At 47.7% G+C, this 287,385-nt stretch overlaps 4 protein-coding genes and 2 long non-coding RNA genes across 27 annotated transcripts in view; 5 read left to right on the forward strand and 1 right to left on the reverse strand.

Moving 5' to 3' along the window:
- Window positions 1–5,978: 5,978 nt before the first annotated feature.
- Window positions 5,979–35,791, forward strand: TCP10L2 (t-complex 10 like 2). 5 transcript variants are annotated; one of them, XM_024356987.3, is made up of 9 exons: window positions 5,979–6,106; window positions 7,426–7,570; window positions 9,010–9,225; window positions 12,252–12,389; window positions 13,638–13,796; window positions 14,346–14,457; window positions 15,997–16,101; window positions 30,611–30,728; window positions 31,737–35,791. In XM_024356987.3, exons 2-9 carry the CDS (start codon window positions 7,427–7,429, stop codon window positions 31,996–31,998), a joined length of 1,254 nt encoding a protein of 417 aa, XP_024212755.2. In that variant the 5' UTR covers window positions 5,979–6,106; window position 7,426; the 3' UTR covers window positions 31,999–35,791.
- Window positions 35,792–64,046: 28,255 nt separating this feature from the next.
- LOC107975397 (uncharacterized) lies at window positions 64,047–83,422 on the forward strand. Of its 2 annotated transcripts, XR_008548736.2 has the most exons (5): window positions 64,047–64,171; window positions 67,614–67,711; window positions 68,234–68,315; window positions 69,440–69,660; window positions 70,093–70,243. It is a non-coding gene; the product is annotated as an uncharacterized LOC107975397 (long non-coding RNA). The 2 variants fall into 2 exon arrangements; XR_010158255.1 differs by lacking the exons at window positions 69,440–69,660; window positions 70,093–70,243 and adding an exon at window positions 80,509–83,422.
- A 22,635-nt stretch (window positions 83,423–106,057) lies between these two features.
- UNC93A (unc-93 homolog A) lies at window positions 106,058–130,828 on the forward strand. Of its 6 annotated transcripts, none has more exons than XM_009452384.5 (9): window positions 106,058–106,320; window positions 109,368–109,445; window positions 109,780–109,852; window positions 110,634–110,863; window positions 112,543–112,668; window positions 118,506–118,720; window positions 120,520–120,655; window positions 122,588–122,719; window positions 130,008–130,828. In XM_009452384.5, the coding sequence occupies exons 1-9, from the start codon at window positions 106,209–106,211 to the stop codon at window positions 130,271–130,273; spliced, it is 1,368 nt and encodes a 455-aa protein (XP_009450659.3). In that variant the 5' UTR covers window positions 106,058–106,208; the 3' UTR covers window positions 130,274–130,828. The 6 variants fall into 6 exon arrangements, with proteins under 6 accessions (XP_009450659.3, XP_009450658.4, XP_009450661.3 ...); XM_009452383.4 differs by lacking the exon at window positions 109,780–109,852 and having other exon boundaries at window positions 106,071–106,141; window positions 106,230–106,320; window positions 109,264–109,445; XM_009452386.4 differs by lacking the exon at window positions 109,780–109,852 and having other exon boundaries at window positions 106,071–106,141; window positions 106,230–106,320.
- A 9,094-nt stretch (window positions 130,829–139,922) lies between these two features.
- TTLL2 (tubulin tyrosine ligase like 2) lies at window positions 139,923–172,991 on the forward strand. 3 transcript variants are annotated; one of them, XM_054686497.2, is made up of 7 exons: window positions 139,923–140,090; window positions 149,997–150,151; window positions 151,450–153,323; window positions 160,268–160,384; window positions 169,506–169,766; window positions 170,790–170,901; window positions 172,772–172,991. In XM_054686497.2, exon 3 carries the CDS (start codon window positions 151,465–151,467, stop codon window positions 153,022–153,024), a length of 1,560 nt encoding a protein of 519 aa, XP_054542472.1. In that variant the 5' UTR covers window positions 139,923–140,090; window positions 149,997–150,151; window positions 151,450–151,464; the 3' UTR covers window positions 153,025–153,323; window positions 160,268–160,384; window positions 169,506–169,766; window positions 170,790–170,901; window positions 172,772–172,991. The 3 variants fall into 3 exon arrangements, with proteins under 3 accessions (XP_054542472.1, XP_063669751.1, XP_016812117.1); XM_063813681.1 differs by having other exon boundaries at window positions 160,337–160,384; XM_016956628.4 differs by lacking the exon at window positions 170,790–170,901.
- LOC463170 (putative T-complex protein 10A homolog) lies at window positions 168,121–195,668 on the reverse strand. Of its 9 annotated transcripts, XM_054686500.2 has the most exons (11): window positions 195,527–195,654; window positions 194,065–194,209; window positions 192,439–192,654; window positions 187,868–188,026; window positions 187,204–187,315; window positions 185,555–185,659; window positions 182,285–182,421; window positions 179,015–179,099; window positions 170,762–170,879; window positions 170,021–170,052; window positions 168,121–169,747 (listed from the first exon to the last, which is right to left on the reverse strand). In XM_054686500.2, the coding sequence occupies exons 2-11, from the start codon at window positions 194,206–194,208 to the stop codon at window positions 169,554–169,556; spliced, it is 1,302 nt and encodes a 433-aa protein (XP_054542475.1). In that variant the 5' UTR covers window position 194,209; window positions 195,527–195,654; the 3' UTR covers window positions 168,121–169,553. The 9 variants fall into 9 exon arrangements, with proteins under 9 accessions (XP_054542475.1, XP_054542474.1, XP_054542480.1 ...); XM_054686499.2 differs by lacking the exon at window positions 170,021–170,052 and having other exon boundaries at window positions 195,527–195,668; XM_054686505.2 differs by lacking the exon at window positions 192,439–192,654.
- Window positions 195,669–286,076: 90,408 nt separating this feature from the next.
- LOC129144443 (uncharacterized) overlaps window positions 286,077–287,385 on the forward strand; it is a 7,725-nt gene continuing 6,416 nt past the window's right edge. For both annotated transcript variants that reach the window (XR_008548879.2, XR_008548880.1), the window contains exons 1-2: window positions 286,077–286,150; window positions 286,358–287,385. The exon at window positions 286,358–287,385 is cut by the window's right edge and continues 208 nt beyond it. This is a non-coding gene — a long non-coding RNA (uncharacterized LOC129144443). The remainder of the gene's footprint in view (window positions 286,151–286,357) is intronic.

Genomic DNA, 287,385 nt, shown 5'->3' on the forward strand with positions numbered 1-287,385 from the left:
CATATCAAGCAGATCCAGGAAAAATGATGAATAATCAGATAGCATGATATGAACACAAGGTCATGAGCAATAAAGGGTTCCGATAGAGCTATTAGGAAGAGCATGATGCTCACAAGTGGTAGGAATGGCCTTGTAACTATGGTTTAGAAGTGGTAGGAATCCACAGAGATATACCTACAGAAAGATTTAAAAGAAATAAAACTCCCATCCTCAGTGTGGTATCATCCCACCCTCAGTATCACTATCTCAATCATGGCCTTCATACACATATCAAGAAACTTTCCACTTCTTGAAATACAAGAACTTTCAGATATTAAAAATGTTTTCAAGATTCTCTCTCCTCTGTGGCCTCTTCAGCATTGGTATTGGGAGTCATGGGTTGATGTTATCTGGCTGAGGGGCTTATCTAGAAATGTCTCCTGACCCCAGGTCCCTTTAGGTCTAAGTTAGCTTCTTCCCCTGTCCGTACTCAGTCTCAGCTGGTCACTGACTATGTGATATCCTTTCTAATCACTTGGTCCTACTGCAAAAACAAAATAACACAACATAGAGTAAATACATTATCGGGATGGCTAGCAATCATTGGGCGTTTTTCTCCGTTCATTATCTTGAAGAGCATAATGTACTCCCCCAATTCATTTTAAACAAAAACTTTAGAATGTAATTAATGGAAGCACTCACTATTGTGGATTGAGTAGTTTTTATATGTTGCCTTACCACCTTGCTTAAAGGGGCAATGTCTTTCCTTATTCTCAATTTTTACAAAATATTGTACGGAGAAAATGCTTGAAAAGTGTGTAATCCCAGCACTTAAGAGGCTGAGGCAGGTGGATCGCTTGAGTCCAGAAGTTTGAGACCAGCTAGTGCAACATAGCGAGACCTGTCTCTACAAAAAATTCAAAAATTAGCTGGGTGTGGTGGTGTGAACCTGTAGTTCTAGCTATTAGGGAGGCTGAGATGGGAGGATTGCTTGAGCCTAAGAGGTCAAGGTTGCAGTGAGCCGAGATAGCACCACTGCACTCCAGCCTGGGCAACAGAGCAAAACCCTGTCTCGCAAGAAAAAGAAAAGGAGTGTGTCACTTATAACATTCAGACTCAGCTCATAAAATCCAAAAGAAACACGGAGTTTGGGGAGTGCTAAAATGCACCACTGAGGGAACAACTAGAAAATGAGTAGAAAACCCTTCTCTTTTTGTTCTATCATTGTGCGCTGCAGCTACTGGTGATAGTATTAAGGCATATTTTACAATTCATATTTGGATTCGATCACAGGGCTCATCCTCTCTTATCTCCACCTCTCACAAGTTTTACCATAAGAGTTTTGTGGTAGTTTGAGGAACTCAACACAGCTGCAAGTGTTCCGCTGGAATCTCCTATGATCTGTGTCACTTGAGGCACAGGGTGAGCGCATGTCATTCCTTGGATGACACGCACCCCTCTCCTAACTTAGTATTCCGACATTTAGTCATCCACGAATTCGCTCAGCTGCCTCCAGTGGGGTGGGTTCCAGTCTCAATGGCATCTCACTAGTTCCCCGTCACATTGCTCATTTGCAGCGATGACATTTACAAAAGGTGATTTCTTTTGTCAGGGGTCTGTACCACTATAGAAGTAGTCCTTTGAACCAGAAATTTAAACAGCTAAGCTACTTTAAAAAGTATATCTGCTGCTACTCCAAGCAGCCGACTCTGGAACTGGCTTCTGACTTTAAAAGATGAGTGAAAGATGTGTTGTGCTTTCCTCTGCAGAATGTTCAAACCAGAAGGCCCCTGGAAGACTGTGCCTGAAACGCGGCTAAGGCACCACCAGGCTGAACAGAAAACGGGGGCCTTATCAGAGAGCAGGGAAGGGCCCCATAGTCCAAACGCCCAGGAGGCTCCGACCTGACCCGCGGCCACGAGTGTTTGCTGCAGGACGAGAATCTGGGGAAGACGCAGCGAAGAAAATGGCCTGGCCAGGCCGGGAAGAGCAGCCCACAGAGACCCGCAGCACAGAGAGGGATGTGGGGAGCCTGCCCTGGGAGCCACCCCGGCTGAGGCTCAGGAGGGGAGCTGCGAAGCCTGAAACCCATCGATGATGGCTAGTGATGGAAACATGTGGGTGGACCTGCTTTGATGGCGAGATGGACAGGTCTGAGCTCACGCATCCTCGGGACAACAAATAAAACTCTGTGGAAATGGACATGAGACACTGGGCCCTCATTCCCCAACTTGTAGAGATGACTGAGAAAAGCTTCCAGAAACTCGAGGACATCACAACTTCCAGCTGGGTCAAACTCAGGGTGCTGTGAGGCCTGGGCAGAGAGACCCCCAGGGTTTCCCAGGGATGGCGGAGTCTCTGGAGGAAGGAGACACCATGAAGATGGGGATGGAAGCTGCCTGCCCCATGGAGAGGGGAGGGGGCCGGCCACTCTCACCCCTCGAACAAAAACCGGGCGGAACCTGAGAGGAGCACAGAAACGAACACAACCCTCACACACCTCAGGACACACACAACCCTCACACACCTCAGGACACACACACAACCCTCACACACCTCAGGACACACACACAACCCTCACACACCTCAGGACACACACACAACACCTCACACACCTCAGGACACACACACAACCCTCACACACCTCAGGACACACACACAACCCTCACACACCTCAGGAAATACACACAACCCTCACACACCTCAGGACACACACACAACCCTCACACACCTCAGGACACACACACAACACCTCACACACCTCAGGACACACACACAACCCTCACACACCTCAGGACACACACACAACTCTCACACACCTCAGGACACACACATAACCCCTCACCCACCTCAGGACACACAAAACCCTCACCCACCTCAGGACACACACACAACCCTCACACACCTCAGGACACACACACAACCCTCACACACCTCAGGACACACACACAACCCTCACACACCTCAGGACACACACACAACCCTCACACACCTCAGGACACACACACAACACCTCACACACCTCAGGACACACACACAACCCTCACACACCTCAGGACACACACACAACCCTCACACACCTCAGGACACACACACAACACCTCACACACCTCAGGACACACACACAACCCTCACACACCTCAGGACACACACACAACCCTCACACACCTCAGGACACACACACAACACCTCACACACCTCAGGACACACACACAACCCTCACACACCTCAGGACACACACACAACCCTCACACACCTCAGGACACACACACAACACCTCACACACTTCAGGACACACACACAACTTTCACACACCTCAGGACACACACACAACACCTCACACACCTCAGGACACACACACAACCCTCACACACCTCAGGACACACACACAACCCTCACACACCTCAGGACACACACACAACACCTCACACACCTCAGGACACACACACAACCCTCACACACCTCAGGACACACACACAACTCTCACACACCTCAGGACACACACATAACCCCTCACACACCTCAGGACACACACAACCCTCACACACCTCAGGACACACACACAACCCTCACACACCTCAGGACACACACACAACCCTCACACACCTCAGGACACACACACAACCCTCACACACCTCAGGACACACACACAACCCTCACACACCTCAGGACACACACACAACACCTCACACACCTCAGGACACACACACAACCCTCACACACCTCAGGACACACACACAACCCTCACACACCTCAGGACACACACACAACACCTCACACACTTCAGGACACACACACAACCCTCACACACCTCAGGACACACACACAACCCTCACACACCTCAGGACACACACACAACACCTCACACACCTCAGGACACACACACAACCCTCACACACCTCAGGACACACACACAACCCTCACACACCTCAGGACACACACACAACACCTCACACACCTCAGGACACACACACAACTTTCACACACCTCAGGACACACACACACCTCACACACCTCAGGACACACACACAACTCTCACACACCTCAGGACACACACATAACCCTCACACACCTCAGGACACACACACAACCCTCACACACCTCAGGACACACACACAACACCTCACACACCTCAGGACACACACACAACTCTCACACACCTCAGGACACACACACAACACCTCACACACCTCAGGACACACACACAACACCTCACACACCTCAGGACACACACACAACCCTCACACACCTCAGGACAGACACAACTTTCACACACCTCAGGACACACACAACCTCTCACACACCTCAGGACACACACACATCTCACCTCAGGACACACACAACCCTCACACACCTCAGGACACACACACAACACCTCACACACCTCAGGACACACACATAACCCCTCACACACCTCAGGACACACACAACCCTCACACACCTCAGGACATACAGAACTCTCACATACCTCAAGAAACACACAACCCTCACACACCTCAGGACACACACACAACCCTCACACACCTCAGGACACACACAACTTAACACCTCACACACCTCAGGACACACACACAACCCTCACACACCTCAGGACACACACAACTTTCACACACCTCAGGACACACACAACCTCTCACACACTTCAGGACACACACACAACATCTCACACACCTCAGGACACACACACACCTCACACACCTCAGGACACACACACAACCTCTCACACACCTCAAGAACATACACAATACCTCTCACACACCTCAGGACACACACACAACACCCCACACACCTCAGGATACACACAACCCTCACCTCGGGACACACGCACAACACCTCACACACCTCAGGACACACACAACCCCTCACGCAGCTCAGAACACACACAACCCTTACACACCTCAGGACACACACACACAACCCCTCACACACCTCAGGACACAACACCTCACACACTTCAGGACACACACAACACCTCACACACCTCAGGACACACACACATAACACCTCACACACCTCAGGACACACAAAACACCTCACACACCACAGGACACACACACAACCCCTCACACACCTCAGGACACACACACAACCCTCACGCACCTCAGAACACACACACACAATCCCTCACACACCTCAGGACACAACACCTTACACACTTCAGGACACACACACAACACCTCACACACCTCAGGACACACACACAACCCTCATGCACCTCAGAACACACACACACACAACCTCTCACACACCTCAGGACACACACAACCCTCACACACCTCAGGACACATATACAGCCTCTCACACATCTCAGGACACACACACAACCCCTCACACACCTCAGGACCCACATTCCCACGGTTAGAATGACATGCAGGGACAAAAGTGCCTCGTTTCCTCTTTGTGGTAGTTTCTTCATTCATTCACGACTTCGGTGTTTACTGCCTATTGCATGCGAATTGCTTGTGGAACTATCCGAGTGACGCACAGCACAAGCAGCCTCAGGGGAGCCCCAGGTGTGCTCTCCACAGGCAGCACCGTGGATGAGAAGGACGGCCAGGGCTTAACAGGAACATGGACTCTCGCTTGCTCCTCATTCTCTTCTCTATCACAAAAATCACACGACAATTCAGATGGAGATGCATTTTGTGAAATGATGAAACTTTGAATCCTGTCTCCTATTTAAACTCACATATATTATTTTCCCTTCATAAAAATGTTTTTTCTAGTAAATAATTTGACATCCAAAGAGAGTTTATATTTCTTCAAGAATGTATGCTCAGAGAAATGAGCTCTTACTACACGTTGGGTATTGAAGACTTGATATTAAACACACGGTTTTTGTCAATGGGGAGGAGCAGTTTGACTCTCTCCAGTGTCCTTTGTGGATGGACGGACTCCACTGACAATGAGCTCCTATGTTAGAATTGCAGGTTTGGGATGTTTAATTATTATCTGAGCTGGTCCAGTGGTGACGCTGAGTGGGACGCTCATGCCCCTTTAAGACAGAAAGTCCGTTGGAACCGTCTGCTGCACCCTGGTCTCTGGAGATGAGGCAGGAGGGCTTGGGGACAGCTGGGGACACGGCCCAGATGATCCGGTCCCGGCAGAAGTGACTGGCGGGGACCAGGTGAGGTGATGAGGTCTGGTAGTGGGGCTGAGGGAAGGGGTCTTCCCCAGACTGAGGGGGTCACAAGTTTGGGGCCGAGGACACTGGGGTATCCCCTCGGAGGAACAGGAAAGAAGGAGCTTTCTCAGGGCTGTGAGGACCGCGGACCCTTGCCCACTTCCACAGAAACTGTCCCAATTCCCGCGGGGAAGGAACAGCCAGGGATCCGGTTACTGGTAGGTCTTGCTCTTGACCTTCGATTTGCCTTCATCGGGAGACTCTCTTTTAAACAGCATTTCTCCAATCACTGTGGTTAAACTGTTCATTCTCAGGTTTGTGTACAGTGAGAAGTTCATGAATAAACAGTCGGGGTTTCGTTGGGGGCCACTCGCTTCCTAAAACCGAGAGGGTGAGGCAGGGTTGGGAGCGGCTTTCAGAGAGGACCCTGCAGGCTTGCAGGAAGCTTTGCGTTTTCTCTTTTGTTTTAGTTTTCTGATTGCTGTGAGCTTCCTAAAACTGGCATAAATGCTGTACCTATAAAAAGGTGTTTCCTTTCCACGTCTTCACCATGAATTCACAAATGTCATCCCGATGGTTCAAGACTCAGACTCAACACAGTGTGGGGTCTGCCTGTGCACCTCCGAGTGGGTGTTGATCCAGTGCTGCTGATTAAAGGGCTAAGAGTTCCCTCAGGGCTGCACACGACCATCTACATACATCCCACTCACACCCCGAGACCATCCTGCTCACATCTGCTCACACCCATTCACATTCCCCTCACACCCGCTCACACCCCACTCACATCCCACTCACACCGGCTCACACCCTGCTCACACCCTTCTTTGGATGACCAGAGTGCATTCGGTGTCAGGCTGATCTTCTAGGATCTAAAGCATTTTCCACGGAGGATGATGGACAGCCAGGTGTGGACCGCTCAGTCCTTCCGTCTGTGGATGGTGACAGTGTGTTAGGTGTCAGGCTGATCTTCTTCTAGAAACTGAAGTGTTTTCCACGGAGGATGGTGGAGAGCCAGGTGTGGACTGCTCAGTACCTCCGTCTGTGGATGGTGACAGTGTGTAAGGTGTCAGGCTGATCTTCTAGGAGCTGAAGTGTTTTCCATGGAGGATGGTGGAGAGCCAGGTGTGGACCTCTCAGTCCCTCCCTCTGTGGTGTCCTTTCACCTGGTCAGCTTCAGGCTTGGGAATGTGTACAGGACCCCGGGGGAGAAGAGAGGCTGTGGTTCCTGCTCGCCCTTAGGTTGAGGCTGGGGCCTTCAGCCCAAACTAACGGGTTAGGGGGCTGCATTCAGGCATTGCCATAGCTCTTCCCTTCCCAACCAGGATGCTGGAGGGTCAGCTCGAGGCCGGGGAGCCCAAGGAGGGCACCCACCCAGAGGACCCGTGCCCGGGAGCTGGGGCTGCCATGGAGAAGACACCTGCAGCAGCCGAGGTCCCCAGGGAGGACGGCAATGCCGGGGAGATGCCGGTGAGCTGACCTCTGTGGGGACAGAGTTAGTCCCACCAGGCGGGACCCTGATTCCTGTCCCTGAGGCCTGTCATTGGACTTTCCCTCGCCAGACCCCTGTAGGAATGTGCCACCCTGGGACGCTGACGCTGAACTTCCTCTCAGAGGGGCACGTGGCTCTTTTCCCCTCTGCAATCTTCTCTCTTTGTTGATGGGAGGCAGGACACGGAGTTAAAGAAAATATTAACATTCCAGCTTTTCTCCTCTAATCCAGGAGAAGGCACCAGACTTTAAAAACTTCATTAAAGAAAATCAGGTTGACATGCCTCACATCATCCCAGCAACCACCTTCCTCACTGGACCCTGTTGGACACTGCTTGCTCTCATGAAAGTGCCATGGGTCTCTGTGGCCAGGGCCACACAGTGCAGGGCTGTACCTTTATCACGATCCCGCTTATTCTCAGAGCAAGGCTGGAGGCTCTATGGTCCAATGAAGGATGCCACGGGAAGGCTAACATGTCAGGTTGAAAATGCAGTGGCTTCCATAATTTTTAAACGGTTGACCATACATCCATGCCAGCACAGTGTTTGAGACCAGCCTGGCCAACATGGCAAAACCCCGTCTCTACTAAAAATAGAAAAATTAGCCAGGTGTGGTGGCGTGCACCTGTAATCACAGCTACTCAGGAGGCTGAGGCACCAGAATTGCTTGAACCTGGGAAGTGGAGGTTGCAGTGAGCCGAGATTGTGCCACTGCACTCCAATCTGAGCAACAGAGCAGGACCCTGCCTCCAAAAAACAAAAACAAAAACAAAAACAAAAAAAAAGAAAAAGAAAAAAAGGAAGGGAAAAAGAATGCCAGCCTCTTATTTTTGTGGTGTTTTAACAAAGAATCATAATTCACTAACCATCTTTATCTGGTTATATTATATGGACTAACTCATAATAAACACTACTTAATAAAAATAAAGCTGTGGCCAGGCATGGTAGCTTATACCTGTAATCCCAGCAGTTTGGGAGGCCGAGGCAGCTGAATCACTTGAGCCCAGGAGTTTGAGACCAGTCTGGGCAACATGGTGAAACCCCATCTCTACTAAAAATGCAAAAATTAGCCAAGCGTGGTGGTGCACGCCTGTAGTCCCAGCTACATCAGAGGCTGAGGCAGGAGGATCACCTGAGCTCATGAAGTTGAAGCTTCAGTGAAGTGAGATCATGCCACTTCACTCCAGCCTGGGTGATAGAGTGAGACTCTGCCAAAAAATAAATAAATAAATAAATAAATAAAAGTTAAAAAAGAAAGAAAGAAAGAAAAAGGCTGCGGTTGTCCTGTTTATCTCATCGGGTGTCCTTTTGTCCAGAAAGAGTGTTGGTCTCGCATCAGAGGGGGCTTGAGTATTTTGCAGATGAATGTGCCGGTTGGGCGTCTGAGAGGTTTTCTGGTGTTCTCTTCCCAATGACAGTCATTACAGCAGCAGATCACCAGACTCCACCAAGAGCTCGGGAGACAGCAGTCGCTGTGGGCTGATGTTCACAGAAAACTCCAGAGTCATATGGATGCCTTGAGGAAGCAGAACCGGGAGCTCCGAGAAGAGCTGAGAGGTCTGCAGCGGCAGCAGTGGGAAGCCAGGAAGAAACCTGCAGCATCCCCACACGCGGGGCGAGAATCACACACTCTGGTACCAAAGGCGCATTTGTGTTTTTGTATCATTTGCATCGTGTAAAAATAGCGTCCCCGTAAAGATGTGGGCTTTGTTGCTGGGTGACATGGTATCTCTCATGTTCCAGGTGGTGGGAGGGCTTGCTATCTTTCCATCAACTCCATTTCCCACAAGTAAAGATTAAAGAACTGGATACATCAGGCCTCTCACCTGGTGCTCCAGCAGACAGAAGCACAGCCGCCTCCAGGCTGCGCGTCTCACGTCTAGAATTCTAAGACATCCCATGATGTCTCAGGACAACAGCAGCAAACCCTTACTGTGGACTTTACATGGGCTAGGTAGGGAGCTTTACTGTCTTACTCTCTACGACGACCCTATGAAATGGATCCTATAACTAACTCCATCATGGCCACGGGTTGGAGAATGCGGAGCTGGGATTTGAACCCAGGGTGACTCCAGAGTCAGCTCAGTGGCCCGGTGTCCTTCTGTTCATCTTCTAGGACAGCTGTGTAGAATGCGATAGAGACCTGTTGAAACGGGAAAAGTTCCCTTGTCCCCCTCCCAGGGTGTGCGAAGGGAGTGTGGCTCACTTCCTCCTTGTCCCACAGCTGAAACCTCTAGGGGAGCGTAGAGACGGGCAGCTGTGCAGCTCCAACCCCACGGCAGTGTCTAGGGGTGAATGTTTACAGCTGAAGCCCCAGTGGGCGTGTGTTACAGGGCGTTCTTTCAGTTTAGCTCTCTGTAGGCAGCTGGTGTTTAGCAGCTCAGTTAGACCCTCTGCACATCACTAGGACAGAGGGCTTTCTGTATCCTGGGTTCCTGCCTCGGTGTACCTGAAAAATCAGATCACACGTGGGCTTGGAGGATGGGTGCAAGGTTTTTTCATGGGTGATGGTAGCTCTCAGCAGACAGGGGAGCCAGAACTGAGATGGAGTGGGAAGGTGGTTTTCACCCGGAGTTGGGCAGCCCAGCGGCCGGGCTCTCCTCTGACCGCCCTGATCAATCTCCCTGTCATTCCGCCAGTCAATGGCTTGCTGGTGTCTGCCAGTGTGTTCCTCTCGATGCCAGACACTTGTGTCTCTGCCCACTAGGGTCTCGGGGTCTTCACAGACACAAGATGAGAGTGTGGCGGGCCAGGGTGGTCTTGGAAATGCTACATTTGGGCACGAGAGCAGAAATGCCTAGGTCCCTGGGCACAGGCCTGGGGGTGGAGCCCTAGCCAGGGACCTGCCCTTCTCTACTCAGGACTTTCCTGCGCCCGTCCCATATCACCGCCCTGCTCTATCCCAAAGGAAGAACCAGCATTCTCATGCTGAAGTAGTCGGTGCCTCCCAGCACCCACCTGCCTTCATAGAACACTGAGCTTTCGAGTTTGATCACACGGCTCAAAGACCGAGCCTAAGAGTGTGAATGTGGCCAGTGTCATCACTGCCTTGTCTGGGTTCTGTTTCCCACACATGGGTCTGAACAACTTGAATCATTAAAATTATATGCACAGCTCAGGACACACGGAACCGCGTGAACACCCTCCAAATGGAAGTGGGGATATTTCTCAGTGGGTTAAGAAAAGTACCAACATTTCCTATCTGCACTTATTGCGTGAACTTTTAAATCGGTAGTTCCAGGACTTAAAATGTTTCCGATATGACACAGTGATTACAACACACACGTGTGCACACACACATGCACACACACACACAGACACCCACAGAATACATTCCAGAGGAGCCTGCTCTGTGGTCGGTTCTCCCAGCATGGCAAGAACAGCCACAAATTCCTCTACAGGAAATTACGGGAAATCTTGGAAGTTATTCCCAGTCTTCAGGAGCTCTGCGAGAGCTTTGTTTCCGTGGAGATGGCTTCTGCTGCCTCAGAAAGAAAGCGGGTTTATCCTCTCAGCACAGCAAAGCGCCCAGTCCTTCTGCAGAAGGAAGAGTGGAAGCCGGGCAGGCTGTTCCTCCGTCAGAGGTAGAGAGGGAGAAATTGCCACAAATACTGGCCGGGATTGTCCACCTTCTGTGAGGAGAACCCATAAGACCCACAGGGATTTTTCCCTGCATATACTGTATGCCAGTTCCTAAAAAATAGTGTCTACTGCTCCATTTGGGTCATTGTATGTTGGTCGAAATGTTACCATAACAATAACCCCAAGAGCCAATGAAGTCTCGTGCAGTCTTCACACTCCCTACAGCTTCCATCGTTCTCTTATTTCGAGGTTAGAGCTTGGGGAATTTCCAAATTTTTTTTTGATTCTGTGCATTCTACGGGTCACCGTGGGGCTATTTATAGGAAGAGGATCTGTGGTCACAGGAGCAGACCTGATTTGAAGAAAGGACGGGATATGTGAATTCCACACTTCAAATTCGCGCAGGTGTATCTGTGTGTAGTCGCAGTTTTAGGGACTGAGCATCTAAAAGGCTGAGGCATGAGCACCCTCGGAACGCGGGCACGGCTGTGTGGGCGAGCCACTCTGGATCTGGTATTAAGCGTTCGTTCATAGCAACCCCCTCCCCTTCTCACTCCCTCCTCCTCCTCAGAGGGGAGAGCGGGGAATAATTAAACATTCCAGACCTAACACACCTCCTCCCACCTGAAGGATCACACTGTTCCAGGTCAGTCTGCTGATAACAGGGGGAAGTTGGGAATCTGCATTTCGAATCTTAGACAAGTTGTAGAGACAACACTGGAAGGAGCATCACATTTTCCTCCTCCGTTACCACATTCCCCGTTGAAGTCACATGAGCCTGAAGGAAGATATGTTGGGTATTGATCATTCTGTGGCCTTCGGGATCCTGTGATCGTTTTCAAACAAGGAACCACAACAAGAAACACAAAGCAAACACGGGCTCCACAAAGCTTCCTCCACAAACACTGGGTGAGGGTTTCTGTTCTTATCAACGTGTTAGGGGAAAAACCCAGGCCAAGTCCCCCCACCTCGTACCCTAATTTTTTCTAGGACATTCCAATTATTTTGGATTGTATTAAAATTTGAATTTATCTTACCTTTGAAAATGTGAAGATTTTCCCCGCATTTTGTCTTTTAGGCATTGGAATCTGCTTTTGGAAAAATTTCACCTCTGTCAGCTGATGAAGAGACAACGCCCAAATACGCTGGCCGCAAGAGTCAGAGTGCCACTCTCCTGGGACAAAGATCGTCATCTAACCACTTAGCTCCTCCAAAGGTGACCCTTCGTGCTTATCGTCTGTAAAGAGCAGCAGAGCTTCTGTATGCAAACACACACATCCCATCAGCTCCTCACCACACAGTTTCACCTCCCTGGGTGAGCGTGGTGCTCCCTGGAGTCCTGCGTTTTTCCAAGGACATGGGTGCATGCCTTTCAAACAAGATCCTAAACCACAGCACTTCCTGCTGTAGGGCAGATTCCAAGTCCTCCCAGCTGCTTCCCTCTGAGTGCACTCACGGCAGCAAGTGTCTGGCTGGGGCCGAGTGGACTCGGGGGCTTTGTTTCCGTGGGTGCCACCCACGGAGGTGATATGCGTGGCGCTCTCGCCACGCGCCATGGCCCGTGCGTCTGGGGGCTCGCAGCCTCCCACAATCCCTGCTTCTGCACTGCGGTCTTGCACCTGCTGCTTGTCAGCGTGGACTCCTCTGAACAGGGGCTGTGCTGCTTGCTTGGGGGCCACGGTGCAGGATGTTATTTTGTCTCCATCACATTTTTCCTTGTTAAAATTAGCTCCTCTTTAGAACATTCTGCTGGCCAGTGTGTCTCTTCCCGTCCCAGCTTTGTGTCACCCTCACACTCGGGAGGCAAATCTCATGAGTCCTGAGCGAGCAACTGATACTGGGTCGATGTGGATGGAGAAGACTGCCCCCCAACTCCTGAAGATGATTTATCCCCTCACTTCTTTCCCAAAGCAACTGCTGAGCAGATAACACTTTATTCCCTGAAGGAAGATCAGAAATCTACTCCAAGCGTTTGTCACAAGTAGGAAAATAGTCCTTTCAGATCCTATGAGTACAAAACATCGAAAGTCCCAGGACAGACTGCATAGGTCCAGCCTCCTGTGAGACGCGGACTTCTCTCACGCTTCTGCATTGACCTGAGTTAATCACACGCGTGCCGGGCAATGTACGAGTAAATAGATAACTGAATGGGTGGCTTATCCACGCCTCCAAACCCTGAATTTTTAAACAGCAGAAAAGTAGAACATTATTTTCATTATGCATTTTTGAATTGAGTTTCAAGTACTTTATTTCACTGTTGACTATTCTACAATGTCAGCCATACCGTCCCTGAATTCCTCAAGAGCGTGGCTGTAAAATGGGGAATGAGAGCATGGATGCCTCGTGTGTCCTTCTGTAGGAAGCGGGGGTAGAATCCTCTAGATTCTGTGGTAGCTGGTGTGATGTGTTGCTTAACATTTTAAAATAATATGATGGTTACTAATGCAACCACATTTATTTTCAGCCAATGAGTTTAAAGACAGAAAGAATTAACTCGGGGAAAACATCACCACAGGAAGACAGAGAGAAAAGTCCTCCCGGGAGACGTCAAGACAGAAGTCCAGCACCCACTGGAAGGCCGACTCCCGGTGCAGAAAGACGGGGGGTGTCTGAAGACGGAAAGGTGACCTGGGAAACCTGGGTCACGCTACACTGGCTGAGTGGAAACTTCAGATTCAGATGCAGTTCCACTTAGGTCTAATAAGAGAACTCAATTTGTTATTCAAAATAGACCTAGTGTTAACTAATTATGTTATTTATTTATTTATAAATGAAAACTTTATTTATTAATTTATTAATAAATTTTACTAATTAATTAATTTTTAATAAATAAATAATTAGCATAATTGTTTATTAACCTAATCATGTTTCTATAGATAAAACCTTAAATTTCTTCAGACACGTGTTTAATGCTAAAAAAGCAAACAACTTGAATTGGGTTTTAAAAATCAATTACTTTCCTGAGCTCCGTAATTGGCATATTTCTGCAGAGTCTTTACAAGAATTGATCTACCTTGTAGTGCTGAGCTCAGGGCTGTTGGGTGAGCCCTGGGGTCTTGCTGGAAATTGTGGATGGCTGAAGATGGCTTCGTGCTCCCAGCCTTTGGGCTCGAGGCATTGCCGGCTGCAGGGACCTTGTGACAAGGGGGGCCTCTGACTGTCTTTGCCCCAGGTTATGCATCCATCTTCCCGAAGTCCGCAAAACTCCAGTGGCAGAAAATCACCAGTGCAGGCTTCCCAGGCCCCCACGCTGCAGAAGCAGACGGCAGCAGCCGGAGGAGCTGGTGAGCAGGGTCGGGGGCTCCTAAATGTTTCCATGCTTCCTGTAAAGTGCGGGGCTTTCTTGTGGATACGCGTGAGCAGAACATCTTACTACGGCAAGGACATGTCCTTCATGGAGCTGCCTAATTTCTGACCACTTTTGTCCGATTCCGTGGTTGGGTCCTCACCTGGGAGTCTTGCCGACACCCCTAGCCCTCCACCCCACACACAGCCCACATGCCGGTCTCCAGGGGCCGTGGCTGGAGATTCCGAATCCTACCGGCCGCCTCCCCTGAGCACACTCCCAGCTGAAGGCGTCTGGCTGGGCCTGGGCGGACTCGGGGGCTGTGTTCCCTTTTCTCCGTTTGCCCGCCCATGGCGTTGCTGCCACGCTGATGGAGCACCCTCTCATCGGGCACCTGCCCGGCCTCTTTCCTGAGCCCAGCTCTGTCCATGCAGATGTGGGTGCTTTCTCCATTGGGGGTCCCACCGGGAGGAGCCAAGAGTGCCCCTGGGTGAGTCAGGAAAGAACTCCTTCCTCACGTTGCTGCCAGAAAATGACCATAGCAGCTTCACAACCCCCCAGGAACCTATCTCGGTAAAGAAACAGGGGCCAAGTGGTGTCCGAGGCTCAGGTGTGGCCAAGCCTCAGGTGTGGTCCTTATGCACAGCACAGCCCAAGCCTGTGGGCACCACTCGCCCTGGGCTGCCTGGCACCTGGACTCTTTCCCATCCTCAGCCCAGGCCTGTGTGGCCCTGTAGGGCCAAACCCAACACTGTCTTCCTCCTGGGTCCGCTCCCCGGGCCTCCTGCACCCCAGACTGCTTCATGGCCTCTGCAGGGAGCTTCACAGAGGTGAGACTGGTGCCATCTGTCTGCTTCAGACCACCCCAGGCCCTGCGTGCCCTCACAGTCCCCTCTGCGCCCCTCTGTGGGGTGGGGAAGCCCTTCCCATCAGGTCAGCACCAGCCTGGCCACCTTGTTCCTGCTGCCCCCTCCCCTTCAGGCCCCCAGACCAGACTTTAGTTACTTGCTGCTGCCGGGCAGAACTGGAGGCCTTGTCTTCCACACACCTGCTAGCACCTCCGCAACCTCCAGGCATGATCTCAGCTGAAGTGACGCCATCCTGGGGAAGCCCCCCCGATCCCGGGCTCTCCTGGAAGCCTGTGATGCTCCTTCACCACAGCCCCTGTCCCTTTGTAGGTCCCATAAGCCAGTGGTGCAGGGATCGGGCCTTTCTCTCCCGTGTCTGCCTCCTGCAGAACCATGAGCAGCTTCAGGGCCGAGGCGGTGCCTTTCCATCCGTGAATCTCCTTATCCATCAGAATACTCGAGAGAGAGTGACACCCAAGAAATACTGACTGAGTGTATTCATGAAAGAATTAATGTTCTTACAGGATCATTTGTTGTTGAACTGACCTGACATGTGTATAGTGATCTCATGAACAAGAGGGAAGCTGTGCATCCATTCACTTCAATTGGATTTAGCAATCGCAGTAGGATAATGATATTTCCACAATGTATATGCTCTGTCCCTTTAAATTTAACTTTTTGCTTTTTAGACAGAAGCTCATCAGTCTTAGGGAGTTCTGAAGGCGGATTTCTCAGCCGCGTTCAAGCTGACGAGTTCGCCAGTTCTTCCCCAGACAGTGCAGAGCGGCAGGTAGGTGGCTGAGTGGCTTCTGTGAGGGCGGCCCACCCGGTTCCCCTCAGGGAGACCTGAGAAGGTGACCTTTTCGTCCTGGGGAAGTGAGATTCAGAGCGGGCGTCACGAGATGGTTGCATCTTCCCATCTTCTCAACAAGAACAGAAAATTAAGATGATTCCAAATGTCTCTTTATTTCCTGAAGCTCAGCCTTTCAAACAGAGACTTTTTTTTAATAGATTTAAGTTGGTTGCATTTAGCACATAGTCAAACAAGATTAATGTTTTTTATGACTTAAGAGTTCCCCTAGTCAGAGTTTCATTTTTATCATTTTGATTTACAGTTCTCAGTTGACATTAATAGACTCGAAGGCAAGAATAGCAAACATACTTCTAAGCCCTAGCTAGGGCCCACTTGTAACATGCTATATTTTACAAAAAAAAAAAAAGGTCAATAAAATGAAATTATTTTCTCTACGCCAGGAAATTCGGGCTGTGAACTTACGTATGATGTAAAACTAGGCACCTGGCATGGAAGTCTCAGAACACAGGTCCCGCTTGTTTTCTGTTCTCCTGCGAAAAGCCCACATTCTGTTCTGCCCTCTCCGACATCTTCAGTGGGGGGTTGAGTGGGAATATTTTTCTTGGGATTTTATTTTGTTTGAGGATCCAGCTAATGAGTTCACCTGGAAGCCTCCGGGCTAATGATCTACATTGAGAAGCAGTGCAGCAGCCATGGCAGGTGGTGTCTCTGTGTAGTGTTTGTATCAGGTGTTAAATGTGGCAGTTGTCATTGTGGCCACCCTGACTCCAGACCAAACATACAAGTGGGAGATAAGCACTGTAATAAAACACAAAACATGGTCCAAAGTCCTGGTGCTGACTGTCCGGGGCTCAGCCGCGCCCACCGACTTAGAGGCAGAGGCTGCAAAATGCCAGGGCAAGGTGCATTTCTCCCGCCTCATACTGCAGTGTTCATGGAGACCACGGGAGATTAGGATTATGCTCTTTCTGCAGAATCTTCCTGTAAACCCACCATCTTCCCTGGAAATAGCACAGGCCATGGACACTAAGATGAAAAAGGAGGAAGTACAGGAAGAAAAACGACATCCAAACGGCAAGGCAGATGACTGCCAGCGGTCCAGTTTCCCGAGTAAATTTCCAGGAGCTCTGCACGCCGCTCCCTCCAGACAGGCCATGAGGCCCCGACCTGGAGGCCAGGCGTTTCTAGCATTGTTGACTGCCAGTTTATTCCCAGTAAATAAAGCAATAGGCTTTTCAGGAGGAAGATTTGTTTTAAATACTTAAAAAAACCCCAAAACTATAGCCTCAAGTATCTTCCAGCCACCACATTTTAGCCCTTGAGGAGAGCTCAGTTCCGGAAGGATGCATCAAGGTGGCGGTGGTCGGCATTGACTCAGGAAGGGGTCGGAAGAGGCACCGGCTGCGGCTGCAGCTACAGTGTTTTGTGAGCTCCGAGGAGACCCAGTCCTGCCTGGGGCAGCACATCATCGCTTCTTCTTCAGCTCAACAGTTCGTTCATCTCGCGCCTCTTGCTGGCCTGTTAGAAACTGGGAGTCGGCCTCAGGCTAGCTTTGCTGAGGGAACTCTGCCTCAGTAAAGGTGAATTTATGTCTTGCAAGCGGATAAAGCATTTGGATAAATGAACAACAGGGAACGCTACTTGCAGTAACAGTTTGAATTCACTGAAATGCTTTTGTCTTTAGCGCAGTGGTTGTAGTGGTTTGTCAGGGGAGAAGGAAACCCACATCATTTGAGCACCTGACCTTGCCATCCCCATAGACAGGTCCATGAGACATAAGTGATGCTCCTCCTTGGCTAAGTGCATGGAGGAACCAATCGCTCAAGCTCATGAAACCACGAAGATGAGGACACAAGAACTAGGTAATGCGCTGTGCCCTCTGCTAGCGCGATCCTTCCTTTCTCCCCACAACCAGCGGTCACCCACCTCTGCCTGCCCCCACGTCCCTGGCTCCCCCACCCTCCCTCCCAGGTCTTCAGCACTTTCCTCTTCTCGTGACTCATCTTGCATCTACTTCTTGTGTATCTTGCATTGGATATGCCAAAGTTCTTTCCTTTTTTGTGTTTTCTTTCTTTTAATAATATAAACTCCAAAATAGATTGTTTGATTCTTTTCATGTGGAACATTTAAAATATTATTTGTGCTTTATTACTTCTGAGAGTAATTGACTCTTTAAACGTTGCCGGAGTTGTTAGTGTTGGTTAAAAGTTCATCTTCAGATATGGAACTGAACACAGCCCTGCTTCATTCACCGAGTTGGTTTGGGAGCAGGTGGAGTCATCTTAGTTCAAACCCCATCAAACAGGAGGCTGTTGTCCCGGCCAGCAGGTGGCGCACACCGTCAAGGTTTGTTTGGTGGATGGTTGAAGACAGTTTAAGAAGCCCAGCATTCGCTTTTATTCCCTTTGTATTTTCTCAGCTGAATTAACACCTATATTTCTGAGCTATGGTTAAGAGGGACAGTGTGACATAAATAACAAAAACACATTTTGCCATTTGGAATTTTCACATGCACTTATCTTAACTCCCCAGATCTTGAGATTATTTCTCTCAGATATTTTCTTTTGCTAATCTTTACATGAGTAATATTTTCAATGTGAAGACAAAGATATTCTTTCTACATTCCTTGTGCAGCATTATGCACATGAGGTTATATAATATTTGCTGATAGTTAATTAAAATCAACACATCTTCGGGATGGGCCGTAGGAGCGTAGAGGTAAGGAGATTGGGATGAAAAGGAAAGAAAAAGCTTCCAAGAGTAATTTTTACATAGTAATTACCACAATTCCCATGGCCCAGGACTCTAAACTCACCAAGTCAGCGGCCGTGGAAGATCTAGACTGATGGCCACTGTGCGACACAAGCTTATGAAAGACGGATGTTGGTGGGACAGATCATAGCACTTATTCATTACTGATAACCACATTCGGGGATGGGAATTTGGACCTGATCTACTCAGTCAGTACAATTTTGGGGGAAATATCACAGCCAGTGTCGAGAATGCCATGTAGGCGATAATGATATGATAATTCTGAATTGGAGAAAAAATAATGAAACCACAATAATCAGGCTTTACATCATTTTTCATCTTGGAGCTTTTGTGTTTCCATAAAGGTAGAACAGGCACTGAGCGAAGGTTGTGCCATCACCACCTTCCCCGAGGCCAGCCAGAAGGAGCCGAGCATGGATAAGAAGGCGACCATCATCCGGTTTTCTTTTATTTATTTATTTATTTATTATAATTTAAGTTCTAGGGTACATGTGCACAATGTGCAGGTTTGTTGCATATGTATACATGTGCCATGTTTGTGTGCTGCTCCTATTAACTCGTCATTTACATTAGGTATATCTTCTAATGCTGTCCTTCCCCCCTCCCCCCTCCCCACGACAGGCCCGGGTGTCTGATGTTCCCCTTCCTGTGTCCAAGTGTTCTCATTGTTCAATTCCCACCTCTGAGTGAGAACACATCATCCGGTTTTCTAATGGTGACGTGAAGAAGATCAAACCCGATCAGAGAGTGGTGTGTACAATGGATGTTTTTTTTTTTAAAAAAAGATCTGTCTTTTTAAAAAAGAAATCAAAACTCACTCAGTTATTAGGAACGATTTTGCACATCTGTACCCCCTTTCCTCTGGGTGTTCAGGATGGGTGGGGGGGACGGGCAGAGCACAGGCTGTGGAGGCGGGCGAGGCTCTCTATGAGCCAGGCTGTTCTGCTTCCTCGGTGCGCTCAGGCAAGTGAGACCCTGTTGTCAAGACCCTCCGATCTGCGCGGTGACACAAGAGTGCACCAGCACCCCTCCTGGCTCTGAGTTCAGTCATTGTTTTCAGCTTTTCTAGGCCTCTGCAAAATGTGGCTGATAATTAGGACCTAAGTCAAAAGATGGTTATGAAAGTTAAGTAACATAGTCCATTAAATAATGTCTCTTCTGCAGAACTCTCTAGAAACACAATGGTAAACACTTAGTACATGTGCATTGATTGTAGAACTAGCATTAGTATTGCAACAAAGTTAGGCAGAGTCAGGAGCTAATCCCTGGTACAAGCTGGAGGTGAGATCCTGGGAGACAGTTTTTACAGCTGGGAGGAGGCACTGTGCCCAGCAGCCACCTTGCAGGTGGAGCAGAAAGCACGGGCTTGGGGTTCACGGGCTCGGCTGACTGGCAGCTCTGCCAGACCAGCTGTGCCAACACCAGCCAATTAATTCATCTCATCAAGCCTCAATTTCTGCATTAAAAAAATCAGGAAATATTCCCAGGTCTGGTTCTCAACTGGGGGCAATTATTCCCCCTGCCTTGAGGACATTTGCAATGCCTGGAGACATATTTGGTTGTCACAACTGGGGGTGGTGGGGGTGCTGCTGGCATCTAGATAGTGGGGCCCGGGGATGCTGCTAAACATCCCAATGCCCAGGACACCCCCCCAACCCCACAGAATTATCCTGCCCAAATTGTCAGTAGTTCTGAGGCTGGGAAAGCCCCCTGTAGGTTATTATAAGGACCAAAGTTATGCCATGCATATATTGCTTGGCACACATCAAGTACTCGGCAGCTGACAGCTGCTGTTACCATGACGATCATCACTGGTAAAAGCCGATGATGTGTTTGTGGAAGAAAGCCACGGATCACAGTAGCTGGGGGCCCACTTGATGCTGAGGAGCTGTGAGGATGCTGTCGCCCCCTGGTTCAAACTACATGTCTCTGTGTGTCTAGGGATCATGTATGGAAAACACAGATGCTGAGCAATCTGGAGGTCCTCTAGGCAAGGTCTCCAGGGTGGCAATATTTTTGCCCAGATAATTCAGGGTATATAACTTGATTCTAACTTAAGAAAATTTGGGTAATTTCCAAAACCGATTGTAAATAAGGTGAGATAAGGGAGGTCAGGGCAGGGTTTGTAGTGCATTGAGAATAGTCTCTTAGTACCCACACATTACCAAATTGTATTCTAAACATTTCCTTCTTTAGAATGATCAGTTTCCCTGTTGTTAGCCAAGCTTTGGGTACAAATGTAGAGGCACAGGGTCCAGGAGTTCTGAAAGACTGCAGAGCGCGCCTCTGTTTTTTGTGTTACTTGCTTTAATGAGAGGCGCCTACTTGTGGCTCTGTGATTTTATCCCAGCGAAGCCTCTTGACCCTTCCTGAGGGTGGATGTTAGAAGCCCCGAGTGTGGACACAGGCGTGGTGTGCCCACCACGTGCTCTTCCACCGACCTGAACTAACTTGCACGCTCCCTTTTTTGCAAGGAAATGCAAACAAAGAGCTTGGATGACCCCCTTCAGACGGTGGCCTGTGTTATGCCACTGCCCAGTGGAGGAATCTGTGATACTGATCTCATAGCCTGCCCCAGCCTTTCATTGTGAGGTCTAGATTTCCGTCACTTTGGAGTAGGAAATAGCTGTTTCTTAGCCAGATGTGGGGGTGTAGGGAGGCAGAGTGTGACAATGTAAGAATTGATGCGGTGAGGATGAATCAGCGGGAGAGAACAGGGCCTGGCACAGGCCTTGGAAGGACATCCTCCTGTTCTGGCCTTCTGCATGGTCAGAGGGAATGGCCACTGCAGGCCAGCGAGTGTGCACCTCCCCAGGTCTCCTGAGAGCACCTCTGTTCCCCTCAGACCTCTCTGGTCTCCAAAGGGAGCCCTGACCCCAGCGAGGAGCCTGAGCTTGGACTTGATGATTATTGGGATGATGCAGAATTGAGAATTTGGGGCTTTCTTCTGACATTTGGACAAATTTCCCCCATGTGAGAAAAATGCCTTTAAAATCATGGCATGGAAATAGTCCCTTCGACTTCAGTGTCATGGTTTTTCTAAATAAGTCACCTCTCCTATTCTCTCCTGCCTTCTCTCAGCCTTTCTTTGACGGGCAGCGATGCTGTTGCTATGATAGATGGCAGACATGCAGTGACACACCGGGGTCCCAGAGCTCAGGAGAGAGTGGATGCCTGTCCTCTGTGGTCCCACTTCAAAACAAACATGTACATCCCACGGTTTTCTAGTTCTGGACCCTTAATTTTTTAATAATTCCCCCTTCCCTACTTATAGTCAAGGCTCGCTTGACCATAAGGAATGTCCCCTCCCCTCCCGGATGACTGTCCTCTTCCAAAGCAGCTCCTTCCCCTCTTCTTTTCCCCACTTTATTGGAAACCAGAGGGGGTCACAACGATGGGAAACTTCACAGTAATGTCACAATTCAAGAGGCACAACCCGGGGAGTGTTTCTGTTGTTTGGAGCTGCTGGGAGACCCTTGGTCTCTGAGCTGTGGGGTTTGGATCTTGGGGCTCCTCACTCATATTCACTATGCTGGACCTGGACCTCCTGCAGGCCCCCAAGGCTGCCAGGCCCAGCAAACTCTAGCTCAGAGCCCACCAGGTGAAGGACCGGGAACTCCACCTTGGTCCAGTCCTCTCTCCCATGAGCCTAGAGCCACAGTGTCTTGACTTTTGGGCTTGGGTGACTAGCCCTCCCCCCATGCCCCCTTGCTGTGGAGGGTGCCCATGGGCAAGGTCAGCCCACTCCCACCTGCTGGGATGGTGCTTTTACCCACCTGCAGGAAGGACTTTACTAGATTAAATCCAGGTTCAAAATGATAACATAGACTGCCTCCCAACGTAGGTGTTTCTGGTGCTTACAGATTTACTATCACGCAAATGCTCAGACAATGCGCACGACCTACCCTGACGGTTTGGAAGTTGTGCAGTTTCCTAACAAGCAGACAGGTGAGTGACGTCACCAGGAACCCGCGTGGGTAGGTGCCTTTGCATGTGAGTGTGTAGAGGTGTGGAGACTTGCAGGTTAGCAGATACCTGAGCCCTGTAGGCAAGTTCCCCATAGCAGCAGCTGTCCAGATAATTTGGAGCTTACCCTGCTTAATGCATGTTTTCCTGGTTCTTATCCAAGAGCTGTGAGCTTGCAGCTTCCGTGCGGGTGTGTAAGTGCACCCAGGTCTGGACGCCTCTGTAAACGCTGTCAGACCTTAGTCAGGGGCTTGTGTTTCAGCTTTTCTGGGTGAGCCTGGCTACATGGCTCGAGCAACAACCGAGATAAATGGGTGTTACTTACTCGCACAGCCCGGTCAGCTCATTGTCCTAAAAGCCACCACATTCTTTCCCGAAGTCTCGCCTGGACTCTAAAATGCCATCCTCTGGATAACCCCTGGGTCTCTTGGGAACTGGGCTGCACAGCAGGAGGTGAGCGGAGGACAAGCCAGGGAAACTTTATCTGTATTTACAGCCACTCCCCATGGATGCATTATACCTGAGCTCTGCCGCCTTCAGATCAGTGGCAGCATTTGATCCTCACAGGAGCACAAACCCTACTGTGAACTGCGCACGCAAGGGATCTAGGATGCGTGCTCCTCGTGAGAATCTAATGCCTGAGGATCTGTCACTGTCTCCCTTCACCTCCAGATGGGACCCTCTAGTTGCAGGGAAAAAAGCTCAGGGCGGCCGGCACAGTGGCTTACACCTGTAATCCCAGCACTTTGGGAGGCCAAGGCAGGCCGATCACAGGGTGAGGAGTTTGAGACCAGCCTGGCCAACATAGTGAAACCCCATCTCTTCTAAAACTAAAATACAAAAAATTAGCCGGGCGTAGTGGCAGGTGCCTGTAATCTTAGCTACTTGGGATGCTGAGGCAGGAGAATCACTTGAACCTGGGAGGTGGAGGTTGCAGTGAGCCGAGGTCACGCCATTGCTCAGGCCTCCTACTTGTTCTACGTTGTGGTGAGTTGTATAGTTATTTCATTACAATGTAATAATAATAGAAATAAAGTACACAGTAAATTTAGTGCACTTGAATCATCCAGCCTTCCCACAACCCACACCCATGCCAGTCTATGGAAAAATTGTCTTCCACAAAACTGGTCCCTAGTGCCAAAAAGGTTGGGGACCACTGCATTAGATAATGAGAGAACTGTTTTAAAAATATCCCAATTTTGGCTGGGCACGGTGGCTTACGCCTGTAATCCCAGCACTTTCGTGGGCCAAGGTGGGTGGATCACCTGAGGTCAGGAGTTCGAGATCAGCCTGGCCAACATGGTGAAACTCTGTCTCTACTAAAAATACAAAAATTAGCCGGATGTGGTGGCGTGCACCTGTAATCCCAGCTACTCAGGAGGCTGAGGTTGGACAATCACTTGAACCTGGGAGGCAGAGGTTGCAGTGATCCCATATCATGCCACTGCACTCAGGCCTGGATGCAGAGTGAGACTCCATCTCAAAAAAAAAAAAAATTCCTACTTTGGTTATGAATTTGCTAATATTTATTTGTAGTTTTTCTCTTTCTTTTGAATTGGTTTCTTTTTAAAAATCCTTAACCAGTAATACATATTTTTATACCTTTAATGCTTTCTGCTTTAAGTCTATTAAATCTAATAGGTACAGCAGCTTTCTTTCAGTTAGTTAATATATGCCTGGTATATCTGTTTCTATTCTTTCTTTTGCTATTTCTAAATCTTTACCTTTAAATGTGATCTTATAAGAAACAGACATTAAGAAAAATATATAATCTGAAAATAACTTTCCTTTTAACCTGAGGTTTTATTGCATAAACTGAAAATGTATCAGTGTCCTTACTGTCCTCTACAACCAAATCAAGAGTCTTTTGGTTCGAATTCTCCTCCCCGATCTTTCATGCCATTGTGTTGGCTTCTGCCAGGATTTTTACTCTAACTTGATTTTCACCCTCAGTATTAGTTATGATTATTACCGTGGTGTTTATGTAACCAGTGTTTACTTTAAACTTTCTAAATTTATGCAGAATTTGGGATTCTTCTTTCTTGTATTTTGGGCCTTTCTTCTTGGCACAATTTCCTTCTACTTGACGAGCATGAAGAGATGGGGGCAATCAGCCCTTTTGGCTCATCTGAAAATGTCCTTTGTTTTGCCTTGTTCATGAGTGGTCGTTCATCCTGATGCACCTTCTGACCCCTCATCCCATAGCTATTACATGGCCACCCTGTGGCAGGCATTGTTTTAGGGCTAGGGATCCAGCAGTGAGCAAATTTGTGAAAAGTTCTTATTTCATGACATTTTATTGGAGGGAAGCATAAAGTAATCAGGTAAAAATAAAAATCAATATAAAATATCAGTCTCTATGAAAAGCTACAGAGAAAAACAAGAGGGTAGGAAGCAGGGAGGGAGAGTGCTGGGCTGCTGCCCTAGGGGGCCATCTGTAGGCCGTTGAGGAGGGCCTCACTGAGGGGGGATATTTTAGGGAGCCATGAGTGACGTGAGAGAGGGAGCTGTGTGCGTGTCAGGAAGAACATTCTAGAGTGAGAAAGAGCCGGGAAAAGTGTGTGGTATGTCTGAGGAAGAGCAAGGAGGCCGGTGTGGCAGGGGTAAAGGAGATGAGGTCAAAGTGCCAGGACCAGGCAGTGTAGACCTTTGTGGAGAAGCCATTGGAGAGTCTTGAGCAATGGAATGACAGTGATTTTTCTGAGCGTGTTGAGGACTTTATTCCACTCCCACACGGTGTCTGCTGGAGGATCTGATGGTGGACTAATTTCTTCCTTCGAACGTGATTTTTTTTTTACTTGCTGCTTTTAAGGACTCTTCTGTCTCCAGTTACATTATAGTATGTCTAGTTATGGATTTAATTTTGTTCATTGTATTGGGGATTTGTTTTGCTTTTTTTTTTTTTTTTTTTTGAGACGGAGTCCTGCTCTATCCTGGAGTGCAGTGGCATGATCTCGGCTCACTGCAACTTCCTCCTCCCTGGTTCAAGTGATTCTCCTGCCTCAGCCTCCCAAGTAGCTGGGATTACAGGTGTGTGCCACCATGCCTGGCTAATTTTTTGTATTTTCAGTAGAGACGGAGTTTCACCATATTAGCCAGGATGGCTCAGGTGATCTGTCTACCTTGGCCTCCCAAAGTGCTGGGATTACAGGTGTGAGCCACCGCGGCCAGCCTGTTGTGCATCTTAAATATAATCACTGTGTCTTTCAGAAGCTATGGTTGCCAGATTTAGCAAATAAAAATGCAGGATGCCCAGTTGAATTTGAATTTCAGGTGAATAATAAATGATGTTTTTTTGTTATGAGTATGTACCATGCAGTATGTGGGACATACTTACACTAAAAAGTCATTTGTAGTTTATGTGAAAATTCAGATTTAACTGGGTGTCCTATATTTTATCTGGGAACACTATCAAGTTCAGGGAAATTCAGAACTATTACCTTTACCAATCTTACCTTTCCTCCATTCTTTCTCTTCCTGTACTTCCAATTATAGCTGCATTACACCACCTCATTCTAGCGTCTTTCCCTCTTCACATATTATATTTTCTTGTTATCATCTGGGTAAATTATTTTTCTAGTTTCTCAGTTTTCTCTTCAGCTGAATATTATGTGCTATTTAATATATCATTTAGCTTTAATTTTGAAGATTATATTGATTTCATTTGTTCTTTTTCAAATCCACCAAGAATTTTTTCTCTCTTTCATTTTTAATTTCCTACTTTAATTTTTAAAATATTCTACAAACATTTGCCTTGTCATCAGTTTCTGGTAGCACCATGCTTGCCGTCTCGGAGCTCCGCGTGACACTGGCTGCTGCTAGCTTGTGTCTGCTTCCAATTCTTCTGGCATTTCCTCATGGTGTTGCGCTTCCTCACCTATTTTATATTTGTGCTGGCAGCCTGTGTTGGTGGCGATCCTATGGGGCCCAGTCTGGGAGATAGTATCCAGAAAGCTTTGTGTTTGCTTCTGCCAGGTGTCCCAGGGCACGACCAGCCTGGGATCACTTCACGTTAGCTTCTTAGTTTAAGGTGTCCCAGGTACAGGTAGCAGAACTGCAATTGCTAAGGGTAAATGAGGGTCACCCTGTAGTAACACATTCTTTGGAAAGAGCTCAGAGAGAGACAGCAACACTCCTTGGTGCTCTCCATCTGCCGGCAGGGAGGTATTTTCTAGTTCCCTCTTTCTTTGGGCCTCTAACCCTCAGAGAGTGTCCTCTTTAAGTTCCCAGACAAAGCCCTTCATCCTATCCCAGCAGAGCGACTAAGGACCAAACCTCCTGGAGACTGCAGAGGTCACCAAGGCAGCCGCAGGTCAGGTTCGATTCTGCGTTCCAGCACCCTCTGGGATTTGTAGCCCCTTCCATGAACTTGGGTGCTCATTTCCCAGGGATTTTGTGATTTGCTTGAGCATTCCTCGATATTTGTAGTGGATGTGTGGCTGGGATGTCTGATCTGCCCCATTGCCAGGGCAGAATCAAGGCCGCTGTGGGGCATCTGCTCCTCGTGACACAACGGACCTCCAGATGGGCCCTTGAAGCTGCTGAGACTCACGTTGTCCTATGAGTTCCTGGCCCCCAACCCTTTTTCTTTTTGTCCTAATGTTTCAGCCAGTGCAGCTGTATGTCTTGTTAGAATTTTTGCCTTCACAAGCTGTCATTTAGGCTCTGACTGGGCACATAGCAGCAAAGTGGGCACTACAGCATTTGTTTTCTTGAGTGACCTCCAGCAAACATTTGACAAAGAAAAATTACACTTGCTAGTTTGCAAAGGCCATGCTGAGCAATTAATATTAACGCCAGTCTTCTGAAAAAGAAAAGTATTTATAGGTCTGTATTTTATTTTTGTTTAAAAGACCTAAAACTTTGACTCTCAGCTGGTCCATGTAGAAGGTCTCTGATCAGTTAATTTTCCAGCAGGAATTCTAAGTTCTGTTACTGTTCTTGGATACATTTATCATACGTTCAACAGTTCTGCCTACGGCTGATATTTCAAGAACAGAGTGAAACAGAAGTCCCATTGTTTCCCACTCCTTCCATTTTACAGGTGCAATTGTGTGTCTCATGCATGGTTCTTATACATTCATACAAATCAGCCAAGAGTCAGGCATTGATATGTACCAGGCAGGGAGTGAATTCAGTTGCTCTCAGCTGTTGACCCAAAGAAGAGCCCCCAGTTTCTGCAGGGTGTTCCATTAATATACAACCAGAAAACAATCTTTTACCATTTTGTGCTAAAAATTATTTTAAGGGGTAGAATTTTTCCTCAGTTGTCAGATTCTTCACTGTATTCATTTTGCTTAAATACAGTTTGTGGGCTGGGCATGGTGTTCACACTAGTTATCCTGGTGCTTTGGGAGGCCACAGTGGGAGGGTCTCTTGAGGCCAGGAGTTAGAGACCACCTGGGAAACATACCAAGACCCTATTCCTACAAAAAAATAAAATATTAGCTGGGCATCGTGGCATGCTCTTATAGTCCTAGCTACTTGGGAGGCTGAGGCAGGAGAATCACTTGAGCTCTGAGTCTGAGGCTGCAGTGAGCCATGATCACACCATTGCACTCCAGCCTGGGTGACAGAGTGAGGCCTTGTCTCTAAATACACACACACACACACACACACACACACACACACACACAGAAGCAAATGGATGTTAAAAGAACAAATGGAGGCCGTGCGTGGTGGCTCATGCTTGTAATCCCAGCACTTTGGGAGGCTGAGGCAGGCAAATCACTTGAGGTCAGGAGTTCGAGACCAGCTTGGCCAACATGGTGAAACCCTGTCTCTACTAAAAATACAAAAATTAGCCAGGTGTGGTGGTTGCGTGCCTGTAATCCCAGCTATCCGGAAGCTGAGGCAGGAAAATCGCTTGAAACTGGGAGGTGGAGGTTGCAGTGAGCTGAGATCACACCACTGCACTCCGGCCTGGGTGACACAGGGAGACTCCGTCTCAATGAAAAAAAGAACAAATGGAAACTCATCAATTAAGTTTAATTTGGCAGCTTTTCTTTTTTTCACAAACTCATCAAGCAGCTGTGAATGCACCCCACATGCAGGCACTGTGATCACCTTCCTGTTCCTGTAATGAAATAGAAGCAGTGCAGCAGCAGCTCCACAGCGAGTTCCTCAGCGTCCAAGGGTTCTGTCTCCAGTACAAGGTGAAAATCACTGTTATTCATCCCTGGAGGATACCATAGAGGGTGAATTATGGCTCTTTCCTACAATTTATTATCCAGCTGAAAACTGCAAATCAATATGAAAATGTCAAGTTGAATGTTTACCATAGCAAGAGTCAAAAGCATTCAGAAGCAGAGGGCACCGACTGTGGGGTTCATAATGGAGATTTGACCTCAAGCATAGGGACTCAGGGAGTCAGACAGCGTATGGGTAGGAAAGGAAACTTTCAGCCAGGGAGATCACTTGAGCAAAGTTGGGAGAATCTAAATTTTATGCTTTAATGAGACCGAGATCATTCTGCCCAGAGCAAGATATTCAAGTGTAAATAAAAAAATGATAAGAGCAAGTACAAAAATGCATGTTGAATACCAGTTCTTTATGGAGTGTGCCTTATCCTGTTCAGGCTGCCATAGCAAAGTGCCATAGACTGGCTGGCTTGTCAACAACGGTGTTGGGGCTAGAAGTCCATAACGAAGGTGCCGGCAGCTTCACTGTCTGGTGAGGGCTGCTGCCTGGTTCACAGACGGCATCTTCTCATTGCAGCCTCACATGGTGGAAGGGGCGAGACAGCTCTCTGGGGTCCCTTTAGTAAGGGTGCTAATCCCATTCATGGGGCCCCACCCTCATGACCACATCACAGCCCAAAGGCCTCATCTCCCAACACCATTGCTTTGGGGATTAGGTTTCAACATAGGAATTTGGGGAGGACACAGCATTCAGCCCATAGTAGAGCAGTCACCACAAAATAGATTTAAGCAGCTAAGTGACACAAGTGTCCTGGTTTGGAAATATAAATTTACTGAATTTGCAATGATAGGTGTGTATGTTGTTTACAACCTGGTTGAAACAGTGAAACACAGCAAATGTGCTCTCAGATGTTCACACAGTTTTTCTTCTTGAGTATTTTCATACAGTATTGAAGTCCTTAAACTTTTATTATAAGTAGGATTGCCAGATTTAACAAATAAAGATTCAAGTCCCTCACTGAATTTGAAATATCAGATAAACAACAGTAATCTTTGGTATAAAAGTATGTTCCATGCAATATTTGAAATATACTTATGTTAAAAATTATTCATCATTTGGCTTGGTGCAGTGGCTCATGCCTGTAATCCCAGCCTCTGGGAGGCTGAGGCAGGTGGATCACCTGAGGTCAGGAGTTTGAGAGCAGCCTGGCCAACATGGTGAAACCCTGTCTCTACTAAAAATGCAAAAATTAGCCATGCCTGGTGACGCATGCCTATAATCCCAGCTACTCAGGAGGCTGAGGCAGGAGAATTGCTTGAACTTGGGGGGCAGAGGTTGCAGTGAGCCGAGATCATGCCACTGCACTCCAGCCTGGGCAACAGAGTGAGACTCTGTCTCAAACAATAATATAAATAAATAAATTATTCATCATTTATCTAAAATTCAAACTTCACTGGCCATTTTGTATTATACCTGGCAATCCTAGTTATAAAGCCAGATGATTAGAAAATACTCTCTATAAATCTCATGAATATTTTATAGATTATTTGCATAGAACATGTTTCTAAACAGATTCAATGTAACATACACTGAAAAACTGCATTCTGCAGAAAAATTCTACCCCAATGGCTCCAAAGAAATCGTGTTTCCCAATGGGACAGTGAAACATCTCAAGGATGGACAGGAAGAGACCTTATTTCCTGATGGGACAATCGTAAGGGTGGAAAGGTCAGTAAAGTCAGACAATGCGAATTTGAAACATCCCCAGTTTTTGTTTATTTAATAATTTCTTTATATTAATTTAAGTTTTTGCAAACATTTAAGTGCTTGTATTTAAAAAAAAGAAAATAATGTCATTGACTCTAGAAGTTTTGTCTTATGGCCTTGATTTGAATCCCTTTCTACAGACTGTGGGTTTCAAATGGGCTTTTAGGTATTTACTTCACCAACATTAGCTTCGTTTGAATTATAACCGTAAAAATCACTCCAGTCTTCAGTGCTCACCTCAGACCACGTAGTCTAGAAGCCCGAGTCTATTGCAGAACATGTGCAAGCAAATGTTTAAGGCACACCAAGGAAGAGCTCGTCAGAGCTGCTATTTCAATGCTAGTTTGTGCAGAAAGTAAAGATCCACTCAGCTGCCCGAGGGAGAGTGTGGGAAGTTGTTTTACACCTTCCCTGTCTTTCCTGATATCAAAGTGAACACAGAGAGCTGTGGGCTGTGTCTCCTCGCTGCCCCGCCTCCGCCCTTTCTCTGAGATCTGAGGTCTCCCGCTCTCACCATTTCTCCCCTGGGCAATTACAATAGACTCCCCCAGCTTCCTCACAGCTGTCAGAACCTTCCCTGTCACCTCCGGGGCCACTTTTCTGAAATGATTCAATGTGTGTCTCTGTCACTCCCTGTGTCAACCCTGCCGTCCCTCTCACCACCAGAGCCAGCTGTCAGCACAGGCTTCAGCCTGCAGGTGAGCAGATGCGGCTGACCTCCGGCCCTGCCTCCTGGCCCTCCCCACCTGCCCTCTCTCACCCACACCGTTTCTGCCGATTCCCTGAGCCCCCCGTGCACCTTTCCTGCCCCTGCCCGTGGCCTTCTGCACCCTCATCTAACGAGATTTGGAAGGAGGGCTCCAGACCCGGGTGGGGGCATTATTCTGTGCTCCCCCACCCCGCACTGGCCTCCACCCTGGCGGCATTGGCCCTGGCGCAGGCCGCCTTACCATGTGTTTCTCCTCTCAGGAATGGCGACAAAACCACTGTGCTCAGCAAAGGGCAGAAAGAAATCCACACAGCCCAGTTCAAGAGGAGGGAGTACCCGGATGGCACCGTCAAGACTGTGTATTGCAGCGGCTGTCAGGAAACCAAGTATGCCTCCGGGAGGGTTAAGATCAAAGATGAAGCTGGAAATGTCGTCCTGGACGAGAAGCAGATGAGCCCTCAACACGCAGCATCACATGGGAAATGCCAATTGCAGATTTTTCCTAAAACAGACAAAAACTAATAACATATTAGCTGCCCTAAATGATCTTGGAGAGCCACCAAAACTTTAGGACTACCCAAGTCATCTAGAAATTGCAAAGGAAAAGACATTCTCTCCCCTATTTAGGAAACTTGGTTAGAGCAGCACACGTCAGAGAACAGGAGGCTCACAAAAGAACGATTTCTTGTCTTCTGCTAGCTTTTGAATATTTTGCTCTTGCTTCTCCAGTTCTTTTAATTGTGATGTCAGGGTGTCAATTTTAGATCCTTCCTGCTTTCTGATGTGGGCATTTAGTATTATAAATTTTTCTCATAACACTGCTTTAGCTGTGTCCCATATATTCTGGTACATTTTCTCTTTGTTCTCATTTGTTTCAAAGAACTTTGTTATTTCTGCCTTAATTTCATTATTTACCCAGTAGTCATTTAGGACCACGTTGTTCAATTTCCATGTAGTTGTGAGGTTTTGAGTGAGTTTCTTAATCCTGAGTTCTAATTTGATTGCACTGTGGTTTGAGAGGTTGTTTGCTATGATTTCAGTTCTTTTGCATTTGCTAAAGAGTGTTTTACTTCCAATTATGTAGTCGATTTTAGAATAAATGCTATGTGGTGCTGAGAGGAATGTATATTCTGTTGATTTGGGGTCCAGAGTTCTGTAGATGTCTATTAAGTCTGCTTCATCCAGAGCTGAGTTCAAGTCCTGAATATCCTTGTTAATTTTCTGTCTCATTGATCTGCCTGATATTGACAATGAGGTGTTGAAATTTCCCACTATTTTTGTTTGGCAGTCTATGTCTCTTTGTATTTCTCTAAGAATTTGCTTTATAAATCTGGGTGCCCCTGTATTGGGTGCATATATATTTACGATAGTTAGCTCTTCTTGTTGCATTGATCCCTTTACCTTGTTGCATTGATCCCTTTACCATTATGTAATGCCCTCCTTTGTCTTTTTTGATCTTTGTTTAAAGTCTGTTTTATCAGAGACTAGGATTGCAACCCTGCTTTTTTTGCTTTCCATTGGCTTGGTAAATATTCCTCCATCCCTTTATTATCTCACACGTCTTTGCATGTGAGATGCATCTCCTGAATACAGCACACTGATGGGTCTTGACTCTTTATCCAATTTTCCAGTCTGTGTCTTTTAATTAGAGCATTTAGCCCATTTACATTTAAGGTTAATATTGTTATGTGTGAATTTCATCCTGTCATCATGATGCTAGCTGATTATTTTGCACATTAGTTGTTGCAATTTGTTCATGGTGTTGTTGGTCTTTATATTTTGGTGTGTTTTTTGCAGTGGCTGCTAATGGTTTTTTCCTTCCATATTTGGTGCTTCCTTCAGGAGCTCTTGTAAGGCAGGCCTGGCGGTAACAAAATCCCTCAGCATTAGCTTGTCTGTAAAGGATTTTATTCATTATGAAACTTAGTTCGGCTGGATATGAAATTATCGGTTGAAAATTCTTTTCTTTAAGAATGTTGAATATTGGCCCCCCACTCTTTTCTGGCTTGTATGGTTTCTGCAGAGATATCCAGTCTGATGGGCTTCCCTTTGTAGGTAACCTGACTTTTCTCTCTGGCTGCCCTTAACATTTTTTCCTTTGTTTCAAATTTGGAGAATCTGACAATTATGTGTTTTGTTGTTGCTCTTCTCGAGGAGTATCTTAGTGGTGTTTTTTGTATTTTCTGAATATGAATGTTTGCCTGTCTTGCTAGGTTCGGGAAGTTCTCCTGGATCATATCTTTAAGTGTGTTTTCCAACTTGGTTCCATTCTCCCCATCACTTTCAGGGACCCCAATTAATTGCAGGTTTGATTGTTTCACGTAGTCCCATATTTCTTGGAGGCTTTGTTTGTTCCTTTTCATTCTTTTCTCTAATCTTGTCTTCTGGCCTTATTTTATTAAGTTGATCTTCGATCTCTGATATCCTTTCTTCTGCTTGATCAATTCAGCTATTGATACTTGTGTATGCTTCATGAAGTTCTCATGCTGTGTTTTTCAGCTCCATCAGGTCATTTATGTTCCTCTCTAAACTGGTTATTTTAATTAGCAGTTCGTGTAACCTTTTGTGAAGTTTCTTAGTTTCCTGGCATTGGGATAGAACATGAACCTTTAGCTCAGAGGAGTTTGTTATTATCCACCTACTGAAGCCTACTTCTGTCAGTTAGTCAAACTCATTCTCCATCCAGTTTTGTGCCCTTGCTGAAGAGGAAGTGTGATCATTGGGAGAAGAAGAGAGGCATTCTGGTTTTTGGAATTTTCAGCATTTTTGTTCTGTTTTTTCGTCATCTTCGTGGATTTGTCTACCTTTGATCTTTAAGGCCGATGACTTTTGGATGGAGTTTTTGTGTTGATGTTGTTGTTGTCGCTTTCTGTTTGTTAGTTTTTCTTCTAACAGTCAGGCTCCTCTTCTGCAGGTCTGCTGCAGTTTGCTGGAGGTCCACTCCAGTCCCTCTTTGCCTAGGTATCACCAGCAGAGGCTGCAGAACAGCAAAGATTGCTGCCTGCTCCTTCCTCTGGAAGCTTCATCCCAGAGGGGCACCAGCCTGATGCCAGCCAGAGCTCTCCTGTATGAGGTGTCTGTCAACCACTGTCGGGAGGTCTCTCCCAGTCAGGAGGCATGAGGGTCAGGAACCCACTTGAGGAGGCAGTCTGTCCCTTAGTGGAGCTCAAGCACTTTGCTTGGAGAACCTCCTTGTCAGGATCTGCTGCCTTCTTCAGAGCCAGCAGGCAGGAACGTTTAAGTCCGCTGAAGCCACGCCCACAGCCACCCCTTCTTCCAGTTGCTCTGTCCCAGGGAGATGGGAGTTTTATCTATAAACCCCTGACTGAGACTGCTGCCTTTCTCTCAGAGATGCCCTACCCAGTGAAGAGCAACCTAGAGAGGCAGTCTGGCCACAGCCACCTTGCTGCACTATGTTGAGTTCCACTCAGTCGTTACCACTGTGAGGGGAAAAACCACCTCCTGAAGCCTCAGTAATGGCAGATGCCCTTCCCCAAACCAAGCTCCAGTGTCTTAGGTCAACTTCAGACTGCTGTGCTGCCAGCGAGAATTTGAAGCCAGTGGTGCTTAGCTTGCTGGGCTCTGTGGGAGTGGGACCCACTGAGTGAGACCACTTGGCTCCCTGGCTTCAGCCCCCTTTGCAGGGGAGTGAACAGTTCTGTTTTGCTGAGGTTCCAATTGCCACTGGGAACGAATAAAAAAAAAAACCTCCAAAAGCTAGCTCAGTGTCTGCCTGAACAGCTGCCCATTTTTGTGCTTGGAACCCAGGGCTCTGGTGGTGTAGACACACGAGGGAGTCTCCTGGCCTGCAGATTACAAAAGCCATGGGAGAAGCGTAGTATCTGGACGAGTAACACAGTCCCGCATGGCTTCCCTTGGCTGGGATAGGGAGGCCCCCCACTCCTTGCACCTTCTGGGTGAGGTGACACCCCACCGTGTTTCTGCTCACCCTCTGTGGGCTACACCCACTGCCTAACCAGCCCCAATGAGATGAACAGGGTACCTAAGTTGGAAATGCAAGAATCACCCACCTTCTGCGTTGGTCTCACTGGGAGCTGCAGACCAGAGCTGTTCCTATCTGGCCATCTTGCCAGATCTATCCTGCCTAGTTTTTAAACTAAACTTTGTCATAGGCGTCCATGCCTGAGAAATGTCATAGTGCATACAGGGCTTGGTACTCTCTGTGGTTTCAGGCATCTACTGGGGGTCTTGGACTGTGTCCCTGACGGATAAGGGGGGGTGTAATTGTGCATTTTCTGTATCTGTGTTATAATTCAATAACAAGTTTCAAAACTGAAGTGCACACATTGCAGGTGAAGAAGAGCATTTGGAGTTATTACTGTTAACTAGCGTCTTAGTAGAAAAGCATCTGGGCCAGCAGTTATGAAAGCAGATTCTAGTCCTATGTCTTCCACTAGCCAGCTGTGTGGCTTGAACAAGCCACTAACCTGCATGATTATTCTAGTGTTCCTCGTAAATATCATGTGAGTAATTTGAACTACAGTTATTGTAACACCCAGTCCTTCCCAATCCCCAAATCTCTCCCTGGGTCAGGACCCTTGACCTCCACATTGCACTCCAGCTGCTGCTTCCTTTCTGGGAAACCCTCCAGGAGGGGCTGGGCACCCTCACCAGCCACACTTTTTATCTGGTCTCTTTAGGCCACTTGATTCAGGTCTTCATCCCCAAAACTCCATTGAGCTGCTCTGGCCGTGGACACCAGTGACATGATCCCTGCTAGACCCATGACTCACCCTCAGTTCGTGTCTAAGCAGACATTCCAGCAGCAACCGATGCTGTCACCAAGTCAGTCTTTCTGGGATCACGTCTCGCTGGGCCCCGGGCTAGCACGAACTCTTGGGTCTTCGTTTATCTCACTGGTTGTGTTTCTGGCTCCTCCCCGTCTTCTGGACCTCTAAAGCCGGGAAGGCCCAAGGATTCCGATGACCACGCTTTGCTCTCCTCCATCCTCTCTCCACACAGCCGGTCTCTTGACTTCCAATTTCCTGTCTCTCCAGATGGAATCTCCAGTAGATGCCAGTCCTATGGATCTAACTGCCCCTCAACAAAAACACCTGAATGTCTGCTCACATGCAGAAATTAACTTACCCAGAACCAAACCTTGATTTTTTTACCCCACAAACCTGCTACTCTCTGAGGCTTCCTCAGTCTGAGTAAACGACCACTTCATTCTTCCAGGTCTTTGTTAGGCCAAAGGCCTGGAGCTTTCCATGGCTGTCTTTCTCTACACTGGCATCTCCCTAGACTCTACCTTTAAAGAACATCCAAAATCTGACCACTTCTCAGCACCTCTCCTGCCACCATGACCACCCTGGTACAAGCTGCTGTTGTTTCTTGCTGGGGCGATTTGAGAGCTTCTTAACTTAGCCTTTTTGTCTTACTCCTGGGCTGATGGTGTCTTCTCCATCTTGTAGCCAGAATGATCTTTTTATAAAGAAGTCACTTCATGCCACTCCTCTGATCAAGGCTTTCTAGTGGCTTCTGTACTGGGATCAACAGTGTCCCCCAAAATTCATGTCTTCCCAGAACCTCAGAGTGTGACCTTTGGAAATGGGGCTGTTGCAGATGTGGTCAATCCAATATGACTAGTGTCCTTCTGTGGACACCAGTGGCATGAAGTTCCCCTTCTTAGAGGAACTAGACACAGAGACACAGAGGAGAAGGCTGAGCAAAGATACAGACACATGGGGAAGAGGCCGCATGGAGATGGCAGCAGAGATTGGAGTGGTCCATCTACGGGCCAAGGAACACTGGGGATGGCCCGCAGCTCCGGAAGCTGAAGAGCCAGGAAGTACCCTCCCTTAGGGTTTTCAGAAGGGCCTGGCCCTACTGCCATCTTGATAGAATTGTGGCCTCTAAGCTGTGAGAAATGAATGAATTCCTGCTGTTTTTGCCACCCAAATTTGTGGTGCTTTATTACGACAGACCAGGAAATGAATATGGGTTCCAATGTGGCTCAGAATAAAACTTAAGGGCCTTACCTCGGTGCTGGGCCCTGCGCGATCTGGGCCCCCTCCGTGGGCCTCCTGTCAGACCCCAGCCCCCCTTTACCTCCCTGGCTTTCCCGCTGGGTGCTGCAGCCTCTCCCACCACCTTGTCAGAGGAAGCGGTGTTTCCACCCTGCACACAGCTGTGCCATGTCTGTCCTCATGCCCTCACCCTATTCCATTGCTCTTCCTGCCTCTGGCCACCCACAAACCGATTTTACATTTTTTTCTGTAGAATAGAAACTTATTGAGAACAAAACATTGCTGTTTAATGCCTGCTTGATTCACTATATCTAAGTCAATGTGTGGCACTTAGCAAATGCTTCACATTAAGTACATATTTGTTGGATGAATGAATAAATATCCTAATTTGCTTATTAGATAATTTTCTTGCATGATGAGAATGAGACCTGCTTGGAATTTGTTGGGGTTAAGGATGGAAGTGGAACAGATAGCTGAGGTCTCAGGAAAGGTTGCTTCGAAAACAGAAATCACAGTTGCCTTCTGCAGGACTGGGCAGGTGAGGGAGGAGTGAGGGGACGGCCCTGGAAGGGGGCTGGCCTGGCGGGAAGGCCTGGGAAGGAGGGACAGGGGTGGTGGGTGGGGCTTTCTCCTGTACTTGGAGGCCGAGTGAGATCCACGGTTCAGTATTGAATGGGAGGTTCCCGAATCTGCTTCTCTTCAAGGCCACTGTGCTCTCCTCGGAGCTGAGTGTGTGGACTGTGCAGCTCATCGGATGTGCACACACACACACAGGTGCCCATGGGCACACTTCCAAGTTGAACAGGTAAACCCTCTGGGTTTCAGGGCCATATTTTCAAAGGCCCACCCTGTCATTGGTGCTCTTTTAGGCCATGGCTGGAGATGAAGCAAAGCCTGCACTGCCAGCAATGGGCAGGAAAGAACTATTCCCTAAGGAAGGAGGCTTCCTATTGCCCACACGCATCAGGACAGGCAGACGGAGGCGTCATGGGAGATAAATAACTTGCTTTGCGTTCCCGGTGTGAGACTTTACCTTCCAAAGCAGTCTGGTCAAACGCCTCTGTAGATTTTTGTTTTGTCTTATTTTTGGAAACAGAATGACTAAGGAAAGGGAGGGAGTCAGGGACTCAGGGAGGGCGCGTCGCGTTGGGAGTCAGACAGATGCTCTCCAGACAGGGAAAGTGAGTCAGGCACAGGAGGGAGCAGAGAGTGGGACATTTGCAACGTGGGTAGGATGGAGGCTTTATAGTCACCAGGGGAAACCCATGGCGGCATCTGTCTTTCACCATAGGAGACTGTTCTCTGCCCATGCACGTTCCTTGAGGCCACGGTGACAGCCCCTGTCCACCAGGGCACCACGTCTCCGGCCGCTGCTCCTTTGTGTGCCGGTCTGGCCGAGCAGGGGCCTGGGCAGGCGGTCTCGGGGGAAGGAGCGTGGCTGGCCCCGTGGCACCCGCAGCTCTCTCAAGAATGATTCCCACCACACACGTGCTTCCTTCTGGATTTCCTACCCCTTCCAGGGTGCTGACCCCATGGGAAGAAAGGGGGAAGGAGGAAGGAAGACAAGTTTCCTGATTCCTTCCCCAGACTCAGATCTTCTTTCAGCTGGCGTGATCTGTCCTCGGGACGCTAGGAGAAGGTGGGCCAGGAACTTCTGAGAGAAAGAACATTCCAGAGGGACTGGAGTGGGGCCCTGGGGACTCAGGCAGCTTTGACTTGGGCCTGGAAATGAACTTGGGAAAAAGAAGTAATGTCTGTTTGTTATTTGGCTGTGAAGCTGGAACAGACTCAAGTACCTTGACAAAGGCCAGACACCTCAGTGCTTTGGAGCTCTCCTGCGGGTTAGCTATCTCGGCATCACGGCTTTCACTGGGGTAAGGTAGCGATGAGTCACTGACTAAACAGACCCAGGCTAGGCGGGTGCTACAGAGGCCCCAAGCCCAGGCGTGGACGGCCCTCATCTCAGGAGGGTGCACACTCCCGGTCTCATTAGCAGACCTTGCTCACACACGTTCAGAGAATCACGTTCCAATGAGATCATTGCAGTTAGCAAAGATCACAGTCACCAAACAGCCGTAACAACCCATCAGGGAAGAGTGTCCACTACACTCGCTCCATGTTTTTTGGCCGGGGACCCACATGAAAATCCCCTTACATTTTGGGACCTAGAAAACGAATCTCTTTCTCGATGCTGGCAGGCCTCTTTTTATCAAAACTGACTATTTTATAATTTGCATTTATTTTTCTGCCGTGGCTGCCAGCAAGCTCAGGGCTAATCTTAGAATGTGGTAGTAACTGCAGACGGGCAACAGATCTGGGTCAGCGGCACCCTCCCAGTCTCTTCATTATATGCTCTTAACTTTTTAATTTCTATATTTAAGGGCTTTCTTATAGATAGATCTTTAGATTTTAGAAAATTTTTTGTAATATATTTTGCCATACATTATATTTTTTAACAATCTTGCCTTCATTAAATCTCTGATCAAGTAAAAACAGGGCACATTTGCCTCTGAGTCCTGGGAGTTGGGCCATGGAAACTTAAGACTGATGAATGAAATGTTATGAAAGCTTAGAAGAGTGCACTGCAGTTCAGGGATTGACAGAAAAGCACTGCATTTTAAGCTTGGTCTAGGGGATGGCTGTTCTTATTGTTCCGTTCTATAGCTCTTGATAGCATTTTATGATACACACTCTTAATTTTTCTTTGTGAAGTAGGAATATTCCCAGTTTACACACTGAATACTAAAAAAGAGTGAGGTTAACTAATTTGCTTTGACACAATGGAAAGTGAGGCTCCTATTAAGAGTTTCATAAATTGGACCCTTAACCTGGAAACTGGTTAGAAAGGTTTTGTGATCAAAGTGACCTGGACGCACCAGCAGTCATGTGAAAACCAGAGAGAGAAACTATTTTTTCTGTAGTGTGTAGATGATCTGATCGAAATATCTGGAGACCCGAAAAACCAAAAATTTGCTTTGAAGTCCCGTTACTGTTCAACTTTCCCACTAAGCACGTGCTGGGCTGGCATTACCGATACGACCCAGGGACCCAGCCACACACCCTCCCCCCGGGACCAGGAAGAGATTAGAATCTGGTTTGCTCTTTCTCTAGGCTCTCACCAGGGCACTTGGGCGCAGCCACAAATGCTTCAGTTCCAAAATGCAAAGGATGAAGAAATCAGAAAAGTCCCCAATGCCACCGGCCACCTTCAGGGAGAGCCTGGCTGTCCAGACAAGCCGCTGGTTGGGTGCATAGCAGTGGGGTAGTGCTGTGTGTTGAGGGCGTCTTCATAGGTCCAGCTGGCCGCTCCACATGGACACCCAACAACCAGACCTTCCGTCAAGCTCAACTGAACCCCTCCAGTGACTCGATGGAGGCTCGGGCTCCTGTCACACAGACCCTCCGTTGAACTCAATTGAACCCCTCCAGTGACTCGGAGGAGGCTCGGGCTCCTGTCACTCAGACCCTCTGTTGAGCTCGATTGAACCCCTCCAGTGACTCGGAGGAGGCTCGGGCTCCTGTCACACAGACCCTCCATCGAACTCGATGGAACTCCTCCAGTGACTCGGAGGAGGCTCGGGCTCCTGTCACTCAGACCCTCCATCGAACTCGATGGAACCCCTCCAGTGACTCGGTGGAGGCTCGGGCTCCTGTCACTCAGACCCTCCGTTGAGCTCGATTGAACCCCTCCAGTGACTCAGAGGAGGCTTGGGCTCCTGTCACTCAGACCCTCCGTTGAGCTCGATTGAACCCCTCCAGTGACTCAGAGGAGGCTTGGGCTCCTGTCACTCAGACCCTCCATCGAACTCGATGGAACCCCTCCAGTGACTCGGAGGAGGCTCGGGCTCCTGTCACACAGACCCTCCGTTGAGCTCGATTGAACCCCTCCAGTGACTCAGAGGAGGCTTGGGCTCCTGTCACTCAGGCCCTCCATCGAACTCGATGGAACCCCTCCAGTGACTCGAAGGAGGCTCGGGCTCCTGTCACACAGACCCTCCGTTGAACTCAATTGAACCCCTCCAGTGACTCGGAGGAGGCTCAGGCTCCTGTCACACAGAGTCTGGCACTTTCCTGTAAGCATCAACATCAGCAGAACACGATCATGGCTCAGTCTCTGAGCAGAATTCTGATGATCCTGCAACCCCAACTGGACTCTTCTAAACTAGCAAGCTCTCTGTCCCAGGAGCACTTGGAGAGGCTGCCCTGCTCCACCTCACTTCTGAACGGCCGGCTGGAGCCACGCAGATGCACACTGGTTTGGACAAATGCACACGCACTCCCCAACTCCTCTCAGCTCTGGGTCCTCCCCTCCAGCCTTAGGCCCAGGGCTCACTCCTTAGTGCCCCCCACACCTCATGAGCAGGCCTAGTTCATTGTCTCCAAGACATTCTGCAAAGGCCTCACTACCCCCGAAGGTCTAAGGAGTTCCTACTGACTTAGGGTCTACAGGGTTCAAAATGCTCTGAGCAGACTGAGAAACCAAAGACCAGTTCCAAATAAGACTTATCCTGAGGAGCACCAGGAGTGCCCATCATCAATTCACAAAATCCTAAACCTCCAAATGGAGGGGACATGACATGTTACCTCACCCTCGATGAACGCCCTCTACACAAATACCCTAGCCAGTCTTGACTCCTTTTGACATGACCCTATTGTGGGAGCTGCAAAGACCATCATGGATCCCACAAACAGGCATGGCGCTGGGCAAGACGGCCATGGATCCCACAGACAGGGATGGCACCAGGCAGCCGGTGGTGCATGGTGGGAAAGGGGAGGGAAAAGCAGGGCAGGGATTAGAGAGTGCAGAGGCCCAGCTTTAGGAAGATGGTTGAAGCCTGCAAAGAGTTAACGGCATTCCACTGGGTCTGGGAGGGTCAACGTGGTTTGGATAGAGACACAGGGACAGCATGAGCGAAGGGCCCACAAGGGAAGGACCTCGGTATTTAACAGAAGCATTGGACAGAGAAGTCTGGTGAAATGGACGGAAGGCTAGAGAGGCAGCTGGGATTAACTCACAGAGGCCTGGACTGTCCCATCCAGTGGGTAAGACTGTGCTCTTTAGATGGGCGCTGGAGGGTGAAGTGTCCTGTACTTTAGCAAAATCCCCCTCTCAATAGCCCGGGTGGAGGAGAGGACGAGCCCTGCATGGAGGACAGTCAACCAGGAAGCAACTGAGAGGGAATGGAACGGAGGCGGAGGATCCAAAGACAGGAGGAGGGATGGCAGGGCCTGCTCCCTGATCAGTCAGGCTGGGGAGAGGGCAGCACGCCCCACATGAAAGGCACGTGAGCCTGGGTGACAAGAAGAAGGCTGCTGGTTGGTCAGAGACACTGGGCTATCGGGGGAATTCTAACAGGTGGGAGAAAATGCACAGCTCGGCATGGGGCAGCTTGAGAGGTAACATTCGAGAGGCCAGGAGGCATTAGCTCATGGCAGCTGCACTTTTCTCTGCCTTTGATCATCGCCTGTCTGGGCACCTGGCTGTCACTGACTGGAAGGAGAAAAGGCCAGGGCCGGGTGGCATTTGCTCCCCCTCCCATGGTCAGAGGTGGCCAGTGGCCTAATGAATGAGGGTGAGTGAAGGAAGCATTTGGAATTTCACAGAGAGGCCCGTTTCCTTCTGCACATATGAAGCACCTGCTAGTGCTGTGTACTAGACACTGGAAAGCTGAAGTTCCAGGAGGAGGAGATGCTCGTAGAAACAATAAATGAACAACATGCAGGTGGGAGAGCCACAGACAAGACCTAGAAGTTCTAGAGGAAGCCTCAGTGTGAACCAAAGAGGAAGGGTAGGAAGAGGAGGGGAAGGGGAAGGGGAAGGGGAAGGAAGCAGCTTGAGATTAAAGGAACAAAAGAGAAACAAAGCTCCAGGCACACATGCTGGGGAGGGCCGGGGAGGCCAAGGAGAGGCAAGGGAGAGGCCAGGGAGGGCTGCAGAGTTGGGGGAGGGTAGGAGAGGGGCAGGGAGGTGGCTGAGGGTGCCAGGGGGAGGGCCCGGGAGGGAGGTGTGGATGGAGGACTGAAGGGGGCCAGTGAGGAGGGGTGCTGGAAAGGGTGCTGGGGAGGGAGGGGTGCTGGAAAGGGTGCTGGGGAGGGAGGGCTCTGGGAAGGGCTGGGGAGGGTCAGAGGACCCGAGCATATTGGACAAGGAAGAAGCCTTGGAGATCAGCGGCCAGCAGCGCTGCTAGGAAGAACAAGGGAGAGAGGAGTCCAGGTGCCAAGGGACAAGACGATGACTGTGAGATGGGCAAATATCACTCAACCCATGCCTGGCACCATTTTCCATGTTAACAGACACGTGTAGCATCTTCATCTGAAACGCTCTCGAAGGTCTGCGAAGGCCACAGCACACTAAAGCACTGATGTGATGAAGCGTGTGTGTGTGTCCATGTGAGTACTTAGCAAAACAGTACTTGGGCAGGAGGTGAGTCCGTTAAATAACCGTCTTTATTTAGAAACGCAGACCCCACATGCTTCAGGAATTCTGAGCCCCAGTCTGGCTTTGTCACCCCCTGACTCTGTGAGGTTGAGTCAGCTGACTTGTCAGGACCCCTTTGTAAAATGTATGAGGTTTTAATCCAAGTAGAGTTAGAAGTTTAAAAGTTCTCCCATTTGTAAAATTATGGGGCTCAACTACATTTTTTAAGCAGTCTTCCAATTCTTAAAAACAACTACAGCAATAAAACTAGGGTGAGTCTATGATTTCAGGCAAATTCTAATTGGCTGATTGTACGTTAGACCTTTTTCTTTTGTATCTAAAATTAAATTAACAGATACCTTCATGTATACACTTGATCTCTGTTAATAAGATGGTGGACTAAGTCTGTTAGAATAGGAAAAATACATAAAGAGTGAAATAATATGATCTCTTCACAATGGCCAAATTGTGCTGAGGTGGTGATGAGGAGCCGCTCTATGTCCTGAGGCATCTTCTAAGAAAACTCTCTGGCTGGTGCTTTCTGAGTTCATCCTCCTCGGACCTCACTGCTCTCACATTTTCGTATTTCTTCATCCTCTGCCTGGTTCGCCTGTCCTGGAGCGTGGGGTCTGATCGGGTTCTTGGACTCCACGCACTCCACAAGCCCATACGCCACCATGGTCAGGCTCAGGACCCCCAGCAGAATGTAGAGCTTGACGTGCACGCACAAAAATGTGCTGTACCCGAAGGCAATGACGAAGCCCAGGGCCTCCCACAGGCGGTAATTGGCGAAGGCAGCTTCCTTGCTCTTCTCAAACAGAACGCCGTAGAGAGCTGCGGAGGAGAGAGCGGCGTGAGAGCTCTGCCACGGGCCCCACAGTGACCCTGTTCGTGAAAAGAGCACAGCTTTCCCACTGCCCCATTTTCTCAACAAAATCAGAAACAAACAAACGAACAGGGATTTCACATTGTGGATGCGGCTTGTCAGTGGCGAGTCAGCGGCATGCCCAGCAGGGGGCAGTCATCATCCGCGGGTGAAGCAGAGCCCAGGAGACCCCGGCCCTGGGAGGAGTCTCAGCCCCTCCCCTCACTCTGCAGACAAGGGGCACACTGCCCCGAGATGAAGCTCGCCTGAGGTGAGTTGTGGCTGCCTCCGAGCCTCCAAAAGCAATAGCAGACGCAGGTAACAATCACATGGGTAAAGACACTCATCCTTTCCCTTAGGGAATGTCGTCAGATATGTGTACAGAACCTTAGCAGAGAAGAGATCTTCACCTCCAAATTTTCAGATCACTGCAGCAGAGTCAGCAAAATCACTGCTGGGTGGGGCTTTCATTCCCATGTGGAGACTTGAAGAGCAAAGTCTGTTCCCTAAGCACAGCTTCCACGTCAAGGGATTCCTACCTGTGCCTCCAAGAAAGGTCTAAAGTCTATTAAGTGAGCCCTGGGGGGATGTTAAAGACCCCTCAGGTGGTTGCCTTAAGGTTTGGGGAGAAATGACCTAAGTCTGTGCCACGGGCTGAATCCTGTCTCCCCAAATTCACAGAGTTAAATCCTAGCCCCCAGTTCCTCAGGATGTGGCAGTGTTTGGAGACGGGGGCTTTACAGAGGGGGTTATGTTGAATGAAGCCTTCGGGGGGGCCCTGTCTGGTCTGCCAGGCTTGAGAGTTCCAGCCTCCAGCCTGCGGGACAGGTCTGTGGTGTAAGCCGTCCCATCTGTGGTACTTGTTTTGGCAGCCCAGACTGACTCACACGGTCTGATCAATACTTGTAAGTGAAGGCAAGTTAATGTTTCTGTCCTATTTGCTGTGTAGTCATATTTTGAGATACCTGGATGAGAACAGCTAGAAATGGCCGGGCAGTGACCACACCTGGACCGACAAGGGACCCTCCAGAGCATCCAGTACATCCTCAGCCCTCCTCCACACAGGACCCCCTTCACCTCCTGGGCATGGCAGACTCCTCCCCACGTGCCTGCCTTCCTCCCACCATGCCCAGGAAGGCCCCTGCATGGTGGGAGGTGGTCCCATGGTGATCCCCTGGTCCCCTCCAGGGCTTTACACTGTCCCCTCAAGCCCCTGTCATGTAGCGCTCCCCTAGCCCAGAAGCAGGCCAGGTGACTGCCATTCTTTTCTTTCCTCCTCCCTTCCCCGTCTCTGACATTTCAAAACATAGGAGAGAGGATGTGGGGGAGGAATGGCCCCACCAGTACTGAAGAGCCGGGTCCTTCCAGCCCCTTCTGCCCACACAAGCCAGGCTACAGCACACAGAGGAGCAGCGTCCGAGGCAGCACCAGGGCCTGGAAGGCTAGGGGCGAGGCCCTGTGCACCCCCCATGCGGGAAGATGAGCGTCCACTCTGGGCAACCTGAGCTTGTTGCAATCTCCACCCCACAGCTTGGCGCCTTCACCCTTTAGACACCCAGTGGGAAGGGCTTCACCCTCGGCAGTAACTCAGAACCTGGCACCGGCACACATGGGGGGTCCCTGCAGTCCACTCAAGGCCTAGTGGCCCCCATAGGCAGGCACAGCCCCCCAGCGAGGGACCGCAGGAGAAGCAGCCTCTTGCTTGTGATTTAAATGCAGTGGCCCATTTTGGGACTCCCCCCAGGCGGCCGGCCACACAGACTCAGGAAAACCCTCCACAGGCTGAGGCCAAGTGGGCAGAGGGAGCAGGGACAGGAACAGGGTCAGGAGCCGACCAAGTTCTGGTGGGCCAGGGTGTGTGGTGACTGCACTCAGGGGCTGAAACCAGGGGCAGAAGCATGCGGTTCCCAAGAGGATTCCAGACTGCGAGCCCTGGGGTCCTTGAGGCAGGGAGGATTTCGTTTAATTTTGTAAACTCTATGGCACCTGGCTCAGCGCAAACCATCTTCCCAAAGACAAGCTCTGCCCACCCCTCCTTAGTCCTAGAGATGATGCCGTATGCAGGGAGGCACAGCATTGCCTGTGCTTGGCGAGGGCACCTGTCCGGCTGTGGCTACAGGGAGGGCAATGACAAGGGCTGTGAAACACTGCCTGGGAAGCCACGTCCCCAGCTAGCAGGGCCCTGGCCCTGGGAGGGCCTGGGGGGATGAAGTCCGGTCTCTCCCAGACAAACAGATGATGTCAGTGAGAGAGGGATTCCCTCCAAGAAGGAAAGTGTCAGATAAACACCCTGGAACACAGGCGCTTGCCTTCCTGGGGGCGGGCCTTCTCCTTTCAACAGCACGGTTACAGACATCCTGTGAACAAGGCCCCAGGGATGTTCTATTCCCATCCAGAGAGGTGCTTTTTTTTTTTTTTTTTAAAAAAAAAAAAAAGGCCTTTCTCTGGATATAAAGAAAGTTATGAGAAGCAGCTGGTCCCAGGCTTTGTTAATTGGTTTTATACAAAACAACTCACATTATGAATATTCCTCTACTGCTAAGGACCAACACAGATATGTGCTTTCAGCCAGGGAGTCCCCGCTTAGAGCCCTAAGATTCACATTGCAAACAGCTTATGAACATTCAAGAAACAAGAGGCTCTTTGGAACCCTCAGGAGAAGGCACCCTTCTTGTCCCACAGTGCACAGTGTCCACCTTAATAAAAGCAACAACCCAAGGAGAATCAAGTAACCAAATTTAGATTTAGTTGTGGCTTCTAAGACTATTCTAAACACCTCTTGTCTTCTTTTTGAGGGTGACTCTTGGCACTGGATCCCAAACCAAGGTTGAGGGAAGAAAATGCAAGTTGAGACACCGTGGCTACAGGTGGTAGACCACGCTACGTTCTATGGCTAAAAGTGCCTGGCTGCACTCCAGGCAGGTCGGAGAACCAGAGCCAATGGATCCAGGTTATAAATATTCTAGTAATACAGGCAACTCTAATTTTAGGCTAACTTTTTGGGAATATGGGTTGGTATCTTTCCAAGATTTCAAGATGAAATTTAGATTGTGCTGCCATGATTAGAAATTGCTGTCCTCCAAGAAAGGGACTCATCTCCCTTCATCAAGTTCTGGTTGGTTCAAGGCCAGCTCAGCTTCCTCCTAAGCAGACATGTGCTGCTCAGCCCTCTGAGGTTTTTCATGAACTTAAACTTCCTGGGCCCTCAATGCTTCATATGTGTCACATGAAGAACTTCCCATTGTAGGAGTCTGGTTCCAAAATCTGGCCCTAAAGGGGAGATCCACAGCAAAGAGAGAAAGAGCTAGACTGTCTGCTAGCTCACATACTTGTGTTCAAAATTGCCTGGATGTGTTTGGGAGACAGTAGGGTCCCCAGCATGGAGGACTTGGGACCCAGAAGGTGGCTGGAAAGCGGGCTGCCCCCTGGTCACACCACAGAACTGAGGAGGCCGAATAAGATGGGTGTGGCCCCAGACAGAGGTGACACCCTCACTCCTGCCTGTCTCCTAACACGGCTCTACCCACAGAAGCAGGGTCCACGCCCACAGAGGGAGATGCCTAGGACCCAGACGATGCTGCTGGAACTGCCTTCAAGAAAACAAGGAGGAGGAATGGGGGGAACCATTCGCCCACTCGGGAAAGGGGAAGCCACATGTGTGAATGACAGCAGCCCAGGCTAGGGGAGGAGAGGCAAATGCCAGTCATAACTAAAGTCAGGCTTTTCAGGGAATTACTCAAGATTTGGCTCCTATGTTAATCCAAACATAAAGAGAGCAATGCATTTATTGTTTCTAATTGCAAGGAAATACCCACAGCTAATGACATAGTGGGGAAAGACATTTTTTAAAAAGAAAAGTAGACTGAAAACGGTATTTCAACAATTCTGAAATGACTGTACACGTGTACAAGATTGAACACATAAGGAAGCGGTCATACCTAGTGGGAACCAGGCTTCTGGCTGCTGGAGAAAGGAGTGACAGCTACGCAGTGGGGGCTAGAATAAGCCCTGTGGTGCTGGATGGGGCCAGGCATCCGTATGAACTTGCGTGCATTGCAATGCGAAAGCAGCTGGAGACAGACATCAACACAGATGTGTGTACACAGGCAGAACACAGGCAGGTGTCTCCTCTGTCCAACCCTGAGGGCCTGGAGACAACGGCACCTCAGCAGCCATGAGCACAGCCTGCACTCAAATCTTGGCTTCTAATATAATTTTCCAACAAAACAAATGTGGGTTCCTCTGAGAAATGCTGATTCTTGCCCTAGAGAAGGGAAAAATACAAAAGATAAGTGTGGAATACATTCTAGTTCTAGAAAGTAAGAATGCACTGAAAAGAAAATCCATATACACGTGTCTATATCTTTTTATGGCCCATCAGAAGGACACAAGAGCCAATGGGAAAGAGCTCAAAGCAGCCACAGAAGAAATAATGTGGCGATGGATGGTGACCCAAAGTGTAGAGTAAATATACGAGCCCATGCTGATGCAGATCAATGATTGAGTAATAAATACATCGGGGAGAAGGGACAGGTGTTTTTTATGGAAGAATTACAGAGTACACATAGACATTCCTCAGGGTGGAGATTAGCTGCTGTCTTCTTGACTGCTGGCTCCCTGGGCACTCGCTCCCGCAGAACCGTGTGTGGAAAGGGAAGGCAGTGGGTTTGCAGTGGAGAGATGTGGCCGGCACCACGGAGCCCACGGGATCAAGGTTAACATCGCTGGTGAGGAGTCCTGTCCCTCTCCTGTATCCCTCATATGACGGGACAAGAAAGCGCCTCACCAGGGTGCTGTCCTCCGCAAACCCACAGCCCCAGCCTAATCATGAGAAAACAGCAAATAAACCAAAATTAAGGAACAGTCTACAAACTACAGTGCTCTTCAAAAGGGTCCAGGTCATGAAAAACAAGGAAAATGAAAAGCTGTCACAGAGCAGCCAGAAGATACGATGACTGAGTCCAACAGGGAATCCAGGACAGGATCCTGGCCCAGAAAAAACCCTCATGGGAAGCCTGGAGGAACCCAAATAAAGGCTGTCCCCCAACTAACTGTCACATGGCAGCGTTACTTCCTAGCTGTACGAATGTGCCATGGCTCTGTGAGATGCTCAGCATTTGGGGAAGCTGGCACAGGGCCTACGGGGTAAATGCGTTGGATCTATAGGTTGGTACCTTTCAAGGGGACTCTCTGTACTACATTTGCAACTTTTCTGTAAATCTAAAACTATTTCAAAATAAAAGCTGTATTTAGAAAGACAAAGCATTGCTCTCAGCCTGGCCTGTCTGCCTCCTCTTCCCAGGTGGCCCAGGGTTAAAGAGACCAGGATGCTGCTCCTGTCCTCAAACACTGGGATGTGGATGAGAAGCCCAACGATGTTGTTTGGGCAAAGAAGACAGTTAAGTGAATGGGGCATTGAAGAGAAGTCAGGGCAAAAGAGTATTTTTAGACTGGACATTCTGTATCTTCACGGCAGCGCATTGGCGGGGAAGGGTTGCCATGGCAACTGCACCCATCTTTCATTAGCTGTCCGAGGGAATAAGCAGAGAGGAGTGCCTGGCACAGATCTCCCCTTGCAGAGGCCGGGGGATGGCTGGAGCCCAGTGGGACAGTGACCCGGGCTTCCTCAATTCTGCCCCAGGCAGGAGGGGCTTGAATGGTGAAGTCCTCTGACCTGCTTCTATGTGGGAGACTGTAATGATCAGTCTTTAAATTGAGCAGTGATGACTGAAAGGTGAGGACAAAGTGCACTGGGTTTTATTCAGTGTCGTTCATTAGGAAAGTACGTGTCCCACATATTTTCTTTTTCTTTTTCTTTTTTTTGAGATGGAGTTTCACTCTTGTTGCCCAGGCTGGAGTGCAATGGCACGATCTCAGCTCACTGCAACCTCTGCTTCTGGGGTTCAAGTGATTCTCCTGCCTCAGCCTCCTGAGTAGCTGGGATTACACGCATGCACCACCACATATGGCTAATTTTGTATTTTTAGTAGAGACGGAGTTTCTCCATGTTGGTCAGGCTGGTCTTAAACTCCTGACCTCAGGTGATATGCCTGCCTCGGCCTCCCAAAGTGCTGGGATTACAGGCATGAGCCACCGTGCCTGGCCTACACTTTTTCTTTTTCTTTTCTTTTTTTTTTTTTTGTGAGACAAAGTCTTGCTCTCTCGCCCAGGCTGGAGTGTAGTGGCACGATCTTGGCTCATTGCAACCTCTGCCTCCGGGTTCAAGCAATTCTTGTTCCTCGGCTTCTGGAGTAGCTCAGATTACAGGTGCCTGCCACCACACTTGGCTAATTTTTTGTATTTTTAGTAGAGATGGAGTTTCGCCATGTTGGCCAGGCTGGTCTTGAACTCCTGACCTCAGGAGATCCACCCGCCTAGGCCTCTCAAAGTGCTAGGATTACATCCCACATATTTTCTTAAAAGAAAGCACACATTTGGGGAGAATAAAATTAGAAATCTAACTTGCTATTTAGAAAAACAAAAATGAAGAGAGCTGTTCTTGAGATGTAGCCAAAGCTACATAAAATTTCCAGCTTTTTCAAAAAATAGAGAACAGAGACCTTATGTGTGTGCTGTGCTGCATGGAGAGCCAGCCCGCCAGGAGTGCAGGAACACGGTACTAAAATGCCACTCACGCATGACGATTGCGAGTACAAAGTCCACAGGAGCTTCTCAAGTATGTGAAAATATTTTCCCCAACATTTTTTTTTTGAGACAGTCTTGCTCTGTCACCCAGGCTGCAGTGCAATGACGTGATCTCAGCACACTGCAACCTCTGCCTCCCGGGTTCAAGTGATCCTCTAGCCTCAGCCTCTTGAGTAGTGGGACTACAGCATGTGCCACCACGCCTGGTTACTTTTTATATTTTTAGGAGAGATGGGGTTTCACCATGTTTGCCTGGCTGGCCTCAAGCTCCTGAGCTCAAGTGATCTGCCCACCTTGGCCCCCCAAAGTGGTGGGATTACAGTCGTGAGCCATCATGCCAAGCTAATTTGGTTTATTTTTGAAAAAAATTACTTTTTCCTGTAGAGAAAGACAGAAACAGTTTCAATTTAAATTAGCATCCCTTATTAAAGGGAGTCTTTATTCCAGTCATTCACCAGACTTGGACGTTGATACTCTTTGTTTGACCTTAGGTAACTTTGCTTGCACAATTCAACAAGGCTTTCCCTGAGAGTATCATGTGTCCATATAAGGAAAAGGAGAGTTAAGTCCACTATTCACATAGCTCAGGAAGAACAAAAACCAAATATGAATGATCACATTCATTGGGAGCATTTAGGGAGTTATCGTATGGAATATTGTGGGGATATTTGTCCCAGTGTTCTCCTTTTCATTTAATGTGTAAATACATTTTAAAATTCATGTAAGTTCAGATAAGTCACTCTGCACTTCTGGTAATGGGATGTGCATTTGGGGAGCTCAGTGAAACACCGGCTCTGCCACACATCCAGGGGACAGTTTAAACAAATGCTGTTTGATGCTTATTGGTAACGTAGCTAAGAGTCCTGCAGCGACGTGACATGCCACTAGCTTATAATTCTGCACTGCCAAGAACACCAAAGTGAGTTGCTGTTTGTCTCCCCTCCATTAAATCAGTATTTGTTCTGTTAAGCAATGCCCCGGCCTGGCCTCGGGTCCAGTCTACCCCTTCCAGCCTCCAGGCCTTGATCCCAACAAGCCAGAGTGTGGCGCTGGGCCAAGTACACACGCATTTTGGTGAAGAGCTTCACTAGGTCCACCTGCATTACTGGGGCAGCAGAAAGGACTGTGAAACACGGCTCCTTAAATCCAACAGTGTGGGTTTGTTCAAAGGTGATTTTCAGCTGTCCTGTGGATAAGCAACCCACCAGGAAGACAAGAAAGGACGTGGCTGGAGTGTTCTGTCCGCGATCTGAGGTCACATGTGCTCTTTATCCTCAGTGCAGGGACAGCAGCCAGGTCTGTCATCTCAGAAACATTGGCCTGTAGTTCGTTTGTGGGTTTGCTTTTTCCATTTTCTAAGCCCCGAGTGTTTGCCAGATAAAGGCAGAATGGTGAAGTCTCTCCTGAAGGGAAGAGGGTCTCATGTGAGCCGTGCTCACCTCCGAGGACCCTTCATCTCACCTCATCAGCATCTCTTAGACACGCAGTCTTGCCTCTTTGGGCCTCTGACACCCCTCGGGGCCTTAGATGGGGTTTTTGGGAAATTCAGGGTTCCTACCCTAAGTCCTCATCTGTGTCATTTTCAGCACCACCCAGTACGCACACCCTCCGGCAAGCGGCCACACACACTGCCCCAGCTTCCTTCTCTCCCTAATGACCTTCCTCCAAAACCCTTTCATGCATCTCCTTGTGGAAAACATGGCCAGCCAGCACAAAGCACCGCAGAGCTCAGCAGAGCCTGGCACGAGCACCTGATATATAGCAAAAATATTAACTTCAAGATACATATATGGTTCAACTTCACCAATAAATGTTATCATCAATAAATGTTAATTGACTAAGATGATATTTTGACTTTCAGAGACAATACAAATTGGAATAATACATAAAGAAATTAGCATAATGTGGACTTCTTCATACTAACCATGTTATTGATCAATCAACTTGGACCTTATTTTTATTTTTTGGCAACACTTTAGTTTACTTCAGTTCTGGCCTCTCATTAATTCCCACGGATGACCTGTATTTTGATATTAGAAGACCTTCCTGATGTTTTATTGCACTGTCTGCTGGTCTTTCTCCCTTGGTTGCTTCAACTCACCAGCCCCATCCTCTAGGACTCTCTGGCTCTGGGGGCTGTTTCCAGAGGCTGCTCTTCCCCTCCCCTTCACCAGCCTGTGTCTCCTAAGGAGCTTCCCTTTGTGCACAAATAAACCTGGTCTGTTTCCATCCTTCCCAGCCACACCCTCCCTGTCCCTCCAGCACTTCTACTGGGATTGAATTTCTGAAACCATGGCTTCAGTTACATCTGCTTTTTCTCCCCCTTCCTCCCAGTTCCTCCTTTTAATCTATGTTCAAAGGGATTTTTTAAAAATGACCAGTATATTTCACTCTCTGCCTTTTCTCTGTAGCAGAATAAAATGCTTCTCTTAGAGGAGATAGTTCCCAGCACCCCTCAGTGTTCCTGTGACCAGGGCAGGTCTTAGACATGGTCCCCCAGTGGTCTCGTCATAAACAAAGGGACGCTCTTATCTTACCCGACCCCTGAGGCTGCCTTCCCGCAGCCTACACATTCCTGCAGACATGGAGTTGCCTGAGGGAAGAGAGTGCAACCTCTAGAAACCCAGAGCTGGCTTGGCTCTCAGAGCTGGTTTTGGCGTTATGAGCTCTGTGTGTGCACTGGAGCCATGGCCTGGCCCAGGGCTGACCTCCCAAAGGCCAAAGATGGGTACGTGTAAAGGATTTAAAAGGTGTCAATAGCCACTTCAGTCCTTAAAATTGACATCTGGGCTCTATCAGCTTGAGAAAAGAGGTGGTTCTGAAGATCTGCTCGAATCTGCAGGTCACTCATTGGACGTTAAAATGACAGATGCCCTGGGTGATACAAAGCTCAGAGCACGTGTGTTCCGGAAAACCGAGACTTCATCAGCCACTAGATGGCACTGTTTTGCTACGGCTGAGTTCACCACAGGCGCCATGCGTTCTTCATGCTGTAGAATCACGTTTTAAATCAGCAAACTTCCGGCTAAAAAGTCAAAGATTAATATAAGGGAAGTCTACTCAATGGTTTGCTTTTTTAAGGAATGTACTCATGTAAGCAAATTAATATCAATTTTCTTGACATTTACATCTGAAATCTTTGTTAATAAAAGCAACACCAAATAAATTCGAATGTATCTTATACCATTTTATCTGCATAAAGATAAAGAAGGTATCTACAGGGAATAGAACGAGTTCTTGGCTACTTTAGGGAATTTCACACTTTGGAAATAAATGTACTCATGCTGTGTGTGTGTGTGTGTGTTTAAGGAAGAACAATTTGTGTAAATACAACCATGGATTGAGAGAGTATTTTCTCTTAGCAAATGTTCCAAAGCATCTTAAATCTTGGCAGGGGCTGACCACTCCGCCTTCCCCTGGCTAGACAGGCCACCTCCTGAGCTGAGCGGGCATTTGGGGCTCTGGCTTCTTCCTCGGCCAAGGAGAACCCAGAGAGCCAATCAGAGAAAAAGCTTTGGGGCCAGTTGGCTGTGTCAGGCCCTCAGCCAAGACCCTTAGCTAATTTCCATTACTTATCAGGGAGGGCAGACCCATTGAGGGGTCTGGAAAGCAAGGCTGGCTGGAAATACTCCCATCCTCACACCATTTGTGAATCCTCCCAGCCTCCATGGCGTGGTTAAAGCTGCTGGTGATGTCCTGGGATTCTGGGTCTTTCTCTCAGCCCACGTCTCCACCTGGGACATGTGAGTGGCCTGACTACCCATCCAAGACCGTCGAGGGTCTGCAGGGCCCCTGAACAACAGCATCTGATTGGGCTAAGGCACCCTCATTTTGCACCAGAGTGAAGGAGAGCAGCAGCTCTGTGATTGATCACTGTCTTCCACTCTTTCTATCAGGGCGACAACACTAGGCGAGCCCGAGTGCAGAGAATCTGGCCTGTTCCACTCTCATAGTCAGGGGGATCGTGTAGGTCCTGGTTCAGAACACACTCGTGTGCACCGTGCACACACACACTCACACATGCACACACACTTCCTTTTTATTTTCCAAGTTCGTAGGTCCTTTTCCTTTCCCATGAGCCCTCTGCAGCCTGGGATACAGCACCCACTTCTACAGTCGTCCACACTATTTATTGAGCGTCTACCCTGGACCAGGTATGCTTCCCAAGGTACTGGGGTACCACACTGATAAAAGAGCGGGGGTCTCCATTCTCACAGAAGCCTAGTTCTAGTGGAGGAAACAGACAGTGAACAACTAAGCAAAACAAATTCCCATGGAGAGAAGTGCGATCCCAAAATTAGAGCAGTGGATGGAATGATAGGGAGTATGGGGCAGGTACACACTCTATCCACACCGCATCTACACACGGGTGACAGAGCAGCACCCGGATTTGGAGAGAGCAGCTCGGCTGGACCCAGGCATCACCAGGTCTGCAGCTCAGCAGCCGTTTCTGCCAGCCCCGCAAACTGGAGCAAGTGGCTCTTTGGGTGGAAAAGATCCAGCTGCGTGCAGCGATTAGCCGAGGAAGCCGTGCTGTGATTGGACAGGTGACAGCCAAGTACGACTGTGACTTGACAGCCAAGGAAGCCGGCCTGTGATTGGACAGCTGAGGGCCAAGTACCTCTTTGTCTCCTGTGCCTTGATGAGGGGCAGAAAGTGCTGATACTGCTGGAATTTCCTGGGCATTTTTTCTATCAATTATTTTTATCTATGCAGACAAAGACACAGTGATAGTAAATTATGTCCAAAAATCTCCAAAGATTTCGTGCCTTTGCTCTCACAACCACAAACATCCATACAATTTGAACTCTGTCCTCAAGCGAGATAATGCCATCCTGGGTGACGTGACCTATTTGCAGTCCCTTCGCTCCAGCCGCTATTGCAGCGCGTGGCTTCTAAAATCTCAGCGAGTGTCAGCAGGTGAGACTGAGGCATTTTCCCCGTTTGTTTCCAGCTACGGTGCAATGACCGTCTCTTTTCAGTGGTCCCTTGAGAAGCCACTGTGCCGCTTCTTCCCGCTCAGCGGGCGGTAAGGCCTGTATATGCAGTGTGGGTCTCTCAGCAGCTGCTCCTGCTGGAAACTTCTCTACTGTCTTTGGAAAGGGTTTGCTGGAAAGCTACAGACAGACAGACTGGAAAGGTACTCGATATGATGAAGGGAGAACATCTTATAAAGACAAGCATTGAAGGTTATTGCTTAAGTTTTGACTAAAAATAACATGTATGAAAAATCGTATACATATGCATATGTATAAATGAATATAAATAGATACATGTATATATGGACATGCATATATATAAAATATAGGCTCATTGTGTGTGTGTGTGTAAATACATATCTAGGGAGAGAGAGAGACATCAAACTCTTCTCTAGATAATTAAATTTCTGACAGGAAAGGGGCATGTATCCTTTTTTTACTGGATGCACCTATATACTATTCTGTATTTTGTTTTGTTTTGTCTTGTTTTTGAGATGGAGTCTCCCACTGTCTCCCAGGCTGGAGTGCAGTGGTGAGATCTCAGCTCACTGCAACCTCTGCCTCCAAGCTTCAAGAGATTCTCCTACCTCAGCCTCCCGAGTAGCTTGGACTACAGGTGCCCGCCACCATGCTCAGCTAATCTTCCTGTATTTTTAGTAGAGTCAGGGTTTCACTATGTTGGCCAGGCTGGTCTTGAGCTCCTGACCTCATGATCCGCCCGCCTAGGCGTCCCAAAGTGCTAGGATTACAGGCCTGAGCCACCAGGCCTGGCCTATTTCTGTATTTTTAAGAAGAACATCTAATTTAAGAAGAACAAAATTTTTAAGGAAAACTATACTTCTATAAAGGAATTTTCTAGAAAGAACTCTATCAGGTAAGCTAAGCCCCCACCTGCCCTCTGGGCTGCCTGTTCTTGTGGTTGAGCTGCTTCCCCAGGCGGCCCTCCAGAACTCCCACCGCGGTGGTTGTAAAGAAACTGTGAACCGGAGCGCTCAGGCACCAGACACTGCCACCTGAGACAACGGCAGTGGCAGGGAAGCCGTTTCCACCACCCTGGCTAACTCTCATCCCCTCTGGCCCCGCAAGCCTAATCAGGCTGCAATCCAGTGTGAGTCCCGGCTTGCCACCAGTCATTTAGGCCCCGGCTCACGTCCCCCCCGTGGCTGGCAACTCCTTTTCTCCTGACCGGTTTATGATGAGCTGTAAAGAAGCACACAGTGGGATTGGGCCCTGGGATGAACCCTGGCAGACAGCTGGCTACCTGGCAATCCTGCCTTCAAAAAGTATTTCCTGAATTCTGCACATTAGACACGGGAAGACGTGTGACAAATGCCAGCCAGGGCCCTTTCCCTTGGCCTAAACGCCATGACTCAGGGCCAGCCTGCATAGCAGGGAGTGTGCCTGGGCATGGTGTCCCAGATGGTCAGCCACCCTCCCTTGGGCAGGTAACTACACACCTACGTGTCCCACTCAGTGCTGCCCCTCTGCAGTGGTGCCACCTGGCAGGGCCCGAAGGCCCAGACGGTGTGGGAAGAAACAGGTTGGCTTACGCTGGCACAGCCGAGGAGAAAATCAAGCTGATGATGTGTTTTGAGAACTGGAGAGGATTATGGAGAGGACTACAAGGTGAGTAAGAGTTCTGTGCTTACAGTGTGATACCACCAGGGGTCAGGGGTTGGTGGGCTGTGTGCGCTGTGTCCGGCATTCCCAAGGTAAGGACCCACGGACCTCTGTAGCAAGATCTCCCAATGTTCTCAAGCAGCCATGATTTGGCAATGCACCCACCTGTGGCAACCGCCCTCAGAGTCCCAGACTGTGGGTCTGCACTCCAGACACGGGACCAGGGCCCTTCTCAGGAAAATGGGCTGTGTGTGGGCACTAAAGGCAAGACTCTGTTTTTCCAAGGAATCCCCAATATCCTGTGTTTTTCTTACCCAGTGTGTTCAGTTAATGAATGATATTGAGCTGTGTATTTCCAGTGGCCCAAAAGCCATGATCAGTATCTACTCAAGTGGGCAACATGAGCTCTGTGTGGACAAACCTAATGAAAAGGGCTTAGCGGAGAGGATGGGCATGCCTGGCCTTCGCTTTCTAGTCCTCCTCTCCTCTGTCCCCCATCCCTCCCCAGCCTGGATGTTCAGAATTTGTTTCTAAACCACTTTTCCCCACTGCCTTCACACTGTGTCTCTTATTTTGTAGGAACTGAGTATCTTGACTTATCTGCTCATCAGCTATTAGTTAACACCAACTGCATGTCATGCACTGGGCCAGACAGTCTCTAGAAGCTCACGCAACTGTTATCCTTGTGATCTATGAAGAAAAATATCACATAAAGTTAAAAAAAAATAAATACGTAGAAGAAAGATTCCATGCTGCAGTAGAGGGTCTGTAAGTGCTCCCGTGCCCATGGGGTTCTGGTAAAATCTGCCCCATCCCTAGTGTTTTGAAGATGGAACAAGGCTTGTTCTGCGGGACTGCCCCAGGCCCAGAAGTCAGCAGAAGCCAGAGAGCATTTTGCCCTGGGTTTTGCACTTCGTTTGCATTCAGCAAATATTTGTTGGATTTTAGTAGAATGTACAGAGTCTGCCAAAATAAGAGAAGTATGAAACTTCCGAGAGGAGATTTAACATGCCGTGAGCCCCTGACTCTAGAAAGTGTTTACTGAAATGCCCTCATGTCAGGAAGACTCAATTTATCTTTCATATGTCTACAGATTTCTTTCCTTTTACCATCTGTGAGCCCTGAAAATCTGAGACAGGTCTCAGTTAACTTAGAAAGCTTATTTTGCCCAGGTTGAGGAATCACCCGTGACACAGCCTCAGGAGGTACTGACGACATGTGCCCAAGGTGGCCGGGGCACAGCTTAGTTTTCTACATTTTAGGGAGATGTGAGACATCAATCAATATATGCAAGAAGTACATTGGTTCAGTCTGGAAAGGGGGGACAACTTGAAGCTTCTCAGGAGAGAGATAAGTTTGTACCCCTTTTTGTTACCGACACAGTAAGTTCAAGTTAAGGGCTTGTTGATGGGCATTTCCAGTATCAACCTTGATCCAATCAGGTACCTGATTCAATATTGCTGTATTTCCTTAACAATGAAGCATGCGTTTTTTCCCCTAATTTCATTCATAAGGAAAAAGTGCCTCAATTCTCTGACAGTTCCAAAGCACAATTCCTAGTAAAAGAGGCAGATCGTGATCTGTTTGAGTTGTATATCCCCCCAGGCTAATTCACCTGGCGTAGGAGGTGCTCAGAGGCCACCAACATTGCCACAAGGTCCATCTTTGTGGATGGGGTAGGAACAGTGTGCAGAACAAGGGGGCATTGTCTTGGACCCACCGCAAGGACACCCTCTGCAAATGGACTTGGTGAAAATTCCACCCTGGGCCCTGTGGCTATTCTCCTTTCTGTGTGAGGCCAGCAGGGATCAGCTTCCTTCTGTGAAAGGAAAATAAAATCTCGGGAACCCATTCACTATGCCAAAAGGAAAAGTTAAGGCTGGAAGCTGAGTCATGCAAGAAACTGCCTTTCCTTTTGTTCCTAAGCAGATAGCCTCACATAGAAGGCCAGGTGTCTCCACAGGCAGCTGCTCTGTGGTCACCTTATCTTAGATAAGTGCCAACTTACTGAGCATGACATGAATACATAACTGAGTGTTCCCCCTTCCCCTCTTTTTCACACACAACACGTGGATTCAGTAAGTCTAATCAAAGACTCACAAGAATGTGACCCTATGCTCCCTCTTTCCCTTCCTGCTCACTTTTCCTCTTTAAATATTGAAGGCCCAAAATGCTCTTAGAAAAAGCACAGATCTGGGAAATGCGGTGACTCATGCCTGTAATCCCAGCACTTTGGAAGGCCGAGGCGGGCGGATCACCTGAGATCGGGAGTTCGAGACCAGTCTCACCAACATGGAGAAACTCTGTCTCTACTAAAATACAAAATTAGCTGGGCGTGGTGGCGCATGCCTGTAATCCCAGCTACTCGGGAGGCTGAGGCAGGAGAATTACTTGAATCCGGGAGGAGGAGGACGCGGTGAGCTGAGATTGTGCCATTGCACTCCAGCCTGGGCAAAAAGAGCAAAACTCCATCTCGAAAAAGAAAAAGAGAAAAAGAAAAAGCACAGATCACAGATGTTCCTGTGGTTTTGTGTTCCCTTTTCCCAGGCACATCCTCAAACTTGACAGAATAAACCTCTACATTGATTGGGACCAGCCTCAGACACTTTTTGGTTTAGACTTCCTAAGAAATGGTACTGTTGGATCTCTGTGGAGTCATAGTTTGTTACACCAGTTCTTTCTTTCTTTGTTATTCACATACAGTGAGAGAGATGACTGAGTCCAGTTTGTTTGATATTTTTGAACTCTGAAATCATAATGTCAACTTCCTTACAGTATAACTTTGACAAAGAGCAAATGTACATTATAAAAAAAGTTTTTCTTGTAATTGTGAGTTCTCAATCATGGGCCCATACTCAATATTCCCATCAAATACAACCCGCTCACACAGCCTGTTATCCTAGGCGTTAACTTTCATCTGAAGCCTCATTTTTGTCTCTTATCTGAAGCCAACTGCATTCCCATTGTCCTGGGGTCCTGTTGGCAGCCACTTCTCCTCCCATAACAATAAGATGCTGTGCAAATTGTGTCCTTTTGCTTTGCTCCCCTCATCACTGGTGGACTTGAGATTGTCAGCTGAAATTAAGACTGTTGAGGCAGAAATAATTTTATCAAAGTTTACTGAAAGCCAAATGTGAGGTTGGACTTGGGAAGACATACCCACGGAGTTGAGAGCATTCTGGAGTCTGTCACAAGGCCAAAGGTTTTTGTAGGAGAGTTTAAATGAGTAGTCTTCTTTCTTTTGGAGGATGCAACTCAGAGGTCACAATCATTACTACAGATTACGACCTGCAGGCTAACAATGTCCACATGAAAACAAATCAGTAAAACTTCATGCTTCAGCTCATCTTAAAATCACAGTGCCCTCTCCAGCGTCAGCAGGTGATACATTGGTCTATACTATACAACAATCATTTGAGGAACTTATGATAAGACAGGGTGCTGTCCCCCGCGAGCTCTGGCCAGGTTTCAGCCAGCAAAGGGACCCACAAAGGGAGCCACTCCAGCTGACCTAGACTGAGCGGCCTCGGGGCTCTTTGACTCTCTAAGGACTGAGATATTCATAATTCTTTTTAAATTATCCATGGAAACAGCAGGACAAAAAATGCACAGGGCCTCCTAGTGCCTGGGTGAATGTGCTCAGCCCTCTTTGAAGAGAAACCTCAAGGATACGAAATTGAAGGCTTTGAAAGACAGGGTTCTATTGAGATGAAGGGTGCCTATTCCTTAACAGCAAGTAATTCATATGCTATTGAAATGAATTTAGCATTTTCCCTTGAAAGCACACAGCATTTTCCCTCTCGTTAACAAATGTGCACCTCTTTCCCCTCCCCCAGCCTCTACAAAGGATTTGAAGGCACCACCTGAGATCAGGGGGCACCTGCAGGGCGTAGGAGCCGCTCTCAAGGCGGGTGGCCAGCTTTGCTGATCCTGAGACCTCATCCTCGGCTTTTGAGTATCTAATGTACAGTTACATCTGTACCTTGAAACATGAGATTGGGTTTTGAAGTCTCAAACTAATACACATCAATCAAAGGCCAGTGACGGGAACTGAAGAGGAAGTAAGGGCACTGGAATTCTCTCAAAGCAAATACCTTCCTGCGCTCATGGACTTCCTTAAGAACATCGCTTATTACACAATCTCACAGTGAATTGTGGATTGCCTGGTAATGTTTTCTAGGTATTTCATGCAGTCTTGTTTTCCCAGCTGGACTCCACTGAAATTCAGACTAAATTCAACTAACCATCATATGTCAGGCAGTCCTAATCTCTTTCACACATGCCTACTTTTTTTATTCTCCAAGGATAAGGATCTGGCATCTTTGTTGATTTTTCTGTTGCACTGCTCTGCTTGATTTCAAATATACACATAATTTTCGGTGGAAAATTCCATGAGTATTGCACCCTTCGTTTACGGTCATACTCAACTGAATCAAAGAAAGAATATATTTTCTTATTCCTAGTAGCCCATTCTCACTCACATAGAACAAAATATAAGCAATGGGTTAAAAATCTAAACAGAGAGACTGATTTAAGTAATAATAAAACTCTCTTCTCCCGCACAGCTGGCTCTGTGTAAATTACTTTTTCTCTATTGCAATTCCCCTGTCTTGATAAATCAGCTCTGTCTAGGCAGTGGGCAAGGTGAACCCCTTGGGCAGTTACAAATGTGTGGGCTCATCCGAGATTGCCCTTGTGGCTGCCTGCCCATGGTTCAGTAGCCCCCTCTCCAGCGATGGATCCAGAGGCCAGATCAAGCGGCCACGTAGTTCTCTCGGACTAGGGGCTAATTGTGGTATTCTCTCTGCTGGTGGGGCGCTGCTGACGCAATATGCATGGATTTAATTGCAATAGAATTATAGTCCTGGGGAGACATCTCTTAACTGTAACTCTATCACAGGGTGTCTGTCTGTAGCCCCATGGTGGGGTATATGTCTGTAACCCCATTGCAGGATGTCTGGGTTGGTGAGTATCCTAGGCATTGCCAATGCCTCCTTCCTTCTGCTGACTGGTTCTGTACCCTCTGGTGGGGTGTCTGTAGCCCCACTGAGGGATGTTGGCTTGTAGCTCCACCATGGGGTGTCTGTGTCTGTAACTCAATTCGGGGTGTCTGTCTCAGTTTGGCTCCTGGGGGTCTCCGCTGGCTCTTTCTTTTATATTTATTTTTTGAGACAGAGTCTCCCTCTGTCACCCAGGCTGGAGTGCAGTGGCACCATCTTGGCTCACTGCAACCTCTGCCTCCTGAGTTGGGATCAAGTGATTCTGCTGCCTCAGCCTCCTGAGTAGCTGGCACTACAGGTGGGCACCAGCATGCCCAGCTAATTTTTGCATTTTTTGTAGAGATGGGATTTTACCACACTGGCCAGGCTGGTCTCGAACTTCTGTCCTCAAGTGATCCTCCTGCCTTGGCCTCTTAAAGTGCTGGGATTACAGGCGCGAGCCACTGCGCCCAGCCTCAGTTGGCTCTTTCTAACTAGTAGAAAGAGTCTTGGTTTGGGAGACTTCTCCTCAATCAGGAAGATTTCGAGGAGATTTCTCAGATGGAGAATAGAAGGACAGTTTGGAAGGGACACTCTTGGAGTTCTTGGTTAGGGATCTGATTTGGAAGACGCTGTGTTCATCTTGTCTTTATGTGTGTTTGTATATGTGGAGGGGATCTCAGAGGGAATTGCTGATGGACGTTCAGCAGGCCTAACTCAGAGAACCCTCCTTATTTGTCTGGTCACATTCGGTGAGCCCTGAAAAATGCTCAGCAGGCCTGTCTCGGGGTGACTATGTGCTCTTCGCCTTGCCCAGAGACCCCATTGTGAATTACCCTTTGGAGGTCATCCCGCCCCACCTGGGGTGGATCAAAGACAACAGAGACCAACGGGAGAAAGTTTGGGCTTTGCCAGGCTGATAGTGGGTGCTGAATGAGGTGATTCATGTCTGTTTTGTTATGTGTATTTCGCTGGGATGGAAAATGTTAATTGGGTTCCCCAGGCAGCCTGTTGGGCAGCATCTTGCAAATTAAGAATCTTGTCTGTGGTTCCATAACACAGAAAGGGGTGATTTTCTCTTGTAAAGTGATTTGAACCCCACAGCCATGGCACTAGCGAGCAGGGTCATCAGAGCTGCTCCATTCTTCTGGAAGCTGCAGAGAAAGGGAGCCCAGAAACCTGGTATGCTGGCAAAAAGGGTAAGAAATTCTTACCAGCCAAGTTTCTGGTCTCTCTCTCTTCCTCTGTCTGTGTAAATGGTAATCATCACTATTTGTCCTTCTGCAAGGGTTTGATTAATAGACAAGGGATTTGTGAGACTACTCAGGTTATAGCAAATCTGGTGTACTTTGTGCTGAGAATTTGTCTTTCTGTGTTCTGTAATGGACAGAGGGATAGCACAGGCTAGAATGTGGGTTTAGGACCCCATAACCTGCATTACAAGCCAGCCCAGCAGACTGGTCAGTTACAAATTTTGCTGTGGGTTCCTGAAACCAATACCAGATGAAATATCTCTGTCTTGTTTTGTGTCCTTAAGAGCTTAACCTTGTGACCATGTGTAGACACTTTCTCTTGGATTCCGCCATCTAGAGGATAGGAATTTTAGAGTTCATGTCATAGCCCTAAAAATTTTCTTGACCAGTTAAAAGCCTTGGCAAGCTTGAAATTGGCTTCTCTAGGACCCTTCTGGGAAAAGCAATAAAAACTGCTCAATGCCATAACACAGTAGCTAAGGCTTTGCCTTTTGATGATGGTGGCCTGGGTTCAATTCTTGGTTTCTGGAATTATTCCTTTCTGATTTGTTAGTTGTGTAACTTTGCCATTTATTGAGTTGTTTCCCGCCCCCCCCGACCCAGGGAGTTTCTGATTTCTTCTCTTGGATTTTCCTTTCTCTGAACTACCTTGGGAAGATTCTAAATCTTGTAAAAAAGAAACTGCTTACCATGTCTTTGAAGCACCTGGGAGGTCACCTTTGGTAAAGTTCAAAAGCCAGAAATATTGGCCGCCTGGCTAAAGTTAGGTAATAAGAAATTTAAAAGGACTTTTTTTAAGAGTGCTCTGATTAAAAGTCAGCTTGATTAAAAGTGGATAAACAAGCTATAGGTATATTTAAAAGGCATTTATGTTGTTCCCTTCTTGGATCTTGTTTTTCTGGAAAAAAGGTTTTTTTCTTCTCGTCGACTTAATTATTTTTCTCAATTTTTTTGTCTTGCTAATCTTAATGCATACGTGAGAGGTCCTCTTCTGGTAGCCTGGTACTCCTTGAAAAAAACAGGAGGCACCATAGACCCTGTTTTGGAAAAAAGCTCTGTTTTCCTCATGAAACCCTAGGAACTAAAAGCGGATAGATCCCTCTCAAAATCAAAAGCTCTGCTCTGTTTTGCATTGTGTTATCTGACAGTTTTGAGTTCTTGGGGTTTTAAGAAATTACTTCACATTACGAGAGAGCTTGGGTGTGTAATAACAAGGTAGGAAATACTTTAGGGGATGGCTAGCAGTAGTTACGGAGGGATACTTGACTGCACACTTGGATCAGAGAAGCAAATGCTCGTGGACACCTGGAAGACATGGAAACGTCCCCACCCTCAGCTGAGAGATGAAGCTCCCGTGGGGGATGGGCTGATTGGCTTTGGGTGGCCTTGCCATGAAATGCGCGTAGAAGCATTGCACTGTCTCTTCTCCTGTAGGATTTTCCTCCTTTTGAGGATTCAGGATCCAGTATAAAATGGCACCCTTAACTTTGGGGATCTGTCTTTGCCTTCACCTGTTCCTGCTTATTTGGCCCAAGAATTGCACGCTTTCCTGACTCTGTTCCTTCAAGGGCTCCACCCTGAAGTCAGTAATCCAATTAAGAAAACTGGCAAATGAAAAATGTTACAAGTGCTAAATCTTCTGTATTTCTGTCTGCGTATTTATATGTGTTGGGTGTGTGATGTTTGTATATAAAAGAGCTCTGATAATTGGCTTAGAAAAATAAGCATGTAAATGAAATATTTTGACAGAAAAAATCTTTAATGCCTTTTTGTTCAAATGGCTTTAGTAATCTTTTGGAAATAAAGACAGTTTTAAAGATTACTGGTAAAATAACATGTCTTGAAAATGTAGGTATTTGGTCTAAATTAAGGTCAGATATCAGATTTGCTAAATGCTTTAAGGTCAAACTGTTTCCTTTGGAAAAATTGTTCAGTTTACCTGCTTTGGAGGATTAGATGACAGAGGAGGCCTGGGGAGCTGTGGAGAGCCATGCCCCTGGCCATGCTGAAAAGACTCAGACCTCATTTTCTCTTCTGTCTGATGTCCTGGGCTCCACCCAGTACGTAATTAAAATCACTTACTCATCAGGGTTTTCACTAAAAACAAAAGCTGCTAAGAATTAACAATGTAACATTGAGACCACTGGAGAAACAGCTTTACATACATGGTGTGTAGGGAATGTGTTTTTGATAAAAGATTATAAGAAGGCATGGGAATATGGCTTCTGTTAAAGGGAATGTAATTTTGTCTAGTTCAGAGGGTTTTAAAGATTGTGTTAACCTAAAAGAGTAATGGGATAAAACCGAAGGCTTACTCAAAGTGAAAAGGGTTTGTAAAGGGTTGATTTGTAAAAAAAAAAAAAAAAAAAAAATTCTGTGGGTATAAACAAATTGGCTAAGATTTGAAAGAAATTATTTAGCTTTTCTCCATAAGTTAAAACACTAAAACCATACTGATACAGGGCCAGCGTCTGGGCCCATGTGTCCGAATAATAGGGTTTGCTTAGAAAATTGATCTGCTGTTTGATGGAAAATTGCAAAGGGTTCTAAAAAGTTCATGAAAATCTTACCTTATGGTCAAACTAATTAAAACTGGACAGATATATAAAATTTTATTTAAAAACTAGCTTTAGCATTAAAGATGCACTAATGCAAACATGAAATTTGGTTTTCTCTTTTGAAGACGATTTTTATGTAATATTAAAGGATAATGAAAGGGTTTTCTTTCCTCTTTTAGGTAAGTGGCAGGGAAAAGGGAGGAGAGAGAAAAGACAGACTCAGTTGGCCTCATGCTATCTTTACTGGGTCTTGTTGGAAAGCTAAGTCTCCTCTATCAGAGTAAAGATTTTTCCTTTTTAAAATTTTTGGAGCTATCATTTTGGCCAAATGGATGACTTATGGTGACCTGGGATGCTATTTTGTGATATCCAGTGTTTTAAACCTTTGATATTTGACAAACGTTCCAAAATCAAATTATAAATTATGTCTCTTTTTAACCTTTTAGATATTAGGTTCTTTAAAGTCCAAAAATGACATTTGGCTTATTTGGTATAAAAATCATACAGAAAGCATTGTCAAATATGACATGGTGTTTGGCTTTCTTTGGGCTATATTTGTGCAAATATGTTATTGACACATATTTCAAAATTATGTAAAACACCTATAATCTAATATGACTTAGTATATGTTATCAGTAATAATTATAATTATTATGTTAAATGACTGTGTGCCACAGAGGTAACGAATTTCCTTGCCAATTGTGTCTTTACTGTGGCTGCCCTAAAATGTTTTGTCATCCACAGGCAATTGTTGTCTCATTTTGGTCCTCCTTTTTTCTTTTTTTTTTTTTTTGGAGATGGAGTTTCACTCTTATACTCTTGTCGCCCAGGCTGGAGTGCAATGACACGATCTTGGCTGACTGCAACCTCTGCCTCCCGGGTTCAAGCGATTCTCCTGCCTCAGCCTCCTGAGCAGCTGGGATTACAGGTGGGTGCCACCACGCTTGGCTAATTTTTGTATTATTAGTAGAGACGGGGGTTTCACCATGGTGGCTAGGCTGGTCTCGAACTCCTCACCTCAGGTGATCCACTCACCTCGGTCCCCCAAAGTGCTGGGATTACAGGTGTGAGCCACTGTGCCCGGCCAGTCCTCTTTAAAGGATGGTTTTGTAATCAGCTATAAAATGTAACAGGGGCTCTTCAATGCAGATTTCTGATTAATAACCTGGAGATTGTGACATTAGAATAGAGAAAAAAACTTTCAAATAGAAGAGTGAATAGTGTTTGGTTGTCTTTGGACTGTATCTGTATAGATATGTTATTAGTATGTGTTTCAAAATTATGGGAAAGTTCTATAATTCTGATATAATTTAGTGTGTTAATAATTATAATTTTTATACAAAATTGTTGTATGCCACAGAAGTAAACAAAATTCCTAGTCAATTGTAGCTTTAGTAGTGGCTATCTTAAGACTTCTATCATACACAGACATTTCGTCTTGCTTTGGCAGTTTATAATCAGATGTAAGTCTCTTGGGGAATCTGACCTCATACCTCATCTATGCAGTTCCTGTACAAGGTTCCTGACCTGTGGTAAGTAATGAATGTCACTTAGATAACCCCAAGTTACCTTTGGGCCTCAAGAGGAGAGGAATTTACCCAACTCATAGTTATTTGAGGGTACAAACCGATAGCTGGGCTCGGCTTTTAAAAAGTCATATGTGGGATTCCTCATGGAACAGAATTCCATCAAAGCCCATTAAAAAGAGCCTAAGTGAAAAATAATTATTCTTGCTGCAAATGATCAGGCCAAGTACAAGAAGACTAAAGTTGATTTTGTAAACGAATCCGTTCTATCATGATTTGCTTTTAATAAAAATGGGGACTGAAGAGAGAAAAATTATATTTCAAAAGAAAGCTATAGTACACCTGTTGTTAGCTGTTATTGAGTTTTTTTCTGCAGTTTGGATTAAATCCTAAATTCTTTGTGGGTTAGAAGTCCCCAAACTCATGCTTTCTAATCATTGCTTTTAAAACTGGGAATTGTACTGCTCATCCTAGGACTCATTATTTACCTTATGGTACACTGTTCAGTTAAATACTGTACTGAAAGTATAGATGAGGGTACTAATGCTTTTGCCATGCAAGGTTTGGAAGCCCAGCCAGACCTGCATGCGTCGCCCAGACAGCAGCAAATTGGTTCACTCCTCTCACCTTGGGGTTCACTCCTCTCACCTTGGGGTTCACTCCTCTCACCTTGGGGTTCACTCCCATTCCCACTACGCCCTCTGTCAGCAGGAAGACGCCAGAGCGATCCGCAGCCTTTTCCCATCTTCATAGGCTAACCTCAAGATTAAGGTGTTATAAAACACAAAGGGAGGGATTGAAACTACCTTTGCAAAATTATGACTGAGACAGTGAAAGAAATCTAACTTGATCGACTCCATCTTGCTTCTAACCTGCAAGCTGTCCTTGTCCATTCTTGGACTGAGGCTGAATTAACTTTGGGAGGAACTTAGTTTATAGTTTAAATCAAAGATGGTAACAGCCTTTTCCCAAAGCAGACCTCCTTCTTGCCTGAAGACTAAATTGCCTTTGTAGGGCTAACAATAACCACGAGATAAGAAATCATGGTTGAGGAGTCATGTAGCTGGAGGGTACAAGATTCTGACCCTCCCTAAACTGCTCCTAAGCTTAGTGCTTGAGCTATTTTGCAGACCCTGCGCTTGATAGATCAGCTGACACCACCCAGATGGATAAACTGGCTCATCTGACTTGTGGCCCCCACCCAGGATCTGCCTCGGTGAAAGAAGACAGCTTTGACTCCCTGTGATTTCATCCCTGACCAATCAGCGCTCCCAGCTCACTGGCTTCCCCCGCACCCACCAAGTTTCCCTTAAAAATTCTGCTCACCAAATGCTCAGGAACATTGATTTGGGTAATAATACAATTCCGGTCGCTTGCAAAATTGAAAAAAAATCTAAACAGTACAGCATGTTCTTTATATATTATCTGAAAGATAATTTTCAGAAAAAGGTAAAACAATGACTTGCACCAAGATATTAAAATACACAACTCTTAAAGATTTTATTTTACACATATGATAGACGGGAACTAGGCAGATGTTAGAAATAGTTTAAAGGAAAAGTGAAAACAATACAAATTTATATGGAGTAAAGGAATTTTGAAATGAATTGCAAATGGAAAGAAAACTTTTTTATTTATTTATTTTCAAATTTTTTACAGGAGAAAGAAGCCAGTAAAAATCACTACTAGACAGGGCAGAAGATAAATATAGATAGATAGATAGATAGATAGATAGATAGATAGATAGATCGATCGATCTATGTCTATATATTGTTATGCCTAGACCGTTTGTTCTCCAGAGAAGACCACCAGAGTCCAGAGTCAAAGCCAAGCGGCAAGAATCTTTACTACAAGTTCGAACCTGGTCCTTCCATTCCACCGCATACAAAAGGGCCCCGAACAATGCGAGTGTTTGCTTTTTTATAGCCTGAAAGTTACAGGGGAACAAAGGAATTCTTTTGGTTCCCACTCTTTCAGTAAAACTTTGAACGGCTGTCCTCTCATCTGTCCTCTTATCAGAGACTTTCCTGGTGGTGTTTGTACTGGGCTTGTTTGTTTTGAGCCCGGGGGAAGTTTAAGAGATATATGGTGATATGTGGTGGGATGGGAGGATGGGATGTGTTTGTACTGGGCTTGTTTGTTTTGAGCCCGGGGCTGAGGAATGTGCCTGGCTCTTTTCATTCCCCCCCTTTCTTTTCAGGTATTTTTTAGAGCCAATCTTGGGTCTTATAAGTCTGATTCTGTTTCAGCGTTTACAGGTTGGTATTGGGCTCTGAGGACTGTGAGTTGTACATGTTAAACTTTTTTTTAACGAACTGCAAAATTCTGGTAACAACACAAGGTCCTACGGTAAGCAGAAATAGTAGACTCAGCAGGGGTCCAAGGAAGGGGGCTAACAGAGAAAACATAGATGAGTTCCACCATTGGTCTGCAGCTGAAGCAAACTGCCGTGTTCTTACTTCTGTGCTTAACTTGCGTAACTGTTGGACTCGGTCTTCTACGAGTCCTGATTCATTTATGTAGAAACAACAGTCTTCCTTTAGAAACATACACGTTCCCCCTTTTTCAGCAGTGAGTAGGTCTAAGGCCCTCCGGTTCTGCAAGGTTACCTGTGCTAGGGACGTGAGCTGCCGCTGGAGGGAGGCAAGGGACTCAGCTGACTTCTCCATAGCAACGGCAAATTGTTGGTACAGCTTGTTACTTTTTATAAGGGTGTGACCTAGGGCTCCCCCAGCCAGTCCGGCCGCCATGAAGGATGCGGTGAGGGAGATTCCTGCAATGAGGGGGAGAAATATGTCTCGTGCAGGTCTTGGTCTAGGGTCTGGGTGAATAACAGCACTAGTCCAGTTACCGGTATACCTTAGGAACTCGCCGGCAGTAAGTAGAGTTAACTGGGGAACTAATGTGACAGGAAGACACAGTAGGTTGGTAACAGAGGGGCTTGATAGGTTTTTAGATAATGTTCCATTACACCAGAAGAATATGCCTGACGGAGCCCTTAAGGTGATGTTAGGGGGCGTTGCAGTGATGTTGCAGAGGCTGGAATTAGTTCCTGAGAAACAGTAGGGAAACTTCTCTTGACTGGGGTTTAGGTATAGTGGCACATTAGGGATGGGGCATATGAGAGGTTTTGGTGGTTGTTAGCTTGGGCAGAGGTGGATGATCCTTATGGCAGGGGGACAGCGGTTAGCGGTGGACGCCTTAGAGTGGCACATAGAAAGCAGCCAGACAGGCTGTGAAGTCCTGTAAGGTTGGCAAGTTCTAATCCTTCTTGCAATAATTTTAACCAGGAAAAAGGATGTAAATCTTGTGTCAGGCGGTTTTCTTGTCGCTGGATATTTCTATGGACCAGGGGCCGTACCTGCACTAGACCTCGCCACAGATAGAGGTGACTGCTAGGCCATGTGGAGGCGGAGGAGTAGTATACAGCCCTGTGTTGAGGCGTGGTCCAGCGGGAGTTCCAGGGGTCTCTAACTATCCATGTATATGAAAGGTCTCTATCTCGTCTGCGATGGAAGGGCCATCTGGGATCTATCTGTTCTTCTCCACCTCACCATTGGTATTTATGGATGTTACAATAGTTATAAGGGCAGCCGGCACTTTGGTGCCACCAATAGTGCTTACAATTGTATTCAGTCTGATCATACTTGAAGCATATTATTGGTGCCACTGGTTTGGCTACTGGGAAATCGGTAAAATTTAGTAAAATTGGGCTATTGCACCCTGAGGAGGGGCAATCTGCACTGGCCACTAATTTCCTGGGCTTATGAGGTTGCCTAGGGTGGGTTTGGTTTTTATAAAGCCAGAATCTCCAGACAAAGGGATTAGGAGCTGGCTTTATGTTTTCCCCAGCGGCCACTAGGGCGACTAATGTTAGAGTTAGACTACTTAACTGCATGTTTGCAGTGAGTTATGCTGCCGGAGCAGGGTGAGTTTTAAGAGGTTGTTCTTAGCTCTGTCCACAGTCCACGTGTCCGGTGCTTCAGCCGCCGCCGCCGTGATTGGCCTCAGAAGGTCGGAGGTTGGGTCCACTGGCTTGACGTGGGTGTAGTGGATCTACGACGCAATGCCTTCTACTTTCAGGGCAGTGGGTGTGGTCAGGAGTACTTGGAGTGGTCCTTTCTACCTGGGCTCTAGGGTCTCTTGTCGGTGTCGCTTAACCAGGACCCAGTCTCCTGGCTGGTACGGATGGGGTGTCGGTGGGGGACTGGTCTCATATAGCTCTCTTAGCTTGGGCTAGATTTCTTGGTGAATTTTCTGTAAGGCTTGTAAGGAAAATAAGAATTCAGAGACATTTTCTGTTTCAGACTTAAGCAGGTCATCTTTTAAGCTAGGAACCAGGGGTGGAGGTCTGCCATACATGATTTCGTAAGGGGTGAGGCCTAGTTTGTAAGGGGTATTACGGGCCTGGAACAGAGCATAGGGGAGAAGGACTACCTAATTAGCGCCAGTCTTTATAGTCAATTTAGTTAAGGTCTCTTTTAAGGTCTGATTCATCTTTTCTACCTGTCCTGAACTCTGGGGCCTGTAAGCGCAATGTAGTTTCCAATTTGCCCTAAGGATGGAAGCCAAGTCCTGACTTACTTTAGCGACGAAAGCGGGCCTATTATCTGACGTTATCTGGATGGGGAAGCCATACTTGGGAAGGATATCTTCCAGAATTTTCTTTGCTACGACCTGAGCAGTTTCTCTTTTGGTTGGGAATGCTTCAGTCCACCCTGAAAAAGTATCTACAAAGACAAGTAAGTACCGGTACCCGTACTTTCCTGGCTTTATTTCAGTAAAATCTACTTCCCAGTAGATACCGGGCCTGGTTCCCCTGAGCCTTGTTCCTGCTGCAGCTTGAGATTGGGGGTATGCGTTGTTAAGCTGGCAGACTTTGCAACTTGTCACGATACTGCTGGCCGTCTTAGCTATATGTCTGATTTTGAGCTTGGAGCGTCTGATCAGGTCTATCATCCGCCGGGCCCCCAGGTGGGTGGTTCGGTGGATGTGTTCTAACACCTGTTGTCCTAATTTTTCTGGTAGGATGGTTTGGTCATTAGTATCAGTCCACCACCCATTCTGGATTTGTTTCAGGGGAAGTTTGTCAATCCACTGGAGATCTTGTTCTGAATATTCAGGGAAATATGGCAAGTCCCGGGGGCCTGGGTCAGGGAGCTGGAGTACAAGGAGTTGGCTGGGAGCCTTCGCCACATTCCTTGCAGTTTGGTCTGCCAGAAAGTTGCCTTGAGCAGTTGGAGTAGTTAGTTTCTGATGCCCTGGGCAATGTACAATGGCTAATTTTTCTGGCCTCCATAGGGCTGTTAGCAGGGCTAGGATCTCTTGCTTGTTTTTTATCTCTTTTCCTTCAGCCGTCAGTAACCCTCGCTCCCTGTAAATGGCCCCATGTATATGCGCCGTTGCAAAAGCATATCGGCTGTCTGTATATACTGTCAGCTTTTTCCCTGCCCCTAAGGTAAGAGCTTTGGTGAGCGCTATCAGTTTGGCCTTCTGGGCCGATGTCCCCGGGGGCAGGGGTTCCGCCCAGATTACCTCAGTCTCTGAAGTTACTGCCGCTCCAGCGTACCTCTGGCCTTGATGCATGAAGCTGCTCCCATCAGTGAACAGACGAGGTCGGCGTCAGGAAGTGGGCGGTCCTGCAGGTCTTCTCGAACTCTGTGCACCTGAGCTAGTATCTCGGTGCAGTCATGGAGTGGGGCGTCCAGGTCCGGGTTGGGCAGCAGCGAGGCAGGGTTTAAGGTCGTTGGGGGCAGGAAAATTATCCTGAGAGGATTTAGTAGTAGTCCTTGGTAGTGTGTGAGCCGGGCGTTACTCATCCATCGATTAGGTGGCTGTTTGAGTACACCTTCGATGGCATGTGGAGTAACGACCCGCAATTCTTGCCCTATGACAAGTTTATCAGCATCTTGCACCATCAGAGCCGTGACCGCAATCATTCGGAGACAAGGGGGCCACCCGGCAGCCACTGGGTCTAACTTCTTTGACAGGAACTAAGACCGAGTGCTGTGCTCCCGTATCGACCAAGAACTGGACTGGGGACCCCTCCACTTGCAAAGTTACCCTAGGTTCAGGGAGGGGGTCTGAACCCTGTCTTCCCTAGTATTCATCTTGAGTGACTAGTACGGGTGTAGACCTAGGGGGTCCCTGTCCTCGTTGTTTCTTTTTGGGGCAGTCTCTTACCCAGTGGCCAGCCCCCTTACAGTAGGCACATTGGACTTTGCTCAGATTATCATGCCAGGGTGGGGGCCGCCTAGGTTGGGTGTACTCTGGCTGTAGATGCTCTTTCTGTACCACTGCTGCCAGGACCTTGGTCATTTTTTCAGTGGCCTTAAATTGTTTTTCCTCTGGAGTATCTCTGTTATTGTAAACCCGCTGGGCTATCTGAAGGAGGTCCTGAATCCGCTTTCCCTCCAAGTCTTCTAATTTCTGGAGTTTTCTCTTAATATCTGGGGCTGCCTGATTTACGAAAGACATTACAACAGCTGCCTGACTTCCTGGAGCCTCTGGATCTATGGGGGTGTACTGTCTAAAAGCTTCCATTAATCTTTCTAAGTAGGTAGCTGGGCTCTCTGTCTTTCCCTGCAGAATAGAATATACTTTAGCCAAATTAGTGGGCTTGCGAGCAGCTGCCCGGAGACCTGCCATTAGAGTCTGGCGATAAAGGTGTAGCCGTCCCCTACCTTCTGCCGTGTTGTAGTCCCACGCCGGCCTGGTCAGAGGAAAGGTTGCGTTTATGAGGTCGGGGTTGGCAGTCGGTTGACCGTCGTCCCCCGGGACCAGCTTTCTAGCTTCTATCTGTATTCTCTCTCGCTCTTCCGTGGTGAACAAGGTTCGGAGGAGCTGCTGACAATCATCCCAAGTGGGCTGGTGGGTGAACATGACACTATCCAGTAAAGCCAGTAAATCTTTGGGGTTGTCTGAAAACCGAGCACTCTGAGTTTTCCAGTTACACAGATCACTGGTGGAGAATGGCCAGTACTGGAGCCTGGGGATTCCTGTGTCATCTGGGGGTCCTATTTCCCAAAGGGGTAAAGCCACCATGGAGTCAGGCGGCTGAGGGGGGCTAGTCCGCGAAGTGCGCCCTCACGTCCGCCCCACCGGCCCTTCAAAGTTACTTTCCCTTTCAGCGGGCCCGTGAGTGCCGGCCGCCTCCCGTCCGCCTGCTCCCTCCCGCAGCTCAGCCAGGGGGGCTGGGGCCTGGGGCCCGGAGGGGTACGGAGGGGGTTCTGTGAACAGTGGGTCCCCGCTGTCAGGTAGAACAGGATGGGGGGGGCAGTTGGTTGCTTGGATTTTAGTGGTCGAGCAACCAGTGCCTTACAGGGTTCAGAGGCTAATTGGAAAGGGGACAGCCAAGGAGGCGGGTTCTCAACAAGGTCCTGCCATATGAGGATATATGGGATTTGATCTAAGTGGCCCGCACGCCCAGGTAGGAAAATCTTGGACTTTACCCTAGTGATGACAGCAAGTCGGAAGGTCCCTTCGGGCGGCCACCCCACATCAAAGGAAGGCCATTCGGAGCGACACAGAGTAATTAGCTTTCCTTTCCTGATTTCTATACCAAGATCATGGCCCCTTGCTCTAACTTCTTTGAAATTACTCGTAAGGAGAGATAGAGGAGTGCTCTGGGTATTACCCATCCTGTAATAATTTGTAGTCTCTTCCTGTAAAGGAATGTGGGTTTGAATCCCTGTAAAGGAAATCTGATCTGACTTATTAATGATATCTAATCGCAGGCGCACTTTGGCAGCCCTGGTCAGAGTTAGCTGCCTGGATCGCGGTCGCGCTGGGGCAGCCCAGATCAGAGACAGCTGCTGCCCGCCAAACCGGGGCAGTTCAGATCGCAAGCGTGCACTGGAAGCCCGGGTCAGAGTTAGCTGCCTGGATCACAGTCGCGCTGGGGCAGCCCAGATCAGAGACAGCTGCTGCCCGCCAAACCAGGGCAGTTCAGATCGCAAGTGTGCACCAGAAGCCCGGGTCAGAGTTAGCTGCCTGGATCGCGGTCGCGCTGGGGCAGCCCAGATCAGGGACAGCTGCTGCCCGCCAAACCGGGGCAGTTCAGATCGCAAGCGCGCACCGGAAGCCTGGGTCAGAGTTAGCTGCCTGGATCACGATCGCGCTGGGGCAGCCCAGATCAGAGACGGCTGCTGCCCGCCAAACCGGGGCAGCTCAGATCAGAGACAGCTGCTGCCCGCCCAACCGGGGCAGCTCAGATCAGAGACAGCTGCTGCCCGCCAAACCGGGGCAGCTCAGATTGCAATATAGGTCAGATGAGAGCCAGGGGACGTCTCCCACCGGTCTCTGCTGGCCGTCCTATAGCACGTCCGCCAGGACTGTGCCAGCTCCAGTTTCAGACCTCGCGAGTCACAGATTCGGATTCAGAACAGACACAGACAGACAAACAGAGATGAGCCAGCTCACCTATCAGTAGATCGATCCTAGCAGATCTGTTGACCAGGGGTCTGGTGGGCTTGGGGAATCCCAGACGGGCCCCCAGATGTTATGCCCAGACCATTTGTTCCCCAAAGAAGACCACCAGAGTCCAGAGTCAAAGCCAAGCGGCAAGGATCTTTACTACAAGTTCGAACCTGGTCCCTCCATTCCACAGCATACAAGAGGGCCTTGAACAATGCGAGTGTTTGCTTTTTATAGCCTGAAAGTTACAGGGGAACAAAGGAATTCTTTTGGTTCCCGCTCTTTCAGTAAAACTTTGAACGGCTGTCCCCTTATCGGAGACTTTCCTGGTGGTGTTTGTACTGGGCTCAGGAAGTTTGAGAGATATATGGCGATATGTGGTGGGATGGGAGGATGGGATGTGTTTGTACTGGGCTTGTTTGTTTTGAGCCCGGGGCTGAGGAATGTGCCCGGCTCCTTTCAGGGGGGGTTGTAGAAGCCAAGGTTCTTGCTATGTAGATGAAGTCTCACAAGGGGCAGCTCTCAGAGCACTACACCACAGTCAGGTTGGAATCTGGCATCTTATTACCACTAAGAGTGGGTTTTGTCAGTCTAATGGTCTCTATTTTCATGTTAATATTGGTCAGTTGTTTCTAAACTTCAAAAGTGGCGGGGGAGGCATAACAAGGTGTGTCTGACTCCCCTTCCCATCATGGCCAGGAATTCAGTGTTTCAGATTTCTGTGGGGTCCCTTTGGCACAGATGGGGCTCCACTCAGACAGTTTAGAGGCTTAGATTTTACTTTTTGTTTCTAGCATCTTATTTTCCTGCCCTGGGCTGGGAGATCTCCCTTTGTCTGCCTTCTGCTTGCTGCTGGTTGACAGACACAGCACAGGTCTCTGATGGCATGGACACTGTTTTCTAAGATGGGGTCATCTAGTCTTTACACAAGGGATTACATTTAGCTACACTTCAAGTATCTTCCTTCCTCCCTCCCTTCCACCCTCATTTCCTGCCTTTATTAGATGAGGCTGTCAGGCTGCATTCTGAATACTTGTCAAGATCTTTTCTGTTATATTGCTAATGATGAGCAACTTTACAAATGCCTTTCAATGTAAATCCATCCCAGCTAATGAGGAAGATCTCACCCATCTGTTCTCCGGGCACATTTTCAGCCTCAGAAGGGAGGCCAAAAATACCACTCTAAAAACTGCAACGAGACCCAGAAGCCTGTTGGAATCAGGTTTCTTTGGAAGCAGTGAGCTTCAGGCATATGTACTATGCAGGCAGGGTACCCAAGGCTCAGCTCACAGGGAGGGCAAACCAGCACCCCTCCTCCGTCAACAGCCTCACACAAAGCAGGATGGTGCAGTACCCAAGGCTCAGCTCACAGGGAGGGCAAACCAGCACCCCTCCTCCGTCAACAGCCTCACACAAAGCAGGATGGTGCAGTACCCAAAGCTCAGCTCACAGAGAAGGCAGACCAGCACCCCTCCTCCGTCAGCAGCCCTGCACGCAAAGGATGGCATGGTACCCAAAGCTCAGCTCACAGAAAAGGGAGACCAGCACCGCTCCTCCGTCAACAGCCTCACACAAAGCAGGATGGTGCAGTACCCAAAGCTCAGCTCACAGAGAAGGCAGACCAGCACCCCTCCTCTGTCAGCGGTCCCACACAAAGCAGGATGGCGTTTTCTCCATTCCTCTGTGTTGTACAATTTTTTTTTGGTGTCCGCACAAACTGCCTTTACACTGGATTTCAGGAGACGTGGGAATTAAAATAATTAGCATATTGAAAAGCTTTCATTCAAATTTCAACTCAGTTGACTTTCACATTTACCTTTTAAATATGACTATTCCCTGATCAGATCATTGCAGGGGGTCACATTTTAGGCCTCTATGTTTTTCCTTGGTAGGTTGGCAAATGCACTGAGTTACATTTTATTTTTTTGTAGGAAGACATACAAGAGGACTTCAAAAAATTCATGGAAAATACATATTATAAAAAAATAGTGCATGGAAGGCTGGGCGCGGTGGCTCACGCCTGTAATCCCAGCACTTTGGGAGGCTGAGGCGGGCAGATCACGAGGTCAGGAAATCGAGGCCATCCTGGCTAACACGGTGAAACCCCTGTCTACTAAAAATACAAAAAAATTAGCCAGGCGTGGTGGCGGGTACCTGTAGTCCCAGCTACTCAGGAGGCTGAGGCAGGAGAATGGCGTGAACCCGGGAGGTGGAGCTTGCAGTGAGCTGAGATCGCACCACTGCACTCCAGCCTGGGCGACAGAGCGAGACTGTCTCCAAAAAAAAAAAAAAGTGCATGGATATCAACTTTTTTGCAGAAAAATAAATTCATACTAACTTGTTATAACACGTCTGAATAGGATCTAATTTGAAGTACTAAGAAGGATAAGACATCAGTTTGAAAAAAGCCTCTATCAGAGCAACACGAACTCTGCTAAAATGAAAGCAAGAAAAAGCATTAGATTTATGGTGAAGCTTGGGTGGAATAATGGTGACATCATTAATGCTTTATAAAAAGTTGATGGGGACAATTCCCCACAGAATTTAGTGGGTTACAAACGGACAACTCATTTTAAGAAGGTGTGGATTATGGAGGCAACACACTTCTCATTTGGGTTTGTCACTCTGGGCCAGGGCCCTGCCATCTTCTGCAGATAACTGCTCTCCTTTTGAGAGACAGCTCTTGGCCTGTTACTGGGCTTTGGTGGAAACTGAACATTGGACTATGGGTCAGCAAGTCACCATGCGACCTGAACTGCCCATCATGAACTGGGTGCTTTCTGACCCATCGCCATAAAGTGGGTCGTGCACAGCAGTGTTCCAGCATCAAATGGAAGTGGTATATACGTAATCGGGCTTAAGCAGGTCCTGAAGGCACAAGTAAGTTACACGAGGAAGTGGCTAAAATGCTTATGGTCTCCACTCCTGCCACCCTGCCTTCTCTCCCCCAGCCTGCACTGTTGGCCTCATGGGGAGTTCCCTGTGATCAGTTGACAGAGGAAGAGAAGGCTAGGGCCTGGTTCACAGATGGTTCTGCATGATATGCAGGCACCACCCAAAAGTGGACAGCTGCAGCACTACGGCCCCTCTCTAGGACATCCCTGAAAGATAGCAGTGAAATGAAATCTTCCCAGTGGGCAGAAAATTTCCGGGGTTCTTCTGATCCTACCCCACAGATGGCTCCTGGGAAAGGCTGATTAATCAGCTGGGTCTAGACTTCTTAAGTCTGAAATACGATGATTTTAAGTCAAGCATGGGATTAGAACAGTGGTTATCAGCCATGGAGGTAATTGCGCCCATCTCAGGTTCTTGGGAAGGGAAGGGAATCATTCATCCCTGACGGCTTCCTGGGCTGCCCCTGGGCAGAGGCTGAAAGAGCTTGCGTTCTCTGGGCCACATTGCTAAGATTAATAACATGTGTGGACACAGTGCAGGGCCTGAGGGATTTTTCACTTACTCCCCACCACTGACAGCCTCAGTTCTGTGTCTGAAGACCGTGTGCCACCCTCCCTGACTCTGAAGAGCCTTGCACCAGGTTCACAGGCTCCTGGAGACACTGAAGTCTGACCTGGTCGCCAAGCCACTCCCTGAAGGAGCAGAGTGAGCTCCAGCCCCATTGCCCATTAGCAAATCGAAGTGGGAAACAAAGACAGCTGCTGGGGACTTGGGCAAATGCCCTGTTTCTGTCCAGCGTAGCCTGGGTGATCACGCACAGTGGCGACTTTCTTTGCCTTAATCAGTCAGTGGAGCCATCGCTGACGTTCTTACCTTTTCTTTCTTGCAGGACGTTGACAAAGGAACGCACGCTGACACTCCCATATGAACAGCTGGCTGCTTCCCAGCATCCTACGGGAGAGCTACCGGCTTCTAGGCAACGCTGCGTGTGATCTGTGGGGGAGCCTGGCCACTCCTGGAGGTTCCAAGATCAAAGAAACGCATTCCGGATGCGACGGATTTGATCTTGGAAAGCTGCTTTGAAGATACGATAGCTATTCCCTATTGTTCACTTTAAGGCAAACAATGTATACATTTTTCTGTGTCAGGCTCCTCTGTGAAGTTAGTGAAACGGTAGCTTAGTTTGCTTCCATCTCCTGTTCCGCCCTGCTGGTTTTCGATTGTGCGTCACTGAATTGCCATCAGAAGTCCAGTCCCGACTGCGTGTGCGAGGCCAGGGAGGGAGGTGAGAGGCGGCCTCTCGGACACACTCTGCCATGGGCCGGAAGCAGGAGGCACCCTCTTCGTGATGATCTCTGAGAGCTAAGGAGACACTCCAGCACCACCCTTTCTCCTGGTGCCCTGTCCATAACTAAGTGTCCAGAAGTCTCCTCCACAGGCATTTCTCTGCTCATTATCCTAGCAATCCTGTGAAGGAGACGTGTTCTCCATTCTATAGGAGAGGACTCTGAGGTTCAGAAAACTCAAGTCAGAGAAAGCATGAGGTTGGACTTCGCTGCTTGGCCCGTGTCAGACTGTAGGCTGCTGCTGGAGCTGTGCGGCTTTGGGTGGGTGGCCTGGGCGCTATGTGTTCACCAAACGCACTTCCCTTCCATCCTGGGTGCAAGGCGACCTCCAATCCCAGCCTTTCCTGTTGGGCTAAGCAATGGAAACAAGCAGTGGGGCCGTGCGATCCATGCAGAATGGATCTAGAACCTTCTGAGGACTGGAAGCCCTCAGAGGTGGACAGGGTGGGGAGACACAGAGACGGCCCAGGAATGACCTTGTGGGAAGTCGCTTATCCACCAGGAACTCTGGTGCTGAACTTTTTCTAAGCGAAAGTTAACTTCTGTTGGATTAAGACCCTGAAGATTGGGCTTTAGCACCTGTTGTGTTAGCTGCACTCAGACAAACCAGGGCTCCTTACTCAGCCCTCGGGAGCCTTGGCATTCTCACCTCTAAAGCAGGAGGAGTCGTGATACCTGCCTTGAGGAATTTGAGCAAAGTTAAATGACCTGAGCTATTTGGGCGTTTCTTGACCAATGTCCGACCTTGGGAGGTGCTGGATGAATTTTTATTTCTCTACTTTAAGTCAGCCTTTCTACCTTGTTGCTCTTCTCAGCTGCCTTTCTCTGAGCCTCCTTCATCACTTTGTTCATTTCTGTGAGACAAAGATCATTACAACTGCCTTAATATTTCGGTGCAAGACGCGCCGTGACCTGACATTGCTCTACCCCGCCTCCTGCCACGATCATTCTTTTGTAGCAATATTCCGCCAGCTTCATTTCGTGCAGTGAGTGGAACAAGAGTCAGAACACCAGGGCGGCTGAGCCTGTCGATCAAGCCTCCACGTAATGACAGATGTACTTGAGTCCCACAGTCATAAGGAAGATGAAGTCTCTCTCTGGCTGGACCTGGACTGCAGTCACACTGTAAGAGCTCCTCCTTCTACACCTCTGCCAGTGGGCGTTCGGTCAGAGACAAGCTATGGCACCGGCTCCCGGACGCACGGGAGGACTCCTACCAGGGACAGAGTCCGCACAGGTGACCTGAGTGGCCGTGCACGGCCTTTGCTTCCGAGACGTGCCGGGAGCAGGTATCTCCGCAGGCCCAGGCGCCTCTGGCAGCCTTCAGAGCAGGGCCCTCTTCAACAAGGTGATAGCAGAAGGGAAGAAACGCAGAGGTCTGTCTCAGAGCTTAGAGTAACCCAGAAACTGGGTGCCCCCTTTCAAGGGAGATCCGCGGGGTTTCGCATCAGGAACCTGTTGAGGAACTTCCCGTCAGGCCCAGCAACACACCCAGGACCAAACCCCATCAGTGATGACTAAAAAATGTGTGTGGGGGCTGGGCACAGTGGTTCCTGCCTGTCAATCCGGCACTTTGGGAGGCCAAGGAGTGAGGCTCTCTTTAGCTCAGGAGTTGGAGACTGGCCTAGGCAGCATAGTGAGGACCTATTTCTACAAAATAGTAATAATAATAATAAAGCCAGATATAGTGTTGCAAGCCTGTAGTCCAAGCTACTTGGGAGGCTGAGGTCAGAGGATCTCTTGAGCCCAGGAGGTTGAGGCTGCAGTGAGCCATGATTGCACCACTGCATTCCAGCCTGTCTGACACAGGGAGACCCTGTGAAGGAAAGAAGAGAATGAGAGAGAGAAGAGAGAGCAAGAGAGAGAGAGAGAGAGAGAGAGAGAGAAAGACAGAGAGAGAGAGAGGAGAGAGAAAGAAAGCAGTTTTTCCTAAATTAAAATAAGTGTATGTGTACATATATGGATCTCACACACACACACACCCCCTTTTATTAATCGCTCGCTGTGCACCAGGCACTTGCTGTCTGGTTTACGTCACCCTCTTGGTACACACAACCATAAGCGTGTTTGAGGTGAAAACCTTAATCAGCCTCAGTGTCCGGTCCCAGGTCCCATAGCCAGTAGCCAGGGAAGCCACAGGCTGAAGCTGGGCCTGACCGCTAGGCCAATGGTAACCACCATGCCACCTGGCCCCCAAAGGGTCGTGTCCAGCTCTGGATAAACTTGTCCGGTTAGTTCAGGTTTCACGGCGCGGCATAGAGGACCCCGACGGTTCATCACTCATTGCTGTCTCCCCAGTTGGCTGTGGCCTGAAACTGCCTGAATTCAGTCAACACTGTTGCCCTCTTGCATCAGCCATTCAGGGGGTGGGTACCCATGGGAGGGCCTCAGCCAGGACAAAGGTCCACTTCTGTCTAATCGTGTAACTTTAAAATAAAGCTTTTGTGCAGGGACAGAGTAAACAAACTTTAAATGTGAATTTGCATGAATTGAACATTTACAAGTGTGACACTTTTACCTGGTGGCCCACTGGGACCAGGACGAAGCAGCTGGAGGGGCCCCAATGTGTGAATGAGAGAGGAATGTGTGGGCAGCCGTAGCGAGGCTGAGAGGTGAGCAGTCTGGGAAAACCCAGCGAGATGAGCGTGGCTGGAGACCGGCGGAACAGGCAGGCTGTGCACGGCTTACGTGGGCAAGTGAGGCGCCCGTGCTGGCCAGAACATCATGGCTCTGTGCTGAGGGAACCACGGTGAGCGACGCCCAGAGACCCAGTCTTGGATCAGGAGCTGTAGTGGATACAGTTGAGGGAGTTTTGTGTAGCGCCTCACTGTTCTGATAAGAAGAAAACATGTACAAGCTACGAACTGCAAATTGAGAAATTTTGGTGATTTTGCAAATGAGATAAATGGTCCTATATTTGCATTTGAAATTGGCATTGCACAAAATAAGTTGACTAATAATTTTTAATTTTCCTTCTTAGAATGACAATGTGGCAAATAAAGGAACCCAATGAAAAGTAGGGAAAGAGACTGCAGAGGGAAGGAAAAAGCTTTATATTTTACTACCATAATGGCACTTTTTAAAAATTTTTATTTATTTATTTATTTTTTGAGACAGAGTCTTGCTCTGTCGCCCAGGCTAGAGTGCAGTGGCACAATCTCGGCTCACTGCCAGCTCCGCCTCCTGGGTTCACGCCATTCTCCTGCCTCAGCCTTCCCAGTAGCTGGGACTACAGGCGCCCGCCACCATGCCTGGCTCTTTTTTTTTTTTTTTTTTTTTGTATTTTTAGTAGAGACAGGGTTTCACCGTGTTGGCCAGGATGGTCTCTATCTCCTGACCTCGTGATCCACCTGCCTCGGTCTCCCAAAGTGCTGGGATTACAGGCGTGAGCCACCGGGCCCGGCCAATAATGGCACTTTTTCCTGTTTTTTGTACAGCGGGTCCTGCATTTGTGTTTTGTCCTGGGCCCCTAAATTCTGCAGCTGGCCCTGGTAGAAAGCTGAGAAGTCAGAACAAAGGACTGCCCAGAGGCTGCACGGGGCGGGGGGGCGGTGGCGTTCACATGGTCCGGAGCCCCCACCCCACTGCGTTTATATCTGGCACAGTCTGGAGGACCCATCCGTCTGTGTTCATGTCTGGCTGTGGCATCTATTGACCATGGGCTCCCAAAGTCACCTAATCATTTTGCATCTCTCTTTTTTCACATCTAAGACAGGGATAATGATGGCACATACCTGTTATGGCTGTTGTGAAGCTCTGTGTTAAGTTCTTAAGACAGACCTTGTCACAAGTCAGCCAGGCGTCATTATCACCGATGCCATCTCTTAACAAACTGGCCGTAACTATGAGCAGAGGGTGCAATGCCGAGGGCTGTGGGGTGCCCAGAGGTGAACAAGATGAGTGCTGTTGTCAGGGAGCTTTCAGTGGGATGAGGGAGCAGGGCCCCATCACGAAGGACATGGGGGTTTAGGGGAAAGGGGAGCCTTCCGGTGTGGGGGACATGGACAGACCTTCGGAGGAGAAAGGGTTGTGGGTTGAGTTGCGTCCCCCGGAAACGTATGTTGAAGCCCTAACCTGGTGCCTGTGAACGAGCCCTCACTTGCAGAACTGATCAAGTTGAGCTGGGGTCAACTAGAGCAGGATGAGCCTCGAGTTCCATGTGACCAATGTCCTCATGGGAGGAGAGGGGAGCACGGGGAGAAGGTGACCACTTGAGGACGAAGGCAGAGGTTGGGGTGACGCGTCTACAAACGAGGGTTTCCCCGAACACCAGAGCTAAGAGCAAGGCATGGGCGCCCTCCCGCTGCGGAGTCTGCAGAGGGAGCCTGGCCCGGCTGACACCGTGGGTGCAGACTCCCGGCCTCCAGGCTGGGGGACAAGAAGTTCCTGTTGTGGTGACCTCAAGAAACTAACACAAAGGGGCATTTGAATTCAGTTGTCCAGGAAGATACAGGTGTTGCAGGGATGGGCTGCCACGTGGGCGGAGGCCTGGATGGGAAAGATTGTGCCAGGCATGGGTTCCCACAGTGTGTTCCCCTGGCTGGCAGCGTCGCGGCACCTGGGAGTCATTAGGCAGCAAGGGAGGGAATTGCGATTCTGGGCGGGGCTCAGCTGTGCAGATTTTAGCAAGGTCTCCAGGTGCTTCTGCTGAGGGCCAGAGTTAAGACAGAGCTTAAGACAGAGAACCTCAACAGGAGGCCTGAAGGAAAGCACCTGGGAGTCATTAGGCAGCAAGGGAGGGAATTGCAATTCTGGGCGGGACTCAGCTGTGCAGATTTTAGCAAGGTCTCCAGGTGCTTCTGCTGAGGGCCAGAGTTAAGAAAGAGCGAGAACCTCATCAGGAGGCCTGAAGGAAAGCACCTGGGAGTCATTAGGCAGCAAGGGAGGGAATTGCAATTCTGGGCGGGACTCAGCTGTGCAGATTTTAGCAAGGTCTCCAGGTGCTTCTGCTGAGGGCCAGAGTTAAGAAAGAGCGAGAACCTCATCAGGAGGACTGAAGGAAAGCACCTGGGAGTCATTAGGCAGCAAGGGAGGGAATTGCAATTCTGGGCGGGACTCAGCTGTGCAGATTTTAGCAAGGTCTCCAGGTGCTTCTGCTGAGGGCCAGAGTTAAGAAAGAGCGAGAACCTCATCAGGAGGACTGAAGGAAAGCACCTGGGAGTCATTAGGCAGCAAGGGAGGGAATTGCAATTCTGGGCGGGACTCAGCTGTGCAGATTTTAGCAAGGTCTTCAGGTGCTTCTGCTGAGGGCCAGAGTTAAGAAAGAGCGAGAACCTCATCAGGAGGACTGAAAGAAAGGAGCCAGGCTGCAGCCCTCTGCCTGCCCTTCCGTGCCATCATCTCCAGGATAAATGAAAGGGCCATTCAGGAAACAGCACGGGTGAGACGTGGGATGGGCTCCGTGGCTGCCTCTGTTTCCTGCCTTCTGTCTGTAAACTTCTGATTCAAGGAGGTGGCGTGGCCTCTCAGGGCAGTTGTATTTTTGGTTTACAGGCTCGTCAGCCCCCCACTTATCTATCATAAGTGGGACACACATATGGGAGGAAAAGTTTCCTTTTCCTTCTACCCATCCTAGGTTCTCTGGCTGAGGTCCTATAAATTAGAATGGCAAAAGACAGGTTGACAAAATAGAAACAAACAAGGTTATTAACATGCTCATCATGCACACACATGGGAGCACTCAGCCATGAGTCACTCCAAGGGTTTATTAGAACTTGGGCTGATAGAGCTTCTAAACAAAATAATGACAAATTTTAGAGGAGTGACAAGACAAAGGAAAAGACCTTTGGGCTTCTAGGGCAGCAAACTGCAGCCAGCTAAACACATGGGAAATGAATGGAGGATAAGGGCTAGTTCCTAGTAGTCAAGTTTGCTGAGTAGATTCCTCCAGTGCTGTCTCCAGGCTGATAAGGCCTAGACTTGCCCCAGTGATTGGCTTCTGTCCTTCCTGGTAGAGACAGGAGTGGGGACACCTTCACTAAATTATGTCCTGCTTTTAGGCAAAGAGGGGCAGAAGAGAGAGCTTCACTTATATCTACATCTTAAAAATTGTCTTCAGCTCAAAATGATCCTTATGCCAAAGTGGTGTCTTTGGGGGTGGCTGACTCTGCTGCTCTTTACTTACCTTGAACTCCCACCATCATGGCTGCCTCAGAATCCCACAGGGCATCGAGAATGTTCTATGCAAATGGAGAGGCCAGGAGCAGTGGCAGACGTGCAGGTGGCACAAATCTCTGCTCTCAGGCCTGCTCCCGGTCCCAGTGACGTTTAGAGCACACGTCCAAAGATATGATGAAGAATTTCCAGGTGGTGACAGCTGAGCATTAGGCCTAGCAAGGGGCCTGTTGAAGAAGAGCCAAACTCTGTAAAATATTTGAAGAGATTTATTCTGAGCTGAGTATGAGTGACCATGGCCTGTGACACAACCCTCAGGAGGTCCTGAGAACATGTGCCCAAGGTCGTGGGGAGCAGCTTGGATTTATACATCTTAGGGAGACATGAGACTTCAATCAAATACATTTAAGAAGTACATTGGTTTGGTCCAGTAAGGTGGGACAACTTGAAGTGCTGGTGGGAGGTTTGGGGTACCTATTGCTATTAATAGCTTATAGGTAGATTTGAAAACGTTCTGGTTGACAATCAGTTGAGTTTATCTAAAGACTTGGAGCAAATAGAAAGAAATTAAGATAAGTTAAGATAACAGGTTGTGGAGACCAAAGTTCTTATTTACAGAGGAAGCCTTCAGGTAGCAGGCTTCAGAGGGAACAGATCACAAATGTTTCTTATCAGAGATAAGGTCTGTGTTGATGTTAGTGCTGTAGGATATAATGAGGTCCGTCCGGCCCCCACTTCCCGTCGTGGCCTGAACCAGACTCTCAGGTTAAAATTTAAGAGTGCCCTGGCAGAGGAGGAGGTTCATTCAGATGGTTGGGGGCCATAGAATTGTATTTTTGGTTTACAGGCTCGCCTGCCTGTGGGCCCCTTTGTGACTGCCCAGGCAAGCCGCTAACGTGAACGTGCTCCTCTTACTGCCGCCTTCTAACCCAGGTGACATCAATCACTTACTCTCTTTCTGCTCTTTGCTCTGGTCCCAGGGAAGCAGGTCCTTTTACTCCTTTCCTTCCCGGGCTTGTGCACGCTGGGTCAGGCCCCGTCTCACCGTGACTGCTCATCTTTTTGGGCACCAGAGCAATGAGGAAGCAGGACTCAGGCCCCCAACTCCTAACTCCAGGTGAAGCCCACCCTGAGCTCAGGAACAGAGCTGCCTCCATCGGGTGTGGAGAGACAGAGCCTCCTCCCCAGCCGTGCCTCCTCATCGGCCCATGGGAGCTGCTGTGACTCTGACCCTGTACCTGGCTCTGTCAACTGGAATAGTCAGTGGGCAGCCAGCACACCTTTGGGTGCCATATGTGGTGAGATCCTATCCTGACTTGACATTTTAAAAAGTTGTCTATAAAAAGAGCCAAACTCTGTAAAATATTGGAGAGATTTATTCCGAGCCAAACGTGAGTGACCATGGCCCATGACACAGGCCTCAGGAGACCCAGAGAACATGTGGCCCAGGTGGTCAGGGCACAGCTAGGTTTTATACATTCTATGGGGCATAAGGCATCAATCAATACATTTAAGCTGTACATCAGTTCAGACGGGAAAGGTGGCACACCAGGAAGCAGGGGCTTCCAGATCACAGGCAGATTCACAGATTGGCAGTTGGTTGAAAGAGTTTATCTAAAGACCTGGAACCAATAGAAAGGAAATGTCTGGGTAGGATAAGGGGTTGTGGAGACCAAGGTCCTTACTATGCTGATGCAGCCTCCAGGTAGCAGGCTTAGAGAGAATCGATGGTAAATGTTTATCAGACTTAAAAGGTGCCAGAAACTTAGTGGAGTATTTCCTGGATGAGGAAAAAGGCCTGGAAAGGGAACAGGATTTTCTACAGAATATAGACTTTCCCCACAAGAGACAGCTTTGCAGGGACATTTCAAGATATGGCCAAGAAACATATTTAGGGTTAAAATATTTGGATTTTCTTCCTTATCTGTCATGTGAAGTTACTCCAGAGTAAGGTTGGAAAGAGCCGAGTTACACAGGGTTAATAAGACCCCTCCAAAGAGGCTTTGTGGTTTGTAGGGTGACCTCTCCAGGCCCCTTAGGTAGGAATTTGGGCAGGAGAAGAAAAAGGTCAGAGTTTAGTCCTCAAGGCACAGACTTATGTTCTTGACCCTCCTTCCATCTGGTGGTACATTCAGGCTAATGGAAAAATCCTACGTATTCCACGTTTGGTCCGTCCTCCCTCCTCCTGCCTAAAGGGTTCTAGATGTGTGTAGTGATACAGCTGGGATGGTTATTTCTTCAGGAAGCGTCATCCTGTTCTTCTTCTTCCTGTTTATCCTCCTCTTCCTGCCCAAATTTCTGCTTCTCACACTGGAGTCCTTTTGTGTTTCATTCATACATTAACTCAAGGCCTGGATCCAGAAAGCTGATTCCTGTTAGTGCCTGCAGTTGGTGTTTTCTCTATGACACTCTTAGCTGACTGGCGGCTGTCTAGATGAGGGTTCAAATCCAGACTCCATCACTCACCTGCTACGTGACATGGGCACCTTCTTTAGTCTTGTTGAGCTTTGTTTTCTCATCCGTAAAAACCAACGACAACAACAAAACTACCATGCAGAGCTTCCATGCCCTGCACAGAGACTAGCAAGTAATGAAGTAATAATACAGAGTCAGCCCCCATTCCCTATGCAATCGACTTCTGCAAGGTCCAAGCTCACAGTGCAAATTGCTCCTGCAAAGCTACTTTGATTAGGCTCATTCCTTGACCTTCTTCCAGACAAATATGTCTCAGACAGGGAGAAAAAATAAGTCCTTCATACATCAACTGGTGTTACCAGACGTGGCACTGAGTCCCAGAGTGTGGTTCTAAGATGGACTGAGTTCTGCTTTTCCAATGGCAGCAACACCACGTGGAAGTGTTGAGGGGGCCTCCTTCCATAGGAGCTGACCGTGGCATCTGTGTTTTCAGGTGTCTGGGCAGTTGCATGCAGGAGACTTGGGCTGGTGTGTCACTCTTCTCACTTCACACTGAGCTGCCTGGTTGCCTGTGAAACTCTGTAGGGTCTTTGGGTTCCTGTCGGACCGGTTAAGCCTGTCATTCTGCCACCTCCTCCTCTGGCAGGATGGCCGCTGGCCCACAGAGCACCAGTCCCAACAGTGAGGCAGGTGGCTTCCTCAGTGGCGTTTGGCAACGTGGCTTTCTATCTGTTGGAATACAGGTCAGTCCTCTTCACACCCTTCCGTTTCCCTAGTGATTCCCAAGGTTGTCCTGAGAATGCAAATCAGTTTCCAGGAGCTGGTACTCTCCATATTTGGGCTTTCATGATACCTGGTGGTCAGCTCACCCACCCCCAAGGGCAGTCAGCAGGGGGATCTTCCAGGAACTCTTGGTCATGAGAGTGGTAACTTCCTGATGTGCCTGCACAGACACAGTGTGTGTGTTCATTGGCAGCATCCTCACACCTGTGCAGCATCAGGCAGGCCTGGCTCTGCGTGAGGCGCATGTCCCAGCAGGTTGGCTGGACCAGCAGGTTCTGCCCAGTCAGACTTCCTCACCACACCAAGCACAGACAGGATGCTGGGTCCACACCCTGCTTTCATCTGTGTCCAGCTCAGATGCAACCTTGTGCTCCTCAGGGGTTGTATGCTCGAGTATCCAAGAAGTGAGTCTTTTGATTGGACCTGAGCTAATCTCTCTCAGATTGGTGAAAGTGCAATGAGAATGGATGCTGTGTATTGCTGTTAACTCTGGTTATCCTGCAGTGGCACAGAACACTGGGCTCCTTCCTCCCGCCTAGCTGTGATTTTGTGTCCATCACACATCTCTCCCTACCCCTCCCCTCTCCCTACCATTTCCAGCCTCTAGTATCCTCCAATCTACTTTTTAACTCTATGAGATCATTTTTTTCTTTTCTTTTCTTTTTTTTTTTAGCTCACACATATGAGTGAGAACGTGTGGTGTTGAACTTTCTGTTCCTGACTTACATCACTTAATATCTTGTCCCCAGTTCCATTCATGTGGCCACAATGACAGGGTTTTATTCCTTTTTATGGCTGAATAGTATTCCGTTGTGTATATATACTGCATTCTTCATCCATTCATCTGGTGGTGGACACCTCTGTTGGTGCCATATCTTGGCTATTGTGACAGTATTGGGATGAATGTGGGGATGCAGATGTCTCTTTGATATACTGACTTCCTTCCCTCTGGATGAACACCCAGGAGTGGGTTAGCTGGCTCGTATCGTGATTCTATTTGTGGTTTTCTTGAGGAATCTCCATACTATTTTTTATAGTAGCTGTAGCAGTTTACATTCCTACCAATAGTTTTATGAATTTCTAAACCTTGTACAATAGTATTATTCTTCCCACTTTAGGGGCAAGGGATGTGAGACCCAGGCAGTTTAGGTGACCTGCTCGAGGACACACGCTGTGCACAGTGGCTGAGCCTACTCCTGCCACATCCAGGAGACTTCAGAGTCCCGGGATCCCAGCTGTGCTGTGCTCCTCCTTCAGCTGTGGGATCCAAGGCATGGTTTATTCCAGGACTCCTCCATGTTTGGGAAATGTTCACAGGACACTACTGCTGGTGTTTGTCCTCCCGTTCTCAAGTCTAAGCAAAACAAATGTATTTATGGGTAGCATTCTTTAGAATTTAGGAAACCCCAGGAGTCGTGGCCATCCCTGTCATCACACCTGGTTTCTGCTTTGACCTTTGGTACCGATAAACATGAGCAGCTGCCGTCCTGTGCCCAGTCCCCGGGGTGTACCTGCAGCCCACGCTGGCTGTCTTTGCTGTTCTGTGCCCAGGTGAGATGCACTGCAGGCAGCAGGGAGCCACAGAGACAACGCCCACCCTCCTGGGATTTGGCAAGCCCAAGGCCATGCACAGGCCACCACAGAATCCCCTGATGTGGGCTCATCAGGGGAGCCAGTGGGCCGGGGGCACGTTACGGCCAGTCAGGTGCATTTGTCTCCAGTAGGATCACCCTCTGTGAAGGTAGCAGCTTGCACCTTGTTGACTGGTCACCACTGACATGGAGTCTGGCCAAGGAGCCATCTTCACCCTGAGAACTGCGCCTGTGCCCCCAGTGCTCCTGCCTGGCTTCTGCTCTGTGCCTACAAAGCTGGGCTTTGTGCTGGCCCCTCTGCCTTCTGGCCTGTGACCTGCCTTGGCGACCTACCCTTAGCCGGTGGAGCCTTCCAGCTGGTCTCTGACCATGGGGCTCTCCAGGCCCTGAGTCACTGCTGGCCTGACCAATTCAGGTGTCCTGGCTTTTGCTGCAGGGCTTCTGTCCTGGGTCTCCTGATTGTCCAGTTCTGGGCTCCCCCTCCACAAAAGAATGGCCCCTCCTGCAAAAGCTCTGGTCAGGGCAAATCCAAGGGCAGAAGAGGCAGATTGCAGGTCAGGCAGAGAGTGGATGGGCAGCTGCTGGGCCACTGTCTCCACCGTTCTCTGGCTATCTCTGTCTCTCTCTCTCTGACTTTCTCTCTCTCTGTCTCCCTCTGTCTCTCTATCTCTCTGTCTCTTTCTCTTTCTGTCTCTCTCTGTCTCTGTGTCTCTGGCTATCTGTCTCTGTCTCTATAACTCTCTCTGTCTCTCTGGCTATCTCTGTCTCTCTGCCTCTTTGTATCTTTCTGTCTCTCTCTGTCTCTGTGTCTCTGTCTCCCTATCTCTATGTCTCTGTTCTTCTCCCTCTGTCTCTGTCCCTCTCTGTCTCTGTCTCCTTCTGTCTGTCTCTTGGTCCCAGCTGGCAGCTGACTTTCCTGTCCTCCCAGGCCCTGGCAGAGCCACCAGGCGGGCTCCTGTCCTGTGCTGTCCTGGACCCCTCACCCTTGTTGCTGCTCTGGGTCAGAGCACTTTCTTCTTGAAGCATCCTCTACCCACCCCAGGGACTTGAAAACCGGATTTGAAATGCCAAATAGTTTTAAAATTAGAGCTACAGAATGTCTTCCTCAGAGCCCAGACTTCCCGGGGGTTCCTGTCAGGCACAGACAGGGCTACCACAAAGGAAAAAGGGACACATTACATTACATGAACCTCAGTCACTTGTTTTCACTGACATATACCTGAGTGAGGGTGGGAAGCAAGCCCAGGGTTGGGGAAGGTTTGTCTAGAATTTATGCCAATTGCAGTCAGTAGCCGAAGAGGACAATGCCACAGAGAAGCAGCCAAAGGCCAACTTGGGTGTCCCCAGGGCCCGTGAGGCCAGCGCACGTGAGACTGGTTCATCAGTAACCGTCAGAGCTGCACGGTGGGTGCATGAGGCTGCAGCACCACACCCCCATGGCCAAAATGCCGCTGCTGGGATCATGAGGACCCACGGCCCGCCCTCACCTGACAATCAGGAAGAATTTAGACTTTGTCAGTCTCAAAGAAGAAAATGCTTATAAAATCCATACAGTGTTCCAGGGTTATCTGACAAGCAAGAACACCAGTAACTTAGTTCATTAGATGCCTTCCAGCAATAGCATGCTACTTAGACAAGTTCCCCTGAAACTCAGGGCTGCAAGTCTCTAGATTGATTATCTGCAAATGCAGCCATCTGCTTCCTGCTGTGACACTTCATTCCTCTGCCCTGGCTGCACTGCAGACAGACGCTGGGGAGACCTCGCCTTCTCAGGGTGGCACTGTGTGGAAGCCAGGGCTCACCCGGCTCTGTTCCCACAGGGTGGGAGTTTTTCATTTTAACAGAGTTACAGAATCATCTACACGGATGTCACCCTGAGAGTTGTAATCCCCAGGAAAAGTTGTCATCCATGTGATTAGCACAGCTTGCCGTGTGTTCTGTTTTAATTTGGGTTTTGATTTTTAATTAACTTTGGTGAAAATCTTTTAATAAAAATCTTTGCTTCGAATTTTGAAAAGGTACACAGCAACCTGCAACACACAAGCAGATGATCAATTAAAGGAAGTTAAAAATAGTCCTTTTCCTGCAGAGTGGTACAAATTCACTAGTTAAGACATACTTATTAGATATGTTAAAAAGAGTGTGTTTCAGTGGAAATCTATAGCACATACTTTTAGGCTGTTCATTGTCTTTGAACTATTTTACAATTCTTTGCGAATTGCAGGTAACTGACGGAGATATATATATAGAGAGATAGATAGAGAGAAAGAGAGAGGGACATTCTGTCCTGTCTAGTAGTGATTTTTACTGGCTTCTTCACCCTGTAAAAAAACAGCTTTCTCTCCATTTGCAATTCATTTCAAAATTCCTTTACACCATATACATGTTTTCACTTTTCCTTTGAACAGGTTCTAACATCTGCCTAGTTCCCTCCTATCGTATGTGTAAAATAAAATCTTTAACACTTCTGCATTTTAATATCTTGGTGCAAGTCATGATTTTACCTTTTTCTGAAAATTGTCTTTCAGATAGTGTATAGATATAAAGTAAAGAACATACTGTACTGTTTAGATTTTTAACCCATTGCTTATATTTTGTTCCATGTGAGTGAGAATGGGCTTCCGGGAATCAGAAAACATATTCTTTCCTTGTTTCAGTCGAGTATAACCATAGATGAAGTGTGTAATACTCATGGAATTTTCCACAGAAAAATGTGTCTATATTTTGCATCAAACAGAGCACAGCAACAGAAAAATCAAAGGACAAAGCTTTTAGTTTGCACATAGTAGAGGATAAAAAAGATGCCAGACCCTTATCCTTGGAGAATAAAAGAAGTTGGCATGCATAAAAGAGAGTAGGACTGCCTGACATATGACACTCAGTTGAATTTAGTTTGAATTTCAGTGGAGTCCTGCTGGGAAAATAAGACTACATGAATTACCTAGAAAACATTACCAGGCAATCCACAATTCACTGTGAGATTGTGTAATAAGCGATGTTCTTAAGGAAGTCCATGAGCACAAGAAGATGCTTGCTTTGGAACAATTCCGTGCCTTTACTTCCTCTTTAGTTCCTATCACTGGCCTTTTATTGATAAGTATTAGTTTGAGATTTCAAAAGCCAATCTCATGTTTCAAGGTACAGATGTAACTGTACATTAGATACTCAAAAGCCGAGGATGAGGTCTCAGGATCAGCAAAGCTGGCCACCCGCCTTGAGAGCGGCTCCTACGCCCTGCAGGTGCCCCCTGATCTCAGGTGGTGCCTTCAAATCCTTTGTAGAGGCTGGGGGAGGGGAAGGAGGAGCACATTTGTTAACGAGAGGGAAAATGCTAAATTCATTACAATAGCATATGAATTACTTGCTGTTAAGGAATAGGCACCCTTCATCTCAATAGAACCCTGTCTTTCAAAGCCTTCACTTCCGTATCCTTGAGGTTTCTCTTCAAAGAGGGCTGAGCACATTCACCCAGGCACTAGGAGGCCCTGTGCATTTTTTGTCCTGCTGTTTCCATGGATAATTTAAAAAGAATTATGAATATCTCAGTCCTTAGAGAGTCAGACAGAGAGCCCCGAGGCCACTCAGTCTAGGTCACCTGGAGTGGCTCCCTTTGTGGGTCCCTTTGCTGGCTGGAACCTGGCCAGAGCTTGCAGGGGACAGCACTCTGTCTTATCATAAGTTCCTCAAATGATTGTTGTATAGACCAATGCATAACCTGCTGACACTGGAATGAAACTAGGGAAAAAATTGTATGCTTCACTGTTAAGGAAATACAGCAGTATTGAGTTAGGTAACCGGTTGGATCAAGGTTGATACTGAAAACGCCCATCAGCAGGCAGGCCCTTAACTTGAACTTACTGTGTCAGTAAGAAAAAGGAGTACAAATTTATCTCTATCACAGCATTTAGAATCGTCTTCAACAGGAAACCCAAGCCATACTTCTTTCCCTTAGCAAAACAAACAAGCAAATCAACCTATTTTTCAGAGGTTCCTTCTGAAGTTGAAATTATCATGATTGCCCAGAAGGATGTCCCACCAAGAGGAGCCTAAGGCGGTAACCCCACCAAAAGGAGCCCCAGGAGGTCATCCCACTGACAGGAGTCCCAGGAGGCCATCCCACTGAGAGGAGCCTCGGTAGGTCATCCCACGGAGAGGAGCCCCAGGAGGAGGATGCCCACCAAGGGGAGACTCAGGCCAATCATTAGCCATTCCTCTTACTCCCAAGCTGCCTGTTTATTCTGAGACCAGAAGGTCATACATGCCCTCCCTGGCCAGGAGCGAGAATGGATTGGAGTTGAGGACGAGATGAGTTGAGCTGAATACTTCTTGTAGCTAAAAGGCAGCCAGGAGGCCTAGCAACAGAGCAGGATTCTAACACTCACTCCATGGCCTGCAGGGCCCCTTGGAAAAGTGAGTTTTACATGCACGTGGGGAGGAGAGTGTGTGTGCAGGAGCCAGCAGCTCCACAAAACTCCCATAAAATGTGTATCTTTTTACAACGTAGCCTGTGTGTGGTGAGGGGAGATTCAGGCTCCATGACTAAGCTCTGGGTGGATCAGGGGCTGTCAAAAAGGTGAGAGGGGCTTTTGGCCTCATGGAGTGGGGACTTTTCATTTGCTAGGTGCTGATGTCCACAAGTCAAGCCAAGCAGTGGGCTGTTCAGAAGCTGGCCCAGCCCGGCCAGCCAGCAGCAGTGCCCACATCTGCAGGTGGAGCTTGGCCTGTGTGGCTGACTCTCAGGCTCACCCCTTGACTTTCCTTTCAGAGGAGATAAGGATTCTGGTTTCTCAGTTAAAGAAAGGGAATAAACAACTCCAAGTCATGGTGACATGTAGATGACGACCTCTACTTATTTCCTGGGAAAGTGGACTGAGACTTCATGGTCTTTCCTTAAGATTCATATGGAAATACATGTGTGTTGTGAGAGATAAAAACCAAACAGACCAGCAGACTAATTTTTATTGTACCAGGGAGAGCCGCTATGCTAGAATCAGTCTTTGCAGGGTGGCTTATCGTAGACTTTCCTGGGACGGTAGACAAGTTTCAGACAGGGTGATGTAGAGCTGGGGGATGCCTCAGTCCATCAGCTGACCAGGAAACATTTTCAACGTGTCTGTATCATTCCAGGGGGTCTAGAGGTTCTACTCTCAGCTAGTCAACCATGAGAGAGAGTGGAGGCCTGCAGGGTGTGGGTCTGGCCTTATCACAGGTAAACAAGAGGTCATCACACACCTGATGGGGTCAAGAGAAAGTGTGCATAGGGGGCCCCACCAAGGTCTGTGGGGGAGGGGGATTTTTTGTGCTGATTCTTTCCTGGAACAGAAAAAGGTGGGGGGAGATTTGGGAAAATAAGAAATTGGAGGGATTTTATGACTATTATTGTTTTCTTGGAGCATGGGTTCAGGTTCACTTGAAAATGTTGACAAGTTCATTGTCAGTAAAAAACAACAGATTTTGTAGCAAATGCTCAAGAAATGGTGGGTTGATTATAGACTTTCTTGTGTCCCAAATATCAGGTGAAATATGGATTCTATATGTTGATGAAAAAACCTACATTTTGTAAAGTATTAGAAGAGATTTATTTTGAGCCAAATGTGAAGACCATGATCCAGGACACAGATCCTGAGAACATGTGCCCAAGGTGGTTGGGCTACTGCTTGGTTTCATATGTTTTAGGGAGACAGAAGACATCAGTCAATGCATGTAATGTGTGCATTGGTTCAGTCCTGAAAGGCGAGACGACTTGAAGCAGGGGCTTCCGGGTCAGAGGTGAATTCAAAGATTTTCTGATTGGTAATCGGTTGAAAAAGTTATTATCTAAAGATCTGGAATCTGTAGAAAGGAGTGTCTAGGTTCAGATAAGGGGTTGTGAAGACCAAGGTTTTATTATGTTGATGAAGTCTCATAGGTGGTACCCTTAGAGACAACAGATGGCAAATGTTTCCCGTTCAGACATTTAAAAAATGCTAGACTCTGAGCTAATCACTTTGGGGTCCACAAAAGACCTGGAAAAAGAAGAGGATTCTTTAGAAAATGTAAATTTTCCCTGCAAGACACAGCTTTGCAGGGCCATTTCAAAATGTGTCAAAGAAAGTTATATTTGGGTAAAATATTTCGATTTCTTTCAAAGCCTGCTATCTGTCATGTGATGCTATAATAGAGTTAGGTTGGAATGTGGTGTCTTATTTCTACAAAGAGTCTGTTTTGTCATGCTTAAGATCTCTGTTTTCATGTGAAGTCTGGCCAGTTGTTCCTGAATTCCAAAGCGAGGAGGGTATAATGAGGCACATCGGACCTTGCCTTCCCATCGTGGCCTGAACTAGATTGTTAGGATTCTATGGAATCCCCTTGGCTGAAAAGAGGGGTCCATTCAGTCCGTTGGGGGTCTTACGATTTCATTTTGGTCTACAGTTATCTGAAAGTGGGAAGGGTAAGGTGGCAGGGAAAGAGGTGGGTGCAGGTACATCTGCAAAACTGATTTCTGCGCTTGTCCTACCTCTAAAACATGCTCACTCCCTCACTCCCCCGCGTTGCCTGCCAGCTAGAATGAGTTGTGGAACATGCCAAGTTTGAGATACACACACACACCTTAATTTTCATTCTTTCACAGTTGGTCTGATGAATAAGAGGTAACAGAGACCCTTCATCATGTTCGGAGAGAAATTATAACTACTCAATGGTTAAAAGAGTATAGTCACAAGAAAGAACATCCAAAAACCAGCATCAATAACAACTTACGATGTTAAAAAGACAGTAATTTGTAGATATTTCAAAGATAAATTGAGTCTTCGTGGTATGAGGGCATTTCAGCAAACGCTTTCATAGCGTCAGGATCTCACAGCACATTAAATCCCATCTGGGAAGGTTCACACTCAGGGTCAGGCTTTCCCTCATTTTGGCAGAGCCTGTACGTTCTACTAAAACTCTACTAAAATCCAACAAATACTTGCTGAATGCAAACAAGTGCGAAACCCAGGGCAAAATGCTCTCTGGCTTCTGCTCACTTCTGGGCCTGGGGCAGCCCCACAGAACAAGCCTTGTTCCATCTTCAAAACACTAGGGATGGGGCAGATTTTACCAGAACTCCATGGGCACGGGAGCACTTACAGACCCTCTACTGCAGCATGGAATCTTTCTTCTTGTTTTTTAAACTTTATGTGACATTTTTCTTCATAGACCACAATGATAACAGTTGCGTGAGCTTCTAGAGACTGTCTGGCCCAGTGCATGACATGCAGTTGGTGTTAACTAATAGCTGATGAGGAGATAAATCAAGATACTCAGTTCCTAAAAAATAAGAGACACAGTGTGAAGGCAGTGGGGAAAAGTGGTTTAGAAACAACTTCCGAACATCCGGGCTGGGGAGGGATGGGGGACAGAGGAGAGGAGGACTAGAAAGCGAAGGCCAGGCATGCCCATCCTCTCCGCTAAGCCCTTTTCATTAGGTTTATCCACACAGAGCTCATGTTGCCCACTTGAGTAGATACTGATCATGGCTTTTGGGCCACTGGAAATACACAGCTCAATATCATTCATTAACTGAACACACTGGGTAAGAAAAACACAGGATATTGGGGATTCCTTGGAAAAACAGAGTCTTGCCTTTAGTGCCCACACACAGCCCATTTTCCTGAGAAGGGCCCTGGTCCTGTGTCCGGAGTGCAGACCCACAGTCTGGGACTCTGAGGGCTGTTGCCACAGGTGGGTGTGTTGACAAATCATGGCTGCTTGAGAACATTGGGAGATATTGCTACAGAGGTCCGTGGGTCCTTACCTTGGGAATGCCGGACACAGTGCACACAGCCCACCAACCCCTGACCCCTGGTGGTATCACACTGTAAGCACAGAACTCTCACCTTGTAGTCCTCTCCATAATCCTCTCCAGTTCTCAAAACACATCAGTTTGATTTTCTCCTCGGCTGAGCCAGCGTGAGCCACCCATTTCTTCCCACACTGTCTGGGCCTTTGGGCCCTGCCAGGTGGCACCACTGCAGAGGGGCAGGACTGAGTGGGACACATAGGTGTGTGGTTACCTGCCCGAGAGAGGGTGGCTGACCATCTGGGACACCATGCCCAGTCACACTCCCTGCCGTGCAGGCTGGCCCTGAGCCATGGCATTTAGGCCAAGGGGAGGGGCCCTGGCTGGCATTTGTCACACGTCTTCCTGTGTCTAAAGTGCAGAATTCGGGAAATACTTCTGAGGGCAGGATTGCCATGTAGCCAGCTGTCTGCCAGGGTTCATCCCAGGGCCCAATCCCACTGTGTGCTTCTTTACAGCTCATCATAAACTGGTCAGGACAAAAGGAGTTGCCAGCCAGGAGGGGAAGTGAGCCGGGGCCTAGATGATTGGTGATGAGCCGGGACTCACACTGCAGTGCCCACATGTGCCTCGATGGTGGCCTGACTCGCCCGTGGGGCTGGCGGGGATGAGAGTTGGCCTCCGTCGCAAGCACAGGGCTGGAGTGGTGGAAGCGGCTTCCCTGCAGCTGCTGCTGTCTCGGGTGACGGCATCTGGTACCTGAGCTGGCGTTCAGTTTCTTTATAACCCACTAGGGTGGGGCTTCTGGAGGGCGGCCCTGGGCAGCAGCTCAACCAGGAGAATGGGCAGCCTGGAGGGTAGGTGGGGGGCTTAGCTTACCTTATAGAGTTGTTTCTACAACAATTCCTTTATAAAAGTGTAGTTTTCTTTAAAAATTGTATTCTTCTTAAATTAGATATTCTTCTTTAAAGTATAGAAGTAGTATATAGGTGCATGAAATAAAAAGAGTAAACATGCCCCTTTCCTCCCACCAATTCTATGTCCAGTGAAGAGTTAGATTTCTTTCTCTCTCTTTCTCTCTCTCTCTCTATACACACACACACACACACACACACAAAATGAGCCTATAATACATTTTGTATATATGCATGTCTATATATACATGTCTCTATTTATATTCACATATGGCTATATGAATATATATACGTATCTTATATTCACATATGTATATATGGACATGCATATATACAAAATGTGTATATGCATTTTTAGTCAAAACTTAAGCTTGTTTTGACTAACCTTCAATGCTTGTCTTTACAAGATGTTCTTCCTTCATCATATCGAGTACCTTTCCAGTCTGTCTGTCTACAGCTTTCCAGCAAACCCTTTCCAAAGACACTGGAGAAGTTTCCAGCAGGAGCAGCTGCTGAGAGACCCACACTGCATATACAGGCCTTACCGCCCGCTGAGCGGGAAGAAGCGGCACAGTGGCTTCTCAAAGGACCACTGAAAAGAGGCGGTCATTGCACCGTAGCTGGAAACAAACAGGGAAAATGCCTCAGTCTCACCTGCTGACACTCGCTGAGATTTTAGAAGCCACGCACTGCAATAGCGGCTGGAGCGAAGGGACTGCAAATAGGTCACGTCACCCAGGATGGCATTATCTCGCTTGGGGACAAAGTTCAAATTGTATGGATGTTTGTGGTTGTGAGAGCAAAGGCACGAAATTATCTTTGGAGATGTTTGGGCGTAATTTCCCATCACTGTATCTTTGTCTGTATAGACAAAAATAATTGATAGAAAAAAATACCTAGAAAATTCAAGCATCAGCCGGGTGCTGTGGCTCAAGTCTTTAATCCCAGCACTTTGGGAGGCCGAGGCGGGCGGATTGCCTGAGCTCAAGAGTTCGTGACCAGCCTGGGCAACACGGTGAAACCCCGTCTCTACTGAAATACAAAAAATTAGCTGGGTGTGGTGGCGGGTGCCTGTAATCCCAGCTATTTGGGAGGCTGAGGCAGGAGAATTGCTTGAACCCGGGAGGCGGATGTTGCAGTGAGCCAAGATCGCGCCACTGCACTCCAGCCTGGGCGACAGAGCAAGACTCTGTCTCAAAAACAAAAACAAAAAAAAAAAACAAAAAAAAAAAAAAAAAAAAAAAAAAAATTCCAGCATCATCAGCACTTTCTGCCCCTCATCCAGGCTTAGAAGACATGTAAGTGGTTGGCTCTCAGCTGTACAATCACAGCCCGGCTTCCTCGGCTATCCAATCACAGCCGTATTTGGCTCTCAGCTGTCCAATCACAGCCTGGCTTCCTCCACTGCTCACAGCACTCAGCTGGATCTTTTCCACCCAAAGTGCCACTTGCTCCAGTTTGCAGGGCTCATAGAAACAGCTGCTGAGCTGCAGACCTGGTGATGCTTGGGTCCAGCCGAGCTGCTCTCTCCAAAGCCGGACACTGCTCTGCCGCCCGTGTGGAGATGGGGTGTGGATAGCGTGTGTACCTCCCCACACTCCCTATCGTCCCACCTGCTCTAGTTTTGGGATCGCACTTCTTCTCTCCATGAGAATTTCAGTTCTCTATTTTGCTTAGTTGTTCACTGTTTGTTTCCTCCACTAGAACTAGGCTTCTGTGAGAATGGAGACCCCCGGCCCTTTTATCAGTGTGGTACCCCATTACCTTAGGAAGGATGCCTGGCCCAGGGTAGACGCTCAATAAATAGTGTGGACGACTGTAGAAGTGGGTGCTGTATCCCAGGTTGCAGAGGGCTCATGGGAAAGGAAAAGGACCTACGAACTTGGAAAATAAAAAGGGTGTGTGTGTGTGTGCATGTATGTGCATATGTGTGTGTGCATGTGTGTGTGCATGCGTGTGTGTGTGTGCACTGTGCACGAGTGTGTTCTGAACCAGGACCTCCATGATCCGCCTGACTATGAGAGTGGGACAGGCCAGATTCTCCGCACTCGGGCTCACCTAGCGTTGCCGCCCTGACAGGGAGAGTGGAAGACAGTGATCAATCACAGAGCTGCTGCTCTCCTTCACTCTGGTGCAAAATGAGGGTGCCTTAGCCCAATCAGATGCTGTTGTTCAGGGGCCCTGCAGGCCCTTGACGGTCTTGGCTGGGTGGTCAGGCCACTCACATGTCCCAGGTGGAGACGTGGGCTGAGAGAAAGACCCAGAATCCCAGGACATCACCAGCAGCTTTAACCACACCGTGGAAGCTGGGAGGATTCACAAATGGTGTGAGGATGGGAGTATTTCCAGCCAGGCTTGCCACACGATGGGTCTCTGCCCTCTCTGATAAGTAATGGAAATTAGCTAAGGGTCTTGGCTGAGGGCCTGACACAGCCAACTGGCCCCAAAGCTTTTTCTCTGATTGGCTCTCTGGGTTCTCCTTGGCCGAGGAAGAAGCCAGAGCCCCGAATGCCCGCTCAGCTCAGGAGGTGGCCTGTCTAGCCAGGGGAAGGCGGAGTGGTCAGCCCCTGCCAAGATTTAAGATGCTTTGGAACATTTGCTAAGAGAAAATACTCTCTCAAGCCATGGTTGTATTTACACAAATTGTTCTTCCTTAAACACACACACACACACACACACACACAGCATGAGTACATTTATTTCCAAAGTGTGAAATTCCCTAAAGTAGCCAAGAAATCGTTCTATTCCCTATAGATACCTTCTTCATCTTTATGTGGATAAAAAGGTGTAAGATACATTTGAATTTATTTGGTGTTGCTTTTATTAACAAAGATTTCAGATGTAAATGTCAAGAAAATTGATATTAATTTGCTTACATGAGTACATTCCTTAAAAAAGCAAACCATTGAGTAGACTTCCCTTAAATTAATCTTTAGCTTCTTGGCAGGAAGTTTGGTGATTTACAAGGTGATTGTACAGCACGAAGAACGCATGGAGCCTGCGGTGAACCCAGTGGTAGCAAAACAGTGCCATCTAGTGGCTGATGAAGTCTCGGTTTTCCGGAACACACGTGCTCTGAGCTTTGTACCACCCAGGGCATCTGTCATTTTAACGTCCAATGAGTGACCTGCAGATTCGAGCAGATCTACAGAACCACCTCTTTTCTCAAGCTGATAGAGCCCAGATGTCAATTTTAAGGACTGAAGTGGCTACTGACACCTTTTAAATCCTTTACACGTACCCGTCTTTGGCCTTTGGGAGGTCAGCCCTGGGCCAGGCCATGGCTCCAGTGCACACACAGAGCTCATAATGCCAAAACCAGCTCTGAGAGCCAAGCCAGCTCTGGGTTTCTAGAGGTTGCACTCTCTTCCCTCAGGCAACTCCATGTCTGCAGGAATGTGTAGGCTGCAGGAAGGCAGCCTCAGGGGTCGGGTAAGATAAGAGTGTCCCTTTGCTTATGATGAGACCACTGGGGGACCTGCCCTGTGGTCTCATCCTAAGACCTGCCCTGGTCACAGGAACACTGAGGGGTGCTGGGAACTATCTCCTCTAAGAGAAGCATTTTATTCTGCTACAGAGAAAAGGCAGAGAGTGAAATATACTGGTCATTTTTAAAAAATCCCTTTGAACATAGATTAAAAGGAGGAACTGGGAGGAAGGGGGAGAAAAAGCAGATGTAACTGAAGCCATGGTTTCAGAAATTCAATCCCAGTAGAAGTGCTGGAGGGACAGGGAGGGTGTGGCTGGGAAGGATGGAAACAGACCAGGTTTATTTGTGCACAAAGAGAAGCTCCTTAGGAGACACAGGCTGGTGAACGGGAGGGGAAGAGCAGCCTCTGGAAACAGCCCCCAGAGCCAGAGAGCGAGTGGATGGGGCTGGTGAGTTGAAGCAACCAAGGGAGAAAGACCAGCAGACAGCGCAATAAAACATCAGGAAGGTCTTCTAATATCGAAATACAGGTCATCCGTGGGAATTAATGACAGGCCAGAACTGAAGTAAACTAAAGTGTTGCCAAAAAATAAAAATAAGGTCCAAGTTGATTGATCGATAACACGGTTAGTATGAAGAAGTCCACATTATGCTAATTTCTTTACGTATTATTCCAATTTGTATTGTCTCTGAAAGTCAAAATATCATCTTAGTCAATTAACATTTATTGGTGATAACATTTATTGGTGAAGTTGAACCATATATGTATCTTGAAGTTAACATTTTTGCTATATATCGGGTGCTGTTCTAGGGGCTTTCAAAATTATCCAAGTCTTGAACTTTTGCAACCCTCCTTTTTAAAGAGGAAACAGGTTCGGTGACTCAGTGACCCACCTGAGATCACCTAGCTAACAAATTACAGGATTAGGATGTGAACCCGTGGAGCTCATCTGTTTCCATGCTCAGAATCCCTTTGCTAGGCTGCGTGGCTCTTATGTCTATGTAAGCATGATAGTCCATGTTTAGTCAATATAAAAAGCTATTGTTTTCATAAAACTTTCATTTTCACTGAAATACATTAAGTGACAAGAACTTTACCCCATTTATCATTGGCCCTGATCTTCTGATGGTCTGGCAAGCTTCCCTGAGTAGTGTTGCCAGGATGCTAGACTTACCTGCGAGATTTGCCTTGTAGATCTAATCTAGACAGAAATGGCTGACTTCACAGAACTTTGGAAACAATCTGCAGACATCAAGTTTTACTTATAATTGAATAAAATAATTTTTCTTGCTTATTAGCTATGACATTTGTGGTAAGTTGCTTAAAGCTCCAGACTTACCCCGTCTAATACAGTTGTCTCTAGCCACATGTGGTTAAATTTTAATTGTAATTAACTAAAAGGAGATGCAGTTGTGAACTCATTTTATCAGTTGCACTTACCACATTTCAGAACTCAATAGTCACATGTGGCGAGTGGCTACCATACTGGACAACACTGCCCCAGACCAAAATACCAAATCATTTAACTTTTCTGAAGCTGTTTCCTGTCTTATAATGGGTCTAAGATTTCTAATGATCATTAGCATAGCACTGTTGTTGGTAACATGAAATAATGCACGAAATTCTTTGCATATTGTAAAGTACTATACTCATGCAAGTTGTTTTTTCTTTTAATAATTGCTGTACAGTGTTGTGAAACTGTACAGTCTTTGCAATACTAAGACTTTGGCCCCAGGATCTTACAATCATGTTAGCGCTTTTTCAGATGTTGAACTATGTGTCTTGAAGTTGACATTTATGCTTTGTTCTTTAAGACTGAAGTCCTCATTCTGCACCACTGACAACTTCTGACAGTTTCTCTTACTGTGGAAGGTTCTATTCTATATACATATAAAAAGTGAAACGTATCACTTTATCATCTGGACCATGTCTATTAGAATTTAATAGGAAAAAAGCACAATTACCTAGAAGCTGGTAAGAGTAATGATCTTTTGCCCCATACAAAGTGGACATTGTGGATCACAGAGAAGGTAAATGAGTAACAGAGCTCCCGTATGCTTCATGGGGTCAGTGATAACCAAGTTCATTAACGAGTGACAGGCTTAATGACTAACACACCTCTAACATTTCACCTCTAGCTCAGATGAGAGAGAGAATGGGACTTCTTGGTACTGATTGTTTTTCCTGTGCCTCAATTGGTTTCTTTTAGGGAGCTACAAATTTACGTGTTCACTGATGATTGATCTTTTCATCCAGCACAATGGACAGAAGTCTAAGGAACGTCCTTGTGGCTTCCTTTGGGTTCCTGCTTCTCTTTACAGCCTATGGAGGTCTGCAGAGCCTGCAGGTATGTGTGTCCGGTCATCAAATTACCTGAACTTCTTGGCCTCCAAGAATCCCTGTGGTCACAGACAATAATGAATTGGAAATTTGAAAAATCTAATTCACCTGGTGTTTCTTTTTCACTCTGTACCAAATCCTCTAAAACAAACAGTGGTTCTCAGATGCAGTCCTACAGTGAGCAGTTCCCACTCATGTCTCAATAGGATTGCACAACAGCGAGGCGCGCGTTGCTCTTGGACAAGGACAGCAGGGGTCTTGGGACTGTGATTTCTTGGGACATTCTTTGCCTTTGGGTGGTTAAAAGGAGACACAGGAAAAGTCATTGTGAATTCTATGATTGATTGGATGCCCTTGGCTTTGTGGTTAGGGGCAGCCATGTGAATTTATCAAATGTCACTAGACCTTATAGATTCCAAGCCTACTCTAAGCTAAGCTGTGAACTTTGACAACATGATCTCTCTATACTTTGAACTCCTTATGGCATGCTCTCCTCCATAGTTCCGTGAGCCCATGAAAAAGCCAAACGGCATTCTCTGAAAGGCTGCAGCATTCATCATGTGCACCTAGACATAGACCTGACACATTTTCCCAAGCTGGTTACATTTCAAGTCTGATCTTTACCTGGATTCCAGTCTGAATTCCAGGGAATTCCAAGGGCTGGTCAGGAAGCAGGGCTATTGTTACTCCCCCGGCTTATTCACTGCTACAGTGTTGTACCCTGTGGCCAGGTGTGGTCACATAAAACATTTCAGAGCTTCTGATGACAAATTAGTGTGGTCTTACATGGTTCGTCAATGAAGAATAAGAATTGGGCACCTACTATGTGCATAGTACGGAACCAGAAAAGCACACCCGGGAACTGAGAATCCGAGGTTTCTCCTCTCACTGTTGTTGTGCAAACACTTGGGACTCCTGGGTTGCCAAGGAAGCTGGAATTCAGTCCTGAATTCTCAAGTAATGTTTCCTTTTGCTGAACTCCTATCTGGTTCTATTTCTGATCAGGCTTGCAGAGGATAAAATGGCAGCCAACAGTGACTCAAAGTCAAGTGGAAGGGAACACAGTCTCTTTTCTTGCCGCAATGGTTCATTACTTTTGGAGTCCCTGCTTTGCCCAGAACTTTGTGTTGTTGTCACAGAATGCTGGTGTGAGTGAAATGCCTGCTGGGTTGAGGTGAGTGCATGTTGAATGTGGTTGGTGTGCACTTTCTGGAAGAGGGAGTCTCAAGGATGTGGACTGGTCAGTAGCCCTTTCTCTTTAGAAAGCTCACCTGCCTGCAGAAGGAGACCCTGCTGTCCTCCTGGCACAGCAGCTCCCCTGGGGTCAGCATTCCTAGGAACCGACAGCTCCCCTGGGGTCAGCATTCCTAGGAACCAGTTCTGGTGGATCCGCTGTGGCTCAGCCACTGTCTGAAAATTGGCCTCTGGATTTGGAAGCCAGAGGAAGGGGGCTGGAGGGGGCTGGGAGCTGCCAGGGGTCCCTCCTCTCAGGCTGTGACGGCAGGACCCAAGGCTGTGGGCAAATGCGGGCAGACAACCCTTTGCCTCTTCAGCCCCAGTTTGGGGATGCCTCGTTGGGGAATCACTCATGGTGGCATCTGGATGAGCTCCACAGCTGTGAGCAGCTGCCTGGGGAGTAGATTGTCCCATGCCCCGCCAGCACTTCCCACTCCTCCTGGGCTGGTGGAAGTGGGAGCTGCTGTCTCATGATGTCAGCCCTTCCTTCTCAAAAGACTGGAGATGCAGGGGAGCCATACCTCCCTCTCTGCAGGGTCCCAGGACTGTGGAAGGGTCCCCTCCACTCCAGCTCCACCCTGGTTCCCGGCCCCACCCGGGCCTATTGTCGGCAGCTGACCTTGAGCATGCGGACGTGCTTTAACCCTCTAACCGGGACAGCTGTCCCTGCTACTCAGGACTGGCGTGAGCAACACAGAGTGTTCAGATAGAAGTGACTCAGGATTGGCTTTGCCCCAGCATGCCGAGGAGCCGAGCCCACCTCTCTCCAAGAACCCCAAGGCTTCTATGGGGTTGGCTTCGCTCTCAGGCCCCAACAAGGCACATGCATCTCCAGGCTCCCTCCTCAGAGCTCAGCAGCCCCAGTGAGAAGACAGGGCCTCATTCCAGAGAGTTCTCCTGAGTCCTCACCCTGGTCTGGACTAGGTCCCCTCGTCCAAGGACAAAGGACGCTCTTTTGTGGCACCTCCCCTGTAGCCACCACCTCCTTTCACCCTTTCTGGCTGCAGGCCTCCAAGTTCTCATTCAGCTCTCAACTTGGAGGTCACCTCCTTCTCCCCACCCTGCCCTGGAGCTGAGGTCTGGATGGGGCACCCAGCACCCTCGTGGCGGCGTGTGCCTGCCCAGGTCGTCTCCACCAGTGGTGGCGGCCTGCAGTTTCCAGGATACGAGGGCCCAGGGCCACGTCCCTGGTCCATTCTCGAACCTTAGACAGTGATGGGCACTCAGAGGCGGGCGATGGATATTTGGTGAAGGAAGAAATCATTCATGCGCACTCACCTGCTTCATATTCTTGGGGCCTCCCCATGGGGTGAAGGACCCCTTACATTCCCTGGGAGCATGCAGGCCCCTCACAGATGAGTTCTGGCAGAGTCTCCAGCCCCATCCTGTCACACTGTCCCGTTCTCAGCTGAGATTCAGGCAGGCGTCCACAGAGGCGTGAGCGGCTCTCACAGCCATCCAGCCCCGGCGCAAGCACTCACAGGGGTGCCGGGCCTTCACTCCCTGATGTTTAGACACACTAACTGCTTTATTCCGAATTCACCTGCACTTTCCTCCCACCAGCTTCAGAGGAGGCTCCCAGGGCAGCAAGCCTGTGGCTGGCGGTTCCTGGGAGCTGTGGCGGCCTCCAGCCTGGGGGACACTGAGGACCTGCTGGTGCCTCATCCCGCTGTGTCCATCCTGTGCTCTGACAGGGCTGGCTTTGTTCCCACAGAGCAGCCTGTACAGCGAGGAGGGCCTGGGTGTGACAGCGCTCAGCACCCTCTATGGAGGCATGCTCCTGTCCTCCATGTTCCTCCCACCGCTCCTCATTGACAGGCTGGGCTGCAAGGGGACCATCATCCTCTCCATGTGTGGCTACGTGGCCTTCTCCGTGGGCAACTTCTTCGCCAGCTGGTACGCAGCCCCCACCCCCTGCCCACCCCACCCCAGCCGTTCCCCACGCTAGGGACGTTCACTCTGCCCATGAGTTGCATTTGCACCTGGTTACTGTTCACTGCAGGCATTTTAAAATGAGCTCTCCTGCCCCTGCACCCCCGCCTTGCTTTGGTGACAGACGGTGCTGGGCTTCCTTCCTGTTTTCCCACCAAGGCTCCTCTGTGCCCCCCACTGCTTCTGTCTCCTCCTCCCGATCCCCGATGCTGGCCTCTCCCTGGGATCTGTCCTGGTCCTCAGCTCCCCTGGCTGGGCGAGGGTTCCAGTAACACAGGGGACTCTAACTGCAATGCAGATGGTGAGTCTCGTGGGCACCTAGGCAGACGTCACCAATGGACCGAAAGCTGCACCTCGCCCACCATTAGGAGGTGGGTATGGCAAGGGCAGGTCACAGGGATGGGAGGCCACCCTGCTCCCTGGTGAGATGGACCACAGAGACCGAGCTCTGAGGGCTTTGGCCTGCACCCCAGGCCCCGGGAACACAGTCATGGAGCATCTCTTCCAGGGACCCTGGTTGTGCCAGGACATGCTGCTGATGATGGCTGCACGTCCTTCTTCCCGGTAGCTGCAGAGTCTTACATGGCATGCCGCCGCTGAGGCCCGAGCCGGTCACTAGGTCTTTTTAACCAGGGCTGTCCCTCGGCCTTCCTCGTGCTCCTCGCCTCCCTCGTACTCCTCGCCTCCCTCGTGCTCCTCGCCTCCCTCCTGCTCCTCGCCTCCCTCGTGCTCCTCGCCTCCCTCCTGCTCCTCGCCTGTCTCGTGCTCCTCGCCTCCCTCCTGCTCCTCGCCTGTCTCGTGCTCCTCGCCTCCCTCATGCTCCTCGCCTCCCTCGTGCTCTTCGCCTCCCTCGTGCTCTTCGCCTCCCTCGTGCTCCTCACCTTGTTGTTTGCAATCACATCCGATACAAGGAGCCTCACTGGCTTCAATTTCACTTTTGCAAATCAGTCCAAGCTAGGAAATGCACTGATTTTGCTCATTTTTCTGAGTGTAATGGTGAATCCATCCATCCAACCAGCAACACTCATCACCACGCTTGCAATGGGCCAGGCGGTGGTTCCTTCTCCCAGATTGACTAAAGAACTGCAGGGACATGGGTGCGATGGGCTTGCGTCTCCTGTTACAGGCTATGGATCTGCATTTTACCCACAGGTACACTTTGATCCCCACCTCCATACTGCTGGGACTCGGGGCCGCCCCGCTGTGGTCTGCACAGTGCACATACCTCACGATCACGGGAAACACACACGCAGAGAAGGCGGGAAAGCGTGGCAAAGACATGGTGAACCAGTATTTCGGCATCTTCTTCCTCATATTCCAGTCATCCGGTGTGTGGGGCAACTTGATCTCATCGCTGGTATTTGGCCAGACTCCCAGCCAAGGTAAAAGGAAAAGGGGCAAGCAATTGTCTCCAAGTGGAGCAGGGGTTTCAGTGATGGGGGAGAGGGTTCCTGATTTCAGTTGCACACCTGCCTTGATTCTGTAACTTGAGCAGGTGAGTCAGGCCCCACAGGTGAGATTCTCAACCTGCCTGTGCTTCAGAGTTGCCTGTTACCTGCTGTCTTCTGGACAGTCGGGTGGGACTGAAGAAGATCTGTGTCTTCCACAGGTGCCTCCGCAGGGGCAGGGGAGCCCTTGGGAGAGGGCGCCGTGGGAAACTGAGGGCCACGCCAGTAGAATTTGGGTTCATGGAGTCTCAACTGCACAACTGTCCTTTTTAGACTAAGGATGGGGTTGCCTGATTTCTTTTCCCTGTGACTTGATACAATGACCAGATTTTCAAATGTTTTATGACAGGCCCCTCATCCCATGACAGACGTGGACATTGGATGGGCTGATGCCCTGGCTCCTCTGTCTCTACCCGACCTTGCCCTGTATAAATATAAAGTGCATATCTCATTTGTGCCCATGACCTTAGTGCCCACGTTGAGGCTTTAAGCACAGGGCAGAGGACATACATCTCTTTCATGCTTACAGGAAACCTTTCCCAACGGGGTAAAAACCAATCCAGCCCTCCTGACTAGTATCACAACTATTTCTATCACTTCATCAAGGTTCTCCATCTTGCTATCCCATAAAAATCCCACCCTTGGTAAACTCTGTAGCCAAAACCCCTCTCCCTTTTTCTCATGCGATGTCATGCCTGCTAAGTGCATTTGAAGAAGGGAAGCCGTGAAGTTGATGCATAGCAATTTTTACTCATTATTGCTGTTGGTGTCAGCAACAATGAAACAGAAACTGGGGTTACAGCTCAGTCTGCATATCACGGCCAGTGAAGTGGAGGAACAGGCATTTCTTTCGAAGACCTTTCTGCAGGTGAGTTAGTTCTCCAAGTCAGCACAGGACACAGAATCTGGGGCTGGAGGGATTTGGAGGGCGTCGTGTGCTTCTCCACCTTCTTGTACCTTCTCTTATCAGCTGCACATCTCACCCACCTAGAAGATTTTGTGAAGCTGTCTGTTATATAATTTGTGTTATTAAAATAATAAAAACACTGAATATTCTTTCTCCCACCACATCTTTCTCCTTTCCCCAGAGATTCTGACAGGACTTCTGACTGAGAGTCATTGCTAATTCAAATTGTATTTTTCTAAGAGATCACAGAACTAACGTTAGTTTTCAAAAACAGAAAAGTTATGAAATCACCTGCCCGAAGTCATGGAGTTGGTAACAGATGAATCTGAAAGAGAATCCAGCATTCCTGGCACCCAATCTCATGCACTTTTTTCTTTTTGACTAATTTTGAAAACTTGAAAAATTTTAATTATGTCAGAAAAGCAGTATAACAAGTAACCAGCACTTTTCCAAGCTCATTCTTCCCTGAATCTTTGCAGAACACGAATAGGATTTTCCACCTCCCAAAGTGTCTTAAATCGATAGGGACATGTGCCTAGACTCAATCTAAATCTATCTTGAGACGCTGGGTCTTTCCACGTGACCTGTAGTGATGCCTCCCCCCAGGTGTCCAGTGTCCTTTCCACTGTCACTTTGATTTCTCAAGAACCTACATCTTGTCACATTTGCCATCATCTCATATCTCCTGTCTGCTCTGACTTCATAGAGACCCTTCCAGAAGAGCAGCTCACGTCCTGTGGGGCCAGTGACTGCCTGATGGCCACCACAACCACCAACAGCACCCAGAGGCCCTCCCAGCAGCTGGTCTACACCCTCCTGGGCATCTACACTGGTACGAGCTCCATCGGCCCGGGGCAGGGTCCCTAGCAAAGCAGAGCCAAGCCTCCTTCCTGGGCTGACAAAGACTGTCTCTCCCAATGTAAAAGTAATCTCTCTTCTTCTGAAATATCCTTGCAAAATGTATTGGTCTGGATTATACGCAGGCGGTGTTCTTATGAATCAAATGCAGTACACCCGTGCTGTCTAACAGAGGATCCTGGGGTGATGAGATTGTTATACATCTCCAGAGCCCAACACAGCAGCCATTAAGCCCTGTGGTTGTTTACATCTTAACTGATTAAAGTTTCAGTTCCTAAGTCTCCCAGCCACACTGCAAGTGCTCAGCAGTACAGGGGGCTGGCGGCTACCATTACAGACAGCTTGGTCGCCGGCTAGGGCACTGGGATTGACTATTTGTGTTTCAGCTGTGGCCAAGGGGCCCTGAACATCCATAATTGCTATAAGCTACTTTTTTTTTTTTTTCTGAGAAATGTGCTAAGTACCTTCTGTGGAAAGGCTAGAGGGGTGAGTGCTCCCAAGTGCTTGTTGCACCTTAGCTGGAGACGTTGCAAGCTCATGGTGAAACGGCTGCCCAAAGGAAGTTAATTGTCATGATGAGGCTCATTCTTAGAAGTTCATTTTAATAGAGAATGTTATGTAATAGTTTCGTATGTGACTTTAGTGTTATAGTCAAAGGTTTATTACAACTTTGAAGGGGATACATTTAGAGAGTTTTAAAAACCATTTTGTAAAGAATTTAAATATATTTTTTTTTGGCTGGGCATGGTGGCTCACACCTGTAATCTCAGCACTTTGGGAGGCTGAGGCGGGCAGATCACTTGAGGTCAGGAGTTCGAGACCAGCCTGGCCAACATGGTGAAACCCCATTTGCACTAAAAATACAAAAATTAGCTGAGCGAGCATGGTGGCATATGCCTGTTATCCCAGCTACTCGGGGGGCTGAGGCAGGAGAATCACTTGAACCCGGGAGGTGGAGGTTGCAGTGAGCCAAGATCGCGCTGCTGCACTCCAGCCTGGGCAACAGAGCGAGACTCCATCTCAAAAAAAAATATATATATATACACACACACACACACACATTTATATATGCATGTACATATACATATACACGTATATATTTCTATATGTATATATATATATTCTTTGTCATTCTTGGATTTGGGGATTCATAAGGGCCTTGGAATGGGTCCTTCTTAAAGATCAAAGGCCTGGCACCTGTGAGCTCTGGGGGTACCAAGTCCCGCACTCTGCCGGGGTCAGAGGTGAGGAGGGTTCGTGGGCACCGCAGAGCTTTTCCTCATGCTGAGATGATGTGCGGCACCAACCTCAGGTCCCCTCAGGCCACTTCCACATCAGAGGCTCTGAGTGAGCACTTGTAAAGCTATCGCTGGAAGTCAACAAAGCGTACTGCGCACGTGCTAGGCCATGCTAGGCCTTCTTGGTCCAGACATTCAGATGACTAGAAGTTCGCCTTTAGTAAGCTGAGAGCCTAGTGAAGGAGGCAGACACACACCCAACTAACCGAGACCAGTCCGACAGTGTTCTGAGCACAGTTCCCAGCTGACTTGCAGCTGCATCTCCCTGAAGCACGGAGTTTCAGGAAAGCCTCCAAGGGCGGGTGGTCCCTAAGCCGAGTCTGGACAATGAGCAAGATTTGGCCAGGCAGGGAAGTGATGCTGAGGTTCCTGGAGACGAGATGTCCAGGAAGAGCCCGCAGGGCTGGGGGCAAGGTGGAGGGGCAGAAATGGGGCACAAGACTAGCTGTGGCCCTTGATGTTGTGCCAAAGGGTCTGGACAAGTGCAGACTTGCCTCCTTGACAGACCCCATGCCAGCGTGACTTAGAGGTGCAGAGGGACAGTGGGCAGAGACCCACTGAGGACGGAGTGCTGAGTCCAGAGGAGGGAGCAAGGACGGGGAGGCAGAGATGGAGGGGCTGAGAGAGAGGCCAGCAGGGTCCGTGTGGGTTGGACATGGTGTGGGGAAGAGAAGACAGCCCTGGGGTTGACAGGAAGATGAGCTCAGGCCGGGAACACCTGGCTTGAGGACGCAGTGGGACTCTTGCGTAGTGTCCAGTGGGCAGTCTGACGCCGTGCAGGGTTCAGGCCAGAGGCCAATGCAAGTGTGGACGTGGAGGCATCTTCTGACGTGGTGACTGGAATCATGTCAGGGATGAGGCTCTTAGGGAGAAGAAGCAGAGGGAATTGTTACAGAGAAGGGAGTACAGCCGGACCCCTGGTTCAGCAACACTGAGGGCGTGGCAGACAACTGGAGCCTTGGAAGGAGACAGAAAACCAAACCAGGGTCTTGGAGGACACCAGGGTTGTAGAATCAGCTGGGGAGGGGGTTTGAGAGTGTTGAGTGTGGCAGGGCCCCTAGGAGGCTCAGGGGGGAGGCTGGACGAGGCTCTTAGCCAGTGAGAGGCTGTTGATGCCCATCAGGAGAGCAACCTGGGGAGGGTGCTCGTGTGCAAGGCCCAGACTGAGGGTTTCAGAAGTGAGTGGAAGGTGTGGACAGGGAGTCAGGAGGAGCCACGGTTTGCTCTGGTCTGCAAGTCTCTGCTGACTTGGAATTGTGGTCATGTTTTCCCAGCAGGCCCCAACGTTCCCATCAACATGGTCCCAGGGACCAGCCAGGCCTGTGCTTCCCCCACACTTCCCCTCACCACCTCCTCTACATAACTAGGAGGCTGGGGGACTCGGGGACATTAAGCTGAGTCAAGACCCTCAGGTCTCCTTCCAGCTCCACCAATTCCAGTCAGGCAGCCACCAACAAAGACTTCTCCTATCTATAAAAGAACAGAATTTTGGAGTGGGGGCTGCAGCCTTCCTCTGTGAAGGGCTGACAGCAAATATTCCTACATGTAAGTATCTTTCTGAGGATCATATGGTCCTTGTTGCAATTGCTCAACATTGTCTTTGTAATGGGAAAAAGCCATAGACAACATGTAAGCAAATGAGCCTGCATGCATGCCAATAAAACTTTATTTTCAAAAGCAGGCAGTGGGCAGGCTTTGGCCCGCAGACCATAGTTTGCTCGCCCCTGCTCTAGAGGAAAAGCACAGGCTTCTCTGTGGCTTCCAGGCCCTTCATTGCCAGCTGTCCTCCGCAGGTGGCTGTTGTCTGTGGAACCTCCCCTGCAGGGTTACCCCCAGTGTGCTCTCTGGCCACAGCCCCGTCTCGGTTCACGGAATCCCGCAGCCTAAGGGAGTCCAAGTCTAGAAGTTACGTAGAGCAGAGATCACACACATGTAAATGAAGAAGTGGTCTTACTATTGTGATTGTAACAGTCCTGCAGGATCCTGTGTGTGTCCTTTTCTATAAAGCAAGACCATGTCTCCATAAAGAAAAACATAGGAAGAGAGAAAAATGGACCTAAAAGAACAAGAACACCCTCTCCCTGGGTAACTTTCCTGGGTTTCTGAGCATTGCATTCATTGTCAAGTTTCTTGCAAAGAGCCATTCTCTTTAGAATTTAGGACACAGCTGTGCAGCATCCCCCAATTCATGCCCCACAGAAGGCTCTGAGTCACATGACACCCGGACACACATAATTCTGAACAAAGGGGTGTGGCTTCTGTGTTCATAACCTGCCTCTCCCCTTCCCACAAGGCTTTCGGGGAGATTGTAGGTTGTGTCCTATTGGGCTGCTTGACACTGAAGTCCTGGCCCACAAGACGAGATTGTGAAGAAGGCGCTGCCTTCAGTGAGTGGAGGAAAAATGTGCCTTTTCCACGTGGTCTACACACAGTCAGCTCAGGGGATCGGCTTGGAAGGGGGCCCTGATCATTGTAAATACCCTATGGCCTCCTGTGCAGGCGTGACAACCTGCCAGACCGCATGGTGGCCAGGACAACGCAGAGGAAAATCAAGGGTGACCAAGAAACACCTGTGGCAGCAGGAGTCCTGCTTTCATACGAAATTTCACAAACTTCATGAGAATCTTGAGTTATGAAATAGGAAGGGGAATATGTTTAGCCAAGATGGAAAGTAGCCAGATAACGGAAAGTAAAGCCTAGAAATAAATCTGCATTTCTAGGTGGAACCACATTAACAATGGTGCTTTCTGAGACAGGTGCTAGGATTCTGCTGTTTCTGCACACAGCTTGGAAGAGAGCTGGCTTTGCAAACCTCCCAGTTTCAGGAACGCTCAGCTGCCGGGGCACAGTGCTGCAGCAAGCCCACTGCATGGGTCACACGAGGACCCTGACGCTGAGAGAGAAAGCACTAGATAAGGTTGGTCAGGCACAGTAAGATAGGATAACTCCCGTCGTCTTTAGAGGAGCAGGGGTCTAAGTTCTCGGAGGTAGAAATGAACCGTTCTGAAAGATTCTGGCCCAGAGAGAAGGGAAGGATCGTCACCACTCTTGAGTCATCTGTGGTGCCCCAAACACTGTGTATCATTACCACTGCCAGGTGGGAGGGAAACAGTGGAGACGCAACGGTATCACAGACGGCACTTACAATCATTAGGGGACGAAAGGGCTTCTAGTAAAGTGAGAAACGCCTACATAAACATCAGTTCTCCATTGACAGAAATTAAGGTGGATCAAATAATAAAGTGGTGGGCAGATGGAGATTTAGTCATATTTTGGAATTATGAGAAAGTACAGGATGCTTCCTCATGGATGAAATGAATAGTTAAAATATTTTTTGTGTAGATAACCCATTTATATCGTTCAAAATGCAAATCCAGGAGTCCCCCTTGTCCCCATTTCATTTTGTGTGGCTTCAGTGACCTGAGGCCAGCTGCGGTCTGAGAACCTTATGTGGAAAATTCCAGAAATAAATAATTCATAAGGTTTAAGTTGCAGATGTTCTGGGTAGTATGATGGAATCTCTTGCCGTCCTGCCCACCCCGCCCAGGCTGTGACCCTTCCCTCTGTCCAGCGTGTCCGCACCATAGATGCTCCCCGGGCCATAGTCTCTCAGTAGCCACCTCTGTTGTCAGAGTGAAAATCCGTGGTACATGTAGAGTCTGACACCACCCGTGGCTTCAGGCATCCGCTGGGGCCTTGGAATGAACCCCTTTGGGTGGGCAAGCACTGCACTGTGAAAGGGCATGCGGTGGGGAGTCTCCCTCTCACTGCCGTCCTCAGACCCCGTTCTGCACCCATAGAAAGTCCATGCCTGCTTTATTTCCTAGACATATTTAATGCACATATAAACAAGCACATCTTTATGTCCTTTCTTACTAAATTCAATTGGTAGCGCACTCTACACAGAGGTCTGCATCTTGCTTGTTTTTTCTCTTTTTACCATTTATGGTGGGGGATTTTCCCATCCGTGTATAAAGAGCTTCTTATTTTCTTCAAATGCACAACATTCTGTTGTAGTTCAGATACCCCTTAATATCTTTAACCAGTTCTTATTGGAGGACTTTTACACAAAATTATTTGAAATAAACAAAAGTGAAGCAAATGGTACCTTGTGGGAATCATTATCCTAAAAAAAAATCAATAAAAAGCTGTCTCCTGTTAGAAATTGCTTTGGGGATTAGAATGAGAAGCAGAGTCCAATGGTTAAGGACACTCAGAACTTCTGGGGTCGCTCCGGAATTTTTTGTATTTTATGCCGGTGAGGACAATACTGACCTATTGTGGCAGGTTTCATGCGAAAGCCGGTAAGTCTTGAGGTAATCAGAGAATCAGCACGATCAAGTGCAACTAGACACCTGAGATCCTTAAGCATGCCGTGTCTAATGTCACCTGAAATCTGGATCTGAATTAGCCCTCCCTCTCGAGAGGAGGATGAGTGACTGAAACAAATCCTTGCCAGGCACCCTGCCTCTGGGCCCCCATGAAAGCTGAAGCCTTTGCTATGTCCTTTCAGGGAGCGGTGTCCTGGCTGTCCTGATGATAGCTGCGTTCCTCCAACCCATACGAGATGTTCAGCGGGAAAGTGAAGGAGAGAAGAAATCAGTACCTTTCTGGTCCACTTTACTGTCGACTTTCAAGCTATATAGAGATAAACGTCTGTGCCTCTTAATTCTGCTGCCGCTGTACAGTGGATTGCAGCAAGGATTCCTCTCCAGCGAATACACAAGGGTATGAACAAAAGTGAGGGCCGGTGGCTCAGGCCATGCGTGGCATCACTGCCTTGCCTGTGTCTGTACCTGCAGGACGGCAGAGTGTCTCAGGCCACCTGCCCAGGGCTGGGGCTGGAGGGAGCGTGGTCCTACGCTCCCAGTGCTACCATAGCTGAGTTTATGATTCAAGGTCTCGACCTCCAAGTAACTTCCAACTCCCAGGAGCTTCCACTTCTTGTCTCAAGGGAGAACGTCTTGCTTGATCCGTGTCTTCCTGGGGAAGGAGCCGGAACAAGTGGATAGGCAGCTGCCGCTGACTCACCCCGCAGACACTCATTGGTGTTACCCCTGCCTGGACCTCACCCTGCACTCTTACTTTAGAGTTTACATATAGGAAAAGCATTAAGTCCATGAATACCACCAAAATTTCTTATCCCTCTAGTTTTTTTTTTTTTTTCTTTCTTTTTTTCTTTTTTTGAGATGGAGTAACACTCTTGTTGCCCAGGCTGGAGTGCAATGGCGCCATCTCAGCTCACCGCAACCTCTGCCTCCCAGGTTCAAGCTATTCTCCTGCCTCAGCCTCCCAAGTAGCTGGGATTACAGGCGTGTGCCACCACGCCCGGGTAATTTTGTATTTTTAGTAGAGACAGGGTTTCTCCATGTTGGTCAGGCTGGTCTCAAACTCCCAACCTCAGGTGATCTGCCTGCCTCGGCCTCCCAAAGTGCTGGGATTACAGGCATGAGCCACTGTGCCTGGCACCTCTAGTTTTCAAATCATGCTTCACAATCTAAAAATCAATGTGGCTCTCGAAGCTTCTGCTCCATCCACTCCTGCCACCTTCTCCCCTCAAGGTGAGAGAGGCGGTGCCCCACCTCAGGGTGCATAAAGAAAGAAGCCACTCCTGGAGGCTGTTGAGAGCTGGGGCCAGAGCTGGACCAGCAAGGGCCTGTGTCTGGCAGAGGCTCTCCTTCCAGAGGAACCTTCCCTGCTCCGTCCCCACCCCAGATCCCTCCCAGGCAAGGCTGCCAACTTAGCAAGATAAAAAGCACCTCCGCAGGTAGAATTTGAATTTCAGATAAATCACAAATGTCTCTCCAGGAGTATGCCCAGGCCATAGTGGGTGTCCTCAACTTTATCTGGCAGTGCTACTTTTAGGACCGCCTTGATGGAGAATCTTAGGAGCTTAAAAGAGTAGAAACAGGATAACAGAAAGGTCTACTTGGCGTTTTGGGGACAGCCCCTCCTGCTCCTCCACTGGACTTGTCCTTGTCCCCCCTGATGTGGCTGTGGCTGGTCTTCTCGTCTCAGTCCCTGTTCTGCGTGCCCGCCCTTGAGGTCGCCCGTGATGGGAGTGTGGTGCGGTGGGCATGAGACACATGTGCAGCCAGCTGCTGGGCTGCTCTGAGGCCCCGGAAGAGGTGTCAGGGCAATCTTTTCATTTTCTCTTTCTCTCTCTCTTTTTTTTTTTTTTAACTCTCTTTAGACCCAACAGGCAATGATTGGCCCCAGCAAAGGCAGGGTGTATTGGCTTCCATATAAAATAGTGCCCATTTCACAGCAAATAGTGAGAAATATATGAGAAAGAATTTTGTCTACAGTTGTCCAAACTGCCTCCTTTTAGTTCTCCCCAAACAGGATTTTCTTACAAACACCAGCTTTTCTCCTGCATGGGAGCCACAGAGCCTAGAGGAAGGTGTAGGCAACACTGGCCTGCTGGCCATCTCAGAGCAGATGTTCTAAGCACCCAACTGCAGCTTTAGCTTGAGCACGGGAGGCCTGGGAGCTTCCATGACGTGGCTCTGCACCCCTCTCCCCAGTCCTATGTCACCTGCACCCTGGGCATCCAGTTCGTCGGCTACGTGATGATCTGCTTCTCAGCCACTGACGCGCTGTGCTCCGTGTTGTATGGAAAGGTCTCGCAGTACACGGGCAGGGCTGTGCTGTACGTGCTGGGTAGGTATCAGCGTGGGTCCCATCCCAGTTGTCATAACGATTTGCAGTAGCAAAAGCGCACAGCTCACAGTCAGGACAGGCTGGAAAAGTGCCCCTGAAACTGCTTTGAAATCAGTAACGCCCTGTAAGATGCATTCATTCTTTCAGTCCTTTCTTCACCCCCTCAACAAGCAGGAATCAGATCTCTCCCCAAGCTGGCTCTGGGCAGGCACTGTGCTCGGCATGAGGCCACACAGCAAGTGCCTGCTCCGAGTGGGCACTCGGTGTGGTGACCAGGCCAGGGTGGGGCAGGGCAGGGTCTCTGCAGGTGCAAATGAGGGACACGAAGCCAGTGGTGAGGCCATGGGGTTCACGGAAAGTCACGCTGGGGTCGGGGCAGCTCTGTTCCACATTCACACAGTGGATAAGGACAAGACTTCTAAGGTCACAGACTCCTCCCTAAACACACAGCACCTTCCATTTTTCTTGGGAAGGGAAGGGAAGAGATGAGTCAGAGATCACGTGAACAATGAGGAATGCGGGCACTATGAAAAACAGCACCTGGCATGTCAATGCCCCAGGCAGGGCTGGGTGTGGGGGCGCAGCCAGAGGAAGGGCACATGGTGAGCATCCGCCAGGGCCATGGAGCCTGGAGGCTCTGCCTGGGGTTTCCTATCCATCTTCACAGCGCCCTGTGAAGCAGACAGTGTCCCCTTACAAATAGGAGATCATGGAGTGCAGAAGTGGAGGGACTTGCCCAAGGTGGCACAGCCCTGGGGCATGCGGTGTGGACCTGCCTTTCCGCTGACAGAGACCCTGCTCTTCCTCTGTGGCGTCTTGAGCGTCAGTGGGCAGCCTCATTACTGCATCCTAGAGATGCCACAGCCTGTGGAAATTGGGGTCCCAAATCTGTGACCTGCTGGGACGAGTCACAAGGTGGGGCCCACAGATGCTACCTGCCTGGGGGGTCTGTGGCCTCCTCCCTTTTGTCCCCATGCCCCTACTTGGAAGGCTCAGATGAAACCATGGGCACACTTTGTCCTACCCCCTGGCTACTCGGAAAGGTGCTGGGATGCTTCAATTTATACCTAATGAGAAGGCCCTTCTCTTTCTGACTTTAAACCCTCTTAGCTTAGGGGCAACCTCAGGCCCAGACAGGGTGACCTTCCTTCCCAACATGATGCCAGACCACACCCAAGGCCCTCCAGGCTGAGGCTGCGGGTCACGCAGCAGGTGTATGGTGCAGAGCATTGATTTAGAGCTAGCAGCACGCATACACATCAGCTCACAAATTAAATGTCAAGGTTCCAACTAAAAAGACGACTTCCAGAGCATTAAGGGAACATTGAGCATGAAGCAAACATTGAGACAGTTCCAGAGGATGGTTGAGACGGTTGAGATGGTTGAGACAGTTCCAGAGGACAGTTCCAGAGGATGGTTGAGATGGTTCCAGAGGACGGTTGAGATGGTTGAGACGGTTCCAGAGGACAATTCCAGAGGACGGTTGAGACAGTTGAGATGGTTGAGACGGTTCCAGAGGACGGTTGAGATGGTTGAGATGGTTGAGATGGTTCCAGAGGACAATTCCAGAGGACGGTTGAGATGGTTCCAGAGGACGGTTGAGATGGTTGAGATGGTTGAGATGGTTCCAGAGGACGGTTGAGATGGTTGAGATGGTTGAGACGGTTCCAGAGGACGGTTGAGACGGTTGAGATGGTTGAGACGGTTCCAGAGGATGGTTGAGATGGTTGAGATGGTTCCAGAGGACAATTCCAGAGGACGGTTGAGATGGTTCCAGAGGACAGTTGAGATGGTTGAGATGGTTGAGACGGTTCCAGAGGACAGTTCCAGAGGACGGTTGAGATGGTTGCTCCAGCACTGACCCACCTCCAGGCCCCTCCAGGCCATGATGATGGCCCTCATCGCCTGGCGGTTTCCCCTCTGCACCCCCAGGTGCGGTGACCCACGTGTCCTGCATGATTGCCCTACTGCTGTGGAGACCTCGTGCTGACCATCTGGCAGTGTTCTTCGTATTCTCTGGCCTGTGGGGCGTGGCAGATGCCGTCTGGCAGACACAAAACAATGGTGAGTCCCCAGCCCAGGCCCCTTCCTCTGTGGCAGCAGGGGGCGGTCCCTGGCCAAGGCAACTGTGGGGCTCATTAGATGCCAATGGGCCAGAGCCAAGAGAGATGAGTTGGGAGAGACGGGAGGGCCAAGAGGGCTTTGATGTCCTCTCTGAGTCTGACGTATTTTCTCTGAGCATTTATTCAGATTCATGATGCAAAACTGGAAAACCACCCAAGGTTCCTTCTGGGCACCATTCCCTCAGGATGATGTGGTTTTGCTTAAATCAAGTCGCCCGTTCAAGCTGGGGTGCAAGACTCTCTACCCCTAGGACAGCAGTCTCTTCATGACTGAAAACCTTTATTCAGACGTGCTTGTGAGCAGAGGCACACTCCCGTGTACCTGGGCCTGGGGTGTAAACATGCAGGGCCTTCCAAGGAGCCCACGGGACGATGGGAGGTGGCAGTGTGAGCCACAAGCCACACACGTCACAGGTCACTAGGGTCAGTGTCTGTGGACGGGGCTCTGGGGCTTCCTGGGCAGTGGTGGGTTTTCTGGGAGCAGCAGGTGGGGGCCCTGTGGATGTGGGGGAGCAGGGGAGGCCAGGGTGGGCTTCCTCCTAGAGGCCACATCTGCATCACGTCTGGGCTGACCACTGTCCAGGTGGGGTGGGGTGCAGGAGGAACCAGGGCAGGAGGCGGCAGGGATGCTCCAAGGCCTTGCTGGGGCTTGGGGCCCCCGAGAAGGCGGCCTGGGGGGAGTGCAGAGGGGTGGGGTGGAGTGGCAAGTCGGGTCCCCGAGTGTGGGGCCGGCATGTGGGGGAGGGTCAGATGCACCTAGGGTCACTGGAAGCAGCAGAAAGCGCTGACACCCAGGGGTGACTGGGAGCTACGTGGAGTCGGCCCCGTGTCACAACAATCAATTCCAAAAGGCAGGTGACAAGGTCCAAGGTGCGGCCCTGTGGGGAGCCGGGAGGGCCGGTTGTTGGATGGAAGGTGACATCCCATGATGATGGCAGGAGCCAAATGCCAAAGTCCTCACAGAATACAGTGGCCTGGCCAGGAGGTCAGGCAGGGCAGTGAGGACACGGATGGGAGATGAGCGGGAGCCAAGGAGCCAAGCAGGAGCCAGGGAGGAAGGGGCCCCGGGCTCAGGCAGCTGCACCAGAGAGGCCTGAGGGCAGGAGAGCTGGAAGGGGACATGGCCGTTGCACCTGTAATCCCAGCTACTTGGGAGGCTGAGGCAGGAGAATCACTTGAACTCCGGAGACAGAGGTCAGAGTTAGCCAAGATCGCACCACTGCACTCGTGCCAGGCTCTGCTGAGCTCCGAGGTGCTTTGTGCTGGCTGGCTGTGTTTTCCACAAGGAGATGCGTGAGAGCGTTTTGGAGGAAGGTCACTAGGAAGAGAAGGAAGCTGGGGCAGTGTGTGTGGCCGCTTGCCGGCGGGTGTGCGTACTGGGTGGTGTTGAAAATGACACAGATGAGGACTTAGGGTAGGAACCCTGAATTTCCCAAAAACCCCATCTAAGGCCCCGAGGGGTGTCAGAGGCCCAAAGAGGCAAGACTGCGTGTCTAAGAGATGCTGATGAGGTGAGATGAAGGGTCCTCGGAGGTGAGCATGGCTCACATGAGACCCTCTTCCCTTCAGGAGAGACTTCACCATTCTGCCTTTATCTGGCAAACACTCGGGGCTTAGAAAATGGAAAAAGCAAACCCACAAACGAACTACAGGCCAATGTTTCTGAGATGACAGACCTGGCTGCTGTCCCTGCACTGAGGATAAAGAGCACATGTGACCTCAGATCGCGGACAGAACACTCCAGCCACGTCCTTTCTTGTCTTCCTGGTGGGTTGCTTATCCACAGGACAGCTGAAAATCACCTTTGAACAAACCCACACTGTTGGATTTAAGGAGCCGTGTTTCACAGTCCTTTCTGCTGCCCCAGTAATGCAGGTGGACCTAGTGAAGCTCTTCACCAAAATGCGTGTGTACTTGGCCCAGCGCCACACTCTGGCTTGTTGGGATCAAGGCCTGGAGGCTGGAAGGGGTAGATTGGACCCGAGGCCAGGCCGGGGCATTGCTTAACAGAACAAATACTGATTTGATGGAGGGGAGACAAACAGCAACTCACTTTGGTGTTCTTGGCAGTGCAGAATTATAAGCTAGTGGCATGTCACGTTGCTGCAGGACTCTTAGCTACGTTACCAATAAGCATCAAACAGCATTTGTTTAAACTGTCCCCTGGATGTGTGGCAGAGCCGGTGTTTCACTGAGCTCCCCAAATGCACATCCCATTACCAGAAGTGCAGAGTGACTTATCTGAACTTACATGAATTTTAAAATGTATTTACACATTAAATGAAAAGGAGAACACTGGGACAAATATCCCCACAATATTCCATACGATAATTCCCTAAATGCTCCCAATGAATGTGATCATTCATATTTGGTTTTTGTTCTTCCTGAGCTATGTGAATAGTGGACTTAGCTCTCCTTTTCCTTATATGGACACATGATACTCTCAGGGAAAGCCTTGTTGAATTGTGCAAACAAAGTTACCTAAGGTCAAACAAAGAGTATGAATGTCCAAGTCCGGTGAATGACTGGAATAAAGACTCCCTTTAATAAGGGATGCTAATTTAAATTGAAACTGTTTCTGTCTTTCTGTACAGGAAAAAGTAATTTTTTTCAAAAATAAACCAAACTGGCCGGGTGCGGTGGCTCACCCCTGTAATCCCACCACTTTGGGAGGATGAACCAGGCAGATCACTTAAGCTCAGGAGTTCAAGACCAGCCTGGCCAACATGGTAAAACCTCATCTCTACTAAAAATACAAAAATTAGCCAGGCGTGATGGCACATGCCTGTAGTCTCAGCTACGAGGGAGGCTGAAGCTGGAGGATCACATGAACCTGGGAGGCAGAGGTTGCAGTGAGCTGAGATCACGTCATTGCACTGCAGCCTGGGCGACAGAGCAAGACTCTGTCTCACAAAAAAAAATGTTGTGGAAAATATTTTCATATACTTGAGAAGCTCCTGTGGACTTTGTACTTGCAATCGTCATGCGTGAGTGGCATTTTAGTGCCGCGTTCCTGCACTCCTGGCGGGCTGGCTCTCCATGCAGCACAGCACACACACAAGGTCTCTGTTCTCTATTTTTTGAAAAAACTGGAAATTTTATGTAGCTTTGGCTACATCTCAAGAACAGCTCTCTTCATTTTTGTTTTTCTAAGTAGCAAGTTAGATTTCTAATCCTATTCTCCCCAAATGTGTGCTTTCCTTTAAGAACATATGTGGACCACGTATGTTCTTAATTAACGACACTGAATAAAACCCAATGCACTTTGTCCTCACCTTTCAGTCATCACTGCTCAATTTAAAGACTGGTCCTTACAGTCTCCCACTTAGAAGCAGGTCGGAAGCAGGTCGGGCTCACCATTTGAGCCCCTCCTTCCTGGGCCAGAATTGAGGATCCCTGGCTCACTGTCCCACTGGGCTCCAGCCATCCCCTGGCCTCTGCAAGGGGAGATCTGTGCCAGGCACTCCTCTCTGCTTATTCCCTTGGACAGCTAATGAAAGATGGGTGCAGTTGCCATGGCAACCCTTCCCCGCCAATGCGCTGCCGTGAAGATACAGAATGTCTAGTCTAAAAATACTCTTTTGCTCTGTTGGCTGTTTTCAGGGTGATAAACTCAGAAAATCTCACTTCTTCAGTGCCCTATTCACTTAACCTGTCTTCTCTGACTAAACAAGATTGCTGGACTTCTCATCCACATCCTGGTCTCTTTAACCCTGGGCCACCTGGGAAGAGGAGGCAGACAGGCCAGGCTGAGAGCAATGCTTTGTCTTTCTAAATACAGCTTTTATTTTGAAATAGTTTTAGATTTACAGAAAAGTTGCAAATGTAGTACAGAGAGTCCCCTTGAAAGGTACCAACCTATAGATCCAATGCATTTACCCCGTAGGCCCTGTGCCAGCTTCCCCAAATGCTGAGCATCTCACAGAGCCACGGCACATTCGTACAGCTAGGAAGTAACGCTGCCATGTGACAGTTAGTGGGGGGACGGCCTTTATTTGGGTTCCTCCAGGCTTCCCATGAGGGTTTTTTCTGTGCCAGGATCCTGTCCTGGATTCCCTGTTGGACTCAGTCATCGTATCTTCTGGCTGCTCTGTGACAGCTTTTCATTTTCCTTGTTTTTCATGACCTGGACCCTTTTGAAGAGCACCGTAGTCTGTAGGCTGTTCCTTAATTTTGGTTTGTTTGCTGTTTTCTCATGATTAGGCTGGGGCTGTGGGTTTGCGGAGGACAGCTCCCTGGTGAGGCGCTTTCTTGTCCCGTCATATGGGGGATACAGGAGAGGGACAGGCCTCCTCACCAGCGATGTTAACCTTGATCCCGTTGGCTCCGTGGTGCCGGCCACATCTCTCCACTGCAGACCCACTGCCTTCCCTTTCCACACGCGGTTCTGCGGGAGCGAGTGCCCAGGGAGCCAGCAGTCAAGAAGAGAGCAGCTAATCTCCACCCTGAGGAATGTCTATGTGTACTCTGTAATTCTTCCATAAAAAATGCCTGTCCCTTCTCCCCGATGTATTTATTACTCAATCATTGATCTGCATCAGCATGGGCTCGTATATTTACTCTACACTTTGGGTCACCATCCAACACCATATTATTTCTTTATTAAGGTGGTAAGACACGGGGCTTATTCTAGCCCCCACTGCGTAGCTGTCACTCCATTCTCCGGCAGCCAGAAGCCTGGTTCCCACTAGGTATGACTGCTTCCTTATGTGTTCAATCTTTTACATGTGTACAGTCATTTCAGAATTGTTGAAATACCATTTTCAGTCTACTTTCCTTTTTAAAAAATGTCTTTCCCCACTATGTCCTTAGCTGTGGGTAGTTTCATGCAATTCAAAACAATAAATGCATTGCTTTCTTTATGTTTGGATTAAAATAGGAACCAAATCTTGAGTAATTCCCTGGAAAGCCTGAGTTTAATTATCACTGGCATTGGCCTCTCCTCCCCTAGACTGGGCTGATGTCATCCACACGTGTGGCTTCCCCTTTCCCGAGTGGGACAAACGGTTTCCCCTGATTCTTCCTCCGTGTTTCTTAAAGGCAGTTCCAGCGGCTTCATCTGGGTCCTAGGCGTCTCCCTCTGTGGGTGTGGACCCTGCTTCTGTGGGTAGAACTGGGTTAGCAGACAGGCAGGAGTGAGGGTGTCACCTCTGTCTGGGGCCACACCTGTCTTCTTTGGCCTCCTCCATTCTGTTTTGTGGCCAGGGGACAGCCCACTTTCCAGTCACTTTCTGGGTCCCCAAGTCCTCCATGCTGGGGACCCTACTGTCTCCCAAACACATCTAGGTGATTTTGAACACAAGTATGTGAGCTAGAAGACAGTCTAGCTCTTTCTCTCTTTGTTGTAGATCTCCTCACTAGGTCCAGATTTTGGAACCAGAGTCAGAGAGTGTCAAGTTCTTCATGTGACATGTGAGGCATTGAGGGCCCGGAAAGTTTATGTTTATGGAAAGACTCAGAGGGCCGAGGAGAACATGGCTACTTATGAAGAAGCTGAATTGGCCTTGGACCAACCAGAACTTGATGAAGGGAGATGGTGGGGGTGCTGGGGGAGTGGAGTGAGCCCCTTTCTTGGAGGACAATGATTTCTAATCACGGCAGCACAATATAAATTTCATCTTGAAATTCTTGAATGACAGCAACCCATATTCCCAAAAAGTTAGCTTAAAATTAGAGTTGCCTGTATTACTAGAATATTTATAATCTGGGTCCATTGGCTCTGGTTTTCCGACCTGCCCAGGGTGTAGCCGGGAGCTTTTAGCCACAGAACATGGCATGATCTACCACTTATAGCCATGGTGTCTCAACTTGGATTTTCTTCCCTAGAACCTTGGTTTTGGCTCCCATGCTAACAGTCACCCTCAAAAAACAGACAAGAGGGGTTTAGAATAGTCTCAGAAGCCAACTAAATCAAAATTTGGTTATTCAGTTCTCTTTGGTCATTACTTTTATTAAGGTGGACAATGTGCAGACTGTGGGACAAGAAGGGTGCCTTGTCCTGAGGGTTCCAAAGAGCTTCTTGTTTCCCAAACATCCATGAGCTGTTGACAGTGTGAATCTTAGGGCTCTAGCAGGGCACTCCCCTGCTGTAAGCGCATCTGCGTTGGTCTTCAGCAGTAGAGGGAACATTCATGATGTGAGTTGTTTTGTATAAAACTCATTAACACATTTAGTGCTGGGCCTCCCTGCACACGGCATCGTCTCCAGCACTAAGGGAGGGGTGGGCAGAGCGAATCTTCGGCAAGACGGTTCTTTCCACACTCATGTGTGTCTCGCGCTGAACCAGGTGCCATGAAGTTTACAAAATTAAACGCCATCCTCCCTGCCTCAAGGACCCCATGGCTGGCAGTCTGGAATCCTCCTGGGGAACCACATGCTTCTGCCCCTGGTTTCAGGCCCTGCTGCCTGCAGTTAAGGTTGCTGCACACCCTGCCTCACCGGGGCTCAGGCTGCCTCTGTCCCTGCTCCTGTTCCTGCCCCCCTCCCCACCGCCTGCCTACTTCGCCTCAGGCTGTGGAGGGTTTTCCTGGGTCTCTGTGGCCAGCAGCCTGGGTGGAGCCCCAAAAGGGGCCCTGTGTTTAAATCACAAGCAGGAAAATCCTGGGGCTCCAAAATCCCTAAGCTAAAGGGAAAAGTCTAGCTGGGAACTGCTTAGCACCAACCTGCCTCCCGTTCTATTCAAAGTCACCCCTCTGCTCACTGAGAGAAATGCAGATCTGATTGTTTCCTTTGAAGAGGCTAATCAGAAACTCAAAAGAATGCCACCATTTGTCTCTTATCTACCTGTGACCCGGAAGCCCCCTCCCTGCTTCCAGTCTTCCTACCTTTGCTTGGAGTTGTCTTGCCTTTCTGGACAAAACCAATGCTCATCTTAACCAAACCAATGTTCATCTTACGTATGTTGATTGATGTCTCATGTCTCCCTAGAGTGTATAAATCTACAGTGTGTTCTGACCACCTTGGGCACATCTCGTCAGGACCTCCTGAGGCTGTGTCACGGGCACCGGTCCTCAACCTGGGCAAAATAAACATTCTAAGTTAACTGAGACCTGCCTCAGGTTTTCGGGGTTCATGCTGTCATCTGGCATGTAAAATCATTCTGTTGTGAAAAAAGAAAAATGTCTTGATTTAGTTGAGAAAATGGGGCAGTGGGAAAGCTGTGCTCTTTTCACGAACAGGGTCACTGTGGGGCCCGTGGCAGAGCTCTCACGCCGCTCTCTCCTCCGCAGCTCTCTACGGCGTTGTGTTTGAGAAGAGCAAGGAAGCTGCCTTCGCCAATTACCGCCTGTGGGAGGCCCTGGGCTTCGTCATTGCCTTCGGGTACAGCACATTTTTGTGCGTGCACGTCAAGCTCTACATTCTGCTGGGGGTCCTGAGCCTGACCATGGTGGCGTATGGGCTTGTGGAGTGCGTGGAGTCCAAGAACCCGATCAGACCCCACGCTCCAGGACAGGCGAACCAGGCAGAGGATGAAGAAAAACAAACAAAAATGTGAGAGCAGTGAGGTCCGAGGAGGATGAACTCAGAAAGCACCAGCCAGAGAGTTTTCTTAGAAGATGCCTCAGGACATAGAGCGGCTCCTCATCACCACCTCAGCACAATTTGGCCATTGTGAAGAGATCATATTATTTCACTCTTTATGTATTTTTCCTATTCTAACAGACTTAGTCCACCATCTTATTAACAGAGATCAAGTGTATACATGAAGGTATCTGTTAATTTAATTTTAGATACAAAAGAAAAAAGTACAATCAGCCAATTAGAATTTGCCTGAAATCATAGACTCACCCTAGTTTTATTGCTGTAGTTGTTTTTAAGAATTGGAAGACTGCTTAAAACAATGTAGTCTAACCCCATAATTTTACAAATGGGCGAACTTTTAAACTTCTAACTCTACTTGGATTAAAACCTCATACATTTTACAAAGAGGTCCTGACAAGTCAGCTGACTCAACCTCACAGAGTCAGGGGGTGACAAAGCCAGACTGGGGCTCAGGATTCCTGAAACGTGTGGGGTCTGCGTTTCTAAATAAAGACGGTTATTTAACGGACTCACCTCCTGCCCAAGTCCTGTTGTGCTAAGTACTCACATGGACACACACACAGGCTTCATCACGTCAGTGCTTTAGTGTGCTGTGGCCTTCGCAGACTTTCGAGAGCATTTCACACAGAGATGCTACACATGTCTGTTAACATGGAAAATGGTGCCGGGCACTGGTTGGGTGATATTTGCCGGTCTCAGTCACCGTCTGGTCCCTTGGCACCTGGTCTCCTCTCTCCCTTGTTCTTCCTAGCAGCACTGCTGCCTGCCCATCTCCAAGGCTTCTTCCTTGTCTGCTGCACTCAGGTCCCCAGGCCCTCCCCAGCCCTCCCCCATTACTAGCACCCACCTTGCCCAGCCCCTTCCCACCTCCCGCTCATCCTCTCCCACAACCCACCCTCCCAGGCCCTACCCCTGCCCCCCCACCCCTCCCCAGACCCCTTCCTGGCCCCTTTCCTACCCTCCTTGGCACCCCCCACCCTCCCCCAACTCCCGTGCCCTCCCCACCCCCACCAACCGCCTTCCCTGCCCCCCCCCCCACCACCCTCACTTCCTGGACCTGCCCCGCCCACCCTGGACCCCCCCGACCCCCTCACTCCTGGGACCTCCCTGGCCTGTGTGCCTGGAGCTTGGGATCTCTTTTGTCCTTTAACCCTAAGCTGCTTCCTTCCCCTTCCCCTCCTCTTCCTCCCCCTCCCCTTCCCCTTTGGTTCACACTGAGGCTTCCTCTAGACCTTCTAGGTCTTGTCTGTGGCTCTCCCACCTGCATGTTGTTCATTTATTGTTTCTACGAGCATCTCCTCCTCCTGGAACTTCAGCTTTCTAGCGTCTAGTACACAGCACTAGCAGGTGCTTCATATGTGCAGAAGGAAACGGGCCTCTCCATGAAATTCCAAATGCTTCCTTCACTCACCCTCATTCATTAGGACGCTGGCTGCCTCTGGCCATGGGAGGGGGAGCAAATGCCTCCTGGCCCTGGCCCTTTCTCCTTCCAGTCAGTGTCAGCCAGGTGCCCAGACGGGCGATGATCAAAGGCAGAGAAAAGTGCAGCTGCCACGAGCTAATGCTTCCTGACCTCTCGAATGTTACCTCTGAAGCTGCCCCACGACGAGCTGGGCATTTTCTCCCAACTGTTAGAATTCCCCTGATAGCCCAGTGTCTCTGACCACCAGCAGCCTTCTTCTTGTCACCCAGGCTCATGTGCCCTTTATGTGCCACTCTGTCCCTGGCCTGGCTGATCAGGGAGGAGGCCCTGCCATTCCTCCCCCAGGCTGCCGATCCTCTGCCTCCATTCCATTCCCTGTCGGCTGCTTCCTGGTTCATTGTCCTCCCTGCAGGGCTCGTCCTCTCCTCCATCCGGGCTATTGAGAGAGGGATTTTGCTAAAGCACAGGACACTTCACCCTCCAGCGCCCATCTAAAGAGCACAGTCTTACCCCCTGGCCGGGACAGTCCAGGCCTCCGTGAGTTAATCCCAGCTGCCTCTCTAGCCTTCTGTCCGTTTCACCAGACTTCTCTGTCCAATGCTTCTGTTAAATACCGAGGTCCTTCCCTTGTGGGCCCTTCACTCCTGCTGCTCCTGTGTCTCTATCCAAACCACGTTTATCCTCCCAGACCCAGTGGAATGCCATTAACTCTTTGCAGGCTTCAACCATCTTCCTAAAGCTGGGCCTCTGCACTCTCTAATCCCTGCCCTGCTTTGCCCTCCCCTTTCCCGCCTTGCACGACGGGCTGCCTGGTGCCATCCCTGTCTGTGGGATCCATGGCCGTCTTGCCCAGCGCCATGCCTGTTTGTGGGATCCATGATGGTCTTTGCAGCTCCCACAACAGGGTCATGTCAAAAGGAGTCAAGACTGGCTAGGGTATTTGTGTAGAGGGCGTTCATCGAGGGTGAGGTGACATGTCACGTCCCCTCCATTTGGTGGTTTAGGATTTTGTGAATTGATGATGGGCACTCCTGGTGCTCCTCAGGATAAGTCTTATTTGGAACTGGTCTTTGTTTCTCAGTCTTCTCAGAGCATTTTGAACCCTGTAGACCCTAAGTCAGTAGGAACTCCTTAGACCTTCGGGGGTAGTGAGGCCTTTGCAGAATGTCTTGGAGACAATGAACTAGGCCTGCTCATGAGGTGTGGGGGGCACTAAGGAGTGAGCCCTGGGCCTAAGGCTGGAGGGGAGGACCCAGAGCTGAGAGGAGTTGGGGAGTGCGTGTGCATTTGTCCAAACCAGTGTGCATCTGCGTGGCTCCAGCCGGCCGTTCAGAAGTGAGGTGGAGCAGGGCAGCCTCTCCAAGTGCTCCTGGGACAGAGAGCTTGCTAGTTTAGAAGAGTCCAGTTGGGGTTGCAGGATCATCAGAATTCTGCTCAGAGACTGAGCCATGATCGTGTTCTGCTGCTGTTGATGCTTACAGGAAAGTGCCAGACTCTGTGTGACAGGAGCCCAAGCCTCCTCCGAGTCACTGGAGGGGTTCAATCGAGTTCAACGGAGGGTCTGTGTGACAGGAGCCCGAGCCTCCTCTGAGTCACCGGAGGGGTTCAATCGAGCTCAACGGAGGGTCTGAGTGACAGGAGCCCGAGCCTCCTCTGAGTCACTGGAGGGGTTCAATTGAGCTCAACGGAGGGTCTGTGTGACAGGAGCCCGAGCCTCCTCCGAGTCACTGGAGGGGTTCAGTTGAGCTTGACGGAAGGTCTGGTTGTTGGGTGTCCATGTGGAGCGGCCAGCTGGACCTATGAAGACGCCCTCAACACACAGCACTACCCCACTGCTATGCACCCAACCAGCGGCTTGTCTGGACAGCCAGGCTCTCCCTGAAGGTGGCCGGTGGCATTGGGGACTTTTCTGATTTCTTCATCCTTTGCATTTTGGAACTGAAGCATTTGTGGCTGCGCCCAAGTGCCCTGGTGAGAGCCTAGAGAAAGAGCAAACCAGATTCTAATCTCTTCCTGGTCCCGGGGGGAGGGTGTGTGGCTGGGTCCCTGGGTCGTATCGGTATTGCCAGCCCAGCACGTGCTTAGTGGGAAAGTTGAACAGTAACGGGACTTCAAAGCAAATTTTTGGTTTTTCGGGTCTCCAGATAGCATTTATTTCGATCAGATCATCTACACACTACAGAAAAAATAGTTTCTCTCTCTGGTTTTCACATGACTGCTGGTGCGTCCAGGTCACTTTGATCACAAAACCTTTCTAACCAGTTTCCAGGTTAAGGGTCCAATTTATGAAACTCTTAATAGGAGCCTCACTTTCCATTGTGTCAAAGCAAATTAGTTAACCTCACTCTTTTTTAGTATTCAGTGTGTAAACTGGGAATATTCCTACTTCACAAAGAAAAATTAAAAGAGTGTGTATCATAAAATGCTATCAAGAGCTATACAATGGAACAATAAGAACAGCCATCCCCTAGACCAAGCTTAAAATGCAGTGCTTTTCTGTCAATCCCTGAACTGCAGTGCGCTCTTCTAAGCTTTCATAACATTTCATTCATCAGTCTTAAGTTTCCATGGCCCAACTCCCAGGACTCAGAGGCAAATGTGCCCTGTTTTTACCTGATCAGAGATTTGATGAAGGCAAGATTTTTAAAAAATATAATGTATGCCACAATATATTATACAAAATTTTCTAAAATCTAAAGATCTATCTATAAGAAAGCCCTTAAATATAGAAATTAAAAAGTTAAGAGCATATAATGAAGAGACTGGGAGGGTGCCACTGACCCAGATCTGTTGCCCGTCTGCAGTTACTACCACATTCTAAGATTAGCCCTGAGCTTGCTGGCAGCCACAGCAGAAAAATAAATGCAAATTATAAAATAGTCAGTTTTGATAAAAAGAGGCCTGCCAGCATCAAGAAAGAGATTCGTTTTCTAGGTCCCAAAATGTAAGGGGATTTTCATGTGGGTCCCCGGCCAAAAAACATGGAGCGAGTGTAGTGGACACTCTTCCCTGATGGGTTGTTACGGCTGTTTGGTGACTGTGATCTTTGCTAACTGCAATGATCTCGTTGGAACGTGATTCTCTGAACGTGTGTGAGCAAGGTCTGCTAATGAGACCGGGAGTGTGCACCCTCCTGAGATGAGGGCCGTCCACGCCTGGGCTTGGGGCCTCTGTAGCACCCGCCTAGCCTGGGTCTGTTTAGTCAGTGACTCATCGCTACCTTACCCCAGTGAAAGCCGTGATGCCGAGATAGCTAACCCGCAGGAGAGCTCCAAAGCACTGAGGTGTCTGGCCTTTGTCAAGGTACTTGAGTCTGTTCCAGCTTCACAGCCAAATAACAAACAGACATTACTTCTTTTTCCCAAGTTCATTTCCAGGCCCAAGTCAAAGCTGCCTGAGTCCCCGGGGCCCCACTCCAGTCCCTCTGGAATGTTCTTTCTCTCAGAAGTACCCAGCCCACCTTCTCCTAGCGTCCCAAGGACAGATCACGCCAGCTGAAAGAAGATCTGAGTCTGGGGAAGGAATCAGGAAACTTGTCTTCCTTCCTCCTTCCCCCTTTCTTCCCATGGGGTCAGCACCCTGGAAGGGGTAGGAAATCCAGAAGGAAGCACGTGTGTGGTGGGAATCGTTCTTGAGAGAGCTGCAGGTGCCACGGGGCCAGCCACGCTCCTTCCCCCAAGACCGCCTGCCCAGGCCCCTGCTCGGCCAGACCGGCACACAAAGGAGCAGCGGCCGGAGACGTGGTGCCCTGGTGGACAGGGGCTGTCACCGTGGCCTCAAGGAACATGCATGGGCAGAGAACAGTCTCCTATGGTGAAAGACAGATGCCGCCGTGGGTTTTCCCTGGTGACTATAAAGCCTCCATCCTACCCACGTTGCAAATGTCCCACTCTCTGCTCCCTCCTGTGCCTGACTCACTATCCCTGTCTGGAGAGCATCTGTCTGACTCCCAACGCGACGCGCCCTCCCTGAGTCCCTGACTCCCTCCCTTTCCTTAGTCATTCTGTTTGCAAAAATAAGACAAAACAAAAATCTACAGAGGCGTTTGACCAGACTGCTTTGGAAGGTAAAGTCTCACACCGGGAACGCAAAGCAAGTTATTTATCTCCCATGACGCCTCCGTCTGCCTGTCCTGATGCGTGTGGGCAATAGGAAGCCTCCTTCCTTAGGGAATAGTTCTTTCCTGCCCATTGCTGGCAGTGCAGGCTTTGCTTCATCTCCAGCCATGGCCTAAAAGGGCACCAATGACAGGGTGGGCCTTTGAAAATATGGCCCTGAAACCCAGAGGGTTTACCTGTTCAACTTGGAAGTGTGCCCAGGGGCACCCGTGTGTGTGTGTGCACATCCGATGAGCTGCACAGTCCACACACTCAGCTCCGAGGAGAGCACAGCGGCCTTGAAGAGAAGCAGATTCGGGAACCTCACATTCAATACTGAGCCGTGGATCTCACTGGGCCTCCAAGTGCAGGAGAAAGCCCCACCCACCACCCCTGTCCCTCCTTCCCAGGCCTTCCCGCCAGGCCAGCCCCCTTCCAGGGCCGTCCCCTGACTCCTCCCTCACCTGCCCAGTCCTGCAGAAGGCAACTGTGATTTCTGTTTTTGCAGCAACCTTTCCTGAGACCTCAGCTATCTGTTCCACTTCCATCCTTAACCCCAACAAATTCCAAGCAGGTCTCATTCTCATCATGCAAGAAAATTAATAAGCAGATTAGGATATTTATTCATTCATCCAACAAGTATGTACTTAATATCAAGCATTTGCTAAGTGCCACATATTGACCTAGATATAGTGAATCAAGCAGGCATTAAATGGCAATGTTTTGTTCTCAGTAAGTTTCTATTCTACAGAAAAAAATATAAAATCAGTTTGTGGGTGGCCAGAGGCAGGAAGAGCAATGGAATAGGGCGAGGGCATGAGGACAGACATGGCACAGCTGTGTGCAGGGTGGAAACACCGCTTCCTCTGACAAGGTGGTGGGAGAGGCTGCAGCACCCAACGGGAAAGCCAGGGAGGTAAAGCGGGGGCTGGGGTCTGAGAGGAGGCCCATGGAGGGGGCCCAGATCGCACAGGGCCCAGCACCGAGGTAAGGCCCTTAAGTTTTATTCTGAGCCACATGGGAACCCGTATTCATTTCCTAGGGTGTCATAATAAAGCACCACAAATTTGAGTGGCAAAAACAGCAGGAATTCATTCATTTTCTCACAGTTTAGAGGCCAGAATTCTATCAAGATGGCAGTAGGGCCAGGCCCTTCTGAAAACCGTAAGGGAGGGTACTTCCTGGCTCTTCAGCTTCCGGAGCTGCGGGCCATCCCCAGTGTTCCTTGGCCCGTAGATGGACCACTCCAATCTCTGCTGCCATCTCCATGCAGCCTCTTCCCCATGTGTCTGTATGTTTGCTCAGCCTTCTCCTCTGTGTCTCTGTGTCTAGTTCCTCTAAGAAGGGGAACTTCATGCCACTGGTGTCCACAGAAGGACACTAGTCATATTGGATTAACCACATCTGCAACAGCCTCATTTCCAAAGGTCACACTCTGAGGTTCTGGGAAGACATGAATTTTGGGGGACACTGTTGATCCCAGTACAGAACCCGCTAGAAGGCCTTGATTAGAGGAGTGGCAGGCATGAAGTGACTTCTTTATAAAAAGATCATTCTGGCTACAAGAAGCATTTTAAAAAGAACATGCTTATGTAACCAGCACCCAGAGCAGGTCATGGAACGCCACCAGCAGCAGCCAGGACCCTGGGGACCCATCACCACCACTTCCCCCAAGGCAACAGCTTCCAAAACTGGAGGCTCGTTTTATGTACTGAATTTGATGTATCTCTGTCTTCATTAACATTTATTATGAAAGCATCATGTTCATTATAGTCCTTCAAACAGTACTGAAGTAAAGATGGTAATAAAAGTCCATTCTCAGTTAATATTGACTATCTCCCCCAGTGAATCAGGTACTGTGCTCGTCGGGGGGTTTTTGAGGAATGCTAACTGTAAAAATGTCTAGGCTTTGGCCACCGGGTTGGGAAGATCTTTGGGAGGCACAGAAGTCCCCCCGAGTTCCCTTAAGCCACGCTGTTTTTCAGTCTTTCTCCCTCAGGCTCAGTAGAGGGTAGAAGGGGTTCTCCTTCCATCAACCACCTGGGATGAGAGTCTTGATGCTCACTGGAGGGATAGGATAGGGGTGTCATAAAATGGAGAAAATTCTACATATTGGTACAGAGTTTTCTTGCACTTTGCCAAAATTATAGATGTAAACATCATAATGAATCTAACCTCCTCTTGATTCCACAGGAGGGTGCGTAAAATAAGTGTGTTCTGGTGCCAACAGTGGGAAGCGGGGGATGGATTTATGCCATAATAGTGGGCATTTGTGAGTTCCACACAACAGAACATAGAGAGCCCCCAAGCACGCTGACTGCAGCACGAAGCCAGGGCGGGAGGAGACGCTGGACCAACACTGTGGTGGGATCCAGTGCTCCTCTGGGTTGGGTCTCTGACGTCAAAGTCCAGAATCTGTGTGGTCAGTCCCTAGGAGGTGCAAAGCCCATCTCCAAGCCTTTCCATGTCCAGTAACCAGGAGTTGGGTGGAGAACTGAAGCCAAGGAGAGGAGTGAGCCCCATGTGAAATCAGGGAAATAATCAAAGGGGACAACAAATGGTTTGGGGAAATGTGTTTGCTTCTAGTGCTCACTTCAGAAAAAAATACATTTTTATAAAAAATGCATACCGCATATTTTTCTTGCCAAAGTGCCCCTAGCAGTCTCCTCTCGTCTTGATAGCTTTGCCCTTCTTCTGCCAGATACCCAAGTGGAGAGTCAGCACGAAGTCTCGGAGGTGCAGGTGTAACATCTCCAATGGAAGGGACAGATGAAACATGGCTGAGTAAATGCATGATTTACAAATCGACACACCAGTGATCTGAGCCCAGGTGCTCTTGCTTGTGCCAGGATTGCCTTCCCTGGGCGTGCAGGAAGCCCAGATAAAGTAACCCCGCCCACCCACCCTTCCTCGCACGCTCAGGAAGACAGTCCTGGTGGAAGAACCTCATTGCACTTCATTTTTACAAAATTTACCCCACCACATGCTGGGAGAAAAACAATAAATAATTAACAATGCATGAACATGTCAAATGGAAAAAGAAAAATGCCTTTCAGATTATATCTTATAAATGACTTTTGTTCTTGGTTTGTGGATAAGGAAATTAGCCATGTTTCCCTGTGCTTGACAGAACTTGGGCAACCTCCTCAGCAGCTTGGTGTGCAGTTTTTATAGAGTTACGTGAAGCAATTGACTGTTTCTGGAAGACGGTGGCGATGCCTGTAATCGAATAGATGGCAATAAAGCATTCAACTGTCATCCACAGAGGCAGCCACTTGCCAGAGCCAACATGGGCCGAGGGTAGAGAGTCTATGGCTCTGAGACGCCTGGCAAGGCCTCTCCAGTTCCTGCAGTCCTGAACCTCAGGGGTGATGGCCGGAGGCCGTTAGATTAGCGAGGACACAGCCTGAGCTGGAAGGAGAGGTCCAACTGGGATCTCTGACACAAACATGGCTTAAACAAAAAGACACGTAATTCATTTTGGAATCTCAACTGCTTTTGTGTAGACATAATTTTTTTTTTTTTTTTTTTTTTTTTTTTTTTTGAGATGGAGTCTTGCTCTGTCGCCCGGCTGGAGTGCAGTGGCGCAATCATGGCTCACTGCAATGTCCACCTCCTGGGTTCAAGCAGTTCTCCTGCCTCAGCTTCCCAAGTAGCTGGGATTACAGGCACCCACCACCATGACCAACTAATTTTTGTATTTTTTTAGTAGAGACGGGATTTCAACTCGATTATCTCCATCTCCTGACCTTGTAATCTGCCTGCCTTGGCCTCACAAAGTGCTGGGATTACAGGCATGAGCCACCGCACCCAGCCCACATTAAATATTAAGATTCCATGCAGGCGAAGCAACAGGAGAACCTGGCAAGAACAGATGCCACCCCGCCAGGCAGCCCACCAGGCCTGCCCCCTGTGTGCTGGCCTCTGAGGCCTGAGGCATGGGGACTGGCAGGAGGCCCACTGGGTCGGAGAGAGAACTCTGAAGCTTGGAGGGAGGAAGGTGTGATGAAGCCTGGGTCCCTGTCCCTAAGGGGTCCTGACAGTCTGGGCCCCACCCTGAGTCTATGACTGGCCTCCCCTTTGTGAGGAGAGCAGACCCTGCATCATCAGCAACCAGCGCTCCCTCCAGCCTCCGCGCATTTCAGCTGGCGCTGCAGCTGCTGCACAGAGACCCACAGAGGCCACCCTCGGAACCAGCGCCCAATGAGAAGGCGGGACCTGTGTTCCTCCACACAAAGCCAGGCACTGGGGTAAGCGTAGGAGGCGACACGTAGGATGGGAGGGTGGCCCCGATCATGCCTCTGTCCCAGGACCAGCCCCTTCCCGAGAGCACAGGGGCCAGGGTCACTAGGAGCAGCGAGTGTGCACTGGGACCCCCGGGGGGCAATTTGTAGTCAGCCCTTCATACTCCTTCAAAGGAAAAGCAGTCCAGCATTGTATGAAGTCATGTACTTTTCAATCCAAAAATTTCCTATGGTGTCCAGTGCCTCCTGCATGCTGAGGTGCCAGTTATATAAGAGTGAACGAAGTAGACCCAATCCTGAGACTAAAGTTACCAAAGGAGGGGGGTGTAAGTTAACTGCATCCCATAGTGGGTACAGGAAATTCAACTGAATTCAACCAAAGCCGACTGAATGGCCGCTGTGCTCTGGGAACTGTGACAGATGCTAGGGTTATGAGACTGAACTGGATCATCTATGAAACACACATGGTTGTAATTCAGGGCCGAGCAGAATTGTTTCCATAGGATAAGTGTGAAGTGGTATGGACCCCACAGGGAAAAAGAAAATCCCCCCAGTGTAGAAAGGAAGGGCTTCAAGGAGGAGTGGGCATTCATGCTGGGCTTCCTGGGAGAGGTGGGCTTCCATCAGCAGAAACTCAGGGGCTCTAGGGGCATTTGAGGCTGAGGAGGGTGGGCTGAAGCACTGGGCTCCTGTTGTCACACGCGAGCGGGAAGCGGGCTGTGACAGGCCGAACAGCGGCCGAGAACGGGTGCAAGGCCGTGAGTGCCTGCCGGCCTGTGGCCTCCACACCGCAGGCAGAGGTCATGATGAGGGAAGAGATCACACCTGCCCATCTCCAGTCTTCAAAGAGGCAAAGTCAGCTCTCCCAACTTGGGCTAGTGATGGCGTTTGCGTTTCAAGCAGCTCGGTCTACCCCGGGTTTGTTGGAAATGAGGCTACTCTGGGTGTCTCGGGGCTGAGCGTACACATGGGACGTGATCTTTGACCTCTGCGACCTTAGAACTTTCTTGAGAAAACAGAACTTTCCTGATAATTAACAGAAAAAATAGTGCATGATTTCTGGTTTGATAATAAAATAATTATTCTGTGTTTCAAGCAATACAAATTTTTCTTCAAAAGAACATTTAGGTAGGAAGTTTTTTTAAGTTGGTCAACTCAAAAAACGGGACTGTCTCATCTATAATTGGGGTGAAAATCATTCTACATTCCACATAAACTATAAGCCACAGCTATTAACTATGCATCAGGAAAGGTGACCAGCAGAATGTGGACCATTTACAGGCCAAGTAAATCTCCACAAATGGCTTCAATGACCTAGAACAATCACGCACAAGGCCTGCAGCTACTGTGCGTTCCTACCCAATAAAGGTGGGATATTTTCTATGTCTACACCAAGCTTGTCCAATCCGAAGTCCTTGGGTCTCATGCAACCCAGGAGAGCTTTGAATGTGGCCCAACACAAATTTGTAAACTTTCTTAAAACATCATGAATTTTTGTGATTTTGTTTTGTGTTTTTAGCTCATCAGCTGTCGTTAGTGTGAGTGTATTTTATGTGTGGCCCAAGACAATTCTTCTTCTTCCGATGGGCCCAGGGCAGCCAAAAGACTGGACACCCCTGGTAGACAATGTCAATCAAAGAAAATGACCAACGCAAGTCTCAATCATTTAAGAAGTTTATGTGCCGAGGTTAAGGATGTACCCAGGAAAAAGAACACAGAACAAGAGGAAAAGGCTGTGGCTTATGCTTTTTCCCCCATAGAGGGTCTGGGGACCTTAATAAGTAAAGAGAAAAGAGTAGGTATTGGGGGAAAGAGGAAGGAAAAAAAAAGGAGGGTCTGTAAGAGGGAAGCAGTTGCAACTTTTTGAATCTTTGGTCAGCATTCACTGAATACACATTTTATAAGTGGGGTGGGTAGAGGAACAGTCGCTTAGCATTCGTCTTGCTTAGTGAAACTTCATTTTTATATAAGATGAAATAAACACAGGACAGAGGATGCCATCAGCTATGCATTTGCCTCAGGTAAATGGAGGGATGACTTTGAGTTCTGTCCTTTGTCCCGTGCCTGTGAAGATGAGTTATCATCTTACATTGTCAGGATGAAATTCAGCAGAACTGTTCTTGGGTAAAGATCTTGGAGCCCACCAGGAATTTCCTTGTGAGGGAGGTCTGTATGTAGCTTTTGCATCTTTGCAGCCATCTTCTTTAGGAGTAAAATGGGAGGCAGGTTTGCCTGATGCAGTTCCCAGCTTGACTTTTCCCTTTGGCTTAGTGGGTTTGTGGTCTTGAGATTTATTTTCCTTTTACAACAACTCACTTCTAAATTTGGAACTCACTGTGCTAAGCCGTGTGGAACAACAACTGTGTGTATGAATTTTACATTCACACCAAGATGGCATATAGGTTTTTACATATTTACGGCTTGGCTACACGGGTGGCTATTAATAGTTAAAAAGTGAAGGAAACCATATTCGCACAAGAGAAACGGAAACATACAGGTTATGTATGGTGAATCTCCAGGAATTCCAAGTAAAGCAGGGAAATGCTTTTGTAATTAACCTCTGAAATCCTAAAAGTATAGGTCTTTTTATATAAAAATGTACACTTTTCTTTCTATCTCTTGCACATGAAAGAGGCAAAGAGCAGCATTGCCTATTCATTGGCGGATGTTTTCTTTGGTTCTCTATGTTGGTGAAAACTCCTTTTACAGCATCTGGTATCAAGGTCACTTGAGAAGGGCCCCTCTCCTTGACCCCAAAATATTTTCTCCTCATTTCAGTTCAATGACACCTGAAATTCCTGGTGTTGAATCACATGGTTTAACCCTTCAGCTGGATCCCGGTCAAATGGAAAGTTGCTCTGGGGCTGTCTGTCCTTTAAGCAGTGAATGTGCCAAAAAGATAAAATGTGAAGAAAAAGACTCTTAGTTATTTTTGCAGAGCCTGTCTTGGATGGAAGAAAGCACCAAAACTAGGAGCTGTTGGCTAAGGAGGCTGCCGTCCCTGGGAGCCGCTGTCTCCTACTGCATCCTGTTGTCCCTCAGTCTTCTGGGCAAACCAGTGGGCCCTCATCTAGAGATCGGGATTCCCGCAGTGATGGAATACATTATTTTTGGCTGACTTCCTTGCCATGGGGCCCCATACACCCAGGAATATCATCAAGGTATGGAAAAAGGGGGCTCTTCCCCCTTCCTACACCAGGAGGCTGTGGCTCTTAAGAAATTGGGTCACTCCTGGTCATTGGAATGCTGTCTATGCCCTGATGACATTGACTGGTGTTCTAGCCCTTGAAGAGGGAAGAGCTGTGCTGGCTTCAAAGTGTCTGTCTGTTGGCTGCATGGTGGAAGATGCCATATGTGTTTCCTTGTTCTAGGTGCATATGCAGTTGGGTTAAATGGTGGCTCAGTACTGAATGGTGGGTGGTATTTTCCTTCCAGATGAGGACTCTGACCTTAGAAGTTTTCAGCGGGTGGCGTTTCACAGTAATGGAGTCTGACATACACAAATGGGACATCCACCTCCATTGCCTGTTCTTGTAGGCTGTGATGTGGCAACGACTCTGTTTAATCTCCAGGATCTCAGAGTTTACATCCTCTGAGCTTGGTACTGGGTGCTTCACCAGTGATAGTGAGATTCCGGGCAGGGCTTTCCCTACCTATGGAAACAGGCACAGGGGTGTCCACTCTCTGAATGTGCACTCCCTTCCTGAACACTGGTTGGGGGAATAGCTCAGATATACTCTAGTTTCCTTCTGGAAGCTTCTATGTGGAGGTCTGACTGCACTCTCCTAGGATGCTGCCCAGTCAGGGACTCTTTATATACCAGGTGTCATTGACAAAAGAGCACTTTCAGTGTCCGCAGTTCAAAGGGCCCATCCCTCTCTCTGTGGCCCCCAACCTCGTTAAGGACCTGCTCGCAGAACCCCTCCCACGGGCCACACCTGAAACACAGGCTCCCACCTCAGGAAGCTTTTGGCAGTGCAAGGTGGAGATCATGACGTTGCTGATATAATCAGAAAGTTCCTTGGTAGTTTACATATTAGTAGCAAAATCACACTTTTACCTACTTCAGAGACTATCATGACTCAACAGCGTGACTTCCCAGTGAGGCTGAAAACCCTCACTGAGGCCCTGAAAACCCAAATACAGTTTTTCGACATTTTGAGCTTATGTTGAATGACTTCTTTTCAGATAAAGCTTGTAGGCCCGGAGAGCTGTTTTAGTTGGCCATTCTGTCTATGCTCAGGGTTAAGACTGGGTTGGTTAAATTGACAGGTGTCCCAGCTTCTGCCCCAAATAAGTGGCAAATACTGTTACATAATTCATAATTTCACGTTATATTTTTGTTGTAATATATTTGTATATTTGTATAGTACATTTGTATCATATTACACGTCCCTTTGCCTTTTAAATCTGAGTACGGTAAACCTAATTTATTCTCTAGATAATTTTAATTATTGATTATAAGCTTTGGCTAATATAATGGATGCCTTCAGGGCCTAGCCAGGACCCAGCCTCTGCAATCAAGTGCCCCAGACCCTGTGGCTTTATGTGTTATTTGTATCTTTCGTGAATTGTATTATGCTAGCAGTTGTTCTTGTCTGGTTCCAGCACCATCTCACCAGTTCCCCCCCAGCACATCTGATGTATTATAGGCTAGAAGTCCAAATATTCAAAAGCACATTTTATATTATATAAATGTTTCCATGTATATGTATAAATATACACCCAGATGTGATACACACACATGTACATGCAGCACACACTGATTTAAGCACTGAGGGTAAAAGTGTAGGACTCACTCTCTTTGGTAAAATGTCAGGTTTTGTGATGTTTGTTTTCATTGAGAGTAGATATTCCACTGAATTTTGGGTTCAAAGCCAAGAGGGTTAAGTTAGCCATAAATCTCCTGGCTTCCGACCTAGAAAACAGATGTTATAAAAATGGAGGAAGAATTTTAGGCAGATATGAGCAATGGAATGGGAATTGTGTGTCTGTATTACTTGTACTCAGTATAGTTTTTCAATGGTTGAAATAAAAACAATGTACTGGCCAGGTGCAGTGGCTCATTCCTGTAGCCCCAGCACTTTGGGAGGCTGAGGCAGGTGGATCACCTGAGGTCAGGGGTTTGAGACCAGCCTGACCGACATGGTGAAACCCCGTCTCTACTAAAAATACAAAACAAATTATCCAGGCATGGTGGTGCCCACCTGTAATCCCAACTACTTGAGAGGCTGAGGCAGGAGAATCGCTTGAACCAGGGAGGCAGAGGTTGCAGTGAGCCAAGTGTGCCATTGCACTCCAGCCTGGGGGACAAAAGCGAAAATCCATCTCACAACAACAAAAAAAAGAAAAAAGAAAGAAAGAAAACAATATACAAAATGTTTTATTCCATTAATGTAAAGGAAAAGATCTAGACCCCTGTGCCCCTCCCTCCCTGCACTTTGGCGTGTTGGTTCATTCATTTATTCCACAAACATGAGGGCACCCTGTCCAGGAACACAGATTAAAAGGACACCTGTGGCCTCATATTTCAGCCAGCGAGGCAGCCAATGGACATTTCCCAAGTCACACAGGCCCCAGGACCAAAAAGGGCAGTGAGGGAGAGCGTTTGGGATGGAGGCTCAGCCAGAGACCCAGGAGGGCAGCGTGGGCATTCGCGTGATCCCTTCTGCAGTGCACAACACTGCAGCACGAGCTCGATAGCGCCCGACTGGGCAAGCCTGCAACTCAGCTCCTTGTCCAGCCGGACCCAGTCGCTCCCCGGGTGTGCTGGGAGAACACAGGGTGAGGTCATGGTGCACCAGTGCCCTTCCTGTTCCTGCACAAGTTGGCTTTCTATGAGCTACTCAGTACAAATGAGTGTCATTTTCTCTTTATTTTCATTATTTTATTTTATTAACTGAAAAATATTAATTGTATATATTCATTGGGTACCTAGTGAAGTTTTGTTACGTATAATGTATAACGATCTGATCAGAGTAATGAGCATATCTATTGTCTCAAATATTTATCATTTCCTGTGGTGAGGATGTTCAATATCCTCCTTCCAGCTATTTGAAACTATTATATATTACACTGCTGTTAAGCCTGGTCACCCTGCAGTGGCATAGAACACTAGGACTCCTTCCTCCTGTGTGGATGTGACTTTGTGTGCTTTAACAAATGTCTCCCTATGCCCCCTCCTCCTAACCTTCCCTGCCTCTAGTATCCTCTGTTGTACGTTTTACTTCAGTTAGATCCACTGTTTTTTTAGCTTCCACATAGGAGTAAGAACATGTGGTGTTTAACTTTCTGTTCTTGGCTTATTTCACTTTACGTAATGTTCTCCAGTTCCATCCATGATGGCATGAATGACAGGATTTCATTCTGTTTTGTGGCTGAATAGTGTTAAAGTGAAGTAAATATGGCCGGAGAAGGGCTCCGTATTTTTATATTTGAGTCCTTCTGGATAGGTAGACAAGATTGAAACCCCAACTTAGGAGTATGCACCTGTAACAATCGCTGAGTCCTGGCCAATCCCCGCAGCTGTACTTCAACCACTCATACACTGCCGAGTGCTCAAACCGTGTTCAAATAAGGCAAACAGCAACCTGTAACCAATCCAGCTGTTGCTGTACCTCACTCCCGATTTCTATACGCCGCTGTACTTTTTATGTCTCTAAATTTGTTCTGACGAAGAGGCACCCCTGGAGTCTCTCTGAATCTGCTGTGATTCTGGGGGCTGTACGATTCGTGAATCATTCGTTGCTCAACTAAACTCCTTTAAATTTAATTTGGCTGAAGTTTTTCTTTTAACAATAGTATTCCATTGTTAAAAGAAAAACCTTAGATAAATTAAATGTAACAGAGTTTAACTAAGAAGGAACTCTTCACGAATTTGGCAGTCACCAAACCAGAACAGGTTCAAAGACCCCACACTGTGTCCGGGTGGGTGAGAATTCATGGAGAGAAAAAGGAAAGTGAGGCACGGAAAATGGAAGTGAGGTACAGAACCTCCTGTTTGTTACAGCACGGGGTTTGCCTTTTTTGAACACAGTTTCAGCAGTTGGCTGCCTGTGGTCGGCTGATTAGTAGTGTGCTAATCACTACTTGGTGATTAGTACAACAGTAAGTTACAGTTTGTTTACCCTCCCATTAGCTGACAGCTCACTGTGTATGAAGGAACCTTTAGACCCAACTTATAAGGAGGCAATGTTAGGCGAAATTCAATTTAATAGAGTAGAGACCGCATTTCCTGTATCCATCTGTCCCTGAATGGACCCCTGGGTAGATTCCGGACCTTGGCTATTGTGACTGTGCCGTAGTAAACACGGGTGCGGTTGCCTCTTGGGTGAACTGTTTCCTTTCCGTCCTACAGATGTCCAGTGTGGGGGCAGCTGAGGATCATGGGGGTTCTGCTTGTAAGTTTATGAGGAGCCTCCATGCTGCTCTCTACAGTGGCTGTACTGGTTTCCATTCCCACCAACAGTGTATGAGAGTCCTTTTGTCTCCACAAGCCAGCCAGCCTCCTTCACTGAAAGAAGAAATAATAATATATGTTATGATATAATATATCTAATTAAGTATTATCACTATATTCTATACTTATTTAGCATATTACATAAGATGTTATTGTTGTATACTAATTTGTATTAGGTATTAATAATATACTATTTAGAATATAAATTAAGCATATAAATATATAATTAAATCAATTCTCTGCCATGGGTCGTGGGTGGCATTGCTCATCCCCATCCTCCTTCTCAGCGATGGGGACTTTGTCCCCCTCAGCACAGATCAAGGAAGAAAATCTGCAGGGAGAACTGTCCTCTTACCATAGGGACAAGAGTCCCTCCGAGACAAGACAGTGGTTTTGCTCGTTGGCTCAGATGTCCTGTTCCAGAACGGGGGCTCGGCCTCACCCGTGCAGAACTAAAAATTGCACTGAAGAGCTTGTGGTCTTGTTTGTTCCAAACAGGCAGTCTCTACCCCAACCCTACAGGCAAACTCCACCACTACAACTAGGGTGACGGAACATCCTCAGTCAGCTTTAAAAACAGCATTTGCTTCCTTCAGAATTGGGAGGTGGAGCCATTTAACTGAAAAGAAGCATTTCCTCCCCTCTGTGTGGGCCTTGGGGGGCTCCTCCCCACCTCTGTCCCCCACCCTGGGATGATGGCCAATCAGGCCACACCCTGACCCACACCCCAGCCCACACCCTGACCCTCTTCACAGCCACAGGACAAAGTGCTGGCTCTCCCTCCCATGCCAGGGGCTGCAGACGTGTCCCAGCCGACTTCAACAAACCGCACATGCTTTCCACACACAATCAAACCAACCGCTGGCTGTGGTCAGCATCTTCAAGTCTGAGAAAGGCAGGATACAAGACATCTGTGGTAGTTCCAAAAGGACTTTGAGAAGAAAAAGCTCTTGAGTATGCATTGCTCTCTGGAGGACACTCCAATGGGAAGGCAGATGCGTAGTTGAAATGGGGTCCCCAACCCGGCATGGCTTGCCTGGGCAGCCCTGGGAAGGGGCAAAGCCTCATGGGCTGCTCCAGGGAGGGCCGGCCACTCCTCTTGCTGCTGTGGGGAGACGGAACTGAGGTTTGCAGACCTGCCCTGTCTCGGACGGCGCTCGCTGACCAGGCACGGTGGAGCCTGGGGGGTCCAGGCCAGGCCCTAAAAGCCTATTCCAGGGGAGGCAGGGCTCAGGCCAGGGCGCGCCAACCTTCTAGAGCCTCGGATGCAGCGTTCTCAAGGCTGGGAAAAGGTGGGGGTGCCAGAGACTGGACAACATTCAGTCTGCAGTCTGGCGCGGTGTCCCCACATTGGTTTGTGAAATGGCGACTGAGCTTCCACAAGATTCAAGAGGGAGCTGTGATCAGATGACAGCGTATTTCTTGGTGATAGGAAAGAAGCATTTTTAACTTTGTTTAATCCAGTATCCATGGTTATTTCACTCTGGATTTCCTCCTACACACATGCACACACACACACACCACACACAACACATACACACAGATAACACACACAACATACACACAACACACAGACATGCAACGCACCACACACACAACACAAAATATACACACAATATAAGCAGCATACACACAACGCACACAACATACACAGCACATACAACACACACAACACATGAAACACATAACACACATACATACCACATATAACACACAATACACATTCACATATACACAGCAGACAAACACAGCACATACAACACACCACATGCAATACAACACACACTCATACACAACATAAAACATACAACAAATAGCACAAACAAAACACACACCACATGCAACACACGACACACATACATGATACATACAACACAATACATAATACACACACAACATAAACACAGCACATACAACACACAACTCGTGCATACCACACGCAGCACACAACACACACAACATACACACAACACAAGCAACACACACAACTCATACAACATACACAACACACAGCACGCATACATGCTAGATGCAACACAACACACAGCACGCATACAGGCTAGATGCAACACAACACACATGACACACATGCATGCCATATGCAACACACAATACACTCACACAACACACAACATACAGACAACACATACCACATGTGACACACAATACACACAACATGCACACAAAACACAATACACACAACATGCACAGACAACACAGAAACAACAAACACACTCAACAGGCACAACATAGTCACACACACACACACACACACAACCACTACTTGAAACACTTATTGATAGCATGGAACAGAATTTGAAAGCATTACTGCAAACTAGGACAACTGAATTTTAATAACCATGATGGATTGATCAATTCTGTATGTTCCTTGTTAAAGCAACAGCGACAAGGGAGATGCTGTGTGTTCATTGTTGATGCTGCTTTGTTCACAGATGTGAGAACCACCACCCCAGCCTTTACCCTTAACATTCCATCTGAGGCAAACCACACTGAGCAGCCGCCTGCAGGCCTGGGAGCAAGGCTACAGGAAGCAGGTGTTTCCATCCTTCCCAGGCGAGGCCGCCCAACATCAACACTGGAGAAGAAGGTGGGTGGGCAAGCCAGGTAGTTCCTTCCTTCCTTCCTTCCTTCCTTCCTTCCTTCCTTCCTTCTTTCCTCCTTCTTTTTTCCCCTCCCTCCCCTCTTCCTTCTTTTTCTTTCCTCCTTCTCTCCTTCCTTCCCTTCCTCCTCCCTGCTCTTCCTCCTTCTTTCTCTGCTTGCTTCCCTCCCTCCTTCCTGCCCTCCCTCCTTCCTCCTTTTCTACTCTTTCCTTCCTTCATTTTCTCCTTCCTTCCTTCCCTCCCTCCCTCCTTCCTTTCTTGTAAAACCTTCACTGAAAGTACAGCATCTGTCAAAATTTACTTCTTTTATATCAATCAGAAATTTTCAAACACTATAGAATTTCCACCAAGTAAGTTATTTATATCATTATGTGATCAATTTTGCACGAACAATACAAATCAAAATTGCCTTAACTTGAAAATTTTGATGAGCACGTTGTCTCAGGACTTTGAAATATGTACATTTTTACCAAGAGTCTTTGACGTTTTTTACCTTTTCTCTAGATCTTAATGAAACATCACACTTCATCATCAGTTATGATCTTCTTAAGAATTATTCTGCTTTCCTTCTTCAAAGTTCAAAAGAATATTTCAAATCTGCCTTTTATCTTTTAAAATGTGAGGCAAAATCTCTACATTATTATTTTCACTGAATAGGTTTTAAAAACTTAAGTTGTTCTTTCCGACTCTCTTTGTCACTAATAACCACTTATTTGAGTGACCCAAGCCTCTATGCACCGAAACCCCTCCAGTGGGCCTGACGGGTCAGGTGGGTGCATGGGGAACCATGGTAGGTGCCTGGCCTTCTTAAATTTCTCAGGCCAAAAGAACTCTTACTAATTTTATGACATCATTGTTTCACACCTCTTGTAACATACTTGAATTCATTTAACTAAATGAAAGTTGACATTCGTGTTTTGTTCTTAATCATGCTCACTTTTTAGGCCAACAGGACGGGCCGCAGATATGGGTCTGCAGGGACTCAGCCCTCAAAAGTATGATGGAGTATTTGCAAACATTTTTAACATGTTACTAACACAATGCAATAGCAGGGCAAAATCTGAAGAAAGAGTAAAGGGGTTCCCAGGACAAGATGGATTTATTCTAATAAAGGGAGCAGAGATGGGTGCATTGGTGAAGAGGCGCGGGTGTCCGGTGAGACTGCACAGTGGGAGGGTGGACACACAGGGCAGCTGGCAGCACCGGGTGCATGGTTTCCTCAGAAAAATCTACTAGGTTATGGTCTTGACCACTCTCCTAACCTTTCTCAATGATCCATTTTTAGAAAAAACCTCATTTGATGGCGGAAGATGAACCTTCAGGGGCCCTCTTGAAGCCGCTGGTTTTTCGCGTTGACGAGACCACCCCGGCTGTGGTGCAAAGCGTCCTCCTGGAGAGGGGGTGGAATAAGTTTGATAAGCAGGAGCAGAACGCGGAGGACTGGAACCTGTACTGGAGGACACCCTCTTTCCGAATGGCCGAACACAACAGTGTTAAACCGTGGCAGCAGCTAAACCACCACCCTGGAACCACCAAGCTTACCAGGAAAGACTGTTTGGCCAAACACCTGAAGCACATGAGGAGGATGTATGGCACTTCCCTGTACCAGTTCATCCCCCTGACGTTCGTCATGCCCAGTGACTACACCAAGTTCGTGGCTGAGTACTTTCAGGAGAGGCAGATGCTGGGCACCAAGCACAGCTATTGGATTTGCAAGCCTGCTGAGTTATCTCGTGGGAGGGGGATACTAATTTTCAGTGACTTTAAAGACTTCATCTTTGATGATATGTACATAGTGCAGAAATATATCTCCAATCCTTTACTTATTGGCAGATATAAATGTGATCTCCGCATCTATGTTTGTGTTACTGGCTTTAAGCCTTTGACCATTTATGTTTATCAGGAAGGGTTGGTTCGGTTTGCCACGGAAAAGTTTGACCTCAGTAATTTGCAAAACAATTATGCCCATTTGACCAACAGCAGCATCAATAAATCCGGGGCCTCTTATGAGAAGATCAAAGAAGTGATTGGTCATGGTTGTAAATGGACGCTCAGCAGATTTTTTTCCTACCTTCGTAGCTGGGATGTGGACGATCTGCTTTTGTGGAAGAAAATCCACCACATGGTTATTCTCACCATTCTCGCCATTGCACCATCTGTCCCCTTTGCTGCCAATTGCTTTGAGCTCTTTGGGTTTGATATTTTGATTGATGACAACTTGAAACCATGGCTTTTAGAGGTCAACTACAGCCCAGCCTTGACCTTGGATTGTTCAACAGATGTGTTGGTGAAGAGAAAACTTGTCCATGATATTATTGACCTGATTTACTTAAATGGTCTAAGAAATGAGGGGAGAGAAGCCAGTAATGCCACACATGGAAATTCCAACATCGACGCTGCAAAAAGTGACAGAGGTGGGCTTGATGCTCATGACTGTCTTCCTTATGATTCTCTTTCGTTCACAAGCAGAATGTACAACGAGGATGACTCTGTGGTGGAGAAAGCTGTGAGTGTGCGTCCTGAAGCTGCACCTGCCTCCCAGCTGGAAGGAGAGATGAGTGGGCAGGATTTTCATCTGTCAACACGGGAGATGCCACAAAGCAAGCCCAAGTTACGGAGCAGGCACACGCCTCACAAGACACTCATGCCCTACGCGTCCCTCTTCCAGTCGCACTCCTGCAAGACCAAGACCTCCCCGTGTGTCCTCTCAGACCATGGCAAAGCTCCAGATCCCCAAGCAGGCAACTTTGTTCTTGTTTTTCCTTTCAATGAAGCAACTCTCGGAGCTTCCAGGAATGGATTAAATGTCAAAAGAATAATCCAAGAGCTCCAGAAACTAATGAATAAGCAACATTCCTAAGTGGTAAAAAATCAAATCAAGAAAAAGTGACATGGATTTTTAAAAACCAAGGATCCTCTCCTAGAGAAAGCAATAGTTCAAGTCCCTACCTGTGCCACCAGCATGTTAACTATGACATTGGGACTGAAGATGTGGCCATATGTATAAATATAACAGCTCTGACAAAGCACAATATGTTCAAGTGGTGATTAAACTACATTACATCCCATGTTTATTTGCTCAGGTGTCTTGAAAGAATTCTACAAATACCACACAGCCTCCCACCAGTAATTGAATATGCTACACTACGATTATGCTATGTATGTATTTAAAGAGGAGAAAAAGATTATTCTAATATTTTTAAAGGATTATTAGGTGAAAACAGTACAAAAGAAGCCAGGAGTTAACTTTCTGTGTGTGTTTTTTTAAATCAACCAGTTATTTGTTAAAATTATTTTGTTAACTTAAGATCAGACAATCATTCAGAGTGAGATAAATCACTGAAAGCCCTAATGACTCTGTTGTTTACAAATCCTGGGCTTGAAATCAGACTTTGCTCCAAAGAGCTCCCTGTGGGGGCATCCTCGGGCTGTATTTCAATAGTGGCCCCTTGGCCTTGTCGCCATTTGTTTACCATCACAGCATGTGAGGTCATGGCCTCCCAGATCAAAGTATGCTGTCATTCCTGCCACATAAAAAGCATCTGCAGTCCTAAGACATAAAAATTCCAGGAGGTTACTTGAAAACATTATTCTAGTGAAAGTAGTCAGATACAAAAGGCCACATGTTGTATGACTCCGTTGATATGGAATGTCAGAATTGGCAAATCCATCAAAAGCAGATTGGTGGCTTAGGGGAGGGGTAATGAGGAGTGCCTGCTGATGGGTAGGGGGCTTCCCTTTGGGGTGACAGAAATGTTCTGGAACTATATAGAGGTGATGGTTGCACAACACGGGGAATTCACTAAATATCACTCATGGTACATTTTGTGTTATGTGTGTTTTACCACAATAAAAAAGTTAAAAGCTGGCCATGGTGGCTCATGCCTTCAATCCCAGCATTTTGGGAGGACAAGGTGAGAGGATCTCTTGAGCCCAGGTGTTTAAGACCAGCCTGAGCAACATAACAAGACTCTTCTCACTTAAAAAAAAGAAAAATTAGTTTTTTATTTAAAAAAAAAAAAGGTAGGGATGGGGAAGCGCAGACAGGCGTATCTCCCAGCAGGTTCCTGGGTGGGCAGGCCTGGTCGCAGGTCACAGCTGAGAAGAGCTGGAGCCAGTTGAGAAGACCCCCCGTGGACCAAGGTCAGAAGTCAGTCTGCAGGGGCACTGCTAGACGTGTGCCTCCAGGGTCCCCAGGTGGACAGAACCACTCTCAGTCTGCAGGCAGGATGGGCCAGGACCGAGGTCCAGGGCCCTTTGAGGATCTGCCATAGGACAGAGGTTGGCAAGCCTACTCCAGGGACGGAATTGTGTGTCTCCTGGCAGGACCCCGGCTGGGCAGAACTCTCCCAGATCGTAGCCTGGTAGGAAAGGCTAGACCCAAGCCCCAGGGCTGTGTCAGGATCTGCAAGGGTCCAAGTTCATTAAGCTCCATCCAGGGGCACTGGTGGGTGAGACTCTAGCAGTTCCCTATGTGACTGGAACTTCTCCTGGGTGGCAGTAGAATGGAGCTGGAGTCAGCATTCAGAGCTTGTTCAGGCTCTGCAATGGGACGGAGGCCAGCAACCCTATCCTGGTGGCCTAGACCAGCGAGTCTCCCAGCAGGCCCCTGTGTTGTTAAGAGGGCTCCTGGGTCACAGCCGAGAGGGCCTAGAGCCAAGAGAGGGTCCCGTCAGCATCTGCTGTGGAACAAGACCCACTGCAAGCCTCTGGGTGTTTCAGATGGGTGAGTCTCTCTCTAGGTCCTCGTTGGAGCAGGATTAACCTGCAACCACAGCTGAGGGGGGCTGGTGCCAAGGCACAGGGTAATTTTCAAATCCACAGCTGGGACCATGTTGGTGGACCTGCCTGCTGAGGCACTGCTGTGCGTGACTTCTCCAGGACTCCTTGGCAGGTGGTTTAGGTAGACTGAAAGTGAAGGGATGGAAAAAGATATTTCAGGCAAATGGAAATCAAAAGAGAGCAAGAATGGCTATCCTTATGTCTGACAAAACAGACTTTAAGTCAATAACTGTAAAAAGAGACAAAGATGGTCCTTACATAATAATAAAGGGGCCCATGCATCAAGAGCATGTTACAGTTTTTAAGTCTGTGTACCCAACATTGGGCCACCTAAATATGTAAAGCCAATAATAATCAATCTGAAGGGAAACATAGACTGCAATATGATAGCAGCAGGAGGGCTTCAATACCCGACTTTCAACAGCAGACAGATCATCCAGACAGAAAATCAGTAAGGAAACACTGGGCTTGAAACTCACATTGGCCCAAATGGACCTAACAGTCATGCACAGAACATTCTCCAGGATAGATCATAGGTGAGGCCACAAAGCAAATCTTAGCAGCTTTAAGAAGACTGGATTCATATCAGGTTTCTTCTCTGACCACAGTGGAATAAAAATAGACATCAAAAACAGGACGATTTTTTAAAAAAAATCACAAACATGTGGAAATTAAGCAATATGCTCCTGAACAACCACTGAGTCAAAGAAGAAATTAAAAAGGAAATTTTAAAATATCTTGAGACAAATGAAAATGGAAACACAACATACCAAAACTTATGGGATGCAGCAAAAGAAGTTATAAAAGAAAAGTTTATACCAATGAATGCCCATATCAAAAAAAAAAAAAAGATCTCAAATAAACATCTGAACAATGCATTTCAGGGAAGTAGGAAAATAAACTCAACCCAAAGTCAGAAGAAAGGAAATAAAAACTAGAGCAGAAATAAATGAAATAGACACTAGAAAAACAATAGAAAAGAACAATGAAACTACTTGGTTTCTTAAAAACAAAAAAAAATTGTTAAATCTTTCACTAACTGAGGAAAAAAAAAGATGACAATAAAATCAGAAACGAAAGAGGAGACATTACAACTGATACCATAGAAATACAAAGAATCAAAAGAGACTATTGTGAATAATTATATTCCAAGTAATTGGATAATCTAAGAGAAATGGATAAACTTCTAGACACACACAACCTAACAAGACTTAATCATGAAGAAATGGAAAGCCTGAATAGACCAATAACAAGTAAGGATATTGAATCCATAATAGAAAGTCGCTCCTTAAAAAAAGTCCAGGACCTGATGACTTCACTTCTAAATTCTACCAAATATTTAAAGAAGAACAAATACCAATACTCCTCAACTCTTCCAAAAACCTGAAGAAAATACTTCTAAATTCATTTTACAAGGCCAGACAAGGACACTACAAGAAAGAAAATTATAGACCAATATCTCTGATGAACATAGATGCAAAAATCCTCAACAAAATACTAGCAAACTGAATTCAACAGCACTTCAAAGGATCAGAATCAAGTGGATTTTCCCCTGGGATTTGAGGATGGTTCAACATAGGCAAATTAATAAATATAGTACCCCATATTAACAGAACAAAGGGCAAAAATCATTTGATCATCTTGATAGACACACATACAAAAAAAGGATTTGACAAATTCAAAAACTTTTCATGATAGACACACATACAAAAAAAGGATTTGACAAATTCAAAAACCTTTCATGATAAAAATTCTCAGCAAAGTAGAATCAAAGAGGTTACCTCAACACAATAAAGATCGTATATGGCAAGCCTGCAGCTCCCATCATACTCAATAGTAAAATGTTGAAACCTTTTCCTCTAAGGTCAGGAACAACATGAGGATACCTGCTCTCACCACTTCTGCTCAACATCATACTGGAAGTCCTAGTCAGCATTAAGAAAACAAACAAACAAACAAACAAATAGGAAAGAAAAAATAAAATTGTCTCTGTTTGTTGATGACATAATCTTATATATAGAAAACCCTAGAGATCTCACCCCAAACTGTTGCAAACTCAAACAAATTCAGTAAAGTTGCAGGATACAAAATCAACAAGCAAAAAGCAGTTGCATTTCTACACACTAACAACAAACTACATAAAAAAGAAATTAAGAAAATCCCATTTACAATAACATCAAAACAATAAAAATACTTAGCAGTAAATTTAACCAAAGAGGTGAAAAATATGTACGCTGAAAATTATAAAATGTGATGAAAGAAATTGAAGATGACACATATTAAAATATTATCCTGTGTTCATAAACTGTCAGAATGAATATTGTTAAAATGTCTGTACTATCCTAAGCAATCTACAGATTCAATACAATTTCTATCAAAATCCCAATATCATTTTTCATAGAAATAGAAAACACAATCCTAAAATTTGTATGGAACCACAAGAGACCCCAGATAGCCACAGCAATCCTGAACATAGAGAACAGAGCTAGAAGCATAGCACTATTTATTTTCAAAACAGATTACAAAGCTAGAGTAACCAAGCCAGCATGGTGGTTGCATGAACACATACGCATGGACCAGTGGGACAGGATGGAGAGGCCAGAAATCAAGCCACGTATTTACAAGGAATTGATCTTCGACTAAGGTGCCAAGAACACACAACAGGAAAGAACAGTCTCTTCATTAAATGGTGCTGGGAAAACTAAGTGCAGAAAGATGAGATTGGACCTTTTGTTCACACCACATACAAAAATCAACTCAAAATGGATTAGAGGCCCAAACAAAAGACCTGAAACTGTGCAACTACTAGAACAAAACCTAAGGAAAAAGCTGCACAACATTGGTCTGGTCAATGATTTCTTGGATATCACCCCAAAAGAGTAGGTAACAAAAACAAAAATAAATGGGATTAGATCAAACTAAAAGCGCCTACACAGCAAAGGAAACAACAGAGGGAGACACAACCCCCAGGCTGGGAGGAAATATTTGTAAACTCTGTATGTGATAAGGGGCTAGTTTCAAAAATATATTTAAAAATTCAAATACGAGCAAAGGACCTGACTAGACATTCTCAAAAGAAGACACATAAATGGCCGAGAGATACATGAAAAAATGCTCACTATCACAAATCATCAGGGAAATGCAAATTAAAACCACTAGAGCACTTCATACCTGTTAGAATGGATATTATTAAAAAGATGATCCATTACAATATCCCTTCTAACAGGTATGAAGTGATATCACACTTCGTGTTTTGCTGGGGATGTGGAGAAAAGGAAGCCTTTATACACTGTTAGTAGGAATGTAAATTAATACAGCCATTGTTTTAAAAAAGTATGGATGTTCCTCAAGAAACAAAAAATGGAATTACTATATGATCCAGCAATCCCACTTCTGGGTATATTTTCAAGAGAAATGAAATCAACATGTCAAAGAGATGTCTGCACCTCCATGTTCCTGGCATCATTATTCCCCGTAAGACACGGAAGCTACCGAAGTGTCCAACCACAGATGAGTGGATAAAGAAAGGCTGGTGTATATCTACAATGAAACGCCATTCAGCCTTTAAAAAAGAAGGACACTGTCATTTGTGACAACATGGGTAAACCTGGAACACATTATGCTAAGTGAAGAAAGCCAGGCGCAGAAAAGTAAGTATCACAGGGCTTCCCTTGTACGTGTAATCTAAAAATGTTAAATTAATTGAAGTAGAGAGTAGAATGCTGGTTACCAGAGGCTGAGGAGGGGGTAGGGTGGCAAATGAAGAAATGCTAGTCAAAGGGTACAAAGTTCAGTGAGGCAGAAGAACTAAGTTTTATGAAGCCGTGGTGGGGAACTGCTGCGGGAGGGGCCGGGGGAGCGGCTGCACTCTTGGTCGGCCAAGTGAAAGCCCATGTGCCTTGGTCTGTGGGCCTGGCTGAGGCAATGCAGCTCTCCTGGGAGCAGAGAATCACCCTGGCAGGAGCGTGGAATCCTGGCTGAGTTCTTCCCATTTGGTATCAACAGCATTTTATATCAGCACAGCACATACCCACCTGAAGCCTTCATTGGAGTGCAGAGTACAGACTCACCTTGCTTGTAACTACAGATCCTGTGCTCATACAATATCTAAATAATGTGCTCGAACAACCAAAGGATTGGCTATACAAATGTTCAGTTCATAAATTGGCCACAGTCATTGCAAATATTGAAAGTGGTGATGTCCTTGAAGGAAGGCACTTTGATACTGAGTGTGACAAGACTGCAAAAGATGACGGTGCACCCAGAGAACAGACAGTGCACCCAGAGAAAGGAGGACAGGTAACCCAGAGAAAAGACGACAGTGAACCCAGAGAAAGGAGGACAGTGAACCCAGAGAAAAGTCTCAGAAAGCTATCCAGGACAAAATCCATCCAGCGATCAGATGAACCACAGTTAGTGACATTTCTGCAACTGTTGAATTTTCTTGTTCATTTGATCTATGATTTATGCAAAGATCTGGTTGTACCTGGAAGATGGCAAGAGTGGGGACCACAGTTCATGACCAATCCGAGCAAGTCTCCCTTCGTTCATTTGCTGCTACATCCGCACAGCTCACAGCATGGTGGCCCACAAAATCTTGTCAATGACCGAGGATGATATGAGGAAGACAGTGTAATTTTCAAATGTCGTTTTCCTGAAACCAAGTCAACTATAGCTGATATGTTTTATTTCACTGGGTAATGTTGACATGGGAAAAACCAATATTATACTTTACTGAACTTTGTGTAATTGGTCCATTTTTTTGATACCTGTAAGGCTTACCATGGGGTTGACATAATGAATTTATTGCACATTGTTCAAAAGGAACCAGGAGGTTTTTGTCAGCACCATAATGTAAATTCCATTGCAGATGGTAACTGTAGATGGAAAAACTTTTGCTATAAAATGAAATGCTTCCTTAAATCAGACATTCTGGTAAAGTGGCTTGACTCAGCACAGGTAGGGAGATATTTAAATATAAAATACAATGAAAGCAGTCTAAATATTTAGAATCTTGGTTTAGATCCTGAAAGTAACTAATAATCCATAAGCAATGCAATATTGCTCTACTGGATCCTTTTCACATTTATTTCATTATGTAGTTTTCCATATTTAATAAATTTACAGACTTAATTTATATAACTTGAACCTATGAAGGAACGGATATTTCTACTGTTTAATGTCCTGTGATGTAGAACTCTTGAAAAAATTTTATATTTTGTATAATCAAGCTTTAAGTAAAAAATGAAGAAATAAAGTTAAACGTGTTATTCTTTTTTAATTAATTAATTAATTAATTAATTTTTTTTTTTTTTTGGCAGAGTCTTGCTCTGTCGCCAGGCTGGAGTGCAGTGGCGCCATCTCAGCTCACTGCAACTTCCGCCTCATAGGTTCAAGTCATTCTCCTGCCTCAGCCTCCTGAGTAGCTGGGACTACAGGTGAGTGCCACCATGCCCAGCTAATTTTTGCATTTTAGTAGAGACGGGGTTTCACCATGTTGGTCTTGAACTCCTGACCTTGTGATCTGCCTGCCTCGGCCTCCCAAAGTGCTGGAATAAAAGAAGTTCTAGTGATCTGTTGCATAGCATGGTGACGATAGTCAATAATAATGTAGTGTATATTTCGAAATTGCTAAAATAATAGATTTTCAATGTTTTCTTCACACATAAAAAATGATGCCTGTAAAGTAATGGATATGTTATTTAGCTTGATTCAATCATTCCACAATGCAAACATACATCAAAACTTCACATTGTACCTAATAAATATATACAATTACTGTCGGTTGAAATTATTTTGAAAGAGGCCAGATTAAGCTGCTGCAAGTAGGGATGCAGAGTGGGTGGCGCAACTGCAAAGAGCAAGGGTCACCGCCAGGGTCAAGACAGTGACCTCTAACCGTGGCTGGGTGCACAGGGAGACTGCGGGTACACCTGACAAAGCCTATGACCTCAGCCAGGCGTGGGGGTGTGCACCTGTGGTCCCAGCTACTCCAGAGGCTGATGCAGGAGGATTGCTTGAACCTGGGAGGCGGAGGTTGCAGTGAGCTGAGATCGCGCCACTGCACTCCAGCCTGGGGGACAGAGTGAGAGTCTGTGAAAAAAGAAAAAGAAAAAAAAAAAAAAAAGGCTGTGACTTGACCTGCATGGAGTTCAGAGAACAGGCAGGAGAAAAAACATGTTCCGGGGAATTTAGACACGAGACTGGAATGAACACTTTGTTCATTGCCTGTTTTCACGCATTTATACATTTATACGCTCTCAACTCTGTTCCAGGAAAGATTTAAAGGACGCAAGTAAGAATGCAAGCCCGTCAAGGCTGCTCCGATTTTAAATGTCAGTTCAGCTCCTACTTTATGGGGTTTGGCAAATAGAGTTAAGGGCCTTTTCCTCAAATGCTCAAACATTCCAATGAGACTAAATCAAGCAACTGGAATCGCTTGAAAACCAGAGACCAGACTCCATTCTCCCTCCGTTTTTTTGAAATCTTCACTTCTTTATCACTAGCTGGGTTTCGATGACTCTTCAGGTGTAAAGGTCAACCTCACAGAAATGGGAAAACCTGTGTTGTTAGGAAGGATGGTTTTATGTGAGCATTTGAAGTTTTAGGGCAAGAATGGCCTCGGGCCATCTGTCAGGAAAAGCTGCCACATCTGGCAGTATCTCTCCTAGGGTGAAACGTGCGCAGATTAAATTGAAGTAATAACGAGCTCACGTAGAGTCTGAGACGAGACAGGAAATTTGTATGCACGGCATGTGCCTTCGGTGCCCGGGCTATGGAGGAAAGAACACAGACGGTCCTTCTGAGGTGGGGCAGACAAAACCGGTGAAAGTGAAGGAGAATTAAGGCGCTACACGGTGGTCATTCAAAAAGCCTCAGACTTCCCCTCCTAAGAAGATGGAACAGGCGTGCGTTTTCCTCCGTCCCGCAGGTGCAACCGGAAACCTCGGGCAGTGCCCATCAAACAAACTCAGGAAGACCAGAGGTGGAGAGAGGAAGCCCGGGGGAGCTGGGGGACCCTGAGAACGACAGGGTGGGGCGTTCCTGGTTTTTGTTTTTTTTTTTTTACTCTTCCACCCCAAACTGGGTGCTCACAAGGACGCGGAGGAAGACAGCCCCCGCTGCTGTCTCCAGCCAGAGCACTGCGAGAGGCGCGGCTCCAGGAAATATTTCAAGGACCCTGGGAAATGGGTGGAGATCTCCGAATCTAAAAAACCTTCAGGAGACTGGAAGTGTTTTGAAGTTGAGGGTTGTGGTTCTTTCTCATTGGGTTTCAAAACAGGATCCCCATTTCCCTTAATGTAGGATTCGAAGGCATAAGCAGAAGAGGAAAGGGGTGTCAAGGTCAGAGCCGCCTAGAAGGCAACGAGAAGCAGAAGCGCAGGCCTGCTAGATGCTCTTCAGAGTGACTTCGCTGTGGGCTGCGGCAGGCAACACAAGGAACTCAGCATCCACTGGCCACGATCCCCTCCCCGGAGCGGAGGACACAGCCCAGTTTCTTCAGGCGGTGGCTCCAGCCAGCTCTGCCCCACAGGGAAGGAGCGCGCAGCTGCCACACACCGCAGGCAGCGCTGACAGACTCGGCCTTCCGGGAGCGCAGGCGTGTGGGGGGCGCCGCCCTTGTCGCTGTCTGGAGCCCCGCAGGCCCGTGGCCCCCTGCCTGGTTCTCCCGCCTCTGCAAGCCTAGCCTTCAGGACTCCGCCTCGCCCCCCTCTTTTCTGTTCGGAGACCCACGGGGCCGTCTGTCTGGACGATGTGTGCACATTTCTTACCTCGATTCCTCCGCACACCAGCTACAGGCACCGCTGCGCTGGGGACGGCACAGCTGAACTGTGCGGGCAGCGAAGGGGCCTCACGGGGACGGCTCAGCTCCCTGAGGGCGCAACCCACCTGGTCCGGGGACGGGGGGGGGGAGGAATAAACTTCCGCGGTTTTCAGTGACCCAGTTTGTGGCACGGCACATGTTGAAAAGGTGAATCTGACCGCGTTAACCGCGTTACTTCAGAGACGCGCTGTGAGCTGCTTTGCGCCGCGAAATGACCTGTTTACCCGACAGCGCCCTCTGCAGCCCAGTGCCAGAACCGGCTTTTTCACGATGTTCCTACGTTGTGTTTACAGCCTCCCTGCGAGGGGTTTGCACGCACAGGCGGACCTCGTTTTATTGCGCCTTGCTCTGTTGTGCCTCGCAGATACTGCACCTGTTTTTACAAATTGGAAGTTTGTGGTAACTCCGTTGGGGCACATCTGTGGGTCCCGTTTTCAAACAGCTTGTGCTCACTTCATATCTCTTGTTTCACATTTTGGTAATTCTTGTAATATTTCGATTTTTTTCATTATCATTATATCTGTCATGGTGATCTGTACTTAGTGATCTTCGATTTTACTTTGTAATTGTTTTGGGGAACCAACAACTGCACCCACGTAAGACAGAAAACGTAATAAATGTCACGTGTGTTCCACATGCTCCACTGACCAGCTGCCCCCATCTCTCTCCCTCCCCTCAGGCCTCCCTATTCCCATTACACTATTAATAACCTACAACGGCCTCTAAGTGTTCAAGTAAAAGGAAGAGACACACATCTCTCACTTTAAATCGAAAGCTAGAGATGATTAAGCTTAGTGGGGAAAGCCTGTTCAAAGTTAAGATAGACTGAAAGCAAGGCCTTTTGCACCCAGGAGTTAGCTCAGTTGTGAATGCAAAGAAAAACCTCTTAAAGGAAATTAAAAGTGCTGCTTCAGTGAACACATGAATGACAAGAAAGTGAAACAGCTTTATTGCTGATATGGATCCCTCAAGCCAAAGCCTAATCCAGAGCAAGGCCCCAACTCTCTTCAGTTCCACAAAGACTGAGAGGAGTGAGAAAGCTACAGAAGAAAAGTTTGAAAGTAGCAGAGGTTGGTTCATGAGGTTTAAGGAAATAAACCATGTCCATAACATAAAAGTGCAAGGTGAAGCAGCAAGTGCTGATGGAGAAGCTGCAGCAAGTTATCCAGAGACCTAGCTAAGGTAAGTGATGGAGGTGGCCACACCAAACCACAGGTTGTCAGTGTAGATGAAACAGCCTTCTGTTGGAAGAAGATGCCATCTAGGACTTTCATAGCTAGAGAGGAGAAGTCAATGCCTGTCTTCAAACTTCCAAGGACAGGATGTATCTTGCTAAGAGCTAATGCAGCTGGTGACTTAAAATTGCAGTCAATCTCATTTACTATTCCAAAAATCCTAGGGCCCTTAAGAATTATGCTAAATCGGGAGGCCGAGGTGGGTGGATCACCAGAAGTCAGGAGTTTGAGACCAGCCTGACCAACATGGAGAAACCCCGTCTCTACTAAAAAAAAAAAAAAAATACAAAAAATTTGCTGAGCATGGTGGTGGGTGCCTGTAATACCAGCTACTCTGGAGGCTGAGAAAGGAGAATCGCTTGAATCCGGGAGGCGGAGGTTGCGGTGAGCAGGTTGCGGTGAGCCAAGATCATGCCATCGTACTCCAGCCTGGGCAACAAGAGCAAAACTCTGTCTCAAAAAAAAAAAAAAAAAAAAGAATTATGCTAAATCTACTCTGTCTTTGCTCTATAAGTAGAATAACAAAGCCGGATGGGAGCACATCTGTTTACAGAGTGGTTTACTGAATATTTTGAGCCCACTGTCGAGATCTACTGCTCAGAAAAAAAGACTATTTTCAAAATATTACTGTTCATTGACAATGCACCTAAGGGCTCTGATGGAGATGTGCAAGGAGAGGAATGTTGCTTTCATGCCTGCTAACACCACATCCATTCTGCAGCCCATGGATCAAGGAGTAATTTCAACTTTCAAGTCTTGTTACTTAAGAAATACATCTCAAAAGGCTATAGCTGCCATAGATAGTGATTCCTCTGATGGATCTGGGCAAAGTCAATTAAAAACCATCTAGAAAGGATTCACCATTCTAGATGCCATTAAAAACATTCATGATTCATGGGAGGAGAAACAATATCAACATTAACAGGAGTTTAGAAGAAGTTGATTTCATTCCTCATGAATGATTTGGAGGGGTTCAAGCCTTCAGTGCAGAAAGTAACTGTAGATGAGGTGGAAATAACAAAAGAACTAGAATTAGAAGTAGGGCCTAAAAATGTGACTGAATTGCTGCAATCTCAGGATAAAATCTGAACAGATTAGGAGTGGCTTCTTATGACTGAGCAAAGAAAGGGGTTTCTTGAGATAGAATTGACTCCTGGTGAAGATGCTGTGAACATTATTGATATGACAACAGATGATTTAGAATATTCCATGAACTTAGTTGATGAGGCAGTGGGTAGGGTTTGAGGGGATTGACTCCAATTTTAAAAGAAGTTGTACTGTGGGTAAAATGCTATCGAACAGCATCGCATGCTACAGAGAAACCTTTCATGAGAGGAAGAGTCAATCAGTGCAGTAAATTTCATTGTGGTCTTATTTCAGATATTGCTACAGTCACCCCAACCTTCAGCAACCTCCACCCTGATCAGTCAGCAGCCATCAACATCCAGGCAAGGCCCTCCACCAGCAAAACAATTATAACTCACTGAGGACTCAGATGATCATTAGCATTTTTAAAAACAATACACTATTTTTAAATTAAGATATGTTCATATTTTAGACATAATGCTATTATACACTTAATAGACTACAGTATAATATAAACCAAACTTTTATAGGCACCGGGGAAACAAAATATTTGTGTGACTTGCTCTGTTGCAATATGGGCTTTATTGTGGTGGCCTCACAGTATCCCCAAGGCCTGCCTGTAAGGTGAGGCAGCAGCCCAGGAGCTAGTGCAGCCTGCCAGGTGCTGTGTGTTCCCAGCAAGCAAGGACACTTGGGAAGTGATACAAAGACAGAAAAGTTTTGGTCGTTTGAGAATCAACTCATAATAAAAAATAAATAATGAAATATGGTTAATTGAAGTAAGTTGATTACAAACTGAAAATGATATTCAGAAGAAAAAAGTTATATACAAAGATGGTTGTGATACAAAAGAATATAATGACACATTTAATTTTATTCCCTTTAATAAATGAGGAATGTGGTCTTACTCCTTCCATTGTCTGCTTCTAAAGTATAGATATAAACCTGTATCTATCTGCAGATGCAGATAAGACACCTGGGAAACCACAAGAAAGCCAAGTAGCCTGGGGGAAAATGGGCATTGAGCCAAGAGCAAAAAATAAGAGTCGATCCCGTTGGTGCCACCTGACAGCAGAGATGGCTGAGGACCCCCGAGCGTGAGTCCGGAGAGCTGCCCTGCAGCCCCACCCTGCCTTTCCAGGATGAGCCTTCTCCAGGAAGGCACTGCGCATTCGGAAAGTGAAGAATGCCTGTGTTTCCAACACCAACCCCAGCTCTGCTGATGTCTCAGAACGCCAGGACCACGCATGATGGAACACCAGGCAGGGGAGACTCAAATATACAAGGCGAGAGGCCAGGCAGGGCCAGCGTCTCCCTCAGGCACATGAGGGCCCACAATACTTTTAGGAACCCACGAAAATGTTTTAATTTCTCTTAAAAATCAGAAGGAAACAAATAAACTCTTAGGTATAAGAAAATGTTTCAATATACACGATTGATATATACACCTTTATACAAATGCATTAACAAAACTTACGTGTTTAAATTTTTTAATGGAAAAAAGATCCCACAAAGGCAATGAAAGTCATGATGTGGCCTGATCCCAGGTTGCAAAAAACTAAAACATTTGTGAACGGCGTTCATTAGAAACACAAGAATGCTAATGTAGCATGTCAGGTTTAACCATAAAATGTTGAATACAATGTCCAGTGACTTGAGTTTAAAATGCTGGAGGAGGAATAACCAGAAAGTAACACAGTTTCCGCTGTCACACCCACACCTACAGCAAGACAAACTACAGAATTTCTGTTTTTCTTTTTAAAGCAGGGAAAGAAGTAAAAATGACAACAAAATATAATTACAGTAATAATTCTAGGAAAATATAAAAATTAAATATAGAATAATGAGAAAATGGTTAATGTTGTAGAGTAGGTTCAAAGTGGAGGTATGTAAGAAGTAGGTGATAATCTGAATTGTTTGGTTGTGTCTCTTGTATAAGGTATTTGTTCAAAAGAATCAGCCATGCTAAACCTATAATTGCAGTATTCATTAAGACAACTTAATTAGAATCAATCTTTAAGTGCTCAAGCAAAGGTTGTTTCGAATGTGAATTTGATAAACTGAGCATCAGAGTCCTCATTTTTGGGCGTCAGCCTCCATGTTGAAATCCCTTTCACTTTAACACCAATAATCAGAGGTCACGAGGCCCCTCTCCATGTTCTCACCTCTTCGTTTGCTCCAGAGCCTCTGAGGCTCCACTCTCCACTCTGGCTGCTGGGGAGAAAAGGTGAAGGTGACTGAGCTCCATCCTCAATGTGTTCTCTAGATGGGGACAGGCAGGTCCCCAGGTCATTGGGATACAGTGTGAGGAGGACCCGAGGGGTGCGGGGTTCAGGGAGCACTTGGGGGCTTTAGCCTGGGGATGGAGCAGGGTGAGCCAAGGAAGGTTTGCAGAAGGAATGATGAGTCGGAGGAAGCAGGATTGACCTAAGGGAGGGCCTTCTGCTTGATGTTGGCCATGAGGAGCAGGAGAGAAGGGGTGGGAGGGGCTGCGCCTGATGGCCATGAAACTTGGGGGCCCATGCTCTGAGAGGGACCTGTGCTCCTTAGGAAAACATGGAGCCCACAGGACTCCACGCGCAGAGACAGGAGGGCCCCACCCGAGACTCCCTTCAGGAGCAGCACCTGGGTGGAATGGACGAGACGACTCTGTCCTGGTCCCTTCTCCCCCATCCCCACAGCATCCCTGAGCCATGCAGGGGATGAAGTGTCACCCACTTAGGGAAAAGGAAGTGGGGGACAACTGAGGGTTTTTTCCAAGGTGGCAGTAGACAGTGGCTCAGATGGGTGTGACTCACCCCATCTTCCAGCCCTTTATACTCTGTCATTGTTTCATGATTGTCTTAATGCTACCTTTTTGAACAAGTAAATGTGCTTGTTTACAATTTGTGCATAAATGTGCCTGCAAATAGGTAAATACGGACCCCTTCCTCAAAATTAATGTAATAAATATAATCAGATTATACATCTAATAAGAAGCCTTCGGGAGATTGTTAAGAACTAAAAGTAAATTCTGGCTTTTTGCAAATCAGTATGAAGTGTTGTTTTAATAAGCTTGTACTGATTCCCAATATCACAGAATGTATATTCCACAAAGGGCTTCCCGCCGAATGCGCACACTGAATTAATCCTATTTGGATGACAGATTTTACACCCATCACTATTGGAGAGTGTACTGCAGATGATATTTAATGAAAACTTCCAGTCAGGCAGGTGATCTGATGCCTGAGCACGGCTTCCTGATAAAATTGCATGTTTGTTTCTTCCCCGATCTCCCACAGATAATGAGAAGTGCATTTTTTGAGTACAGCTGTGTATCATTTTGTTTGCTTCAGTGACAATTCTTAGTATAAGCTGATTCAAAACAATCAAAGCAATAGGCAAGTCCATTCTTTCAGCCAAATGCAAAGTAGCTTTTTAATAATGGATTTGTTTTGCCAGTTATGCCTGACAAACAACCTTGCATTGCTTTAGCATTCATCTGAAAAGAAAAGGCCTCCATCCACTGTAATTGTAGTAGAATTCCTTTTTTTTCCTTCAAAGCCAGATAGCACACGCTTCTTGAGTCACTTTAAATAGCATTACCAAATATTGAGGACTACAATGACGCATGCACAATTTTAAGGTTAAAATAATCCCTGGCCCTAAAATATGGTATTGTATTTCATAAAAACATGAGTACATAACGGAAAAAAATTAACTATGCATCTTCTGATAAGATTTTCAAGAAATTATCTCTTTCCAAAACATGTTGGGGGCATCTACATTTCAGTATAAAAATTAGGTGAATTGGTATTTTGTATTTCTAGGTGGCCTGCAAAACAACAAAAGAAATAAGTAACTGGTTATCATTTTTATATTGGGATTTAAGAAATCTCGAGTTTCAGGAGGCGACATGCTCCCCGGGCTGCGAGAGGCCATGATAACTGCACTATTGGAGCCTTGACTCGGACGCCCCTTGGGTGTCCTTGTAGTGACTAGAATTGTCTCCCTCTAGTCCCAGCGAGGACAGGGGTGTTGGTGACCAGAGGGGAACAGGCCAGGATGAGCTTCTATAATTCTGGAGGAATGAGCCGTGCCTGGGGTGGGCCACACAGGGAAGAGGGGCTCAGCACTTTGTGAATCAGCTGGTCCAAGGGCACTTGCTCTGCAGAGACCTCCTGGGTCCATCACAAGGCGGAAATGGCCCCTGTGATGATCAAAGAGGGTGCAGCCTTGCTGGGGGCACTGAAAATCGTTCTTTTGTGAGCCTCCTGTTCTCTGACGTGTGCTGCTCTAACCAAGTTTCCTAAATAGGGGAGAGAATGTCTTTTCCTTTGCAATTTCTAGATGACTTGGGTAGTCCTAAAGTTTTGGTGGCTCTCCAAGATCATTTAGGGCAGCTAATATGTTATTAGTTTTTGTCTGTTTTAGGAAAAATCTGCAATTGGCATTTCCCATGTGATGCTGCGTGTTGAGGGCTCATCTGCTTCTCGTCCAGGACGACATTTCCAGCTTCATCTTTGATCTTAACCCTCCCGGAGGCATACTTGGTTTCCTGACAGCCGCTGCAATACACAGTCTTGACGGTGCCATCCGGGTACTCCCTCCTCTTGAACTGGGCTGTGTGGATTTCTTTCTGCCCGTTGCTGAGCACAATGGTTTTGTCGCCGTTCCTGAGAGGAGAAACACATGGTAAGGCGGCCTATGCCAGGGCCAATGCTGCCAGGGTGGAGGCCAGTGCGGGGTGGGGGAGCACAGAATAATGCCCCCACCGGGGTCTGGAGCCCTCCTTCCAAATCTCGTTAGATGAGGGTGCAGAAGGCCACGGGCAGGGGCAGGAAAGGTGCACGGGGGGCTCAGGGAATCGGCAGAAACTCGGTGTGGGTGAGAGAGGGCAGGTGGGGAGGGCCAGGAGGCAGGGCCGGAGGTCAGCCGCATCTGCTCACCTGCAGGCTGAAGCCTGTGCTGACAGCTGGCTCTGGTGGTGAGAGGGACGGCAGGGTTGACACAGGGAGTGACAGAGACACACATTGAATCATTTCAGAAAAGTGGCCCCGGAGGTGACAGGGAAGGTTCTGACAGCTGTGAGGAAGCTGGGGGAGTCTATTGTAATTGCCCAGGGGAGAAATGGTGAGAGCGGGAGACCTCAGATCTCAGAGAAAGGGCGGAGGCGGGGCAGCGAGGAGACACAGCCCACAGCGCTCCGTGTTCACTTTGATATCAGGAAAGAAAGGGAAGGTGTAAAACAACTTCCCACACTCTCCCTTGGGCAGCTGAGTGGATCTTTACTTTCTGCACAAACTAGCATTGAAATAGCAGCTCTGATGAGCTCTTCCTTGGTGTGCCTTAAACATCTGCTTGCATGTGTTCTGCAATAGACTCGGGCTTCTAGACCACATGGCCTGAGGTGAGCACTGAAGACTGGAGTGATTTTTACGGTTATAATTCAAACGAAGCTAATGTTGGTGAAGTAAATACCTAAAAGCCCATTTGAAACCCACAGTCTGTAGAAAGGGATTCAAATCAAGGCCATAAGACAAAACTTCTAGAGTCAATGACATTATTTTCTTTTTTTTATATACAAGCACTTAAATGTTTGCAAAAATCTAAATTAATATAAAGAAATTATTAAATACACAAACAAAAACTGGGGATGTTTCGAATTCGCATTGTCTGACATTACTGACCTTTCCACCCTTACGATTGTCCCATCAGGAAATAAGGTCTCTTCCTGTCCATCCTTGAGATGTTTCACCGTCCCGTCGGGAAACACGATTTCTTTGGAGCCATTGGGGTAGAATTTTTCTGCAGAATGCAGTTTTTCAGTGTATGTTACATTGAATCTGTTTAGAAACATATTCTATGCAAATAATCTATAAAATATTCATGAGATTTATAGAGAGTATTTTCTTTCCTTTTCTTTTCTTTTCTTTTTTTTTTTGAGACAGAGTCTTACTCTGTCGCCCAGGCTGCAGGGCAGTGGCAGGATCTTGGCTCACTGCAAGCTCTGCCTCCCAGGTTCACGCCATTCTCCTGCCTCAGCCTCCCGAGTAGCTGGGACTACAGGCGCCTGCCACCACGCCCGACTAATGTTTTGTATTTTTAGTAGAGATGGGGTTTCCCCCTGTGTTAGCCAGGCTGGTCGTGATCTCTCTACCTCGTGATCCACCCGCCAACGCCTCCCAAAGTGCTGGGATTACAGGTGTGAGCTACAGAGAGTATTTTCTAATCATCTGGCTTTATAACTAGGATTGCCAGGTATAATACAAAATGGCCAGTGAAGTTTGAATTTTAGATAAATGATGAATAATTTATTTTTATTATTATTAGTTTTTTGAGCAGAGTCTCACTCTGTTGCCCAGGCTGGAGTGCAATGGCATGATCTCGGCTCACTGCAAACTCCACCTCCCCAGTTCAAGCGATTCTCCTGCCTCAGCCTCCTGAGTAGCTAGAATTACAGGCACTCGCCACCACACCTGGCTAATTTTTGTATTTTTAGTAGAGACAGGGTTTCACCATGTTTGCCAGGCTGCTCTCAGACTCCTGACTTCAGATGATCTGCCTGCTTCAGCCTCCCAGGGTGCTGGGATTACAGGCGTGAGCCACTACACCTGGCCAAATGATAAATAATTTTTAACATAAGTGTATTTCAAATATTACATGGAACATACTTTTATACCAAAAATTACTGTTGTTTATCTGATATTTCAAATTCAGTGAGGGACTTGAATCTTTATTTGTTAAATCTGGCAATCCTACTTATAATAAAAGTTTAAGGACTTCAATATTGTATGAAAATACTCAAGAAGAAAAACTGTGTGAACATCTGAGAGCACATTTGCTGTGTTTCACTGTTTCAACCAGGTTGTAAACAACATACACACCTATCATTGCAAATTCAGTAAATTTATATTTCTAAACCAGGACACTTGTGTCACTTAGCTGCTTAAATCTATTTTGTGGTGACTGCTCTACTATGGGCTGAATGCTGTGTCCTCCCCAAATTCCTATGTTGAAACCTAATCCCCAAAGCAATGGTGTTGGGAGATGAGGCCTTTGGGCTGTGATGTGGTCATGAGGGTGGGGCCCCGTGAATGGGATTAGCACCCTTACTAAAGGGACCCCAGAGAGCTGTCTCGCCCCTTCCACCATGTGAGGCTGCAATGAGAAGATGCCGTCTGTGAACCAGGCAGCAGCCCTCACCAGACAGTGAAGCTGCCGGCACCTTCGTTATGGACTTCTAGCCCCAACACCGTTGTTGACAAGCCAGCCAGTCTATGGCACTTTGCTATGGCAGCCTGAACAGGATAAGGCACACTCCATAAAGAACTGGTATTCAACATGCATTTTTGTACTTGCTCTTATCATTTTTTTATTTACACTTGAATATCTTGCTCTGGGCAGAATGATCTCCGTCTCATTAAAGCACAAAATTTAGATTCTCCCAACTTTGCTCAAGTGATCTCCCTGGCTGAAAGTTTCCTTTCCTACCCATACGCTGTCTGACTCCCTGAGTCCCTATGTTTGAGGTCAAATCTCCATTATGAACCCCACAGTCGGTGCCCTCTGCTTCTGAATGCTTTTGACTCTTGCTATGGTAAACATTCAACTTGACATTTTCATATAGATTTGCAGTTTTCAGCTGGATAATAAATTGTAGGAAAGAGCCATAATTCACCCTCTATGGTATCCTCCAGGGATGAATAACAGTGATTTTCACCTTGTACTGGAGACAGAACCCTTGGACGCTGAGGAACTCGCTGTGGAGCCTGCTGAAATACTGCTGCACTGCTTCTATTTCATTACAGGAACAGGAAGGTGATTACAGTGCCTGCATGTGGGGTACATTCACAGCTGCTTGATGTGTTTGTGAAAAAAAGAAAAGCTGCCAAGTTAAACTTAATTGATGAGTTTCCATTTGTTCTTCTTTTCATTGAGATGGAGTCTCTCTCTGTTGTCCAGGCTGGAGTGCAGTAGTGTGATCTCAGCCCATTGCAGCCTCCACCTCCAAGGTTCAAGAGATTCTCCTGCCTCAGCCTCCTGAGTAGCTTGAATTACAGGCATTCGCCACCACACCTGGCTAATTTTTATATTTTTAGTAGAGACAGGGTTTCACCATGTGAGCAAGGCTGGTCTCGAACTCCTGACTTCAAGTAATTTGTCCACCTCGGCCTCCCAAAGTGCTAGGATTACAAGCGTGAGTCACCACGCATGGCCTCCATTTGTTCCTTTAATATGCATTTGCTTCTTTTTCATTTGTATTGTCAACTGTTAGCAGTTTCTGGCAGATAAGGGGCAGCACACACACACACACACACACATAAACATATACGTGTGTGTGTCTGTCTCTGTGTGTGTGTGTGTGTGTGTGTGTGTGTGTGTATTTAGAGACAAGGCCTCGCTCTGTCACCCAGGCTGGAGTGCAATGGTGTGATCATGGCTCACTGCAGCCTCAGACTCAGAGCTCAAGTGATCCTCCTGCCTCACCCTCCCGAGTAGCTAGGACTATAAGAGCATGCCATGATGCCCAGCTAATATTTTATTTTTTGAAGGAATAGGGTCTTGGTATGTTTCCCAGGTGGTCTCTAACTCCTGGCCTCAAGAAACCCTCCTGCTGTGGCCTCCCAAAGCACCAGGATAACTAGTGTGAGCACCATGCCCAGCCCACAAACTGTATTTAAGAAAAATGAATACAGTGAAGAATCTGACAACTGAGGAAAAATTCTACCCCTTAAAATAATTTTTAGCACAAAATGGTAAAAGATTGTTTTCTGGTTGTATATTAATGGAACACCCTGCAGAAACTGGGGGCTCTTCTTTGGGTCAACAGCTGAGAGCAACTGAATTCACTCCCTGCCTGGTACATATCAATGCCTGACTCTTGGCTGATTTGTATGAATGTATAAGAACCATGCATGAGACACACAATTGCACCTGTAAAATGGAAGGAGTGGGAAACAATGGGACTTCTGTTTCACTCTGTTCTTGAAATATCAGCCGTAGGCAGAACTGTTGAATGTACGATAAATGTATCCAAGAACAGTAACAGAACTTAGAATTCCTGCTGGAAAATTAACTGATCAGAGACCTTCTACATGGACCAGCTGAGAGTCAAAGTTTTAGGTCTTTTAAACAAAAATAAAATACAGACCTATAAATACTTTTCTTTTTCAGAAGACTGGCGTTAATATTAATCAATCGCTCAGCATGGCCTTTGCAAACTAGCAAGTGTAATTTTTCTTTGTCGAATGTTTGCTGGAGGTCACTCAAGAAAACAAATGCTCTAGTGCCCACTTTGCTGCTATGTGCGCAGTCAGAGCCTAAATGACAGCTTGTGAAGGCAAAAATTCTAACAAGACACACAGCTGCACTGGCTGAAATATTAGGACAAAAAGAAAAAGGGTGAGAGCCAGGAATTCACAGGACAACGTGAGTCTCAGCAGCTTCAAGGGCCCATCTGGAGGTCCGTTGTGTCACGGAGGAGCAGATGCCCCACAGCAGCCTTGATTCTGCCCTGGCAATGGGGCAGATCAGACATCCCAGCCAGCCACACATCCACTACAAATACCGAGGAATGCTCAAGCAAATCACAAAATCCCTGGGAAATGAGCACCCAAGTTCATGGAAGGGGCTACAAATCCCAGAGGGTGCTGGAACGCAGACTCAAACCTGACCTGCGGCTGCCTTGGTGACCTCTGCAGTCTCCAGGAGGTTTGGCCCTTAGTCGCTCTGCTGGGATAGGATGAAGGGCTTTGTCTGGGAACTTAAAGAGGACACTCTCTGAAGGTTAGAACCCCAAGGAAAGAGGAAACTAGAAAATATCTCCCTGCCGGCAGATGGAGAGCACCAAGGAGTGTTGCTGTCTCTCTCTGAGCTCTTTCCAAAGAATGTGTCACTACAGGGTGACCCTCATTTACCCTTAGCAATTGCAGTTCTGCTACCTGTACCTGGGACATCTTAAACTAAGAAGCTAATGTGAAGTGATCCCAGGCTGGTCGTGCCCTGGGACACCTGGCAGAAGCAAACACAAAGCTTTCTGGATACTATCTCCCAGACTGGGCCCCATAGTATCGCCACCAACACAAGCTGCCAGCACAAATATGAAATAGGTGAGGAAGCGCAACACCATGAGGAAGTGCCAGAAGTATTGGAAGCAGAGACAAGCTAGCAGCAGCCAGTGTCACGCGGAGCTCCGACACGGCAAGCGTGGTGCTACCAGAAACTGATGACAAGGCAAATGTTTGTAGAATATTTTAAAAATTAAAGTGGGAAATTAAAAATGAAAGAGAGAAAAAATTCTTGGTGGATTTGAAAAAGAACAAATAAAATCAATATAGTCTTCAAAATTAAAGCTAAAATGATGTATTAAATAGCACATAATACTCAGCTGAAGAGAAAACTGAGGAAATAAATAAATAATTTACCCAGATGATAACAAGAAAATATAATATGTGAAGATGGAAAGACGCTAGAATGAGGTGGTGTCATGCAGCTATAATTGGATGTGGAGGAAAGGTAAGATGGATAAAGATAATAGCTGTGAATTTCCCTGAACTTGATAGGGTTCCCAGATAAAACACAGGACACCCAGTTAAATCTGAATTTTCGCATAAACTACAAATGACTTTTTAGTGTAAGTATGTCCCACATACTGCATGGTACAAAAAATCGTTTATTATTTACCTGAAATTCAAATTCGACTGGGCATCCTGCATTTTTATTTGCTAAATCTGGCAACCATAGCTTATGAAAGACACAGTGATTATATATAAGATGCACAACAGGCTGGCTGCGGTGGCTCACACCTGTAATTCCAGCACTTTCGGAGGCTGAGGCGGGCGGATCACGAGATCAGGAGATCAAGACCATCCTGGCTAACATGGTGAAACTCCGTCTCTACTAAAAATACAAAAAATTAACTAGGCATGGTGGCATACACCTGTAGTCCCAGCTACCTGGGAGGCTGAGGCAGGAGAATCACCTGAACTGGGGAGGCAGAAGTTGCAGTGAGCTGAGATCACGCCACTGCACTCCAGCCTGGGCAACAGAGCGAGACTCTGTCTCAAAAAAAAAAAAAGCACAACAAATCCCCAATACAATGAACAAAATTAAATCCATAACTAGACATATCATAATGTAACTGGAGACAGAAGAGTTCTTAAAAGCAGCAAGTAAAAAAAAAATCACGTTCGAAGGAAGAAATTAGTCCACCATCAGATCCTCCAGCAGACACCGTGTGGGAGTGGAATAAAGTCCTCAACATGCTCAGAAAAATCACTGTCATTCCATTGCTCAAGACTCTCCAATGGCTTCTCCACAAAGGTCTACACTGCCTGGTCCTGGCACTTTGACCTCATCTCCTTTACCCCTGCCACACCGGCCTCCTTGCTCTTCCTCAGACACACCACACACTTTTCCCGGCTCTTTCTCACTCTAGAATGTTCTTCCTGACACGCACACAGCTCCCTCTCTCACATCACTCATGGATCCCTAAAATATCCCCCCTCAGTGAGGCCCTCCTCAACGGCCTACAGATGGCCCCCTAGGGCAGCAGCCCAGCACTCTCCCTCCCTGCTTCCTACCCTCTTGTTTTTCTCTGTAGCTTTTCATAGAGACTGATATTTTATATTGATTTTTATTTTTACCTGATTACTTTATGCTTCCCTCCAATAAAATGTCATGAAATAAGAACTTTTCACAAATTTGCTCACTGCTGGATCCCTAGCCCTAAAACAATGCCTGCCACAGGGTGGCCATGTAATAGCTATGGGATGAGGGGTCAGAAGGTGCATCAGGATGAACGACCACTCATGAACAAGGCAAAACAAAGGACATTTTCAGATGAGCCAAAAGGGCTGATTGCCCCCGTCTCCTCATGCTCGTCAAGTAGAAGGAAATTGTGCCAAGAAGAAAGGCCCAAAATACAAGAAAGAAGAGCCCCAAATTCTGCATAAATTTAGAAAGTTTAAAGTAAATACTGGTTACATAAACACCACGGTAATAATCATAACTAATACTGAGGGTGAAAATCAAGTTAGAGTAAAAATCCTGGCAGAAGCCAACACAATGGCATGAAAGATCGGGGAGGAGAATTCGAACTAAAAGACTCTTGATTTGGTTGTAGAGTACAGTAAGGATACCGATACATTTTCTGTTTATGCAATAAAACCTCAGGTTAAAAGGAAAGTTATTTTCAGATTATATATTTTTCTTAATGTCTGTTTCTTATAAGATCGTATTTAAAGGTAAAGATTTAAAAATAGCAAAAGAAAGAATAGAAACAGATATACCAGGCATATATTAACTAACTAAAAGAAATTACAAATAAATATTAGTAAATTCATAACCAAACTAGGGTTTTTTTGGTTTTTTTTTTTTTTTTTTTTTTTTTTTTGAGATGGAGTCTTGCTCTGCGTCCAGGCTGGAATGCAGTGATATGGGATCACTGCAACCTCTGCCTCCTGGGTTCAAGCGATTGTCCAACCTCAGCCTCCTGAGAAGCTGGGATTACAGGTGCCCGCCACTGCATCTGGCTAATTTTTGTATTTTCAGTAGAGACAGAGTTTCACCATGTTGGCCAGGCTGATCTCGAACTCCTGACCTCAGGTGATCCGCCCACCTTGGCCTCTCAAAGTGCTGGGATTGCAGGTGTGAGTCACTGCGCCTGGCCCAAACTGGGATATTTTTAACACGGTTCTCTCATTATCTAGTGCAGTGGTCCCCAACCTTTTTGGCACTAGGGACCAGTTTTGTGGAAGACAATTTTTCCACAGACTGGCATGGGTGTGGGTTGTGGGAAGGTTGGATGTTTCCACTGCACTAAATTTACTGTGCACTTTATTTCTATTATTATTACATCGTAATGAAATAATTATGCAACTCACCACAATGTAGAACAAGTAGGAGCCCTGAGGTTTTTTTTTTTGAGATGAAGTCTCGCACTGTAACCTGGGCTGGAGTGCAATGGCACGATCTTGGCTCACTGCAAACTCCGCCTCCCAGGTTCAAGCGATTATCCTGCCTCAGCCTCCCGAGTAGCTAAGATTACAGGTGCCTGCCACCACACCTGGCTAATTTTTGAATTGTTTGTTTTTTTAGAAGAGATGGGGTTTCACTATGTTGGCCAGGCTGGTCTCAAACTCCTCACCTTGTGATCGGCCTGCCTTGGGCTCCCAAAGTGCTGGGATTACAGGCGTGAGTCACTGTGTCCAGCCACCCTGAGCTTTTTTTCCTGCAACTAGAGGGTCTCATTTGGGGCTGAAGGGAGGCAGTGACAGATCATCAGGCATTAGATTCTCACAAGGAGCACGCATCCTAGATCCCTTGCGTGCGCAGTTCACAGTAGGGTTTGTGCTCCTGTGAGGATCAAATGCTGCCACTGATCTGAAGGCGGTGGAGCTCAGGTATAATGGATCCATGGGGAGTGGCTGTAAATACAGATAAAGTTTCCCTGGCTTGTCCTCCGCTCACCTCCTGCTGTGCAGCCCAGTTCCCAAGAGACCCAGGGGTTACCCAGAGGATGGCATTTTAGAGTCCAGGCGAGACTTCGGAAAAGAATGTGGTGGCTTTTAGAACAATGAGCTGACCGGGCTGTGCGAATAAGTAACACCCATTTATCTCGGTTGTTGCTCGAGCCATGTAGCCAGGCCCACCTGAAAAGCTGAAACCCAAGCCCCTGACTGAGGTCTGACGGCGTTTACAGAGGCATCCAGACCTGCGTGCACTTACACACCCGCACGGAAGCCACGGGCTCACAGCTCTTGGATAAGAACCAGGAAAACATGCATTAAGCAGGGTAAGCCCCAAATTATCTGGACAGCTGCTGCTATGGGGAACTTGCCTACAGGGCTCAGGTATCTGCTAACCTGCAAGTCTCCACACCTCTACACACTCACATGCAAAGGCACCTACCCACGCAGGTTCCTGGTGACGTCACTCACCTGTCTGCTTGTTAGGAAACTGCACAACTTCCAAACCGTCAGGGTAGGTCGTGCTCATTGTCTGAGCATTTGCGTGATAGTAAATCTGTAAGCACCAGAAACACCTACGTTGGGAGGCAGTCTATGTTATCATTTTGAACCTGGATTTAATCTAGTAAAGTCCTTCCTGAGGGTGGGTAAAAGCACTGTCCCAGCAGGTGGGAGTGGGCTGACCTTGTCTATGGGCACCCTCCACAGCAAGGGGGCATGGGGGGAGGGCTTGTCACCCAAGCCCAAAAGTCAAGACACTGTGGCTCTAGGCTCATGGGAGAGAGGACTGGACCGAGGTGGAGTTCCCGGTCCTTCACCTGGTGGGCTCTGAGCAAGCGTTTGCTGGGCCTGGCAGCCTTGGGGGCCTGCAAGAGGTCCAGGTCCAGCATAGTGAATATGAGTGGGGAGCCCCAAGACCCAAACCCCACAGCTCAGAGACCAAGGGTCTCCCAGCAGCTCCAAACAACAGAAACACTCCCCGGGTTGTGCCTCTTGAATTGTGACATTACTGTGAAGTTTCCCATCGTTGTGACCCCCTCTGGTTTCCAATAAAGTGGGGAAAAGAAGAGGGGAAGGAGCTGCTTTGGAAGAGGACAGTCATCCGGGAGGGGAGGGGACATTCCTTATGGTCAAGCGAGCCTTGACTATAAGTAGGGAAGGGGGAATTATTAAAAAATTAAGGGTCCAGAACTAGAAAACCGTGGGATGTACATGTTTGTTTTGAAGTGGGACCACAGAGGACAGGCATCCACTCTCTCCTGAGCTCTGGGACCCCGGTGTGTCACTGCATGTCTGCCATCTATCATAGCAACAGCATCGCTGCCCGTCAAAGAAAGGCTGAGAGAAGGCAGGAGAGAATAGGAGAGGTGACTTATTTAGAAAAACCATGACACTGAAGTCGAAGGGACTATTTCCATGCCATGATTTTAAAGGCATTTTTCTCACATGGGGGAAATTTGTCCAAATGTCAGAAGAAAGCCCCAAATTCTCAATTCTGCATCATCCCAATAATCATCAAGTCCAAGCTCAGGCTCCTCGCTGGGGTCAGGGCTCCCTTTGGAGACCAGAGAGGTCTGAGGGGAACAGAGGTGCTCTCAGGAGACCTGGGGAGGTGCACACTCGCTGGCCTGCAGTGGCCATTCCCTCTGACCATGCAGAAGGCCAGAACAGGAGGATGTCCTTCCAAGGCCTGTGCCAGGCCCTGTTCTCTCCCGCTGATTCATCCTCACCGCATCAATTCTTACATTGTCACACTCTGCCTCCCTACACCCCCACATCTGGCTAAGAAACAGCTATTTCCTACTCCAAAGTGACGGAAATCTAGACCTCACAATGAAAGGCTGGGGCAGGCTATGAGATCAGTATCACAGATTCCTCCACTGGGCAGTGGCGTAACACAGGCCACCGTCTAAAGGGGGTCATCCAAGCTCTTTGTTTGCATTTCCCTGCAAAAAAGGGAGCGTGCAAGTTAGTTCAGGTCGGTGGAAGAGCACGTGGTGGGCACACCACGCCTGTGTCCACACTCGGGGCTTCTAACATCCACCCTCAGGAAGGGTCAAGAGGCTTCGCTGGGATAAAATCACAGAGCCACAAGTAGGCGCCTCTCATTAAAGCAAGTAACACAAAAAACAGAGGCGCGCTCTGCAGTCTTTCAGAACTCCTGGACCCTATGCCTCTACATTTGTACCCAAAGCTTGGCCAACAACAGGGAAACTGATCATTGTAAAGAAGGAAATGTTTAGAATACAATTTGGTAATGTGTGGGTACTAAGAGACTATTCTCAATGCACTACAAACCCTGCCCTGACCTCCCTTATCTCACCTTATTTATAATTGGTTTTGGAAATTACCCAAATTTTCTTAAGTTAGAATCAAGTTATATACCCTGAATTATCTGGGCAAAAATATTGCCACCCTGGAGACCTTGCCTAGAGGACCTCCAGATTGCTCAGCATCTGTGTTTTCCATACATGATCCCTAGACACACAGAGACATGTAGTTTGAACCAGGGGGCGACAGCATCCTCACAGCTCCTCAGCATCAAGTGGGCCCCCAGCTACTGTGATCCGTGGCTTTCTTCCACAAACACATCATCGGCTTTTACCAGTGATGATCGTCATGGTAACAGCAGCTGTCAGCTGCCGAGTACTTGATGTGTGCCAAGCAATATATGTATGGCATCTTTGGTCCTTATAATAACCTACAGGGGGCTTTCCCAGCCTCAGAACTACTGAAAATTTGGGCAGGATAATTCTGTGGGGTTGGGGGGCTGTCCTGGGCATTGGGATGTTTAGCAGCATCAGAACTATTGACAATTTGGGCAGGATAATTCTGTGGGGTTGGGGGGCTGTCCTGGGCATTGGGATGTTTAGCAGCATCCCCGGGCCCCACTATCTAGATGCCAGCAGCACCCCCACCACCCCCAGTTGTGACAACCAAATATGTCTCCAGGCATTGCAAATGTCCTCAAGGCAGGGGGAATAATTGCCCCCAGTTGAGAACCAGACCTGGGAATATTTCCTGATTTTTTTAATGCAGAAATTGAGGCTTGATGAGATGAATTAATTGGCTGGTGTTGGCACAGCTGGTCTGGCAGAGCTGCCAGTCAGCCGAGCCCGTGAACCCCAAGCCCGTGCTTTCTGCTCCACCTGCAAGGTGGCTGCTGGGCACAGTGCCTCCTCCCAGCTGTAAAAACTGTCTCCCGGGATCTCACCTCCAGCTTGTACCAGGGATTAGCTCCTGACTCTGCCTAACTTTGTTGCAATACTAATGCTAGTTCTACAATCAATGCACATGTACTAAGTGTTTACCATTGTGTTTCTAGAGAGTTCTGCAGAAGAGACATTATTTAATGGACTATGTTACTTAACTTTCATAACCATCTTTTGACTTAGGTCCTAATTATCAGCCACATTTTGCAGAGGCTTAGAAAAGCTGAAAACAATGACTGAACTCAGAGCCAGGAGGGGTGCTGGTGCACTCTTGTGTCACCGCGCAGATCGGAGGGTCTTGACAACAGGGTCTCACTTGCCTGAGCGCACCGAGGAAGCAGAACGGCCTGGCTCATAGAGAGCCTCGCCCGCCTCCACAGCCTGTGCTCTGCCCGTCCCCCCCAACCCATCCTGAAAACCCAGAGGAAAGGGGGTACAGATGTGCAAAATCGTTCCTAATAACTGAGTTAGTTTTGATTTCTTTTAAAAAAAGACAGATCTTTTTTCAAAAAAGATCCATTGTACACACCACTCTCCGATCGGGTTTGATCTTCTTCACGTCACCATTAGAGAACCGGATGATGGTCGTCTTCTTATCCATGCTCGGCTCCTTCTGGCTGGCCTCGGGGAAGGTGGTGATGGCACAACCTTCGCTCAGTGCCTGTTCTACCTTTATGGAAACACAAAAGCTCCAAGATGAAAAATGATGTAAAGCCTGATTATTGTGGTTTCATTATTTTTTCTTCAATTCAGAATTGTTACATGATTATCACCTACATGGCATTCTTGACACTGGCTGTGATATTTCCCCCAAAATTGTACTGACTGAGTAGATCAGGTCCAAATTCCCATCCCCCAATGTGGTTATCAGTAATGAATAAGTGCTATGATCTGTCCCACCAACATCCGTCTTTCATAAGCTCGTGTCGCACAGTGGCCATCAGTCTAGATCTTCCACGGCCGCTGACTTAGTGAGTTTAGAGTCCTGGGCCATGGGAATTGTGGTAATTACTACGTAAAAATTACTCTTGGAAGCTTTTGCTTTCCTTTTCATCCCAATCTCCTTACCTCTACGCTCCTACGGCCCATCCCGAAGATGTGTTGATTTTTATTAACTATCAGCAAATATTATATAACCTCATGTGCATAATGCTGCACAAGGAATGTAGAAAGAATATCTTTGTCTTCACATTGAAAATATTACTCATGTAAAGATTAGCAAAAGAAAATATCTGAGAGAAATAATCTCAAGATCTGGGGAGTTAAGATAAGTGCATGTGAAAATTCCAAATGGCAAAATGTGTTTTTGTTATTTATGTCACACTGTCCCTCTTAACCATAGCTCAGAAATATAGGTGTTAATTCAGCTGAGAAAATACAAAGGGAATAAAAGCGAATGCTGGGCTTCTTAAACTGTCTTCAACCATCCACCAAACAAACCTTGACGGTGTGCGCCACCTGCTGGCCGGGACAACAGCCTCCTGTTTGATGGGGTTTGAACTAAGATGACTCCACCTGCTCCCAAACCAACTCGGTGAATGAAGCAGGGCTGTGTTCAGTTCCATATCTGAAGATGAACTTTTAACCAACACTAACAACTCCGGCAACGTTTAAAGAGTCAATTACTCTCAGAAGTAATAAAGCACAAATAATATTTTAAATGTTCCACATGAAAAGAATCAAACAATCTATTTTGGAGTTTATATTATTAAAAGAAAGAAAACACAAAAAAGGAAAGAACTTTGGCATATCCAATGCAAGATACACAAGAAGTAGATGCAAGATGAGTCACGAGAAGAGGAAAGTGCTGAAGACCTGGGAGGGAGGGTGGGGGAGCCAGGGACGTGGGGGCAGGCAGAGGTGGGTGACCGCTGGTTGTGGGGAGAAAGGAAGGATCGCGCTAGCAGAGGGCACAGCGCATTACCTAGTTCTTGTGTCCTCATCTTCGTGGTTTCATGAGCTTGAGCGATTGGTTCCTCCATGCACTTAGCCAAGGAGGAGCATCACTTATGTCTCATGGACCTGTCTATGGGGATAGCAAGGTCAGGTGCTCAAATGATGTGGGTTTCCTTCTCCCCTGACAAACCACTACAACCACTGCGCTAAAGACAAAAGCATTTCAGTGAATTCAAACTGTTACTGCAAGTAGCGTTCCCTGTTGTTCATTTATCCAAATGCTTTATCCGCTTGCAAGACATAAGTTCGCTTTTACTGAGGCAGAGTTCCCTCAGCAAAGCTAGCCTGAGGCCGACTCCCAGTTTCTAACAGGCCAGCAAGAGGCGCGAGATGAACGAACTGTTGAGCTGAAGAAGAAGCGATGATGTGCTGCCCCAGGCAGGACTGGGTCTCCTCGGAGCTCACAAAACACTGTAGCTGCAGCCGCAGCCGGTGCCTCTTCCGACCCCTTCCTGAGTCAATGCCGACCACCGCCACCTTGACGCGTCCTTCCGGAACTGAGCTCTCCTCAAGGGCTAAAATGTGGTGGCTGGAAGATACTTGAGGCTACAGTTTTGGGTTTTTTTAAAAGTATTTAAAACAAATCTTCCTCCTGAAAAGCCTATTGCTTTATTTACTGGGAATAAACTGGCAGTCAACAATGCTAGAAACGCCTGGCCTCCAGGTCGGGGCCTCATGGCCTGTCTGGAGGGAGCGGCGTGCAGAGCTCCTGGAAATTTACTCTGGAAACTGGACCGCCGGCAGTCATCTGCCTTGCCGTTTGGATGCCGTTTTTCTTCCTGTGCTTCCTCCTTTTTCATCTTAGTGTCCATGGCCTGTGCTATTTCCAGGGAAGATGGTGGGTTTACAGGAAGATTCTGCAGAAAGAGCATAATCCTAATCTCCCGTGGTCTCCATGAACACTGCAGTATGAGGCGGGAGAAATGCACCTTGCCCTGGCATTTTGCAGCCTCTGCCTCTAAGTCGGTGGGCGCGGCTGAGCCCCGGACAGTCAGCACCAGGACTTTGGACCATGTTTTGTGTTTTATTAAAGTGCTTATCTCCCACTTGTATGTTTGGTCTGGAGTCAGGGTGGCCACAATGACAACTGCCACATTTAACACCTGATACAAACACCACACAGAGACACCACCTGCCATGGCTGCTGCACTGCTTCTCAATGTAGATCATTAGCTCGGAGGCTTCCAGGTGAACTCATTAGCTGGATCCTCAAACAAAATAAAATCCCAAGAAAAATATTCCCACTCGTCCCCCCACTGAAGACGTCGGAGAGGGCAGAACAGAATGTGGGCTTTTCGCAGGAGAACAGAAAACAAACGGGACCTGTGTTCTGAGACTTCCACGCCAGGTGCCTAGTTTTACATCATACGTAAGTTCACAGCCCGAATTTCCTGGCGTAGAGAAAATAATTTCATTTCATTGACTTTTTTTTTTTTTGTAAAATATAGCATGTTACAAGCGGGCCCCTAGCTAGGGCTTAGAAGTATGTTTGCTATTCTTGCCTTCGAGTCTATTAATGTCAACTGAGAACTGTAAATCAAAATGATAAAAATGAAACTCTGACTAGGGGAACTCATAAGTCATGAAAAATATTAATCTTGTTTGTGCTAAATGCAACCAACTTAAATCTATAAAAAAAGTCTCTGTTTGAAAGGCTGAACTTCAGGAAATAAAGAGATATTTGGAATCATCTTAATTTTCTATTCTTGTTGAGAAGATGGGAAGATGCAACCATCTCGTGACGCCCGCTCTGAATCTCACTTCCCCAGGACGAAAAGGTCACCTTCTCAGGTCTCCCTGAGGGGAACCGGGTGGGCCGCCCTCACAGAAGCCACTCAGCCACCTACCTGCAGCTCTGCACTGTCCGGGGAAGAACTGGCGAACTCGTCAGCTTGAACGCGGCTGAGAAATCCGCCTTCAGAACTCCCTAAGACTGATGAGCTTCTGTCTAAAAAGCAAAAAGTTAAATTTAAAGGGACAGAGCATATACATTGTGGAAATATCATTATCCTACTGCGATTGCTAAATCCAATTGAAGTGAATGGATGCACAGCTTCCCTCTTGTTCATGAGATCACTATACACATGTCAGGTCAGTTCAACAACAAATGATCCTGTAAGAACATTAATTCTTTCATGAATACACTCAGTCAGTATTTCTTGGGTGTCACTCTCTCTCGAGTATTCTGATGGATCAGGAGATTCACGGATGGAAAGGCACCGCCTCGGCCCTGAAGCTGCTTGTGGTTCTGCAGGAGGCAGACACGGGAGAGAAAGGCCGGATCCCTGCACCACTGGCTTATGGGACCTACAAAGGGACAGGGGCTGTGGTGAAGGAGCATCACAGGCTTCCAGGAGAGCCCGGGATCGGGGGGGCTTCCCCAGGATGGCGTCACTTCAGCTGAGATCATGCCTGGAGGTTGCGGAGGTGCTAGCAGGTGTGTGGAAGACAAGGCCTCCAGTTCTGCCCGGCAGCAGCAAGTAACTAAAGTCTGGTCTGGGGGCCTGAAGGGGAGGGGGCAGCAGGAACAAGGTGGCCAGGCTGGTGCTGACCTGATGGGAAGGGCTTCCCCACCCCACAGAGGGGCGCAGAGGGGACTGTGAGGGCACGCAGGGCCTGGGGTGGTCTGAAGCAGATGATGGCACCGGCCTCACCTACGAAGCTCCCCACAGAGGCCATGAAGCAGCCTGGGGGGCAGGAGGCCCGGGGAGTGGACCCAGGAGGAAGACAGTGTCGGGTTCGGCCCTGCAGGGCCACACAAGCCTGGGCCAAGGATGGGAAGGAGTCCAGGTGCCAGGCAGCCCAGGGTGAGTGGTGCCCACAGGGTTGGGCTATGCTGTGCATAAGGACCACACCTGAGGCTTGGCCACACCTGAGGCTCGGCCACCACTTGGCCCCTGTTTCTTTACCGAGATAGGTTCCTGGGGGGTTGTGAAGCTGCTATGGTCATTTTCTGGCTTTCTGGCAGCAACGTGAGGAAGGAGTTCTTTCCTGACTCACCCAGGGGCACTCTTGGCTCCTCCCGGTGGGACCCCCAATGCAGAAAGCACCCACATCTGCATGGACAGAGCTGGGCTCAGGAAAGAGGCCGGGCAGGTGCCCGATGAGAGGGTGCTCCATCAGCGTGGCAGCAACGCCATGGGCGGGCAAACGGAGAAAAGGGAACACAGCCCCCGAGTCCGCCCAGGCCCAGCCAGACGTCTTCAGCTGGGAGTGTGCTCAGGGGAAGCGGCCGGTAGGATTCGGAATCTCCAGCCACGGCCCCTGGAGACCGGCATGTGGGCTATGTGTGGGGTGGAGGGCTACGGGTGTCTGCAAGACTCCCAGGTGAGGACCCAACCAGGGAATCGGACAAAAGTGGTCAGAAATTAGGCAGCTCCATGAAGGACATGTCCTTGCCGTAGTAAGATGTTCTGCTCACGCGTATCCACAAGAAAGCCCCGCACTTTACAGGAAGCATGGAAACAGTTAGGAGCCCCCGACCCTGCTCACCAGCTCCTCCAGCTGCTGCCGTCTGCTTCTGCAGCGTGGCGGCCTGGGAAGCCTGCACTGGTGATTTTCTGCCACTGGAGTTTTGCGGACTTCGGGAAGATGGATGCATAACCTGGGGCAAAGACAGTCAGAGGCCCCCCTTGTAACAAGGTCCCTGCAGCCGGCAATGCCTCGAGCCCAAAGGCTGGGAGCACGAAGCCATCTTCAGCCATCCACAATTTCCAGCAAGACCCCAGGGCTCACCCAACAGCCCTGAGCTCAGCACTACAAGGTAGATCAATTCTTGTAAAGACTCTGCAGAAATATACCAATTACGGAGTTCGGGAAAGTAATTGATTTTTAAAACCCAATTCAAGTTGTTTGCTTTTTTAGCATTAAAGACATGTCTGAAGAAATTTAAGGTTTTATCCATAGAAACATGATTAGGTTAATAAACAATTATGCTAATTATTTATTTATTAAAAGTTAATTAATTAATAGTAAAATTTATTAATAAATTAATAAATAAAGTTTTTATTTATAAATAAATAAATAACATAATTAGGTTAATACTAGGTCTATTTCGAGTAACAAATTGAGTTCTCTTATTAGACCTAAGTGGAATGCATCTGAATCTGAAGTTTCCACGCGGCCAGTGTAGCGTGACCCAGGTTTCCCAGGTCACCTTTCCGTCTTCAGACACCTCCTGTCTTTCTGCACCGGGAGTTGGCCTTCCAGTGGGTGCTGGACTTCTGTCTTGACGTCTCCCGGGAGGACTTTTCTCTCTGTCTTCCTGTGGTGGTGTTTTCCCCGAGTTAATTCTTTCTGTCTTTAAACTCATTGGCTGAAAATAAATGTGGTTGCATTAATAACCATCATATTATTTTAAAATGTTGAGCAACACATCACACCAGCTACCACAGAAACTAGAAGATTCTACTCCCGCTTCCTACAGAAGGGCACACGAGGCATCCACGCTCTCATTCCCCATTTTACAGCCACGCTCTTGAGGAATTCAGGGACGGTATGGCTGACATTGTAGAATAGTCAACAGTGAAATAAAGTACTTGAAACTCAATTCAAAAATGCATAATGAAAATAGTGTTCTACCTTTTGAGCTATTTAAAAATTCATGGTTTTGAGGCATGGATAAGCCACCCATTCAGTTATCTATTTACTCGTACATTGCCCGGCACGCGTGTGATTAACTCAGGTCAATGCAGAAGCGTGAGAGAAGTCCGTGTCTCACAGGAGGCTGGACCTATGCAGTCTGTCCTGGGACTTTGGATGTTTTGTACTCATAGGATCTGAAAGGGCTATTTTCCTACTTGTGACAAAAGCTCAGAGTAGATTTCTGATCTTCCTTCAGGGAATAAAGTGTTATCTGCTCAGCAGTTGCTTTGGGAAAGAAGCGAGGGGATAAATCATCTTCAGGTGTTGGGGGGCAGTCTTCTCCATCCACATCGACCCAGTATCAGTTGCTGGCTGAGGACTCACGAGATTTGCCTCCCGAGTGTGAGGGTGACACAAAGCTGGGACGGGAAGAGACACACTGGCCAGCAGAATGTTCTAAAGAGGAGCTAATTTTAACAAGGAAAAATGTGATGGAGACAAAATAACATCCTGCACCATGGCCCCCAAGCAAGCGGCACAGCCCCTGTTGAGAGGAGTCCACGCTGACAAGCAGCAGGTGCAAGACCGCAGTGCAGAAGCAGGGATTGTGGGAGGCTGCGAGCCCCTAGACACACGGGCCATGGTGCGTGGCGAGAGCGCCACGCATATCATCTCCGTGGGTGGCACCCACGGAAACAAAGCCCCCGAGTCCGCTCGGCCCCAGCCAGACACTTGCTGCCATGAGTGCGCTCAGAGGGAAGCAGCTGGCAGGACTTGGAATCTGCCCTACAGCAGGAAGTGCTGTGGTTTAGGATCTTGTTTGAAAGGTATGCACCCATGTCCTTGGAAAAACGCAGGACTCCAGGGAGCACCACGCTCCCCCAGGGAGGTGAAACTGTGTGGTGAGGAGCTGATGGGATGTGTGTGTTTGGGTACAGAAGCTCTGCTGCTCTTTACAGATGATAAGCACGAAGGGTCACCTTTGGAGGAGCTAAGTGGTTAGATGACGATCTTTGTCCCAGGAGAGTGGCACTCTGACTCTTGCGGCCAGCGTATTTGGGCATTGTCTCTTCATCAGCTGACAGAGGTGAAATTTTTCCAAAAGCAGTTTCCAATGCGTAAAAGACAAAATGCGGGGAAAATGTTCATATTTTCAAAGGTAAGATAAATTCAAATTTTAATACAATCCAAAATAATTGGAATGTCCTAGAAAAAATTAGGGTACGAGGTGGGGGGACTTGGCCTGGGTTTTTCCCCTAACATGTTGCTAAGAACAGAAACCCTCACGCAGCGTTTGTGAAGGAAGCTTTGTGGAGACCAAGTTTGCTTTGTGTTTCTTATTGTGGTTCCTTGTTTCAAAACGATCACAGGATCCCGAAGGCCACAGAATGATCAATACCCAACATATCTTCCTTCAGGCTCATGTGACTTCAACGGGGAATGTGGTAACGGAGGAGGAAAATGTGATGCTCCTTCCAGTGTTGTCTCTACAACTTGTCTAAGATTCGAAATGCAAATTCCCAACTTCCCCTGTTATCAGCAGACTGACCTGGAACAGCGTGATCCTTCAGGTGGGAGGAGGTGCGTTAGGTCTGGAATCTTTAATTATTCCCTGCTCTCCCCTCTGAGGAGGAGGAGGGAGTGAGAAGGGGAGGGGGTTGCTATGAACGAACGCTTAATACCAGATGCAGAGTGGCTCGCCCACACAGCCGTGCCCGCGTTCCGAGGGTGCTCATGCCTCAGCCTTTTAGATGCTCAGTCCCTAAAACTGCGACTACACACAGATACACCTGCGCGAATTTGAAGTGTGGAATTCACATATCCCGTCCTTTCTTCAAATCAGGTCTGCTCCTGTGAGCACAGATCCTCTTCCTATAAATAGCCCCATGGTGACCCGTACAATGCACAGAATCAAAAAAAATATTTGGAAATTCCCCAAGCTCTAACCTCGAAATAAGAGAACGATGGAAGCTGTAGGGAGTGTGAAGACTGCACGAGACTTCATTGGCTCTTGGGGTTATTGTTATGGTAACATTTCGACCAACATACAATGACCCAAATGGAGCAGTAGACACTATTTTTTAGGAACTGGCATACAGTATATGCAGGGAAAAATCCCTGTGGGTCTTATGGGTTCTCCTCACAGAAGGTGGACAATCCCGGCCAGTATTTGTGGCAATTTCTCCCTCTCTACCTCTGACGGAGGAACAGCCTGCCCGGCTTCCGCTCTTCCTTCTGCAGAAGGACTGGGCGCTTTGCTGTGCTGAGAGGATAAACCCGCTTTCTTTCTGAGGCAGCAGAAGCCATCTCCACGGAAACAAAGCTCTCGCAGAGCTCCCGAAGACTGGGAATAACTTCCAAGATTTCCCGTAATTTCTTGTAGAGGAATTTGTGGCTGTTCTTGCCATGCTGGGAGAACCGACCACAGAGCAGGCTCCTCTGGAATGTATTCTGTGGGTGCCTCTGTGTGTGTGTGCGTGTGTGTGTGCACGTGTGTGTTGTAGTCACTGTGTCATATCGGAAACATTCTAAGTCCTGGAACTACCGATTTAAAAGTTCACGCAATAAGTGCAGATAGGAAATGTTGGTACTTTTCATAACCCACTGAGAAATATCCCCACTTCCATTTGGAGGGTGTTCACGTGGTTCCGTGTGTCCTGAGCTGTGCATATAATTTTAATGATTCAAGTTGTTCAGACCCATGTGTGGGAAACAGAACCCAGACAAGGCAGTGATGACACTGGCCACATTCACACTCTTAGGCTCGGTCTTTGAGCCGTGTGATCAAACTCGAAACCTCAGTGTTCTATGAAGGCAGGTGGGTGCTGGGAGGCACCGACTACTTCAGCATGAGCATGCTGGTTCTTCCTTTGGGATAGAGCAGGGCGGTGATATGGGACGGGCGCAGGAAAGTCCTGGGTAGAGAAGGGCAGGTCCCTGGCTAGGGCTCCACCCCCAGGCCTGTGCCCAGGGACCTAGGCATTTCTGCTCTCGTGCCCAAATGTAGCATTTCCAAGAGCACCCTGGCCTGCCACACTCCCATCATGTGCCTGTGAAGACCGCGAGACCCTAGTGGGCAGAGACACAAGTGTCTGGCATCGAGAGGAACACACTGGCAGACACCAGCAAGCCATTGACTGGTGGAATGACAGGGAGATTGATCAGGGCGGTCAGAGGAGAGCCCGGCTGCTGGGCTGCCCAACTCCGGGTGAAAACCACCTTCCCACTCCATCTCGGTTCTGGCTCCCCTGTCTGCTGAGAGCTACCATCACCCATGAAAAAACCTTGCACCCATCCTCCAAGCCCACGTGTGATCTGATTTTTCAGGTACACCGAGGCAGGAACCCAGGATACAGAAAGCCCTCTGTCCTAGTGATGTGCAGAGGGTCTAACTGAGCTGCTAAACACAAGCTGCCTACAGAGAGCTAAACTGAAAGAACGCCCTGTAACACACGCCCACTGGGGCTTCAGCTGTAAACATTCACCCCTAGACACTGCCGTGGGGTTGGAGCTGCACAGCCTGCCCGTCTCTACGCTCCCCTAGAGGTTTGAGCTGTGGGACAAGGAGGAAGCGAGCCACACTTCCTTCGCACACCCTGGGAGGGGGACAAGGGAACTTTTCCCGTTTCAACAGGTCTCTATTGCATTCTACACAGCTGTCCTAGAAGATGAACAGAAGGACACCGGGCCACTGAGCTGACTCTGGAGTCACCCTGGGTTCAAATCCCAGCTCCGCATTCTCCAACCCGTGGCCATGATGGAGTTAGTAATAGGATCCATTTCATAGGGTCGTCGTAGAGAGTAAGATGGTAAAGCTCCCTACCTAGCCCATGTAAAGTCCACAGTAAGGGTTTGCTGCTGTTGTCCTGAGACATCACGGGATGTCTTAGAATTCTCGACATGAGACGTGCAGCCTAGAGGCAGCTGTGCTTCTGTCTGCTGGAGCGTCAGGTGAGATGCCTGATGTATCCAGTTCTTTAATCTTTACTTGTGGGAAATGTAGTTGATGGAAAGATAGCAAGCCCTCCCACCACCTGGAACGTGAGAGATACCACGTCACCCAGCAACAAAGCCCACATCTTTACGGGGACACTATTTTTACACGATGCAAATGATACAAAAACACAAATGCGCCTTTGGTACCAGAGTGTGTGATTCTCGCCCCGCGTGTGGGGATGCTGCAGGTTTCTTCCTGGCTTCCCACTGCTGCCGCTGCAGACCTCTCAGCTCTTCTCGGAGCTCCCGGTTCTGCTTCCTCAAGGCATCCATATGACTCTGGAGTTTTCTGTGAACATCAGCCCACAGCGACTGCTGTCTCCCGAGCTCTTGGTGGAGTCTGGTGATCTGCTGCTGTAATGACTGTCATTGGGAAGAGAACACCAGAAAACCTCTCAGACGCCCAACCGGCACATTCATCTGCAAAATACTCAAGCCCCCTCTGATGTGAGACCAACACTCTTTCCGGACAAAAGGACACCTGATGAGATAAACAGGACAACTGCAGCCTTTTTCTTTCTTTCTTTCTTTCTTTTTTTTTTTGAGGCAGGGTCTCACTCTGTCACCCAGGCTGGAGTACAGTGGCACGATCTCAGCTCACTGAAGCTTCAACTTGATGAGCTTAAGTGATCCTCCTGCCTCAGCCTCTGATGTAGCTGGGACTACAGGTGTGTGCCACCACGCTTGGCTAATTTTTGCATTTTTAGTAGAGATGGGGTTTCACCATGTTGCCCAGACTTGTCCCAAACTCCTGGGCTCAAGTGATTCACCTGCCTCGGCCTCCCAAAGTGCTGTGATTACAGGCATAAGCTACCATGCCTGGCCACAGCTTTATTCTTATTGAGTATTGTTTATTATGAGTTAGTCTACATGATATAACCAGATATAGGTGGTCAGTGAATTATCATTCTTTGTTAAAACACTACTACAGCAATAAGAGGCTGGCATTCTTTTTCCTTCTTTTTTTATTTTATTTTATTTTTTTAGACAGGGTCCTGCTCTGTCAACCAGGCTGGAGTGCAGTGGCACAATTTCAGCTCAATGCAACCTCCACTTCCCAGGTTCAAGCAATTCTGGTGCCTCAGCATCCCAAGTAGCTGAGATTACAGGTGCACGCCACCATGCCTGGCTAATTTTTGAATTTTTAGTAGAGACGAGGGTTTGCCATGTTGGCCAGGCTGGTCTCAAACACCGTGGTGGCATGGATGTGTGGTCAACAGTTTAAAAATTATGGAAGCCACTGCATTTTCAACCTGACATGTTAGCCTTCCCGTGGCATTCTTCATTGGACCATAGAGCCTCCAGCCTTGCTCTGAGAATAAGTGGGATCGTGATAGAGGTACAGCCCTTCACTGCATGGCTCTGGCCACAGGGACCCATGGCACTTTCTTGAGAGCAAGCACTGTCCAACAGGGTCTGGTGAGGAAGGAGCTAAAAATCAGGAAGCTTGCTGGGATGATGTGAGGCATGTCAACCTTCTGATTTTCGTTAATGAAGTTTTTAAAGTCTGGTGCCTTCTCCTGGATTAGAGGAGAAAAGCTGGAATGTTAATATTTTCTTTAACTCCCTGTCCTGCCTCCCATCAACAAAGAGAGACAGTTGCAGAGGGGAAAAGAGCCACGTGCCCCTCTGAGAGGAAGTTTAGCATCAGCGTCCCAGGGTGGCACATTCCTACAGGGGTCTGGCGAGGGAAAGTCCAATGACAGGCCTCAGGGACAGGAATCAGGGTCCTGCCTGGTGGGACTAACTCTGTCCCCACAGAGGTCAGCTCACCGGCATCTCCCTGGCATTGCCGTCCTGCCTGGGGACCTCGGCTGCTGCAGTTGTCTTCTCCATGGCAGCCCCAGCTCCCGGGCACGGGTCCTCTGGGTGGGTGCCCTCCTTGGGCTCCCCGGCCTCGAGCTGACCCTCCAGCATCCTGGTTGGGAAGGGAAGAGCTATGGCAATGCCTGAATGCAGCCCCCTAACCCGTTAGTTTGGGCTGAAGGCCCCAGCCTCAACCTAAGGGCGAGCAGGAACCACAGCCTCTCTTCTCTCCCGGGGTCCTGTACACATTCCCAAGCCCGAAGCTGACCAGGTGAAAGGACACCACAGAGGGAGGGACTGAGAGGTCCACACCTGGCTCCACCATCCTCCATGGAAAACACTTCAGCTCCTAGAAGATCAGCCTGACACCTAACACACTGTCACCATCCACAGACGGAGGGACTGAGCGGTCCACACCTGGCTGTCCATCATCCTCCATGGAAAACACTTCAGTTTCTAGAAGAAGATCAGCCTGACACCTAACACACTGTCACCATCCACACATGGAGGGACTGAGCGGTCCACACCTGGCTGTCCATCATCCTCCGTGGAAAATGCTTTAGATCCTAGAAGATCAGCCTGACACCGAATGCACTCTGGTCATCCAGAGAAGGGTGTGAGCGGGGTGTGAGCCGGTGTGAGTGGGATGTGAGTGGGGTGTGAGCGGGTGTGAGGGGAATGTGAATGGGTGTGAGCAGATGTGAGCAGGATGGTCTCGGGGTGTGAGTGGGATGTGTGTGGATGGTCGCGTGCGGCCCTGAGGGAACTCTTAGCCCTTTAATCAGCAGCACTGGATCAACACCCACTCGGAGGTGCACAGGCAGACCCCACACTGTGTTGAGTCTGAGTCTTGAACCATCGGGATGACATTTGTGAATTCATGGTGAAGACGTGGAAAGGAAACACCTTTTTATAGGTACAGCATTTGTGCCAGTTCTAGGAAGCTCACAGCAATCAGAAAACTAAAACAAAAGAGAAAACGCAAAGCTTCCTGCAAGCCTGCAGGGTCCTCTCTGAAAGCCGCTCCCAACCCTGCCTCACCTTCTCGGTTTTAGGAAGCGAGTAGCCCCCAACGAAACCCCAGCTGTTTATTCATAAACTTCTCACTGTAGACAAACCTGAGAATGAACAGTTTAACCACAGTGATTGGAGAAATGCTGTTTAAAAGAGAGTCTCCCGATGAAGGCAAATCGAAGGTCAAGAGCAAGACCTACCAGTAACCGGATCCCTGGCTGTTCCTTCCCCGCGGGAATTGGGACAGTTTCTGTGGAAGTGGGCAAGGGTCCGCGGTCCTCACAGCCCTGAGAAAGCTCCTTCTTTCCTGTTCCTCCGAGGGGATACCCCAGTGTCCTCGGCCCCAAACTTGTGACCCCCTCAGTCTGGGGAATACCCCTTCTCTCAGCCCCACTACCAGACCTCATCACCTCACCTGGTCCCCGCCAGTCACTTCTGCTGGGACCGGATCATCTGGGCCGTGTCCCCAGCTGTCCCCAAGCCCTCCTGCCTCATCTCCAGAGACCAGGGAGCAGCAGACGGTTCCAACGGACTTTCTGTCTTAAAGGGGCATGAGCGTCCCACTCAGCGTCACCACTGGACCAGCTCAGATAATAATTAAACATCCCAAACCTGCAATTCTAACATAGGAGCTCATTGTCAGTGGAGTCCATCCATCCACAAAGGACACTGGAGAGAGTCAAACTGCTCCTCCCCATTGACAAAAACCATGTGTTTAATATCAAGTCTTCAATACCCAACGTGTAGTAAGAGCTCATTTCTCTGAGCATACATTCTTGAAGAAATATAAACTCTCTTTGGATGTCAAATTATTTACCAGAAAAAACATTTTTATGAAGGGAAAATAATATATGTGAGTTTAAATAGGAGACAGGATTCAAAGTTTCATCATTTCACAAAATGCATCTCCATCTGAATTGTCGTGTGATTTTTGTGATAGAGAAGAGAATGAGGAGCAAGCGAGAGTCCATGTTCCTGTTAAGCCCTGGCCGTCCTTCTCATCCACGGTGCTGCCTGTGGAGAGCACACCTGGGGCTCCCCTGAGGCTGCTTGTGCTGTGTGTCACTCGGATAGTTCCACAAGCAATTCGCATGCAGTAGGCAGTAAACACCGATGTCTGGAATGAATGAAGAAACTACCACAAAGAGGAAACGAGGCACTTTTTGTCCCTGCACGTCATTCTAACCGTGGGAATGTGGGTCCTGAGGTGTGTGAGGGGTTGTGTGTGTGTCCTGAGATGTGTGAGAGGCTGTATATGTGTCCTGAGGTGTGTGAGGGTTGTGTGTGTCCTGAGGTGTGTGAGGGGTTGTGTGTGTGTGTTCTGAGGTGCGTGAGGGTTGTGTGTGTGTCCTGAGGTGTGTGAGGGTTGTGTGTTTCTTGAGGTATGTGAGGGTTGTGTGTGTCCTGAGGTGTGTGAGGGTTGTGTGTGTTTCCTGAGGTGTGTGAGGGTTGTGTGTATTTCCTGAGGTGTGTGAGGGGTTATGTGTGTGTCCTGAGGTGTGTGAGAGTTGTGTGTGTGTCCTGAGGTGTGTGAGGTGTTGTGTGTGTGTCCTGAGGTGTATGAGGTGTTGTGTCCTGAGGTGTGTGAGGGGTTGTGTGTGTGTGTCCTGAGGTGTGTGAGGGTTGTGTGTGTTCTGAGGTGCGTGAGGGGTTGTGTGTGTCCTGAGGTGTGTGAGGTGTTGTGCGTGTGTCCCGAGGTGAGGGTTGTGTGTATCCTGAGGTGTGTTGGGTGTTGTGTGTGTGTCCTGAGGTGTGTGAGGGTTGTGTGTGTGTCCTGAGGTGTGTGAGGGTTATGTGTGTGTCCTGAGGTGTGTGAGAGTTGTGTGTGTGTCCTGCGGTGTGTGAGGTGTTGTGTGTGTGTCCTGAGGTGTGTGAAAGTTGTGTGTGTGTCCTGAAGTGTGTGAGGTGTTGTGTGTGTGTCCTGAGGTGTGTGAAAGTTGTGTGTGTGTCCTGAAGTGTGTGAGGTGTTGTGTGTGTGTCCTGAGGTGTGTGAGGGTTGTGTGTGTGTCCTGAGGTGTGTGAGGTGTTGTGTGTGTGTCCTGAGGTGTGTGAGGGTTGTGTGTGTGTCCTGAGGTGTGTGAGGTGTTGTGTGTGTGTCCTGAGGTGTGTGAGGGTTGTGTGTGTGTCCTGAGGTGTGTGAGGTGTGTGTGTGTCCTGAGGTGTGTGAGGGTTGTGTGTGTGTCCTGAGGTGTGTGAGGGTTGTGTGTGTGTCCTGAGGTGTGTGAGGGTTGTGTGTGTGTCCTGAGGTGTGTGAGGTGTTGTGTGTGTGTCCTGAGGTGTGTGAGGGTTGTGTGTGTGTCCTGAGGTGTGTGAGGTGTTGTGTGTGTGTCCTGAGGTGTGTGAGGGTTGTGTGTGTGTCCTGAGGTGTGTGAGGTGTTGTGTGTGTGTCCTGAGGTGTGTGAGGGTTGTGTGTGTGTCCTGAGGTGTGTGAGGGTTGTGTGTGTGTCCTGAGGTGTGTGAGGTGTTGTGTGTGTGTCCTGAGGTGTGTGAGGGTTGTGTGTGTGTCCTGAGGTGTGTGAGGTGTTGTGTGTGTGTCCTGAGGTGTGTGAGGGTTGTGTGTGTGTCCTGAGGTGTGTGAGGGTTGTGTGTGTGTCCTGAGGTGTGTGAGGTGTTGTGTGTGTGTCCTGAGGTGTGTGAGGGTTGTGTGTGTGTCCTGAGGTGTGTGAGGGTTGTGTGTGTGTCCTGAGGTGTGTGAGGGTTGTGTGTGTGTCCTGAGGTGTGTGAGGTGTTGTGTGTGTGTCCTGAGGTGTGTGAGGGTTGTGTGTGTGTCCTGAGGTGTGTGAGGGTTGTGTGTGTGTCCTGAGGTGTGTGAGGGTTGTGTGTGTGTCCTGAGGTGTGTGAGGGTTGTGTGTGTGTCCTGAGGTGTGTGAGGTATTGTGTGTGTGTCCTGAGGTGTGTGAGGGTTGTGTGTGTGTCCTGAGGTGTGTGAGGGTTGTGTGTGTGTCCTGAGGTGTGTGAGGTGTTGTGTGTGTGTCCTGAGGTGTGTGAGGGTTGTGTGTGTGTCCTGAGGTGTGTGAGGGTTATGTGTGTGTCCTGAGGTGTGTGAGAGTTGTGTGTGTGTCCTGAGGTGTGTGAGGGTTGTGTGTGTGTCCTGAGGTGTGTGAGGTGTTGTGTGTGTGTCCTGAGGTGTGTGAGGGTTGTGTGTGTGTCCTGAGGTGTGTGAGGTGTTGTGTGTGTGTCCTGAGGTGTGTGAGGGTTGTGTGTGTGTCCTGAGGTGTGTGAGGGTTGTGTGTGTGTCCTGAGGTGTGTGAGGGTTGTGTTCGTTTCTGTGCTCCTCTCAGGTTCCGTCGGGTTTTTGTTCGAGGGGTGAGAGTGGCCGGCCCCCTCCCCTCTCCATGGGGCAGGCAGCTTCCATCCCCATCTTCATGGTGTCTCCTTCCTCCAGAGACTCCGCCATCCCTGGGAAACCCTGGGGGTCTCTCTGCCCAGGCCTCACAGCACCCTGAGTTTGACCCAGCTGGAAGTTGTGATGTCCTCGAGTTTCTGGAAGCTTTTCTCAGTCATCTCTACAAGTTGGGGAATGAGGGCCCAGTGTCTCATGTCCATTTCCACAGAGTTTTATTTGTTGTCCCGAGGATGTGTGAGCTCAGACCTGTCCATCTCGCCATCAAAGCAGGTCCACCCACATGTTTCCATCACCAGCCATCATCGATGGGTTTCAGGCTTCGCAGCTCCCCTCCTGAGCCTCAGCCGGGGTGGCTCCCAGGGCAGGCTCCCCGCATCCCTCTCTGTGCTGCGGGTCTCTGTGGGCTGCTCTTCCCGGCCTGGCCAGGCCATTTTCTTCGCTGCGTCTTCCCCAGATTCTCGTCCTGCAGCAAACACTCGTGGCCGCGTGTCAGGTCGGAGCCTCCTGGGCGTTTGGACTATGGGGCCCTTCCCTTCTCTCTGATAAGGCCCCTGTTTTCTGTTCAGCCTGGTGGTGCCTTAGCCGAGTTTCAGGCACAGTCTTCCAGGGGCCTTCTGGTTTGAACATTCTGCAGAGGAAAGCACAACACATCTTTCACTCATCTTTTAAAATCAGAAGCCAGTTCCAGAGTCGGCTGCTTGGAGTAGCAGCAGATACACTTTTTAAAGTAGCTTAGCTGTTTAAATTTCTGGTTCAAAGGACTACTTCTATAGTGGTACAGACCCCTGACAAAAGAAATCACCTTTTGTAAATGTCATCGCTGCAAATGAGCAATGTGACAGGGAACTAGTGAGATGCCATTGAGACTGGAACCCACCCCACTGGAGGCAGCTGAGCGAATTCGTGGATGACTAAATGTCGGAATACTAAGTTAGGAGAGGGGTGCGTGTCATCCAAGGAATGACGTGCGCTCACCCTGTGCCTCAAGTGACACAGATCATAGGAGATTCCAGCGGAACACTTGCAGCTGTGTTGAGTTCCTCAAACTACCACAAAACTCTTATGGTAAAACTTGTGAGAGGTGGAGATAAGAGAGGATGAGCCCTGTGATCGAATCCAAATATGAATTGTAAAATATGCCTTAATACTATCACCAGTAGCTGCAGCGTACAATGACAGAACACAAAGAGAAGGGTTTTCTACTCATTTTCTAGTTGTTCCCTCGGTGGTGCATTTTAGCACTCACCAAACTCCACGTTTCTTTTGGATTTTATGAGCTGAGTCTGAATGTTATAAGTGACACACTCGTTTTGTTTTTCTTGCGAGACAGGGTTTTGCTCTGTTGCCCAGGCTGGAGTGCAGTGGTGCTATCTCGGCTCACTGCAACCTTGACCTCTTAGGCTCAAGCAATCCTCCCATCTCAGCCTCCCTAATAGCTAGAACTACAGGTTCACACCACCACACCCAGCTAATTTTTGAATTTTTTGTAGAGACAGGTCTCGCTATGTTGCACTAGCTGGTCTCAAACTTCTGGACTCAAGCGATCCACCTGCCTCAGCCTCTTAAGTGCTGGGATTACACACTTTTCAAGCATTTTCTCTGTACAATATTTTGTAAAAATTGAGAATAAGGAAAGACATTTCCCCTTTAAGCAAGGTGGTAAGGCAACATATAAAAACTACTCAATCCACAATAGTGAGTGCTTCCATTAATTACATTCTAAAGTTTTTTTGTTTAAAATGAATTGGGGGAGTACATTATGCTCTTCAAGATAATGAATGGAGAAAAATGTCCAATGATTGCTAGCCATCCTGATAATGTATTTACTCTATGTTGTGTTATTTTGTTTTTGCAGTAGGACCAAGTGATTAGAAAGGATATCACATAGTCAGTGACCAGCTGAGACTGAGTACGGACAGGGGAAGAAGCTAACTTAGACCTAAAGGGACCTGGGGTCAGGAGACATTTCTAGATAAGCCCCTCAGCCAGATAACATCAACCCATGACTTCCAATACCAATGCTGAAGAGGCCACAGAGGAGAGAGAATCTTGAAAACATTTTTAATATCTGAAAGTTCTTGTATTAAAAGAAGTGGAAAGTTTCTTGATATGTGTATGAAGGCCAAGATTGAGATAGTGGTACTGAGGGTGGGATAATACCACATTGAGGCTGGGAGTTTTACTTCTTTTAAATCTTTCTGTAGGTATATCTCTGTGGATTCCTACCACTTCTAAACCATAGTTACAAGGCCAATAAATACATAGAACAACATTCCTACCACTTGTGAGCATCATGCTCTTCCTAATAGCTCTATCGGAACCCTTTATTGCTCATGACCTTGTGTTCATATCATGCTATCTGATTATTCATAATTTTTCTTGCATCCGTTTGATATGAAACATGGATAAAAGCAATGTGTGAAGAAACATGTTATAGGAAAAGAAACTCCGACCTTGGAATCTGAGGATTTGTATAATTTGGCCTTTACACAAAAGAATTATGTAATCTGGGGCAAGTCCCTCAATACAGTATTTGAACCCGATTTTATTGCCCCTTTTAGGTCTAAACTCTAAGCTGTGAGTAGTAATTTGCGGCACGATGGTGAGGTGAAATGACAGAGGCTCATGGCATGTTGTTGCAGAATATCCACTAGACTTTCACAAGTCACCAGTCATGGATTTCAGGATCTGACTCTTGTCATCTTGGGAGACGTCAGGATCTGACTGCTCGTCTTCACGGGAGACGTCAGGATCTGACTGCTTGTCTTCATGGGAGACGTCAGGTACAGCTTAACAATTAGCTAAGGGGTTCAAATTACAGATACCTCTAATTACTGCTTTAGCTAAAAAAAAAACCCGATGAAAGACACAGGTTTACTGCATCATATGAACCCATAGTAAATATTTTGTGACCTGATACTTATCCAGTCAGAGCTCTGTTAGCCAGAACTAAATAATTGCCAGAAAAATGAACACTCATATTCATAATACCATTCTTTAAATAGTACAAAATCATGGGACTTTTGAGTCATCAGTGAAGGTAAAAGCTTAACAGAACATGTTTCTATTCTGTTCCTCATTATTTTCTAATTCATTAACTATAAACTAATCAACAACCTCCAGTGCCTAGCACTGTGCAGCCTGTTGCAAGGCTTAAAGACGAGTATGAGACGTGGTCCCAGGTTCCTGAGAAGTCGGGGCATAGTGAGAGAGATGAAGAGACTGTACTAGGACAATTAGCACCTAGATATTAATAGCATGGTGCTGAGCAGAGTGTTTCACACAAGAGGGGACACCTTTCCAGGTCTTGAGCTGAGGCAGCTTTCTGTAGGATCAGAGAGAGAGAAGGGATATTTCCAAAGGAAGGTGGTCAACCAAAGCCCAGGAGGAAGCAGTGGGTGCCTCCTCACCTGTGTTTCTGCACCTGTGCTTCCTCACCTGTGCCTCGTCACCTGCACTCCCTTACCTGCACCTCCTCACCTGACTTCCTCACCTGTGCCCCCCCACCTGTGCTCCCTCACCTGCGCCTCCTCACCTGAGTTCCTCACCTGCACCTCCTCACCTGCGCCCCCTCACCTGCGCCCCCTCACCTGGGCCCCCTCACCTGTGCCCAAACCTGCACCCCCTCACCTGCACCCCCTCACCTGTGCCTCCTCACCTGCACCCCCTCACCTGCGCCCCCTCACCTGTGCCTCCTCACCTGCACTCCTCACCTGCACCCCCTCACCTGTGCCCCCTCATCTGCGCCCCCTTACCTGTGCCTCCTCACCTGCGCCCCCTCACCTGCGCCCCCTCACCTGTGCCTCCTCACCTGACTTCCTCACCTGCGCCCCCTCACCTGCGCCCCCTCACCTGTGCCTCCTCACCTGACTTCCTCACCTGTGCCCCCTCACCTGTGCCTCCTCGCCTGACTTCCTCACCTGTGCCCCCTCACCTGCGCCCCCTCACCTGTGCCTCCTCGCCTGACTTCCTCACCTGTGCCCCCTCACCTGTGCCCCCTCACCTGTGCGCCTCACCTGCGCTTCCTCACCTGCGCCTCCTCACCTGCAAGGAGCTGTGCAAAGACTGTTCTGATGGGAGAGGAGCTTTTCTTCAGGACATAAACCTGGAGGTATAGTGTGGGTTGGATGATGGTCCTTTCAAAATTGAGACACTCAACCTTGGACTTAACATGATCATCAGTGGGAATGGTTTTAAGTTTACCGTGATGAAATCTGCAGATTATAAAAGATGATTCTGGCAGAAGCATATAAATAAATTAGAGGAGGAAGAGAGACAAGCCAGGCCCAGTTAGGAAACCATTTAGTAACCCAGTCATGTGGGAAGAAGGTCTAAGCTACCAAGTTTACATATTGAGTCCATAAAATGTGTGATAGGCAGAATAATGGCCCCCAGAGATGTCCACATCTTAATCCCTGGAACTTGGAAATATGTTACCAGCCTGGCCAATGTGGCCAAACCCTGTCTTTACTAAAAATGCAAAAATTAGCCTGGTGTGGTGGTGCACTCCTATAGTCGCAGCTACTCAGGAGGCTGGAGTGGGAGGATCACTTGAGCCCAGGAGGCAGGGACTGCAGTGAACTGAGATTGTGGCACTGGACTTCAGCCTGGGTGAGTGATGAGACTCTGTCTCAAAAAATAAAGAAGGAAGGAAAGAGAGAAGAGAGAAAGAAAGAAAGAAAAAGAAAGAAAGAAAGAAAGAAAGAAAGAAAAGAGAAGGAAGGAAGGAAAAGAAAGAAAGAGAAAGAAAGAAAAAGAAAGGAAGGAAGGAAAGAAGGAAAGGAAAGGAAAGGAAGATGGGGGCAGAGAGGTTTGAAGAGGCTCCACTCCTGCCTGAAGAGAGGAAGGGAGCAGCAGCCGAGGAGCTCTCAGCCCCAGAAAGGACAAGAAAGCGGAGCCCACTTCCAGCCTCTGGAACGAACGAGCCTGCCAAGGCCTGGGCTGTAGCTCCATGAAACTCAGCCAGGATTCTGACATACAGAACTGTATGAGAACACGTGATTGTTGTTTTAAACCACTAAGTGTCGGTAATTTGTGACAGCAGAAACTCTTTTTAAGTGTACATTTCTAGGCCTTACCCACATAAATTCTGATTCAATAGTTTTGGGTTGAGAATGTGAATTTGTAACAAGTGCCCCAAGTTACTCTGACCAGGTGCCAAGAATGACACTTTAAGAAAACATGGCTTCCGGTAAGCAACAGAAATACGAAGAAAGAGCCACCACTACTAGCTCTACGTCGACAGAAATGGTTCCGGAGATCGATGAGGCTCTGATGACGAAGGGGCACCTGCGTCAGGATGGGTCTCACGTTTCCAGCCAGAGAGGAAGGAGGAGGCTGAGTGGCTGCACAGAGGAGAGGCCCGCAGAGAGGAGAGTCTCCTCTCCGACGCACTGGGTCTGCGGCATGGCTGACCAGGTGCCCTAATGCAGGAGGCATCGGAAACTGTGGGCTCAAAGCTAAGCTATGAGCGGGGTATTGAAGATACAGAGTAAGAGTTCGCTGCACAAGTTTGATAGTCGAGGGGAAAAAGTTAGATCGGGTTATTGGAGTTACAAGGAGAGAGGGACAGCGCAAGGATTCCAGTACTGGAGAATGTCTAGTTTACTGTAGCCAAGATGTTGTATTTTAGGGCATAATTTAAAATGCTCCCTTGACTCCCCCACCCCATGGAAGATCTCAGGTTGAGCGGCCCTGCTGGCCCCACATGAGGTCCTCTGTGAGCACCAGCTCCTCTTCTCCTCTCCTTCCCTCTGTGATAGTGAAGCTCTCTATTGTGGGAGTTGGTCATATTAGGGGCAGGCCCAGCTCCCCCAGATGTCACCTCTCTGCCTTCTGAGTATCAAATCAGAATCTCCTTCTCCCTAAGCCTCCCAAACTGTGGGGACTTACGTGTGAGTGTCATTTCAGTTTTTGTATGACTATAGATATGTGAAAAAGGAATATTTGATTGATAAAATCTGATTGTCTTTAAAAATTGTCCTGACCTCCCTCCTCCCAACCCCTCTGGGAACCCACCACTTAACCATGCAAGGGCCTGACTCATCGAGCATCACAGCTTGGGGAAGAAATGCCAGCCGTGAGCCGGAGAAACAAAAATGAGGGCCTGTCCCTAAAATGCAGGATCTAAGGGACTTGAACTGGAGGGAAATCAGGCAGCACCTCACGGAATCCAGGCTCACAGAAAGTCAGTTTCAATTAGAATTTAAAACATCCCTCTTTGTGCTGCAACTCTTAAGGCTACTGACAAGGTGACAGGACCACACTTTGTACAGGATACAAGCATATTCCCAATGGGTGGACAAAACGACCCCATATCCCGTCTACACCAAGGAGCTGCACCTGTGCCTTGTGTAGCCAGATGCAATTTTCTATTGTCGGAGAATCTACTTTAAGTCGTTCTTCAGCAAATTCTTCCAAAGTACTGTTTTCTTTCCTCAATTTCTGGCCTAGCAAGTGTAGAAAGAAAACAAAAGGAATGTAAAATGTTCTTGGTTGACTTTACACTTAATTACTGAAATGCAAACAGAGAAAATTAAAATCAAACAGGTGCAAAAAATTCTTCTAGAGCCTTGCACACAATTCCAGTTCTTGAAATCGTTCATAAAGCAAAGCGAATGAAATAAACAAAGGCGTGGCTAGACGGATGTGCATTGTACTATGCTTATGGTACTAAGTTGCTCACTGCATCTCTCGTTCCACGGCCTCCGGGCTCACCCCCAGAAGCCTGTTCCTGAGCTGATTGGGGTTCTGGGCCAGGGGTCTCGAGGAGTGAGGCTCAAGCTCAGGAGGACAAAAAGCAACCACCTGGAAAGTGGCAAAATCTGTAAAATATAAAATCTGAGTGGTCTCAGGAGCAAACACTGTGTCCAGAGCCTCATGTCCGGAGGTCCAGCCCGGCCTCCTGGCTGAGCCTTCCCACCCTGACACCCCGAGACCGTCCCAGCCTGGCTGGGGTCAGTTTGTGCTGTTATCACCTGGCATCTGCTCGACGAGCTTTGGAAATGAAGTTTCTGTTTGAGATGACAGAAAAGTCGTAGGACTAACCCAGTTCCCACATTCCCTACGCTCTCAGCTTCCCTGCTAACAGCTTATTTGTATAAAACACTTGTGGCTGTTGAACTAATATTTACACACTGATATTAACTGAAGTCCACACTGGATTCGGATCTCCTCGGTTTTTGCCCAGCGTCCTTTTTCTGTCTCAGGGTCCCGTCCAGGCTCCCACACAACGCTTAGCACCACGTCTTCTTGGGCTCCTCTTGGCTGTGACCGTTTCTCAGACGTTCCTGGTTTCTAATCACCTTGGCTGTTTGGAGGAGGGTTTTGTCTGATGTTTTTTCTCAAGATCGGACTGGGGCTATGGGTTTCGGGGAGGAGGACCCCAAAGATGAACTCTATGCCTGTCACAGGCAGTCAAGGGCAGTGCTGTCAGTGTGACTTGTCACTGGCCATGCTGACCTTGTCCACCTGGTGGAGGTCATGCCCGCCAAACTTCCCCTCCGCACACTGCTCTCTTTAAAAGGAAGTCACACGCACCACACACACAGGAGCATGACGGAGCGGGGCTAATTCTCCACCTCCCAGGGGGTGTGCCCCATAATCTTCAATGGACACCAGTTCCAGGGCCTGCACCAGGGAAGAGCTCAGGTCCTGGAGGCCCTGCGACCTGCCCCTCAGTAGATGCTTCATAGTAACCCAGGCCTTCACTGCACCTGTGTCTGGAGAAAAGCTCCAACCACCTGTCCTCACTGCCCGAGCAGCTATGCCCTGTCTGAGCCTGGGCAGCTGCCCAACAGGCCTGAGGCTGGCTGGACTGTCTCCTGTGAGCGCTCAGGGCCTTGGTCTTACACTGCTGAGGCCTGGGTCCAAGGGGCCGCGTAGGGCTGACTGAAGGCAGACGACCCTCCCAGCACGGCTGTCTTCCACATTGGCGTGCAGTCTACTTCATTTATTTCTCAGAAAAACGACACAGGTATTATTATTATCATTACACTCACTTTAGAGATGAAAGCTATGGCTAAAGAGGGGAAGCCATGGCACGGGGCTGTGCAGCTTGGGGGTGGAGTAGGAGGGATTGAAAGCCAGGCACTTCCCATCCCAAAGTCTGTACCCTTCACCCTTGAGTTCCAGGGTGTGCCTTGACCACGGCCCCACATGAGGCATGGGGACTGGGACTCCCTTCCCTTGGCCTGATGGGCTTCTCAGGATTCTAAAGCCCCAATAAGGCTGTCGTCCCTGTCCGCCCGGTTCCCACTGGCACCTGGTTCAGTTCTCCAGGTGTGAAGCATCGGTCCTGCCCTGCACAGGTGTGTGGTGGTCTACCGTTGTGGGGACTACTAGATTCACAACAGATGCTGAAAATGCCAATACAGTCATTTATATTTTACTTTCTTAGAAGCCTCCTCTACTACAAAAGAGTAGCTTGTACTTCTTTGTTTTAGGACCGTGCCCACCTGGGCCCAGGCTGTGTTGAGAGGTAGCCAGCAAGTTTGACTATGTCAGCCTTATATCTAGCCTGGGGAAACAACACCTCGGCTGACACAGGTCTCTGGATTTTAAGAGTATTCAGCAATGCTCATGGAAAACCTCAAGGCATCCTACACTGCACCCTTCCTAAATATGCATTGGGAGTATCTATGGCCTTATTGTTCACTGGCCTCAAGAACTGTGTTACTTGGGAAAGCGATTACACTTCCTGGTGCGCCTTCTCATTTGCACAAGGACGTGCAGTAAAGGGTTGACTCAGCAGGCTTGGGGTGTCCAAACCCTGCACGTTCAGAGGAAGGTCTGGCCCTGTCCTTCTTCCCAGAGGATACCCTTTGAGCCCTTGGATTATCTTGCTTGATAAGAGTGTCTTTGTTTACCAGCGACCTCCATCCATGGCCAAGAGTTCATGGAGTTCATGTTAACAGTGATTTGTGTGCAGCCTAGAGCCACGCTACATCAGTGTGACCTCTGGAATAGCTGGACTGGGTGACTAGGATTAGCCAGCGGGATGATGCAGGCCTATGTGACCCGCTCCCAGGAGAAGCCCTGGATCCCAAGGCTCAGGGGCTCCCCTGGCAGGTGGTGCTGTGTGCACACTGGCACAGTTGTTGCTGTGAGAATGAAGTGCATTGGTGGCTCCCTCAGGACAGGACAGCGGGCAGCTCACAGCTGGTCTCTCCTAGACTCTGTCCCAAGTACGTTTTCCCTTTGCGGATTTTAATCTATGTCCTTTTCTGTAATAAATGTTAAGGTTCTGTGAATCCTTCTAGTGGATCATTGACCCTGAGGGTTGTTGGAGGAGTCAGATACAAAGGGGATAAGGACACCTGCCCTGGCTGCCTCAGAGGGGCCGTGGGGAGCTGAGATCCAGCCATCACAGTGGGGCCATACAAGTCCGGGGGTTCTTATGATGCAGAATTCTAGTGAGGCAAAGAGAACTTTCAGAGTAAATAAAGGAGGGGTGTCCTTCACTTCCAGCATCTTGTGGTCTGCCGAAAGCTACGTACCCTCTCCATGGAAGATGCAGGGGCAGGGTCTCCCATCCACAGCAGGCACACAGACGCTCAAAGGCCCTGGGTGCAAAGCTCTGAATTAGGAACAGGTTCCCTGCTGGGAGAGCCCCATACTGCCTTGGTCTTCTCAGGATCCCTGACACCGTTTAGGGTGGGGATGTGGGAAGCTGGCTTCAGGGTCAGACCTGAAGACAAATAGTTGACCTGGGGGTTGAGCCAGGACTCCCACCTAGGCCCTTCTCCAGGGGGCTTTACCAAAACCAGCCCCATGTCCTATAGACGTGACTTTTGTGAACACACACACATATCCTCTTCATATGCACACGTGTTTATGTAAAAGAAATGTATGTTTATATGCCAAGGTGACTGAAAAATCATAAAGTGCTGTACAGAGATGTTATTTACGGTGTGATGAGGGTAAGGTTTGGATTCCATGCTGTTTGTAACTATGTCAGTTGCAGTTCTTCCTGGGATAAAGGAGGGCAGGCGGTCAGCACTGTTCCTGTTTTGTGAATCAAGGACCTTCGTTAAAGCAGTCCTTACTGGACACCCGTGTCCCCATCCTCGCTAATACACCGACCAGCCACACATACTACACCACAGAGTCCCTGTGTCGCACCAGCCCTGCAGGCACCTGTTTCTTGGTGCCGAGCGTCTTTCACGAGTGTGAACCCATCTGATGTTAGTCCCCAGTAGGGAAAATGCCCATGGGAAATGGGGTGTCGGGGGAGCCCGAGCCTGTGGCCCGGACGTTCTGCGCAGTGAGTTGCTGCCAGTCCGTGATGCGCTGATGCAAGTCATAGCTGCTCAGCACGACTCTACCCAGATTCCGTTTATTATCCTACTAAATAATTATTTTCATTGTCTTCATCTTTTCATGGCGATGTTGATGTCTTTCTATTAAAATCTAAAGAACGCTGTCTCCATGGGGCAGACTTTGTCATTTATAAGCTAACTGGTGAGAAATCGAAGAGGAAAAGGCAATCACATAAATGCCTTTGGAAGATGGCAATCCTGGTGCACTCAATTATAACTTGGTGGGAAGGGAAGCAAGGACGTTTGAGAAGGTGAGAGGCAGGACTCTGATTCAGAAACTTGTGCTCAGGCCTGGGTCCCTCTCATTGGCTGGGGGTCATGGAGAAGACACGGCCTCTCTCTGAGCTCAGTTCCTGCATCTGCAGAGACCATGATCCATCAGCCTTTTGATAGGAAGAGCGGATGGGGGTCCCATGTGACAGCGTGCAGGACACTCCAGAATGCTGCATATTTCTCTGCATTTCGTGTGTATGACAAGCCATGTGGGGTTATTATTTCCATCAAACACTAGACAAAATCCATTCCGCCCGATTCTATCCAGTTGTTGCCTCCCTAGAAACACAGGAATAACCTGCAGCACCATCCCCTTCCATTCTGTGGCATTGACACAATTCAGGAATCTACTTTTGTGCTTTTACACATTGAACTGACAGGTGACGTCAGGCATCGACTGTCACATGGGCCAGTGGAGAGGTGGCAGGGACGCCCACATTCGATGAATCCTGCATCATGGTGTTGGACTTCTTGTTTTTGACACTAAACTTGTTCACATTCGATAACTTGAGCACGAATAAAGGCAGCTCACAGCAATAACGCCTGATGGGCACGGGCCCTGTGCTATGCTCTAAACACTGCTCCTGTCACCCCTCCAAGACATGGGTCCTGCATTTTACAAACATGAATTCTGAAGACAACGAATAACTGATCTTGCCCAGCTCAGTTGGGCCCTAGCCCCATGCCCGGGGCCGGGATGTGGGTCGTGTTTGGAGCCTGTTGCAGATGCGGATTTGTCTGCTTCACGCAAGATGCTCTGATGCACTCTGTGTGGCCTGGAGCTCAGAAACCTGTGCTGGACCCAGTGCCTGCAGATGCTGCACCAGGGTAGCTGTTTTCCAGGGGTCAGGAGACATGCTCCGGAGGCTCCAGAGGCACAGACGGCCCCTCTCCATACACAGCACCACCTGGGAACTGGTTGGAGATGTGCACAGGCAGACTCCAGCCTGGGGGGACATTGAAGTCCAGCAGCGCCAGACCGTGGCTGTTTTTCAGGCAGTTACCTGATTCCTATGATCTAGGAAGTTGGGGAGAAAAGAAAACTTGCCTACTTCATAATGTTTCCCACAGCATGCAAAAAATCTGACTTGAGAGACAGGATCTCATGCCGTCAGCACGCAGAAAGTTATAGGATTGATGCCTTTTCCTTTGCTAATGCATCAGGGTGGGATTGCACTAAAATCAGGTACAAAAACACACATGAGTTTTCGAGAGAAGAGTCTGGGAAAACGCAGCCCTTGTGACCTCCTCCAAATTGCTGCTATAAAGTGTTTAGTGAGCATCATTTCCTGACCTTTAGCTGATGAAATTCGTGTTGGGGGCAATTGGCAGGAGCTGGTAGGAACCCGTGTTTACCCAGTGTGACCAGGTGGGGCTGTGCTTTATGGAAAGCAATACAGGTGGCCGGCTCAGGAAGGCTGCAGCCAGCAGCCAGGCCTCTGCACACAGGGAGCCACAGTCGGCTGCCCTCACAGCAGCACTTACTCACTTCCCCTCGAACATGCTGGCTCTGCCTGGAGTCCACCTCCGGACTGCGGAGTCTGTGCTATCTCTGTCCCGGGGACATACCAGGGCACTCTGTTCCGAGAGAGACCCCTGCCTTTGGGGGACTCCTCACCACGGCCTCGCTGCAGGCTTCACCTCACATGAGTGTTTGTCATGGGAACTTCCCAGTCCTCAGTTCTGCTGCATCCTGGTGGGGGAGAGAGGGAGACTCACAGAACCCGTCAGGGATGGGGACGGGCAGAGGGAAGTGAGGCTTAGTTGAGCATGGGTTTCCTTCTCGAGAAGGAGGAACCGGAGGGGCATTTATCAATTCTAAGTCACTGGGATTCTGGCATCATTGGTGAGGGCTGGCCCGGGAGCGTGGTGAGAAGGTGAGGGGGCATTATTAACATTGCTGCCGGTTTACCCCTAATTGTTTAAGCTTTTTATTGACTTCTGTGCTCTTTCATTTTACCGCACATGCTAGAATGGCTCACACACCTCCCCTCTCCATGTCCTCCCTCTGCTAGGGGGCCTGCAATTGCGAGCGTGGGGAGCATACCCCTCACCTCCTAATGTTTGGCCAATGGGCTGTGCTGGCCTGAGAGGGGAGGGCCAGAAACGAGCCAGCACAAGCAGGTCAACCTTTCCTGTTGTTGAGCACACCACCAGGAGGTCATGCCCCAGACGGCTGCTGTCCCTTCCGGGTGGGTCCGGACGAGACGTGGAGAAACCTGAGCCCAGCCTGGGGTCTGGGGCTCGTGACCCACAGCCTGAGGCCACGCTGTCCAGTCAACCCACTGAGCCAGGTGAGAAAGAGAAGGGCCAATTGTCACCAGCCGCTATGAGTCTGAGGTTGTGTGTAATGTGTGAGCCTGAGGCTGTGTGTTATGTGTGAGTCTGAGGTTGCGTGTTATGTGTGAGCCTGAGGTTGCGTGTTATGTGTGAGCCTGAGGTTGCGTGTTATGTGTGAGTCTGAGGTTGCGTGTTATGTGTGAGCCTGAGGCTGCGTGTTATGTGTGAGTCTGAGGTTGTGTGTTATGTGTGAGCCTGAGGCTGCGTGTTATGTGTGAGCCTGAGGTTGTGTGTTATGTGTGAGCCTGAGGTTGCGTGTTATGTGTGAGCCTGAGGCTGCGTGTTATGTGTGAGCCTGAGGCTGCGTGTTATGTGTGAGCCTGAGGTTGCGTGTTATGTGTGAGCCTGAGGTTGCGTGTTATGTGTGAGCCTGAGGTTGTGTGTTATGTGTGAGCCTGAGGCTGTGTGTTATGCGTGAGCCTGAGGTTGTGTGTTATGTGTGAGCCTGAGGTTGCGTGTTATGTGTGAGCCTGAGGTTGCGTGTTATGTGTGAGTCTGAGGTTGCGTGTTATGTGTGAGCCTGAGGCTGTGTGTTATGTGTGAGCCTGAGGCTGTGTGTTATGTGTGAGTCTGAGGTTGTGTGTTATGTGTGAGCCTGAGGCTGCGTGTTATGTGTGAGCCTGAGGTTGCGTGTTATGTGTGAGCCTGAGGCTGCGTGTTATGTGTGAGCCTGAGGTTGCGTGTTATGTGTGAGCCTGAGGCTGCGTGTTATGTGTGAGCCTGAGGTTGCGTGTTATGTGTGAGCCTGAGGCTGCGTGTTATGTGTGAGCCTGAGGTTGCGTGTTATGTGTGAGCCTGAGGCTGCGTGTTATGTGTGAGCCTGAGGTTGTGTGTTATGTGTGAGTCTGAGGTTGTGTGTTATGTGTGAGCCTGAGGTTGTGTGTTATGCAGCACACAACTGACTAAGGCTTGTGGTAAATGCACTGACTTGGAACAAAATTCAAAATGTACAAAGGGAATTACAGTGACATATCTCCCCAACCCTGTCCTTCAGCCTCCCAGCTCAACTGTCCCAATATTATTACAATACTGGGAAGGTATATAATAACAATCCTTAATTGTTCTAGGTGTATATAATTAGAAAGAAAGATATTTTTAAAATAATGGAACTAGTGCCATCCCTACAAAGGATTGCAAAATAGTATGGTCAGAAGTCCGTAGTGGCTCAAAATTCAATACGTAACTATCTGAAAATCCCCCCATCCCATATCTGGCCAGTCTTCCTATTTTCAGGAATGAAAAGGAAAGAAGAAGGAAGGAGGGAGGCAGGGAAAAGAAGAGAAGCAATTATGGCATAAGACAGATGGGGACTCCGCTTTGCGCCTGCAGGAGAAATGCATGGACATTACCACTTCAGATGAGGATTCCAGATCCTGCTTTTTTGTGACAACCAAATCCTCCGTCTGGTTAAATGCTAAGCAGTTCACCTCTGTTGGATAAATGGACCCCTGTGCTCAATTTGTACCTGATAATTCAATGCAGTCAGTTCCTCCTTTCTCCCCAGCAGAGGTGCTCGGGGGCGTGACGCAGGTGAGCTGCTGGGGACACAGTGGGAGGCAGCCTTCCAGGCCCTGCTGCCTCTAACGCTCATGACCGCTTTCCAGTTTCTGTCCCTGTGACTGCTGCTTCCAGGCTGCCCCTCTGCTCCCCAAGATGCACACTGACTTCTCTCTTTGTGCCTCATGTTTTTATAGATCTGAGAATCATTTCTGAAATTGTAGCCTGGAGGATTTGTCCCTAGTTGTTCCCGCCTGTCTAGCTACAGAAAGACACTATGGAATGACTAAAATAAAATCTGCAGGGGTAGAAGGAAAAGGTGGAATGTGCAGTGGGCATATGGCACTTCCAAACTTGTGAACAGTTCCAGGCAGAGCGGAGGGAGGGAGGGGCATCATCCCAGGATGGTCAACGCTGCTGGGCTGTCCCCTGGCACCACAAGCAGTCCCTCATCAAAGCCAGGCAAAGCAACCATGCGCACACCGAGAAGGGCACACAGAGAGCAGCACAGTTCAGGGTGGATGGAGGGCTCTCCTGGGGGACATCGGCAGGCTCCATAGGTCTTGGTCATGCTGGTCCATCTCTCAGGTTGGGCATGGAGCTCATGGTGCTCATCCTTATCTTAGTCCCTTAGTGTTGCTGTAAAGGAACACCTGAAGCTGCAGGGAAACTTATAAAGAAAAGAGGTTTATTTGGCTCACGTGTCTGCAGGCTTTACCAGGCTCATGGTGTCAGTGTCAGCTTCTGGGGAGGCCTCAGGAAGCTTCCACTCATGTTGGAAGAGGAAGGGGAGTTGGCGTGCGCAGATCACATGGTGAGAGAGGAAACGAGACAGGGAGGAGGTGCCAGGCTCTTCTTAAGAATCAGTTCTCACGGGAAATAATAAAGTATGAACTCACTCATCACCGCAAGGACAGGCACCAAGCCATTCAAGGGGGGTCTACCCCTGTGACCCAAACACCTTATATCGGGCCCCGCCTCCAACACTAGGGTTCAAATTTCAACTTGAGATTTGGAGGGAAAAGCACCCAAACTGTGTCACAAAGCATGTCCCAAACACAGCAATCCTCCCATCATTCTTTAAGTGTCTCATGCAGCCACCCTTTCATGTCGGGCTACCTTCCCCCTAGGGCTGTGGCATCTGGGTGGGCTGGGGCACCTGGTCCATTTGCCTGCTCACAGAGCATTCCTGTCCCCGCTGGTCCCTGCAGGTCATTTCTCGTGGTGACTGGAGAAAGCTCTCTACAGAAACGCCTGTCCTCCATGCCTTCACCTACACGAGAGCATCCTCTGCTCCCTAGACCACACCAGGACAGTTCTGCACGGACCTAAGGAGCTCACAGCCCAGCCCCCTCCCGGGGGAAATCTCTGCACTCCGGACTGGTAATTTCCAGGGCACGGTCTGCCTTTCTCAGCTTTGTGGGAAGCACCTTTGGTTCAGCCTCACTGGTGAGGGTGGAGGCTGTCTCCCGTCCCCTCCTTGTTCACCAGCAGGCGTCAGCAGGGCTGCTATTGGACCCCTTTAGACCAAGGCGCAACCTGGCTCCTCTGTTCTCAACAGGATCAGAAATGTCACGCAGGTCGTATCTGGAGTGGTTCTCTTTTTCCCTTTTGTGGAGGGTTAGAGTGGTATTCACACCTAGGCACGTCTACGTCTGAAATCTGTGATGGACTGAATGTGTCTCCCTCCCAAATTCAAGTGCTAACCCTCGGACCCCAGAATGTGATTGTATTTGGAGACAGGGCCTTTAAGGAGGTGATCGAGTTAAATGAGGTCATATGTGTCCCCTAATCCATCGTGACTGGTCCTTATTAGAGGAGATGAGGACACTGACACATGGGACGACGGCCACAGGAGGACACAGGGGAAGACGGCTGTCTACACAGCAAGGAGAGAGTCCGCAGGGGACACCAGTCCCGCCAATACCTTGACCCTGGACTTCCAGCCTCCAGGACTGAAAGAGAACAGCTGAACAGATTCAGAGGTCCACTACGTGGCACGTAGCAGCCATTCATTCACTCACTGTGCCTGCTCCCTTGAGCCTGGCTGTAATCTGGCTGATAACATTCATTCATTCATTCATTCATTCATCAGGTATTTCCTGTGGGCCTACCATGTGCCAGGCATGGGCTAGGTTGGTTCTGGGGTAAAAATGGTCCTTTGCCCAAGCTACTGATGGAATCACAGAGATGATGGGGAAAATCAGTGAGTAAACCAGCTGAAGACGGAAGGCAGAGACTGGGAGCAGAGCCCGACCGTTCTGCTGCTGTGGGGAGAGGGTGGAAGCCTTGTCCAGGGAGGTGGAGAGGCCACAGCAGGAGAAGCATGCCCAGGCTGAGACCAGAAGGATGAGAGGTACCAGAAGGAGGAAGAGCTGGGCTGGGACAGGGTGAGGTTGTGGTCGGCTTAAGTGGCTGCCAGTGGCTCAGTTCATCCGCAGAAAGCAGCAGGGAGAAGGGTGAAAGGAGACTGGGGATGGAGAATCAGGGCCACCCCTTACAACCCTGTCTTAGGGTGTGGCCTTGGTCCACGGGGAACAGGAAGTCAGGAGCAGTATCAGGCAGGAGGGCAGTGGGCGTAGGTTCCTTGTGACCTGTGAGCAGAGAGGGGCTGAAAGCCGGGCCTGGTCCATGCTAAGGGGCACGAAGGGGAGAGCATTTTCCACCAGGGCTCAGGTGGTGTCGTCAGAGATGGGGCAGGGGCAGCGGCAGGGCCCTGAGAGCTGTGCCGCTTCGTGATGCCACTGCGACCCTTGCCACTGTGTTTCAGGGGTGCAATGCTGCAGGTGAAATTGATGCAGACCCAGGCTTCAGACCTGTTCTCCTAGACTGCAGTGATGCGATGACAGCTCGCTGCAGCCTTGACCTCTGGGTCCAAGAGATCCTCCTGCCTCAGCCTCCCAAGTAGCTGGCACACGCCACCACACCTGGCTATTTTCTTTTAATTTTTTATTTGTTTGTAGGGACAGGGTCTCACCATGTTGCCCAGGCTGGTCTCCAACTCCTGGGCTCAAGCGAATCTCCCACTTCAGCCTCCCACAGTGCTGGGATGACAGGTGTGAGCCACCATGCCTGGCCTAGTTTGGGTAACTTTGAGTCACCTGAAGAGTCAGCCTCAGCCCCAAAGGGTTCTTCCTTCCCCAGGGTGCTGTGTTTGCACGGGAGCACAGAACCATTGCTCCAGCAGGGCTTTTCAGTGGAACCGAGTGTCTCTCACACGAGCTTTGTCTCCGGATGCACACGAGGAGATTCTGCAGCACAGTGGAGCCGATTAAGCCATTACAGCTTTCCAGAGGGAAAAGAAAATTTAGGACACGTAGAAACTAAGTCTTTGCCCACAATCAAGTTTCCATTCAAATTATGAAAAGGAAGTGATTGAATGAGAATGAGATGACCTTCCCCTTCCCCCACGGATCTTCCTCCCTCTGGTTCCCGCTGCTGCTGACACGAGCACTGCACCAAGGCGACGGCCCGGGCGCCCAGGCTGACTCCCGCACTCGGGCGCGGACCTCACGGCCGGGCTGACTCCCGCTCTCGGGCGCGGACCTCACGGCTGGGCTGATTCCCGCACTCGGGCGCTGAGCTCACGGCTGGGCTGACTCCCGCACTCGGGCGCTGAGCTCATGGCCGGTTCTGAAGAACTCTGGTTCTGCTCATGCCCCACATCAAAACGGCCAAGTCTTCAGATTTGGGATTTCCCAAGCCAAAAGCATTTTCATAGAATTGCATTTCAATATTTACATTATCTTTAAATAAAGTCCAGCTAAAAATAAAAAATAAGTAAAAATGTTAAAAATAAAACAACCCCAGAGAGAAGTGGGGTCTACTTGAATGCAATGCAACATGAAGTGGACATCTGGACGCCCCTCCTCCAGGGCTCCGCATGCTCCCCGGGGCTCAGGGGCTCGGGTGGGGCAGCTCCTCATGGCGTGGGGTAGGGAGGGTGACCCCAGGTTCTTGGTCAGGGCAGGTGCAGGCCTGTGAGACACTAGGTGAAGGAGGCAGAGCAGGCCGTCCTGTGTGGAGTGGCTTTTTCTAATTCAAACTCCCCTCCTTTCTTCCTCTTCCTTTTGGGAGAACTCATCCCTCTGAGACCTCAGACAACCATGCACCAGGCTATGGGTGGGGGTAGTGCAGGGCAGGCAGAGCGGTGCAGGAGAAGCATTCTGCTCTTTTCTGCAGTAAGGTAAATATCGTGGCTGTTGTCTGTTCTGCCTCCTCCCTGCTGTCTGGCTTCGTTAGTGCAGATCAAGAGCACAGGTCAGTGCCCTGGAAGCTCAAGGGTGTTCAGGATGACCTTAGCAGAGGTCTCCATGCCATGAAGGGAACCCAGCCTTGCTAACTTCTCCAGGCTCGGTGCCCAGCACCCCCAGGGCACACAGAAACCACTGTGGTGTGAGCGGTGCTGGAGCAGCAGACACAGGCGCATTGTTGTTGGGAGGTGGGGGCAGCCAGGCTCCGGAAGCCATTCCGGGGGATGGGGGAGCCCCCGCCAGCTTGCGTGTTTTCTTCCTTAGCAACTGCCCCTCAGAAGCAATACAGGACTTTCCCTAATGTCACCTCTGCTGAGTCCATGCCGGGGAATGGCTGAGAAACAACTTCATGCCAGAATCCTGTCATTCTAATCTCTACAAAATTCTAGGAACCAAGAAATTATAAACTGAAAGCTCTTAACGAGAAGCTCTCTGTGGGCAATGATCAGGGCTCTGCAGGGAGCTCCAGCAGCAGCCAGAGGGAAATAAACGTGGACAAGAACAACCTGAGGCTGCTCGGCTGAAGGCTGGAGCATGGGAACTGCCCTACACCCTCACTCATGGTGCAGGGAGCTTCCCAGGAAGTCTCAACTCACCTACAGCCTTCGAACCAGGAGAGGCTCCGTGAAAGAGCAGGTGCATGGACCCGCCGGAGGGGTCAAGAGAACTGATGCCGTGAATGAATCCAGATGAGCAGCCACCATTGTCCTGAAATGCCCTTGGTCCCTTCAGAAAGGGCGGGCCACTTCCGTGTGGGTTGGGAAGGTGCCTGGGACCCGGGCCGCCCCGTGGAGAGCCAGCTTCTGCCCAGGAGGTGCTGGCACCCAGCCACAAGACGGGATGCGGCATGCTGGTGAGGGGTGGTCCCTGAGCTCCCACCACAGCCTCGACACGTCTCCACCTGGAGACAAACAGCAGCTTAGGCCTGGGGAGCACCTCTGCAGCCGAGAGCTCCAGGTGCACTTTCTTGCTTCTCGAGCCAGGAACCCATGTCCAACATGAGTGGAAGTTAAAACTAAAAGCTTTTAATGGAACACTTTGAGTTTCTAATATAAAATAGTCCTGTCCGATGCTGTGAGGCAGGTGCCATTGCTATCTCCATTTTATTAATAAGAAAGTCAAGGCCTACAGAGACATGGCATCTTATCCAGCGCAGCTACTAACCTGGAGGCAGGTTTTGAATCCGTGTGTGAATGCACCCAGAGCCCGCCGCCTCAGTGAGCCTTGAAGATGGCAGGGCATCCTCACCGGCTTGGCACAGGGCTGGTGGAGACCTGCGGTGCCCACAGTCATTTGCAGTGGCTGTCACAGAACTCCAAGGCCTGGCTCTGGTCTCTGGATGTGCTGCGATCTGGGCTCAGGCTCATGTGACTGTCCCGGAAGCTGCGGGCTTTGCTGCCTAAGCTTCACTTCTGGTGGGTTTGTGAAAGCATATTTTCCAGTCTGTCATGTCCTTGCAGATTCTAGGGTGTGGGATGCAAATGAGGGTTGTGTTCCATGCTCTCCTGCCTGCTCCGCAATACAGTGACTCCTGTGTGTGCCCTCGGCTTCCCTGTCACCAGGCGCTCTCTGCTTGTATGTTATCATCAGTGCTGCGTCTTCACCTCTGAGGCCTCCGTGACGCACTCCATCAAGGATCCTACCCTGAACCTTAATAGTTCTCACAATTGCCTCGGCAAAGGCCCACCACGGGATGACTGCAGGGTGGATTTACGTGTAAAGCGTCTCCTGCAGCAGCAGCGGCATTCCCCAGATGGCAGGAGGGAACAGCCAGCCCTCGCTGTGGTGGATGGCAAGGCCTGCTCCAGGAGACTGGCACTGTTGTGGAATTTCACCCTTTCTGTGGACTTTTATTATTCTTCCTGGGCTAGCTTCACCTCCTGCTCAAGGGTTTCGACTTGTTCTACCCACACCTGTGAAAACAGCCTCCCATGCCAAGTATTCCCACAGGATCATCCTAATAGATTCCAGGACCTGGCGGCTCCTCTTCCAATGCCCCAAACTCTTACGGGGATCAGCTTTCTCCTGCTCGGTCTCGAGGATGCTCAGGGTCTGGCCTCAACCCTGTCATCATTGTCAATCCCTGTGGCTCCTCCTTCCAAGGAGGCCGGGCAGAACAGCAACAGGAGTAGGTGCAAAGGGACAGCAGATGGTCAGGGACAACAGGTGCTCGGGGGGCAGCAGGTGCTCAGGGGGTGGCAGGTGCTCAGGGACACCAGGTGTTGGGGGCAGCAGGTGCTCAGGGGACAGCAGGTGCTCAGTTGGCAGTAGGCGGTCAGGGACAGCAGGTGCTCAGGGGGCAGCAGGTGCTCAGGGACAGCAGGTGCTCAGGGACAGCAGGCCTGGGTCTAGACCTGCTCCAGCTTGCGTCCTTGGACACCTCACTCAGTCCCATGGGGCTCCCTTTCCCCTTCTCCTGGTGGTTGTTGTGAGTGTCAGATAAGACTTTAGCTCCAAGATAGGCCATGGACACATTTTGGCTGCTGTTCTTAGGCCCTTGGACTCTGGTACCATAGACTCTGATCCCAAAAGCACTAACTCTGAGGAACAGGAGCCTTCTTTCCATCCACACCACAGCCCTCCCTCACGGAGATATAAGTGAAGACCCATCCCCTCCAGAAACATTTCCCTACACTCCCAGTTGGTCTTGAATCTTGCGACACAAATGTCGTTTCGCATCTATAGACTGGAGAAGCCCTCTCGGGCATGGAGCCAATACCCCACCCAGCAGAGACAGTCACATGGAAGGAGTAAAACGCATCCCCTGGTGTGAAGGACTCGGGGTCTGAGGGAGATTCCCACCCAAACGAGAAACAAGGGAGCTCTGACGTCAGTGAGGCAGACGCCCAAGGCAAGAATAGGAAGTGAAGGTCCCGCCCAGAAAGCAAGGCAGGGCTGGCTGGGGAGGAGAGCCCAGAGCTCTCAGCAACAGTGCGCTCTGCATGGCAAGTTCACAGTCAGACAGCTCACCTTCCTGACAGCTCCCTTAGATTCCACGTCCTTGCTGTGGCCCCTCCCACATGGGACACAGGTAGGCGACCCCGGGCGTGGACACAAAGGCCCCATCATTACACAATGTCTCTAAACACACCGATATAACCCCATCCTCCAGAAGTGCCCTCTCTTTGTTCTTGGCCTGGTATTTGTATTTTTAAAGCATGAACTCTCTACTCATTGTTCTGCACTCTCATGGAGAAAAAAGGGAGAGGAGGAAAGAAACCACCTTTTTGTGTTTGTTTGAATTAGTCCCTTGTTAGGCAGTTTCATAACAAGGTAACTTAGGTATAACTATAGGAGGCAGACATTATATGGCTGTTTTGCAGAGGTGAAAACAGTTTCAAGAAATTTGGAAAACTTGCTCACAGCTTTTGAATTATGCCACACCCTTTTCTGAAATACAACCTGGGCTCTACTCTCCTGCTTAGCTGGTAACCTAATGGCAATCAGCTGGGCCAGTGAGTGGCTAGAATGCTTATTTTGTGTACATAATGGAAGTGTTAGGAGATTTATATTTTGAATTTGTCAAGAGTGCCAGATTATTTTCTAGTTTACTTTGCTTACACAACTTGAAGTTCTGCTAATGTAAATATAATCGGTGCCTCAGTTTACCCAGAGAGTTGTTGAATAAGAATGAAAATGTTTCCTAGGGACAGGAGAATGAGAAATAGCCATCAAAAGGAGAGAACAGAAATCCTATTCCTTTGTGGGTCTGAATACCCTACCCAGGAAATCCCAGGGCAATAAAGACCCCTTTCAGCCACATGTTCTGCTTTAAGAATCAGATTCAGCAGAAATGCGAGCCAGGCAGGGTGTGGAGATGATCACAGGATCAACGCTAAAAAGGGATGGAGGTTAGATGCTCCTCTTGTCATCTTTCTTTAAAAAAATCAACAAAGTATAAAAGAGACTTTCATAGTCTTTTCATAACAAGTAAAACTACATGTAAGACGTTCATGAGGGAAGATTGTTGATGGACGTGATGAACTTAAGTTAATTTTTCTCTGACGGCCCTTCCTATACATTTTTCTAACTCAAGAACATAATCCATTTTATTTTATTAAGGGCTGATTAAATAAGAAACTTATATTTACCATGTGATTATTTGATATTCTAATGAGTATTCAATGCATCACACGTTTGAGCCCTACTATTTGCAAAACATCATTGCAATGTGCCAAAGATTATGCAAAGATTACTAAGATATGCCCCTTTCCCATCTTGACTGACCTCAAATGAAACTGGACTTCCTGAAGGTTCTAACGTTTGACAGGAATTGTCACAGTGTTCTCGATGCTTATGGAAAATGAGAATACCGCAGCGGTGGTCAGATACAAATTACACTAAAGCCATATTTCTCAAAATGTGACCTTGAAACCAGCAGCAGCAGCAGCATTGCCTGGGAACTTTGTAGAAACTCAAGTTTTCACCACTGATGGGGTTCAGGACATGCTACCCCAAAATATGGCCCCTTGGCATTTGAGAAAACAGCAAAACCTATGATCACTCTCGGACCTACTTCCATCCTTCTTCCCTGAAGCAGGTGGTTCATTGGCCCTTCAATCCAGAGGTGATCTTCCTTTACCCACAGGAAAGGAGCAGCTTTATCTCTGACGACGAAGGGACACAGAGAAGAATCTGAACGCACAGACCTTGACAGGTTGCCCCGGTTTATCACCATTAAAGCATGCCGCCTTTGCCCCATCATACTTCCTCACAACTGTCCACTCTGTTGCAGGTGAGCGACAGCTATCAGGGCCAGTGATGCAGGGGGAAGAAGAATTGACCAAGAAAGCTGTAGGTAAAGAAAGGCAGATTTATTAGAGAAAGTAGAAACGTGCAACAAGGCAACGGGTAGCTGGCAAGAGAAAAGCTGACTCCCAGGAGACCAGGGTTTGCTGGTATTATCCAGGATGGTGTTTACGCTGCCTGTTGAAGACAGCTTTGTGCAGTATGGATCACTCCAGGATTGCAGTGAGTTCATGTGCATAGCTAGACACAGGAAGACTGTGAGTTATTTGCTCAGGAGAGCTGTGTAGCCTGGACCATGGAGAAAGGCAGACTTGTGGCTTATCTGCCTTCAGTTTCTGCTTTTCCTTGCTCCTGCCAGCCTGGTTCTTTTTCCCTAATGAGGACTCCACACGCTCTTCTTTCTAAAAATGCACAGGTTTACCTGTTTCTTTGACTTTCATTTCTGAAGACTCCCATGTCATGTAAAACTATATTAAATAAATTTGTGTGCTTTTCTCTTGTTAAAAAACTATATGTAAGATGTTCATATCAGAGGTGTTTTTAATAAGGAAAAATTAGAAACTGCAAGAGGAGTGGTTTGTTATTGGCAGTTCTTAATCACACTCAGCCATTATGAATGACAGTGCCACAGGTGGAAATGCTTTTGATGTACTGGGGCAGGACGTTGTATGTCTAGGGTGGTCATGGCGGCCACTGTGGCAAGACACCCTGGTGAATGTCAGCACCTGGCAGCTTGTGAGAGGCCTGCTGAGTCCGTGGGCGCAGAAAGTGGGCCCTGAAGGGAATGGCTGTCCCTAAGGTGGGCCATCTTAGGAGGGGGCCAGGTCTTATGACTTATACTATACTTGACCAAAGGGAAAAAGTGTTTTACATGATCAAGACAGGGCGGTGATGATTCAGACAAATCACACCAGAGTTTCCAAACTTGCTAAAAATGTGTGATGCTCTTGGCACGTTCAGAGCCCACGTTCTGAGCAGACACACAGAGGTCATGGTGTCCATCAGGACAGCTAGTGGGATTCTGCCTGGTGACTCTTGGGTGATGTAGGACAAGGAACACTGATTCTGAATGTGACCTGGTCACGGGGCACACACCACAATCACCCCATCCTACAAGCTCCTTGCTTCCATGGAGATCTATGGCTCACCCTCCCAGCCTCTTACCGATGATGGCCTCTGGGAGTGTGGGCAGGACACTTGCTCCTTCATAAAGAATAAGCAAGTTATTTGCAGTGTGTTTTGACATATACAAAATGTTATCATTTTTCACAGGTTTTATTTCCAGACATTACAATTTTAGAAAGGAAATTTTCCTTTGTGATGATTGAAATTCATGCAGTATTTATAACTTGGTTTCAGCTCTGACTTTTTATTAATTGTGAGCCTTCATTAAAATAACTCATTTGAAATGAGTAAGGATGGTTACTGCTGAAAAGAACATTTCTTGTATTAATATTTAACTAGTGGCACTCTTAAATCCACAAGCGAGTAAGTAAACGACATCTGCAAAGGCTTATTGCAGAAACACCAAAGCTGTAACAGGTTCGTTTTAAGGCATTTGTTGTTCTTGCTGTTTTCCTTGATAGTCTTAAGACAGCCCCTAGGTCTGGGATAATTACTGTGGTATGTAGAATTCTCTTGTCCTGCATGACAATTTCTCATCGTTCTCAAAGATGGAAAGTGCGGAGGTTCCCACACGTCTCTCCTCGGTCGTCCAGTTTCCCCCGACCCGTGGCAGGAAGAGAGGCTGAGTGAAGAAATGAAGCCATTCCGGCCCAGCCATACTCTGCTGCCTAGGTCCTCCTCTCCATCACATTTTCTCAAAGTTACCTACATTAATGTTAAGGAACATCGGTTCTTTCTCTTTTCAAAACACTATGTAGCTTTCTTCCCAATGTGTTTTGCGAGGAGACGCATCCTGGGGAGGAAAATGAGGGAGATTTGGGATGAGGGATGCGTGCACCTGTTTCTGGAGTGCAAGGCTTTTTTTTACTGGGCTTCCAGGCACGGAGGGGGCAGGCAGGGTTGGGGATCCTGTGGTGGGCAGGGCCCGCACGATGCCACCGCTTCGGCCAGAGCCTGCTGCACGGCAGAGCCTGCCCTGCAGACCAATGGCCTTCCCAGGCCGGGTCCAGGGCTCACACCCAGCGGGCCTGCATATAACCGGGGCAGCCTGGGGTTTCCGCTGCAGGAGAGCCAGCAGCCTCAGCTGTGCTCCAGCAGAAAGGACATGGCCCCAGCAGGGAAGCAGCCGTCTCAGCTGGTGAGGACACAAGAAACCAAAGGCCAGGGAGCCAGGACACAGGAGCCGGGGAAGCCACAGGGACTCAGTGCTCCTCTCTGCTCTGGGTGGGCAGCGGGGGCCTCCCGCCTCTGCAGGGCTGCAGTTCTGGTCGCTGCAGGAGGCTGGGGCACCGTGTCTGCCTGAAAGGCCAACTGGGCCCAGCCTTGGCTGTGTCCTGCCCCTCGCCTCCAGGTCCCTCTTCCTTCCAGGGGTCCAGCTTTGTTCCACTCTCTCATCTTCCCAAACAAGCTGCATTATCAGCACTGAGGCTGTGTGATGGAGGGCAGGTGAGCAGTCCCGCGTGGGAGGGCTGGTGGGCTGCCTGAGGCCCCAGAACAGGGAAAACAGGACCTTGGGGAAGATGGTCAGGGTGGCTGCATTCCACCTGGATTGTTTTCATTTGAGGGAATGTGGAGAAAACATCTTCACACCTGCCTTGACCTACATTGTAATGGGACTCATCAAACATGAAAGAAACTTTATTTTTAAAGAAAATAGCTTTTAAACTTCCTCCCTTGAGCCCTTTGTTAGGATTTTTATTTACATAGTTTTTCAAACAATTTCTTACCGGAAAATATATTTTATCAGTGAACCCGATATCTGTGCCCATTTTAATAATTTCTACCAAATAAGAACTGTGAGAATGAAACTGTGGCTTCTGTGTTGGGAGCCGCAAAGCACATAGAACAATGCCTGACAGAGGGCAGTGGACATTTTCGTTTGTATTGTTTTCTTCCTATACCAGCCTCTCTCATTCTCTTTGCTGTCACAGGCCCCAGGTATTTTGTTTTATATCCTTACGTATGTATGGGTCCTTGAAGATAGATTATATGATATCTGTCTGCATGTTTTCAATGTATGTAAATTAAGTGTGTGCTTTAAACATGGGTCTGTTTCTTCCTGTTTCCCATTCACCCTGTGTTTTACGATCTCTGTGGTGTTCCTTGCACATCGAATCTATTTCATGCTCCTCTGTGAAATGTACCACTATTTGCAGACAGTGTGTTCCCCCTACTTTCTAGCATGGATGGACACCCAGTTGCCTGTGACTCCTGCTCCCTCAGAGCAGGGCACCTCCTGGGAGGCTTCCTCACAGGGGTAGACACGGCTTCCTCCGGGTTTGTGCCAGACATGGGGCTGCTGACCCCAGGAGCAAGTGTCTGGGCTTCACGATTCGGTGCCGGGAGATGTCCCATGCAATGCCCGCGTCTTTGCCAGTCTGGCTTCTCATGGGTGTGTGAGTTTGCTTTTTTCTGATCACTAGTGATATGAGCATGTCCTCCTCTGCTGTTATCTGCTGATGCTTCCTCCTTTGGAACCAATTGTTTTGTAAATGTGCCTGTTTTTCTGAGTTGAACGTCTTCTTTTTGATCAGCAAGTGTTCCTGGTGCATTGAAAATATTAATTACTTCTTGTTTTCAGTATTGCGAGACATCAGCTGCCCATCTGTTCACTTTGCCCATCTGTATCTTTTGTGACTATGATGTCATCAAGCCATCGTTTTTACCACTTAGGGTTTGTAACCTGGGCATCTTACTTAAGATATCTTTCCCATCGCAACTTTACAGTTATGCCTGCACACAATTTCTTCTATTAAAGTATTACCCTTCATATTTCTATCTTTAATCCATTTGAGGTTTACTTCTATATATGGGCTGAAAAAGGAATTGAATCATTGTCTTCTCTATAGATGTGCCTCCTAACACCATCTACTAAATGATCACTCTGTTCCCATTAATCTGTGATTGTGCCATAAATATTCCAAACAAGTTCCCTTGTGCAATAGGTTTCTGGACTTCTTATTGGGTCTGATTGGCATCTTGCGTATTCTTGGGCCGTCATCTCACTTTCTTATTATATGCAGGAGACCACCAACCAGCAGGGTGAACACCATTCCTTTTCTTTTACAAAACTACCTTAACTCTTTATGGAATTTGCTTTTACCATTAGGAAAAATGTGGGTTTTTTAATTTAAAAAGTAATGCACATTAAATGTACATATTAATATACATTAAATAACCACAACTTTTTACATGTCAACCATACCTCAACAAAGTGGTTTTAAAAGTAATGTACAATCTTTGAACATTTGTAAAAAATAAAGTTTAAGATCTTCCCTATGTTTCTTCACTCCACATCATGTTCATTGCCCAGGGTTGCCAACTACCCTGAACAGCTTCCCTCTCCCTCTCTCCCTTTCCTCTCCACCCTTCATCACCCTATGGTTTATCCATTCAATAAGTCCATTCGAAACTTTTTTAAAATGCAAAAATATCATTTTCTAGATGCTATTCTGTATCTTGCTTTGTTTCATAGTGTTCATAGTGTTTTAGTTTTGCAGTATATAACCCTGCAATTAGAGTCCATGTGGATGTGCTTCTCTGATTTTAGAAGTTTTACACCATCATATCCTCTGGAAAAAACAGGGTTTTTTTTTGTTTTTTTTTGTTTTTGCCGTTCTCTTTTTGACAGTCTTTTGGATGACTGTCAAATCTTTGGTCATCATGGATGTTGCCTGTTCCTATATCCTTGGCCACTCATGAGAGAAGATCTCTAATAGCAGAATTAGGAAAAATTGTCTCTTTCGTGGCACTTGGATAAGATGAGGTAGGGGAGCTACGTATGTAAGACCCTTACATTGTCGATGATAGGGGAACTGACATTCGTCCAAGTTACATAAGCAATACATGACCTGAACTCAAAACTGAGTCTCAACTTCAAGCTTCTCACCAGACTCTCTTCTTACTTCCACAAATATCGTTTTTTTTTTTTTATGGTAAACTTTCAACAGGCCATTTTCCTATTTGCTAAAAAGTTTGTTTCTTTCTTCACCCAGTCATCACTGCCCTCAAACCTATCTGCTTAGAGGGACAAAAACAGCTTCTAGAAAATAGCAAATACAGACTTCCAATAAGAGAAGTTTAATCCAGAAATATATTATTTAAAATAACTTTTTTTTGGTTAAAAGATATATATCTTTGCACACACACATATACATATGAAAGAAAATTCCTTTATACATTTGGAATGTGGAAAGATTTCTAAATTATTTCCTGAAATTGAAAAGTCATAAAAGACAAGATTAGTAAGTTTGACCACATACGAATTTTTTGAAACCTTCAAGGCAAGAAAAATGTCATAGATAAAAGTCAACAAACAAATAGCAACTGAGACTGAACTTCCTAATATATAAGACCAAATTGATTAAGAAAAAAAGAAGAAAAAATTCAACATTTTGATCAAAAAATTGGCAACAAGTATGAATAAAAATTTTGCAAAATGATATACCAATGGCTCTTGAGTATATGGAGAGAGGCTCAGCGTTGTTCATAGTGATCACAAGCAAATTAAACTGAACAGGTGTATTTAATCTGTTGGATTGGTAAAAAGCAACAGGTGAAGCTGCTGGGAGGCGTGCAGACGGGAGTTCTCATGCTGTCCCGGTGCATATATAAATTGCTGCAAACTCCATGGTGAGCAATTTTGCAATATCTCCCCAATTTGCAAGTACAAATTTGAGAATTTCGCTTTAGGATTTTTTTTTTTTTTGAGATAGCCTTGCTCACATGCTCACATGTGGAATGTTGTTTACACAGTCATTTTTCATTGCAGAAGAATTTATAATAGCCAAAGATTGGAAACAACCTACATGTCCATCAGTCGAGGGCCAATTAATAAAGTTCTGCCATTCTCAGTTGCAACTGTTTTCAGCTCTTGCTACTGTTTCTTCTGATAGTTCTCTCCATGTTTCTAAATAATACACCTTGTCCTGTTTCCCATCTTTCTCCATTAGTGTGTTTACTGTACACGTTTAGTAAGCAGATTTTTAAAGAGAGTTTTAATTATAAATTGCTAGGTAATTTCATCAAAATGTTCTGCACTTCTTGAGAAAATCAGATGATTTTTCTTCTTTAGTTCATTAATGTGATGTATTAAATTGATAAATTTTCTGGGGAAAAACCATCTTGATAGCTCTCTGACACACCGTATTCAATCATGGTGTATTTTTAAATTAATTTTAACTAGTTTGAAAATTGATGGATTCATTTACCAATAGATGTTTGTTCACCAGTCAAACTGGCCTACACATATTTTATTTCATTCTGCCTGTATTCAGTTAGGATCGAGGTTATGTTCGCCTTATAAAATAGGTGGTCAGCTTTCATCGTTTTTCCTTTTCTGGAATATCTTGTATAAAATAAGGAATTCTCTGTCCCTTAGAAGTTAAGTAATCAGTAAGAAAGATCTCCAAGTAATCAGTAAGAAAGATCTCCACAAAATAAATTTTAGACAAAAATTAACAAGGTTCAGAATAGTGTAGTACTCTATCCTTTTAATTGTAGTAAAATACACATGGCCATTAAAATTTCACCAGTTTAACTACTTTCAAAGGTCCAGTTTAGTGGAATCATGCACATTTACATCGTAGTGCAGGCGTCATCACTATCCATCTCCAGAACTTTTTGTCTTCACAAATTTAAACATTATACCCAGTCAACACTCACTCCCAATTCCCCCTCCTGGCAGCCCCGCTTTACTTCCTGTCTCTAGGAATCTGACTCCTCCAGGGATCTCATAGAAGCGGAGCCATTGAGGGTCTGTCCTTTCGTGACTGGCTCATGCCATACAGCACAGTGTCCTCGAGGTTAGCCCTGTAGTAGCCGGTCTCAGAGCAGATAATATTCCATCGTGCACGCCCGCGTTTTCCTTATCCATTTACCCCCGGTGGACACTGGGGCTGTCGCCATGTTTTGTCTGCAGTGAACTGTGCTGCTGAGAACACAGGTGTACAGATAACTGAGTTCCTGCCTCCCATCCTTTGGAATGTCTGCAATACACTACCTTTTAGGTGCATACCTCCCGAGTAGCTGAGATTACCAACCACGCCCAGCTAATTTTGTATTTTTAGTAGAGACGGGGTTTCACCACATTAGGCAGGCTGATCTTGAACTCCCGACCTCAGAAGATCCGCCCGCCTCGGCCTCCCAAAGTCCTGGGATTACAGGCGTGAGCCACCGCGCCCGGCCAGGTGCATTAAAAATAAAAATAAAAAATACTGTTGAAGGGTGGCAGAATACACCATCCCAAAATATCAAAATATGCCACTTTTATTTTGAGCTAAAGGCATTTGAAGTCAATAGATGCAAGAAGGACGCCCGACCTTTCTTTTTCTTCCTGAAAGCAGGAGATTAACCACCCCCGCCCCTCTCCCACCTCTGTGGAAGGGGTACACCCTGTACTAGGAGGAAAAAACTTTCTTATCACCAGAGACAGGGTTGAGGCGCTGAGGGGACTGTGTATAAAGCAACCCCAGCTTGTTAGACAGACGGACCCTTATCTGCCTAGTTACTTCCACGATTCCCTGAGCCGGCCCGAGCCCCCGGGTCTTGTCATGTTCAAACAATTTACTATGCTTTGTGCAACTTGGTGGGCAAGTGTTCAGCTGTCGCTGCTTCTTTGTGTTTTCATTTTCCCAAGGGGTTTCCCATGTGCACGTACAATCCCAGCTTTTCTCCTGTTAATCTGCCTTAATGTCCATTTGATTCCCAGGCCCGCTGGAGCCCCTGGGCGGGTGGAGGTGCTGGGCTGCCTCCCGTGCTGTGCGCGCTTCTCAGCCCTCTCTGCCAGCACTTCTGTCCTGGAGCCGCAGCTGCTTTGCCTGCGTTGAGCAGGGCGCCTGCGGAGCGCAGGTGACATCAGCCACAGCCGTGCCTGCACCCGCCACCGCTCCAATCCCCACGCAGCCCGGTCACCCGGTGCCTCCACTGCCTTGGCTGGCGCTGGGCCGGGGCCTCCAGGTTTCTGTGTCCAAAGGGCAGGAGAGAGGCGCAAGCGGGAGCTGCTCTTGCTATGCCAGGGCGGTGCTAGAGATAGACCTTGCCCTGGGCTGGGCTGTTTTCCCCGCACGCGGATCCTCACCTCCGCTTCTCCGCTGGCTTCCCGCCTTTACATACGTCTATTTTAAATTGGTGTTAGGCACCCCCACACCGTGACTCCCCTCAACACTGCCGCTGCCCCACGCACACAGCGGCTCCCCCAAAATACGGCTGCTCCCTCACACACGGCAGCTCCCCCACAGCCTGCGGCTCCCCACACACGGCGGCTCATCCGCATATGCTGGCTCCCCACCACGCAGGGCGTCTCCAACCCTCCACACGGCGGCTCCCCCGCACACGGCGGCTTCCCCACCACCACACGGGGGTTCCCCCCATGGCGGCTCCCACACAACGATGGCTCCCCCATATACTGTGGCTCCCCCCCCCACACACGGCGGCTCCCCCCACACATGACGGCTCACCCACATATGGCGGCTCACCCACATATGGCGGCTCCCCCCCTACACGGCTCCCGTCTCCAACCCTCCACACGGCGGCTCCCCCCTATACTGCGGCTCCCCCGCACACGGCGGCTTCCCCCCACCACACTGGGGTTCCCCCCCACGGCAGCTCCCACACACACGACGGCTCCCCCCTATACTGTGGCTCCCCTGCACACGACAGCTCCCCCCCACACACACCATGGTTCCCCCCACACGGTGGCTCCCCCCCCACACACACCCGGCGGCTCCCCCACACAGAGCTGGGAGGCGCCAGTACTCTCGGAGCTTGGCTGGGGCTCCTGGGGAGGCCGTGGCTCCTCCTCACCCGCTGGGGAGCCAGGAGTTCCCTGAGTGGTTGAAGCCCTGCTGGGAGGGTTGGGCGTTTCCAGCCATTCTCACACGGCTTCTCAGCCGGGGTCTCCCACCCCGGCCCTGGCCCTGGGCCTGCCCTCACTGCCTCCTCCCCATCCCACCCCGGCCCTGGCCCTGGGCCTGCCCTCACTGCCTCCTCCCCATCCCACCCCGGCCCTGGCCCTGGGCCTGCCCTCACTGCCTCCTCCCCATCCCCTACCCCTAGAGGCTTCCTGCCCTGGTCACCTACGTGTCACCTAAGCCCCGAGGCCAGGCGGCTTCTTGTCTACTAAAGACTTCCGGAGAGAGGCATTCACCCTGTGGTCAGAGCTGGGGTTTCCGTGGAGGAGCACCACAGCCATAAAGAAAGGTAGGGTGACCCCACCCCTCGGGCCTAGCAGTCCCGAGCCCTGAGGGGTCATTGGTTGCACCAGGCCCTCCCGGCCTCCTTTTGTTCCCCAAACTCCCAGGGTCCTCCTGTACTTTCCACATGGCTTCCTTGCTGGTCAGAGAAGTATTCCAGCGGCTCTGCTTCACCTCCTGTAAACATCAGATGACCCAGCTTAAACCTAACCACGCACATTGGATGAGTCCTTCATCCAGTGTTGAATTTCCCCCACTACATGGTGACAATACCCTAACGTCGTTTTTCCTCACATCTTTGCCATGTACACTGGGGTTCTGGGGACACCTCAACGTGCTGGGTTGAGCAATGAAAGCGAAATGGCTTTATTCGTTTCTGTCACTGGACTCCCTTGCAGAGAGCTGAGTTGGGCGCCCTAGGCCCGCTCCAGGCTCCTGCGTCCTCCCCACGGTGCTGACGGGGCCTCCAGGGTGTCACGGGCTCCAGACATCCTCCTGCATGTTTTCTCCAATGTGTCACCACTAAGTCACACAGTGGGGACATCAAATGAGCCCCTCAGTCTTTTGTACACGTTATGCTCAGGGTCCCCTGATCTTACCCTTTTTCATTTTGGTTGACTACACTGACTGGGTGTGTCATGGGTACTGGAGAATGCATTAGGAAGAGTGTTTTCTTAAACACCAAGAGTTTTGAATGAGTCGAAAGCAAGGCAACAGCAAAAGGGGTAAGGTGAGATCAAGCCTGGGTCTTGCTGGATGGGACCATGTAAAATGGGGCCTGTGATCGACTCACTCTATGTTTTTCCCACCGTCTCCCTCAGAATTCACACAAAATACACAACAACTAGTCTGTCCTGCCCTTTTCCAAGATCACTTGTAAGGAGTAATGAGCAGCTCTGATTGAAATGCTGGGTGATACCAGGACCTCAGACATTCCATGTGAAGGGTTTTTAAGCCGGTGGAGGTTTCTAAAGCCTGAGAAAATGTCAGGGTACAGGTGGAACTCAGATTTGCCTCCCCCTTTTGGTTGCATTCTACAGGGAATTTTGGTCGTGAAGAACGTGCTTTATAATATCTTTAGGGCTTTTGTCCCTTCATCTTGCATCACACTTGGCCTAAATGGTGCGGGTCCTTCCTGGGGCACCACTCCCTGAGCAGGCACAGGAGCAGGGCAGCACCTGCCCTAAATTGCAGGACAGCATAAGCACAGTCAGCCCCCAGAGCCTCAGTGACCCGGCAGGGTCAGCGGAGTCACCCAGACGGTGCTGGCCTTGCTGGTCACTGGAATTACTGCCCGATGGCCACCATGACCAGAGTTTTCAACTTGACATGCATTTTGAGGAGGACTGCGAAGGGACAGATTTGGTTGGGAAGGTGCAAGGATACAAACGTTGGTGGACAAAACTGTCACTGAGAAATGGAACATTCCAATGCTTTGCCTTGCAGCCATCTCAAACAGGCTCCTGGGGGCCCTGGCACAGCTTCTCCTCCCAGTCGTGGGGCACAGCCAGGGCCTCTGCACTGGCCTGGTGCTTAGGAAGCCCTCTGTGTGAGTGGAAGCTGCGCACTGTCAGGACGCACTCCACGTCCCTGAAAGAGTCTCACAAATCAGCTCCTAGCCAGTGTCTCTGGCACTGGAAAGTCTTCTCAGGAGGTGAGAATTAGAGACCCTGGGGGAGCTGCAGGGACCCCACGGAGGGACCGTTCCATAACTGAGGGAACTCATTTGGGGGACAGCAGGAAGTGCTTCGTGTGCTGAGGAAAGTCCTTGCTGGAAGCCACTTAGAGGAGTTTAAGTTTCCAGGCTTCCTTCTTTGGGACACAAACTATCCCTGTTTACACTGTCATTTCCTCTTCCCATTTCAAGTAAACAAAAGATAAAAATAAATACATCATCGTAAAAGACAGTAAGACACAATAAAATGAAAGGTCAAGTAGAGAGGCACAATAGCACAATATAAGTACCTTGTTTGTTAAAAACAAAACAAAACAAAAATTCCAAGCATAGCCTTTGTCTAAATCTAAAAGACGTAAGAGGGTTGGTGAATGTTGTAAGGCAGCAGAGTCCAACAGAAATATAATGCAAGCCACATCTGAATTTTATGTTTTCTAGGAGTCACATTAAAAAGGTAAAAAGAAACACCTGAAATTGGTATTAATGGCATATTTTATGTTACCTGATATCATCATTTCTAGATGTAATTGTTAGAAAACTTACAAATGGGATATTTTACTATCATTGTTAAGTCTTTCAAGCCCACAGTGTGCATTTCACTCTTGCAGTTTAGCTCAGTTAGGACTGACCCACTTCAAGTGCGTAACAGCCATGCATGGCTGCCAGTGGCGACCTCATGGAACAGCTCAGTTTCTGCATAAAAGTGAAGGCTGTCAGGTCAACATGCTGGACTGAAAAGCTTCAGCACTGGTCAGAGGCATGGACTAGGTAGGCAGCTATTAACGGGAGGAGATAAGAGCCATTAGGGAAAGGAGCCATGGGTCCTTCTATGGGGCTGACTCAGCTATGCCCTGCAAATCTGTGGTAGCTCACACTTCGACCAGCAGAAAAGGAGGGTGCCTATTTCCTCGAACTCTGGATAGAGCTGACAATCTGATTTTACATGTGTAATTTTTATTTGTTTTGCTTATTAGTAAAGCTAATAATTCTCTCTGGTTTATAGGTTATTATTATTCCTGCATATGTGCTAAAAACAAATTATTGAATTAGAAGACTACTGTTGTAGTTTGTTTTCTGTTGCTTATAACACAATCCCTAAAACTGGGTAATGTCTAAGGAAAAGGAATTTATTTTTTACAGTTATGGAGGCTGTGAAGTGCAAGGTCAAGAGGCTGCATCTGGTGAAGACCTTCTTGCTGGTAGGGTCTCTCTACCTGGTCCTGAGGCAGTCCAGGGCATCACATGGTAAGGGGCTGAGCATACAAACATGCTGGCTCAGGGCTCTCTTCCTCTTCTTGTAAGCATACCAGTTCCATTCCCATGGTAGCCCATTAATCCACTAACCCATTCATCTCTTCATTTATGAATGAATCCCTTCATGAGAGCAGAGCCCTCATGAACTGGCCACCTCCTAAAGGCCTCACCTTTCAATACTGCCACATTGAGGATTATGTTTCAGCATGAGTGTGGGAGGGAACATTGAAACCATAGCAACTACCATAGATAATTCACTCAAAATTAAGATGCAGGGGGTGGGAGAGAGAGAGGATATCAATAGTAAGAGTCATGGGTGACACTGACCAAGAAACCCACTGTCCATGTCAGCACACTGCATTTAGTGTATCCTAATATTCTATTGTATATAATATAATATAATATACATATATTATATATAATATAATATACATATATTATATATAATATAATATACATATATTATATATAATATAATATACATTATACTATACAATATATAGTATAATATATTGTATATTATATACAATATATTATATATAATATAATACATTATATTATATTATATATTGTATATTATATTGTATATTATATAGTGTATCCTAATACTAATATTAGTACACTGCCTTTTTGGTCCAGCTCCTCACCCCTCCCTATACCTACATGGTAAGCCATGTGACTTTGCATTTTCCTCTATTAGAGTCAGAGTATATTTCCTGGTCCCATTGGCGTAGATTTTGGCTCTATGACCTGCTTTTGCCATCTAAGTACAGGTGGAGATGAGTGTGACAGTTCTCAGGCTGGGACTCAGAAGATGTCTCACGTTTTTACTCACCGCTCTTGAATGTCTCCCATTGATACCAAGTGGGCATGGTCACAGGAGGAGAGACACAGGGAGCAGTCTCCCTGCTGACCTGCAGCCCTGCAGCCCGAGGCTGTGCTGTCCTGAGCATGGTAGTTTGTGCTTATGGTCCCAGGCCACTGAGTTTGGGTGGTTCGTTACAAAGCACAAATGTGGTGATAGTTTAACAGGCCATGTGCAGAGACTGGAGAGGCGATAATACAGGAGAATGTCCTTACACTGAGGAAAGACTTGAGTCTCCACATCGAAGGCTGAGGGAGAATATTAGGCAAAGATACACATACAGGTGAAAACCAGCAAATTCTTTTCATTCCACGTTGAAGAAGATACTACAATTCTCCAATGGGAGTGAGGTAACTTAGACGAAAGATAATTAGACTGACATGGGAGTCCTCATTGCAACACTACATTTAGAAAGCAATGATTGTAAAGATTTTGAGGGAAAACATGGAAATATTAGAAGCTTATGCTCAGCCAAACTATTGTTCAGCTTTGCTTGTGAAAGAGATTTTACCACCATACACTTTTTCAAAAAAAAAAAAAAAATTCATGAAATATACCAACCACACCAAAACTAAAAACTCCCCAAAGATGTAGAATTCAACTCCAAAATCTATTCTTTTTCCACTTCCCATCTTTTTCAAAAATATGTTCTGAGCAGCATGAGCCCCACAAGATGTTCATAATCGTGGAATTGGTTGGTCTACTAGGGCCGAGAAGCATTCACACTTCATTAGCAGTAACAGTTATGAGTACGCCACAGCCATTGCGCCCACGTATTCACTCCTCATTTAGTATTCTCCACTGCTCCACAATGTAGGGACAACTATTGCCACCACATCACAGAAGGAAAGTGAGTCATGAGGATGCTGAGCAGCTTGCCGAAGGTTGCAGAGTGAGTAGGTAACAGAGCTGGGTGTCCCAGCACTCTGGTGTTCCGCTGCCTCCTACACAGATCTCTAATGGACCACCATCCTCCAGGCATCTGCACAGCCATGTGTGTCCACACTTACTATGGTATTGTCTGTGTCAGAAAGAAACTCAAGTAGCCACAGACCAGGAAGAAGTGTCCACCTGCTGCCTCAGTCTCACAGCACTTCCTCTCCTGCAGGGAGGTGCCCTTCCCAGTCCCTGTGTCTGAGTCTTCTGTGTTGCTGGCCCTAGGTCTCTGTGTTGTGAGTCCTAGGGATAAGTATGTGATACTGGGGGTGGGCAGTCATTCCCCTGCCCCTCCTGGATATAGGGACGGGCCTGGGGTAGGCATGTGACACAAGCTAAGGACGCAGGAGGCCTTTTCTGAATGTTATTTTAAAGAAAAGGGAAGAAGACTTTGCTTTTTGAGTTGCACAATTTGAAGGCTGTGGATTGGGAATGCCAGAAGGCTAGGAATCACCTTCTATGACAGATGAAGGAATCCTGTCTGCTATAGGCAAGAATGAGACTGAATAAAAAAAGAGGGAAGGAGAGCAGAGTGGAGTGCAAAGAAGGGGAAGGAGAAGAACAAGGAAAAAGTCAGGAAGAGGGGAGTGTATACGTCAGCTCAAGCTGTTGTAACAAAATGCCACAGACTGGGTGGCTTAAACAGCATAAATTTATTTTCTCACAGTTGTAGAGGCTGGAAGTCTAAGGTCAATGTGCCCATTGGTTTGGTTCCTGGTGCTCTTCCTGGCTTGTAGAAAGCCCCATCCACTATGTGCTTGCCATGGTTTGAATGTATCCCCCAAATTTCATGTGTTTGAAACTTAATCCCCAATGCTACAGTGTTGAGCGATGGAACCTCGAAGAGGTGATTAGATCATGAAAGCTCTGCCTTTATGAATGGATAAATTGTTGTTATCTTGGGAGTATCATGGGAGTGAGTTCTCACGGGAGTGGGTTCCTGACGGAAGGATAATTTAGCCCCCTCCATTTCTCTCTGGGGCACCCTCTTGCCCGTCCATCTTCTGCTGTGGATTGACATAGCATGAAGGCCCTCACCAGATGCCAGCATCATGCTCTTGGACTTCCCAGTCTCCAGAATCATGAGCCAAATACATTTTGTTCATTATAAATTACCCCTTTTGTGGTCTTCTGTCATAGAAACACAAACAGCATAAAAAATGTTATATGGGTTCACTCAGAGAAAGCTATCTCTGGTGTCTTTTCTTACAAGGGCACTCATCTCATCATGAAGGTCCACACTCATGACCTCATCTAGACCTAATTATCTCCCAAAGGCCTCCCTCCAAATACCATCGCACTGGGGTTAGGACTTCAACAAATGAAGAGGGAGAGGGACACAAATGTTTAGCTCATAACAGGAAGGGAAGGGAAAAGGGAAGGAAGAGAGGAAGAGAGGAAGAGAGATCTAACAACCTCATTTGAGTCCCTGGATCCAGTCATATCTGAAGCAAGGAATCTATTTGTGACATTTCTAGTTAAAAGCATCAATAGATCCCTTTTTAATCTTAAACTGTATTGAATTGGATTTTTGATATTCGCAATTACAATAGCTTTGATTAATTCGTAACATACATCTACAAAGTGAAAAACCACACAGTCATTAATGTTAAAGTGTATTGAATTGGATTTTTGATATTTGCAATTACAATAGCTATGATTAATTAATAACATACATCTACAAAGTGAAAAACCACACAGTCATTAAGAGTAATGAGAGGAATCTATATAAACTATTAAGGAAAGGGGCACACAATATATTGTTTGTAGGAAAAAGGAAGTTGCTGAGCAGGAGATATAGCATGATACTATTTAAGATGGAATGTACCATATTTGTATATTTATATGTGTGCAAGTATTTCTATGTGTGGAAAGGAAGATAGAAACAGTGGTTATCTTCAGCATTGGGGATGATAGTGGTTATAGCGTTAGGAGAATTGACTTACTTTACACATGTCTCTGTGTGTGTGTGTGTGTGTGTGTGTGAGTGTGTATGGTGTTGGGCTTTTTGTATTGTTTTGTTTTAGAGACAGGGTCTCACTGTGTTACCCAGGCTGGAGTGCACTGGTGGGATCTCAGCTCAGTGCAGCCTCAAACTCCTGGGCTAAAGCAATTCTCCAGCTTCAGCTCCTGAATAGCTGGGACTGCAGGCATGTGCCACCATGCCTGGCTAGTTATTTATTTATTTATTTATTTATTTAAAAAAAATTTTTTTTTTTGAGAACAGTGTTTTGCTCTTGTTGCCCAGTCTGGAGTGCAATGGTGAGATCTCAGCTCACCACAACCTCCACCTCCTGAGTTCAAGCGATTCTCCCGCCTCAGCCTCCTGAGTAGCTGGGATTACAGACATGCACCACCACGCCCGGCTAATTTTGTATTTTTAGTAGAGACAGGGTTTCTCCATGTTGGTCAGGCTGGTCTCAAACTCCTGACCTCAGGTGATCTGCCTGCTTTGGCCTCCCACAAGCGCTGGGATTACGGGCGTGAGCCACCACACCTTGCCTGTTTTTTTATTTTATTTTTTGTAGAGACAGGTCTCACTATGTTGCCAAGGCTAATCTGAAATTCCTGGGCTCAGGTGATCCTCCCACCTTGGCCTCCCAAGGGGCTGGGATTACAAGCTGGAGTCACTGTGCCCAGCCCCTATCTATGTTACTTGATTATTTTAAGCATGAACAATTATAATTTGTAATAAAAATAATTAAAATGCACCTTTCGTTTTGAAAAAAAATTTTGTTTTACCTGGAAAGCTTTTTTCTATTATTTATTTTATGAATGTCTCTCTTTTTTCACCTCTACTGTCTTCTTTTAGAATTAAAATTTTACAGATTTGTGATTTCTGGGCTTAGAGTTTATATAATTTCCATCTTTGTACTCTTTCCTTGCACAATCTTAGGGATTTTCTTGAGTTTTTGTTATAATTAGCCAAATTCACTTCTGCAATACAGATTGAATCTCTTTTATCTGAAATGCTTAGGACCAGAAGTGTTTTAGATTTGGGCAATTTGGGGAAGGGGATTTTAGAATATTTGCATTATACTTACTGGTTGAACGTCGCTAATCCCAAAATCCAAAATCCAAAATACTCCAATGATCATTTTTTTTTTGAGCATCATGTTGGTGTTCAAAAGGTTTCAGATTTTGGAGCATTTTAGACTTTAGTCAGATTTTAGACTTTTGGATTAAAGATACTTGACCTGTACAAAATGTGATTCCAGTGTTTATTTAGTTTTCCACTGAAAGCACGACATTCACAAGAACCCTCACATACGGTGATGGACATGTGGCTGATTTTCACACAGTGGACACACCCCAGTAACCAAGTAACCAGCACCCAGATCAGAAACAGAATATCGCCAACATCTTAGAACCCTTCTCATCACCTTTTAACCACAAACTCCTGGAGGCCTCTGCTTTCTGGAAGCATAGAATTTATTTGTGGGTAATTGGACTTCGTGTCAATGGAACCCTGAGGTATCTATGCCTGGGTGTCTGGCTTCTTTGGCAGCTCCTGCCTGTGGAATTCATTCACATGGTTGCACGCAGCCAAGCACTTCCATCCTCATTGCTGGTTAGGGTTGCACTGTGTGAAGAACACAGCTGATTGCCCCAGATGCAGCTTTGTGCTTAGTGATCACCGACCAGATGCAGCTTTGAACTTTGTGATCACCGACCAGATGCAGCTTTGTGCTTAGTGATCACCGACCAGATGCAGCTTTGTGCTTAGTGATCACCGACCAGATGCAGCTTTGTACTTAGTGATCACCAATTTTCATCTCGGGGGCTCTTCTCTGATCTGTCTTCCTCTCTTCATGTTAACCTGCTCTGGTTTCACAGACAGAATATCCCTTTATAACACTGAAAACCTGAAAATCTCCCTTCTCTTTATTTGGTTTTAATTTTGATTCCTAAAGGTATTTTTTGTTTAAAATAACATGAACCCTTCAGCTGTTGGGTGGCATTTTCAGGTAGTTCATCATTGCAGGAACGAGCATCTGTGCAGAGTATGGGTGGAAGTTGTGGTGGCAGAGTGGCAGAGGCCATGGGGTGGCAGAGTGTGGATGGTGGTGGTGGTGGTAGAGAGTGGATGGTGGTGGTGGTGGTAGAGTGCGGATGGAGGTGGTGGTGGTAGAGTGTGGATGGTGGTGGTGGTGGTAGAGTGTGGATGGAGGTGGTGGTGGTAGAGTGTGGATGGAGGTGGTGGTGGTAGAGTGTGGATGGAGGTGGTGGCAGAGTGTGGATGGAGGTGGTGGTGGTAGAGTGTGGATGGAGGTGGTGGTGGTAGAGTGTGGATGGTGGTGGTGGTGGTAGAGTGTGGATGGAGGTGGTGGTGGTAGAGTGTGGATGGTGGTGGTGGTGGTGGCAGAGTGGCAGAGACCGTGGGGTGGCAGAGTGTGGATGGAGGTGGTGGTGGCAAAGTGGGGATGGTGGTGGTGGTAGAGTGTGGATGGAGGTGGTGGTGGTAGAGTGTGGATGGAGGTGGTGGTGGTAGAGTATGGGTGGAGGTGGTGGTGGTAGAGTGTGGATGGTGGTGGTGGTAGAGTGTGGATGGAGGTAGTTGTGGTAGAGTGTGGATGGAGGTGGTGGTGGTAGAGTGTGGATGGTGGTGGTGGTAGAGTGTGGATGGAGGTAGTTGTGGTAGAGTGTGGATGGAGGTGGTGGTGGTAGAGTGTGGATGGTGGTGGTGGTGGTAGAGTTTGGATGGAAGTGGTGGCAGAGTGTGGATGGTGGTGGTGGTGGTAGAGTGTGGATGGTGGTGGTGGTGGTAGAGTGTGGATGGAAGTGGTGGTGGTAGAGTGTGGATGGTGGTGGTGGTGGTAGAGTTTGGATGGAGGTGGTGGTGGCAGAGTGTGGATGGTGGTGGTGGTGGTAGAGTGTGGATGGTGGTGGTGGTGGTAGAGTGTGGATGGAGGTGGTGGTGGTAAGAGTGTGGATGGAGGTGGTGGTGGCAGAGTGTGGATGGTGGTGGTGGTAGAGTGTGGATGGAGGTGGTGGTGGTAGAGTGTGGGTGGAGGTGGTGGAAGAGTGTGGATTGAGGTGGTGGTGGTAGAGTGTGTGTGGATGGTGGTGGTGGTGGTAGAGTGTGGATGGAGGTGGTGGTGGTAGAGTGTGTGTGGATGATGGTGGTGGTGGTAGAGTGTGGATGGTGGTGGTGGTGGCAGAGTGTGGATGGAGGTGGTGGTAGTGTGGATGGTGGTGGTGGTGGCAGAGTGTGGATGGAGGTGGTGGTGGTAGAGTATGGATGGAGGTGGCAGTAGTGTGGATGGTGGTGGAAGTGGCAGTAGTGTGGATGGTGGTGGTGGTGGCAGAGTGTGGATGGAGGTGGTGGTAGTGTGGATGGTGGTGAAGGTGGCGGTAGTGTGGATGGTGGTGGTGGTGGCAGAGTGTGGATGGAGGTGGTGGTGGTACAGTGTGGATGGAGGTGGCGATAGTGTGTATGGTGGTGGAGGTGGCGGTAGTGTGGATGGTGGTGGTGGCGGCAGAGTGTGGATGGAGGTGGTGGCGGTAGAGTGTGGATGGAGGTGGTGGCGGTAGAGTGTGGATGGAGGTGGTGGTGGTAGAGTGTGGATGGAGGTGGTGGTGGTAGAGTGTGGATGGAGGTGTTGGTGGCAGAGTGTGGGTGGTGGTGTTGGTGGTAGAGTGTGGATGGAGGTGGTGGTGGTAGAGTGTGGATAGAGGTGGTGGTGGCAGAGTGTGGATGGAGGTGGTGGTGGTAGAGTGTGGATGGAGGTGGTGGTGGTAGAGTGTGGATGGAGGTGGTGGTGGTAGAGTGTGGATGGAGGTGGTGGTGGTAGAGTGTGGATGGAGGTGGTGGTGGTAGAGTGTGGATGGAGGTGGTGGTGGTAGAGTGTGGATGGAGGTGGTGGTGGTAGAGTGTGGATGGAGGTGGTGGTAGTGTGCAGAATGGCGGAGACCATGGGGTGGGGTTATCTGCGGTATTAATCAGGATGGGAAATGCTGTAACCGGCAATGCACAAACCCATCGTATGCATTTGCTCAGCCACACTGCACGTCTGCTGCAGCCTCTGCATGCTGAGAGTGGCCCTCCCGCTGACAGCCAGCAAGAAAGAAGGGCCCCAGTCCTCACCATGCCAAACTGAATTCTGGCAACAATGGGTGGGCTTGAAAGAGTATCCCAACCCAGAAAGGAACGCAACCACCCAACTCTGATTGCAGGCTGGTGAGCCCCAGAGCAGAGGACCCTGCCGAGCTGTTTCCAGACTCCTGATCCACAGAAACCGTGAGAGGATAACCTTGTTCTGCTTGAAGCCACTACACCTGCCATCACTTGTCTCGCATCATTAGGGAACCAACCTGCTCTGGAAGACAGCGACTCTCAGGGTCCATTCCGCTGACACCAGGGCTTTGGCTGGCACAGGACGTGGCATGGTGGCTATTGACTCATCAAGGGAACAGCAATGGTAACAACAAAACCTGGTTGTTCAGAAGTCACACACTCAAGGCCCTACGGGACCAAGAGGGGTCCAGGAGCAGCCCAGTGAGTGGGGCGGGGGTGGGGTGCAGTCCACCCAGGACCCGTGCTGGCCACAGGCTGCTGCTGTGCTCGGAGAGGGCCTGCCACATGTGTCCGAGGAGAGAATCCGGGAATGCAAATTTCTACCCGAATTTCTCCATACTTCAGTGTTTGACAATCAGTAATTTTTCTTTGTAATTGATTTTTTAAATGTGAAACTCTTTTCAGGCAAACAAAACACACTTGCAGGCTGCCATTACACAATTTTGTTTTAATCATTTTAAGGTCTTCATTGTCTTTTACACAAAAGCTGGGAATATTCTCCCTCTTTCCAGAATTCAAGTGGTTTAGTGACTAGGAAGATATTTTGTAATACATTTTTTTAAAAAAGAAAACCATGAAGGAATATTTCAAATAAGAAGCTGACTAGTTTAAATTAATAGCTGTTAAGTATTAAATATGATGTGCTTTCTCTTAAACTAGGCCACTCTGCACCTTGCATTCCTATCCTTTTTTGGGCTTCAGATCAGAAATCGCAACTTTTGCGTGGAGATCCTGGGCCTCCACACTGCTGGCCTCCCATCGTCCCAAGAATGACTCCCTGGAAAGAGCCTGTTCAGACCCTTTGTGACTGGACTCTACTGTAAGAGGAGAATCAAATGCTTGCAAGAAAACTGTAAAGCAGAGTTTCCCAAAATAACATTTCATAAGCATGAGTGCCAGGAGTGCCTTAAAAATGTGACTCTATTGTCAAATAAGTTGGGCAATTTACTGAAGTATACATGAATATGTTAAAACCTCCAAGGAGTCCTGAATTTAAAACAAACCTACACACAAAAACAAAGGTATTTTTTAACCTATCTGTTTGTTTGTTTGTTTTTGTTTGTTCATTTGTTTTGAGACAGAGTCTGGCTCTGTCACTCAGGCTGGAGTGCAGTGGCGCAAACTCGGCTCATTGCAACCTCCGCCTCCCAGGCTCAAGCAATCCTCTCACCTCACCCTCCTGAGTAGCACGCCACCATGCCCAGCTAATTTTTTGTAGTTTTGGTAGAGACAGCGTTTCACCATATTGCCCAGGCTGATCTTGAACTCCTGACCTCAAGTCATCCTCCTGCCTCATCCTCCCAAAATGCTAGGATTACAGGTGTGAGCCACCAGGCCCAGCCTAAATTATCTTTAACCCACTGTTTTCCTCAAATTATTTTAACAGATAGCTCTTTTTAAAAATAAATAAATAAATAAACACTTTTACTATCCCAAGTACTAATAGGAAATACTTCAAAAAATGTGACCCAGGACCCCGCAGTGAGCTTCTCACACACCTGACTTCACCTCCAGTGGAAGGAAATCTGCGGCCTGCTGAAATAAGAGATGAAGGAACTAAAAGAAAATCCCCAACATTTTTACTTTCAAAAACCCTAATAAATGGTACAAATAGAAACAAATAGCATGAGAGACTTAAATCTGCTATATTGATGGTTACATTTAATTAGTGGTCTAGAGACTCCTATTAGAAGGCAAAACTTGTCAGAATGGATAAAGCACTAGGGCCCAACTCTACAGTGTGCGCAAGAGATGAACTTCATACATACAGGTAGAAATAGGTTAGAAGAGAAAAGAGGGAAAAAGACGCTCCATGCAAACAGTAATCTTAGGAAAGCTGGGTGGTACCAAGTATTCTAAGAACAGATGTGCCTGATGATAGAGCTTCAAATATGTGAAAAAAAACTGACACCTGAAAGACGAAGTAAGTCCACAATTACAGTTATACCTTTCCGCGTTCCCCTGTCAGTAACTGCTCGACAGAAAGTCAGTAAGAGCACAGAAGGCTTGAAAAACACTAAAACCCGGCTCGATCCACTTAACATTGCTTAAGCATTCCATCCCACACGTGCAGACTATAATTATGTTCTGATAGAACGCTGATCAAAATAGACCACATTCTAAGCCATGAAACAAGACTCAATAAAGTTAAAAGAACTGAAATCATGTATAATCATTTTCTGGGCCGGGCGCGGTGGCTCATGCCTGCAATCCCAGCACTTTAGGAGGCCGAGGCGGGCGGATCACAAGGTCAGGAGATTGAGACCATCCTGGCTAACACGGTGAAACCCCGTCTCTACTAAAAATACAAAAAATTAGCCGGGCGTGGTAGCGGGCGCCTGTAGTCCCAGCTACTCGGGAGGCTGAGGCAGGAGAATGGCGTGAACCCGGGAGGCGGAGCTTGCAGTGAGCCGAGATCGCGCCACTGCACCCCAGCCTGGGCGACAGAGCGAGACTCCGTCTCAAAAAAAAAAAAAAAAAAAAAAAAAAAGAAATCCATAGTAATAAGATAGCTGGAAAATCTTTAAATATTTGGAAACTAAATGGCACTTCCTCTAAATAACCTATGGACCAAAAAATATTATAGCATTGTGAGGGTTAATATTAGGCATCACCTCCACTGGGTCCGGGATGCCTAGGTGGCTGGTGAAGCCTTGTTCCTGGGCGTGTCTGAGGGGGTGTTGCAGAGGAGACTGACATTTGAGTCCATGGACTTGGAAGGGGAAGACCCACCCTCAGTGTGGGTGGGCACCCTCCAATCGGCTGCCACCGCGGCTGGGACAGAGCAGGCTCCTGTGCGCTCCTCCCACCCTTGGACATCAGACTCCAGGTTCTTCATCCTTCAGACTCTTGGACTTAGACCAGTGGTTTGCCGGGGGCTCTCAGGCCTTCAGCCACAGAATGAAGGCTGCTCTGTTGGCTTCTTTCTTTTGAGGCTTCTGGGTTGGGACTGAGCCTCTGCTGGCTTCCTTCTTCCTCAGCTGGCAGATGGCCTATCGTGGGACTTCCCCCGTGATTGTGTGAGCCAATTCTCCTTAATAAACTCCCTTTCATGTATACATATATCCTATCAGCTCTGTCCCTCTGGAGAACCCTGACTGATACAAAAGTAGATTTGCTTCCTAGGACCGACATAGAAAGTGCCACAGCCTGGGTGGCTAAAAACAACAGAACTTTCTCTCTCACAGTTCTGGAGGCCAGAAGTACAACATCAGTTTTACTGGACAGACATAAGGGTGCTGACAGGGCCACACTCCCCCCAGAGACTCTAGGGAGACTCTATTCCTCGCTATTCCAGCCTCTATAGCTCTAGACATTCCTTGGCTTGTGGCCACAGCACTGCAGTCTCTGTCTCCATCTCCTCATCACCCTCTCCTCTGTGCATCTGTGTTGAAACTCCCTCTGCCTCCCTCTTCTAAGGATCTGTGTGATTGTGTTTAGAGTCCACCAGGAGAATCCAGGGCTAACCCCTTCTTACAATATGTTTAATCTAACCACATCTTTTTATCACGTAAGGTAATATTCACAGCTTCCAGGAATTGGCTGTGGTCATATCTTCAGAGCCACCATTAAACGCACTATACAAAGGAAATTAGAAAATATTTTAAGTCGAATGATCATGAAAATAGAAAATATCTAAATCTGTAGGATGCAGCTAATGTAGTAAGAGGAGGGAAATGCTTAGTTATATCTGCTTAATATCATAAAAGAAGGAAAACGGAGAAAACACAAACTATGAATATCAGGAACAAGATAGTAGCATTGCCACAGATGCTACAGACAAGAAAATGATAAAAAGAAATATTAGAAACAATCTTGTCAATATATTTGGCAACTTTGAAGAAGTAGACAAATTCCCTGAAAGACACAAATTACCACAACTGACACAAGAAAGGATAATTTTTTTAAAGCATGACTTTATATATCCCAGAGAAATTGGATTTGAAATTAAAAGCAAAGAAAATTTCAGATGGCTTCACTGATGAATAATATCAAGAAAGAAAGACACCAATCTTACTCAAACTTTACCTGGAAATAAAAGAGGGAAGGATATTTTCCAATTCATTTAATGAGCCTGGCCATGAGTTCCTACTCAATCCAGATGACACATTAAAAGGAAATAAAGTTATACATGAATGTTCCTTACGAACAAAAGTGTAAAAATCCTCAACAAAATATTACGGAGTGAATCCAGAAATAGAGAAAACAGATAATACCGTATCGCCACTGTGGGTTGACTTGTGCACTCCAAAAAGACATGCTGAAATTTTAACCCCAGGTACCTGTGAATGGGCCTGTATTTAGAGATAGGGTCTTTGCGGGTGTAATTAGTTAGGCTAATATAAGATCATGCTGGAGTAAGGTGCTCCCTAAGTCCAACATAGCTAGTATCCTAAATCTGACATGAAGAAAACAGAGATACAGGGAGGAGAAAGCCATTCGGAGAGGCAGAGACCACGTGTCCACCAACCAAGGAAATGCCAAGGATGTCCAGTGGCCACCAGGAACTGGAGGAGGAAAGAAAGGTTCTCCCCAGAGTCTTTGGAGGGAGTGAGGCTCTGCCCTCACCTTGAGGTGGAGTCCTGGCCTCCAGCACTGTGGGAGGATCTGATTCTGTTGTTTCTGTTTCTGTTATTCTGTTAGAGCAGCTCAAGAAAATTAGTACAATGGTCAATGGGGTTTGTTCCTGAACTATAAATTTGGTTTAATCTATGAAAAGCAAATAATGTAATTCACCATGTTAACATAAGAAAAAAAATCATCTCAACTTGTCTAGAAAAATTCATTTAACATCCATGATTAAATAAAACATTTCAGGAAACTAGAAATAAAAACAACTGTAATTGGATAAAGAGCATCTACAAAACACCTACAGCTAGTATCCTACCTAATACTGACAGACTCAGTTCTGTTTCCCTAAGGCTGAGCAAGGTAGGATGTGTGCTCTCTCTGCTTCTGTTCAACATTGTACTAGCCAGTAAAATAAGCCAAGAAAAGAAGTAGATGGTATACAGACCGGTAAGGCAGAAGAAAATCTGTCTTTATTTGCAAATGACAGGACAAAGTACACAGAAAATGCTAAGGAATTGAAAAAAAAAATTAAAAAGCTGCTAAAGCTATCAAATAATTTAGCAAGGTTGTAGGATGGAAGGCCAGTATAACAAAAGCCCATTCTTTTACCATATACAAGTAGTGCAAATATTGGAAATGAAATTTTAAAAGAACTTTTTACTGGCTGGGCGCAGTGGCTCATACCTGTAATCCCAGCACTTTGTGAGGCCGAGGCGGGTGGATCACCTCAGGAGTTCGAGACCAGCCTGACCATCATGGTGAAACCCCATCTCTACTAAAAATACAAAAATTAGCCAGGCGTGGTGGCAGGTGCCTGTAATCCCAGCTGCTTGGGAGGCTGAGGCAGGAGAATCGCTTGAACCCAGGAGGTGGAGGTTGCAGTGAGCCAAGATCGCGCCATTGCACTCCAGCCTGGGCGACTCTTGTCTCAAACAACAACAACAACAACAACCAAACAAACAAAAAAACCCCCAAACTTTTACAATTGCATAAAAAGCATGCTTAAGGAGAAAATTAACAAAATAAATGTTAGACCTGGAAACTACGCTACAAATATAATAAACCGATGGGAAAAATTACAGAGGACTTAAATAAATGATATGTAGACTGAGCTCATGGGTTGAATTGGTCAGTATTATTAATATACTAATTCTTCTGAAATTGATGTATACACTCAATGCGGTCCCCCCATGGCCCCCCGATAAGCACTATATGCGTGCACATCATGTGTGCTGATGAATGTCCTCTGCACACATGTCTGGAGATTTTAACCCACTGGGTCCTGAATAATCAGGAACCTAGAAGTCTTTTTAAAGCCCCACAGATAATTCTGATGGACAGAAAGGGTTTTAAGAAGGACTGGCCTAGAAAACTGTCAACACCCAATCAGAAAGCAGGATGACCTGCTGTAAAGAACAAGGTTGGCCAGGCACAGTGGCTCATGCCTGTAATCCCAGCACTTTGGGAGGCCAAGGCAGGTGGATTGCTTGAGGTCAGGAGTTTGAGACCAACCTGGCTAACATGGAGAAACCGCGTCTCTACTAAAAATACAAAAATTAGCTGGGCATGGTGGCTCATGCCTGTAATCCCAGATACTTGGGAAGCTGAGGCAGGAGAAGTGCTTGAACCTGGGAGGCAGAGGTTGCAGTGAGCTGAGACAGCACCACTGCACTCCAGCCTGGGCAAAAGAACAAGACTCCACCTAAAAAAAAAAAAAAACCGAAGAAAAACACAAAGTTGCCTCCTACTGAATTATAAGAATTAAAAACGAAAACAACTCTGCTTTTACCTGACGTTGTAATTAGCACAGAATTCCAAAAAGGGCCTTTTCTTCCCGCCTTTTCTTCTGTTTGCCTCCAGAACAGCGTGCGTGCTCGCTCATCACACAGGGTGGATAAGATCGACAGGAAAAACCCCTCCAACAGCACAGCAGAGCAGCACAGAGCCCTGCCTCTCTCCAGCTGGGGAAGTCGGGAGCTGAAGTGGAAAGCTGGTTGAAGAACAATGTGAAAAAAATGAGGCCCGACTCAATTCCTAAAAGCGGCTGCCTGACCTTATGCAAGACACAGCTTCTATTTACAAACCCAGGAAACTGGACAAAATACTGAAAGGATCCCCTAAGATAATGGGAGTTAACAACAGATGCAAAGCAAGGTTCTGTGTTACCACGCAGGGCTGAAAAGCTTTCCTGACTACTTTCTGATTTGCGTATACTAAGGACTATTTCAAGAGGGTGACATTTTATGAATTAAAGGCATGCCACTTCCATTCACAGTGCTGTTCTGAGAGATTCGATTCTGTCCTTGACAATCTAAGAAAATCTTAAATCTGCATTATGTAAATACTAAGGACACAGGGTGTTTCGAATGAGACCAACCTCGTATCTCTCTCAACTCCCTCTCCTCCCGGGGCCACCCTTTTCTTTAATTGAAAGCACAATAAACTTAATCAGCTGCTCCTAACGATGCCTGCCCCAGCCTGGGAGATTCAGCAAGGCTTGGGGTGTGCACGACAAAGAAACACACACTCCAGAATCTCACTTTTGTTTTTCCCCAGCCATCTTTTGTTGTGTGGCATGGGAAAAATCTTAATGAGCCTGCCCTGCTGCTGCAGAAATTCTTGTCAGATGAAAAGCAGCCCCTCCTTCCACCTGGCAAGGGCTCACAGAGAACACAGCAGCCCACATCTACTCACATTTCCTGAAACAATCCCCTATTTAACTTCCTAGGCAACCGAAAATCTGAAGAAAATGAGATACCACAGAAGATGAATTTGATGTAGCAAAAAGGTGTTTTAAAAAGATAAGCAGAGAGGCCATCCTACAAAATTTCATGGCTGACAATGGTAAAAAGATGCAGAAAAGGACCATCTGGCCTGAAAAATTCAGCCGGGGTCGGGGGAGGGGGTCCTGCAGCAGAGGCCAGGCCTTCAAGGACGGGGATCCTCTTCTGTCTTCCTTTTCTCAAAATGCTTGTTGGATGATGGACTTAATTTTAAAACCCCAAGTCACTGCGGTTTAGCCAGCTATGGATGATGAAAGCACTACAATCATTGAAACTGACAAGGAGGCAGGTTCCTTCAAAAATACGAAAACTGTACGCAGAGTACATGGAGAAAAATGTGACACAAGCATTTGGACACACTACTAAACAACAACGTGGGACAATATAGACAACAATTGGAAATACACTTTGAGGAGGTAAAAAGTTCAGTATTTACTGGCTTCCTTTTGGAGGCTGTTAAATTGCTGAAATTCAAATAAAAGTCATTGAGCCATTGTGTCTGTCAGCTGTGCCTCTATCTCACCCCCGGGTGGGTAGAGGTCCCCCTGGCTTTATTCTCTGTGTTGTCGCTGCAGATTCAGATTCAGGATTCCGCCCTGAAGGTCTGCGTTCCCTCCCGAGACAGCCTCTGTTTCAAAATGCACAGCCATTCTTGACAGACAAGAAAGGGATGTTGAAAAACAAGTCATGCTTTGGATTCGTGTGGCTTTGAGATACAGAACGAATGAATTATTTCCTGCCTGGCCCAGAACGCTTTGCCTCGGTACAGGAGTGTCAAGGCAGAGTGGGTGGGGAAGATGAAGGGTGAGGGAAGCAATTGCAATTACAATCCATAAGGAGCCGGAGAAGGTGGTGCTCATAGATGGATCCCCTAACTGAGTTTAGAGGGCTCAGGAGGAGGCGAAGGGAACCAGTCTTTCATATATGTGATTTAGGAAATATATGGGGATTGTGTATTTTATGGCACTTATGAGATGGGATAATTCCTTGACCCTTTCATGGGTAGGAACTGGAGTGCACCTCTGGGTCCAGTTGGCCACTTCAGCACTAGCAGGGACGAACTTCAATCACTTGAACCTGCTGGACTCAACCCCTCATGGGAGGGAGCACACAGGCGAGTGGGTGCTGGGACCCTGGCAAGGGCTTTTGGGCTCCAGACCCACAGCAGCATCTAGGGTTGCGTTACAATTAATGCTCTTTTAGCTTTGCCGTCCACAAATGGCTTAAGTGTTAAACAGCTCAGTGAAGAGTCAGTGTGACAGCCTTTATGGGTTCCCGCATCCAGTGCGTGCTGAATTCTTGTCCAGCGTCCAGGAAGAATCGGGCCACACAAATGGTTTGAAAGGTGATGAATGCAGAGGATTTTATTAAGTGGTGGAAGTGGCTCTCAGCAGAAGGGGAGCTGGAAATGGGATGGAGCAGGGAGAAGGTTATCTTTCCCTGAAGCCCGGCCATCTGCAGCCAGGCTCCTCTCTGAAGCTGTGCCGTCTGAAGTTAAGCCACATCTATCCATGGTCTCTGATGCTCAGTTGCTTCTTCTCTCAACGTTCAGCCACTTGTCCCTTTGCCAGCTGAGGCCTGGGGTTTATATAGGCACAGGATAGGGGGTGGGGTGGGCCAAAAAGGTAACATTTGGGCAAGAAAACAGGGATAACTGTTCTCATTTAGGGCTATGGTTTCCAGGCTTGAGGGTGGGGCCTTTGCCAGGGAACTGCCCTCTTCTGCCCAGTATTTCCCTGCCTCCTGTCCATATCAATTTGATATTTTTTGTGACACAGGTAGATAATTATCATAATCTGAAAAATAGCTTTCCATTGCAGGGGAAAGGGTTTGAGGTTCCGTCAACAACCCATGGACCTCTGGTCTATAGAATGAACAAAGAAATAATGTCATATACATAAGCTACCTTGAGCCTTCTGGCAATTTCAGACTGTTTATAAATGTCTTGCTAAACTGTGAGGCCTACAAGGACGTAGGCTATGCCCGTCTTGCCTGCCATTACTTACCCAGCCTAGCACACAGCAAACACTCCGGTAACAGTGGTCACGCCGAAAAGTTATGACCACTTGGTGTCACTCAGCTTCCAGACTTTGTTACCTTACCAAGCCCGCTCCCACCTTCTGCTAACCTCCTGACCTTTGGAAGAAACCACCAATTCTGCAGTGGGCTCTGCACGCTCCCCAACTCTCAGCAGCAGTGTTGGTTAAACGAGTGAACATTCTGGTCTCTTCTATGAGCAGACCCAGGGGGTCAGCTGAGTCTCAAGTGTACACAAGGAGAAAGACATCCATGGGATAGCAGGGAGTTAGTGACACCAGCGCCCACAGGGCATCATGAACTCCACCGGGAGTCAACTCAGTGCTCTGCTGTCAAACTCCCCACAAGAAATGACAAGTTTGTGTCCTACAGCATCAATGCAAGGAGCCTGGCACCTACCAGGCAATTTCCAGCTGTCACTCATAGCTCAGCTCCTTGTAAATCTACTGCTAATGAGTTTATCTTGATTCTTCATGGACCCATTTAAGAATTCAGCTCTTCAATTTCATGGGGTATTTGCTGAGAGCAACAGACACTAGGAGAGGCCACGGTCTCTACTTCTTGCAGGAATTCTCTTAGGTTTTCTGCAAAGTGGGGAGCAGGGCTTGCCCTGTCTACTTCAGCCATACCCGGATAGCTTCCATCTCCCTTTGTGAGGCCAAAGGTTTTATTCTACCTGCATATGGAAAATCATTTTCCCTCTAATTTTGCGGGTGCTTTTTGCCCAGATAAGCTTGCCTCAGGGTCCGGAGATGCTGCTCTTTATCACAGTTACTGGGTCCCATCTCCCCTCTCTGGGAAGCCCCTCATCTTCTCATGCAGATCTCACCAGAACTTGATTCCTGCAGGGGCTCCCTGCTGCACCAGCCCCACCGTCCCCAGCACCCAGCGTGTCTCCACCTGCATGATTCGGTGAAGGCCCATCTCCTCCCAGGCTCAGATTCACAGTGGCAGAAATCATGGCTGGTTTTGAAGACAGATTTAACGCCAGCTCCGCATACCAAGCCTGAAACAGAAGAAGTGCTGGCAATATCTGTGGAGTGAAAAAGTGCTGCACATTGCATTACCTCACGACCTCACAACTGCAGGATAGATTCCTGTCTGACTTTCTCCTTTGTGTCACGTCCCTATAAAAAATTAGTTGCACCTTCTCTTGGCTTTTTGACATATGATGTATCTTCCACTGGCTTTTTTAAATAATAAATTCTGGGGCGACCTAGCATTCCTTTGGCTTTTAATAAAGTGTTTTAGAATGTCTCCAGGTTCCTTGTGGGCCTTTAGTTTTGAACATCTCACCATTTTTCCCCAGCTAATCCCCGTGTCGTGCTGCCCCTCACCCACGACCCTACACGTTTCCCCTCTGCTTCTGTTCAGTGCTTTCTGAAGATGAGAGCTTAGAGCACTTAATTATTGATGATCCTCTTTCTCCTCATGCAAATGTCATCAATTCACAGAGATACCAATTGTAGCTTCTCGGCAAATCTGATATTTTCTTAATGTTCAGCAATGTAGCAGAGTGCCACAGCTGTTCTGTCACTGACGCTGGGAAAAGGAGGGGGCAGGGCCAGCGCTCTGCTTCACCTGGAGAGAAAGAGAAAAATCCCCATTATTTCAGCACTGACTCACATTTACCAGAGGCCCCCACAGATGGGCTGAGCTGGCCTAGGATGTCCCACTGCCCCTAGGACACCCTGAAGCCCTGATGGGGGCAGGGAGCAGGGGCTCCTGAACTTTATTTCATTACTGTGAGCGCTGCACGGCTTGATGAGGGACACCTTGCCCGGCTGGAGGGGGACTGTGGAATAAGGAAAGCAGTAAGAGCTCTCAGGGTGGGCAGCCGAGGGCTGGGTCCGCATGAGCCACTGGCTCTGAGCAAGGCTTAGAACTTTGCTACCATCACACCTCGTAAACTGTCCTGCTTTGGAAAAGTGGATTTGTGCAGGACTGAAGCTTGCTCAGCCAAGGGAAGGACAGAGGAACTACCTGACCCATTCTTAATTTGTCTGTTTCAGAAACACTAGGTTGTTCCAGGGTGGTCTGCACTCCTAACATTTCAGAAACTGAACCACACCCACAAGAAATGAATGGGCCTCTCCAAGCATATATTTAGGGAAAGGGCATATAAACTAGATTACAGCATGAAAGTACTCATTATTGATAAGAAGTGCTTAAAGTTTTTATAACAGAAAAGTGGAAGATGAAGCTCAGCAAATATATGTCTGTGTGTGTATGCACACACACATGTAAGTATATATATGCACACACACATATATACACACAAACACACATATGCACACACACACATATGCTAACATATATTCACAGAAGAAAAGAGCATTAATAGAACATAAGGGCCCCAAGAACTGCTAACTTAGCAGCACAGATGGTATATCCAAACTGGCGTGTTCTCACTTTGTTATATTAGAAACCCAGCCATGGCTGTGCGATGGATAATATCACACATTCTGCTGAGCTCCACAACCAACATTTCTATGGGCTTGTCAGGAAAATGCCCTTCCGTATGCAGGAAGAGCCATTGCCGCTGGCGTCTGGGGTTACCTGGCAGGCATGCCTACTGTAAGCTGAGTCGTCAACCTTCAGATGGATAGTAAGGAAATTTAACCCACAAAGACCTTGTGGATATCCAGGAATACATGGGTTCTTCATAAATAAAGACACCCGGCTTCCAGTCCCATTATTATTTCTGTGGAAATTTAAGCAAGTCTTTAATGCCTGTTTACTAATCAGTGAGTGAGGGTGCTGGCAGCTCCAGTGGCTCAGCTGACTATTGATGCTTATTAGGGGACACTGCAGGGGGAAGTGCCTTCATAAAGACATAGCCACATCCCTGTGGGTTTGTGATGGGATGCCGGTGGCATTAGGCACAGCCAGAGAGTGCTGACATCCTGCAAGATAAAGAAATCAGTTGGGCGCGGTGGCTCACGCCTGTAATCCCAGCACTTTGGGAGGCCGAGGCAGGCGGATCACGAGATCAGGAGATCGAGACCATCCTGGCTCACACGGTGAAACCCTGTCTCTACTAAAAAGACAAAAAAAAAAAATTAGCCAGCCGTGGTGGCGGGTGCCTATAGTCCCAGCTACTCAGGATGCTGAGGCAGGAGAATGGCGTGAACCCGCGAGGCGGAGCTTGCAGTGAATCAAGATCGTGCCACTGCACTCCAGCCAGGGCGACAGAGTGAGACTCCGTCTCAAAAAAAAAAAAAAAAAAAAAAAAGAAATCTTACTCTCTGGAGACTCAATGCACAGAAACCTGGGCTAGACAGTGAGACTCCCCTGGGAACTGAACAGGCCAGAATGAAAAGAATCAGTGTCCCATTACCTGAAAGTGGAAAGTGAGAGGTCTAAGCAGACGCCCTCTGGGGCTCGGAGGTCTGCTCCAAGGCCAGCCTGGTGTGGTGAGTCCCTGCACTAGTCGGCTTGAGCTGCTTGTACATCATGGTGTGGTTCCTCAAACTCAGAACCCCGTGCAAGTCTCGGTGCATGGTGGACGCTCAGCATGTGTTGAGTTGCAGGTGAACTGGAGATGGAGAGAAGGCCACACTGCACCTTCCACAGGGTGTGGGAGTGGCAGGGACGCCCAGGGCAGCACCCGCCTTCCACCTCCCTGCATTGGGCCCAAACACTTGCATTGAGGAGATCCTCCTTAGAAGATATTGGGGTGCGGAATCTGTGCAGTCAGGAGTTGGGCTGAAGAAGACAAGGGGAGTTGACAATAAGAGTGACAGCAGGAGAAACAGCAGCCACCTGGAAGCCCCCATGAGCCAGGGTCCCCGGGACACAGCCAGTGGCACTGTGACCTCGGGCAGCCACATCCCCACCTGCCACTGATGGTCACCCTGATTTGGGCCTCACCCAAGCTTCTGGGGAGTCTGGCCGGGGGTCTCCTCTGAGCTCACTGACAGTCCCTCCATGTTGGTGTTCGCAGCTTCTGAAGCTGCTGGAAGGGACACCTGCCCGGGATTTGCTTCCAGAGCCTTTGTGCCCAAGTCCCTGTCATGAAGTATGTCTCCAGATGTCCACCAGGCTGCATGGCCTTGGGAGCATGGAGTCTGCAGGCCCTGGGGCTTTGCCTGTGGGGGCTGTGTGTGTTCCATGCTGAAGTTGGGAAAATGCCCCCCTCTCCATGGGGTTGCACTTTGTACCGGGGGCTCAGAGTCCCCCAGAGACCTGCTTCCTCCTACAGCCCCTTTCCATGGGGTCCAGATAGGGGCTCTTGAGGTCAGGCCAGGACGCCCGTCTCTAGGGCAGACCTCAAGCCATGTCCCGACTTTAACTTTCCCCATGCACCACACAACCCTTCCTACTCATCTAGGCAAACCCTCCTAAAAGTTAACTCCAGTGTGGCCAAGCTCGACTCCAGACACCCAAGAGGGCCCACACCACCCGAGGACCTCCTCCATGCTAGGTAGACTTGAACAAAGGATGTAGGGGCTAATATACACTCATTCAGTCAAGGGGCATGGACAGTTATCAACGCACTGTGTATAAATGCACACATAATGAGTTGCATTTGTGGAATGATTCATAGTTCACACAGTAGTCTCGCATACTGACCTGTTTGACAAGTATTCATGCCTTGTGAGTTCTGACTGCCCTGTGGTATAAGCATGTAAACTAAAAATAAAATCCTAAGCCCCCCAACTGACTGAACAGATTCCCTCTTGGCCAGGAGGACCCCAGAGAAACCTTAGAAACTGAGTTCCTGGCCATGATGGGACAGGAGGTCAGACGTGCATCTTCATACTCCTCCCTTTTGGATATTAGACACAGCAATGGCCCAGCACTAATGTTAAAATAGAGACCATAGGACTGATGGAGCAGATCCTTTGTGGCACTAAGATAACAAATTATAAACAGGACCTAAGTTCATACCAGGCAAGGGTTAAGTCACACACCCTACTGTTACAAATTACTCTGTGTTCTAACTGCCACAAGGATATTATTTTTTTTTTTAGCAGTAAAACAGGCACTGCCCTCAAGATAAGCAAGATTAAAACAATGGCCGCTTCCCAGCCTTCAGCATGGCCACCTTGCAGGCTGTAACCCTTTGTAAGAAATAAAGTCATCGTGGTCTCTCATCTCAGTTTGGAATGTGGCACCTGCTGAATCTTGGTGACAATCAAAATTCTTACTGCACCATCTTGGTTCCCATTCAGTGGGGAAGATTGGCTCCTCGTAGCAAAATGGAAGGAGAGGAAGTAAGAAGGAATGGATATTGAGCAGATAAAACCAAAAGGTCTGACTTAGGGCAGAGGCACCACTCTGGGCCTACATGGCTCTGCCTTTCCATCATACTTGTAACTGGAACCGCAGATAAATATCCCCAAAGATCTCACTGTGTATTTCTCCATCTGGCAACTGCAAGCTCAATTACCAGGCCAAAGCCTGCAGAGGAGGCCTGAAGTTCAAACATCATGGGTAGGGCAAGGGAGGGGGCGGTTAATCGTGTGTAAAGGAATGAAAGTCACCTTGTGCTGCTTTCCTCCATTCACATTCTGCTTACCCATGAAATATTCCTAAATTGAATAACCTCATTACATCTTTTTTTCCTGTTGTGAAAATAATTGTCCTTAAAGGTAGTAGACAATCTCAGAAGAGAGTTATGGTTCATGTTTTAAAGCCCAAAAAGGAGGGGGAATAGAGCCTTGGGCAGAGGGTAAGAGTTTGGAGAGTAGTAGTTGAGGGAAGAAGTCCGTGAACAAATGTGGCTAAGCTCTTTAAGTCCCTAAGAAAGGTAGTTGGAGCCAATTCAACCATCTTCCAAAACAAGGGATTTGCAACTCATTGAAAGATGGGGATCATTTATGTCCACACTTTCATTCAAAATCTGAGCTACAATAAATGGATCTGGGATGAAATGAAAACCTTTCATTAAATATATTTTCAAAACAGGCGTGAAAGACGCTGAACAAATCCCTGTCAGCTGCACAGGTGTCTTTGTAACACATTGCCAGTTAGCGTGACAATGCACGGGAAGCAGCTATGCTCCAGGTTAGGCTCCAGCTGCTCAGCATTGACCCTGCCCCATGCCCTCTGAAGAAGCAGCTTTGCCGAAAGTGGAGGGCCAGCAAAGAAGGAAACTGAAAGCAGGTGTCCAGGTGAGCAAGCACTTCCTTGGGGAGATGGGAATTGTAGTTGAAAACTCTGGACTTCTACTTAAGGAAAAGGGAGAGATTTCCCAGTGTGGAATGACGTTCCATGGCACAGGCTGTGTTCACCCCATTGCACCCCCAGGAACCAGGGTGCTTTGAATGTCCCCTGGAAGTTGGCTCAGTTTGTGCAAGGGCTGCTGGGATGAGCTATGGGGCAGATGGGCTGAGGACCACCAGTAACTGAGTTTTAATTGGGACCCAAAGTTTCCAGGCTCTGCTTCTTAGAACATGGCCCCAAACAATGGTGGGAGCCCATAGGTTCCCATCAGGGTCCTGAGCAGAGAGAGCCATAGAGTGGGTGACTTTTATCTGCAGAAGCCCAGCCTTGCTCTTCTCCCCCTCTGTTTCTTGCCTCTCCCTGGTGTATCACGTGTATCAGCACCTTCCTCCAGGTCTCAAGAAAGACTCCTAGGTCAGTGGAGTGAAAAGAGCTGGGACTTGGAGAGGGAAGACCTGGGCTTGGATCCCAAACCTCACACCAGCTACCCACATTACCTCAGGCACAGGCTCTCTGAACATCCGAGAATGAAGATAGCTACAGCCCACCGACCTCACAGGGTGAGGGAAGATCAGAGTCCTGATCTCCGAATTCACTGATGAACTCTAGAGCGCTGCCATGTTCTAGGTACCAGGATCCCACAGTGGTGTAGGTGTGCCTAAGCCACTGGGGCTGCTGTAAAAACACAATGCCTGGGGGCTTAAACAACAGACGTGTGCATGTCACAGCTCTGGAGGCCCAACTCAAGGCACCTACTGTGTTGGTTTTTTCTGAGGTCTCTCTGCTTGGCTTGTAGACACCAACTTCTCCCTGTCTCTTTACATCTTCTTCCCTCTGTATCTTCTCTGTCCCAATCTGTGTCATATGGCTCTGTCTTATGAAGACGTAGCCATATGAGACCTGCCCCAGTGACCTCACTTTAACTTGACTACTTTTGTAAAGAAACCATCTCCAAATAAGGTCCCACTCTGAGCTACTGAGGGTTAGGGCTTCAACATATGGATTTGGGGGGACACAATTCAAAGTGTAACAGAATGGATTTGCCTCTCTTTCTTCTCCCAGCACTACTGCATGCCATCCTGTTTCTTCATGAAAAGCTGGAAGTCATTCCTAGCTCTATAGCTGTGGGTCCCAATCTTGGAGGCTGTTAGAATCTTTGAGGGAGTTTTAAAAATGTGATGCCCAAGCCACATGCAGACCAGGTAAATCAGAACCCTTAGGAGTGGGGTCCAGGCATGGGCACATTTCAGAGCTCCCCAAGGGGCAAATCTGAGAGCTAATGCCTTAAAAGGACTTGCGGGGTGAGAGTGATTAAATGTTGACATATCAGAGCTCCTCTCCTGAGGGCTTCTGCTTTGCTACGTGGCTCTGCTCAGGAGCCCAGTTAGGCTCTGCTCAGGAACCTGATTAGGCCTGACATGGGTCAAAAAATTAGAGCAAAAGCTGGAAAATTGTCTCCATAATGAAATGAAGTATGTTTATAACAGCAGTGCCCTTGGAGGAGAGAGATGCTCATTCCAGTGTCTAGCACTAGAGAACGGGGGTGAGCTGTCCAAGCAGAAACCGGATCAAGGGCGACGTCTCAGACATCATGCAGGAGAAGCTCTCTCTTCTGTAGTCTTATCAGCAAATGCATCATGCTCTTTAGGGCGGTTCTTTGGTGACAAGCATTGAGACGATAGCACCATATGGAACAAGATGATGAGGGCCCCTGGCAAGACGCTTGTGAGATTGCGCCAGCCTTTGGGGCTAGAGTAAGGCTCCCTCAATGGGGTATGTGAAAGGGACTGGCTGTTCACCAGCACCAGAGAACCTGGAGTTTGAAAACCCAGATCCTGAAATATTTTCTGGTATCTGGGCCCCTGAATCTATCCTGATTTTCAGTACATCTTTTTGAAAGTTTTGGTGATGTTACCTGCCTTAAAATGGGACAAAGAGGCATTTTTGTTCACTCTTGGACCAGGGCTTGAAAGGGAGCCCTGTACTCTTGGGACCTGTAGGAGGGCTGCAGTAGGAACAGGGAGAAAGCCCGTCCTTGAAACCCCCAGAGGATGAGGGCACTGCTGGGCCAAACCTTGCTCCTCAGACATGTGTTCTCCTCCCATCTGGTCACTCACTCATTCATCTATTCACTCATCCACTCATTCACTCACTCAATCATTCATTCACTTATTTACTCATTCACTCATTCACTCACTCACTCATTCATCTATCCACTCATCCACTCGCTCACTCATTCGTCTATTCATCCACTCATTCACTCACTCACTCATTCGCTTATTTACTCATTCACTCACTCAGTCACTCATTCACTCACTCAGTCACTCATTCATCTATTTGCTCATCTATTCACTCACTCCTTCACTCACTCACTCATTCATCTATTCAGTCACCCATTCATTCACTCACTCACTCATTCACTTATTTACTCATTCACTCGTTCACTCATTCAGTCACTCATTCATCCATTCACTCATCCACTCGTTCACTCACTCATTCATCTATTCACTCATCCATTTGTTCACTCAGTCACTCATTCACTTGTTTACTCATTCACTTGTTCACTCACTCAGTCACTCATTCATCTATTCACTCATCCACTCGTTCACTCACTCACTCCTTCACTTATTTACTCATCTGCTTGACTCAGTCACTCATTGATCTATTAACTTATCCACTCATTCACTGTGTCAGTGACTCCTTCACTTATTCACTCATCCACTTGCCACTTCTGTGGCTTTCAGGGGAGATTGGGCATCCTCCCTCCTTGGCACAGCCTGGGGGTTCTTTACTTTGGCCCCAGCCTCATTGGGAGGCAGGTGTGTGGCTGCCTCCTTCTGTGGAATCTTCTAGTTCATGCCAGCTCCTCCTTCCTGGACCTAGTTGCGTGCTCCTCCCTGCCTGGCTGCAGTTGCATTTACTCATTCATTCATTCACTGACCCACTCACTCATTCATTCACTCACTCATCCATTCATCCACGCATTCTTTTATTCATTTGTCCACTCATTCACTCACTCAATCATTCATTTGTTATTCATTCATCCACTAATTTACTCATTTTTTATTCATTTACCCACTCAATTCACTCACTCACTCATTTATTCACTTATCCACTCATTCACTCATTCATTCACTTATTCACTCATCCACTCATTTACTTATTCATTCACACATCACTCATTTACCCATTTATTAATTCACTCACTCACTCATTTATTCACATATCCCCTCATTTACTCATACATTTGTTCAATCACTCATTCACTTATTCACTCATCCACTCATTCACTCACTCATTTATTCCCTCATCCACTCATTTACTCATTCATTCATTCACTTGCTAATTCATTTATTCACTTATCCACTGATTTACCCATTCATCCATTCATTAACACACTCATTTATTTATTCATTTATCCACTCATTCACTTATTTCTCATCCACTCATCTACCCACTTGTTCACTCGCTCAATCATTCATTTACTTATTCATTCATCCACTCATTTATTCACTGATTCATTTACTCACTCATTTGTTCACTCATTCACTCATTTAATCACTCGTTCATTTATTTACTCATCCAGTTGTTCACTCACTCAATCACTCATTCACTTATTCACTCATCCACTCATTTACTCATTTATTCATTCACTGACCCACTCGTGTATTTATTCATCTACTCATTTACCCACTCATTTATTCACTCATCCACTCACTCATTTACTAACTCATCCAGTCATTTACCCACTAATTCAGTCAGTCACTCACTCATTCATTTATTCCCTCATCCACTTATTTCTTCACTCACTCATTCAACCCATACTCACAGACAACTTTCTTTTTTTCTTTTTTCTTTTCTTTTCTTTTTGCTTTTTTTTTTCTCTTTGAGATAGAATCTCACTCTATCACCAGACTGGAGTGCAGTGATGTGATCTCAGCTCACTGTGACCTCTGCCTCCTGGGTTCAAGCAATTCTCCTGCCTCAGCCTCCCATGTAGCTGGAATTACAGGCACGCACCACCATGCCCAGCTAATTTTTGTATTTTTAGTAGAGACGGGGTTTCACCATGTTGACCAGGATGGTCTCCATCTCCTGACCTCGTGATCCACCTGCCTCGGCCTCCCAAAGTGCTGGTATTACAGTGGTGAGCCACCACGCCTGGCCCAGAGAGAACTTTCAACATGCCAAGTACAGTTCTGTGCCCATAGATGAGGGAGTGAGCAAGATAGACTAAGTTCTTGTGCTCTTGAAGCTAATATTTTACTGGAACAGACATACAATGAGTAAGCTAACAAATCAATATACAACAGCTTCAGGTGTTAAGAAGTACTATGAAGAATGATGAAATTAGGTAAATTAATAGAGAGAGGGCAGGCAGGAATGGGAGCATCCCACTTTCTCTACAGTGATCAGAGAAGACCTGAATAAAAAGGCAGCATAGCTAAAGCAATTGTTTGGCCTTTGCTTCCTTCTTATAAAGAGCGTTGGTGTTTACTTAGCTTTGCAGCTTGCAAAGCCACCTCAATCCACTGTCTCAGTTTATGCCCACAGTGACCCGGCAGATGGAGGAAAACAGGCGCTGTTCTTTCTATTTTTACAGGTGATGAAATTGGCACAGAACACCAAAGAATGGAGCTGAGATTCATGCCTGGGCTGCCTCCCCACAATCCCCTCATGTTGAATCCAACCCTGACTTTTGTGTCCCACTGAGGAAAGAAGAAAGCCACCCACCCCAGTGACCATGGCCTCTAACTGCTCTCTCTGCCTGTGGAAAGCCAGTGGATTGGGCTAGGACACAAATGCCTTCCATCGATTTTCGTTTCAGCTTTTATTGGGCACTGTTCATGGGACTCTTTAAACATCAGTGTGGTTTCCCATGGCCTTCTGAGGAGCTGTAAAACTTCTTTCCTTGCCATTCAAGTTCAATTCTGGCCTCAATAGATTCTATCTTGTTTTATGCTTTTAATGGAATTCAAGTTTACAGAATAAAATGAATCATTATTCTTGATTCATGATATATGCTCATCCTTGCTCCATACTTGACTCTCCTGCTGTCTTGTATTTTATTTCATTTATTTACTAATTTGTTTTTAGTAATATAATGAAAACCAAGATTCATACCACTCAACCCGAGAATTTCAGCACTGGCCACTAAAGTCTATATGCCCTTCTGGCTTTATTTCTCCACTCAGACGGGTAGCCTCCAGCCTGAATCAGGCATTATGGTTCTCTTGATGTTTTTAGTGTACAGTGTTAGCAAGGGTGTGTATGTGTGTGTGAGCCTGAACAATATACTGTTTAGATTTGGTAGCTTTTTATTCTTAAAAGCTATTCTCTAAGCTGTAGTTATCACCATTTAGCCTCCATACAGTAGGATCTAAGAATATGGAACTTATTAGAAATGCTAATTCTTGAGTCCCACCCTAGACCTACTGAATCGGAAATTCTGATTTGCATTTCTCTGATTACTAATAAGGTTAACAACCTTTTAATTTCCTGACTGGATGTTTGTGCTTCCTCTTCTCTGAAATGCCTCACAGACTTTTGCCGAGAGTTTTTAAATTGTATTGTTTATCATTTACTGATCGATTTTAGGAGTTCTTGATGCATTTTTGACAGGAATTCTTTCAGGTTAAATGCATTGAGAATATTGTCTTCCAGGTAATAGCTTCTGTTTTCAATTTCTTTGTGCTGTCTTATGATGAGCGGGATTTGTAATTTTCATAGAATCAAGTGTTTTGCTCTTTTTTTGTGGTTGCCACATTTTGAGTCTTCTTTAAGAATTGTTTTGCTTACCCCAAGGATAGAAACACCTATATATTTTCTACTAAAGGCTTGAAAGTGTTTGCTTTTGACACATAAGTCCTAAGGCCTTTCAGAATTGCCTTGTATGTGGTATAAAGTTGGGATCCGTGTTCACTGTATTTTCCAAATGAATAGTCACTTTTTCCTGGCTACATTTGTTGAATAGCTCCCCCTTTCCCCCCTGATGTCCTGTGACTCTTCTGTCAAAAGTTCAAGCTTCACAACTGTGTGTGGTTCTTTCTGGGCCATCTATTCTATTACATCAGCCAATGTGTATATTTTTACACCATCAACAACTGCCTTAATTACACTCACTTCATAGTAAATGTTTATATCTGGTAATCAAGTTCCCTTTCCAGATGTGTGTCTACTGTTTCTATTGGAATTTTCATTGAGCTTGTTTTGAACTGATGGTCACTGTGGGGAGAATTCCCACTTCCAGCGCTCTCTCCTGAGACTTCTTCCAGGAACCCGAGCTCTCAGTTCAATTGACTGTCCTTGTTTCAAGCCTTTGCTCATGCTCCTTCTTGCTAAGCCCACCCCACCTCGCAATTTAGAGCACACCCTGCTCTCTCCACTCTCACACTTCAATGCTCGGCTCTGCCTCCTTCCCGAACCTTTCTCTAACAGCTCAAACCCTCGGGATCCCCCCATCCCATTGAAAAGGGACAGTGCCTGTTGAAAGGAAGCTCTGTTACATGTTAGTTGTTATAATGATTATCAAAATAGTTTCTCCATTCGCTGCGAAATTTTTTAAAGGTAATTTATTTTGAATTTTTTCTTAAACATTTCCTAAGAATGACTATAATTCTTCAAATTGTCTGTTATTTTTCTAAAGCCATAGCAAAGAGGAGGAACCGGTGACTTTCTAGAGGAATTCCTGGCAGGACACCCCCGCCCAGCAGGAGCTCTGGGGTTGTGGCGGTGGACAGGCTGCCACTGGCCGATGTCTCATCTGAACTCAGCTGATGGCTTTCTCCAGATTCCCACCTTCATAGATTTGGGATAATTTTGAGAGAGAATCTGGTCCATACATAACGAGTCCTTTTTAAGTGAATTTTCTCTGCGTATGATGTATAAAGTCCCAAATTAAAGAATCTGGAGAAGTTTTATGGATCAGTTTATGGCTGCATGAAAGTTGACTCTTTAAAAATGTGTGGTCTTTGGTTCTCGTAATATTTGTTCTGTTTGTTTCTGTTCAAGTTACTAATAAAAATTAATAAATTGGCTGTTCTTGAGTCTTTGGAAACTGGTTGTGTTTCCAAAACAAATACACTTGCCTGTGATCATCATAAAAGTGATCTATCCAGAATTATCTGAGGTTATAAATGTTAAAAAGAAAAGACAAAATTTAAAGCATCAAAAGGCTCTATGGAAACAAACTGGTCAGTAATCTGTGTTTTTGAGATACATTTAATGATCCAGAGTTAAAATGCCAAAGTCATTTTGTTTTCCTCAATTTAGAAATAAATTACTTGGGAAAAGAGAGAGTTGTGGATTAAAGACAATTACTGAAATTTTTATGACTTTGATTTTCATGGTAATTCATGTAATACAATTTTTTTAAAATCTCAGGTTTGAATCCTTAGTAAATTGTACTTCTACAAGAATAATGGTTAATAAAAAATCATTCTATATGCTGTACAGATCTCCAATGGTCAGGCAGTAAAAATTCATTAAATATTCTAGGTCTAACACTAAAGAAAAAATAATTCAATCTCATAGAACTTTGTGGCTTGGAAGCTACATCATAATCTCAAAAATGAAATTCAATGTAATAAATACTCACTGAGGGCATATCCAGGCCCAGAACTGGACTCTAAAGATGCAGAACTGGACAGGACACAGCCCTCCCCTCAAGCAGCTCAGCAACTCAGCATATGCCTGCGGGTTGCCCCTATTGACACCAGCTGCCATTGCGCCGGAGTTTGAAACTATTACTGTTCTTTCTTTCTGATAGTTTGGGTTCTGCACGAACTAGACTATTGATTAGAAGCGACCTGATTTATAGAGCATGTTGCTTGGCTCAGTTGTACCTCGATTATTTATCTAAAAGACAAGGATGATGGGTCTGACCTTCAAGAGGCAATACTGTGAGGCTGCAAGTCACTTTTCTAACATCTTAAAACCTGTGCAGATCCCATTCTCATGTCAAGACAGACTATCAATCCTTCGTGAGCTGAAGTCTAATGAATCACTCAGCAAACACATGCCTCCCCTCCCTCCCTCAGGGAGATGGATACCAGGGGCCAAGAAGTCAAGATGAAGGACAAGGAGTTACTGCAGGAGAAGCCTTGCTGAGAACAGGAATTAAAAGACAGATTGGGGAAGTGTCTCTGCCAAAGTACTGAGTTCGCCTACTATTTGGTAATAAGAACATTAGATTCTGTTCCAGAAACCACAAAATATGAACATAAATAGATGACCATATTACAAACATATTTTGAACATAAGTGTATGAACATATTTATTATCATAAATATATGAACATAAATTCAGTGAAACAGTGAGGCTCCTTCAGGCCCAGGTGTGAAGTCCCCACTGTGTTGAAATAGCAGCTGCTCCCTGATGCTCTCTGCGCTACCTTCACGGCGTTTTCTATTCCAGCTCTCCTGGATTTCACGTATTTTGCTTGTTTTCAGACTGATCCTCAAAGAGGCATCTTGACTTTCTGGTTTGGACACTGTACTCACAGAACAGCATCTGTAAAAGTTTTAGTTGCTCAGTGGTAACATTTGATGATAAGGAGAAAAAGCCCAACACAGTTATGCTTCCATTTTTAAAAAAAATACAAGCAGTGGACACTGAAGAGCCTGTGGCAGGTGAATGAGGGATTGAACATTAAATTCACAGAAAACAATATCTTTCCTTTCAAAAGAATCCCTTATGGGTTCCCATTGGGAGTTACCTTATGACATTCAAAATATTATTCAATTTACAAAAGAATTTGGGGGATGTGTACATGCAGAACAGGCAGAAAATAGTGTGGGGAAGAGTCTTCTATTCTGTGCTGATTTACTGCATTCCGGGTTGATGTGTTCAGAGTGATGAAAACAACACATCAACCACTATTAGAACACATAAGATAAAGATTGCTGCTGATGGTGAAAATGGTTAAATAAAAACTTTGGTCCTATACGTGGGGCTGGGGAAATAGAAGTCAAGCAATTATTATAATCAGAGGTCCTACATTCCTGAAAAAAATTACATTGGTGGGGTAAAATGAGCCCATTTAAATCCATCCTGTATAAAAGGGTAATCGATTTTAAAAAGTGTCCTAATAATGGTGATTATTACTTCAGAGTTGACTTATTCAATATCAGTCCCAGGAGAAGCTATTTGAATGATGTAGCCACTGATAGTCTCCAAGGCTTTCTGGTACTTTGCAATTCAAAGTTCACACATAATCTGATCTCCTATTTATTTGTTTATTTATTTTTGAGACAGAGTCTCATGCTGTCACCCAGGCTGGAGTGCAGTGGTGCGATCTCAGCTCACTGCAACCACTGCCTCTCAGGATCAAGTGATTCTCATGCCTCAGCCCCCCAAGTAGCTGGGATTACAGGCATGCACCACCCCCGCACCCAGCTAATTTTATTTTTATTTTTATTTTTAGTAGAGATGGGATTTTGCCATGTTGGCCAGGCTGGTCTCAAACTCCTGACCTAAAGTGACCCACCTTCCTTGGCCTCCCAAAGTGCAGGGATTACAGACTGCATGCGGTCCCGATCTCCTATTTAAAAACAATTGGGGAAAATGTGTCCCTATGCTACTACAGTCTATGAACATCCTCAAGAAATAGCCAATCAGGGAAATGGTGGCTCAGCTCCGGTAGGAAAAAAGAATCATAAAAGCCCCAGGTGTTTTATTTTTAAATCTTAACCCCACTTCTTTCTTTAAAGAGGAGGACACATGGCCCTCATGGGTTGTTATTTGTTTGGGATTTCCCTGCTGAGTTTGGCTATGATCATGAAGATGCAAGCTTGGGAGACACACTTGTTTTCAAAGACAAATCCATCTCCAAAGAAAATGAAATGCATTCCCTGAGCTGTGGGAACCAGGAACTACCCATGCTTGCCACTTCTGATCAAAGTAAGGCACTGAGAAGAGAATAGACAGAAAGAAGGAAGAAGCTGAAACAACAAACATCAGACCACCAAATAGCACAAATCACATATCCTCCCTTTTTTTTGAGGGAATCAGTAATAACAAGGAACCCAAATGCCCATCCATCAAGATAGTCACTTTTATCCAATTCTCACTCTGAGCTCAAAAATGAAAACGTTAGAGCAAAGACAGGGCACCGGATTTGGAGACCAGGGAATGACCAGGCACATTTCCTAATGCACAGCCAGGCAAGCTCAGAGTGCCATTAACACACCCCGCAGCATCTTCCCAAAACTTGCTCAGGAATTCCCTTAAATGTGTTAAACACATGTTGGTGAGAAGGAGAGAGGGCAGTTCTAGACCCAGCGGGAAAGAGACAGAAACCGAGGCCGAGCCCTGGGCCTCAGGGTGGAAGATCGGGATAGAGTTGGCTTCTCTCCGTAGGCTCTGACACCTGCCAGGAAGAATGGCGACTCCATGGCAATTAGCGCCTGTAGGAACCAACTAAGGGCTCCAGGAGCACAGCCTTCTGCAACCGACTAGAACAAATGCTGGGTTAGGAAATGCGGCTTCCTCAAGAACTGAGAGGACAACTGCAGAGTTTGCTTCTATTCATCTTCATGGTGGAGCTGGAAGTTCACTAGAGACAGGTGTTTTTTCTTTCATTGTTTGCTTATTGAAAAATCAAGGCTCACAGAAGTTGAATACAACCCTAAACTCTACAGCAAATCATCTCAAATGAAAACTCAACCCCCTGATTTGTGTCTGCCTCTCTAGAGTTCATCCATGACTGAATTTCCCACTCATAAAATAAAGACGAAACCAGAGGTGGAGTTGCCAGAGTCAGCAGAATAAAAGTAGAGCACACTCAGTTAAATTTGAATTTCAGAAAAACAACAAATACATTTTCAGTATAAACATATTCTATGCAATATTTGGTATGTGCTTATATTAAAACAATATCTCATTGCCTGGAATTCACATATGACTGAGTGTCCTGTATCTTACCTGGCAACCCCAACCAGAGGAAGAAACTAGCCCTCTCTACATCCAACAAAGAGGGAGGATGCTCTCCTGTCCCCCTAGATGTCAATCACCCTTCACCCAACTTCTGCCTCCCAGCGCCTCCTCCTGAGCTCCAGCTTTTCTCTTTGCCAGTCACTTAAAGGGGTCCATGCAGAGCTGATTGATAAAGAGTAGATTAACTTGACCTAGCCCAGCCCAGCCAACGTCCACTCACCAAATATTCTGAACTTGTTGGCACAAGAGAGCTTTTCTCTTCTGATCAAGAAACTCTTATTTGTTATTTTTAAACATTTCAACTAAAATATCATTTATTAATTTTGACATTGTAAGCAAAAATAAATACAATGCTTGCTGCACAGTGCATCCTAAGTGTTTGTGAAATGAGGGAATGGATGAATGAGTGAGTGATTCGAAGTGAGGAAGAGCAGAGTTCCCACTGGGTCAGAAAGTGATTTTTCACATTTACATTATAAACCCTTTTAGAAACACTGACTGCCTCCTGGGTATTTATATATAAATATTTACATGTGGCTCCAGCAGAAGAAAGAAAACCAGGGTATCTGTAGGCCATCCTTTCCTTTTGACTTGACTGCCCATGTTCTCTGCTTGCTCCTGTGTGCTGGGAAGGTGGGAGAGCCACCAGGATTAGGTTAGATTTGAGGTTAGATGGGCTGAGAGTGGCATAGTCATAAATGAAAGAATCTGGCGCATCCTTGGGATGGAGCTGTGGAAACATTTTCTGAATAAATGCAATGCGCAGGAAGGAAAGGCCCTCGATGTCTCCACCCACCAATATGAGTAAACTTCAGCTTATATTTCCCGGCTCCACCCACCACCAAAAAAGGCTCCAAGTGTCACCAGAAAAGTCAGTGTATTTTGATTACTTTACTGAGAAGGGTCTCAATTTTGCTACCCAAGTCTAGTCGTAAAGCTAAGCCTATTTGCTTCCGAGGGTGGCTGTAACAAAGGACAGCAGGGAGGCTTAAACCAGGAGAGATTTCTTCTCTCACTGTCTGGAGGCCAGAAGCTGGAACCCAGGTTTTAGCAGAGCCGTGCCCCCTCTGAGAGGCAGAGAATCCTTTCTGCCCCTCCCAGCTTCTGGTGGTGGCCATCACTGCTTGGTGGTTCTGAGTTTGCAGCTGATCGCGCCAGTCACTGACCCTGTCATTATACCGTGTCCCCCTGTGGGATCGCGCCAGACCCTTACGCTGTCATTATACAGTCTCCCCCTGTGGGTGGCCTGGCCTCATGCAGCGTTTTCCTCTTCAGATAAAAACACCAGTCATAGGGGATTAGGGCCCTCCCTAGTGACTTCATCTGAATCTAACTACATCTGCAAAGAACTTATTCCCAAGTGAGATGACATGCACAGATACCTGGGTTTAGGACGTCAACATGTCTTTTGGGGAACACAGTTCAACTCATGACATTAAGTATCACAATATGTCCCATGTACCAGCCATTCTACAAAGCAGAAAGACTTGCAGGTAAATACCATTGTCCAACTCAAGGGCGTGGAGACAACGACAGCCAGGGACCAATTCCTCATTAGGATATGTACTGAGCATGGGCTGTAAGGCAGACTGTCCACTCCTCACATGATTCTGTCTCACTCACGACTGCAGTGCATAAACAGGTGCTCACTGTTTGCCAAAAAAAAAAATGTACACAAATAAACAAGGTACCAAGCTAACAAGTGAGTAACCAGCAAACATGGAATAGTTGTGAGCAAATATGGGCTTATTCACAATGGGCCATACTCTGTCAGATCTAAACCTTCACCAGTTATATAACTCACCACTGCTTTTTGTGCCACAAGGAAAAAAAAGTGTTGCCAACTAAACCATTGCACAGTGAATTCTTATCACTGAGAATTGTATATGTATTAATAGAGTTCTTGGCTGGGTGCCATGGTTCATGCCTATAATCCCTTTGGGAGGCTGAGGCAGGAGGACGACTTGAGCCTAGGAGTTTGAGATTAGCCTGGGCAATATGGTGAAACCCCATGTCTACAGAAAATGAAAAATAAAATAAAATAATTAGATAGGCATGGTGGTGCATGCCTGTAGTACTAACTACCTGGGAGGCTGAGTGGCGAGGATCACTGGAGCCCAAGAAGTTGAGGCTGGAGTGAACCAGGATTTTGCCACTGCACTCCAGTCTGGACAGTAGAGCAAGACTCTGTCTCAAACATAAATAAATAAATGGGTTCTTTTATTTAGTCATGGTTTCGTATCTTATATCTCTTGTGCATAAAAATGAAAAGGAACACATAAGCAGTATGAAGAGCTAAGATGTTTTTAAAACTTTTTTGGATGCAGCATCCACTGCTCCCAGGTCATGTCCCGGCTCACTCAGCCTCACTCACGCCTTCCCACGCGGTATCAGCCTCTGAGCAGCCAAGAGCCAGTTGGCTCCACTGTTGCCCCTGGACTTTTTCAAGCTGCCAACACCCATTCTGTATATCTGGATGCTGATCCTTTGTAAGCTTAACAGAAGGTGTAATAGAGGGTTCCAGAAAGCAACCAAAATCACCTCAACCTCAAATGGTCTGAGTTACTGGGTAGTTGAAAGCCAAAGATTGGGATGTCCAGCTGTGGCACTAGGCGACAAGTCTAGATGACAAGTTGCTGGGCTGTGCATTGAGCTTGTTCTGAATTTCACTGTTACAAACATTCTCACGCATGCGGGCAAAAGTCGATCACAATTTCAGATCAACCACAATTGCAATCAATTACCAGACACATCCTTATACTAAAGATGTTAAAATGTGAAGAAGAAGGGGAAAAAAAGTACAACTAGTGTTTGATGAATAACCTGGAATGACCAATGGTGATCATTTGTCAACTATTTGCTAGCTGTTGTCTTCTGTGAAAGTATCAAGAAAGGCCAGACCTCTGTTAGGAAATGCAGGCATCATCTAATCTTTGTGAAAGGCAACTATACAGTTGTCTTTAGTGAGAGGCAGTAACACTTAAAGCAATTTCTGAATGAAATAAGAAATAATAACCATTTAAACGACAGAGCAGAAGCAAGCCATGCTACGTGAATGTTTCAGAGTATTTTTAAAGTCATTAATCAATACGCTTTTTGGGCATGGAATGGTAGTGAGAATGAGATCAAGGCTCTGGTTCCAGTCTTATGCTGTGTGGCCTCTTGCAAGTCTTTCATCTTTCTGGCTGCAGTTTTCTTCTGTGTAACATAAGACTCTCAGGTTTATTCCAGATGCAACATACTACTTTTGATTTTTCAGAAAAAGACCTCATAGCCATTTGCAGTCTGGCCCCTTGCTCAATAGGTCACTTGAAACTCTTTCTTAAAAGTATGCACCAAACACTTTCTACACAGGAGGATAATTTCTAATTCAATAGCAGCATCCAGGCCCTCTTCTGTGTGGCCTGCTTTGCAATGCAGGGGCACACTTTGAGATAATATTAGGGTATTTCAAAGAACTTTAGAGTGCCTCAAGTTCCACCTTCTTTACAGAACTAGAACTTTGCTTCAATACCCAATCCTTTGTTAAATACTCCTCTGAGAACGTGTTTATGTCTAAGCAAGGCAGCCAGTTCAATCAATCACTCAAATGGCTGGAAAATTCTTTCCTGCCCAGTTGTCACAAACAATTGGAATAGAACAGGACGTCCAGACATGGATCCAGTAAGAGAGGACAGTGCCCAGCACACACAGCAGAAGGCTCACACTGAGCACCTGAAGACCATTGAAACACACACTGCCTGGCGGAAAATACACAAAGAACATCAACAGATTGGTTAATAAAAAGAAAATGTCATCGGCTCTCAACCGTACAGAGGCATACTCAAGCTGATACAGAATAAGAAAAATACAAAATTAAACTCAGTAAAGGTGTATTTTCAACTCTCAAGCAGGCAACGATCAAAAAAGCTTAACAACAGCTGCTGACCAGGCCTAGAGGAAACAGGCGTCCATACACATTGTTGGTGGGAATATAAATTGATAGAGTTTACAGGAAGGGGAATTTGACAATGTCTACCAAAATACAAAAGCACGTAACTTGTACCTACCAATTCTACTTCTAAAATTATAAATCACAGAAGCAATTCTCAAGCTTTTTGGTTTTGGCACCACTTTATACTCCAAATCTTACTGAGGCCCTAAAGACTTTTGTTTACATGGGTTACATAGACTGACATTTACAACATTAAAAATTATAAGTGATGAACTTAAAAGAGATGTATTATATCATAAAATAATAACAATCCCATTGCATAACAATTTAAAACACATTTTCATTAAAAATGGTTATATTTTCCAAAAATATTAGTGAAAACAGGGCATTGTTTCACATTTTTACAAATTGGCCTGGGAGAAGACAACCAGATTCCCAGCTCCACTTCTGCACTCGGCCCTAGTGAGGTGTGGTTTTGGTTGATGTCCCTGGAGGAAATCTGCCTGACTTGGGAATGAAGCTGCAAAAGACAGCTACTTGCAGGAGAGGTGCGGGACTCGTTTTGGGAAGCTGAGTCTGACAGACAGCCACACGCATGTGAAACCATGGTATCATTCCCTGAGGTGTTGCTGGTTAAGAGCAGAGGACTGGCAACAATCCAAGGGTCCCTCGAAAGGGGGATGATTAAATAAACTACAGCCCATTTGTAAGAATGGAATTCTATGCAACTATTAAAATGAATGATGTAGTGTATTAAGTACCGTTATGTGGAAATGAAAGATTTATCGATAAGCATAAAGTAAAAAATAATCTGCCGAGCCTATTTATATAAATATATAGTTTATATAAATATATAGTGTATATAAAATACATCTGGAAGGAAACGCAGTAAAGCATTATTGATAGTTGCTTTCCCAGAAGGGATGGGGGCCTTCACATTAGGGCATCGGCAGGCTCACTTTTCTTTTTACATCTTTTGTAGCTTTTGAATTTTCTACCATGTGTATATGTTATCAAGCCAAAGTTAATTAATTAATCAATCACTGTAAATACAAATTTATAACCTATTCTGAAGACAAAATGAATTAATGCATGACAAAATGCCTGGCCCATTGTAGATATTCAATAAATGTTAGCTGTTCTAGTTAATAATTTTATTATTATTATTAAATCATAGAATAACTCTTGTTTGGGTTATGTTTAGTCTCCAGTCTTCCACTACCTGGGTCACCCTTATAAGTGCTACAACCCCTGACGGTCTCTCCTGAAAGTAGTTCCAGGTCTGGTCTGAACGGCACAGCACAATAGAACAGCCTCAGAAACCAGTTTAGGTTTTATTTTTGGGCGTTAAATATTTCATGTAACCATATTTTGTTAGTCTAGTCATTATTGAAACAGTACCTTTGCCTTCCCCTATGGGTTCGATTAATTTCCCTTAGAGAAACCCTTCCAACACCTGGAGTCTTCACGCCTCCCCGTGTGCTTGGATCGGGAGCACAGAGTGAAGCTCCGATGCTCCCCGTGCTCCCTCATTCTACGTGTGCTCATTTTCCTCTAAGGATTTATTCCCACCTCGGGTTTTAAAATACCTCCCACATACACTTCCTAGATTTGTGCTTACAAACCAAGTCATCAATAAATGTTATTTGTTTGATGTGTAATAATTCACTTTTCTATTTCACTTTGCCTTAGACTCACAAGATTTTAGACAACACCCATAATTCCTTCTCCACATTACTCAGTAATCACAATCTAAATCTAAGATTCAATCTATTTAGGAAAAATACCACACACAAAAAATTCAAAATTATTTTGTTTCATGTTTTAAACAGCTAAAGTAGAAATAAGCATTTGACAAGCACGACTATAAACTGCAATGTGGTGGATCCCACACCCCTCTGATCTGAAACTCTGTCATTCCTGCACCACGTAGAGACACTGCTACACATTTCTCAGCCTTCACCGAGTCTCTGTGATCATGATGTCGAGATGCTGCTACATGTTTCTCAGCCTTCACCAACTCCATGAGATCGTGACGTCGAGACACTGCGACACATTTCTCAGCCTTCACTGAGTCCGTGTGACCATGTCATTGAGACGCTGCGACATATTTCTCAGCCTTCACCGAGTCCGTGTGATCGTGACTTCGAGAGGCTGCGACACATTTCTCAGCCTTCACTGAGTCTGTGTGACCATGACGTCGAGACACTGTGACACATTTTTCAGCCTTCACCGAGTCCGTGTGACCGTGACGTTGAGACGCTGGGACACATTTCTTAGCCTTCACTGAGTCTGTGTGACCATGACGTCGAGACACTGCTACGTGTTTCTCAGCCTTCACCGAGTCCGTGTGACCATGACGTCAAGACACTGTGACACATTTTTCAGCCTTCACCGAGTCCGTGTGACCGTGACGTCGAGACGCTGGGACACATTTCTCAGCCTTCACCGAGTCCGTGTAGTCCGTGTGACCATGATGTCGAGACACTGCTACGCATTTCTCAGCCTTCACCGGGTCTATGTGACCATGATGTCGAGACGCTGGGATACATTTCTCAGCCTTCATCGAGTCCGTGTAGTCCGTGTGACCATGATGTCGAGACACTGCTACGCATTTCTCAGCCTTCACCGGGTCCGTGTGACCATGACGTCGAGACACAGTGACACATTTCTCAGCCTTCACTGAGTCTGTATGACCATGACGTCGAGACACTGCAACGCATTTCTCAGCTGTCACCGAGTCTGTGTGACCATGATGTCCCCTTCTCTTCAACATCTTGAAATAGGATTAAATATATAAAGTCTTAGAATCCAAAGCCAGCCTGTCACTGACTTGCTAGAGCTACCTGCTCTGCTGTGTCCTGGGCCCTGTATGGAGCTTGCTGAGATTTCTGGTCTGTTCTCCGAGGCGCCTTTGTTCCTTCATTCTTCATTCATTCCTACTCTATTGAATGCCTGCCACCTAAGCACAGGGGGTACAGGGTTGATGAGGAAAACAGGGCCCAATGGCAAACTTATATCCAACTTATATTTCCCTTTGAATGTCCCCTCTCTCAGAGGCAGTTGATCAGAGCACCGCCCATGGCCTTTTTCAATCTTCGCCTCCATTGTGATAACCATAAAATCACACACCTTCCTTTCATGTTATTTTAAATTTAAAACTAAATACTGTTATCAAATCACATACAAGTAAAAATCTTTCTAGAATCAAAGTTATCTTGATTTGAAAGACGTGTATGATTGACTTCAAAGATAGGATCAGTGTGAAGATTGATTCTACGTGCTTACCACAGGTTTCCTATTATTTAACCACAATCAGTTTCCAATGAGAGTCTGCTCATGGGAGACTCTGACTCTCTCACTCCTCCCCCACTCCACGGAATGGGGAAAACCAGCCCGGCCGAAGCCCATCAGTGCAGCAGGAAGCTGGGGGCTTGCCCAGGAAGTCTGGGGTGAGGCAGGCCAGGAAAGGATGTGGGCCCCTCAGGAACATGTGAACACAAAGTGGAGACACTTCTCTCCAGATCCTAGATAGGAAATGGGAGGTGACAGTGATCAGAATTCCCAGTAACAATCAATTACCAAGCACAAGAGAGCATTTGGAACTCCATGGAAGCAGTTTGGGTAGCATTGGAAGTGTCTAATTGGTAAATGTCGACAATAAATTTAGAAAAACTGTCAACGAGATTTTGAAATTGTAAACCCTGAAGATTGGACATGAGGTCACCTGCTGATTCATTAAAATAATACTCCTTTTTATTATATCAAAACGAGATTTATTTTTAACTTTTGAGAATGTATGTATTACATAAAATAAGATACCAGGCAGTCAAAGTTGAGGGGAAACTGAAAGGAATGCTTTGGGGGCATCAGGAACGCCTTCCTAGACTTCAGCGCCAACAGCACTCATCTCTTCTCAGCTTGGGAGCTGCGCTCTCCTAGGCCCTTGCAGGCGGGATGTGCGCCGGCTCCTCCCTGTGCGGAGGCGGCACGTGGGTAGAAGGCTCTACAGGGCTGTGCAGGGGCTGCAGCACAGGCTCTGCTCTGGGTCCGCAACAGCTTGTGCAGCCAAGGGCAGGTATTCAGGCTAAGTCCTCAAACAAATCATCAGATCTGACACTGTTGACGCGGGAGGTAAAGAAATTGCTTTTTCCCTGGAGCACAAAGTAAAGACACCATGAAACAGTCAATTCCATGGGGAATGACCAGATATTCTCTCCATCGTTGGTGTTTGCTGGTAGGTGCACAGTTAATCGTGGACAGAATCTTCATGTCCCATGGATTTGCCAGACATGGCCAGTGTCTGTTGTAGGATCCTGAGTCACAGCAGGGCGTGCGGAGGACTGAGGCGAGGCTTGTGGGGCAGATGGTGTGAAGTAGAGATGGGAGCGGGGGCGATGTCATCCCTCCTCCTGGAAGGTGGCAAATTGTCCTAAAGCCCCAGGGTAAAGCTGCAGAGCTCCCTGTGCCATGGATGCCCTGCTCCTAAATCGGCAGCGTGGCCTTATGTCACCCTCCTTATTTTCGTCTGGGTACTGTTTTTAGCAATGTCCCACTTTTCTGAGCAAGACACCACCTGGCTGGTTGGACACAGACATCCCTAGACTCTGAGTTTTCCTGGGCTTCCAAGATTGAAAAACAGAGTCTATTTAACATCCCTGAGCAAGGGTGCCCAGCCAGGGCTGCTGTGGGTGAAGGTGTCAGGACCTCCTATCATGGCCCATCTCAGCCTCCAGGGCTGCTGTGGGCAAAGGTGGCAAGGCCTTCCACCGTGGCGCTGTCTGCAGCCTCTGACTTAGGGGGTTGAGCTGCTTCCCACAGAAAGGCCTGAGCCCTGCAATCTCTGGATGCTGCATCACCCAGGGCGGGGACTCTACGAGGCACAGCATCCTCCCAGGGGACAACGGGAGCAATGCCTTTCCCTCTGCAGGGACACAGCAAACCTCAGCTGGCTCACAGCTGTGGGCTGGCCCCAGTGATGACCAGAACCAAACAGAAGCCTGAGCAGACTTCAGGCCACTGTGGCCGCCCTTGCGGGTGCAGGAGCCTGGAGCTGCAGGGTGTTGGCTTGGTTGGCCCTGGTCCTGGTCCTGAATAGTCAGGTCTGCTGTGGACGCACATCAGAGCCAGGCAGGACTGAGGGCCCTTGGGAGAGAGGCCATGGGAAGACCGTGGGCTGGGGGATTATGAAAGCCTGAGTCCTGCGTTTCAGCTGGGCCTGCCCTGTGCCCACCAAGTGCAGGGTGAGTGAAATTCTCAGCCTCCAAAGCTGGTCACTGGCCCTCGGGGAGAGAGTGCTCACCCCACCCTGTGTGGTCCCATTTCCCTGCTCCTGTCCTCCTGGGGCAGCCAGCACGCTCCTATCTAGAGCTCTCCAGCACAAGTGCTTGGCTTCCGTTCACACCGCAGTGGCTTTCTCAGAGCCATCACCAGACAGGGTGAACCACGCATTGCACCAACTCAGGGGCACCCTCCTCCTGCATGGTGGTCCCTGAACCTGTGTGGGCCTGGAGCGTTCGCCTAGTTCTGTGTGATTCCTGACACTGCGAGGCTGTGTATTCTTGCTCATAGATGACTTTCTCATCCCTAGTCTCCATCCTATGACCTCCGACAGACCAGCGGCATCCTTGGGTCAGCTGAGAGTTTGACTCACCATTTTTCATCGTGGTGTCAAGCAGCCCCGTCCTCCAGACTTGAACATCTTGGCTGAAGTTGTTATTAAGGTCAGCGTGTTCAGTTTACCGAGGCACAAGGATGGTGCAGGGCAAGGAGCCATGTCTCCCAGATGGCAAGGTCAAGGAGCATGAGGGCTTCATGCAGAGGTGGAAGCAGGATCAGGAAAGCCATCCGACATCCACATCCCTCATCACTCCAGCCCCTCCCCGGTCACAGCGCCCCTGTTTCTGTTCCTCACTGTGGGACCTTCCTCCCCGGCTCTGCCCACAGTGCTCTGGGATTCCTACAACCTAGACGTGCTAGAGGATGTTAGGAGCCCACTCGGCCACTGCACCCCGGCCACGACCTCTCCATCCCCATCAAATTCCTTAAAACACACTTGGAGCCCGCTTGGCCACCGCACCCCAGCCACAGCCTCTCCATCCCAATTCAAATTCCCTAGAACAGTAGTCCTCCATCTTTTTGGCACCAGGGATCAGTTTCACGGAAGAAAATTTTTCCATGAACAGTGGGAGTCGGAAGGTGGTTTCGGTTTGATTCAAATGCATTACATTTATTGTGTACTTTATTTCTATTATGACACTGTAATATATAATGAAATAATTATACAACTCACCATAATGTCAAATCAGTGGGAGGCCTGAGCTTGTTTCCTGGCAACTAGAGGGTCCTGTCTGGGGGTGATGGGGACAGTGACAGATCATCAGGTATTAGAGTCGCATAAGGAGCGCGCGACCTACATCCCTCGCAGGCACAGTTCACAGTAGGGTTTGTGCTGCTATGAGAATCTAATGCTGCTGCCGATCAAACAGGAGGCTGAGCTCAGGCGGTGATGCCAGTGATGGGGAGTGACTGTAAATGCAGATGAAGCTTCACTGGCTCACCAGCTGCTCACCTCCTGCTGTGCAGCCTGGTCCCTAACAGGCTGCAGACCAGTACCTGAGACTGGGTAATTTATATAGAAAAGAGGTTTAGTGGCCCACAGCTCCGCAGGCTGTGAGGGAAGCGCAGTGCTGGTATCTTCTCAGCTTCTGGGGAAGCCTGGGGGAGCTTTTGTTCATGGCGGAAGGTGAAGCAGGAGCAGGGGTAGCATAACAGCAGGAGCAACGGTGGGTGTATTGGTGCATTTTCACGTAGCTGATAAAGACATACCCAAGACTGCACAATTTACGCAAGAAAGAGGTTTAATGAACTTACGGTTCCACATGGCTGGGAGGCCTCACAATCATGGCGGAAAGTGAAAGGCACATCTTACCTGGTGGCAGACAAGAGAGCTTATGCAGGCAAACTCCCCTTTATAAACCCATCAGGTCTCATGAGACTTACTCACTATCACGAGAACAGCACAGAAAAGACCTGCCCAGTGATTCAATTACCTCCCCCTGGGTCTCTCTCACAACTGGTGGGAATTCAAGATGAGATTTGGGTGAGGAAACAGGCAAACCATATCAGTGGGGGAGATGTCATACACTTTAAACTATCAGGTTTCCTGACAACTCATTAACTACTGGGAGGACAGCACCAAACTATGAGGAATTTGCCCCCATGACCCAAACACCTCCCACCAGGCCCCCCTCCAATGTTGGAGAGATGACAGTTCAGCATGAGATTTGGCAGGGACAGATACCCAAAGCACTGCAGAATCTGACTGAACCAGACTGTGTTAAGTGAGTCCCTCACACAATCACTCAGAATGAAGTGGCTCCTGGTGCATTGAAAATAAGTCCAAATTCCTTGCAAATCCAAGGGGGAGGTGTGGCAGGTGGCTTCGTGGCAGGTAGGGACCCTGGGCCTGCAAGGAATTTGGATTTATCATCAATAATATGGTCTTCTTTCTCTTGCTTCACCCACTGGCTCTTTGTTATGTGGACTGCATTCCTTTCTTTGCTATTTTTGTATTCTTTCTCCCCTTTTCCCCATTACTGGAAATTTCCACAGCAGAAGAGAGCCCAGCAGTGACTGAGGGGGAAGAACTAGCTGTTAGAGCTCTTCTTAGAAACTGGGTCTGGTTTGGGAAAGAGGGTGATGGTGGGGAAGGTGACAGGTGGGGCGGAGGGGAGGGAGGATGATGAGGGAGAGGCTGAATGGGTGAGTTAAGGACCTGTCCCAGGTGGCAGCTGGGCCACGGTAGAGCTGGACTCAGGCACGAGCATCCCACTCTCGTTGTGTGTCCCGTTATGCACCCAGCACTGCTTAGGAGAATTGCTGTCCTTTTATTTTCACTAAGTTGAGGGTTGATCGACAGCTATTTTTGGTTCTGCTAGGAAAGGAAGCTGTGAATGAAAGCAGGAAGGTGATAGTTCCTGGGATCTGAACACAGCCACTTCTGTCTCCTGTATCCTGGGCAGGAGCGGAGTTGCGGGACCTCCCGGTGTCCAGCCCTATACCCTACACAGCTGTGGGTGTTTCCGCCTCTTTTGGAATGGGCCAGTCCTGACGGTGTCAGTCTTTCAAGAAGGGTCCCGGGCTTCGGGCAAGTCAGGTCTCCGCCTTCACCCGTGACCCCGGTTCTGGCGGCTGCTGTCTCTGCACTGGGCCTTCCACCTGCTGAGAAGCACGGCTGAATCAATGCGTCTTTTCTCATCAACGATATTTAGAAGTGCGGGAAAGGCATTTAATGGATTCTGATAGATTTATTTCCTGGGTTGCTGACTCTATGTATGAGACCAGTAAAATGGGAGAACTTTGCGGTTTTTTTTCTGGGAGGTTATTTTGATTGTCTGACAAAAACGTTAAAGGAGAGAGGTGGCGTTAGTGTATTCCCTCCCCATCCCATGAGGGTTTGACCCATGAGCAGCCCCGTGCCAGGGCTGTCGTCTGCAGGTGACTTACGGCATCAGCAATGCAGGCCCCATCAGAAGGAGCCACCTCACTGCATTCCTGGTGCCCTGAGATGCCTCCAGCCACTCCTCTATTGCAGAAGGCTTTCTCCTGGGAACTTTCTTCTTGAAATGCAGATAGTTCAATGGTTCTATGGTGAGGCTGGGCCGTTTCATGACAATTTTCCCTTCACAGTGCTTTGGCTATCCCTGCAGAGTGAGGTTGAGGAGACACAGCCTCAGCCACAGCTCTGGAAGGGCAGAGCCCTTGCTCCACAGACCCAAGGCTGTGAGGACGGCCCAGGAGGGAAGGAAAGGCCCTCACCAGGGAGATGGCTGAACCAGGAAGGCAGGGGCAACAGCTCATTGCATGGAAAAGGCCACCCCTCTGGGCATGGGCACCACCACCCTCTGGGCCTGGCTGTTTCTACCTGGGCCTCTGTGCCAGCATCACAGGCACGCAGGGAGGGATGCACCTACACAGCAGCCAGTGCCCTCAGGAGGCAATTGTGGAAGGTCCAGATTGCAGGTGACCTCAGCCTGCAGCCGACTTCAGAACCCATGTCTGCTGAAGTTGGTTCCACCTCAGCCCCACAGCCTGGGAGGAGAACCCTGCCCAGAGGCAGAGCCCAGGGCTTCTCTCGGCACCAGGAGGCACTGCCCTGCCAGGGAGAGCCCAGAACTCAGAGCGCAAGTATTTCCTTCACAGAAGGCTCCAATCCACTGTTCATACTGGCATTTCGAAATCAGTGTTCAGAATCCATGCATTCTTTAAAAAAAATCCTAAACCTTTCAAATGCAAAATTTATAAACAGGATAGAAATAAAAAATGTACATTTGTAAAAGTAGAAATATGAAGTATGTATTCTTTATCACTACCTATGAATAGATATTTCTTAAATGTGCTAAATGCTACACAAAAAAGGACAATAAATTATTAATGACAAATGAAAATGAAATATTGTTACGTATTTCTTAACAGTGTGATCTTAAAAATCACAGTGCATCTACAATGATATTTTTGTCACAGAAGCATATGTTCGGTCAAGTTTTCACATGTGCAGAGAAAGCTCTTCCAATATTCTCAAATCAGGCATTTATTTATCTTCATCTTTTTTTTTTTTTCTTTTTTGAGACAGAGTCTTGCTCTGTCACCCAGGCTGGAGTGCAGTGGCGCCGTCTCAGCTCACTGCGGCCTCTGCCTCCCAGGTTCAAGCGATTCTCCTGCCTCAGCCTCCCAAGTAGCTGGCATTACAGGCGCCCCCCACCCTGCCTGGCTAATTTTATATTTTTAGTAGAGATGGGGCTTCACCATGTATAGATAGAGATTCTAATGTAGGATGGTGGTCATGCTGACTTTCTACTGTTCCAAAAGTATCTGGAACCACGAAACAATTATTCCTATAACAGAAGCTTTGCCTTGTCCATTATCCTTGTCTTCCTCCTCTTGAAGATTTTGAAGGTAGAGAAGCTTGCTTTCTAAAAGTATTTTTCTTGGTTTGATTTAAACATTTTAAAGCAGTGTTTAACATCATGGTATCACTTCACGAAACAATCAGTAGTTCAGGATTTGGGGTGATATCCTATGTATTTAGCACCTAGTCCCACGTGGGCAGTGGCCAGTCAGAATGAAGGCCAGCTCACTGCCCTGGCTACCAAATACCGAGGGTCACTTAAGCACCAAAGGCCTGGCTGAAACCTGCCACTGCAGGTGGTATCACGTGCAGGGGGTATCACACTGGCAAGACACCCAGCAGTATTGAAATGCTAACACCGGGGCCAGCGTCCTCAGGATCAAATTTCCTTCACCCTGACAACTGTCAACACTTCATGGCGACCGTTTTCCTGGAAGCCTGCCTGTGCCCCTGCGCCTCCCGCGGATTTGCTCAGGGGTCTGAGGAGCCTGCCCCGCTCCCTGCTCCCGTACCCCTCGGTTTGTGCCTGCATTCTGACTTTCATCACTTCACTCCGCAGCTATGCCTTTGCTGTCCATTTCTTCCCCCCCTCTTCTGTGAAGCTGTTATGCCCTGAAGGTCGACAGAGTAGCGAGATTTTTATTTGAATCCTAAGTAGCTGACATAATACCTGGCACATTGAAAAATGCTCTGAAAATGTTGGTATTATGTTTCCAAAAGTTCCAGGAGTTTCCAGGAAGACATTTTTCAGAGATTGTGGAATAATAGGAAAGTGAAAAATGGCATTTTTACTATGTATTAAAATTTATACTTTATTGCTGTTTAAACCACCATAACTAAGATAAGGCATATATAATCCATGATATCCTGCCTTCAAAAGTAAAACAAATACTTCCATTGCTTTTGCGGGCTGGGGCTGCTTATTCTTACCCTTGCTCATTGCCTTCAGAGAACACTCGAAGAATTATTTCCATAGCTGTGGAGCTTCCAGGTTGTCAAGTAGTTCATGACTTCCAAAAGTTACATTAACGTAACAGTGGCCAAAAATCACATTTACCTATATGTGTGATTTTTTTTAATCTCTGGCATTTTTACCTTAAGCAGATGGAACTACACTTAGCTATAAAATATCAAGTGTCACTTAGACGCCAAAATGCTCAACGCACACCCCTGGGTGGCAAAAAACCCTTGCCGGAGTGATGTGGTCACGTCCCTCAGGTGAGCAGACGCCTCACCAGTGGTGGGGCCATTGGCAGCCTCTTCTCTGGAGACATCTGGCAGTTCCGGATGTAATCCCTGAAGGTTGATGTGGCAGGGCAGGTGGCTGAAGCCATCCTCTTCCTTCCTGCCCCGACTAGGGGTGAAGGGGAGAACACAGCCACTGAAGGGGACGAGGCCCTTTGATGTCTGCACCTACCAGGACTACGTTTTTCTGGAAGCTGACTCCCAGCTTAAACTGACTTTAGCAAAGAGTAGAATTTTGTATTTTCTTCTCTTTCATCCTCTTTTTTTTTTTTTTTTACAGGGTCTCACTCTGTCACCCAGGCTGGCGTCCAGTGGTGCGATCACGGCTCACTGCAGTCTCAACATCCCAGGTCCCAGCGATCCTCCCACCTTAGCCTTCAGAGCTGGGGCTACAGGTGTGCGCCAACATGTCTGGCTAATTCTGTTTACTTTTTGTAGAGACGGGATCTCACTATGTTGCCCAGGTTGGTCTTGAACTTCTGAACTCAAGGGTTCCTCCCACCTCAGCCTCCAGGATCATAGGTGTGAGCCACTGCGCCTGGCCAAGAGTGGAATTTATTATTCCCATAACTGAAGTCTGGATAGATTGGGATCCGACAGCTCTGCTGATGTCTTCGGGACTGGGTTTTATTCGCACGCATCTCTGGAGTGTGCTTTGCTGTCTTCTTGAGCAGTTCTCTCTCTGTCAGGAGCTCTGAGATGAGGGACACCGTGGCTTGCCTATGCCTTGTCCGAGTTGTGATGGTTACGGTCATTTAAGCAGCTGTGGAGCTCTGGCCTCTTGGATCGTCTGCTCCAAACACGGCAGAAGTAGCCCATGGTTTCCTGGCCACTCCAGGACCAGTCCCAGGGCAAACGCCAGTGGAATCTACTCGAGTCACGTGACCATTTCTGAGTCCAGCACTGTGACCAGGGGAATAGAATATATTCATTGGCCAGGTTTATCCTCCCCTCTCAAATTTTCCAAACCTACCCTGAAGAAAATCAGAATGACTTAATGAAAAGATGGGGAAACTGATAGATACCAGGTAAGCAAAAGCAGCACGTGTCTGATATACGTGTTGGGAAGCCTCGTTAGCTGGGGTAGGGGTGTTCTGTATGCCCTTCTTCATGGGTCAGTGTTAGCACTGGTTCCCCTTAGCTTCACATAGTTACTTGCTGTGTTATTGTAGGGAAGCATTAGTTTAGATTCACTTTCAAATATGAAGAATCATCTTTTAGACAATGTGATCTTTCCTTGTCTGTTTTCAGTGCTATTCAACATAATGGAATATTTCAAATAAAACCAACTAGAGTAAGTTCATTTCTCTTTCATTTTCCATTTCTCTGTATTCCTTCTCCCATTTTTTAATAGAGATTGGCTCTCACTCTTTCTGCCAGGCTGGAGTGCAGAGGTACAATCATAGCTCACTTCAGCCTCGAAGTGGACTCAAGCAATCCTCCCACCTCAGCCTCCCAAGTAGTTGGGACCACAAGTGTGCACCACCACACTAGCTGATTTCTTTTCTTTTCTTTTTTTTTTTTCTTTTTGTTTTAAGAGACGGGGTCTCACTTTGTTGCCCAGGCTGGTCTCAGACCCCTAGGCTCAAGCGATCCTCCTGACTCAGCATCCCAAAGTTCTGGGATCACAGGCATGAGCCACCATGCCCAGCCCTTCCTTTTTTTTGTTTGTTTGCTTCCTATTTTATCCTCTATTCCATCCTCTTTTATTAATCACCAAGTCTCTGAGTAATGCTGGTAATATTACTAGTCAGACTTGTTTTTTTATTGGAACAAGACAGAGAATCAATGGTTGGATGGATGGATAGACAAACAGATGGATGGATGAACAGACAGATGGACAGATGGATGGACAGATGGATGGCCAGATGAGTGGATGGATGGATGGATGGATGGACAGGTGGACAGATGGTTGGATGCACAGACAAATGGGCAGATGAATAAACACATGGATGGATGGACATATGGACAGATAGATGAACAGATAGATGAACAGACAGATGCATGGACAGATGCATGGACAGATGGATGAACAGACGGACAACTGTATGTATGTATGTATGGATAGATGTTGAGCCATAGATTGAGATAAATGAATCTCTGTTTCAGCAGGTGAGGCGGTGTTTTGGTCCATGAGTTAATGTGCCTAACATGCCTGAATCAGTTATTCAGTCAGCCTGAAGGGTGTGGCTTGTTGCTACCATAGAGAGAGTCACAGTGGAGGGTCTGATTGGCTCATAGTTAGAAAAGGATTCTAATAAGGCCTCCTTCTGAGGCCACCTTCGAACACTTGAAGCCTGTTTTCTGAACCATATTGAGTACTTTCTTTGGTGAGAGAGAAAATTTCTTTTAAGAGCAAAGTATGACTTTATAAGCCTCTATGTATATATTCTCTTTGCCACTGTGCAATGTGATGTTTGGCAGCTGAGGCACGCTTCAGGGCAAACGGTCTTCCATGATTCATTTTTAATGCAGGAATATAAGCTGCACCACAAACTGAATTATAATAACTTTTACTGCCTTCTTTTCCAACACAGCTTCACCAGGACAGCCTTAACCCCTAAAAGGAAACAGCAAAAGGCTAAGGCAGGAATTTCTAATCGTGACCCTGAGACCAGACTGGAGCTGCTTACAGAACACCCTCTGTGTCAGAGAATCAGAGACGTTTGCTTGCGATTGTTCCTAGGTGCCAAGCTCAGAGGTGCCAAGCTCACAGGTGCCCTAGTGCACACCATGTCAAGCTCAAAAGGAGGAAGACCCTGGTCGGAGGCCTCCCGGCGGACCACGTGTCCCACTTGAGCCAGTTCCAGGAGGGAGGAAGCTCCTAAGAGAAGCTGTTTTTCAGGCACCTTCAAATGACTGATTTTTTTTCCGATGCTTTTCGTAAATAATAGATCAAAGCCTCTGTTTCTGCCAGAAGCCTCCCACCCCTGTGAATGCTGAAAGAGCAGATCCACCAAACTCCCCTGGGGCTCTGAAATGATCACTCTGCAGGCCTAGTCCCTTTGCAGAAGAGCTGCTTCCTCTCTCATCAGAAAAGCAATAGTGGTGTGTCGGGGAGGCCCCCGTGCAGTGTGCAGATGGGGGAGCCATTGGCAAGGGCCACCCTTACCAGGGCCTTCTGAGAGCTCTGTGCATGGCCCTTCTCCCACCTGGGCAAGGCGGTTTGCTGCTCTGGGCTTCCTGTTTCTATTTCTGCTCCCCAAGTTTCAAGTTCTTTATTTTTTCCCAGGACTCTGGGCTTTCCTTGTCTTAAGAGGAAAGAAAGGGCGAGGCTCTTTGAATATTTTCTGCATATTATACTCCACCCTGGTTTCCAGACTTCAGAAGAAAAAAAGAGCTCTTGGAAAGGGGAAGCCCTCTGGCCTTGTTTTCAACAGGCCGGCTTCACTTCCCCTGCAACTTCTTAGTGAATCCTTGTTATAAAGCAAACCATTCAGGGGCATGTGTTTCCCATAGGAATACGATTACAATTGCAGTTGGCTCACCTGACTATGCTTTTTCCATTAAAAAATCATAGCCAGGACTAATAATAGGACAATAGAAAAAGTTACAAAAATCATAA

This window comes from Pan troglodytes, chromosome 5 (assembly GCF_028858775.2).
Source record: "Pan troglodytes isolate AG18354 chromosome 5, NHGRI_mPanTro3-v2.0_pri, whole genome shotgun sequence".
Lineage (NCBI taxonomy): Eukaryota > Metazoa > Chordata > Mammalia > Primates > Hominidae > Pan > Pan troglodytes.

Bases quoted from the DNA above. Each gene is read 5' to 3' on its own strand.
- TCP10L2 (XM_024356987.3), top strand. From the start codon at position 7,427: ATGCTGGAGGGTCAGCTCGAGGCCGGGGAGCCCAAGGAGGGCACCCAC. The intron at 9,226-12,251 runs GTACCAAAGGCG...TTTGTCTTTTAG, and splicing joins GGCGAGAATCACACACTCTG to GCATTGGAATCTGCTTTTGG. The intron at 30,729-31,736 runs GTCAGTAAAGTC...TTCTCCTCTCAG, and splicing joins ACAATCGTAAGGGTGGAAAG to GAATGGCGACAAAACCACTG.
- UNC93A (XM_009452383.4), top strand. From the start codon at position 106,234: ATGGACAGAAGTCTAAGGAACGTCCTTGTGGCTTCCTTTGGGTTCCTG. The intron at 106,321-109,263 runs GTATGTGTGTCC...TTGTTCCCACAG, and splicing joins GAGGTCTGCAGAGCCTGCAG to AGCAGCCTGTACAGCGAGGA. The intron at 118,721-120,519 runs GTATGAACAAAA...CCCTCTCCCCAG, and splicing joins TCTCCAGCGAATACACAAGG to TCCTATGTCACCTGCACCCT.
- TTLL2 (XM_054686497.2), top strand. From the start codon at position 151,465: ATGGCGGAAGATGAACCTTCAGGGGCCCTCTTGAAGCCGCTGGTTTTT.
- LOC463170 (XM_054686499.2), bottom strand. From the start codon at position 194,208: ATGCTGGAGGGTCAGCTCGAGGCCGGGGAGCCCAAGGAGGGCACCCAC. The intron at 185,660-187,203 runs GTGAGCAGGGTC...TTTGCTTTTTAG, and splicing joins GGCAGCAGCTGGAGGAGCTG to ACAGAAGCTCATCAGTCTTA. The intron at 170,880-179,014 runs GTGAGTGACGTC...TGCATTCTGCAG, and splicing joins GTTTCCTAACAAGCAGACAG to AAAAATTCTACCCCAATGGC.